The 240,000-nt window shown below is 38.9% G+C and overlaps 1 protein-coding gene across 6 annotated transcripts; it reads right to left on the bottom strand.

Annotated features, from left to right (window-relative positions):
- Nucleotides 1-45,993: 45,993 nt before the first annotated feature.
- Nucleotides 45,994-203,361, bottom strand: trps1 (trichorhinophalangeal syndrome I). Of its 6 annotated transcripts, none has more exons than XM_088090194.1 (11): nucleotides 202,911-203,361; nucleotides 176,253-176,781; nucleotides 136,774-137,487; nucleotides 136,395-136,510; nucleotides 126,404-127,010; nucleotides 125,831-126,045; nucleotides 125,151-125,361; nucleotides 123,466-123,709; nucleotides 114,087-114,879; nucleotides 61,536-61,658; nucleotides 45,994-53,214 (listed from the first exon to the last, which is right to left on the bottom strand). In XM_088090194.1, the coding sequence occupies exons 2-11, from the start codon at nucleotides 176,278-176,280 to the stop codon at nucleotides 51,631-51,633; spliced, it is 4,635 nt and encodes a 1,544-aa protein (XP_087946320.1). In that variant the 5' UTR covers nucleotides 176,281-176,781; nucleotides 202,911-203,361; the 3' UTR covers nucleotides 45,994-51,630. The 6 variants fall into 6 exon arrangements, with proteins under 6 accessions (XP_087946320.1, XP_087946321.1, XP_087946319.1 ...); XM_088090195.1 differs by lacking the exon at nucleotides 202,911-203,361 and adding an exon at nucleotides 202,430-202,795; XM_088090193.1 differs by lacking the exon at nucleotides 202,911-203,361 and adding an exon at nucleotides 202,434-202,795.
- Between the last annotated feature and the right edge of the window lie 36,639 nt (nucleotides 203,362-240,000).

Here is a 240,000-nt window from a genome sequence, read left to right as displayed (position 1 = left end):
GATGGTTATTATGGTGCAGAGCTAAAAATACTACTACCTGGTTCAGAAAAAATTGTCTTGGTCCGTTTAGCTGTCTTTCACAGGTTGCCCATTGAAAAATATCAAATAATGCAATGACCTGGCCTGTCGTCAGCTAGTAAACATAGGGTCAAATCTGTTAGACAGCGGTCAGCCATCTTGTGGGACTCATTAGAGCTGATGACTGTCCTAAATGGTTTTGTAGCAGCTGAGGAATATGAGGCCATTTCACAGACCCCAGTGCGCCCAGTGGAGCAGACACTTGTCCCATATACCGAGATGAAATGGGCCTCACACACACTGCTAAATAATGTGATTTCATGAAAACCTGGTCTAACCAAAATTTCAAAATAAAATGAGCACAAAATGCAAATGAGAGTTTTATGTCTGACAATAAACAGAAATGTTTTCCACCCTCATATAATACAACAGGCAATGGAATAATGCAAAGTGTCCACAGTGTACACATTCAATGCATTTTTGTATGGGGGTTCCAATAAAAAGAATAACTAACAGAGAGGAGACCATAGTGATTAACCAGGGATAGAAGGCATACCTTACACAATCTTCCTAAAAAAACCCCAATCCATAGTCTTTATCGTTCCTAATCACTTAAATTAATGTGGCAATGTATTCAACAGCAGAGACACTGCCTTTTGCTTACATATATATATATATATATATATATATATATATATATATATATATATATATATATTTACATTTATATTTATATTTGTATTTATATTTCTTATCATTATTATCATTATCTTATCAATATTATCATGTATTATTGTTTTACAAACATTCATGAGCAAAAAGCAATGCATACTTATTCTCTGCAGTACAGGTTCAGTAGGTGCCATAATTAGCTTTTTATGTTTGCTTAAGTATCAGGAGTTCCATTTTGAGTAAGTAAGAAATAATACCTGTATAGTATACATTTCCAGACAACAGCAGTGCAAACTCAGAAAACTTAAATGTGAACTCTAAGACTTTGAGTGCATTTGTTTAGAAAGGTTATATCAATTGTTATTGTCATACCTTCAAATAAGGCATATGAAAAGTTAGCGATGAGTAATTGTTTTCTAATGCAGGAATCAATTATAATTCAAACTTGGCATCTCTATTTCCCATGTCGGGCAGAAAGTCTGATCCAAAAACCTATCCTGTGTGGAAAAAAAACAAGGAAAGATGCCTATAGTGCCTATAGTACCTATAGTACAAACAAGTTTTCCAACTTTAGCAACCTAAAAAAAGTGGGGTAAATTGTAACAAATGTCAACTCACAGCTTGCATATATGATTTTATCAAAACATTTTAAATTAAAATAAACCCAGAGAAAGAATATTTCTTCCTTTTACCAAGACAGTCTAATCTCTAATGGTATATATGATGTGCTGGCAAACTAATTCTGATATGCTGTCTGACTGGGCTGCCCTGCAGGAGAAACACCACCTTTTCACCACACAGTAAAACACTATTGCAAAATCACAACATGGCATATCATTTCTGTATAAGCAATCAAACGGGAATAGACTTTTCACTGATTCAGTTGCCTTTATGTAAACCCTGAGGGGGGCAGAGGAAGACCAAAGAAATATACTACACATACATGTCATTAAAACATGATCTGTCTGCCTGCTGTCTAATATTCTGAATGTGTTACCTGTGCTAATGCAAAAATCCAGTGCAGTGTGGGGAAATGCTTATCTGTCATGATTGTCCTTAAGCAATTAAAGTTACAGTGATCACAAAGTTCAAAAAATAAAGAACTTGGGGCAAACTCCAACAAGACTTTTTGAGGAGTGTTTGACACCCTAATACCAGTATTTTGTACTGCATTACCCAGCAGTTTTTGCACCTGTAGTAAATGAAAACGTAAATTCATTTATTAGGTTAACTTGTGATGTAAATTTGTTGGCAGTGTTTTGTATTATTAAATATTTAATCATACTTTAAACTTTTAAGAGTTGATACACTGTTCAATTCTAAATTTAAATTTGACAGACTCAATTAAAAAAAACATAAATTTATGTTGCTGTCTTTTTGTGCTTAATTTTAAAAAAGTATCAGTTCAGGCACCTGTTTCATTCTTAAAAAATATAGTTTTGGCACAATACCAGAAAAAAAACATGATACCCAGCCCTAGAATGTATATTAATGTTGCCAAACTCAAAAATACACAACAATATACATTTTCCATGTTTAAAACCATTAATTTCACTGAAAAACAATACAAGATCGCTATTGTTCAAAAATATTCAATACAGTTCTCAGCTTCAATTAGTGGGTACTTGGGCGGCTACAAAAGGAGAGAAAAAATAAGATATCACGTGTAGATACAATGGGGAGAAGACGAGACTTGGACATCACAATACATTTTTTACATGAAAGTGGATTGTGACCACAGTGCACATCTTATCAAAGGAAACAAAACCATAAGTCCTGCTTAACAATTCTCAAAGTCCATAAAAGGTAGGGATTCATTTCCAAGATCAAAAGATAAAGAATTATTAAAGGATAAAAGAGACTGAATGATAAAAAGATTTGGTTCTTAGGATCAACGGAGTTCAACCTTAATACAAATAAACACTGAAAATGCATTACGTTTGAAAAGAGACTTGCCTCTTTACCAGCCATCAAGTTCAATGTCAAAACACATTTTACAAGTAATCAAGGTTAGTACCAATGCATTTTTTTCTGTGCTTAACTATTATTGGACCAAATATCATCTGGATTGTATTCTGCACACAATCTCAAGGTTATATAGCCCACAACTGACTGTTGATGCAAGGCCAGTAAAACCGAACACTGACATCTAATTTAAACTTGGATTGCTAAAAACATAATTTACAAACCATTTCAAAAAATAAAATAATAATAAAAGAGATTTCCTCATGCGCCTAGAGCTATGCAATGTTTGTGAGCTTTCGGTCTAACAGATCTTACATGAAGGTGTAATGATTCTTATTCTTTTTCATCTCAAGGACCCCTAAATTGATAAACAAGGACCACCATTTGATAAGATTTTGCTTTAGGCAGCTACATCTGAAAAGATTTTGGTTGTTAAGATTTGTTTGTTAAGCTCAAAATAAAGTGAATCCATGCATAGATCTAAGTGTGTGGAAATTTCTTCAATCAGTTTGGATTGATCAATGCTTCCAGCAAAAGATTAAGCCAGGAAGAGCAGCAGTCATCCTGCATCAAAAGATAAAATAATAAAATTAGAGTCAACAGGGGAGGGTAATATATATGGATTATATTTGATGTCATAGCTTTGTTTATGTGGGATATATAAAATGACTATGTTGTGAACATCAAGTATAAATTGTCACATCATTATTTTAAGCCTTCGGCATGAAACTCGCTTTGGTGTCTTGGTTCTCTCATCTCTCCTGTGGCCCTTTACAGCCATGAAGCACCAGTGTGACTTAGAAATGTTATTAATACATGAACTGGAAAGCTGCTAGTTTGTTTACCAGTCACAGTGAATAAATCCTGATGTTTAACTTAACCGCTAAGACAATTTTAATTTCTGCTAACTGCTAACATCTAACAGTTGCCCGAAAGCTTCAAGTTCACAATAAAAATGTCCACACTTCAGCCTTGTGGGTTTTTTTGTTTGTTTGTTTGTTTGTTTTAAAAAGCATCTATGTCTCCATTTTGATTTATTTCATTAAAACAATACTTAAATTTAGTTAACTTCTTTATTTAGCTTTTTTAATGACAGTATTTCACTTAACTTTATTCTAAGTGTGGTTTATTTAGCTTTATTATAAAAGTACTTAATTATACAACAGTAGCAACATGACTTTAGTTTATTGTATTTATATTCTATTATTTAAAGGCCATATTGCCCTAATATTAAGGCAATTTACAGTTCCAGAATAAGAAGGTGATGGGATTATTGTGCTAAGAAATATCCATTTAGAAAACATTAAAGACATTAAATAATAATCATATATTTGTTTTTGGTAGAGTCCACTGAATAATACAACAGCCACCGATGACCAACTGGACCACCTAAACTCAACCGACAGATAATAGTTGTTTAAATCCTGCAGCAAATAAAAGCAAGCACAATCTGATCACTACAGAGATTCATCACCCCTCGGTACTTGATAGACATCAAATTTGTGTATTACTTCCATCAATTAATAGTCCCACATCAAACCATGTGTCTCCAACTCACACTGAACGAGCACAATGGAGAGGCATACAGCCACTGTGGGCTCTTGTTATTCCCATTGCCAGCATTTCAATTCTGCCTGAAAGACCTCTAAGACCTTGTTTTCGAGCAAACAGTATTGTTAGGTCAGCACCTCTAACCCAGGTGCTGTGTATGTATGACATCAGTGAACCCTGGTTGGGGCACAAATATCTCAGCTAGACTCTGGAATTGTTACCTCTTCTTTGTAACCCAGAGTTAGATGACAATCACAAAAGGACCAGCTTGTGCTATTTGGCAATTAAATTAAACCTGGAACTGAGGAGAAATACAAGAGCTTTTTCTCTCCTTTGAAATTTTTCTCAGTGGGTCATACAAGCAGTGTTCCCTCACCTGGGGCAAACTCTCCTGTATAATATCACCCAATTCTGCTTGCAGGCTCTGGATTATTGAAATTCATTCTCAGTGGCTGGAGTTTTATCTAACTGGGCCCAATACAGGTCAGGGTGATTGTGGAGTACCATGTATGCTCTGTCATGCAAGCTTATAAATCTAGATCAGTTGTGAATTTCTGCCCACGGGCAATTGTCACTTCCCATTTAATTAAATTTTCAATCACCAAATTAGCCATGCCCTTGTATTTTGTCCATCTGAGAAAGTGTGAAATTAGAGAACATGATTAAATGGACATATTTCACAGTGTAATACTTTCTGGTAGGTCATGGTGAGATGTGAGATGTGGTGGTGTCAGTACTTGGTCACCATTATGTTACTCCATAATATTGGACTAATATCAATTCATTTCAAGAAATTACTGCAATCAGTGGATTGGTGATCTTCGACATGTAGAGTTGGGTCAATTTATGGTTTTGCCTTTCTACAAGCATAAACCAGTTTGATTTAATGCAAACTGCTTGAACAAGCATTTGTAATTAAAAGACAAAACTAAACTAGCGACCTGTACTGACAGCATCAAAGTGCTAAATCCAACCTGCAATGATTTAGTACTGAGCAATACTACAACGTGATTACATAATATCATGTTTGTTAACAAACAGACTAAAGAAGCCACTGACAGGCTGTTAGCCGCACACAAAAAATGAAGGATTTCAGTCGAGGTTGGAGGGGGCGCAGCACATGTTGTTTCTGTTTACTAGAAGTCCATGTATTATTTAGGGGTACAAGAGGAGAAATGGCAGTTCTCAGATTCTAGCTTTGCCAAAATCAGACCAACCCCAAGTCGCTGATGGATTGCAAACTGTCTTGGCATAGTTGACTTTTTGAGGGAGGTAGACCAACATGGAGGAAGCTATAACATTAGCAATTATATTTCCTTTTTGGCACAGGATGGTCTCTTTCTCTGTATTCCCCACAACATAGAATTTTCTAACTGGCCACAACCAACATAACATGGTAGTTGTTACAAACCAAGCTTCCACCACCACTTGTCCCAAGAGAACAGGACAGCCAAAAATAATTCCTGTGGCATTTTCTGGTGTGACTGGGCGCTCTGTGTCTCACCAACCAAAACATTTGTTGAAGGGCAACATGCCATAGCAGCTGTTGATGCTGCCAACCCAGAGAGCAGGACCCCTCGCATAAATAAATAAAGCAGGAGATGACCCAATAGCACTGTTCAGTACAAGGGCAATGTCATTGCCACCTTGGATGGGAACAGAAAGTTCTTTCTTCCTAACAGACCTCTCAACTCAGGATCAAATAAAAAAGAGAAAGCGTAGAGGCGTGCATATTTGGTGAACCGAACGTGTCCTTTGAACTTGACAACGTATCTTTTTTCACACTGCCATAGCAAGCTTCTCACCCTACTGACAATGAGTGTGACTGCTGGTGGAAATGTCCGCTTCACTGGCATGTCATGTCAGTTGGCCTGTGCACAGCAAATATGTCAATGAACTGTTGTCTGCAACATTTTATTCAACATCTTCCATAACATTACATCCATCTTTCTGGAAAAGGGAAACGCCTTTTATCTGAATATACATATACAGTACCTGTGGTGTGACTCAGCTTTCAGGTTAAATGGAAGGCATGTAACCATAGGCTTGCCGTTGCTCAGTTCCTAGTATTGATGTGCACTTGACCAGGACAATTAACCCCAAACTGCCTCAGTCAACTGCCATTAAAAGACAGTCTACAGGGGTCGACAAGGGTTGAAGGTCAACAAGGTTGACGGTCAACAAGGGTGCCACTGAAAAAAAGCGTGCATGCTTTGATAACATTCCCAAGATTAGGAAAAGCTAAATTATACACACCGGGCAGTCCACTCCTCCCAGAGCAGACCCTGTATTTAACCCTGAGCTCTGATTAACTCTGTACTGAGCAAGATGTGGAAATGCAATCAACTCGACAACATCAACTCTGGCAACCCTGCTAATTCAGCCTTTGGCTCAAATGGCCAGTACACAAAATGCTCTCATTAAAACTGTGTGAGTTAAACATTGCTTTCTTTTTGCTCTTGTTGTGGAAGACTAAAGGGCAGATGTGAGAGAGAGAGAGAAAATGAATACAGAGAGTTGAAATTTGGAACAAAATCATTCATAATTCAGCTCTACCACACAAGCAAACTTTAAGTGAAACAGGAGCACAGATTTTAAAATTTAAAATCAATAGATGATTTGCACAAAATTTTATGCAATGCCCTAAAATCTGACTGATCACACAAGTACTCTTTATCTAAAATGCGTAAGCTGAGTGTGTCCTGTATAGGACTGCAATTAACTATTTTCATTGTTGATTTATCTTTCGATACTTTTCTCGATTAATCTATTAGTTGTTTGGTCTCCAAAATGTCACAAAATGGTGATAAATGTCAGTGTTTCCTAAAGCCTAAAATGACCTCCTAAAATGCCTTCTTTTGTCCACAACCCAACATTATTCAATTTACTGTCACTGAGGAGAAAAGACACAAGAAAGTATGAAGAAGTTAGCAGAGAATTTGCCTTTAATTTTCTTCAGAAATTACTCAGTGATTAATCAATTATCAAATTAGATGGCCATTAATTTAATACTTGATATCTAATGGATTAATTCAATTAATTGTTGCAGCTCTAGATTTGTATGTATTGAAACTTATATTTCTTCACATATCGGAGTGAAAAGCTAGTGTTAAACTAACTGGCAAATAAAATATGTGATCCAACCACTGAAATTATTTCTATACAAAACACAAGATTCTGTACAGTTTGGAAAAAAGTTGGAAAGTATACTTTCCCTCTTGGGAAATTCAGTTGTTTTTTTTTTTTTTGCCACCTCAAAAAAAAAACAGTCGAACGAAGAAGGAATGTCCTGATCTGATCTCAAACATTAGTATTGGGGCCGATCAAGGCATTTTTTGACTGATCGGGATCGGCTGTATTTAGCTTATAGAGCCCAATCCGATCTTTTGTTTTGTCAGCTGTCACACAGGTGTTTTTACTTTCATGCACAGCAACACTGAGCGCAACCTTTCCTCCACTCAGCGGTCTGTTTGTTTTCTCTGTTAAGCTTATGGCAAAAGTAAACACTCAAGGGAACAACGTTCATTCGAGTAACTCAAACTCAGGCTTCACCAAAGCAACAAACAATGGCCAACACTCCACACTGAGACAGGCCAAAAAGATTAAAGGGAGGATTTATCATTTTACACCTTATTTTGTAAAATGAATAAAAAAAAAATTAATCAAAAAAGTCATAACAGGCTAATGCATTGCAGAGCTATTCATTTATTCATATTGTTTAACAAGGGCCATACATTAGATTGACTGTAACAACTTTGAAGAAACTTACTTAAAGTGTGCACTGTGCAGCTGTATTATCTCGAAAAACAGAAGTGTCAGATGGGGTCTCCATTATGGTGACATCCCTACTCAAAACATATTTATTTTATTGAAAGGGTTTTAGTGTCACATATACCCACAGTAGTCTATAAAGTCGTTTCCTTTCAATGTGTAAAATTTTGTTTTTCAAATGATGGAAACCCCAATCCATATATATGTGAGCATTCGTTTGTTTAATGCGGCTATATGATGAGTTATAATAGGTCAATCTTGAGATGTGCTGACTAATCTTTTGCCATTCATAAATACCATGAGCTAGAATCGCCAACTGAAAATATATATAACGTCCCAGTTTCCTACCTTCTTTTGCTCTTGCAATTAAAAAGGATTGTCTGAAAGGATTAAGCAGGCAGCCTCTCTCAGTATGCGTTGAATGGAGTGCACCCTTGACATCTTGGATGGGTCACCAGCCAATCAGAGAAACAGCAGAGACTGACACAGATCAACTCACTTTCTCGCCAAAGGCCAATTTGGAGCGTCCAGTTCGCTTGACTTGCATGCATTTGGAATGTGAGAGTTTTCCACAAAAAACAAGGGAGATCACGCAAACGCAACACAGAGAGGACCAGAAGTCAACTAGGTCTTGTTGTAAGGCAGAAATATTGTACACTGAACACTATGTTACCTGAGAAGAAAGAATGATGTGAAATGACAATGTTGAATCCAGCCACTTTAAAACAGCACTGCGTCACATGCACAAGACTTCACAAGTCCTCTTTCTCTGATGTAAAGGTGTTCACACATGACAATTATACAGGAATGGGGTATCACACTTAACAACACATCCTATTGTTGTGTTAACATCCTGTAAATTGCTGTAGGAATCTTTGACTCAATGTGACAACAATGCCTCTCCACCTCTGAACCCTCCAAGTCAAGTAAAGACAGGATCTGTAATTCCCCAACACACCAACTGACACTAGGGTGCAAACTTTCATATTTTCTTTTCCTGTTATATGTGTGTAACCTTTTGTATAATTCTGTGTCCCCTCTCTAAATTCAGAGGTTTATGGGGGTTTGTGAATGCAGCACAGGCAGAGCTCTCCATGAGTTATTTTTTTCCTCTGCAGCAGTTTGTGACTCACAGGGTGGATAATTGATCTGCCAATCCGTTCAGAGCTGATCACATTAGATCGATGGATGAGAGGAGCATGTTGCCGAAAGTGAATGCAAAGATTTAGATGCAGCAGAATCAAGGTTTTAAGTTTCACTTTCAATGTGCCTGATATTCTGCTGCTCCATCTGTGCCCACAGTACACTCTGCATCTGTGCCCACAGTACACTCTGCACTCTACATCTTTATAAGAAACAAATCATGCAACAAAGCTGTGTGAACCAAACAACTGGGCACCTGACAGACCAACACCACTGCTCTTAGAGCGCCACACTCTAGCAGAACCAAAAATAGCTTTAATGTGGCAAACAGATTACTTCCTCTGCGTGCGTGCCCGTGTTAGGCATTAATTATGTAACAACCGGAGGTAGATGCATAATCAGGACCTCTGATGCCATGCAATAAATCTTATGCAGGAAGACAAGAATACAAATGCATATGCATGTACACGGCTGCGCGCACACACACACACACACACACACACACACACACACACACACACACACACACACACACACACACACACACACACACACACACACACACACACACACACACACACACACACAAATTGCAATAGCTGCTGGCTCCAGCCTTGAAGATAAAAAATATTTATGGCATTGGCCAGAGCAATGGAAATGGATTTGTAATTTGTGATACATTAGGATTGAAAAAAATAATTAAATAAAAGATATTTTAAATCAGAGCTACTCTCAACTAACCCAGTGTGCCAATACAATAACAACTTGTGATTAATATTTAACAAAGTGAAAAATCAATATAGTCCAGTGATTCCCAACTACGGATACGTAAACCCCAGGGGGGTACTTCTGCAGTTGCTCAGGAGCACACAGAAAGATTAAATAACAAACCTAACCAAAAATATAAATATAAATATAAATAAGAATATATATCCACATACGTGTTTAGGAGAAAAAAACCCACAAAAAGGATTACAAATTGAAGTGATACTGATCTTTTGTATATTTCTTTTCTCACAATAACCAATAAACTTCTCAAACACAAACACACTTCTACCATCAACCTCAGAAAGTTGTAACACCTGAACACCAAATACCACTTTAGAGATCTTAAATTTAAAATGTTTAAAATGAGCGGAGAGTAGGTTATCAGATAAACAGTAAGAAATTAATTAATGCAGAATCTGCCAATCTAAATGGTAGTACAAATGCAAACCTACCCCATACTGAAATAAAGAAACTAAACCTAAACCTAACTATTTCCTGGATAACTGTCTTACATGACAACAATAAGGGCTTCCCACACATTCATTTACTTGTAGGGGCCCTACCACAATATCAGTATTTGCTGGCACAAAAATCCTATCAATGTCAATATATACACTGTTTGGTAATTCAGAGCTCCACAGTCATGGAGCACAGAGCGTACTCTGGGCAAAGATGGAGCAGTAGAATGCCAGGTGCAGTGAAAGTTAGACTTGACCATTCATTAATTATTCATGTAGAATGCTCTTTTTCTTAGAAAGACAGCACGCTTGTTTTTGTGTTGCCTTTTTGTCAAACTACTTTAGATAAAACAGACTGGGTTTCCATGGAAATTAAGCACCTTGTGGTCCAGTGCTGGGTCTAAAAGTTTGCTTTCACTTGCCTTTGCAGCAGCTGCTTCTCTTATCTAATCCCTTAATTTGATCTAATAAGCAGTGGTCAAACCAACAACAAATTAATTGACTGATCAATTTTCTACCACTCACTTAACCAAAACAAACTGCTTTTCGAGGGGAAAAAGCAAATGAAGGGTTCTAAATATGCTATATTTATGGACATGTAACAACCTTAGAATTCACAGATAGGGGACACAGAATGATCTCAAAGGGACACACACACAAAAAAAGTCTGCTGATCCGTCTGCTACAAAATACATAACAATTTTATAAATAGCTTATCCTGTCCTGTGCTCAAAAGGCCTTGTCTTAACGTCATTACCAAATTAACAAGCACCTACAACAGCTGTGTTGCCGCTCCACTGACACATTGCTTTTTGGTTGTTTTTTTTTCATTCATTCACTTGCTGGATTGTGAGACATTCTACTAGTCCACCAGTCACCATACCTATTTACATACCAAAGCTATCAGTATTCTTTTATCAATTCCCTTTTTCCAGGCTGCTGACAGTTGAGGCAGTAACATGTGTAAGAGCTGACATGGCTGACATCATGACATGCTGACAGAAACATAAAAAAATGTTTAGATGTGGTATGGATGGGAATCAGCAATGTTTGCGTAGTCCTGCCCCCCCCACCCCCCGCCGCCTTTCCAAGGGGGATCAGCAGACAGTTTTTCCTTCACCGTAGCATTTGCATTCCATCAAACGTTTTCTCAAAATGAAATTCAGCCCTGGTCTAGAAAGTGCACATTACAAAATCAATGAACAGCGAAGTCAACAGGTGGGCACATACTGGGCATTACATAGGAGCCGAAAGGGAAGCCAGGTAACTTGTCAGTGTTGTCCTCCTCAAGTATCAAAAGCATCAGAGTGAAAAGGTACGGTTTAACTATTGATTTGTTTACAATGCAACATTTTTGTCCCTTTTTTTCCACAATCCTATGACAAAGCATTAAAGTGAGAAAAGAAGACAAGGGAGTTTCAATGCACACTGTCTGAAACCAGGACATGTTATGTATTAAAATGATTGGTTGGTCCAACTGTGAATCAATCCAACATTTAAGTCCACTGTGAAATGTCTCTAAAAGTATTGAATAGATCAACGTTACATTTGGGTCAGACTTTAACAGTCTCTCTAAAGGTCTTCACTAATATGCTTAACATGGGTCCACTTAGAATGGAGCTCGAGTCTTTTTGCCATCTTCATTGAAATTTCAAAATCTCCAAAACTTTTCTATCTCTTTTAGTCAGGAACCAGCAATTTCTGGGGACTATAAATTCCATATTTTGTGTTTATGTGTGTCTATGGATCCCTGTAAATGTGCGAGTGGATGTTAATTTGCAAACTCAGCAGAAGGAAACAAAGGAGGAGGAAAACAAAGGTAGAGACTGGCTTTAGGCAACGTTATGGTGAATATGGCCCGTGATCTCCAGCTGCAGCACTGTGTGTCTGCAAGAGCTTGTGTGTGCGAAGCTGTTTCCAACACCACAGAGTCCAAATGTCCCCACAATAACAACAAAACAAGAAAAGGGGTAAAAAAAAAAAAAAAAGAAGAAGCTATTGTTTGTAATTGCTTTCCCATCACACTGTTTTAAGTCCAACATACAAATACGAATCAGTGGGAAACAGCCTAATTGCTGTTTGCATGGATGGTCCAGGACATAGCACCCTCTGTCCTGTTGTGTTTTCAGTAGAAATATGAACTGCTTTGCCTTACAACCATAAAAAGCTATTTTTTTAATATACACAACAAAAGTTCATTAAAGGGCATTCAATGAACATTTATTTTCTCTCTCCCTCTCTCTCTCTCTCTAGATATCTATAGTATAGTGGTAGACATCTATTGTATCTTAACAGAGCACTTGCTGATGTCAGTGCCTTTCTGGTGATATTTTGTGTCATGCTGTTATCCTTTCATCTATCCATCCTCTTCTCTGAAGTGGTTCCATTCCCCATGCTGGCATGTCAAATCAACAGTATGAAGTATCATAGAGTAGCATAGCATAGGATAGAATATAATAGAATAGACTAGAACAGAACGGAACGGAACACAACAGAATGGAATAGAATAGAATAGAAGATAAAATAAGATCAAATTAATAGAATAGAATGGAACGGAACAAACAGAATAGAATAGAATAGAATAGGAAAGCACTTTCTCATCGTGACACTTCTCTTGTATCTAAATCTAAATTAGTATCTTAAAAAAATACTTGAGGCCTTTGCACATCACATCAGCATATTTAATATGTGTTTACCTGTTATCTGATAAATATTACTGGGCACAGCAAACTTGCACACTGCATCTGTTGCAATTTATTGTCCTATTTATTGCGAAAATTCATAATCCCAGGTTAAATACAAAGACACATTTGCTGTTTTGCTCATCTCGAATGGATGTACCCCCCTGGCAGCATCTTGCATTTATCACTTGCGCAGCTTACTGCACTCTGCTACAAGCATCACCATTGCTGTTGTGCATTTTGGATAGGCTAAAATCACCTTCCCTTTGTTGTGAAAGATTTTAAGAAGGAAAATGCTTCCATAATTTTCACTTCATTTCTTGCTGGCCCGCTTTCCACTTCTATCCTGTCCTGTTCCTCTCTCTTTTTGCAACTGTCCCACAGATTACGCTACATTTTCTTTACCTCTTCTTAATCAAACAATACTTCAGAAAGTTATGAAAAAACACAGAAAATCAATAACCTAGAATTTTGTTAAAACTAACAAACTGACTTGATAATAACACTAAAACAAGAATATGAAATGCCCTAATTTAAAAAATATATAGATTTCCTTTCAATTGCCATAATGTATAACGACGACTCTGTATCAAATAAAGGTGCCACACTTAAGTCTAGATCGCCCTGTCGGCATTTCTTTTGTCAGTGCCAGTTGGTGGTTGCTCAGTAACTTTATCTGTCACATAGCCTACTGTAGTCTAAAGATGTCAGCTTACCCGTATTACTCAAACTCAGTAAAAAAAAGTTGAGGTTCCACAGTTCAGCACTCGGTCTAAAAACTGAACAAACAATCCCACTCAATCCCAAAATAATAGCTCACTGCCTACTTTGCCTGACTCAAACAACCCTGCATTTTATGTGGCCTGCAGGTATAGCCAGTAAAAAGATAGATTCCCCAGCAAATCCACTGGTCTGCATCCATTACATTTCCAATGTAGCTGAACAGTTAGTATCTAAAAATAATTACTTAGTATCCCAAAATAATGACTTCCTTATCTCAAAATAATGACTTTATATCTCAAGATAATGAGAAACTTTCCTTCCTCAAAATAATGACTTAGTATCGCAAAATGAAAAACTTTTGGAAAATAACTAGACTCCATTGGACTAGGCTGCACTTGGCAGGGGGTTAAAAAGGCTGTTTAAACCACCAGGGTTCAGAAAGCATTTCCCATCATATGATTAGACTGCACACTGCCTGCTTACTTTATTTTGTATTTCTTTTTAAACTATTCTTCCTCACTCCCTGTATACAAGAAAGTGTTTTTCTACTAATCATATACAACAATACAAATTAATTTGAATAAGTTCAGCAACTCTGCTCCATCTCAGGTAGATGAATGTCAGACCAATGCATTTATAAAAATAAGAATAAAAAAAAAACTTGCCTAGTGGAGCTTTAAAAACAATGTCATCAAGGGTATTTTTGGTGTGTCATTCAGATTTCACCACTGTTCAAAGCTCTTGTCAAAACGTCAAACATCTCACATGAGGTTTCTGCAGCATTCAGGTGAGGCCCTGAGTGCCTCAGTGACAAGGCCCAGACAGCAGGGCGATTATTCCAATCACGCCCTGCCTGTAATCAATGACAGAAGGTCACGCACACGCCTGGAACACGTACCTTCATGACAGACTGGTACACAACACATTCACACACACACATCCATCTAGACAGACTGCTTTGTACAATCAGTCACAAACATTTACATTTGAATGCAAAGCAGATACAAAACACGCACGGGCACGCCGCATGCACGAAGGCTCGCAGAGTCTTGGATCAATACATTAGGTCATAACCCCAGAGATGAACCATATGGAACATCAATAGGCTCATCAATCACACAATCACAGAAAATGGCAGGGTCATCCAGGGTGTGTGCGTGACCGAGTGACTTTATCTCTTGTGTGTATTGCATGTCAGCTCATATTTAAAGGTTATGAATATATCTCCTAGAACAACCATATGCATGGGTCGGTCCCACTGAAACTGAGTGTCATTCTGCTGCCCGGTTGTGTGTGTGATTTTGCGTATGTGTTTCTGTACCCAGATCTATAGCAATAGATTACAGGAAGCAGCAGTGCGTGTGCATCTCACTGTGAGAGAACCCTTATTTGCTCATATTTAAAGGTAATGAATATGTGTCAGATATTGACTGTGTGTCTAAGTTAGCGCTCTTGCATGCATCTAGGGCTGCTTTCAGTGTGTGCATTTGTGTGTGTGTACATGTCAGATATAGACAACCTGTCCACCAAACATCTGAGAGCTGTAAACTTTTATTTTACACATAAAGATTATGATTAACACTTTGGCACTTCATTATCATCCTGACCCCTGAAGCCAGCACTAAATGACCTTTCTATTAAAAGGGACATTGGCCCTAATCGAGTTGCATTACTCTGCAATGAAAAATGAAGATGACTAGTAGCATTTCATTGTGAAAAGTAATTTTGCTTGTGATAGGTCATTGGTGAAGAAAATGAGGAACAGTTGAGGAGCAAAATGCCATCGTATAAATCAAACATTCTGTAAAAAAGGTGTATTAAGGGTAAGCATTAATTTCCTGTGGGAGACTGATAGCAGTATCATATCTTAGCCTACATTTCTGATGTTCTTTTAGGCCTGCATTTACCCCTTTTTGCATTATCGACTGCATGATGACAGACAATGATTCCACACATGAGCATTTGAGCAAGGATTTGTCCACCCTAAATGTATAAAATGTCTCACTTTACTCTGGTGGTGTTCCACATCGAACGGAACCATTGTTTCGAAAGTTTATTTTTAAATTTTTTTTAATGTTTTCAATACCATGACCACCATAGGGCTGTGTTTTGGAAGGACTCTGATGCTGCAATATATATCACAATACAGGGGTTATGATTTTATATTGCTATATATATATATATATATATATATATATATAGCAAAAGTGTTGGCAATATACTGCAATATACATGCCCCTACAGGGACATGGGGAGAAAAAATATATTCTGGAAAAAAATGTAGATGGTGGGGGAAATAAGTTAGATGGTCAAAAAAAAATAAGATATTGAGAATGCCTCTCAAGCAAGAAACAAAAAAACTAACTTTTTTCCACCATCAATATTTTTTTCAACATCAATTTTTTAATGTTTTTTCTCCCCCATGTCCCTTTACTGACACCAGACCTGTGTAATTTGTGTTAACGGCTGCCATTTATCGTTATATTGGAGCAGAGGAGTCAAATGGCTTTGGACAGATGGATCTTGTGGTCGAGGGTTAAACAAAGACACAAAATGAATCACTGCCACAAATCATTGAATATATATTTTTAACAACTAAAAGTCTATAGTGTTTTAAAGAAATGATACAGTAACATTGCAATGCTCCAGTGTATCCATATTTTTTACATCCCTCGACTAACATTTACAAAATTCCATTCACTGCTTAATGTACTAGGTTGGGTGCAAAAATCATAGAAAGTGATAAAAAAAATAATAATATAAACTATATTCAGCTAGGTACAACTATGGGTTATGAAAACTATATGGTTTACTTAACCTTCAAGGTATATTTCTGCAGAATCTCTGCTCTATTAGCTGATCTTCAAATCCCAATTTTGAAAAAATGTATTTGTCTTTTCAAATTGCCATATTTAAAACCTTTGCTTCTCCAAAATCCTTTTCTCTTTTAAGGGTTTTTTTTTTTAAAATATACTTTCAGTTTCTGTGCTCTTCTACTATATTCGTGCTGAGAAATTAGATTTTCATATTAGCAACACTGCCTTTCCTGGACAGCTCAGGCCCAATTGAACCTCTAATGACAGCAGTGTGTTTTAATGAGCCTGAGCGCCAGATCAACACTCATTACCACATTGTAGTAATGTTGCTTTACCAAATATAACTCTACTAAATAAGAGTTCTTTGCTTGCTTGCTTTTTCCTCGGTCACTGTCTCTTGCCTCATCAGGGTCTGATGAGACATTACGTACAAATACAAGCTCAACCACATGAACGCAGAGGCACAATCACACAAGCACAAATTTTGTACACAGCCACATAAAAAACAGAAGGGAAAAAAAAATGGTCGCACCTCTGTGATGTCACTAAGTGCTTTGTAGATTCCTGTTTTCTGGAGTCTGGAGTTTGGCATGTTGACCATTAGCACCTTGTGTTTTTAAAGTCAAAGCTTATGGGAAATTACCATATTTGGACAAGAGGGTGGAGAAAACCCTAACGCAAGCGGCTAGCTTGGTTAGCTCGGGTAAAAAACAGACTTACAACTATTAAATAGTTCCTAAAAAAACTGAACATCCCACTCCTTAAAAGTCAAGTCAAGTCAATTTTATTTATAGAGCCCATTATCACAAAACATGGTTTGCCTCAGAGGCCTTTACAGCATACGACATCCCTCTGCCTTTAGACCCTCACACCACCTTAGGAAAAACTCCCGAAAAAGAACCCCTGTAACAGGCTTAAAAAAGGAAGAGCGGAAGAGGATGATGAGGGATCCCTCTTCCAGGACGGACAGACGTGCAATAGATGTTGTAAATAACAATTGGATTACAATTATGACAAAAAGAGAAAGAAAGAGGGGAAGAGAGGGGGGGAGAGGTAGAGAGATGACTCTTTTACTCAACCAAAATGTTACAATTAACTTTCATGAACTGAAAACAAACTGAAACAGGAACAGCTACACCTAATGTTATACTATGTTACCTCAAAAATGCTTTTGGTGTGGTAGCGACAAAGTACAACATCCACGTCACTCAAAGCAGCAACGCCCTTAATTATGCATAACTTTAAGCCTTGACAAAATTTAAACGGGAGTTTTTATGTAAATTCACCTCCTCAAAAGTTATGAATGTTAAAATTAGCTATAAAGACAAAAATACTTATCTACCAGATTGTAAACATGTTTATTTTTGTTGTAAAAATTGGGCCTTTTAACATGGGAGTCTATGGGGACTCTTTTTTGGAGTCAGCCTCAAGTGGCCATTAGAGGGACTACAGTTTTTGGCACTTCATTATTGGCTTAATTTTTCAGCCCCTGAGGTTGCCACTAGACAAAAAAACAACTATCTCACAGAAAATTACGCACAAACACAGCATTGAAGCAATTCTCACCCCACAGTCTAAAGTGGTCAATCACTGTCTGTCTGTGCTCTCCTCTTCTCCTCTCCTCCTCTTCTTTATAGCACAGACACATCTAACAAAAGCTCAACCATATCACCCGCAGCTTCGATGTGACACAAGTACGCTCCTCATCAATATCTCCACCAAACAAATAAACACATGCACTCGGTGATCATCCATTTCCCATCGAGCCCCTTGGCCTAGCTAGACTGCGTGTTGCCAGGGTAACTAAATACTCTTCAAATGATGAGTTGTCTGGTAATACCACTTCCAGGGGAAAATTCATTGCATGCCTGTGTATGTGTGTGTGTGTGTGTTTGTGCCCTGATTATGAGCACAGGTACATCCGAGTGGATGTTTGCACACTCCGCCTCCTCTATGCTCCTCACACAAATGATGGCCCCTCCAGTGCCCCCTCTGCCAAAACGCTCAAACTCACTGATGACACCTCGCTGGCATCGATGCGAGATGGGTCGGCCGGCTGTCACCGTTGAGTGCAGACAAACAAATTGGAGCTTAATGTGCAGAAAACAATAGAGATTCAGGTCTCACACTTTCACAGACACTCGCCTACTCATCCCCTCCTGGTTATTACAGGGAGCAGGGTGGCTCAGTTATTAGAGAGACATCACTCAAATAGGAGGACACATTGTTCAGCCTCGTGCTCTGACCTGAATTGAGGTGAGGGGCACAGGGACCGTATGCTGATCAATAAAGCGTCACATTATTATAAAATAATAGGCACGCCGGCGAGCATGGGAGTGTTGTTAAAGTTCCCGACGTTCATTATCTCCAACACTCCAAAAATCCTGCCCACAATCCGCAGACAAAAAAAAACACAATTGAAGGGTTTTTTTCCCACGTTGCAGCAGAAAACACTATAACTAATACTCATCCAGGTCCACAGATGTGTTTTTACAGACATCAGCACAAAGTCCATCACTGTCTGGTCTGCTCCCATCTTCTTCTACCCCGTAGAAATACCTGCAGTGTCATCTATCCTGCTGAGAGGGTCAGAAGCTGTTTGCTGTTCTGTATCAAAGACCAGTGTCAGAAAAGTGTAGCAGAAATTCCCATGACCCTTCTAACCCAGCCAAAGACCTGCTTGAGACAGCACACTTTGAGAGAAGGTACTTGTTCTTCACTACTGCTTCTAAAAAAGCTTTTTCCTCAGACTGCCACCCCTGAAGCTGCTTTAATACTATGCAACATATCAGCTTTCCAATATGCAAACCTTTTTAAAACCTAGAAATAGCTGATTCTCTCATTGTGATAGTGGTTACAACTTCATTGGCAAAGCAGGCTAATTTTCACTGTTCTGTATGGTTCTTTTCAGGGCACCAGGGCACCATTTTTACCATTTAGGAGTTCTAGATAAAAAAATCTTTGTTTCTACTCCAATTCCCACCGTAAATGGTAGCATGGGTCGCTTCACTGATTATTGATTCTCTGTCTGTGGTATCCACAAAACACAGATTATATCAATCCATTCTGGGACCAAAGACGTTTGTTTTTTTGTGTGGATAGACGTTTCATCTGAGCACTTTGGGTTCAAGAAGCAGAGCTGTTGTGGAGCACTAACAGTCTGAACTTACATCCAGACTTCCTGGCTGATCCATCAGGCAAGTGTCCTTTTATTCCCTTATTACACATTTCAAAAGGGATGTATTTAATCCACTAAATTTACCTGACTGCTGTAGATGTCAGTTATGTGGATGCAAACCTAACACAAGAATATGATCAAGATAATACAGTATGTGACATGGAGGGAAAAGTTGGCAAGAAATGTCATGCAAAATGCAAGAAATTAGATGATTTAGAAAAAATATTTTTTTAAAAAAGCTAGGTGAAAATGTTTATTTGACTATAATTTTCATAAATATGTATTTATCCTAACCTAAAAAGAATGTGAACGCCTTGAATCTAGCTGAGCAAATGTAAGGGGCAGCTTAGCTAGAAGCCCTTCCTGACATCTGTTTGCTAAAGACCATAGAGGAAACACAGATTTTTAGTGTAAAACTGCTTTTTGTTTTTACCCATTTTATTCAACTGGTCAGTTTGGAGGAGGAGGAGGAGGAGCATAATTTGGCTCCAGAGCCCTGAACTACACAGCAGGATTTCAAGTTAATTACGTAACTTCATGGTTAACTTCCAGTACTACAAAGTCGATTGACTTTTTATCGAGATAAATCGATATGGCAATTTAAGATGTACAGCTAGTCTGCTTCGGTTAACTTCAGAGGATAGGATCACAACACCAACACCCCAACCACTCACCAATCAATATTGGACATGGACAAATGAAATATATAAGTTACATTTAGGGGTGTCAACGTTTACAATTTTTTCTACACGTGTAAACGGGACTTCTAACCGACATGTACCCGGTTACACGATTTATGATCTTTTTCTATCGCAGTTGCGCTATATAACCACTAGATGGTTCTGTCTCCATTCAAATACCTCCTAATCTCATTAAATCAAAGCCATTCCAGTAGTTAGTTATCGCACAAAAACATTTATTCAGCGAACAGAACTTAAAAATTAGGCAATCCATCTCACCATTTAAGGCTTAGACCTACTTATGACAGAAAGTAAAATGAGTTGAAAATAAAATCATCAATTTTGACAGACAAGAAAACGTACAAGTGAAAGCTGGAAAAGGTTTAACCTTCTTTTTCAATCATTGTTTTAACTATTGCTCACTTTTGTACAATATATTTTTTTAAGCTCCGCTTGTTCATCGCTTGTTGCTTGTTGTCCATGTGGCCCCGAGTCAACTTGAAGTGACGCGACACTGGCTGTGGCTGCGTTTTGTTTTTTAATATCAACGTAACATTGCCACCTGTGCATCTATTATGTATGCGGATAACTGCATTAGTGGGAACATTTAAGTGTATTGTTAGTTAATGTTATTATCTTAAGCTTTCAGGCAACATTATCACCCCTAAAAATACTATTGCAGTGTTTCCTCTAGGATTTTTTTCAGCAGTGGGGGCAGGCTCTCCGGGGAGCCGTGGCGGCGTAAACAAATGACACTTGACTGCAGATTTTAGTTTTATGCCCAGCATAATGCCCCTTTTTATTGAATGGTTGGCATGAAAATCGCTTTTTAAAGGCTGAATGTAAAAATACATCATGGCGTGTATATCGCTTAATGCTATCAATTAGTTTACTCACGTTAGCGACACTGAGTTGAGTTGGCACCGGGCCCAATTAACTTAAGCTACGTAACCTTAGCTGGCCATCAATATTTTGCGAATGTTTATTTAACTAATAAAATCTATTATACGTTTTCTTAAGCTAATAAGTCTACCTTTTCTCCGGTAAGTTGCACGCTATTTTCAAGCCGACACTCCTCTGACTCTCCCGACCTGATGCCTGGATGCGAGTAGCTAATTAACGTCGGCACCAATAAGTTCTGTTGGGGGGTGGGAGGGGGCGGTGGTATCTACCCCAAAGAGTATACGGAGCAAGATAGTTATCTGCCTCAGCACTCGCGACACCCAACGCAGTGCAGGACTGTGCTGTGATGCGGCGGTGGTGTATTTGCAATTAAAAAAAAAAAAAACAACCAAAAAAAAACGACATTTGAAGGAGCGGCAGGTAGGATTTAGGAGTGGCGGCCCGACTCCTAGTGTAGAGGAAACACTGTATTGGTGAGAAATGAACGAGGAAGAGGAGAGGAAAAAATGACGTGTAAACGGTTATTGATTTTTCTGAACGGTTATGATTTGTTATCCGTGTACCCGTTTACACGTGTAGATGTTGACATCCCTAGTTACATTAAATAAACAAAAAAGGTACAGTATATATTTTGTCAGTAGAATCATTTCATTGTTCAAGGCTTTCTATATTGGCTCTGGTTTTACAACAGAGCTTCCATCATACAGAGAGATAGACTAAACACATGGTAATGATTTTAGCTGAATTTTGATCTTGTTGAGATGATTTTATCCCTGCAGTGATATCTGACAGTGTGGCTGATTTTACACTCTGATTCAATCACTGCAGCTCAGAATAGCAGGAGACACCTGTGTGATGAAGTGGAAATAAAAATGACAAAAATAATCCACACACTGATAGACCTCATAAGTCATTAACTACTTTTCCACTCATTCCTTCCAAACAGAAAAAAATCACTCTATCCCTCCACCACCTTGTGAAAAAACTCTTCATTTAGCCATCTGATGAAAGCTTTGCAATATTTTTACATTTTTTAATTTTACAAACTGGGCATTTGAGGTGACATCCGCAGAGAAATATGTTGTATTAAGTCACTGCCAGTGCAAAATCTGATCAAAGTTGCTCACAGAATGATGAAAAAAGCCAGTTATTGCCTTTCTTCTTTATTAAAACAACAATAGTTTGTTTTGCTGCCCCCTAAACTCTGTGACTTGTAGTAATAAACCGCATTTGCTGTTATCACCAGTAACTATAGGTGTCGCCAAAACAGCTAGACCTGAAATCTTCAAAATTGCCACTTTAAATACATTTTCCTGACAATACATCTGTACTAGGTTTAGGTGGTATGTAAATGTAGTGCACAGCATGCACCACGAGAGTTCAGTTTCTGGTCTCTACTGGTGGAACAGGCAGCTATGCTGAAAGACATGGCAAAGTCTAGTGGTGGAGGGATAAGTTACAGAACTGTGGGCAGCTGGCGACCAGCAATGAATTACTAACTAGATTACTAGAAAGAGTAGCCAAGATAGTTTGGATGAGTTTTATTTTGTTTCTGTAAAGTTTGAACAAAGTGTTTTTATGATGCCTTAATGAGGCAATTAAGCCTCGTCAGTCTTCCATGACCAAGAAGAAGGTTGAATTCAATGGTCAAGAGTTGCATTTCTCTGTTTAATAAGGAAAACTGGTGTGAGAATATTACTTTCTTAATGTTTTGTGGGTTTCTATTGTGTATTTATTTGTCTAAAAAGCTGTTAGTAAGAAGTGCACTGCCCATCAGGGGGGCGTTAGCGCCACACACTTCACATTCTGTATACCCTAGGGAAATTTGAGGAAGGTATGAAATATTTCATACTGCCCCAGCCTATTCTGTACTTTTGTTTAGAATGCATTACATAAAATTAAGTATTTTAACATTTTGGTACCACCACTGCAAATCAGGTTGGCTGCTGATATATGCTTTACAGAACACATTTATGACTTGTTTGTGAAGTCAGTGAGAAGTTTTGAATCTCATCTAAATTAATCTAAGACCTTTTTAAAGCATCCCATGGTACCATCAACATTTTTACTGTGATTTCAGTCAGTGCTTTGTCACCTTTGTTGCTTGTCATAGCTTCATGATACCAAAACAACTTTTTAACACATCATAAATGCAGTTTGAAGTCATGCAGTCATAAAGCCACTCAGTTTGAAGACCTATGAGGCCCTTTGCTGTGAAAAAGGGAAATTCCTCCTTCTCAAATTTTGTTGTTTTATGACTCAACACCAAGTCAACCCATTAAAGATTCATCTCTGCAGTGCATGTCAAAGAAACATGGGTGTTGTGTATTCAGTCTGTGTGGCTTTTTTTGCAGCACCGTGCTGCTGTGTGAGCAATAATTTTAACAGCTCGATTTTTACACACAGACTAAATTGTCCCTCAGAGACACACATGCACATACACACGCTGAAGGTAATATATTCAGTGATCACATTCATTTAAAGGCCATTTGGTTGAGAAGTGTCATAATCCACTTTGCACACAGGACAACAAAGAAAACAAGAAGTAAGGGTTTGTGAGAGCTTGCACTCATTAAGCAGTTTTAAACCTGATACAACCCTGATGCAGGCAGGTGATGCAACACAGCAACATGCAGTACTGACACAACAATAACAGCAAAGCAAGTGTCTGTGTGTGATTATAATAAGTGCGGTGCTCTGGGAAAGAAGAGCCCACACAGCATCCTGGGCTATTTGTGTTGTGTTGTGGTTACAGGGAGAAAATTGCCGAGCATTCTGCAAATAATAATGACGATGAAAGTTATTCAGCCGAACAGACCAGCAGGGACTGACTCGGTGTGTTGAGATGAGGCAGGAAATGAGTATCATGCCAGCAGCAAAGAACATTGTGGAGAGGAAAGGAAGGGTGGAGCATTACAGAGGTGGACTGAGGTTGAATTATGAAGCCAAGCTGGGAAGAAAGCGACTTACCCATCTGTCTATCTATTTATCTGCCTACATTGTTCAGTCCAATCCTTCACTATCTTTCTTCCATCTTCCTCTTCTCACCCTCTGTCTCTCACTGGTTCACTGGTTGTCTCTTTATTTATCTCTCTGGAATTGCTTCACTGATATTCAAATATGTACTGCCTAACACTGCTCTAGAATATATTTAAGAAACACACACAATCCAGAAAGCACATGCTCACAGCCTAAAAAAATGCACTGACACACAAGGCACACTGTGCAACACACACACACACACACACCACACACACTGTCACAACCATGCAGGTATTCACAGTCTGAGTTAGCTGCAGGTGGGACTAATTGTCTCAGTATGGGTACACTTCTGCTCTTCATCCTCATTTTCTCCCCTCTCTTCTCTCCAGCTCCTGTCCTTTCCTCTCCTCCTCTTCACACTTCACCTGTCCTGATCTCCTCCCTCTTCCCATCCTTTGTTTCTCTGTTCCCCTCCCTCTAATCTCCTCTCCTCTATCCTTTTCATCTCGTCTGTCAGTCCGTTTACAACCCGAGCTGGCTGGCTGAGGAAAACACATACGCATTAGGATGGTACATGGTAGACAGCAAACGCAGTGTCATTAATTTTTAATGAGATTATGATCAAATTCCACACAGCAGAGGCCCACTGCAACTCAGCAGGAGCTGAAATAATAGTCCGTTTTAACAGTTCCGAAATTTTAACCATCCTGTGCAACAGATTGTCGAAGCAGATGTTAACAGCCACAACAGTGAGGAAGTCATTACTTAAAGCTTGGAGAAACTTTTTTAAACTTCTTTTTTGGTGGTTTGGATGGTCAGTTTTCTTTTCTTTGGTATATCTAATGCACATTATGCAAATCTGCAGCTCCAAAAAATACTGCTCCCACAGTTTCATTCAACAAAAACTGACTGCTTGGTATCTATCTCATTTGACATTAGCTCTGAAATCACACCAGATGTAACTAACGTGCCACAAAATGTTCAAATTCCTACAAAGCTTTGAAACTGTCTTAAAATTGTTTAATTTAAAGTTTTATTTTCTACTGTTGCTTAAAAAAAGACTATTTTTCTTAGTTGTTTATTTGTCTTGGGGTATCTAAGGTAACTGTCCAAATCTGAGAGTATGATCGCGGACTGGAGGGCAGCAGAGCTGCAGCGGGCAACAAAACAATAATCACCTGTGTGATATGGTCACCGCTGTGATTAAAGACCTCTAACACCTCATACAGCAGCATCAGCAGTGGGTACCAATCAGCTGACTGAAGCAGCAACTTTAACACTTAGTGAGGGGCAGCAACAGACATGGCACATTATTACCATGCTGACATGTAATTGCATTAAAAAGGTAGTGAATTGTGACTCATCTTTAGAGACAGCATAACAAGCTCAGATATTCAGAGGGAGCTGTTCGTTCACATATCAAGAAACCAGTAGAGGTACTTTGGGCATTTGATCAGGATGCCTCCTGAGCGCCTGCCTTCGGAGGTTTTCTGGGGAAGTCCAACCAGAAGGAAATCGCTGGGTACACTGAACATGCTAAAAACAATTATTAGGGAAGTTCCAATCAACTATCAGCAACTAGCAAATCAGTAACAGCTTTCCTAAGTGTTTTTTATTGAGTTTTTAGGAACTCCATAGTCTTTCAGGAGCATCATGAAAAAAGAAAATGCGATTGGAGCATTTTAGGGATTTTTAAAAAATTAATCCACAGATCTCACAGGCACTGGAAAAACATTGCTGGGGGGGAGGGACATTTACCTTTATTTGCTTGCTGCCACCCCAACCCGGCCTTTGATGTGGCAGATAATGGATGGTATTTTTAAATTTCCTCAACCAAGAATAATGTGATTCTAAGTGTTGGAAATAGAATCAGTGCACTGTTATATTTTTATATAAACTCCTTTTCTTTAAATCACTCCCTGTGGCAAAACAAACTTAATTTCCTGCCTTGATAGAATTTGGAAAAAAGAAGTCAACACTAAAACATTTTTTCCATTTATGAGCTAGCATTCGGTACTATTTAGGTATAAAATTAGCAAAAAATGTGTCACTGCTGTATTGATCTCACTACACTTTGTTCAACTTGCCCTCCAATTGTTTAAGTGGCGAGGCCACGTCTAAGGCCTATTGTCCACATAACTGAGGAGAAAGAAAAGCTCCAAAATATTCCCGCCTACTTTCTTGCACTCTTATGAAACATACAGGCGGCAGAGAGAGGCTTAAACTGATTGCAAACGTACCTTTAAAAGGATTTTCCATTGAGTTCTCTCAAAAAGCTCCTATTGATTTGCAGACTGTGAGAAAATACTTAAAATTGCCATCTGCTTCATTTTACTTGGAGTGTCTGGGTATCATCTTTCACTTCTGTGCATGCTGCTGAAAAAGTGCTACAAATCCGAATATATATTTTCACATTTATTTTACAGTTAAAATGTGATTAATTAAACCATAAAGCAGGTGATATATACATTCATTTGGTAATTTATGAATGCTCCTGCTGCAGTCAAACTCTGCTTACTCACTAACCTCAGAAATCTAACAGAAATCTTCACGACCTGCCTGTGTCTGAAAATCACAGCAGAAACTGATTGCGTTGTTGGCTTGTACAGTGATGGATGGTGTAGATGTCTGGTGGACCATTTTTTGTGGAAAGAGAGGAAATGAAACATGACACACATTAAAAATCTGGGGAAGCATATGTGATATAAGGTAAGCGTATTCATAAGTTTGCAAGTAGAATTCTGGCAAGAGTAAGAGCTGCTAGAAAAGAAACATTTTGAAAATCTTTTTAAATAATTAGTCTTAATTTCCTTCAATATCTAATTGTTATTAAATTATCTTCACTTTGAGTCATTAATACATTTAAACTCACTTTGCTTTGACATTATGCTACGGAGTGCTTTGATTACAGCAATAATTATCTAAGTAGTGGGATTATTAATATTAGCATTATTATCCCTTTGTCAAAGGGACACACGGTGATTGCTTGGTGTTAGCACCCTCAGTTTTAAAATCTTTGATCTTCTGCACATCTTAAAAATGAAAAAGTTCTCAAACAGCACATAAGATTATCAATGACCTCACATGTCCTCTTTGACTATTTTGAGCTAATACCATCTGGAATGCATCATTAAACTTGTGAGCAGCCACAGTAAAAGATATGGTCAGTTTAACTGATGTAAAGCCTGATAAATGCAGTCGGAAACGTTTCCACATAGTGTTACGTTGTGGCGGTGGATATCTTTGCCTGCATGTGGATTGGCCATTGCCACTAATACTTTCATACTGTTGTCATATTCATATTCTTAAATTTTCAATTTTCAATTTTATTAATTTCATTTTTACACTTGTGTATACTTGTCTGTACACTCTCTTGCCTCATATTCGCACAACACATCAATATGTTTCCAATAGTAGTAGCAGTACTAGTAGTGGTATATATTTGCAGTAAAAACATGGTCTTATGGTGTATTTTTAGTTTGCGGTCAACTTAAAATAAAGACAAGCCACTGATGGAGCTCAAGGCTAAATCTTGTTTTCCAAAGGATCCATCTTGGCCACAACCTTCAACTTTTTTACGATTATCAAATGGTTATCATCCTATAGCCGAAAAAATAAATTACCAGTAAAATACTTCACTTGACGCCACTGTCTGTAGTCCCCACTTAGTTGCCCCCAGCACTATTCTATTGGTTACACATTCATGAATTCTCCATAACTGCTTATCATGTTAAGGGTCACGGGGGGTCTGGAGCCTATCCAAGCTGACATTGCGCAAGAGGCAGGGTATACCCTGGACAGATCACCAGACTATCATCAGATTAATACACAGAGACAGACAACTATTCACACTCACAATCACAGCTACAGCCAGTATAGGTCACCATTTAACCAGACCTGCGTGTCTTTAGACTGCGGAAGGAAGTGAGGACCTGGGGATAGCCCATGGAGGAGAACATGCAAACTCCACACAGAAGGGCCCTCCCCCATCCAGGTTTGAATCCAGGTGGGGCGACAGTCCTTATCACTGCAACACCGTGCCGCTCCTCATTGGTTACAAGTTATGAGTAACAGCCTATCACCACTAAAGGCTGCCGTGCCACAGACAGAGACAAGTGCAAACTGGATTTGCCTTCGATGTTACCACAGGTAACTTTCTGCCATTAGTCTAATTGCACTTATTGGATGAAACTTCAGGTGTAGGAAAACTACAAGGATGAGAAGAGGGAGGGAGACAGAGTCTGAATGTGGCCAATACGTGTGACGAGTTTATCGTTGTTTGGAAACTATAAACACACTGACAACAAAAACATTTCTTTCACAAAACATCTGTACCACGGACTTGCAGATGAATGATGGACCCGTGCGAGTTAGCGTCATATTTGTCATTGTTGAACTCAGCTAGCCACTAGGCTAATTATGTAATGTAAAACATAATAGGCTTATGCTAATAATGATAGCATGCTGTATTTGTAGGGAAAAACCTATTGAGCAAAAGACTACTGTTTTGTCTGTGCACCTTTAATGGAGAAAAATTTGGGAATTTTGTTTAAAGTTGTCACTACTAAGCCACGTTTTATGTGTGTTTCAGGAGTGTTGAATTAATCAAACTTTACTGCACTTCATAGTTAACACAGTGGCATAGAAACCCCACTGTCAACTAGGGTTTTGGAGGTGTAATTGTAGAGAGTATAACACATACCAAAACCTAGGGAAGGTAGACTGCACTACATGCAAAGAGAATGGAAGAGCAATGGCTCTTTCTTTTAAAGATAATGTTGAGAGGCTGTCTTTTGCACCATTTAATTAAACACGCTTAAAGGCATGTTAACAAATTTTTGTGTTGGAGCTGTGGTTTGTGTAAGTCAGGGTTCAAACACATTTTAATTGACAAAAATTCAAACCTTTCTATGACTTTTCAAGTAAGAACGGTAATTTTGTTTTTCTTGCTCCACCTGCCTGGCGTTTTTCAAACATATATTCAATCTCTAGTCAAATATAATTTCAGCTAGCACATAGCGGAGAAAATTATGTAAATGTAATGGTAAACAAAACGTTGTCACACATCAACGCATATTAGAGCCATCCACGTCTTGATCTACAGGAAATAAACTTGCCATTATGTTCCATTATGTGGAAGGTCATCCATGGAAGATTACTGTAATAATTTCATTACACATAACAAAATTCCATGACTTTACCAAAATTTTTATTTTTTACTAATTTCATAATTTCTCCTGGCCTGGAAAAAGGGATTGTGATATTCCATTACTTTTCAAGTTTTTCCATGACCACGGGAACCCTGGTAATTGTTCATTTTGACACTTTTTTTCATTCTTATTGCACATGTGTATCACTTCAAAATATCAGTTTCCTTGATTACTAATAATCGAAATTAGGGATGCAAGATAATTATCGGGACCGATAATTATCGGCCAGATAACTGGACTTATGACGTCATACTGATAATTCTGATAGTAACATTTTTGGCTGATAAATAAAACTGATAATAATAAGCATAAATTGCATTGATTTCACCTGTTTTCCCATGGTTTCACTCTGCCAGTACTACACACACTGCATTATGCTGCCTGTCAAACTGCTGCACCTGCTAGGCCATTGTCAAGATTTTCCACCAATCTGTGTTTTCACTGTAATGTAGGGGACACTGTTATGAATGCTGTGCAATAAAACAACATTTCAACGTCCAAGAACAAACAAACAAAACCATTTAAGGTCCCACGATGACGAGAGGAGAGGACTGAATAGAAAGAATAAACCGATAACTGATGTTTGATTCCTTCCAACTCCAAACATGCAGAACAATGTGCAGAGATCACAGAGCTGCTACTTAGGGACTGTTCTGTAGCTTTTGTGCCTCCTGACATTTTGGGGAATGTTCCACTCTATAGTTCCACTATAACTCAAATAGAATATTCAGAATATTTCCAGCATTATTTTTGTACAATTAAAGTTGACACAACAAAATAAGAGGGAAAAAAAACAAAAAATATAAAAATGAAAATGATTTTGCTCTTGAAAATGACTTTTACAAAAATGCGATTTTTCCAGCTTTTTGTCTGAAATGTCATTTTTTGGATGGAAATGCACAAATTCAGATGTTGATAAAAAAGGAATGGAAGAAGCTAGAATTAAATGTTTTTTGTGTATGAAAGCTGAAGATCTGTTCTTTATCTCTATGTATTCATTGTTTTTATATTCAAAACACAAAATATTCTGGAGGTCACAACAATCTACTATCTATCTATATTCATCAGTGTTTTAACTACAGACTAAGCAGCAGTAGGCTTTTGGTTGTACCAAAGCTTTTATATTTTTATTGAGTGATACAATTTACAGTTACTCTGATTTGACAGATTGTCAGAGCATTTCATTTGAAAACAAAATGTCCATTTTAAGAGTCAGAACTGTTCTTGTTTTTGTTGTGTTAACTGTAGTGATGTCAGGTATATTTGCTCAAGTCAGAGCTATCATGTTAAATACATCTGTACTCACTATATCTCCACCTTTCATACTCTCAGGTAATGAAAAACAAACAAAAAGAAATGATCAGTTATCAGCCACGAGAAGCTGAAAATTATCAGTTATCGGTATTGGTTGTTAAAATCATTATTGTCCATCACTAATCGGAAACCAAATTGGTTGAACCCTTATACTATGTTTCAGATAGCATGTGTTATTTCATAAATTATGAGGAAATTAATATCTGAAAACAAAGAAAGGAAATAGAGGAGAATTGAAAGGGAGGAGAACAAAAGAGACTGTAAGGCCAGGGAAAAAAGAAGACTTGAATGATGGGATGGCAGTGAGTGATAAAGTATTAGAAAATGAGAGAAGAGGACAGACAGGGAGAGAAAGACCTCCACCTTTCTATCTCTGTTGTCATCTTGTCCTCACCATTCATTTCCCTCTGTTTCCTTTTTCTCCGACGCTCCCCTCATCCGTCACTCACTTTATCTCCACCTTGCTCCTTCCTAATGCTCTCCCCCTTAACTCCACAAGGATCATTATCATTCCCTGCTTTCTCTTGCTGCTTCATTTATTCACTCTTTAACTCCCTCCGATGCATTTGTTCCCCGTTCCTCTTGCCCTGCCTCATTCACCATCTCTCTCTGTCTCATTCACTCATTCTCTCTCCGCCACCCTTCCCCACTTTGCTCACTTCAGTCATCAGTGCTCTGCTGTCTCTCCCTCACTTGTTTAAAATGCCTTCAGTGCTCGAGAGATTCTCCGGTCAATGCATATCACTTGGCGGGGGGGGGGGCTTTCATTTTCTTTACAATTCATGTCTCTCCCTCTCTGTCTTGCAAGCTATTCCATTCACTTCATAATTTATGTTCCTCCTTTGTCTTCCTCTGTCTCTTTCATCTCACCTCTTCATTTTCTGGACTTTTCTTTTCTTCTCTTTTTTCTTTGTTGCTCACTTACTCAAGTACTCCATTTTAAATCGTTTAGTCACTCCACAATTCCCGTCTATCCGATTTTACCTTGCCTTACAACACATCTCTCTCTTAGCAACAACACTCTTAGCATTTTGCCAAACATCTTTTTTCAGTAGCTTAATAATTAAATATTTTCATCGCACAGCGTTCATTCTGTCCATCATAATCTAATCTTTAAAGCTGATCCTGTTGATAAAAGTCCTCTCTCTCTCTCTCTCTCCCGGTTTTTGCAATCTAAAGGCCTGGTGTTAAATTCATTTATATCATGCTGATTCCTAACCTCTGTGTTTTGTGAAATTACTTTCAATTTCTCAATGAAATCGTCAAAGCTCTGGAAACTTGCATTTAAGGTCATTTTTTTTTATAATGTGACAGTTGCAAATAATGTAAAACTTTGCAAAAAGCTTCAAAAACATACTTCTTATTTGTGATGCTCGATAATCTTGGCATGTCATCAGTATCGCTGATATTGGCTCTTAAATAATGATTGCATGATGGTAATTCCACTACAGAAGAGACTTTATAATCACTAAAATTAGTTGAGGAAAAACGGGATATATCGATATTGGTTATCAGCCAAATTACTTGTTATATATTGGCATATCGGATACCCTGATTAGTCGATTATTTAGTCAAACATGGAGTGGAGAACTTTTGTCTCCCCCCTCTGGCAGTGCGAGTTACTAGTTACATAGACACTGTCAACGCATGCTTATGATGTACGCCTGCAGGTAAGCTCGCCCCATCTCCCTCAACCTCACAGCGCTCTCATCAAGTCTTTCTTTTTATTTTACTTTAATCCTTTCTCTGAACACCAGGGTTTTTTTGTTAGCTGGAGCATCTAATCCAGAAACTTTTCTTGGACGCTTCTAAGGATATTTGGCCATACTCCTATCTGCTGCACCGTGACTACAGTATCTCCGCCCTTCTGGTTCTGGTTCTGGATGGCTGGCGTAAATTGCATCAACTCCAGTGCACCAACTCAAAAAAAAAATGCTACACACACCAAAACTCAAGTATTATTAAGTATTGTGGGAACTTATTTGACCAGTTTATACAATATGTAAAAGTCTCTCACTTCAGCTTAAAAGGCTGATTAATCTGCTGTAGTTTAGAATTTGTGATCGGCAGTCTGTTTTTTTTATTTTACATTTTGTAGACCAAAAACCGGTGACTGATTTGTTAGTTAGAGAATGGCAGCTGTTAATATTATCGTTTCTGCCCTGGGATCTTTGCCCAGAATTGTCCCTGTTAAAGCAGCTAGAAAAGCATTAGCAACCATGCACTCTTACTGGTTAAATATGTCTGAATATGCTTTAACATAAATTTAGAAGTTCTGACAAAGAGTGTAGTACTCTGTGCTAATATCATTTGTTTTTTTGCTGTTTTTTTTTTCCCACACACAGTCAACAGTTGTGAATTTTTTTTCTGTACAAACTTCACTGAGTCTGCCTTACTTGTGATATAAAGAGTGTATCTAGCTGAGGTTTAAAGCAGCGACAGAAAAATCAGCATTAATCAGTTTGTAAAATGTTAATTTGGTTCAATGTAGCACACCCTAACCCTCAAAGTTATACAGAACATTAAAAAAACAACTATTTAGCCAACTTAAAGTTACACACACAAAAATGTGGCTTTTCCAAAAGATGTACAGATCTAAGGTGGGTTGAGGATGATGGTGATACAAATGATGTCAGTATGACCAGATAAATAATAGAAACATCCTCAAGGCAGCACACAGCAATCCCATCCAAAGAAACAGAAATCTATTTAAACCCTTTTTCTATGATTCCTTTTGCACAGAAATGCTTTGTCTATGATTTCATCACCTTTTCAGGTGCTTTAGCAACATGTGACCACAGCACAGACAAACTGACTACAGTCGCAAACATTTTTTTTTGTACAAATTGAACTTGACTGAATATGCCTTCATCATATGAAAAGCTACAGATCAGTATAATGAATTATTCAGTTTGTAAAATGGTAAATTGGCTCAGTGAAGGCCACTTAACCCCTAAGACAGGCCTCATTTTAGGTATATAAAGTTACATAAAACACAATATAGCAACACAAAAGTTATTGTAAATTTTTCAAGAATGACCAGATCTAAAGTGGTATGGGGAGTCTTTTTTTCACAAATTATATCAGTAAGCTCACCAGATAAATTATACAAACCACCTCAAGGCACCACACAACAATTCCACCCATAGATATTGATTTTTTTTTCCCACAATTTCAACATTCACTTGCAACATAAACATGTGATGATGCCACAAAGAAATCCAAAGTCCAGGAACTGTGCAGACCCAGATGTTTGAGCCAGATCAGTCTTTAACAGCATGAACCACAAAACACAACGAAGCAGCAACACATTGCTCACCAACCCATGAAACTGAACGTTTTGGCGAAAAAATTGATGGCGTATGAATCCACCACAGGACCCTCGCGCACTAAATGTTTGGATCATTAATTCACGCTCTCAGTAAACAATGCCAACGGCTGTAAAAGCCAAACTCACAGCCATAACGACGTTTGTGACAATAACACATGCAAATCTGTTAATATGTAAAACTCACCTGTTGCTGCCGTCAATGAGGTGGCCACGTCCTGTCGTCCGGTTAGCGTCCTGTAATTCCCGTTTAAAAGCCAAGTTTGTCTTGTATCCAGTTCTGCTTCAACGTCGCACTTTACTCCTTACTTGGGAAAAAGTTATTTTGGGCAAAAGTTCAAGTTCTTCCTGCTACAGTCCTTGCATTGTTTAAGGAAGCACAGGGTGGAAGGACATGATTCTCCCGACGCCAACAAGCTAATGAGGCTAATCACCTGTCAATCACTCATCAGAGGTGACGCTGCTGACGCCACAGCAGGGATCTACTTTTTCTGTCTGTGATGAAACCACAGGCAAACTGTTTCCTAACCCAAGAGTTAAACTCTGAAACAAAGAAAATAAAGTTGTTGTTTTTTTTAATTTAATTATTTAATAAAGAAGAGTGAAGCTGCCTAATAAAAGGAGGCAAAATAAGAACAATAAGTAAACTGTTACAAGTGACATTTGAAGGCTATGGGTATTATGAGATAATGGGTCCCTGGGTACGGATATGCAAAAGGCCCCACCACCTCTCCTATGACACAGATTTCGTTGTGGTTTTGCCTCCTACTTTTTAATTTTGTGTCTCATTGAAGTCATTTTTGGTCCTATTTTGGTTGTTTTATATCTCTTTCTGGTTGTTTTGCCTTTTTTGTAATGATTAAGTGTGTTGTTGCAGTTCCTTTGCATATCTTTGTAATCTTTTTGTGCCTCTTTAGGGTCATTTTGCATCTGATGTTAGTATCTTGAGTCCCTGTGTAGGGGTATTTTGCATCTATTTGTAGTCTCTTTGTTTGTCTTTGTGGTTAATTTTGCATCTCTTTGTGAATGCTTTGCATTAACATGACTGAAATTTAGTAGGTGAAGGGGGGGGGCTATTTTGAAGTAAAAATAAGAATTTTTACTTCAAAATAGGCAGGAAATACAATCAATGTTAGCCATAGTAACTCTATATTCCAACCACAGACAGCAGAATATGTTTGAAATGGAGCTCTCCTTCAATGTGATATTTTTCAAGTATTGTAACTGCACTTCAGTCCTGGCAGGCAGCTCAGATTTTGTGAGCAGAAAGTAGAAGGAACCTCCATCTGAAGAGACACTTGTTGCACAAATCTCTTTTTAAATGCGCAGATGCTGTGACTTTTACTCGGGGAAGAAAAGCAGCACTGGAAGCTGTTGTAAGGCGGCAAGTGGTGATATCAGTCTCACACACACACACACACACACACACACACACACAGAAAGGTCAATACTGACTCAATACTTTAATAGGAATTTACAGATGAAAAGCACAATGGCTGCTTGTGAATAAAGCCTGACACTTTCAATTTCTAGGTGCCCCTCGATTTCTTTCAGTGCTAATGCCTGTTTCAAAAACTGTTGCTATCAAGTCCATGTTTATACATTAAGAGAGAAGAGGGAGAAGAGAAAAGAGAGAAAAGGAAATGAAAAAAAAGTTATTTGCTTTGTAGCGTGGATAACTTCAATTCTGCATCTTCTACAGAGTATTATGATTTCTGAATTGGGGCAAACAAACAGAAGGACCGGTGAAACTGTGACCTCAACTCCTGTTTATGACCTATCACTAGCATTCCTCTGGCCATGCCATATCACACACACAGACACAAACAGCGTATCAATGACAGGGAATGAACTGAGAAGCAGGTGGCACTATGGTAGTCTTGGCAACCAGTGTATGAATGCGTTTGTGTGAAAAGGTAAATGTAGTGTTAAAGTGCTTTAAATGGTTGGACGACTGGAAAGGCACTATACAAGTCCAATTACCATTTACCACATATGAATAGGCAGGTTGGTGGATTGTTACATGAGTGCCTATGAGTTCTTCAAAATTAACCCTTGATTTCTTTCAAAAACACTGAGGAAAGCAACAAGCAACTTAACAAAATATGGCCCCAAAATAAGCAAGAAATTGGCAAAAGGAAAAATAAAAAAGAAGAATTACAGGCATGCTCAATGAAGGTGCTCTTTTAGCAAGTTCATACACAACAGTGTCTGTAGCAGCCTTCATATTATGCAACTGAGTCACTTGATTGGCTTTCATTTCCTCAGTTTTAAAAGTGATGCCTGAAAGTGGATTCAATGTTACATTACCCTTTTAAACATATGCAAATTGGCTTGAATAAAAAAAAAAATAATAGAAAGAACAACAAAATTACCTGAAAAAAAATATAACGGGAAAGAAAAAAAAAATTAAATATAATAATGTAAAATAACTTTAAATATATAATTATGATAATTAAAAACATAGTTCTCTGGACACTTTTCCCTAGGTTTTGATGAATAGTCCTAACATACGTTGGCATTCATTCATGCTAAAGTTTTGTCATAACCAACACAAACTTCAACTCTTCAGAAATATGTGTGCCTATGCCCATGATTAAAATCCTAAAAAAAGAAATATATCAATAAAAATTTGACATTTCACAGCTAGGTCTCTCATCCCCGAGGTCGTTTCTGGAGAATATGTGGGAGATACAGTATAGAGGAGAAGGGGGAGATGTCAAGAAGACGCTGAGAGTTTGACCTGAAGGTATACTGAATAATGGATGGATGAAGTGGAGGGTGGAGAGAAGAGGAGAGGTGGGACCTCATTCAGTCACCTCATTCTTTCCTTTTGCTTTTTCTTTGTCTATACTCATTTTCTTTATTCCCTTTTCTTTTTCTCCTCTCTTTTTGGGATTATATGAGACAGATGCATACTCACATTGGGATCATTTACATGCACATTTGTTCAAAATGTGTCTAGTTAACACACTCTGATTATTGGCATGATCACATTTTTTTGCAAATAATCAGGATAAGGTCGTAATCATAGAAAACAGATGGTGAAATATTTCGATTTATGAAGAAGTGGAACCTCCTCTTTGGCTTTATCAAACACCGAAAGGTCAGTATTCTTTGACCCCCTGGGCTGTATTAAAGCAAATCGCATACTGCACTGTACCGGAGTGATGAGTAGTTATTAAATTAATCCATGTTAACTGAGTTGTGCTACTTTGACCCATGTAAACACTGTAATCCTAATATTGCCTGAAGCTGATAACTCCACAATAATCGAGGTATAGCTAAACAATTAGTGGGACACAAGAGGGAGCTTCAACTCCTGGACTGACAAGATTAAAAGCAGGCAACACCTGCAAGGCAAAGGTCAGGGTAGGAAAAGCAAGAAACATGGAGTTCTACAGGAAGTAGATACTGACAGCATTGGTGGAGTTTTAAAAGCTTTTTCTGTTTTTGTGTTTTTTTCAAGTGAGCAAGGTAAAGACAAAGAGAAAAAAAAGGCGAGTTAAAATGATTTAGCAGCTACTGGGAGAAGCTGAAGTTACTATCTTGTCCAAAAGAGATGTCTAAGGATTTAATCTCAGAGGCGGATTTTCAAAGGCCCAACCTAATACACAGTTATACAACACCGGTGTTTATATTGATTGATATAATGTAACACATAGCTTAAAGCCAAAGTCAACTTAAAAGCTTGTCTGAGCTTTTCTGAAAATATCATAGCTGTAGTTTCTCCCTGAGCGATTGGTTAGGACTTACATTTTACAAGTTTTCTTTATTGTATTACTAAAAAAACATTCATTACGAATATTGCTTTGTAAGAAGCCCTGGGGTATATATATTGCAAACAAACAATAAAACAATGAGACATTTAAAACACTTCAGAGTTGGTACAGTCTGTTAATCAAATGTAGTTGTATTCAGATATCAGTTTCTATCTTAAAGGCTACAGACCAGTTTGTTCCCTTGTACAGCAGATGTGTCCATCTGTTTCCAGACAGTGGCATCACAGTGCTGCAAGCTGCTACTGAATGCAGCATTTTTTCGCTGCTAGGATGATCGGGATATGTGGGACCCATAAGTCCAATATTGAGGCTATTAACCCTTTGAAACCTGCAGCTACATCACTTTGCTTGTGCTGTTTTTTTCTGAGCAAATTGAGGTGCTTTTTTCTCTCAAAAACATAGAAAAAAGGCAACAAGCAACTTGGTTATAAATGTTACACAAATTGCCAGAAATTGGTAGATTTAAAAATATAGGGAAACATTTTCAGGGTAAAGGTATATTTTAAGCATCATTATTATATATTTGAAATTATGTTTTGAAGCACAAGTCTTGTTTGTCTCTTTTTTTTTAAACATTCTTTTTCCTTTTTTTCCTTCCTTTTTTTCTGTTTTGTTTTGTCTTGACAGATTTTGAGTTAATTGTCTTGTACTTTTTACTAATTTCTTGCTAATACATATTGTGCCATATAAGGCTAACTTGAGATGCCAAGTGGATTTCAAACAAACTGCTGATAACTTCTACTCAAGCAGGATTTTACTCAAGCTTCTGACCATGGCCTGGAGCTAGCTGACCCCTTCACACCCATATTCATCACACCATCACCTCTCAAAGTTTCTTCCTAGGGGGTAATATATTAATGAAAATGAATCTTTAGTTATCAATAAGTGGATCCTTAGTATCCTGAGGACATTGGTATTTCCACATTTAAATATATTAAAAGACCTCGCTGTGTTAGTGGTTGTTGATGTGAAATGTCAGTAGCCTAAAGCTGACTATTAGAATCATCATCGAGGAAATTTCCGACTCGTGAAGTGAAAAGTGAGATTGCCTTTGGCTGTTATTTTTAAACCGGCGTTCTCTTTTTCTCTCTCTTGTCAGTACAGTTAGAAATCTGATGAGCATGAATAGATGATGAAATCACCCAATAAGTCGGTCATTACTTTATTTTGTAGGGCTCTGTCAGTGCTGTGGAATAAACACAAGCTCTGCTGCTGTTCTTAGAGGAAAGGTTTGTTTATGTTATTTATGAAGCCACAGTAAAAATCACAAGATTTTTGTCTCTCTTTTTTTTTTTTGGTTGATATTGACAGGTGGAATACGTAGAAGTATTCGTTTTATTGAGGCCATTGCTAAATTAAACAGTGTGCTGCATTTTCTTCATGAAAATGTAAGCAGGCTGTGCACTAGGTTTCATCTTTGCACTAACTTTCCTTAAACTGATAAAAATGACTATATTCTGTATAAAGATGCTCATTCACGTTTCATCTATAATTTGTATTTGCCTCCACAGATACGCTTTCGTTTCTATATTTCTTTCAGGCTGTACTTTACTCTTTGCGTGCTCCTTGCTTTATTAATGATATATGAAATGTTTTAGGGCACCTGGATGTTTCTTTAGCTCATATTTCTTTAACTGCACTGCCTCAGAACTGATTAACTGCTGTCTTACAGTTTTAATTATGGTGAAACAACATTTTAGTTGGTGCTTTCTGTATAAGCTGATTTAGTCAAATACCTTAATGATTAAAGTTGGAAAAAGTTTTCCTATTTCATCTATTTTGCATTTTCCTTTTTTTCTTCAAAAATATAATCCTGTAGACCTTTTGACTCCAACTTTGGGTCCTCAAATTGAACTTATTCTTTTTTGTAAAAGATGCAGTGTGACCACAAACGGGGGTGTCAAGAAAAGCACGAAAGGCAGCCATACTTTGTTGTAGCTGATGCATGATGCGTCCTGCTTTGACTTGTTTTTATAGCACTGCTTTGGCTAATCACTTCAATTTCTAGGATGTCAGAATGCAGGGGTGAGACACATCAGTCTCCCAAATTTGATCAAATTCCAATTGTTGGGGAGACATTGCACAATGAACAGACCGATGATTGGACAGGCGGAGACAGTGGGAGACAATGAAGCAGAAAAGAACACAAGCATTGACGCTGCGTGAGCGCACATCAGAGCTGTGACTTTAACAGGGAGACACTTCTTTGCAAACTCTTTGAGGACAACAGTTTTCTAATACAAAACCACACACATAATAATAGCTAAAGTTTTAAGTAATGTATGTAGGCTATTGTATTTACTAGATGCGCAACAATTATAAAGAAGCAGACTCTGGCAATGAAAAGCTTAGATCTCAGATGCCCTCCAACGATGAGCATACAAATATGAAGAAAAAGACCATGCTAGTAAAAATAAAAAAAATAAAGAAACTGAACACTTACAGGCTGGAAAATGTTGAAGAGAAGCAAGTGTTATTAATGTTTAAACTGCACACACACACAAACGCAGCCTTTCTCACAAACAAAAAACACACAACACAGATAAACACACTCCCACACACCCATTAAAGTTTAATATTCAAAGCAGAATCACAAGTATGAACTGTGCAGTCTTAAAAATAAAAAAAAACTGAGTGCAAAAAAATGCAACAAGTATATAGTAGACAACAAATGAAGACAGATCTTTAAAACAAACTGACCAGAAATAGAATTGAAAGATTTTTTTAGTCAGCTGTCTAACTTCTTCTCCTGATGCCCTCTCATGAGCTCTGGAGAGAATTAAAATACATTTTATTAGAAAAGTGGGGGGAAGGTTATAAAGCGGAGGAGTGGCGGGTTGCAGGTGAGGAAACTGAGCAAAAGCTTATCAGAGTTTTCCACAGAAATAGAAATAGTCTTTTGCAGTCACACACACACACACACACACACACACACACACACACACACACACACACACACACACACACACACACACACACACTAAGGTGCATACCATTATCAGCATTGTTGTGAGGAGATATTATTAACTGAATTATTATTAAGAACTCCTGTGCCCTAATGTGAAGGACGGGGCAAGGAAAAGCGGTGTATTTATGACGCAATGTGTGGGTGACTGTGTGTGCATTTGAGTGTGTGTGTGTGCAGATAAATATATGCATGAGTATGTGCATCTCCCCATAAGTCTGCTTCTGCAGCAAAACACTGTGTATTTGCACACTTAATGCATGCATGCACACACAACCAAATTTTGTCTATACATGTATGTATGTGTATGTGTGTGTTTTTTTTCTGGGATTTGATCAGAATAATATGAACATATAATAAGAATGGATTTAGGCCCAGTCCCAATACACCTCTTGCCCCTACCACTTAGCCCCTACCCCTCCATTTTGCAAGGTAAAGTCTAGGGGAAAGGAGACACAATTCTTGTTGAGATAGAGTGGCAAGGTTAAGTGTTAGGGCGAGAGTTTTTCCAGTTCTTCATAAAGGTTATTTTCCACCATGATTGACAGTTGTGTGTGCCAATCCATGCGCTTGCATTCAATGGGGCTCCTCACGATTGGTCCGTAGGGTCTTTTGGCAGGAACTCTGCCACTGCGGACATCGTAACACCTGTTTACCAGATATTTTTACCTCACTGAAGAATAACTGTGGTAAGTGGAGGCCGTCTCCCATTTTTATATACCAGCCTATGGTCTGATTACCTAAACGCCAGCTTACAGATGATATTTCAGAGTCTTGAAGGGTTTAATTTTATAGGAGAGGTTTGTAACCGCAGCCCCTTGTAATTGTGTTCCAAGGGGCAAGGTGGCACTCAAAAACGACCAGTAAAGGTAAAAGTATATTGGGATTAGGCCTTATTTTTTAAGAATTGTAATACTTGAATGTTGGTGATGCTTTTTGCATTTAAAGTGTGTTTGTGCAGGACTGTAAACCCTCCCTCTGTGCCAATGAAGTGTATCTGAATTTGAGCAAAGTAAAAGCAGAGGAGAAAAAGTGTGCAGATAATGTAGCAACTGGAGTAGTATCAAGGAAATAAAAGGAAAGAAGATTACACATCAAATCCCTCTGCAGTGGACCTCACTGTGAAGCTGATGATACACAGCCGACATACTGAGGCGACGTCGAGCTGTAATTATGCTTTCAGCGGGGACTGGGATTGGTTAGAGGCAGCCATCCTGCTCATATTACAGCCCATTTGGTTATAAATGATTGATTTAATGAATCTCAGCCTCTCCTATCTATCAATCTATCAGTCTATCTTTACTTTGCGAGGACTTTACACCCCAAAATGAATATGGAATCAGCTCACAGACCCCACAGCAGTCAATGGTGGAATCATTCAATATTCAATATGCCTAGAAGCTAGATCATCTCCCCCCTCCTTCTCTCTCCCTCTCTCCTCATCTTATTGTCTGTCTTTCTCACTTTCTCCCTCTGTGCACGCTTGTAGACTATCAAACTTCACAGCTGTCAACATGGGCCACATTCATAATTCAAAGTGTGCAAATCTAGATCATATTTACATCTTTTTCTATCTATTTATCTATCTATGTCAGAATATAAAATGTAAACAGAGTATGTCTCAATCAACCCACATGCAGACATGACAACATCAACAACAATGCCACTTCATGCACAAGCACCTACACACACACACGCACACGCACACGCACAAACACACACACACACACACACACACACACACGCACGTGCACACGCACACGCACACGCACACGCACACACACACACACACACACCTCTTTATTCTGTTGCTCCCTCACACACTTGCACACCGAGTCAAACCCTCTGTCAACAGTGTAGGTAACTCATACATAAACATGAATTACAATAAGCAGAAATGATGTTTGCGAGATGTTTAAACAGAGAGACAGGAAGACAGACAGGCTGACGGGGGCAGACGGTGCATGCAGAGAAGAAATGCAAGCGTGATGCAGAAAAAATGGAAAAGATAGTGTGTGTGCGGGCATACATCTGCCATCTGATGTGTTGCTCCCTTCTTAGAATACATGAACAGTAAAGTGTCCGTGAATTGCTGTTTTGTTTTTACAATCCTTTTATTTGTTTTGCCATTTATTTATTTGACGGATTTTTCTCGTTCGCCTTGAACAGGTTCATAATTATGTGCAGCTGCATGTGTCTGTGTGTTGACCTCTCCAGTAGACACCAGGGTGTTTAGTATTCTAGTCTGTGCCTGACTTTCTGTGGCCAATCATCACACACTTGTATGCTCCCGCACACACAAACACACACATTTAAATGACGCCCCGCTGCCACATAATTTCACTGCCCAGCTCGAAAGCAGAGTTAATCAACTCTAATCAATGTTCATATTATCAACACAAAGATGAATTGATAATGCTAAACATAAAATAGACCAAAGATTACAAGCCTTTGTCTTTGTCTGACAGATAGCACCAGTGCACTGATTAAGTTTGTCAAAGTTCCTGACCCAAAGGAGGGTTGTGGGAAAATTAAAATAAGCTCTTAAATTATTTCCGTGTAGCGTGTAGCGGTGACGAATGAGCCTCTGGCTAAGGTGCCAGAGCAATCTCAGGTCTTTAAACTGTTATTCCTGTAAAAAGCAGCAGCAAATGATGCTGTGTTTGTGAAACCCCGGAACGTACAAATGCTCTAATATTTCCATTTGAACCTTGACAGCAACTGCAGCTAAATGTCAAAGATTTGTCCTGAGGGTAACACTGCAGGAAAGGTGATGGGATCGATTAAATCAACATCATCATGGAAATATTACTGTCTTGTGTGTGATGTTGAAATTTTGACCTAGCAGCAGCTCAAGAGGAAAGCTCAAAGACTAATCAGTTTGATATTTCTTGTCTGGAAATTTAAATCCTGACTTGAAAGTCATAAAGGAAAGGCCAGAGGGTCATGAGCAAAATTACAATTTACCCTCCTGAGGGCCATGAGTGTTCACAGCAAACTGCATTGAGATGCAAACATTAGTTTCCAAGGTACTTTGTTATGGAACAAAGTGTCGTGGAGAATGTTTAACCTCAGTGTGGCATTCAATGAAAGTTCACAGGGTTACAAAAATCATATAGAATCATTGATTGGAACCATAAATGGCTATGCAAATGTTTATGCATGCATGTTTATATGATATGCTTAAAATTTCTAAAAGAGTAACTAAACCCCAACTTTTGGCTGGAATGTGAAAAAACCCTCAAAAATAGGCAGGGCTGGGAGGAGGGCAAAGACATGCCCAGTCAACCAAACGTGCCGCCTCTCAATCCACAGCACCTCCCTACCACCCACACGCAAACAAAGTAGTGGGAGGGCTAGATGGGGGTGAGATGGCGGTGACAGGGCTGTGACAGGGCTGTGACAGAGGGGCACAGGGGGCTCAATTAGTTATAAAAGCAGGCTCCTGCTACTGGGAACAACCAATGACAAAATCCAAGTGCAAAACCCTTTAAAACAAAAAATGTTAATGTTGTTTTCCTTAGCCATTGTGATATTGTATCTTCTTCTTGTTTTTGTTTAATTTTGATTTATTTATTTTAGTTTTAGGATATCTATTTACATCAGGCAACAGACTATAAAAAACAATTCCTCCTTAAATAAATAAATGACAAATTACAAAATTACAAACTTTAACATATTTATAATATGTATCATATGCATATTTATAACACAATATGTAGAATTTTAATACTTTACATTCAGATGTCAAGAACTGGACCTGAATCAGACAACAACACTATTAAATAGCTATGTATATAACTTTTCAACTGAGAAAAAGTGATTTGGGGGTTTAGCTACTCTTTAAAGGCCACAAACACCAATCCACAAACAAAGAGTAAACAGCGATGAGGGCCGACTTTTTGTCACCTCATTTCATGTGTGTCTCTTCCAAAATATTGCACCTGAACACACCACAAGGGCTACCAACAACAGCAACTGGCACCTACATGTGAGGAAATAACTCCTTACCAGCAGATGGTGGTAGTCTGTATTCATCACTCAAAAAAGAAAACTGGAGGACCGACAGGACGGATTTACGATGCTAGTTACCCAGTTGTAATTAACAACTGGGTAACTACTGTAATTAACAACACAACCAGATATAAAAGGAGCATAGGATATTAACTGCCGAGCTCACTGGCTAAAAAATAAAAAAATAACAAAATAAACCTTGTATAACAAGTTTATTTCAATCTCAGACCCTCATGACTTCAGTTGTTTACTAACCTCACCTCTGTTTCTCTTCAAACACGCTGAGCTGAACTGCCAATCAGAGTGATTTCATTCACCGACGGCCTCAAGTGTCTCCAACATCCATTCGACTTGCCAAAACAAGAACAAAAACAAGCCAACAATGGCAGCCTAGTGCAGATAGCTCAGAAAACACCACCAAAACTAAGACGACAGACACTTACCAATGGCTTGGCACTGACTAGCAGTTGACTATTGGCTTGGTGTGTCAGGGCTCTTACTCTGGATCAGACAGACAGACATTGCTTGATTTAGGCTTATTCACACCACATCAAAATATTTGCCATGGAAAAAACATTATTTCTTCAACAAACTATGTGTTCTGCAGAAACTATGTGCTACATTTTTATTGGGAAACAGTTTCTTTTCTAGTGTAGTGTGTTTAAAATAATCGAAGTGACAAAAATAAACAGATACTTATATCAGGAGAAAAACAAGCAAGAGCAATCGAAAAATCAGCCAGCAGCAGTGAAGAACAGATGAGAACAGAAATACAGGATGACTGTGGAGCTCCTGGCTACATTCAGAGAGCACAGCAGGAGGCATGTTCCCAGGTTTCACATAAGTTTTCTGTTGCAAATCTTTTTGGTTTCTGAAAAAACACAGACACCACACCTGTGCCTTTGTGCTCCCAAATTCTGCAGTTAGTCTCACATTAGAGCCCACACTTTGATCACATGACGAGTGAATTCATACAGTACTGGGATGTTATACAACAACAACAAAAATTCTTCTTGTCTCTCTTTGACAACAAATTGCAAATAAATGAAACACCCAGTTTCCATCTTTGAGTATGTTTGTTATTACTTTTATTAATTATTATCATCATCATCAACATTATTCTTCAAGTTTAGCTGTGTAACAAACTTTTTCTTGGCTGTCAAAATATGTTGAAATATCATTTTTTGCATGAAATAAAACCTAAAACAATAAGAAAGGTAGCAGAATAAAATACAACATGAGAAAGAAAATAACCTAAAAAAACCAAAACAAAAACATTTCTATAAAAGCTGTTCAACTGAATAGACAAAATTCTACTAAAATATATTGGTTAAATGTACATAGTTGATGTGTGTGTGTGTGTGTGTGTGTGCATGCATGTGTGTGTCTGACCAATAAGAAACTGGCCTTTAGCTCCCTTGTCTCCCATGATTAATACTGTACATCCCAAAATGTACACTCAATCCGTACCACTGCCGGCGTGTGTCTTTGTGTGTGTACGTGTGTGTGTTTGTTGTCCCTTCCTTGGCAATAAGAACATAATAAATGGAGTGCAAGCAACAGCATAATTCTCTATAACACATTCTGACAAAGACAAAAAAAACTGAAAACACTTGTTAAGGCCCCCTCCCCCCAATGTAAACGCTGATGTGAAATGCCATCAAACCTAAAACATACACTCATTATTGAAGTAAAACATGTCAGGTGAGTCCTGCAGAACCTCATTTCTCATCCAATTCTCTCATCTGTTTTGAACCATAAATACCAGCGGAAAAATTCAACATCAACATTTATGTTTTGGATATACAGTATCCTTACGTGACTCTCAGGAGACAATGTGAAGCTGGTGAGAGAAGAAAAGATATTTGAACAGTAAAGTGTTCTGCAGAGCACTTAAAATATGAAAAGTGTGCATGAGCTATTTTTCTTTATTATTAAGGCTGTCATATTTTTGCTTCCAACTTGTAAGTACAGGGAAAAGATTTTCTTTCAAAAGCTAAACTGTTGAAACATTTTGGCATCAGAATTTGTCTCCATCCCACTGAGAAAATCTTTGTGGTTCTTCAAGATGAGATGCGAAAAAAAAGGGAAAAAAATCATCTTTACATCTTTTTACTACTGTTTCCTAGAAGTCATAGCTTTTAAAAGATGAAAATTTATGTTGAATTTTTAACAAACTTGAGTCCCGTTGGCAAATGAATGAATCTGAGAGCATCCACACATTGCTTCAAGGAAGTACTTGACATTTTGCTGCTGCTGGTGATATTTTTTTTATCTCAAGATGAAATTCAACCACAAAAAAGTCAACATAAGCAGATAGGTTGCTGTCAGTTCTAGAGTCGACATCAGCTTTTCGGGTGAGACACGATATGACACAACCGCCTATCTCTTGACCTGAACTGAGAATACCTTCATGAGTATTTTAATCAAAAGAGGAGATGCGGGGAAAGTAGAAAAATAGAGAAGAGATGATCAGTGGAGGGAAGAAACAGCAGGTGGAGGGATAAAAAGACAGAGATTGAGCGGTATATGTCAAATTAGACAACAGATGAGAAAGATACAAGTGAAGGGAGGTTAAGAGACAACAGAAGAGAGGGGATGACTGGATACGTAAACCTCTTTTTATCAGCCACTACAAGCATCATTTGATCCCATTCTGCCTCTATTCATCCACCTTCTGCCCGTATGTTCTTCAAAGGCAGCCATCTATCCATCTCAGCAGGTATCCCTCCATCCTTCCTTTTGTTCTCTCAGCACTGTGTCAAAACTTTGCTTTTTTTTGCTACATTTGCAAATGTAAACAGTTTTCATTATACTAGCAGCCCCTTAAGAGATGCCCAAAACAAAAAAAAAACAAACAAAAAAAAACCTTTGCACTAAAATTCCCAGAATGAAGGCAATTTAAATCAGATTTTTTTTTTTACGTTATGCCTTTTAGAATGGGTGTCATCAGTTTGATGTGGAAAGCAGAGCTATACATGGTAAAGGTGTTGAGCAATAACCCCTACACTTGACCCCAGAGTGGGATGTCAGACATAAAAGTGATACGTGAATCCGCACACCAATAGTTTGAAAGGTTTCTTAGCGTTTTAATGTGACAATACTGTGGGCATACTGTGTGAAGTTTGCTGGCTGTTAAAGTCTGGGTGTATTAAAATTTCTGCAATAACAAAATCTCATCTCACTGCTGTTAAAAAAATGGAATGTGGCCCATTGAGTACAAAACTGTCTTGACTTAAAGGTCCAGTGTGTATGATTTACTGGCATCAATTGGCAGAAATTGTATTAAATAGTCATAACTTTGTTTCAACTGGTTTATAATTACCTGAAAATAACAATATTTGTGTTTTCATTACATTAAAATAAGTTGTTCATATTGCCATACGAGAGGGTCCTCTCCCCTGGGATCTGCCATATTGTTCTACAGAAGCCCAGAATGGACAAATCAAATACTGGTTCTAAGTAGGACCATACGTGTTTTGCGTTGGCTGTGGTTCTACAACATGCTTGGCACATGGAAGAAGTTTCAGTTGTGCAACCTCACAGCAAGATGCTACTAAATTTGCCACACAAGACTTTTCTTAGGTGTATTAATATAATGTAACCCTTTGAAGCCTGAGCAAATTGGCTTGATTTATTTAAAAAACATGGGAAGAAGGCATCAAATGAAGAACGTACCCAAAAATTAGCAAGAAATTAGTATACAGTATTAAAAAACAAACAAATCGAAACAAGGACATGACATGTCATGGGAAAGTGCTAAAAAAGACTAATCATTTTGTGACATAATTTTAAATTTGTCACCATGATAATTATATATTCCCGAGATTTTATCTTTTTCCCCGAGACATTTCTCCCCTAGCCTTTTATGAGTAATTTTCTAGAGCTGCTAATTTCTTGCCAAACTGCTCATTACCTTTTTCTGAAAGCAACACAAGAAAATTGCTCCAGGTTTCAAAGGGTTAATCCATTTTCTAATCAGCTAATCTGTAGAGAAACAACACCTTAACATGACCTTTAACCTTTACCATGATATGGGCACTGTGGTGACATGACTGTATGCCTTAATTGAGCTCCCAGATCAAAAGAAACCAAATACCAAGAACAGCACATCCTCTTGGTATGATCATATAAAAGGGCATGTCCAAACATTTCTACAGAATTGTGTACATACGTACATGCAAAAATGGTGGATAGTGATTGACAGTTAGCATAGCAACCAATTTCATTTTTTTAAAAGCAAGTGGGTCTCTATCGTGGGCCGAAAAGACAACTACACTGAAATCAAGCATTAAAATTGATGACTGATAACTCGGTGCACAGGAATTAAATATAGCAGTCTGTTTGCCCAGCCTCTGCCTGACATGAATCATAACTTACATAACTTCTCGACACAGACGATTACACTTACTAGAAAAACTGTACAAGTTACCAGGCACTAGGCGGAATATGTTTTTCATTCATGTTTTTTGGATAAGCATAGAAAAATATCTCATTATTTCTTCCTTCCTGTCTTTTTATTTTCTTTCGGCCTATTATTACGTTCTTCAAAAGGAGTCTCTTGGTGAATTTTTTTAATGTTTGTTTTCTAGCAACTAAGGCAGCAAGGCAAGAGAAGTGATTCTCTTTTTATAAAAATAAACAAGATGGCCACTGTGTTGCTCCATTCTACAGAACAGGGGGACTTTCAAGGACCTGACTGTCATGACTCTCCCAACGAGGAAAACAAACTATGAAGATTTGGTTTAAAGAGAGACTCCGTCATGATATCAGATGGGTCTTTTTCTCATCTCAGTGGGTAGTGGATGGCAGAAAAGTGGGATGAGTTGAAAGAAATACGCTGGTTTTACTTCACTGAATTATAAAATGTAACCTTTAGGTTAATTTAGGTCTAACGTGTAACAGTTCCCATCCACTGAAAAGGCAACATATTTTGCAGATTTTATAAGACGCTAACATGCTACATAGAGGTAGCCTAACAAACTCTCCGAAATATAATAGGCTGAATAAAACACTGTAGGCAAGAAGCTCTGTAGACTCAATACAGAGTAAAAGTTCAAACAGTTAACCCAAAAAATTGATCCTCATGAAAAAAATGTAGGGTTGATTTCCCTAAGTTCCTAAGTCTCTCTATAAAACCAAGTGAAAGACATACAGATAAAGTTACATACTAAGACCATTTTGACCTATTAACACAGAAACATGATAAGAACACATATAAGAGAACTTAAGAGAACATTACGTAACATGCTAAAACCATTCGACCATTCGACATGTAAAAAAAAAAAAAGATGTGTCACATGCTATGAAACAGGTGGGTTGGTGTGCAACACGTGTGACCCCTGAGGACTGAAATACCGAGCGCGAGCCTTCATTATGTTTACATCATTGTTTGGGGACGGAAGCATCCTTTGATCCTTACACACACAGAACGCAATTACACAAATGCACACATACACACAACCCCCCCTCTTTTTGCTGTACCATTTCTGTTAGACGGCGTAACAAGTCTCCATAAGAACGCAAACAACCGATAGCTCAAAAAAGAAAAATACCTACATTTTTATAGTACCATTTCCTGCAAAAAAAAAAAAATATTTGCCTTTACAAAATAACATATTATATAGGAAAGTGTAGCAAATTGCATGTTTTGTACTATAATTATTATTATTACCATTATTATCATTAATATAAATGTTAAGCAGGTTAATAGATGGTTGTTCTATTAGGCAGGCAGCCAGGCACGTAGCTAGTATCATGGCACGGAGGAAGGTAAAAAATAATGTCACTTGGTTTGATCCAAATGGATGAAGAGAACACTTCGGTCCGGAATTACTCCGGTTCAACCAGTTGAAACTGGTTTTCAAGCAGTTCAAAAAAGTCAAACCCAAACAGTCTCCCATTTGGGGCCACTTTGCAGCCGTGGTGATTTTGCCACTTGTTGTTTTTGCCAGTTTTATGAGCAACAGGGCTTGAGTGAAAGGAGCCACCTGATCCTTTTGTACCAACACCAGTTTAAACTGCTCCCAAAATAACTGGTTTAGCTCTGACCAGTTTCACAAAGTCAAAATAAGTTTTGGTTTTGGATCCATTTGCAATAGTCAAAAACAGGCTCTGGACCAGAACAGAGTAGTTCTAACCAGATGAGATCTGGTTGTACCAGGATAAAATGGCCTGAATGATGCATCAGACTAGTTTCGGCCAGCTCGGGGTTCAGTTTAGCATGGTGCATAACAAAACAGCTCAGTTTAAGTGTTTTGCTTCTAGCATTTTTTTTTTTTTTTGCTCTGCTGTATGGTGGCTGTGCAAGTGCTGAGCTCCTCATCCTAAATGTGAGCAGTCCAACTTTCAGTCGAGCTTCCAATCCTCTTATTTGGAAAGCGCATGAAGTGGCTGTTTATTAAGGGTGATTTCAGCTGCATGCCCGGACACTGTTGTTGAAGACTTGCCACGGAGCTGTCAAGTGGCCGTCGCTCAACGCAGGATTCAGGCTATTCATCCAACCCTGCAGCAGTTCAGCGGGATCCTACAATGATTTTTGACCATTTGACAGCCGAGTGCTTCCAGCATAAGGATGTGTTCCATTTAGTGCCCAGGATAGGCCCATTTTGACATGAGCAAGCCTCCAGAAACGTGGAGGCCGACAGCTTATTCATTCAAAAAAACACGTTCTTAGAGGTTGTGTGTAAGTCGAAGGCATCAGATTAATTACTCTGTGTTTTCTTCTAAGTTTTTAGATTCAGCAACAGTCGTGACCTCTGTCGTTTTTGTGACGTCATTGTTACTAGCTGACACATCGCCCTCTTCCTGGTTTATGACGTCATGACCGTCTCCTCTTTCTTCCTTTTCAACTTCTGTTTCGTTGTCAGTGGCATTGTTGCCTGTAGTTTCTTCTGCTTGGTCGTCATGACAAACTCCTATGACATCATTGCTTTCATCTGCGCTACGTTCACCCTCGTCTTTTTCGCCCGGTGTCGCATTTTGACACTCCGACATTGCCGGGACATTTTGAATCAGGCCGTCCTGTGCGTGAATCCTCTTTGTTTTGTCTGTGTACTTGTGTAAGCCCCTCTGTATGTGCGTGGTGAAATCATATCGATCCACACACACGTGGAGGCAAAAACTGCACTGGTATGGCCCCTGGTCGCCGTGGCAACTCATGTGCAGGGCATACATGACCTCGTCGAGGAAGTAGATCCCACAGTGGATGCAGCGGTTGCTCAGGTCATCCTGCGTGGCTGCTTCCACCATTGCGCGATTCGATGGGATGCTTGGCTGACTTTTTGTCAAATCTTCCTTTCCTCTTTCCTCCCTCTTGTTCCCTCCTTCATCTATCCTCTCCTCCTCCTCCTCCTCCTCCTTTTCTCCTTTCCAGTTCTCTCTCAACCTCTCAGCAAGTGGCGACCCCTGCCTTCCTCTCTCGGCACCGTTTGTCGACATGTGTACATTTGCAGTATCTCTTTGTCTTATTGCGAGATCCAAAGGGGCATCGTTTTCTAATGAGGGTGATGAGGTTTGGGAGTGGAGAGGAGGAGGAGGGTAATGAGGAGGAGCTGGGGGAGGCGGAAGAGGAGAGTAAGGAGAGGCGCAGTAAGGCACCGTGTAGCTTTGCTGATGATGCTGTACTGGAGCCACCATTGCACCGAGATAATGAGCGTTATTTCCGAGGCTACCGGGGCTGCTTAGGTTACTGATGCTGCCAGGAACCCCAGAGGTTGCTGCCATCTTGTACTTGGTCCAGAATCTGAGCCAATCTGACTCAGGTGTCAAATCAGGTGAGAGGGTTAATGGTAAAGGTAAGGAGAAAAGAGGGTATTGATACTTCTCAATGGGCGAACCAGGAGGCGAATAACTGGACGGTTTGGATGGACGCATGTACTTTTCAATCGGACTGCCTCTCTCTGACCCCCCTCCTCCTTTACCTCCCTCTACTTTTGATATTATCCCTCCCTCAGCGATGCTCCCATTGCCCTCAGCTACCAACGAGGTGGGTGGATGTGAAGGGAGGAGAAGAGGAGGCATGCGTCGGTGGATCTCCAATGTTTGATTGGCAAGAAAGGCTTGAGTGGATCGGGGTGAGCGTGAGCAAGGGGAAGGCTGCTGGTTTTTGGTCGATGCACAACTTCGGTCTGACTCTTCCCCGTTCACACGCTCACACACACCGGTGATGCGTTGCTGCTTGGGGGCGGGTGTCTCTGATGACAGGGAATCGGGGTTGATGCGTTTTCGAGTTCTGCGGCGGATGATTTGTTCACCGTTGTTCTGTTTTATGATGTTTAGAGGTCTGGGTGTCTGAAAAATAAAGGAAATATGGAAAAAAGAAGAGGGTCAAAAGACATAGAATAACAAATCTTATTCATTTTTTTGTTTTTTTGGTTTTTTTTACATGTCAGCATTACGGATTTTACTATACTCCATTTAACACTTTGAAACTTGGGCAAATTGTTTTGATTTAATCTAAAAACATTCAAAGACTGCAATGAGCATGAACCAGAAATTAGCAAAAAATTAATAAAAAGTACAAGAACATGAAAAAATGCTTAAAAATATAATTATTTTGAATATGGAACTATGACAATTGAAAAAAAAGTTGTCTAATAAATTGACACCAGCTTTTAAAAAATAATTTTCTAAATCTACCAAATTTTTGCAATTTGTGAGACATTTCTTGCCAAGTTGCTCAATGCCGTATATGCCCATATTTTTTAAAGAAATCAAACCAATTTGCTCTGGGTTCAAATTTTAAATAGCTGTGTGAAAGGCGTGTGAAATGAAGTACAAAAAAGTGATGTCAATGGCTAAAGGATGCTTAGCTGACATAATTAATAATGTCAAACATACACACAGCCTAGCATTATTTGATGTGATAATATGACATTTATTGCACTAAAAAAAGATGGTCACAATTGATTTTATAAAATCTGAATGCTAAGTCAGCCATCCATTCATTTTCAAATGCTAATCCGTGGCAGGGCTGCTGGGTCAGACGGCTGAGCAAAGTACTCTAGAGATCCCTCTCCCGGCCAACGTTTTCCAGCACCTCCTGGCAGATCTGAAGGCGTTCTAAGGCCAGATGAAATTCATAATCCCTATGGCATGTTCTGGATCTACTTTGGGGCCTCTGACCAGTTGAAAATGCCTAGTAAAACTCTAATTGAAGGCACTCAGAAGGCATCCTGATCACATGTCCAAACCACCTCAACTGGCTCCTTTGAGGCAGCGGAGCAGCGGCTCTACTGCCACCTCCCTTTGGTCAAAGTAATTTGCTATCAGATAAAAAGTATAAACAGATCAATGCTAACCAAGTTGTGGTTGTCTATTTTCAGTCAACACCCTCTTCAACCCAACCCTCCGGGGGGCTAAAACATTTAAGCATTTTGGGGAACAACAAAAAGATAGAAGAGGTGATTTTAAAGTTTTGATGACTGAGTATCATTTTAAGGAGCCAGCATATGAATAAGGGCCTTACATGAAAACTGCACTCGCTACGACTTTTACATTATATATTACTATATTAATATATATATAATATATATTAATATTATATATTATATATATACATTTGAAAGTAATAAGACTGAGAAAGCAAAGTGTTCGACACTGATTGTGCCTTCCCATAGCAGTCCAGCAACAGCTCCTGCTGGGGTATGGCAGCACCTCTTGAACAAACCACGCCCAGAAATGAAGTACACTGTAATACCAGAACTGGTAGTAATAATAAAAGCAATTTGTTATATATTAGAAATTTTATTTACGACCAAGAATTGCACTATGGATGGTTGAAGATCTATAACTACTGTTTCTTACTACTGAACTAGTAAAAACAGTTACTTATTTCAGTGATGCTGCCAATGATTATTCAAAGCGTTAAGAGTCTCAATTTGTATTGACTAGACCTAAATATTATTAACTTTGACATGCCCCAAAAAAAGACAGTAATATATCCAGCACACCTAAGGACTGTGGTTTTTGCCCTGACCACAAGGGGGAGCACTTACATCTGATGTAAAAGGAGTTTGCCCAGAAGCCTCAACTTTTACTTACTTGAGAGATCCCCCCAAAACATGTGAACATATGTCCTTATTATGTCTTATCCATCAAGTAATCCATACCAGTAAAAGTATAAGGTAACTTTCTGTATTTTGCTTTAGTTTGTATGTGTATATTTATACTCGGTGTTTGGCATTTAAAAGGCATCAGTCAGGCAGAATTCCAGAGAATAAAGTCCAAAAGACTTCAACACGGTTTCTGAAGCACATCTCACTTATTTAATTTCCCACTGGAATTAATAAAGTACTTCTAAAGATAAACGAGAGATCATGAAAATTTTTTTGATGTCTCGTTCCATAACACATGCCAAAAAAAATCAAAACAGTCCAAAACATTTCCAGACAAATCAGCACAAGATTTCCTTTGCTGGAACTAAAATAAACTGAACCATTTCCAAGTGTCTTTTAAAGTGTCTACACTTCAACTCAAAAGTAATGACTTGCTATCCTATCACTAATTGAAGAACCGACTGCACTGACACCTCCTCTCCAAAAACACATTATAAATAGTGACCTCCACACAGCATCCATTGAAAATTAAGTCAGATTCAACTGGCACAAAAAGAGAAGTGCTTTTCAAGCATCAAAGAAAGTTCAGTTCATTTAAATTTTCACCTTCATGCATGTCAGATTCAGTCAACCTTGTGAACACTAAATATTTAAGCAACAGCAAAAGAGCCTTTTGATTGAGTGGAAACGTCTGTGACTGTATGTAACCTCTGAACATCTCTATAAATCCCCTGCTGTGTGTGTATATATTTGTGTGAGTGGTGTAGGTCTTTCAATTTACATTATGTCAGATGCAAACCAAAAAAATGCATATAGAAACAGCAAGCATGAAGAGAGAGATGGTAAGAAATTATGTTGGAGGAACTTGGATGAATGTGAGATGTTTAAGTGGATGAAAAGCAAAAAGAACGAGGGTGGGGACTTTTATTTAAAGAAAAATGCGATAAACCACACTATGTTTGTGCTAGGAATGATTAAGCCCTCTATGTATGTATACATGGTATGTGTGAAATGTGGATAGCCCTATGTCTGCAACCGAATGTCTCTCAAGGTTTATTTACATAATAAAAGTGTACTCATGCGTATGTGTCAGTGTGTATGAAGTCATCATCAGTCATTGCGGTGCTGCTACTAAAACTATTTAAGAAGAGATGGGTCCTTTATACCATCAATTCAGGGATGTCCTGCTACACTTGAAGCAGAAAAAATGTCAACACATATTTTTTGACAAACAACAGTTTTAAAGTAGAAAATACACCACTAGGCTTAGGCAGAAATCCTGAAGGTATGCTTTTCAATACCGTCATAAATACAGCCGCTCCTCTTTCTATTAAATTCATTAAATGTAGTGCACAGCATGCACCACCAGAGTTCAGTTTCTCATCTCAATGGGTGGAACTGGCAGCTGAACTGAGAGACACAATGACACCTAGTGGTAGAGGGATGAGTTACAGGACTGTTAACAGCCAGCAACCAGCAGCGGGACAGACTGTGGGGAATAACGGCATGTTTTTACATCTAACTTGGTGACAGGAGGATTTATTTCAATCAAACTTGAGCTGGTGATAGTTGGAACAGTGGACTTACTAACTAGGTTACTAGCAAGAGTAACCAAGACAGTTTGGGTGAGTTTCATGTTTTTTTTCCGTTGAGTTTGAATAAAGTGTGTTTTATGTTGAGTTCATGAGACAATCAAGTCTTGTACAGTGTACAGGTGTACAGTTGTTAAATAAGGAAAATCGGTGCAAGAGTTTTCCTTTCTTGAATATATTTTAGGTTTCTATTGTGTATTTATTAGTCTTAAAAAAGTGTGTGTGTGTGTGTGTGAGAGAGAGTGGGTGGGTGGTGGTAGCGGAGGCGATGGGGGTTGATTATTATATGACTTATACTGTCATATATTGTATGACCCGGTGACATTTAAGGAAGATATAAAGGTATGAATGATTCATATTGCCTGAGCAAATTCTCCACCATATATGTGAATGTCCAATCAGTGCTTCTGGTAAATGAAGTCAATGAAGCAATAAATCCCTTAGTGTTTGCTAAACTGACAGAGAAAACTCATACTGCTCACAGAACTGTGCAGGCAATGTCTACATGTATCAGGATGTTTCTGCTGCATTTCCTCAGTCCTGTACTTGAATAAATACATCTAAGTATCCTTGTCCAGAACATCCTCTGCACTCATATTTTGGGATGTTATTTCGCTCTTGTAATCGTAGCTACTTTGCAATACAAGTAAAGAAAGCAAGGATGTTTTTTTGAGTGTCATTTAGAGCCTGCCTCATGGCTACCCAGACACGTGGATTAGCAATTCAAGCTTAAATAGCCTGTACCTTTTCTGTACATCCAACTATGTCACTGTCATGTTACATGGCGGCAGTGGATGCAGGAAGAACAAAAGATCTTTTTAGACCTAAACTCCGCTATTTATTTGTCACTTCAATTGACTGTATTTACCATCCATGCTAATTAGAAGGAGATTTTTCCTTAAACTATTATGCCCCCGAAACCTCCGTAGAGACAACACTCTGTTTTAATGATCTATTAATACACATACATTTGGGACAGGTGCCTCTGCTCAGCAGCCAAATGTGTGTCTGTCAGAGAGAGAGCTGTCCTGCTGATTTACACATTTGAGACACCTGGATCATTACCATACTGAGAAGACTGACAGCCTCTATAGTGACACAATCATGTCAGTCAGATCACTTTTTACCAGCTGCAACAACTCTGCATTGGCTGATATTGTTTATACCTCGTTAGTGGTGAATTTGGGTTTCCTAGGATTCCCAAGGCGTGAACTGCCCCCCTCTGATTGACTTACCCTGTCATTCCTACCATAACCTTAACCCATCCCACTCCTGTTGCCTCAACATAACTGATCAAAACAATGAAGGCAATGAGCACTAGCTGATCAGAGGGAGAGTGGGGCAGGTCATGCATTTGCGATCATAGGAAATGCAAATTTGCATGTAGCAGGAACAACCACAGAAAATGTTTTGAATAATTTCAGCTCACTCTCATTCTGAACCTGTAAAACACAGCAACTTTGACAGTGCTTTTGGTGTGAGATGGCAACACCAGAAGCCACCTTTTGTGTGCGCATGAAATACTGTGGACAGCCATCAGACAAAAATGCGGCCGGACAGAACTGGTTGTGGTGTTATTATATGCTGGCGGACGGCCAATTCGCACCCTGTCGTGTCTGCATGAAACGTGGCAGGACAGCATCAGATTGAAATGCTGCTGGTAATGACGTAATATAAGGAGCACAAGGCCACCTAAAGGGCGGGCATCTGAATGTGAATTTAGTCATGGATTGCTGTGTCATGGCAGGAGTGATCCCATCATAACAGGGTCTCTAGTTTCTGTTATTTATGGTCCTCAAGTTTTGTGTTTCTAGCTTTAGAGGAGTGGGGAGGAAAAAAAAGGTAAAAACGAGTAGAGACAAGAACAAAGGAGGTGAGATGAATGAGAAGAGGGACAGAGAGTGATGAAGAGAGGAAGAAGAGGAAAAGGAAGGGGGCATTAGGGACAGGAGTGAATACAGAAGGAGGATGGCTGTGGAAAAAAAAAAAGGCAAGAAGCAAAGAAATAGCACCCCTTATGGTGGAAACCATCCAAAACTGTGTCTAATTTCAACTCTACATACTAATACTGAGCAGGATCTGTGAACAGAGAGGTTACAGGGTTTCACTGGTCTTTGGAATTCAACCAGATTAAAATATCTTTTTGTAATTCATAAACTTAATAAATAAGCGGGTTTTATCATAATTCATTTCTTGATTTTGCCCTTTGAAAAAAGAGAAAACTGGCTTGATTTCTTTCAAAAACATGGGGAGAAGGCAATGAGCAACTAAACAAGAAATAACCTAAAAAATGTGCAAGAAATAAGTAAAAAAGTAATGAGAAAATGATTGAAAATATGTAAAATAATAAGCACAAAATTAAGAGACACGATAATGACCTTAAGAAAATGTGAGAAAAAAAGTAACATAATATTTAAAATATAATAATATTAATATTGTTATCTGGACATTTTTTTTTCCTTTTTTGGATAATATATGTCCCCACAGCTTATTTTCAACTTCAAAGAATAATTTCTAACTACTTTTTTTTTCAAATTTTCTGTCCATTTCTTGCAAAGTTGCTCATTACTTTTTTCCCCACATACACTACCTCACTCTCTCACACACACACACACACACATACGCAATAGCTGCACCACCTTTATGGTTGTGCAGCTGGAGTTACTGCTGGTACACATAAGTCTCACTTTATCTATCTATCTTTCCATCTTTTTCCTTCTCCTCTTGAATATCCCCTCTGCATTTTCTCCTAATCTCTCCGTCTCCCTGCGTCTCTTTACTTTTTACACACACACTCCCCTTTCATTATTTCTGTCCTCGCTCTTTACCTTAATCTTCCCCTCTCTCTTTGCCTTCCTCCCTTTCCTTTGTTTGTCTTTCTCCCCTTCCTCCCTCCCTCCACATCTACCTTTTTCCTCCCTCCTTATTCATAACTCTCCCTTCCCCTCTCTCACTCTGAAGTGTTTTACTAGCTGCTATCCTCTCTAATAATGTGTGTAGAGCATATAAAACTTTTATTATGTGATATAAAATACGGCCGTCGTGAAGATTGTCGAGAGTAGAGGGAGCTGGAACGTGATTGGAGCAGCAGATGAGATGAACGGGCTGACCCAAGGACGTCGGCAGGGGCAGGAAGGAGTAAACTGCGATAGCCTGTCATCCTGTGAGAGGTCTTTAAAGCCCCATTCGATAATTGCAGCATAGTGCTCCAGGTTGTAACACGGTCAACCCGCTGATGCATTTACTAACACTGTGATTTATTACACCGAAGCGTTTTTGTTCACTTTGAAATTTTACAAGCTGAGCTTAAAAAGCCAATATGTGAACATGAGCCCTGTGCTGAAGCTCTAAAGGCCTGTTTCACACTGTTAATATTTGTAAACCCTTGCGTTAAATAGGTATATTGAAGTGTGAAATTAGCTTTAACCCCTTAAAAACACGCGAGGTGAGAGAGCTCAATGCTCTGAAGTTAACTCCATTCCAGACTGGGTCTTTATCTCATCTGTAATTCATGCAGTCTAATTAAATTTGGGATTTCCATAGACTTTCCCCAGGCTTAGATGGTAAAGTTGATTCATTCCATCATATTTCTCACTCCATGGAACTGGCTCGCTGTGACTGCTGAAATGGTCTGTAACTCCCAGCTTCCACCAAATCAAATAGACTTTTTCCACAATATTATGTTTTCACAGCGGGATCCACAGAACGTGCGCAGGAATTTAACTGCAGCATGCACCGTTTAGTTTGCGCCGTATGCTTATCGGCCACACAGACGGAATGATAATTAGTGGTCAAAACCCCCCTGTGGATGTATTAAAACACAACATAGAGTCTACAGAATTGATTGAAGTACTGGGTTCCTGATACCAGTACTTTATGAGTATATGTACGTCTTCTATGCGTGGATTGGAGTTTAACACAGCAGATAAACTTTTGTACAGTGATACACCTGAGTATCAGCTCACTTGAAGGGATTCCTTTCTGTCTCTATATTAAAAGTGATTTTGAGGTTTATGGCTCCCTTCATGTCTCTCTTCTAATTAGTTTAAAAGAGAAATTGAATAAAGGGGATAACAAATATACAGAAGCCTTAATGAACCACATCTGGGACATCTATTTCTATTACTCTCACAGGTCGACAGTTGGTCTAGTAAATAGTTACTCAAAGTGTAGCTCGTGGGCCAATGGAGGCCCTTGGAAACATTTTGTAAAGCCCCTGAACATCACATGAAATGCATGCATCATATTGTAATCATATGAGGACCATTTTGATACTTTCACTTTCAATAGCTTACATTAAAAGGTCCAGTGTGTAGGGTGTATAGTAGGGTTCCAGTGATATCGGTTTTAAGGTATACCAACATATGAAAGGTGAAGATTAAAACGAGCTAAGAAGCACAGGAGAGACATTGATTTGAAACGTGGAGCTTTTTTAATCAGTATTTTTACTGGTTTAAATCACCAGTTCTGTTTGTTTTGGAGAGGAAGAGACCTCTGCAAATAACTTGGCTCCCAGTGAAAACCTGAATGATGAACACTGAAGGAATTCATCCTCACCACCAGATACCACTAAATCCCCCCTAAAATTTACAATCTGCTTCCTTAATACACTACTGGGCTACTGCACCAAACTGTGCCCCCCAAAAGAGCATCTAGCAACTGGTAGAAAGATGCTGGTTGTATGGCAACTCTTGGCGTCTTGTGAGTATTATAGGAATTCCATTCTGTCATCAAGGCTAGTACTGTTAGCTTAAGTTTTAATTTCGGTGGACAACCCTGCAGTTTAATGTGAGATGTGTGTGTTTTTCATGTGCAGCCCTCAATCAAATGTTGGCTCCATAAATTGGTAGTCAGTCATCAACACCCAGAACCGCTGGTCTGGTGTAGTCTACAGTTTAGTGCACGTTTGGTCCAGGCACGGTATCTTTTTGCAAACACCAGTACATGTCCGTGTGTCACTTACCGAATGTAGTTTTTGGTATAAACCACATGCGTTGCAGACGTAGCCCCCATTAGCGTTCTTCCTCCACAGCGATGTCTTGGTGGTCAGACAGTTTGCACAGAAGACCCCGCTGCCTCTGCGTCGCTACGGATGGAGAAAGACAGACGTTAGAATGTGAAGTAAAAATAAATATTAATGAAGAAACTTTGTGTGGATAAGAAGCATGCAAAGACATAGAGAGGAAAGATAGAGGGTAAAAGACAAAAAATGTTGACTTAAGTTTTAATACCTTTTTAATATTCACAGCACTTAAGTAAGGTTAGGAGAGAAAGGAAACAGATCGGCTTGGTGGCACAGAGATGATGTGCTCTCATTTATCACTCCTAATGGGAAATCCTATTGAACACATTGTTCCCCTCTACACCGATTTCCTCTTCAGAGAACAAGGTTAATAAAAACAACAAAATATACTTCAATGAAAGGAAAATGATCTAGTTGTGCTGGATACCTCATGTTTTAAATATGTGCATGTCTGAGAGAGATCTTGGGCTCTTGAAAGCCAGATAGAGCGGCAATTTTGTCAAGTGCTACTCCACAGACGCAAACTGAGAGATGAGTTACGCTTTCACCTTGTAGCATAAAGTGTTTTAGTGTTTATCTGAACTGCAGGAGGTACTTTACAGGAAAGTGTTTGACTTTTACTGTTTTTGTGTATGCACACACACACACACACACGCACATGCAGCGCGCGCGCGCACACGCACACGCACACACACACACACACACACACACACACACACACACACACACACCTCTGCAGTTCACGGAGCAGTGGTGCATAGAAAAGTAGTGTGTGGAAGGAAGAGTTGGGGGGTGGGGAGGGGTGAAAAGGCCAATTGTCGTGGCAACGTGCTCCATCACAGTAATGAGCCAATCACAACGTTTCTCCATCCCATTAAGTCTCTGGCCCCATTCACCACCTTTATGACCCTGAGAAGACAGCATACCTCATCTTTCTCCTCGTCCATGACTCTGTTTCTCTCTCTATCTGCCCGTCTATCCAACCATTTCTTTCTCTCTCCGCTTTCATTTATCTCCACATTTGTGTTCATCCAGTTGTCATTTCCTCTTTATTTCAGTTAACTTCAGATTCCTTTCAGTGTGTTTTACTGATTTAAATCAGTTTAATAGCTTTTTTTTCCCCCTCACTGACCTGTGTGTTCTGTGCATTTTTGTCTGTTTGTGATGTCCTCATGGCTATGCTAGTAAATATCCGCATACTGTATGTGCCAACGGGTATGGCTTACTAAAATCCACCTTCTGTGTGTCTGCCACATTTCCTTCTCACTCTCTCTCCCCTGTACTCTCACTGCTATCCCAATCTGTTTCTCCCCTCTCTTCCTCCATCATGGACTTTACATCCACTGGGACCTTCTCCTTTCAGCGCTGGCTTCTTGTTGTTTTATGTTCATGACAGCGCTGAGAGCTTAGCATATTTTTTTTTTTTTTTTTGTTGGGCTCAGAGCACCCAGTGCTAGAAGTTAAAAACATTTCAACTTTTCACAAAAGAGGCGCTGCACTTCAATCAGGCTTTCTGTAGTCTCAGAGCTACAGATGGAGCCACTACCAGCACTTCCACTGAGCATCTGTTTCGTGCTGCCAGCTAAAAGCAGGAGAGCCCAGTGGGCACGGCACTGCTCAGTTTATTTTTTGCAATCTAATGTACTGCGAGGATCACAGCACAATCAACCACTTTACATGTACGCACTACACTCAGACATGCAAATATATGACCTCAATACGCATTTAAAAAATAGAATTTGTGTAATGTGATGTAATATAATTTCTGTTAAGAATTAATGAGTTATCTGTAAAAAGATGCTGGGCATAGAATGATCTTAAAACTTTAATGTCACAATTATCCTCGCCAAAATTTTTACAGTTCATCATATTGTCAAAATACTGTACGGTTCAAACTTTTAAAATGGCACGAAAACATACTGGATTCACACAACCTTACATTCTGTTAAAGAAGCACTGTGTGAGATTTAGAGGGATTTAGTGGTACCTAGTGGTGAGGACTGCAGAAAGCAACCAGCTCAAACTTGTGCGAGCCCAGGATTAATTCAGTGTTCATTGTTTCGGAGGTTTTTACTCGGAGCCGAGTAATCCTCTCTCTCTCCAAAAACAAACAAACCAGATGATTTGAATCCGTAAAATACTGAAACAAAGCAGTGTACCTTGAAAAAAAAAAAAGAAAAAGAAAAAAAGTTTTTCCTAGACTTGCAGTGCAGGGACGGCTAACTATGGTAGAAACATGGCGGTGCAACATGGCGATCTCTGTGGACCAATCACTTCCTAAGTAGATATAAACGGCACCTTCTAAGGTAACAAAAACACAACATTTCTAGTTTTATGTGATTATACACTAATGAAAACTACTTTTAATATTATATTTAATTTCTGCCAATACATCCCCCTAAATCCTACACACTTTACCTTTAACCCTTTAACACCTAGATCAGTATCAATTGTGTTTTTTTATTGTTTTGTCTTTTTTTGTGGATTATTTTCGGGTAATGTCCTTCTACTTTGTATAAATTTCTTGCTATTTTCTGTGTCATTTCATCTTATGTTATTCATTGCCTTCTTTCCATGTTTTTGAATGAAATCAAGCCAATTTGCTCAGGTTTCTTAGGGTGAAATGCATAGAAAATAGCAAATATCATATTAAATATTCCATGCAAGAATACAAAGTTAATTGCTGCAGTGTGCATGCATACAAAGAAGTTAGGTCCCCTTAAAGAGATCCATCAAAAATAATTTATAAGAACATCAAAATAGCAGCGGATCAGGAAGTAATTAAACATCTGCACTACACAGTGTTAAAGGATTAGACATCAAATTCTGCTGCCAATGAAAAGTGGTTTAATAGCATTTTTGTTTGCTTGCTGTAATTTCAGCTCATAAACAGACATTTACGATAACATCCTTCATACTGTCCACATCAGGCTACAAAATCAAACTTTTAGATTGTTCACAAAGAAACACCATTGATGTGTTTATTTTTACTGGACAAACTTTGTCTCTCAGTCTCAATATGTGTATAATAAAACATCCTGTTTCCAGCAATGTTGCATGTAATAAACACCTGAGCTAATATTAGAGTCTTTATGGTACATGTGTTTTTCTCCATCTGACATCAGACAGCAGAACACTTTACATGACTGAATCCTCTGGTGTGTGTGTGTGTGTGTGTGTGTGTGCCTGCCAATGTGTGTAAGTTGCATACACCATACGGTCACCACATGTAGAGAGACAGAGCCAGGTGATTGATTGATGTACGCTTCCTGTGTCTCTGTGTGTGTGTGTGTGTGTGTGTGTGTGTGTGTGTGTGTATGTGTATGTGTGTCTAGTGTTGCAAGCCAAACAGTGCATCTGTCATCAGAATTCAGTTTCCCTCCGAGCACCCAAATCACTCACATATGGCCCCACAGCTGCCCCTCATCGCAACACACACATGCACACACACACACCCCCACACACATATATATACACACACACACACACACACACAGACACACCTGAAAATTTTTGCTTCCACTGGCTAATGAAGGCATGCAAGATTTGGACGAGAGGCCGCAATCCAAGAAGTGTATGTGAGTTGGGGGTATCTTGGCTACTCCAAAACCATGGTACAAGGATAGCACTGTGTGTGTGTGTGTGTGTGTGTGTGTGTGTGTGTGTGTATGAAAGAGAGGTTCAAGTGTCAATTACACAGGAAAGTACAGAAATAGCCCCCCACCACCTTCCAAAATGCACACGCACACACACGCAAAATCTGGCTCATGATCTTTAACTTCCTTTTCAATCATCAGCTGGTTGGCTTGACATGTGTGTAAATGTGCAAGCTCACATGCATGCATTTCACATGCACGCACACGCGAGGCTCTACATAAGGTCATATGAACATGGGTTTAAGTGGAAGAGCATCTCTTGGTGGCTTTCTAATTATGTTTGTGTGCTGGGTGTATCGGTGTGTATCTCCAGGATGTGTGAGTGTCAGCGCATGTTCTTCTGATTGATTACTGATACCTGGCCTCTCCCACTCACCTCAGCCCGCAGAGGAGGGCTGTGGGTAATTAGAGCTCAGGGCCTTAATGACATCTATTTATCTGCGGCCTATGATACCGTTCAATTAGCACCACCAACAACGCCCTCTGACACACACACACACACACACACACAAGCATGCACACACACACACACAAACAAAAATACATTAATTAGTCAAGAAATTAAAGCCTTTATCAACTTCCTCCCAATTAAGCTGGCGAAAAACTTAAAAATGTTGATGTTTTAGTATAAAGTTAAGTTTCTTAAGTAGGAAGTGTATTTTAATAACCAACGTAAACACTGCTCTGACCATTCTGACGGGCGTCCAGTCTCAAAATCAGATACTTCTGCACTTATACTTGGTATTTTCTCAGTGTGTCCACACTGAGAAGCATGACATAATGCAGTATTATTACTACCAGTTACATTGCCAAGGCTGAAGACTTTTTCTTTTTGCTGACTTTTAACTTAGTAATTTTTTAATCCTTTAACATTGTGTAGTACAGATGTTTAATGACTTCCTGATCTGCTGATATTTTGATATTCTTATGAATTCTTTTTGATTAATCCCTTTAAAGGGACCTACCAGTAACTTTGTCTGTGTGCACGATGCAGCAATTAACTTTGTATTTTTGCAATAAATATTCTATATGAGATCTGCTGTTGCATTTAACCCTTTGAAACTAAAGCAAATCAGCTTGATTTTTTTCTTAAACATGGGAGGACGGCAATGAGCAATAAAAGAAGAAATGACCCCAATAGTTACAAGAAATTAAGAAAAAAAAATTACCTGAAATGTTTTTTGTAGTAAAATAAGTAAACAAATACTGTAAAATGAACCTTAAGGAAAATTAAAATCTGTTTATTACAAAAATGCACAAGAAAAGTCATGTCATTCCAGATGTCAAAGGGTTAACTTAAATATTAATTCATCTCTCGAACTGCAGTGTAACTTTTATTTTTGTACTGTGTATCCATCTTTTGACAATGACAGTATTTCGTCAAATTTTGGGGATAATGCTCCGCCCGGTTGCAATTCGCTGAGCAGACAAAGAAAAGCTTTCACATCTTGTCATTTCCAGTAAACGTGCAAAGAACATTTTTATCTGAGACATCACTACACTGTCAAAATGTATGCACAACCCATAATTACATAGATTAATGTAAGTTTGCTAACAGAGGAACCCAATTTAAAACACAGAACAGGTGTCTATTTTATAATCTTATTTTCAAAAGCACTCTGATGTGGAATGCTATCATTCTTGTGTATTCAAATACGTAGGTAAAGGACATCAAACAGTTAAATCTCTTGATTAAAAGATCACTTTTACCAGTAGGGCGTACATCAAAAATATAACTGTGACAAGCTGACAATATTGGCAGATTTCATCAGTCTCATAAAGCTGACGAAACGGCCGCAGAAGTTAAGAGTACAATCTACTCAGTGGCAGGCTGCACATAAAACAACATTTATTGGTTTAATAACTTTCACAATCAGTGTGGTCGGTTTCTGAAGCACACGCCGCTCTAACAAGGAGCCTTTTTGTCCTTGTGGTGGTAGATTTAATGCAGTAATGCATAAAAGAGGCTACATGACAAGACTTGTTTGTTTGGGAAAATACACACTATAAAAAACAGGCTACATTTTATATTACATGTATGTATTGGTTTCTTGTTCAGCTTTAATACTCCCATTTTAATTGTGTGTTATTAGACTTTTATGGGTTTATACTGCTACGCTAAATTTCCACTGAATGGGATGAAGTGATTGATTTTCTTTAAATTCAAACAGAAGTTATGAGCCGCTTCTAAGCGACTTTGTTTCGTGACTCTACTCATAAAAAGTACTAATAAATTAAAACTTCATTCGACAGAATGTGATTTTTATTCAACATCAAAACAGATGGTGGAACCACTCAGTGGCTGAATCCTTCAGCTGTGGCTTTGAGTCCACTCTGAGATTCTCCCGAAGCCATAAATTTACAGATGTTATACAAACTGTTTACACTGCATGGTCTTTTAGATCTTAATGGAAGAGCTGGCCGAAATAGATAAGCATCCTATGGTTTAGGTTCGGCAGCCTTGAGTTTATTTTAGCTTCCATCTGCAACCAATGTGCGTCAGCATCCATAATCTCCAGTGGCAGACTGGTGGCCTACACACGAGCTGCTGTTCTTCAAAACATTTTCACCTCTTTTGAAAATAAAACTGAAGTTAATTCATAGCACTTGGCCTATTCAAATATCTTGTTGTCAAGGACATATCCAAGTAATTTGTTTAAAAATGTTGTTTTTTTATACAAGTATGGATACATTTAATAATGATTCAAATCTCATTTAGCAGTACATAAGGCATATTTTTTCATTACGCACACTGAATATGGGAACGCAAACTTAACATATAAAAATTCAAAATATCAAGGTGTTGCTTTCTTTGAGGATGTGTGGCCAAACAGTGAGAGATACAAAGAGAGGAAACAGATTGAGGCGCCCTGAGGTCGAAAATAAATTCAAAAAGAGGGCTTTTCTAAACAAAGTCTTTCAAAATGAAATTACATTTAATTCACTTAAAGAGTAAGTCAGCCCCACTTTTATCACGCGCGCACACACACACACACACACACTCAGTGATACACACACTGACTTGCATTAAATCAGCGATTATTTAATCAAGCTAGAAGACTAGCTGGAGGAATGAACTAAATTCCATACTGCCAAATCCAATATCCTATACACTGGATCAGTCTCTAGTGTGCGCGTGCACACACACACACACACACACACACACACACACACACACACACATATAAAATAAGAAGCACTGAGCACAGGGATAGTTTCAAAAAAAGATTCACCAAATGAATCTTTCTAACACACACACACACACACACACACACACACACACACACTGAGAAGCATCTGGAACCGATCTGAGAGAGACCCCCCCAATGGGTGCTACCAACCATCAACTATTTGTGTGTATGTGTGTTTGTGTGTAGGTCTGTGTACGTGTTGCACGTATGGCTGCAGGAGTCCATCTGTGTGGTTAACTCTCAGACTACTGTGTGCATTTAAATTGCTTCTCCTAATAGAATAATTGGGTTTGAGTTGAATGAATTTAAGTTAAAGGGACTCTGAATTTATTCTGCAGGTTTATTCTTATTCAACAAAGAGAAAAAAAAACCCAAAAAACTTAAAACAATAATGTATAGCATCGTCTGAGAAGCAGAAGCACAAATGGCACTATAACAGTTAAACGAGCCAGTTAAAGTCAGCAGGAAAAGATTCACTACAAACAATCTGTTATTTGGAGGAAAAAAATTAATTAAGAACTGAAGCTCTCTGTGTTATTTTAAGCAGAGAACAGCTCTGTTTTTCAGTTGGAAAAATGGACGAGGTCCAACTGCGACATGCAATGGAGGCTGCATTTCCTGCTGATTATCTACTCAGATGACATTATCAGTGAGGCGCGGAGAAACTAGTTCAGAAGCAAACTTCCAAAAAATGCCCTGCCTATGGTAACTCTCTGAAGGGGTGCAACCAAACGACTAATTATCCCTTCAGGAATCAACAGACATTTTAAAAAAGGATAATGATAACATACTGTTGTAAAGGATACTCGGCTGTGGTGTGGTTTGAATCTGCATCTGTTAGCCAGTGAGAATGTAACAGGATTTACAAGATTAGAAATTAATAAAAAGACAGAGTTTGCAGTGTTATATCCTTTATGAATTGAAATAAAGCTAAATCCTGTAAACACAAAGAACGACTCAGGGAATACAATCCAAAAGCAGCTACCATTTACTCTTAAAGTAACCAATGTGTATGATTTAGGGGGATATATCTGCAGAAATGGAATATTATAAAAAAGGCATGTTTTCTTTAGTTACCTGAAAATAGCATTTCACATTTTTTCTTTATCTTAAAATGAGCCTCTTGTATCTACAAATGAAGAGTGTCCTTGTCCACAGAGTCCACCATGTTGCACCACCATGTTTCTACTGTAGCCCAGAATGGACAAACCAAACATGGGCCCTAGATAGGGCCATTCATGTTTTCTCATGGGCCACCATAGTTTGCAGCCCCTCAGTGACAAGCCAAATAGCATAGGGAAAACACAAATTTTTACTCTTTTTTTTACCAGTTTAAATCATGGGGTCTATTAGTTTTTTGAGAGGAAGAGACCTCTGCAGATAATTTGGCTCCTGGTAAAAACCTTCTGAACGTCTGGCTCTTAAGATATCAGAGGCCAGTGACCTGTATGTGATGTGGCGAAAGTCCTGTTACCTGATTTTAAATCTATTATTTTAATAAATACTAAATTTAGTTTTCTAGATACTAAACTTAGTTTTAATCTCAGTTTACTAAATTTAGTTTTCTTGATTTTTCCCCTAGCTATTTGATGATTTTCTAGTGATTTTCCCTCTCTCTTTTATTTATTTTTTAGATAATTTTCAGGTCATTTGCATGGCATCTTTTAATTTTTTTTTTTTTGCAATTTACCAGACAATTCATGCCAAGTTGTTATTTGCCTTTTTCTTTATGTTTTCTCATGTTTCAAAGGTTTAAATCCTTATGAAAGATGTCTGAACACAACAAAAAAAACTGATGTTGATCCAGATTTCAAGGGTCAAAGTCCAACACGGACACTATCAGCCAATCATACATACAAAATAGCTGCTGTGTTTGTAAGTATTCTGAGCCCTATCACCAAATTCTCTATAATATAGCTACACGACACTATTAGCAGCCATGTTCTGTTGCTGATTATCAACACTAAATCAAAATGTCACATGGATTTCTTTGCCAGAGAACTTGCAATACTGAATGTGACAAATAAATTAGAAAAACGTGAAAGACACTTGGCAAACAGAAAATTGTTGATAGACAGAGAAATGGCCAGTTTGTGTCCTAACACAGCACCTCCTGCCCGATCACACTGAGCATGACCTTCAGCTCAGTGTGCGACTGCTCCCAGCTCCCTTTTCTGCACACAGCCTGCAGCTCTCCTCGAACAGTCTGCTTCGGCAGCTTTCACACTCCCAGCACAACCATATCAGTGCGGCACATTCGGCGGTATCTTCCCTCTTTAAAGGCCGCAGTGACAGAACTTGAAGAAAATCAAATTTCAGGACAAAAAAGCTCTGTGATGATATGATACTGTTCAAAAACCGGGGCTGGTTAGGAGCAATCATGAGCAAGTCTTGCTGAATACAATCCGTCGCCAGACATTAGCTGTACGGAGTGTGCAGCAGCAGAGCAGCAGACGAGCTGGAAGGGTGTTGCGCTGTGTAAAGATGCTGGATTTGTAGTCATCTACTGCATTGTATCGCTCTGCATAAACACAGTAGATATAGACTGATGATGCAACAGTGTCAGAAGTGACCCTGAAAAGTTTTCTTCCAACACTTATAGCTCTCTGGGTACATTACCAAATAGGTCAAGGTAAACTTAAATGATCATCCTTATTAACACCTGTCATCTCGCTATATGAAGACATTAATAACTCATAAATCATGTGGTGAAGCAGGCCTTATGAGCCACATCTCCACCAGAAAATCAGTTTCTCCCCTGCCAAAATAATCAGGTGTAATGACTCCTTTATCCCTCCCGCCTTAGGCCTCTGCGTGATGGTATAAGAAGGGGGAAAGTGATGATCGCTTGTCATTGATTGGTGCTGATGGCCGTGGAGACTGTGATAATGATGACGATGGTAATTTGTCTTCTGCTGCTGGCCTGAAACTCCGTCTCAGCACCTTGTATTGGTGACTGTCAGTTGTTATGCCTCTAAGTCTTTTATGCAAGTTGCTTTTAATAGCTGCTGCAAAACCAACTGCCCACTGGGAGAAAATAAAGTCGAAACTTGATAAGTGTGCTAAGCCCTTGGTTGTGATAACGACAATGAAATATTGTAAATATACAGATGCAACTGTGTCATAAACATAAAAAAAACAACGACAGTCTCTGCACAGCAGGCGGGCCGGATAGCAGAAGACACAACAACCTAGATCCTTTGTTAATAACATACTACAAAACACACACACGCGCGCACACACACACACACACACACACACACACACACACTCAACTCTGTGTGAGTTAAATAGAAGGTGTCAGCTTTAACAATAGACTTGTAATTCTGGGTGCATGTCTACCTACACTCTGAGAAATAAAGGTTCCAAAAGGGTTCATTGGTTCATTCTGAAGGGTTGAGGTTCCACCCAGAACCATTTACTTCTGAAGATCCCTTTTTTTTAAGAAAGTGTTCTTCAAGGGATCTTTGAAAGACCTGCAGTTCCATTAAGAACTAAAACCATGGTCTGTGTGAGAGAGATCTAACGGTGATGTACTCAGTTACTATTTTTAGAGACCCCTTGAATGGGTTCTAAATGAATCCCTTGGAATAAAAAAGGATTCTCTGCGGAATCTCCTGGGTGGGTTCTAGATTAGACCTGTTTACAATGAATGGGCTTTTGGTAGAATCCCCTGGGTGGGTTAACGATGGAACCCTTGAAAAATGAAGGTGCTCTTGTTAAAATCCCCTGGGTAGATTCTAGAAAAAAAAACTTGGAGTATGAATGGGTTCTGGATAGAATCCCCTGGATAAACTCTAGATTAAACCCTAAGAATATGAAAGGGTTCTTAGTAGATTCCCCTGGGTGAGCTCTAGATTTAACCATTGAAATATGAAAGGGTTCTTGGTAGAATCCCCATGGTTGGTTATACATGAATTTGAAGAGGTTCTGTATAGAGCCCACAGAGAGGCTTCAGTGTGGAATGATTACATCATAGAGGGGTGCTCTATGGAACTTCTCATAGGATTGATTATTCTGGATATTACCCTTTTTGTTGGGTTCTGTGTAGATCCCTCTGACAGAGTTCCAGTTAAAACCTTAACAAACAGTTCCATGAGGAACCATACAAGGCTCTCCTATGGGAACATGGCAAAGAACCTCATATGGTTCAAGTTAGCACCGTTATATCTAAGTGTGTGTGTCTGTCTGAGTGTGTGTGTGTGTGTGTGTGTGTGTGTGTGTGTGTAGTGACGAAAGAGTGTCAGCTGGGTGTCTAAAGAAAAGCAGCAGAAAACACCGGAACAAGATGACATCACTGTGACAAACACACATCTCTGCTTGGCATAAAAGGAAAGCGAGGTCAATCACTCTCTCTGTCCCTTTCTCTCTCTCTCTCTCTCTCTCTCTCTCTCTCTCTCACTCACACACACACACACACACACACACACACACACACACACACACACACACACACACACACACACACACACACACACAGATGTGGGCCACACAGCGTGGCCCACTTCCCTCCTTTCAACCTCCTCTCATTCTTTCACCCTCTTTTCCGGCCTTTTTGCCTCCCTCTGCCATGATCTTTTCATCCCTGTGTTCAGTTCATACAGTAGCTGCTGCCTTTTGTTGCAGAGTGGAGAGGGTCTTGATTTCTGTACAGAAAAAGTGCACCACTTTGTACACAAACACAGACTGGGCCACACTTAGGTAAAATCCTATTTTCATTGATCTAATTTTGATAAACGATCGCGGTTGCATCGACTTCACAGTTATGTGTTCTGGGTAAAAGCCTGATAACCAGTGAACTGTGAGAGAGAGAGAGAGAGAGAGACAGAGAGAGAGACAGAGAGAGAGAGAGACAGAGAGAGACAGAGAGAGAGAGAGAGAGAGACAGAGACAGAAGCACATTAACAAAAAGAGAAAAAAGGAAATCGTTCCACGTTGATCTAATTTTGATAAACAGCCCTGATGCATGCAAACATGGAGTCCATGGACCTGGAGACAGTGTGTGTGTGTGTTTGTGTGTGTGTGTGTGTGTGTGTGTGTGTGTGTGTGTGTGTGTGTGTGTGTGCGTGCAGTAATGTGTATTTATGTGTATCTTCTCTGTGTGTGTTTATATCTGGACTACTGATATCCACTTACGTGTGTTTGTGTTTATCAAGCAACTGATTCCATAAAGCTAAAACTTATCATTGCGATAAGATAGCACAAGATATACGGTGTGTGTGCATTTTCTTCTCCCTTTAATAGAAGTCTTCCTGACTCAACTTTTTTTTGAGCAGTGATAGAGAATACACTGAGGGAAATGAAAAACAGAGGGCAGAGTCTCAGAGCGGCTTGATTTTCTTTTTAAAGTTCATATAATTAACCTCAAAAAGAAACCAAACAGAATTCTTTTGTATCGATACGGTTTGTTTACACATTGTCCACCATGTGGCTAACACTTAAAACCCCTTTTCATCAAATTAGCTCTGGTTCTTGAACCAGTTCCAAGGCTCTTGGAATCTTACTGCTATCTCGTAAACCTGTCTGCATTTCCACCAGTTTTAAGTGGAACCATGGAAATCAAGGATAAATCATCAATGGATGGTGTTGTGAAATGCACAACAGAATTAAACAGTCGTAGGAAGATGGATTGTATAGCCTGCCAAGTGGCAACTTCCATTAATGGAAAATGAAGCCAAAACACAAGTGCCAATAACTGCAGTTCTTTGAGTGGTCACTTGAGGCTGGCGCCAGAGGCCAGTAAATCCCTATAGACCATAGATCAGGCATGTCAAACCGGTCCACAGGGGGGCCGGTGTGGCTGCAGGTTTTCAAACCGGTCCACAGGGGGGCCGGTGTGGCTGCAGGTTTTGTTTCCAACCAAGTAGCAGCACACCAGACTTGACTCATTTAATCAACTGATCTCCGTCTTCAGACAGTTGATTGGTCAAACTGTGTGCTCTTGGTTGGTTGGCACAAAAACCTGCAGCCACACCGGCCCCCCTGTGGACCAGTTTGACATGCCTGCCATAGATGGTAAAATTCCTAACTTTACAGCAGAAATAAACATTTTCCACTGCCTGGTGCATAAACAGTTTGGGCCTCTATAGCTAATTTCAACATTTGTGACAAATATATCTGTGGTTCATTTTTTTGTAGCTCACCCTTTATCACTTAATTAAAGCTTAAAGTTATGCATAATTAAAGATGGGACACTTTATGTGACAGGCTGCCTGTCCTCGGCTTGTCAGTCAGTTCCACCCCTCCCTCCTCCACTGGTCAAGCCTCTCGCTCAAAAATGGTCCGAAAAACAAGGAGGTGATGGCCGAAATACTAAACTCCAGGCTTCAAAAACCAGAGCCCATGAACCAATTGGTGACGTCATGGTAGCTCAGTGCATTATTCAGTCTTTTTTAACTGTGAGCTATTGGTATCTTATTACAGATATTTATTTTTATTTAAAAAATAAGCATGGGCCAAATATCTAGTGTTATGAAATACTTTTTTTCATTAAAAAAGCTACATGTGTGTTTCCTTGGTTAGAAGCTATTTTCCTTATCTAAAATTATATTTCCTTCCATCCTTCCTTGGAAAACTTTTTTATATTTGTGTCTGGAGAGCAGTGACCCACTTCACACTGACCAGTAAAGCACCATATCTCTGTGTGTGTGTGTGTACATGTATGTGTGTGTATGTGTGTGTGTGTGTGTGTGTGTGCGCTCGTGTGCATGTGTTAAAGGGAATGTATATGAATGTTCGAGTGAGGGTGTGAGTAACAGGGGGGCAATGAGCATGTGTGTTTTTCATGTGAAGGCCGTGTAGGTTGACATACACTTTGCTGCAACATGCACGCAAACACACACACACACACACACACACACACACACACACACGCACACACACACACTTGCACATAATCTGGTGTGGAAACCAGGACACTGAAATCTTAACTCACCCCCACTGCCCAAAGGAAAAGAGAGAGTGAGAGAGTGAGACAGAGACATTTTAAAAGTAAAGGGAGACAGGGAGAGTTATTATAATGTGCATCCTTAATACCTGAAGTCTTATCCACGGGTATTATGTGTCTTATTAACTGTCTTAGACTCTATTTTATTGTTTATCTGAGAATAGTTCTGTGGGCTGATTCCCACACAACACAGACTCACATGGCCCATTCAGGTCCAGCTGAAATCAACGCTGTCAGAATGCTGAGTCAAAATGCCAACCTAAAACACTAAGCAGTGTCTTTTAATTAGGGAAACACACACCTTTTTAATTAAGCAATACTACAGGAGAGGGTGTGCTTTAAAGCCATTTGAGCAGGACAGTGATGCAGTTAGGACCAAGCCCCCAGGAAGTGCGCCAGGCTCTGAATCAAATTCTAAATAGTGGCCAAAAGTTGAATTACACCGTCTGGGTCATGTGATGCCCACGGGCCCAAAAATAATTTATTTCATTCACTTTCATTGGAAAAGAGACATCTGTTAATCATTGGATAATTCATTCTGAGCATCAAAACCCATACGAAAAGACTAATTTCATTATCTTGATCTAAGCCATCCAGTTTGATAACATTTGCAAAGTCGAATAGAGCTGCAAAAATTCATTTTTTTAGACCACCATTCAAGCTAACCTCCTGCTGTTTGCCTGCAGAGTGAGCCTGCACTATTTTTCCTACACAAAGTCTGGCTTTTTGGGGTGGCTGGTGGCTCAGTCGGTAGAGCAGGAGCCCCATGTACGGAGGCTATGTCCTTGCTGCAGTGGGTTTGATTCCAGCCTCAGCCTTTTGCTGCATGTCATCCCCCCTCTCCCTTTCTCCCCCTTTCACACTATAGATGCCCTATTTTTTTAAACAATTCATTTAGTCAATCTTAATAGTTATAACACTTCTTACTTAGAAATGAAATACTGCAAACAAAACCAAACTTATCATTCCAGGCTTTTTGCGGGTCTCCCCTCCCACTGAGGCTCTGGGTCGTCAGCCCCCCGCCCCCACCCCCCCACTACGACGTCCCTGACCATGGGTGCATTTACCAGAAATATATTTGCATAACAGTGGTTGTGTTGTTGAAGCCACAGCTCTGAGGCTCCGTGGCTAAAAGCAGGGTTTGTCATTAATAATTTAAATCCTACTCCCGCTTAATAACAAGATAATGACTTTGAGGTTTTTGTGAATACATATATTTAAAAAACAATTTAAAATGGGTGGATAATGGCCTGAAAAGTCATTTACAGCAGGGTTTCCTATCAGGGAAAGCTATACCTTTCGTGTGAATTATTCTGCATTTCCTATTACTGAAATATCCTCTCAAAATAACACAGAGTCTTAGTAATTGTACTTGCAGATGACAAAGGTTCAGTTTCTTTGCCGAGCAAGCAGGGGTGTTTGGACATCACTGATGTCTGAATGTGTATAATTATCATAAATATCATCATTTCTTGCCTCTTGAAAATTGTTTGGGGAAACAGTTGTGATTTGGTGATTACTATAGTTGATCTATTTTACTCTGGCTGCTGGTGTCATTCCAGAAACACACCTGTGCTCTTCAGAGAGAAATAAATAATACATTAAACCTCACATCCTGTAAGCTGACCTGACAGACAGTAAACTAACTGTGGCTGGTAAACATCAAATAAGACTCAAACACATTTCTCTATGTCAACGCTGACATGAAAACAACCTGTTTTCTAATTTCCTAAATTTCCATTTTGGATTCAAAGTAACAGCTGCATCGCTTAATGTTTGATATTGTTTTGATTTAAACGAGGTGCGGATGTGCACCAATACACACACAGCCGCAATATGTCTTAATTGCCAAACGACCTTGGGCAGGAAAGATTTTCCTACTTTAGGAGAGAAAGATGAAAAACAAGGAGTGACAGAAAAATGAGGAATAAAAAGATAGAAGGGAAGACAAGTCAGAAAGAGAAGGAGGAGCGTAATTCCAACCAAACTGCATAATGGATGGCACTTTAGAGTATTACACCTCTAAATGACCTCACATACACCACACACACTGCTTTGCCAAATGACTTTATCTCCCCAATTAGCCCTAGTGGGGAAGAGTAAGGAGGGGAGAAGAGGAGGAGGAGGAAGAAAAGGAGGCCAGGATGGAAAGGAGAGGAAAGGGAAAGACTGGTGAATCTACAGGTAGAGATGGAAATTTTCATTCACATCACTTCCATTTTTAATATTTAAAATTCTGCAGGAGTCCCTAAAGACGTTCCTCTTGATTGCTTTTAATTTATGCCGCGGCAAAGCAGAGTGAATTATTGTCTGTACTTTTACATTCACAAGTCACTTTGTCTACCTGTCACCCGACTTAGCTGTTCTTCCACCTATTCACCCACCCGCCGACCTCGCTGTCTGTCTCTCTGTGTGCTGTCAATACACATATTGACAAGTCAAGTAAACACTACATTTATTTTTTTTTAAATCAAAAGTGAGAGACAGAGAGAATGAGAGATGGAGAAAGAGGTGGTTGGGGGGTTCGCCACTTCAGTGAAGTGGAACATTTTTAGAGTCTTTTTCAGCCTCAGTCAGATGGTAAATTGTGTTTTTTTTCCTTGTGTGTGTGTGTGTGTGTGTGTGTGTGAGCCTGTGGGTTTTACTGTCAGAGATCATGGTAGTGGGAAATGAGCAACACTGAGCAGGCACAGAGGTCAAGGTGAACACTGAGCAGAGGAAGATGCAGGGAAACACATACCAGAGCAACACGCTCACACAATGCACACACAGCAGGATGTGCACACAATGCTGGACAACACAAATGCACACAGCCTTTACAGCACAGGTCTAAACACACGCTCCTGCACGGCTCACACTTACATGCACAGAAAGACACTAAAATATAAGATGAGCAACAGAATTGAATTCTCTGTAAACAGTTACCTGCTGCCCTAAAAACTTCCCTTAAAGGTCCAGTGTGTAGTATTAACAAGAAATATTGGCAGAAATTAAAACTTAAAGTATAAGTATGTTTTCTTTACTGTAGAATCACTTGAACATAAGAATCGTCGTGCTTTCGTCACCTTAGAATGAGCTGTTTATGTCGTAATAGGGAGCGGGTTCTCAGCTAAGAAGTCCCCCGTGTTGCACCGCCACATTTGTAGAGAGGCACAGAATGCACAAACCAAACACTGTCTCTAGATAGGCGCTATTTGCATTTTCACATAGGCCCCTGTATTTAGCCGCCCTGCCCTGACAAGCAGCGTCGCGAAAACCTTATATCTTTAATGGTGAAACTGCTTTAATTACAGTTTCTACTGGTTCAACCCTTTAAAACCTGGATCGACAGCACTTTCCTGGTGCTGCATTCAGATGCCTTTCACAAGTATCATGACCTTTGAATCCTGAGACAATTTGGTTTTAATTATTTCAAATACATGGGGAAAAAGGGACTGGGCAACATGCCAAGAAAAGCCCTGCAAGTTTAAAGAAAGTAGTCTTTAGTAGTAGATTAAAAAACAAACAAAAAAAATAAAAAACTATAATCATAATTATATATATATATGAAATTATGCTACAGAATTTTTGCTTTTAAAGCACTTTTTCCAAGTCATTCTTTGTTTGTTTTTTTCTTTTCTTTTATTTGTTTGTTTTTTATATTTATTTTATTTTTTATTTTATTTTTTTTGCTAATTCTCCGGTAATTTAACCCCAAGTTCTTCTCCTTTTAAACATGTTTTTTTGCACATTTTTGGGTCACTTCTTTTCAATTTGCTCATTGCCTTCTTCCTTTGTTTTTAAAAGAAATCAAGCCAATCTGATCAGGTTTCAAAGGGTTAAATCACAGGGTCCATTTGTTTTGGTGAGGTAGAGACCTATGTGGATAATTTGGCTCATAATAAAAACCTTCTGAAGGTGTGGATCACAAATAAGGTGTGCACACATTAGCCAGCACTGGCCCAGCAAGCTGTCTGCAATGTGCCAACCACATGGAAGAAACACTGATTTGAAACACAAAACTACTTTATTCAGTGTTTCTGCATGTTTAAAACACCTGGATCATTTGTTTTAGAGAGGTGGAGACAATTTAGCAATTTAGCTCTCCGTAATTACCTCCTAACAATTCTATTTTTTTAATAAAGGTTATTTTTTGGACTTTTATGCCTTTAATCAAAGGGTGAAAGTTTAAGTGTGAAAGGGGGAGAGAGTGGGTGACATGCAGCAAAGGGCCGAAGCCACAATCAAACCCGCGGCCGCTGCAGCGTCGAGGACCCAACCTCAGCACATGGGGTGCCTGCTCAATCCACCAAGTCACCGGGCGCCCCACAATGGAGGAATTCTAAGTTTCAGCTGGTTGCAATCTTTAACCTTCATCACGAATCACTCCTAAATTTCCCTAAATCTTACACACTGCTCCCTTAAGACATGTGGGTACTGATTGTTCCAAAACAGTATTTATTACAGTGCTTCTCCTAAAAAAAAACATTTACAAAAGTCAGCCATCAAAGCATGAACACTAAACTTTACATTTATGTCCACTGAAGAAAGACCTGAATACTATAAATGGTATTAAAATAAAAGGAAATACAGACAAAACTCTGCTCCAAAACCCAATGAGCAGTTCAGCAACTTCAAAGTGCACCATCAAATTGAAGCCAAAAGGACAAATGATAAGGCTAGCCAGCTCATTAAGGCCCACTCATCAACATGCAGAGGCCATATTGGACTCCTAGCAAAACAAATTAACAATACTTCCACAGCATAATGAGAGCAGAAACGAGCTTTTGCTTAAATGTGAGTGTATGAAGACGGGTCTTAAAAGAAGACGATGAGTTTAGTCTGCAAGTTTCCTCAGGAGGGGTTATGGCAATATTTTGACTTTGAAATTGAAAGCAGCTTGTAGAAAACATCACTAAGTCTTCCCCCTGTCAATTCAGATATCTTCCTCACCATCTGCGTCTGTCTTCTGACCGTGCCGTACATGTACACGCCCACGTTTTCCACCGCATTAACTCGGTAGTAGAAGCAATTCACATCAAGAGCACTACTGCCAGTTATAAAAGTGCCTGAAATTAATGCAACACTGTGACCATTAACCATCGTTACTGTGGAACTGACAGCGCTGTAGCATTTTGTTACGCAAGCCTCAATATGACTGCGCACAACCGTCAGCAACCCTTCAGAATATTGCAGAGTGCTGTTGACTGTGGATCCTGACATTGTCCCTGAGCAGTGTCAATGATGAGAGAAGTTGCTTTTCTGAGTAGGTGCTGCTTTGTATGAACCACCAGGTTCTAGTGTGTGTGTGTGTGTGTGTGTGTGTGTGTGTGTGTGTGTGTGTGTGCGCTTGTGAATTCATTGTTAGGTAGACATGTGTGTGTACAGTGCTCAGGGTAAGGTTATATTATTATTTATGGGGAGGGACTTGAAGCTGGTGGCGCTACTACACTTGTTACATGGAGAAAGGGAGACAGTCAGACTCTGGAAATGTTCACAACCTCGCTGTATGTATACACAGACACACAATGAAAAAGCATACCGCATGTCCAAGTGGTTTACAATGCTCCCACATGGTAAGCTGGTCATTTCAAATTGGCGTCATACTCTCAACTCAAATAAAAGTTTGCCCCCGGCTTGCTTGTTACTCTGAATTCCTGCAGAGCAGCTCTGACCAGAGAATGAGCAGAAATAACTGTTTGCGAGCTTGACAAGGTTATGTGACAGGATTAAAACAAAAGGGGTGCATTTATTCCTTTTTTTTTTTTTTTAAGAAAAATGACAGTTTGAATAGGGCTGCAACTGCCAATTATTTCATCATATCATTATTACCAGCTGAGACAGCAGGACTGGTGTTGTTTTCACGTTGTGAGTCTGTGTTTGTGCTATCATGGCAAAATGTGGTCCTGAAGACAACTATTGTAGGAGGAACAACAGAAGCGGAAGTGGTTTTGAGTAGGTTTTCATGACTGAGGAAAGATTCTGTCACTGTGATAGTGTTAATTTAGCATGCTAGCATTCTAAAATGTACTAATTTGCATGAAGGCGAAGTACTTCGCCTTCGTGCAAATCAGTACATTTTAGAATGTATGTAGCTGTGCAGTATGACAGTTCCCTGAAAAAGAAGCCAAAGTATATTGGTCGCCTCCTGGTGGTTGGCTGCAGAATAGGCTAAAATCTCCACCTGTTAGTGATTGGGATAGCGCCAATGTCAACATGTCACATTAATTTTTTCAAAGATGGTAGCTCTTATCTCTGGGATGTTTTTCGAAGCACTCATTTTTCTGTTAGTTTGGTTTGAACTGGTTATTTGATGCTACAAAGAGGGGATTTGACGTCATGACTGACGGTTGTGTGTCCCAATCGGTGTGCTTGCGACCAATGGTGCAGCTCACCATTGGTTGGATGGCGAGAACTTTAAACTCTAGCGATTGCTGCTGCACAGACCCTGGCTTCAAATAGCATCACCGGTGCAAGATGGCAGCGCAGGTATCCAGGGTATTTTGGTTGTATTTTTGTATAGCGGGTACAGTGCTCATTTTAATGAACAGTCATGGTTTGAACTATGAATGTCTGTGCCAAATCATTCAGAAGATTTGTAAAATTCACATAATTAGTGAAAGCTTTTTCCAGGTAGTGGCACTGCTGGAAAATTCAGGGGTCACTAAGGTCATGAAAATTCATCTTCTGGGCACCTTGAATGTCTATACCAAATTTCACTGAATTCCACCTAGTATTAATCAAAATATATTAGTCAGGACCACAGCTGTGGACCGACATTGTGAGAATGGCCCATTACCATTTCCTAGACCCCGGGGCAATTTCTTCGAATTGTTTGTTTTGTGTAAAAAACAATCTGATGATTTAAGAATATTTTCCCTTTTTTTTTTTTACGGTGGGAAGAACTTGTCATATTTACGCAAGTTACATGAGGGTGGAGCATACAAATGTTTTCTTGTGAATGTGTTTTTTAACATCGGTATGTATTTTAATGCATCGCTGAGTGCAGTTCTTTGCCTTTTAGCGTGCGCTTGTTTTGTCGTTTCACCACTGAGGCTCCGGCAATGCTAAGTGGTGCGACCAGCCCGGGGCCTGTTTGACATTTACCACCTTGACAGGCCCTCAGGGTGGAGTTAGAGCCTTACACATCAATATCTCAAATACTCTAACCCCTTCTCGAGCTCTTCCTCCCTTCATCCCTCTCTCTTTCTTAAAGTCCTTATGCTGCAGTGGGGCACACACACACACACACACACACACACACAATTGGGGTGTTGACGGCCACGCTCTAGCTGTCAAGAGGAACCGAACAGATCAGCAGCCCTGCGAGTGTGTGCGTGTGTGTGTGTGTCTGTAATCAATGTCTCATCTTTGTTCCATTTGCTCCTGACAGCACCACGTATGATAACCCTCATGTTATCAGAGAGAGAGAAACGGTTGCTTAGGGAATATCACCTGACGCCCTATTTGTCGAGAGTTTTCATATTGTGCTTCACACAGACCTGCAACCACTGAGAGAACAGGATGAACACTTCAAAAACAGAGCTGTCACTTCATCTGAGGCCTTAATTGGACCTAACAAAAAAAAAAGCGTCTCATCACACACGGCACACGGCTCCTGCCAAACAGTCAGATCTTTCAACAGGTTTGAAACCTGGCCGAGAATCACGCTCTGCTCTGACACCTTCACAGCGAGCGTGCTAAAGCTATAGTTCAGGCCAGATCTAGAGGCAAGAGCTAAATTTAGGACCATTGCTCTATTTGTGCTTACTGCATTGACGTAAACTGCAGTTTTTCGTCAGTGAACCAAAGCTCCTTATCTCTAATGGTTTGAAATGCCTTTACCCCTTTGAAACCTAGAGCGACATCAGTTTTCTCATGCTGCATTCAAATGCCTTTCATAAGTATTTAACCGTATGGAAACTAAGCAGAATGGTTTGATATCTTACAAAAATATGGGTGACTGTCAATTGCGAGAATCAAAAAAAAGTGACAAGAAAATTCCCTGAAAATTAGGTTGAGCTTATGTTAGACAAATAAATGAAAACGTATATATTTTTAACACTTCTTTTTCTGGGGCCTTTTTTTCATTTCTTTCTTTTCTTCTTTTTTTTTGGGCTTGTTTCCTGGAAATTGTCTTCTAACCTTTTTTTTTGTACTAATTCTCGCTAATTTCTTGCTTATTTTTTGGTCATGTCTTGCTAAGTTGCTCATTGCTCTCTCCCTATGTTTTTGAAAGACATAAAACCAATTTATGTGTTGTGCTACTGCAATAAGTTTTAAAAATTTCCTCTGATAAACCATGACTAAAGTGTATGGGGTAACTCTGCATATTACAGTTTTGCATATTTTCATGGAAGCACGTAAAGAAAATTATATCAACTCTAAAATTTCATAAATTAGAAGGACATATAATGACTTTAATTTGTACAATACATTATGTAGGAGTGCTTAAAGCTCATGGTCTTGCACCAAATGACTTTTAAAGCAGTTACAATGTGGCAGACACATTCCTAGTGGTGGAATAAAATCGTGAGGGCTTTGCTTGAGTCTTGGCTCACTGCAATAATCCCTGTTGTGCGGTGTGAGGTGGTCATAAAATTCAGTTCAAACTGTCTGAAGTTGGTCTATTTCTCATCTTGATGTCTGACAAAACAAACATGCTCAGTATTATTGCAAGATTTTTAGTCTTGGCTCATACAAATAGTGAAGTTCAATGACGTGAACATGCGCTCTCTCCAGCAACAAACAAAATCAAAAATGTTTGTATGCAAAGTTGTCTTCATGGACTATACTGATACCGAATTTAGAAGAGTAATGTCGACATATGCCAGCTTTTATCTCGTGTTTCTTAAGTTATGTGTTTTGCTGACAAGTTAGGAATTTTTAATATGTCATACTTACTCAAGGGATTTTGAGGTAAGGAGCAGGATAGGAAATATTCCTGAATGAAATCTAGTTGCAGTCTTGCTAAATCATTAAGTGTGCGGCTAAAAACTCACATTGCCTTTAGATATGAGAGAGTGTCAAACACTGACAGTCTTTATAAAGTGTTTTCAAAGTCCTCTAGTGTATGGCAGGTATAAATTAATATAAAAAAAAACCAATTACTGTGAGGCCGGTAACACCTGCATAAGACAGTATGTTAAACTGTTTTATCTTAGAAATGGACCTTTTTAGTGTGACTTCCATCTGTGCTAATCTGATCGTGGTCAAGCAACAATACATTTGACTGTTCAACTGAGGTATAGAAAAAGAAAAAGAAAAAACGGAGCAAAATGTATTAAACTCAACGAACCAATAACAGAAGTCCTTGTAATAGAAACAGCACTTGAAGAGGACTACAAAGCAGACTTTTTCATTTTCAGTGAGAAATGGAACTGGGTCAGTCAAGGACAAGGAATCTCAATTTTTCTCTCTGTCTATCTCTTCTTCTCTGCCACCCCTGCAGAAAGCAATCTGTTTGAGAAAGAAACAAGAGAGATACAGAGAACGAGAGAACACGAGGGAAGCTGAGAGAAAGAAACAGGGGAAGGGAGTGAACAAATTACTGCTGGTGAATACGATTTTGTACTAACAGCTTGATTTTACACACTCGCACACATGCACACACACCATCATTCATCCAGATACAGCCTGAGGGTTGACTTATTCTCCTCACACTGCGACACACTCTTATAATGAGACACACACACACTTGTACACCCGCTAAAGACACCTACAGCTGGCAAATACCAAGACCTTCAAAGTGATAGTTAGCACCTAGTCATTACAGAGAGAGAAAGAAAGGGAAAAGGGAGGGAGGGATGAGGTTAGGCAGAGGGTGATGGAGGTAGACGGGAGGTAGAGAGATAGGGAGGGGACGAACATTAAAGTAAGAGATAAACATTTGCAGAGAGAGAAGACACAGAGAAGGGAAGATGCCTCTGGTCGAAGTCCAGAGCTCTGATTTTCTTCTCCTTTTTTTCGTTTTCCTTTCATTATTTTATCTACTGCTATATCGCTTCTCTCATCTCCTCACAGCCAGAAAACAAATAAAAACAATAGAGACACTACAGGTTGGAGGGGAGTAAACAGAAAGGAGGGGAGGAGAGATACTGATCACTTCCAACAGTGGCTGCACCGCAGAAATACAACACAGACAGACGAGGTAATATTAAATGTAACGACACCACAAAATGTGGTTTTACTGCAGCTGAAATCCAAAACAGTTGGTCAGTGGGACTGTGCGTCCAGTGGTCTCATGAGTAAGCTGAGCAGGACTGGACAGATTGCATCAGTTCAAGGGTCCTGTCTCTGTCTCTTTTCACACAAAAGTCTGTGCACTTTTGTAAACATGGGATATTAGTTTTATATATTTGTGCAGGAAGCCACAGCTTGTTGCTCCCTCTAGTGGTTCAAAACTTCACTTGATGACTGTCACAGATGAAGAGCCACCTCCTCCCTCACAATTTAGGACATTATACAAAGTGGTGTGTTTTTTCACTCAAATGTGTGCCATGTTATCAAAGTGACACTCCCTGATGCCTGCAAAGTACCATGTGCAAAAGTCTTAAGCCACCAAAGTTTATTTTAGCAAGGTTGTAATGAGCATACATGCTTATTTCTCATTTCTTTACTAAAATACAACCAGTACATACAGGAAGCATGTTTATTATATTCAAAACGCAAATGTCTCAGAGAAAACAACTTCCACAGGCTTAAGTTGCAAGTGTTCAGTGTGACCTTTCTTTCCTGTTAGCATGTCTTGAACTCTCTTGGGCAGACAATATAGGATCTATAGTACCAATCTTCTAGTATACCAGAAGATTAGTTAAGAAAAATTCAAAATTGGGGTGCCCCAGAGAGTTCAATGGGTGCTCTGTGTAAAGGAAGGTCACACTGAATACAGACTTCAGTCTGTGGAAGACATTTTGTTCCAACCTTTTTGTTGTTTTAATGTATTTATTGTTCTTTGTATTCTTTGTTTGTATCTTAATAAAGAGACAGAGAAATGTATATATATGTATACATATACAGTTATATATATATATATATATATGCAACTTTAATAAAACAACAAATCTAAGGTGGCCACTCAAACCTGAGTTGAGATTTACTGCTTATGTTAACAGCAATGTCAGCAGTGGATCTACAAGTTTTTCAAGGCAACATGTTTTTTTTTTTTTTTGTTTTGAGGGATTAATTCCTGGCAGAGACTTTCCTCCTGCAGGTATCAGGTGATTGACAGTGCTGGAAGTAGAGCCGGGTGAAAAGAAAAACTCAGCAGAAACTGAAACAAAACCACATTAAGGCTTCATGCGATGGATTATTAGTCATTACAAGCTGGTTATTCACACTGAACACGAGTGAAGGGGGGATAAGGCTTCTTCAGAAAGTCAGAAAAGAACTGTGCTGACTGGTGGGCATGATAAACACAAGTAGGGAAAACAAGATTCTTGGTATGAATTTAAAGGTTAATTATTTAAAAACAGCACATTCTTTTATTTTTGTGCAACCTGAAAACTTATTAATATTATAAAGATGCTTTTCTTTGTTAATACAGCACTGAACAATCTGGGGAAAATATATAATTGTGAACATTTTGGCAAATATTGCAGTTACGATTTATGTTGCAATTGTTTAAAGTGCCGGCCTGTATTTGTGGTCTACATACAGTATTGCAATGTGATACTGTGCCAAGCATAGTCACAAACTGACCTCATTTCTACATAAATAGAATAAGATAAAATATTGTGATTGCTTGCTGATAAGGACCTCCCCGATTCAGTGACTGAAAAGCTAACTTCTAAGTAAAGTTTACTTAACAATTATCAATAATATTCAAGCAACTGTGACATTCAGTATTGGGGTTATATGTAATGGATAATGTAAAGTAAGCTGGTCATTATTGTGAAATAAGCCCTGACAGTGTAATGCAGGCTCTTGGTTAAAGACCTCTCTGCTATGCGTCAGGGTCCTGCATCACCGTGTTGTGGTTTATTTTGTAATAATGACCAGTTCACTGTATATTATTCTACTTATCATATGGCTACTTGATAAAGAAATCAATAATTTGACACAAAATATTCTTTAACTAGAATTACCGGCACACAGTTATGTGCCTCAGTCAAGTTGCAGTACCAAACTCATATGTTGCCATGACAGCTGACAATTATTCAAATGTGGATGTTACTGAAAATAAGCTACAAATTTTAAAACGTAGATGCTCCACACGTCAGGAAAACGCAGTGCCAAGGAAGACACCCAAGATTAGTTAGTTATGATGTTAAATATAGGCCAGAAAAGTGTTTTTGCAGACAATTATGATGTCAAAGAGAAGCTGACCTTTGACCTTTTGACTTTAAAATGTCATCATGTCATCATTTTAGACTTTTGTGTGAAATTTGTGCAAAAATAAGCGCATGAATTCTTGAGTTATAGCAAAAGTGAGGTCACAGTGACCTTTGACCACGTAATTCTAACCAGTTCATTCTTGAGTCGTAGTGGACGTTTGTGGCAAAATTGACCAAATTTCTGCAAGCCATTCTTGAGCTCAAAAAATAATTGTATAGATTTAAAAATGGGTTTATTGGTTCCAGTAAGCATCTATCATTAGACCTGCGTCATTAGCAATGCTCTATTCAGAAATAAAGGTCAACACTCAATCAGTGTTGAGTATCCAACAAAGCCTTGTAGTAATAACTGATAACAGCTGTACAGTCTGCAGATTTTGTTAACAACTGCTTAAAAGGTTGCATCTGACAAGCTCATCACTGTAGCTGCTTGAGCTAACTTTAGCGTCACAAGGCCGACAGGACAGACAGCTGCAAGACTCTGAATCCTGGCGGTCTCAATTCAGACATTTTTAAGGGGATGAGATTAAAATGATGATAGACTATGCTTAAACATTTAACAAGGAGATTCTCACCACACTGAACACCATCTGCCATTTCCACTCAGCAACTGCTGGGTTGAGTGCTGTTCCTCACAGAGAGTGAGCATATTAACCAGAAAACAACCAAGTATTTTTTTTTAAAACCAAACTGCAAAATAAATGTTTAGAAACTCCAGCTGAGTAAATTTGACTGCAACAGTTGTCATTATAGCCGCAAAAATGAACAGTCCCCAACTGAGCTTATGGCTTTACCATCTTACTTAAAAGTTATTGCTAATATGCAGCTCTTGTAAACATGGCGATGATTTTGATATAAAAATGGTAAAGTGCTTGGCCTTATATGGAACATACCGTTTCCCCTCTCTAACAGAGCCATGAGACAAAAGACAGTGGGGCTATTGATTCCAAATCCCTGCTAGTTATCTTAAATCTACTAACACAGATGAGCAAATAGAGCAGGAGCTGGGCATCCTGGACACAGATGGAGTAAAGAGCCTGTAAATATGTGATGGAGCCAATTACACTGCAGAAAACTGACTCTCCTGTTTGATCATACAGTTTGTGCTGAGTGTAAAGTGCGTTGGTGTGTTCGAAAGAGTGTGTGTCCATGTTTTGGCTCTCCATCAGCTTAGTAATAAAGTGTTAGGACGAAGACAGGAAGCAACACACACCCACCAACCAACCCATCCTCCCACACACACACACACACACACACACACACACACACACACACACACACACACACACACACACACACACACACACACACACGGTGAGCAACAATGTTATGACAATAACTCTGAGTTTTACAGCCCACTGTAGCTGCACATCTGGATAACATCAGGACACACAGGCACAGATAAAGACACACACACACACACAGACACACAAGCAGAGTAAGCGAGAAGTGCCGAGATGATGTCGAAGAAGAGAGGTGGCCAAAAGAGAGAGCACACGCTCACATGCTGCCAAGAAAAAGGCAAAAATCTTGTTTTCCTCTCTCTCTCTCTCCACTTTCCTCCCTCTGTTTTATCCCTCCTTCTATCTATTTCCTCCCCGTTCTCCCTCTCTCTCCTTCCTTCTGTTCTCTCCGTCTCTTCTCTAATCCTATACGACAGAGACACAGAACACAAATCTCCCTGTTGGCAGAGGAAGAACTGCGTGTTTCTACTGAGAGAGAGAGAGAGAGAGAGAGAGAGAGAGAGAGAGGAAAAGAGAGGGGGGAGAGACAGAGATTGACTGTTGAACACCAGTTGAAGTGATTTATGAGGTTGGAATCTGTGCTGGAACATATGTAGACACTCCTTGTCTTTCGTTCCTTCTTCCTTGCGCGCGCACACACACGCACACGCACACACACACACACGCACGCATGCATGCACGCACACACGCACACACACAGATCACACTCTTTTGCCAAACTGTGTGTCTAGCAAGCTGCAGGTTGTTAGTTGGTGTACAGTAGACAGCTACACATTGTGCAGTCACACACTACATCCTCTGTAAGCTACAGCCATTACGTATGGACTGTACACTACACGCACACACACAGACACACACACACACACACACACACACACACACACACACACACATACACGTGCGCGTGCCTGCACACACACACACACAGACAGACACACAGACTCACACACACACACAGTGCTCTGGCTGGCCAAGGCAGTTCCATTCAGCTCCTCTGGGGAGCCACATTTCTAAATCATTTGAGTTACGATCCAAAAAACTTTACTAGAAAAGCTTCCAAGCTAAAATGATCTTAATGAGCGAAATCAACCAAGACAAAAGAATACCATAGCCTTTTTCTAAAAAAAAAAAAAAGAAAAAAAAGAAACGAAATCACACAAAAATCAGCTGAACTAATGCTTTGGTGGTTTACTGTTTCTCTACTTTGATCTTCACTGTATTTTTGCTACTTTAAGAAGGACCACATTGACTCTTCTGCAAATTTTTTAGTTCAGTTGCGAAAAGCATTTGCTGGCTGCCCACACTTATGTTTTTGAAATGATACATGCAAACACTCTCATCCATTAGACATGCGGTGTGTGTTATGGCTTCTGCTGTTGCAAATTAAATCTGGAAACACAACTGAATACAGCTGTCGTTCCCTGCGTCAATACCTCACTTGAAATGTTCAGCCGAAATCACTTACAAAACATTAAAACATATGTTCAGAATGCATCATAGGTGCATTATTTTATCACTAAAACATAATATTTCCATTGGGAATCATTGCTGACAGATGTGAGATAAATAATGTGAATGTTTGTAATGCATCACTTGTGTCTCAACACCTGCGCTGACAAAACAGTGATGTATATTTTAGAATTAATTCTCTGCAGGATGACTCTACATAAAAAAGGCATTTCAGTTCGAGCCTGAATCCAAGTAATGAGGAAGGTGCTACAAAAAACTTCTCCCAACCTGGATTTAATGTACACCAAATATTTATGAACTGGCAAGAATGGGTGGTGACCTTTGCAGGCTGCACTGTTAAGGACAAGAGCATCCCTGAATATTCAATTAGAGGGCCAAACAATTGTCTTTCAGCCAGACTTATGCACTTGACACTTAATGCACAATCTTAACATAATGGAGGTGAAGCAGCACTGCAGCAAGCTCTTGTTATTTGTGCATGTGTTATGAGTATTTCCCTGACATTCAAGCTGAGTCCACTAGTTTAAAGTAATAAAAACAGTCAAAATGGAGCACAATTTAAACAGTTCCTTGAGACAATATTGTGTATTTTATAAAAGCTATTTGAAATTGTTAATCAGAATTTTCACTTCGCACTGTGCATTATGAACATTGCAAAGGATCCTCCAGAACATTAATATATTACTAACAAATAAAACTAAACAAAAAACATTAATTGAAAACAATATTCTTTAGGAAAATAAATCTTAAGGAAATAGCCTGATTATTACAATTCTCAACGGGTGACTGCAAAAGTAGAAGATTATAACTTTAATAAATGTTAAACCGACTAGTATTTTAGTATCAACTCATAAGGTTTAATCGAGTAGTCGACGACTCGCGCTCACCCCTTGTCATGAGCACCCAAGACAACCGTCAGAGCTGAAACAATTAGTCGGTTAATCAATTTGTCAATCAATAGAAAATTAATCGGCCTCAATTCTTATTTCATTGAAGGAATTTATCGAGCAACATTCTTAAACCTTTGAATTCGGGTGTCTGATGTGATTCCTCGCTTTTAGCGTATATTTTTACTGTTTGGTTCAATGTTTTGTATTTATGTGTATTTATGTGAAACACTTGACCTCCAGGAATTAAGGACAAATTTCAGATTTTTCTCTGACAAAATCAAATCAATCAAATCTTTGGATTTTGAGCCGTTGATTGTATAGTTGTCATAACTACAAAATTAAGCGACTGGCTTTTTCGAGAAAAATAATCAACATAAACCGCATTGATAATTAATGAATAATTTAAGCATTTTGTTTTCAACCAAAAATTCCAAATATTTGATGGGCCTCATAATATGTTCCTTCTTTTCTTTCGTTTTAAATCGAATGTATTATTTTTAAACAATTGTTCAGACAAAATAAGCAAATTGAAAGCATAACCTTGGGCTGAGGGAAATTGTAATGGGTATATCTTTTTTAGACAAACCAATAATCAAACAATTAAAAATAATCAACAAATCAATCAAAACAAAAATAATTGCTAGCTTCAGCCATAATAACCATGATATTTTCACATTTACCTGCAGCTGATCTTTTTATAGCTAAACACAAGAGTGAGCTCAGATGAATAGGTACTAATGGAAAATATCCAGGGGCAATATTGTGGAAGCTTTTAAAAAAATGCCAGCTGTAATTAATGATATTATTACAGAGGCACTGACGCAGAGAGAGATATTGATAGGACGCAGAGAAGAGGGGGAGAGGAGGCAGAGAGAGGAGAGAAAAGTGGAGAGAAATGAGGAAATACTGGTATCAATCTCACACAGATGGATACATAGACAGACTGCAAGAACGCAGACAAAAGCAGAGAATGGAAGCTAAAAAGAGATCAACAAACAGAGGCAATAATTTCTGTTGTGTAAGAATTAGTTGATTCTGTAATCTGACTTTGTCTCTTTTCCTTCCCTTTCTCTCTCTCGCTATCAGTCGCTCTCCCTCGTTCCCATAGTAATCATTCAAACCTGATTGCTCTGATCCCTCTATTCTATTTGTCATTAAATACAAGGCGCGCGCGCACACACACACACACACACACACACACACACACACACACACAATACCACACACACATAAATACACGCACTACCACGCATGGACTCACATACACCAAGAGACAGAAACAAATGCCATTTAATCAAAGAGTATAAATAAATAAAAGGTTTTTATTTCCCATAAGTCCATCTGGTCGCCTGCTTCTCATCACACACACAGCCTTCATCTGCTGGTCAATAAAGCTCACGCACACACAAGTACACACACTCTAAATCAAAGGCACGGATGACCACACACATTGGCCAGTGAATCTAAATGTAGATGAGTTCAGTCTGCTAGAACGACTGGCGGCAAGAAGAAACCTTTATCAAGCAAATCTATTTGTTTTTTGCTATTTTTCCTCACCGTGGTTGACCGTCCCGTCAATCGGTTTAACAAAACGTTATCGACGTGTGTTGTGTGGCTTTAATTTCACAGCGCTCTGCAATTTAGTGGAAATGTGACCAGTTCTGATCCAGTGTTTCAGAGACACACTGTTGTCAAATTGCAGAGAGTAAAAAATAGATGTAAACTTGGGGCACCACATAAACACAAGCCAGAGAGAAAGTGCGTTCATACGTTTATTTGCTGATTCTTCTTTGATGGATTATACCTTTCAGGCAAGTCTCTGTTATTTCTTTCTTTTTTAATGCTGTTAGGAACCAAATGGGATAATTTGATGTTTGATGCAACACAGAGCAGAGAGTGAAATATGTGGACATGTTGAAGTCACCTGTATTTTCATTTTTTCTACTAGACTAAACCCATGTTGGTGGTTAACCAAAAGCAGACATTGCGTCGGTGCTGCTGTTCTTTTTCAGAGCTGTTCCACAGTTACAATTTAGGCGACATGAATCAGCTTCTGGCCCATTTTGACTCGATGGTTCCAAGAACTGAGCAGCCAAAGGAACTGAACTCAAGAGCTAAACAAAGTCTACTTCGCAAGATTTTGTTTGTATTTTGACTACATTTGACAAACTGTAAAGATCAGGCAAAAAGTCTACTAGTCTGCAATTTAAATGTTAATTTTAGAAATGAGTTATGTTGTTGTTCTTGTTTATTGTTGTGCAACTGTTTTAACCCTTTGAAACCCGGAACCGCATCAGTTTTCTTGTGCCGTATTCAGATGCCAAACATTAAAACCTTTGAAATGTGAGCAACTTGGTTTGATTTCTTTGAAAAATATGGGGAAAAAAGGTAATCAGCAAAAATATAAAATGTTCTGTAAATTGGAAAAATACATTAGTAGAAGACATGCTGTAATCAAGAAAACCAAAGCAATATTCAAAAATTAGGTTACAGATTTAAAAAAAAAAAAAAAAAATGTATTTATTTTATTTGATCACCTTTTCAGGCCACTTCCCGTGTTCCACCATTTTTTGATCATTTCAGTTAATTTTCTTAGAACCTTTTACTCATTTCTTGCTTATATTTGGGTCATTAACTGCCTTCTTTCCATGTTTTTGAATGAAATCAAGGAAAATTGTCAGGTTTTAAGGGGTTAATACATGTATTTAGCAGATAAAGGGACATGCAGAGGTGCAAAAGGAGACTGCCAGCGCACTTCGAACTAGATGTTGATGTTTTACCATCAATTATTTCTGCTCTAGTCTTAACTAACTGCACTAACTGCACTTTTTGTTCACTGGGAGAGATGCTGATATCGTTATTTTGAATTTTAAAGAAACCCCGATAATAGGCTTGTAGAAGATGAGCTACACTATTGCACTATTGATCGCTGTACAATGAATGTAGGCTATGCTGCGTTCACATGCAATCAGGCAGATGCCAGACAATACCTTCTGGATGGCAGTAGAAAACAGATCGACAAAATGGCAGGACGGTATAACAAGACATGCATCCCCATATGTTGCAATATTGATAACTGTTTCCTGAGAATGGAAGTAAAATATATTATTTGTATATTAAATATACAAAGGAAGAATTGAAAAAATGAGCAATAAATAAATAAAAAGAAAATTACCTGAAAATTTGAAAAAAAAAACCCCAACTAACTAACAAAACAAAAACAGGAAAAGGAAAAAGAAAAATAGGCAAACCAGACTTGGCTTAAAAATATAATAATTCTGTAACATAATTTAAATATGGAATCATGATCATTATAAATATAGTTTATTTATCTACCCATATCTTGGCAATTTGTGGAACATTTCCTAGGAAATTGCTCATTGCATTATTTTCTATGTTTTTGAGAAAAAATAGCAAGTTTGCTCAAGTTTAAGATGTTTGTGTTTGTGATGTTTCTGATAGGTTTCTGAAAGCAGCATAAGCAAAGTGATGTCGTTCCAGGTTTCAAAGGGTTTACTTGCACTACGTTATAACCTTTTGATCTAGATTCTCTTTTTATTTACGGCAGTGCGATGTTATTATTATTATTCATTCATTTATTTTATAAATAGAAGTTGAGTCTGTGACTCAGGTGTTTCAATGGTAATGACTGCTCTTCTAACTGTTGCATATTTTAAAATACATGACTGAACTTTGATTAGTTGTAAGGGTGGTCTGCAAACAACAGGCAGCCCACAGATTAATCTAACAGGATGTAAATACTTCTGTGACTCTGTGTACATTCTTTGAAGACTGCAGGAAATAAAGCATCTTAGCCGGCAACTGCCAGACTTGACTGCTGTGTTTTGTTGACGGCTCCTGCTGCTGTCTGATCTAGTCTATTTTCCAGGCGAGGCACAATTCATCTCAGATACATCAACCCGGCGCTAACTTATTTAACATTTACACAAAATGAAAAATCAATTTTGATACAGATCCCTTGGATTATTATTCTTATATTATAAGTTTATAGTGAAAAAGATACATACTGGGCATATATACTGGATATATAAGCTACTATCAGTGCTCTCTCTAGTGGACAAGCTATGAAATGGAGATACTATTTTAAAATGACCTCATTTGCTTCACATAGGAGCCAATGTCATCTATCATTAAAAGAACCCCCCCCCCCCAAAAAAAACGTATCATATTTAAATGACACTGTGGATTTTTGGGATAATCCATAGCCTGAATATCAGTGTGTTTGACATTCCAAAGGTTTGATTAATACTGAAGGGAGAAATGGAGAAATTCTGTCAATCACTGTCTGCTAAATACACACACACACACACACACACACACACACACACACAAAAACCCACACACTCCACACTCCTCCCTCCTACCCTCCACCCCATTACTCTCTCTCTCTCTCTCTCTGAATGAATCGTTCCTTGTCTCTGAACTGATGGAGCGATAAAGTTGGTTTAAACAGCCGTAGACACACCGGCACACACTGCCGAGGCAAGAACATGTGTTTTACATCAAGAGCTCCCAGCTATACAAGAGCTAATGTTACCATCTGTATGCATGTGTGTGTGTCAGAACAGGAGTGCAACATGTCTTTGCAATCTCCTATCAGCTTTTAATCTCCCTTCAGCAGAGAAGGGGAGACAGAGAGAGGAGGAGAGAGATGGAGAGAGAGAGAATGGGCACTCAGTGAGAGAAAGTGATAACCACTCAGTGAGAGAGGAGGGACACAAAGTTATCCCCTATCTCTCCATCCTCCCATTATTCATTTCATTTTGCAAAGCTCCTTCGCTTTTCCCCAGCCTCGGGGGGAGGAGGACGGAGCGAGCAGGAGTTTTCTACTCTAGTTTGTGTGTGTGTGTCTGTGTCTGTGTGTATGTGTGATTTAATTTTTATTGTCTGAATACTGTGGGAGTTGACGATTTTCATCTTGGCTTCTTATGTTACTTAGGAGGGCTGCGTCGCAAGCAGCGATGTCAACATTCATTCCTCACTTAGTGCTTGCTGGGGACTCAACAGCTATTACTTAGCTCGCAAAGTTTGTTTAGACCGTCCACAGTGTTGTTGCTGTCCAAGTCGCAGCGCTGCGGCCCCCTAACATTCAGGAGCCATCTGTCCAAGAAAAATAGCGCATGGACGCTTGGATTACATGCAAACATGAAAATCCTGTGTGTCAGACCTTCTTATCAGCTCACCTATATCATCAAAATCTTTCATTCTAACCTTTGGCTAATAACTATCTGTATAATTACTTTTATTTGTTTTGCTAAAACACACACAAATACAGAAGTGGTGAAAGTGTAACCTAAAAACTTGCACATTACAGCATTAAAGGGTTTTAAATAGATTAAGAATCGCCTAATAACAGTGTCTCACTAGAGTTTTCTCTTGCATTTGGCCACAATACTAGATCACTTCTTCTTGCTCGGACCAGAAAATCTGATTTGTACCTAATTATGGAGAGAGTACAGTTTAGGTTTCAACTTAAGTGTTGGAAGTACTAAAAAGGGGGATTTGGAGAAGTCAGAGATACACATTCTTCCTCCTCAAGTCTCCAGTTCTTGGGAAGATTATATATTTCAGCAGATGATGATGCTAAAATTGAAAAGTTTACAAAAGTTGAACAACAAAAATTGTAATGCTGCAACTAAACCAAGGTCTGGCAAAGGTTTACAATGTCAGAAAAACCAGATGACGTCAAGTATGCCGTTAAAACTGCAAGACAGTGTCTCTTTAAGAGACAGTTTCTCCCAAAGTCAAAAATACTAATTTCCTCTCACCTGTGGTGCTGTTTACAAGTACACTTGCGAGTTGCTAGGTGTTGGAGATCTCGGCCGTAGAGACGTCCGCCTTCTCTCCAGTATAATGAAACTAGATACTACTTGACTTGTGGTGCTCAAAGCACAAAAGAAAATATATTTGAAAAACTTAACAGCAACGTCTATTTCCAGAAATCATGACCCTGTTACTAAAGATAATCCACAGATCTTTTATCAAGGAACTATTTTCTCACAACAGCGTAAGATGTAAACATTGATACCATCCTCCAAGGCTGAGCTTCCACATTAGCTAGCTCTGTGGTGCAAGGTGAGCTAGCAGTAGATGCATGCTTCCATCTGCGAGGTGATACTGTTGGCAGGTGTAGTTATGTAACATAACTATAGAATATTTACAACATAATTTATGTTGTAAATAGTTCCTGCATCAAAGTGCTCACATAAGGTCTGCTGGTTATCTTCAGTAACCAGGTCATGATTTCTGGAAAAAGACATTGCTGTTGTGTTTTCAAAGTTGTTGTTTTTTTTTGTCTCTTTGAGCACCACAAGCTGAGCGCCATCTAGTTCCATTATACTGGAGAGGAGGCAGACATCTTTACAGCCAATATCTCCAACAACTAACACCGAAACTGATTGGTAAATAGCACTATAGGTAAGAGGAAAAAATATGCATTTTGGGGAAAATTGTCTCTTGAAATTCTTTTCTGTGACTTGTGTGGACAGACACACTGTAAACAACACCTGTCTCTGGGACCTTAAGCAAAAAACAAACTACTGAAAGCATACTCACAATTACGTTTTGGTGTGTAGTTCATACTCAGGTGATGGTCGCCATAAATAATACAAATAAGCTTTGTTCAGTTGGACTAGCTCAACAATGTCTGCCATAAATTGGAGGACTTTAACCATTCTCTCATATCTTACAATCAGTCACAAGTCATGTTTTATGTCTGAGAAATGCACACACAATATGATGTAGTGCAGACTGCAATCTTTTTTTTAGATTACTACCATGTTCTTTTAGTAAGAAATTCAAAAATAAGGGGAAAGAAAGCAACACACAACTACAGATTTCCAGAACAGTCTACAGAGACTAGAGTAGAAAATACAGAGCACACACACTATATGCAGAGATAGCAATCTCCAGCTCTAGTGCAGCTTACTAGATAGCAGCCTAACATACCAAAGCACATCAGACAGGATACCTGCTGATGTTGTAACACATCCTGTGACCTCCAATGTGTGACTTTGGGTACAATCTAAATGGAGTTATAACCATTTCCACTCTTGGATATTGCAACTGCAGGCCAGAAATTTCACCAGACACAGAATGGACACTGGTACTTAGTTGTAAGAGAGTATAAACTAACAAAAAAGTCTCTAAAGAAAAAAAATATTTGCTCAAGACTACAGATTTATGGTAATAATAAAGATGTTTTATTTTGTCAGAACAGCGTGGAAAAAAAGGAGGAAAAGAAAGCATTATGCATCACGACAGTGTTCGGCTTTGAAGGATCTGGAGGCAGATGTGAGTAACTGCTTACTGTTGCTTACTGCAGAAACACTGATTTTGAAAACTGGCCAAGTCTGTGTATACAGTGTGTGTGTGTGTGTGTGTGTGTGTGTGTGTGCACACTTTCAGACCTTATTAGGTTGTACTTGTGGTGATGCTTAACCCCACTCAGAGCTTGGCAGCTGCTCCCCTTTCTCTCTCAGTCTGCCTTCATTTCTCTCTACCCTGCCGTCTTGTCTCTCATCTTCCTGTCTTTGTCGTCTCTCTCTGCTCTTTCTCTTTCTTATTCTTGTCTCTCTGGCTCTCCTTTCTTTCTCTCTCTTTCTTCCTCTGTCTACCGCTCACTCTCTCGGTGGTCTCGAGGTAATGTAACACTTGTTTCCTGGTTGATCTGCAAATAGGGGGCTTTAAATAATGGTGATCTTTTACATATGTTCATCTGTTTGCAAGGTGTGAGTCATACTTTTTCTTACGTACATATATGTGTGCGCTTGTGTGTAACTTTTAACTGTACACAGCATGAACACAGAGTTAAGCTGTTTACGATGCAGCATTGTCAAATTTGTGGTTCATTTCAAATTTGAATGTCGAACCACAATGGAAGTGCAATCAGTGATGAGAGGTACCATGTGGAGTTTCTGACCACTAGTCGCGCTATGCAGCTATGTTTTTACAAGTGGGTCCCTGTTTTTTGTATCATGCTTGTTTCACATCTTCCCATTGATGTGGCACCATTCCACCAATCGACAGCTGTTAATGGCAAAAAAGGCAGCAATGCACCATCAAAGGCAGTGAAGAGCAAAACTGCTGGCAAAAAATGTATGTAGACCATACATGATTCAGAAAATTCAAAAATCTCCTTTCAAATACTTTATAAGGAAATGTCTCAGTGAATTTACTTGGTGTCCAAATGTATTTAAAAAAGGATCCCAGTAGTAATAAACTGGAATTATCCTTTAAAGGGATACTTTACAGATTTTCAACCAGCTTTTTATCTTTACATTGCAGGTTGTTTGTGTAAATTAACTGTGGTAAACTTCCCTGCACCTAACCAGAGCCTTGACCAGGGATACTCAACTTGCTGTACTTTGGGGCCACATTTGCAAAATGACAGGAGGCCAGGGGCCAGTTGCAGCAGCTCGTTCATTCCGTTTTGTGCACCTCATGTATACTTAAAATAAACAACAATTCCCCAGTCTGAATCATTTTACTTTTAATTTGAGGGCTAAACCATCCTGCTCATTTCTATTTCTTTTTTTTAATTCTCTCAGCCTGTTGCTCAAACTACAGATTGTACTGTTACATTTTTGTGTGCCGGCCACCACGAACACAAAGAGTATAGAAGCAAATCAAGAGAAAGACCCATCCCCTCTCTCAAACTCAAACCACACTCAGATAAAACGGTAAACCCTGTGTTACTGTATCACCTGTTTCTCACCTAAAATTTCTTCAGAAATACATTTTGATGCATTGTTTATATGTAATTTGAGATCATTTGATACCCACTGGCCGCTATATTGTTTCAGCCAAGTCTGCATTATGTCACCCACCAGTGGAAAACTTTTATTGGTCCAGTGTGGTGCAGTGCATTCTGGTAGCTGTAGGTTTTCTAACTCTTGAGTAAAAGCAAATACCACAGCCCATTTTCTCTGTTAATGTAGCACCAATTTGAAAAGTATTTGCATCTTTCTATAGCATAGACAGCCAAGTTTTATGAAAAGGACCGTCTTGCCAGCAGTGGAATATTTCTTTAAGATCAAGAATACTTTTAAAAGATGATTGAAACTCCACTATTACACCACTATTTTTTTGCCAGACTATTATTTAATTATTTTATTCTGTTTTCACGTCTCTCGGTAGCATCACACATTAGAGCAGTGTCTCTCAGGTCTGTGGCTTTGAGAGAGAGAGAGAGAGAGAGAGAGAGAGAGAGAGAGAGAGAGAGAGAGATGTTCTTAATCAGTGAGCTGTGTTAGATCAAAGGAACAACATGGATCCACTTTCAGAGAGGATTTTCTCTCTAAAATGGGTTTGGTTATCTCAGTGACCTGAACCCCAAAATACAGGAATAAGCGTAAGACTGAAAGTGGATCCTATCAGACTTGGCTTAAAATAACGGAAGAATATTTTGTTACAGATAGAAAGATGGATCACGGTCCCAACATTTCTGAGACGAGATAACAGTGTTGTAATCCTGTTGATCTGGTGCGAATGGACACATGAGGCTCTGTTTGCTGTGTTTTTCTCTGATGGGAAACAGACTGCACATTGATAGACACTGTGTGAGTGAATCTTCCTTTATACACTGTATCCAGATGGATGTTTATGCAGCAAAAATCGTGAAGACAATTTGGGGAAAAAAAATGCTCAAGGACATGTGAACACAGCAGTAGCTGAGAGTGACACACACAAACACACACGGTCACAGGGGCATGCGTGCACACACCCATTGTTTGGCTGCACCTGGTCTATTAAGGAACAGGATAGATGGGACTAGGGGACCTGACTGTGTGAATGTTTGTGTCAGAGAGAATGTGTGTGTTTGCGTGTGTGTGTCTGCACAACCTCAGAAGCCAAACATCTGCAGCTATGACGCACTTCAAGTAACAGTGCACACATACACACCATGCAAATACACATACCGCAAGACGCAAATTACTCAAAATTTTTGAACCGATATTTCCCAGCACAAAGTAATGTCTCCATTTGTGCGTCTCCTCTCAATAAAATCCCCTCTCACTACTGCGAATATGCTTGAATAAAAACATACTATAATGCATACTATAATTATGTTCAATTAATATTCACTGTGAGCTTCAAAATTAAAAATTAACTATTTAAACTTTAACCTCTCACTTTTCCTTGAGCTACATCAATAATTTCTTTTTTGTTTCATTTTAATCATGTTTATTGTTGTTACATTTATCCTCATAATGGCGTTGTATCTATATTTCACGAAACCTTCGGGCGCCTTTTAGAGAACTCAATCTGCTCCGTGTAACACGCTGTGACTCCGTTAAGAACAGACGAGAGACAAATTTTATAAGCTTCTACGATGTCTTTGAAAGCTGCGCTGCATCTGCTGCAACAGAACTGTATAGAATGGCTGCCATTATCCAGAGCTGCTGCTTGGCTGCTGGAGTTCCAGGCTCTACTGGGTTAACTTTTCTTGTTTACCACTGCAAAACAGGCCTTGATCTCACATTTAACAATACACTTAATATAATTATTAGAGGGTTTTGTTATTTGATATGGAGCAAAATTAAAGGGGCTCATATGGCTTTGTGTCTGTTATTTTTCGTTCCATCAGTGTCACCAGTTCTTCCAGCTTCTGAAAAGGTTTCTGCTCATCTGTCACAGTTTCCATAGAGTTGTATACACTTTGTCATTTTGTTCCTAGAAATCCCAACTTCCACATTAAAACTTGCATCTTTCAGGCTTCATTTTGAGTAAACACAGACGTAAAGCCTCAAATTACTGCCACTTATCATGAAGAGTCTGAGTCAGACTTGTGAGAAAATGTGATGTATTTCTGCATGCATTGATGTACTAGAGACGTAGTGGCATGGAGCCCAAAATGCAAGTTGTGCAAACTCATTCTCTCTATGGCTCTCATCAAAACTTCTAAGCTGTAAAGACAGAACAAAAACACGGCTCTCACAGCACAACTGGACTATAATGTCTTCAGCTTTGGCTCTATCCTCTGAGCTACGCGGGACCACAGGAACACAATACACGTCGATATACACACTGGGAGCATACAAGTCCTGAACAGCTGAAGCTGTGCTGAGCTGTGTCGGGTCCTGTTGTGCTGTACAGACAGATCGAGAGAGAGAGAGAGTGAGCGAGGGTGAGAACAAAAGAGAAATGGTCTTCAGGGAAATCTAGTATACAAGATGCATCATGCCAGTGGAGCAGAATTCATAAACACACACACGCAGAGACACACACACGCATGCACACACTAGTGGAGAATTCCTAATGAGTGAAGAGCTCGCAGGGGACAACAGAGGGGGAGACAGACAGAGGGAAAAGCAGGAGTTCGGGGAGAGACAGACAGAGGAAGAGGGAAAAAAATGATGTATCCTTTTCGAGCTTTCACCCCAAATCAAGTATGCATGGCACTGTGAGTGTGTGTCAGTGTATTATAAGTTTGAGGGTGGGTGTGTGTTTCCACTGAGAGAAGTTAAAAGTGAAAATCTCCACTTTGCATTCCTCTCACAGGCGCACACACAGACAGACACACACACACACACACACACACACACACACACACACACACACACACACACACACACACACACACACACACACACACACACACACAGGGACGGCACAGTCTGCTGCACGCGCACGTGCCCAGGGCCATCTTGCTACCTTGCCAAGAGGGCCTTGGACCGCCAAGGTTGCCATGGCATTGCTTGCTCACAAACACACACACACACTTTCTCACTGTCTTTCTCTTTGTCTCTCTCTCTCTCTGTCACACGCATGCACACACACACACACACACACACACACACACACACACACGCACCAAAGAAAGGTGTGACTAGTCCTAAAGTGAAGTGGATTAAAGTGTCAAAACGACTGGTTGAGCCTGTGTGTGTGCACATCCTGCACACGTTTGAGAGTGCTTGTGTGTATGCTTATGTGATGTGAATCTGAATGTGTGTACTGAACATTTAGATTTTTTTATTAAAAAATGATTGAATGAAGATTCACATCTTTCTAGGGCTGTACCCAAATCAGAATCATATCAGTCGAATCAGATTTGGCTGTTCAATACAAATATTTGTTGTATTTTTCCTATATGGATTTTGAACATTTGAACAGGGTTCAGTGGGGCGTTTGTTGTAACAGTGACATAAACGTAATGTAGTTAACATGCTAATTATGCTAACAATGCATTTGAAACATCCAATAACATTTTTGACGGCCACTGGTTATCCAACAAAAGCCAGAGAGTGCAGTGAATTTAGTTGCTGTGAGCTGTAAATTCAGCAGTTTTAAGTAGAAGGCAGATTATAATGTTATCTCTGAGCCTAACCATGTAAAGCCTCTCTTCCTCTGGGCAGCCTCCTCCAAATCAGACTCACCTTGGGTCTGGGTCTAAAGCTGTCTATGTCGAAAAGAGGCGTGAGAGCAAGAAACACTCATTCTGCAGCTAAATCTGAGGACCAAAACATGCCCTGAAGTACACTAAATACTAACTGAATGAAAACAAAAACAAACAGATAAACAAACAACCACTGCACAACCTTTCCCATGATCCATGCTGTTCCAAAGCTTTGGATTAACAGGTTTTCAATGAAATGTTCCCCTTTAAGTATGTCATTTTTTTTCCAGTTTTATTGTGTTTTATATTTGTGTGCACATAGCATTGCTTTGTCATTTCTGTGACTATTTATTGTTGTAATTGTGTAATTTGAATTTTAACTGCTATTTGTGTCCCTTTTACTTTAACTTGTACATCACTTTGGTCAACTCTAATGTGCTATATATGATTAGACGTGAATAAATATGAATATGAATAAACTTGAATTGTTTCAACTTAAAAGGAATCTCAGCCAACTGTGGGGTCTGCTGATTTGAATCTCTGACTTTAAGGGGGCGGCCCGACACCAACCTTGGCCAAAATTCAAAACACACTTAATATGTTTGATGTGTCACAAGGAAGGATTGGCAACTGTCAGCAAATAAAATGCAGGTAGGAGTGCAGGTTTGAATAAGTGGACCTCTTATCATGTTTCATTGTTTTGTCTTTGTAAGTACTAACTCAAGTACCTTGCAAGTACCTTTTTGTTTTTACCATGCACGCTGTGACACAATTCACAGCTGTGTTTTAGCCCTCCCCCGAAGTCTTAATGATACGAGATGCATCCTTCTACTGAGTTCAAACGTTTTTTTTCCTGTGAACCAGGCCTAATGTACAGGAGAGAATGAGCAACGGATGAAGACAGAGGAAAATAAGAAACCGATACTGATATGTTAAACAGATGTACATTATTCTTCATTAGGTGTTTCCGCTAAGCAGGACATTTTGAAATTAAATGGCCTGGATACACTGATGGATAAAAACTGAAAAAAAGTCATTTGTAGTCATTTGTCAATCTACTTTCAGTCATTTACTGGAAGCGGTTTTCTATAAGCTATTCATTCTCTCTGGCTTCTTTTCTCTCGTTTGTCAAATTACATCAGTCACTATTACCAAAGCAAAAGGCCTGATTGTGTGAAAGAACTTCAGATTTAAAGAAGAGATGAGGGAAAGAAAGGAGAGCCAGGAGAGCCAGGAGACAGAGGAGAGGGGAAGGCGAGCGGGGTTTTCAAATTAACTATTGGTCAGGGGTCAGATGGACATTTAATCTAACCAATCAGCTTCCTAATTACACAAGTGCTGCCAGAACGGTGTACCCAATGCATTTCTGTGTGTGTGTGTGTGTGTGTGTGTGTGTGTGTGTGTGTGTGTGTGTGTGTGTGTGTGTGTGTGTAGCTGGCTAGCGTTGCGTGTAGAGGTCTTGTTGTAGCAAAATGATCATCTGGCCTCAATATTGGTTCCATGTGTGAACACACACGCATATGCACGCACTTGTGCACATGCTCACACACGTGCACATGCCCACACACACATATAGCCTGTAGTGAATTGCTCCCAAATTACACAAAGAACGAACGAGAAGAGAGAGAGAGAGAGAGAGAGAGAGAGAGAGAGAGAGACCAACAAAGAGAAACATACAAGCACTGTGGGACCGGGTGTGTAAGCCATAGCAGGAAAAAAAACTGAGAAATATAAAAAGAACACACATGTGCACACACGCACACACTTCCAGTAGTGTGTGTGTAAGTTGATTGTAACAGTAATTGATGTAAACGTCTAAATTACAGCTAGGAGCTAAAATAACCACTGTGTTTTACTGTTGCCATGTCGACGTGATGAAAAACACCTGGCTGGTTCACTGGCGGGGAGGGTGGAACATCTGTGTCATGGGCGCCCGGCTGAACCAATGAAAAGGCCGTGTGTGTAAGCGACATGTGTCTGAACCAATGAAACGCTCCGTGGAAAGAGGAGATATCTGAAGAGACGGCATGTTAGGCTCGAGTCAAACTAATCATATCACATTACGTGATATTATGAGCTATAAACCACCGCATTTTTGAGTAAATGCACTTCAGATCAAGATTTTGGTGTAATCATACTTAATCTAGGGACCTGTGCAAAAAAAAATATCTGAATACTTTTAATGGCTTTTCCTACTTTGGCGCCAGATTAGTGTGGTTTGTTAGAAATGGGACAATTCACTGAGTGCCAGTAAAGTTTAGACAATCGCAGGAAAGTCTCTTTTAATACTCCTCCGATCCCAGAAGGAGGAATTCCTCGTCTTGCTCCGCAGGAAGGTCAGACTGCAGGGTCAGCTGCCCAGCGGCAGCCCTGGAGCAAATAATGGTTCAATGTCTTGCTCAAGGACACTTCAGCAGGGGAGATATGTCAGGCAAAGGGGATTGAGCCTGAGCTTTCAGCTGAGGGACATATGACTAATCACTACACCACCCAGCTGCCAAAAAGTAACCCAAAGAAAAACCACATGGCCAAATCCTGGGATTTTAAAGTCAATTTAGTGTACTTTTCTATGACTGATGACTGACTTTACACTTTCGGAAGTAGTGTGATGCGGTAAAAAGTTTCCCAAGCAGGTTGAGAAGGAACAAATTTTACGTTTTTTTCAATCCCGAGTCGGAATCAGTCAATCAGACAATTCAAAGCGTACTTGAAAAGAGGATTAACATCCAAACCGTGAGCCAAGATACAGTCAAGGAAATACGCTAATTCTTGATTAGTGTGAGCCAAAAATGCCAAGCTGTCACCTTCCTGCAACGCATGTTGTCAGCTGTAATATGTGTGGGGAAGCGTGGCATGTCCGGATTAGCCAAAATGGGTCTAAATGTGGTTAAAATGGTGTAATTTGTTTTTCAAGCCAAATATAATATTCCTAGCAGACAATGAGACTGCTGTGGACTGTCACACAGCGTAAAGCCACACATGGGTTATAAGTGTGTGACACACACACACACACACACACACACACACACACACACACACACACACACATACACACTTCTATCAAGCAGATACACACATGACACGCACATGCTCACACACAAGCTCGTCCACCAGTATTTCCACACACACACACACACACACACACATGGACAGGTCAGAATTAGAGCAAACAGGTTGTCTGATTATGTTTCTGTTACACTAAACACAGCCTGGATGTTGGACACATTACCACACACACACACACACACACGCTACCACACACACACTTTTTTTCTTTCCAGCATGGCTGTGTTTATTTGAGTCTGTGTCCTGATGGGAAATGTGACTGCTACACAAACAATCTGAACAGCCCAGAACAGACAACTCTGTCTGAGAGTGTGTGTGTCGAGAGAGAGAGAGAGAGAGAGAGAGAGAGCAACAGCGAGAGAGAGCGAGCGCTTCAGTGAATATCAGTGTGCCTTCCCTTTTTCCGACACAAACGCACACAAAATGCACTTCAGTAATCGCAAAGAATAAAGACAGCACTTTTCACATTTTCCATAAGGGACTGTATATATATATATATATATATATATATATATATATAGCATAGCTTCTCAAAATGCAGCCCGCAGGCCAATGGCGGCTCTCAAAAACAATTTCTGCGGCCCTGAACTTCACATGAAATGCATGTAATACATTTTAATGATCCCCAGACCATTTTAATACTTCAATAGCTGACATTTAATACACTACTCTGCTAATGCATCAAACTGTGCCCCCCTTACAAGCATCTGTCAGGTTAGATATGATAACTCGCTGAAAGCTACTGGTTGCCTGAAAACTAGTGGAACCTCACAAGTGTCACGGGAGTTACGCTCTGTCATCAGTATTAGTGCTCTTCACTAAAGTTAGCAATTTTAGTGGAAACTCAGTTGTTGAATGTCAGATGGAAAATACATTTTGCTTTATGCTAACAGCCTTTAGCTGAGCTTTGTCTTCTCCGTAGACTGCTGCAGGAATGAGTCCTGAAACCCGGATATAAGATAGCATTTTAGCACTCCAAGTTCCCTCATCTCAAACATGAACAACTTTTCTTGAACTTTTCAACTTTTCCCTTTGAAACAACTTGCTTTATTACTATATATTTTATTCAAGAACACTTTTATAGATCCAAGGGACCTTACATCAGAAATAACAAAGGTCTATATCTTTAAGGCCTGCAGAGGAAACGTACAGAACACACTTCTACATTAAAGGAAATTTAATGTGATTGGTTTCAAGAGTTTATAGTAGGAGTGCAAAACATAATGGCGAAAGGAAATAGAAAGACAATATTCAGATAACAAAGCAGTTCAGTTAAGGAACATAATTTATAAGTTAAATCACCAAAGTATTTTTTCCCATTTTTTGTCTTTAAAAGGGCAATAAGCACAAAAACACTGCGCAGACACACACACACACACACACACACACACACACACACACACACACACACACACACACACACACACTCGAGCATAAGCTCCATAATTTCCTGTGGCGGATATAAAGTGATGTTAAATTATCAGCATGGAAAATAAGTTCAATTCATGCTTTAATTTCCTTACAAAACACACACACACAATCACGCACACACTCAGAGAAAATGCAAATGCCGACACATCGCACATAATTAAGTACACAAGCGGAGGGGAGCGTGCACACAGCCGCATAGATGCACATGTACGCTGACACGCATGAATTTACGCAGGGAAAGAGGGGAAGAAGGGAAATAGAATGCAAAGTAATGAGAACTTTATGGAAATACAGCTGCGGCTGTGTGTATGTGTAAGTGTGTGTTGTGTGTGTATGTGTGTCTTTTAAACATAATTAGCTCCGTCGGGCAGAAATGTAAACGAGAGAAACTTTAATGAAACTCTTCTCTGATCTGCTGAAAGCACACATTCCCGTTTATCTCTCTCTGTGCGTCTCTCTATTTTCTCTGTCTGTCTCTCCACTCAAATGGAATTGAATGTCACGCATGGGACTTTTAAAACCCCGAAGGTTCACATTTCAGCATTGCATTATGACCACATAAGATGAACACAATTATATTGTGTTTGTAAGGTCACATCCACAATTTCTTCCTTTCTCTGCTTGCGTCCATTTATCTGCTCTTCTCTGCCGTCCTTGAGGAGGAATTCCCTTTGAAAACACGGTCTGGAATTTATTAGATGATCTAAGTTTTGGGTCGATTCACATATGTTTGGGTATATTCACATGTGTTCACATATGTTTGGCTCAGAGGCGGACCTTTCTCAGCCCTACTTAACTCGAAAAACCACCATTACTCAAAGTCTGTCTCATTCCATTTATAAACTAAAATGTTAACCAAGCTTTTACTTTAATTTCATCTCCGAACCTCACACGCTTTCTATCCTTGCCTCATACACAGGAAGGGGTAGTAATGCCTTACAAGTAACACATAGGAGTAAAAAACAAAGAAAAAAGTATTTTATTTAAGGAGCAAGTACTTTTTAATCCTTTGTTTTGACTGTACTTTTACGTTTTATTCAAGTATATTTTTAAGCTTGTGATCTACTTTTTACTTTGCCACATTTGCAATTTGTACCTTTGTTACAACTAGTCTGCTGTAAATGCAGAGATTGAGTGTAGGCTGGCAGAGTGTGCAAGGAACACCTTCACTGCAGATGCCAAAATGCCAGAGCAAAACCGAGATAAGACGCAGCTTCTAGCGTCAGTCCCTGACCACATCTGGCCACACTTTTTATACCAAAATCAGAAAAAGACAACAGTTACATGATGAAGTGCTCACTGAGCCTAAAAAGAGTAATTAAAAAAGAAACACTGAAATCTCAGCTTTTAAAAAATCCTCATCACTGCAAGCACACTGATGTCAGTTTTATGTACTGTAGGTGAAAACATAGTTAGCAAAATACCATCAGCTACTACTTTTTCTACTACTGCTACTATTTTTTTTCATGTGCAATCACTAATGGTATGATAAAAACTAGGGCTATCAAATCTTTGTTTTTTTTAAAAATTGAGATTAATCAGTTAATTTTGATAGTTAATAGTTCAATCGTCTGTTTGCATTTTTTTAATCACATGTTTTTTAAAATCCATAGTCCATATTTACAAGGTAAAGCAATTCTTACTAAATGACAGTAAAAAAAAAAAGTATGGCAGCAGCATAAAATTGGCATGTCTGAAAAGGGGAGACTTGTGGCTACATAAATAACACATTTTCATTCAGATATCTTGAGGTCAGAGGTCAAGGGACCCCTGTAAAATGGCTGTGCTATTTTTCAATTGCCAATATTTAGCCAAGCTTTGGATTAACCAGGTTTTTTTTTTACTTCAGTACCTGGGTGTTCATGAGGAGGTCTGCAACCCCTATGGTGTCCTATGAGTTACTGCAGGGCTGCTTTTTTATTTATTTATTTTCTAATCAAAATATGTCTAAATGACATAAACATGAATCAAATACATAGCAAAGATAAATTGGCATAATCATTAAAAAAGAAAGCATTTCAACAACATTCATGATGAGCTAACTGTTACAAATGAATCCTTGTGCAGTCGTGTGTTAGTTAATATTAAATCACTGTGCAGCACTTATTGTTCATGGCGAAGTGAACCAGTCAGCAAACAACAACGTACTTTTTCCACATACAGATAAATTATTTCACGCATTCTTGTGACCCACAATGGGTCGTTTTGTACCTTTTTTAAGCGAGAGACTCTGACACAGCGTCCACCTCAGAAACTACCAGTGAAAGTGCAAATGGTGAAATTAACACATGCCATGCTACAACTGCTGCTGACTTAACAGCTACAGGCGAGTGCAAACACAAGAACACCCAAACTATTTTGAGAATTACTCAAATGCAACTGTTTTACACAGCATAAGTAGTAAAGGGGCCCTGCTCCATCTCCCTTTGAGCTAAGGGGTCCTTGTCCTTAAAAACCTTGAAGACTCCTCCTGTAGTAGGTTTCTCAAATGGTAATTGTTTATCCCTAATTGATTTATTTTTCATGGTATTAATTGAACTTGAGTGTGTAGATTTTCATTACTTTACCCACCACTGCTCATGCAGTCAGTCAAAATGTCAAAAAACAACATTTCACACTGAGAAAATGTCTTCAATATAATAACTCACAATAAAAAACACAGCCAATAGAGGAACACTGTCTCAACAAGGCAACACTGTGCAGCAATTACAGATCAGGCCTTTCAGATGAAAATTTTCTCTCTACAAAGTTAAAAGCTCCTACCGGAACACCCAAAAAACTCTGTGTTTATGTGTGTGTGCATGCCTGAGAGCTGTTGTGTGTGCGAGGTGTGTTTGCATCGATCCCTGCATATCAGGTGAGTTGTCCTTTGAGGAAAAGAAGGGAAATGAAAGAAAAAGGAATGAGAAGAAAAAAGGAGAGAGATGGATCGATGCAGAGGAGAATTGAAAGCACAAGTGAGGATAAAGGAGACACACACAAGTGCAGAACCGCACACACTGGCACAGAGGAACGACACACACAGACACACACACACACACACACACACACACACACACACACACACACACACACACACACACACACACACACACACAAGGAGAAATAAGACTTTGGCTGTTTGTTTCTGCTTTTGTCTCTTTTTAATCCTTCGCTTCCTCTCCACTAACCGACTCCCTGCATCCTACCATCATCGCTCTTCCTCCAGTGCCCCCCCTCCTCCTCCTCTATCACTACTTCTCACTTGCCATTTACAAAAGAGTCAATTTGTATTTTGGGCGGATTCACCTTTTATAATTCAGTCTCTGCCCTGTTGCGTCAAAGGCTGCATATAAATTGAACTAAACGTCACTGTGTGTGTGTGCGTGTCCTTAAGTGTCAATATCTGTGTGTGTGTGTGTACTGAGCTATTTCAGATGATCCTTTGCATTAGTGCCCCTCCCTTTTACCCTGCCCAGTGATGAGTCAACCTCAGCCTGTGTGCGTCTGTGTGTGTGGTATACTCGTGTGTTTGTTAGACATGTCAGTGCACGCCATGGAAACTGAGAATAAATATTGTGTAGTGAGAGGAGGGAGCGGGAGAACGATGGTAGCAAAGGCCATATATTATGAAGCTATTAAAGTAATAAGTCATGTTCAGCTTCTCCTCTTATAAATTGTTAAATTGTTTGTCTCTTCTCTCCCGCTCTCCCTCTTTCTTCCCCTCACCTTCATACACTCACTGGCTTCTTTTTGTCTCTCACTAAACACATTAAATCCTTAAGGCTCTCAAATACTCCAAAAAAGTCGCAGACAGTGGAAGTGGTTTCATACAACACTGGGATGTGGTTTATACTTCATTGGGTGTCTCAGTAAGCATTTGGCACATACAGTCCTCATGGACCCTGGCAGACATGCAAAGTATAAATTGAGCTTCAGCTCTCAGTGAGCCATTGATGGATCAGATGTAAAGCCAATTATTGTTTAACCCCTTGAAAACTCAGCAAAAGGCAATCAGTGATTTCACAAGAAATTACCCCAAATTAGCAAGAAATTATGAAAAAGTTACTAAAAAATATCTAAAAATTAGCAAAAAAAGAAAAATGGTAAAACAAATAACCCTAATCCAGACCTGCAGCTGGCAGGGACATGGCCTTTGTACATGGGGCACCCACTCTACCAGGAGAGTCAATGGGCATCCTGGCTGATTGTTTTAAGTCTTTTTTGTTTTTTTTTTTGTTTTTAACGTTTTACTGTTATGTTCTTAATCGGTTTGTTATTTTATGTGAAATTCTTCATGCAGCTGTCTTGGCCAGGACTTCCTTGAATAAGGCATTTCAAATATCAGTGGGACTATCTTGTTAAATTAAGATTAAATTAAAAAACAAACAAATAAAATAAATAATTAAAACAGATGTTAATCTGCAGTTAAAAAAAAAGTAATAAATTTCAATGTATCTCAGTGTACTCTCGTGCAATATTTTAAACACTTCAATACATCAAAACATGTGCACAATTGCAATAATAATGCATTGTGATAATATCGTATTGTGGAGCCTCTGCTGATTCCCATCCCTGATGAATTACCTGATTTCTCTGTGCTCATACACACACCATATCTTAAAAATGTATAATATCGTAACTGCAATATAAATGGGTTATTCAATATCATGTCTGCGTGGTAACAAGAGTCAAGATACTGTTAGCTACGAAAATCAAAAAGACTGGAAGCAGTTGGAAACAGCTAACCTGGCTCTGTCCAAAATGCCTGAAAGCACTGAAACCAAGACCAACTTTTCCAAATATCACTTATTCATGTGGTATAACTCATCTGTTACAGAGGAAGAAAGGGGAACGCTGTCAGTTAAGGGGTTAATTGAAAAAAAAAAATCTCCATCTGACTCTCCCTATCTTTGTCTCTTCATCTCAATTTTCCTCCCTTTCTCTCTCACGCATGCAGTCTCTCTCTCTCACACAGACACACACTGCCCCACCCATGATAATGAGTAAACCTCTTGCTGCCCCACCCAGTCCAGTCTGCCAAGTTACTGCCAACACCTCACACACACAGACACACACACACACACACACAGTGTGCACGCATGAAACAGACCCACAACTTACACAAAGGAACCATACAGTCAACTCACACGCTGATCCGTGCCTACACACACCACGAGCACCACTCTCACACTTCATACTACCACTTACATAGTCTCATGTCAGTGCCATGACACTACACACACACACACACACACACACACACAGTTTGGTCTATTCTGATCTAATGTGATCATAGCCAATAAGCTCTGTGGCGCTGGCAAACCACAGTCTGTTCCTACCAGCCCATGACATCACTGTGAAGTGAAAAGCATTGTGGGCTGAAAAGTAGCATGAGGGAACTGACTGACGGGGGGGTAACCATGGGAACTGTCAGTTTGCCACCCCGTTGCTGTAGCAACCGGCAAGTTTCTCACTGTTGTGAGTTAAAATCTAATTTGACAAAAATAAGTGCAACTTTTGGGAAAGGAAATGATGTCATGGAATCATAAGCGCATGGACGACAGCTCACAGATATATTAACATTCACATGCATGCAGGACGCTCGTACACACTTTGCTAGCCAACGCCAATCTGCATAAGTATTCTGAATATGATGGAAGAATTAGAGTTCCCCTTGTAGCTGCTCTCTGCATGCGGTCTAATCCTTACATCGGATTCAAAGGAAATGTAGATGAAGGCGTATTAATAGAAGCACTTTGACAACTAATTCTCTCAGCAGGTAGGATCTGGCTGGCCTTTACTCAGAGTCAGAGTTAAAAGCTAAAATCAGGGTGTAAATGAGACAAAGAGGAAAGATTAGGCTGAATGAGGCAGCGAAGCAAATGTGAAACAGGAAAATTCAGAATGAGAGAAGGAGGAGGGTGTGCACGTGTTCCACCTTACCCGTAATAGGGATTGGGACTCCTCTTTAGCGGCTCCTCCTTTCTCCTGTCCTCCTCCACCCCCGCTCCCTCCTCCCCCTGCGTACTGCTGAGGCATCTGGCTCCGTTTCTCTGCTCCACCTCCACCTGCAGTGGTTCCTCCTGGCCTTCCTCCTCCGTACAGCTTGGCATCTCCCAAAAACGACTTGGTATCTCCCATAAACGACTTGGTGTCTCCCAGGTAAACCATGCTAGGTGAAGCCACGCCTCTTTTCTGCTGCGAGGCCTCGTGATTGGCTGAAACAAATGACAGTGAGAGAGGGGAGGAGAAAAGAGAAGGACTCCCACCTCCTGCTCCTCTTTCTACTCCTCTTTCTGGCCCCATCCGCTCCTTGGGTACCCAGAGTAACCCGTGGGCCTGCTCGCCTCCTCTCTCTCCCAGTCCTCTCGTCTCCCCAAGGACCCAGCCTTTCTCCCGCTCTCTGTCTTTCTCCTCACCTCCCTCACTTTTTACCACTCCTCCTACCTCTTCTCGGCCTCCTTCTGCCAACCGTCCCTCAGGCGGTGCAAGGGAGTAGAGGAGGCGAAGATCCCCCTTGCTTTCTTCTTTAATGGCTAAAGTTGAGGGAGCCGAGCAGCCATTGGCTGAGAGCGTTAACGAAGGCGTCACTGAGGTGGGTAAGGAGTTCGTTGTCAATGAGCTTAATGAGGGAGAGGAGTCGTGACAGTGGGCCGAGTTAAAATGGTCGAGGAGGGCCGACGAATCGGGAGCCGTGAAGTCGCAGCGTCGACAACGGCAGCATGCGTGGACGCGCCTGCAGAGAGAGAAAAAAAGCAGTGAATAAATTATTAACAGACAAAAAAAGCACTTTATTTTGAAACAGCATAATCAAACACCAACACCACCTTAACCCTTTGAAACCTGAGCATTGACTTCTTTCAAAATCATGGAAAGAAGGCAATGCACAACCTAACAAGAAATAACAGAAAAATCTGCAAGACATTGGAGTAAAAAAGTTACAAGAAGATTATCTGAAATTAAAAAAAGTAAAATAAGGGGAAAAATTACCAGGAAAAAAGGGCCAAATAAAACTAATACTAATAATAATGTACATATATGTCTCTATAACCTCCTTTTAAATGTATAAAATATTTTTCCTAGTTATTTGATAATTCTCTCGTGAATCTCTATTTTTTTGAGAAATAATTTTCAGGTCATTTACTTCACCTTTTACTATTTTATTTTTTTTCAATTTGCAAGACGTTTCATGCTAAGTTGCTGACTGCTATTTCCCATGTTTTTAAAACAGATCAAAACTATTTGCTCACATTTCATAGGTTTAAAAGCTTGTGAGAGACGTCTGAGGGCAGCACAAGAACACTGATGTCGATTCAGGCTTTAACTGGGTGAATATACACATCGATGCTGTATTCTTGGGTTTGTCAAACCTTGTTGGGAAAATACGAATGACATGAGCTCTTAAAAACCAGATTTTGTCATTAAGGATTATCAAGTCACAACAGTAACAATAATGAGACAGAACAAGAGAATGAAGATTTAAGTACGTGGTTTTGTTTTCCCTTCCATCCACTGAAAATGTAAAATGCATTCATTTCTAATAGGTTTTAATGGGCTGTATATGACAGATATTTAAAAAAAAGCTTGTCATTGATCACATTTTGAAGAAAATCCACTCCCTCAATTGACTAAATTGCATTTAAAGTGCATTTGTCCCTGCCCGACTTCCTCCAGCCACTCAGGTAGAGTTTCACCGAGCCCGTGGCCAAAAAGTGACTCAGTGTTCCACTAAATCACGATGAATTAGGACAAAACTGCGAGGAATGTAAATGAATCTGAATGACAAGAAATGAATCACCCATCAACAAACCACCTTCATTTCCTGCTGGCAAGGCCCCGACTGACCAGCAATATATACGATACACAACATCAGGGATTTTCCTGGCTCGGGAACATGGTTTGGATGCTTCTTGTGCGGGCCAACGAGCAAAATCAATCAACCATCTATACCAAGAACTTGGACTCCTGTTTGCGGTGACTCTTGGTGGGCCCATTAAGCGCAGCTGCTTTATATTTAGGGATATAGGAAAAATATTAACTAGGAGCTGTCAAAATATGCACAAATGAATATTTTAAAAGATGCGTAACCCTTTGAACCTTGAGCAAACTGGCTTGATTTTTCTTTTATAAACATGGGAAGAAGGCACTGAGCAACCATTAGGAAATTACCCAAAATTAGCAAGAAATTGGTAAAAAAAAAAAAAAAGTTTAAAAAAGTAAACAAGACTAGGGAAAAGTGCTTAAAAAGTCTAATAATTTAATAACATAATTTTAAATATGTAATTATTATATAGCTTTTTTCCCAATTTTTTTCCCTATATATTTTTTCCTAGCTTTAAAAAAAAATGTTCTAAATCTACTAATTTCTTGCAATTTGTGGAACATCACTTGCCAAACTGCTCATTATCTTTTCCTATGTTTTTGAAATAAATCAAACCATTTTGCTCAGGGTTTAAAGGCATAAATATTATGAAAGGTGTCTAAATGCAGCTCAAAGGGTTAGCAAAGGTGCATCTTTTTGTCTACACTGAGATAATCTAATTGACTGTTTGGATAATGCTGTTATTGACCGCACAAGCTTTTCCTCTTGAGAACAAACATGAGGGCAACAACAATTCAAACCCATCCTATTTAATTATTAGATCAGACGTATATGAGATGTAGGCGTCTATTTGGGCTGCTATTTGGCAAATCGGTCAGGTGTGTAACTTTGACTCAAATAAGATGAACAATTTTTTTCCACTTATTTCACTCACATCTCATCCTAAAGCAGCAATTTGCTCAATGCTGCTGTTTTCTGTTGCTTGACTTTTTCCCCACCAGTGACTTCTCATTACTGCCACGCTGCAATGGGAGTGCTTTAGAACAGTGAAATATAATCACGCGAAAGATTTCAATGCAAACATCTAAGGACTATCAAATTGTCATTTTTCTGCTCTTGCGTCTCTCATGCATGTGGGTTCTTCTTGGGAAGCTGCCAAAACGGTTCTTCATGCAGGAAAATCAAAACTCATATATAAACCACCTTTCTTATTTGTAAGCCATTTATCTGACATATTTCTTTGCATGATTGAAGTGAAATGGTAATGACCCGCAGGTTCAAACAAATTAAATATATACGCTTTAAATAAATACAGTGCAGATTTGCGCCTGGTATTCGTCTTCATTCTCTCCCTGTATATATTATCCGTCCTTGTCTAGCCGTTGCTCTTTATTAATTGCTAAAGAAAATAAACTCCCTGGGTAATGACAGATTCAAGCTGGGGCTTTAAACAGCATCTTGATCAGATCAAGTCAGTCTAGGTATTTGTAGAAATTTGTGAAAATGTGTGTGTGGGTAAAGTACACCTTGTACCTAGTGGACTTAAACGTCTCCAGATGCTGAACAAAGACACAGTGGCCTCTCTGTTTGTCATCATCACCACACATACACACACACACACATACACACACACACACACACACACACACACACACACACACACACACACACACACACACACACACACACACACACACACACTAGTACACTTACTGACTCATTTACTCACTAACTTGCTCTGTCACTGTTTCTCTCTCTCTCACACACATGCACATTCTTGATAAATGAGCTTTATATCATTCATTCTACACATGCACTGATCCAATCCAACTCCACCCTGAACACTGTCAACAGCTACATCTGTCTTACATGCACTGAATTAAGTTTTTCCCCATAAAAAAAAAGAAAGAGAACATTACATTTAGTATTAAAGGATAAAAAAGAAATAAAAAATAAAGCAGCCTGAAGGCATGGTTTCCTGGGTTCTTCATAAACCAAACAAATATATACATATAATTTCAAGATATTTTTCTCCACTAGGTTATGGATCATCAACTATAGGCTACATAAAGTAGATAAATAAATAAATAAATATTGGAAATCTTAATTTAGGTGGCATTCCTCTTTAAAAACATTGAAACATTAGTCAGAGCGTCTTTAGCTCCTGTACAGTGACATATTTCCCAATGAAACAGAATATTTGAGTGCTGTGTTATTACAAGCGGGACTTAAATAGAATCCTTTACATTTGCAATAGTGATGTCAAAAATATGTTATTGATACATACATTCTAAATATCTTTAACACTCTCTTTACCAATCTTCATTAGAATAAAAACTATTGATACTACTTTCTTTTCCTCTCTTACCCACTCACAGTGCTGCCCTCTCGTCATTTGCTTCATTGCTGCAGCTGCATACAGAGTTCTGCGGCACTGTTCTTTTTTTTGTTTACTTGCACTTTATATCCTTTTGAGTGTGTGACAAAGTACAGACACACACCACCAACTTACTAACACATTTCTTTCTTGTGATAGCTGAAAGTATGTATAACAAAATGATTATGATAGTATTCTTAAAGAAATGAAAGAAGAGAAGAAAAAAATACATTTTTCAGTTTCATCCCCTTGTCTCTGTGTTAATGGTCATTTATCTGTTGTTATATGACAAATATATGTTTATAAAAAAATCAGTATCATAGCATTTTTACATCATAATCCCTTTCTTTTACTGTGTGCACTAACGCAAGATGGGTATTGTTTTCATTAATGCAAAAAAGATGAGGGAGAAATGAATGAATTACACCTCGTCACATTGTTCTGGAAATAAAAACAAAGTTTTTGTCCACAGATATCCAAATTCTACATCAAAACAAACATCTATTCATCTCTCTCTCTCAATAGTGCTCTTTTTGCTAGCTGCAAACAACAGTTTAGTGCCATTTTATATAAGAGGTGTGGCTAGCTAGTCATCCAAAGTCTCATTTGATTGGATTTTAACATATTTTTTGTCATATAACAAGGAGACAAGGGGTTAAAACTGTGAAAATGTATTCTTCATTTCCCTTATTTTCATTTCTTTAAGAATACTGGCCTCGTAATTTTATAATTCACATTTTCAGCTATCGCAAGAAAGAAATGTGTAAGTCAGTTGTTGGTGTGTTTCTGTACTTTGCAGATGTCAGAACCTCAGTGAGAGTGTTTGGGTGTAGAAGTTGTGAGGGAGATTGATTAGTTTGTTTCGGCTGCTATCCCCCCACCAACACCACAACCCCTTTGTTCTGAGCACTTTATAATTAAATCCTGAATTTTGTTTTCTAAAACTCAGCCTCGGAATCCTTTAAGGTTTGGGTTGCTTTTAGTGGTGGTGTGAAACTTTCTGGCTTTATTTCAGTTTGATTTGATTTGAGCTCCGAGATTCAGGGCTTAGATTTTGTTAGGGACGTGAGTGGACTGTTAAATGCCCTCCACACTCGCTCACTCTGCCTCTCGCTTTGTCACCCTCTCTCCTTCTTCTCTCCACTTTCCCTCACTTTCTCCCTGTTTCTTTGTCTTTCACTCTCCTTCCTTCATACAATCCAATGTCTGGTTGTTTTTACATTTCACTTCCCTTTCTGTCTGTCCCTTCTTTCTCCATCTCCCACTCTTCTCTTTGGTATCACCCTAAAATGAATCAATCTTTAAAATCTTTCGTTGATTTGCGGCAGAAATGTTGCCAAGATGGCTCCGTCAGACTTTAATTGTGCATGCTTGTGTGTGTGCAAAAAAACAAGAAAAAGTAACTTGTGTATGTGCCTTTGTTTGCGAGCATACATCAAGAGGCAATCCAGATCTGCAATCTAGATCAATACTTGCAAACACAAAAAGATTTCACACAATCTTCAGTTCTCTCTCAGTCTCGCAGTTTGTCTTCAACAACAATTTTCCCACACCACGTCTCTGTCTTTTTCCCACCGTAACTTATAGCTTTCTCTATCATTTTCTGGCTCTGTCACTAAAAACCCAGTGAACATGTGTATGTGTGTGTCTCTGTGTGTGTTTGTGTCAGCAACAAATTAGCTGTGGACTCTTCTAACTAATGACTCATTTAGCAGGCATAAATATACAGTACACAGACATTTGTCTAAGCAATAAAACTATCCTTTACTGTCAAGCATCATATGCAAACAAACAAAAAACAACAACAACAAAAAAAAGAACCTTTAAACCTATATGTGAGTGTTTGGTTGTACATTTACAGGCTGATAATCTTTGTGGAAAGCTGCTCCACAAAGGATGGTCAGTAAAAATAGTAGCAGTAATTATCAATATATGATACTCCACTGATTTACACATCAAAGTCTGTTTACAAGTCTTGGGGAGTACCACTGCATATGTGAAAACAAGTTATATGAAGCATTTTGTGGCTCCAGAAGAAGATGAGGGAAATCAAACTGTGTTAGAAGGAGAAAACTGAAAACTACAAAACATCTGGCCTCATAACCTGCTCTTCATCTCTGCTTGAGGCTAGCGGCTCGAGGCTACATTTGCTGCTACTAGTTTAACACGCCCCAATCTCTGTATGAACTGCAGTTGGGCATGTTGCATTGTGAATAATGTAGGCAGCAGTTTTTGACAAGGAAGAATGTAAGAAATAATAAAAAGATCTCTCTGGTTCCACTGGCTCCATTTAGATGATTTAGACAAAAACCGTCTGTCCAAGCCGGTCTTACTCCCAACTTGTCACATACTGACGATTGGTTAGTGGCCTTCGGCTTTAGATATTTACACATAGGGGCACCCTTACACCAAGTCCACACTGCCTGCTTTGGCAGCATGTGTATGTGTTGCAGGACATGTAGTTTTTAATTTGGCGCCCTGCTAACAGGTTAGTGCAGCCACACTGCCGGTGTAGGCAGCGCTGCTCAGCCGCTGCTCAGCTTGGGCACATCTAGAGAAACTGAGTCTCGCTTTTTTTTTTAATGGCATACGCAGTTTTCAGCAAAAGTAGACAGTGAAAATGGTCTTTTGATAACTATACTGATTTTATATGACCTTTGACTACAGTTTCAATGTCTTCATTTGACACAGACATAAAGGCATACAAATATATCTGTTTGACTCAACATTTCCCGTTTCAGTTAAAAAATAAAAGGCAACATTTGTGTCGACAGAATCTCTTCAGTTGTTGACACAAGGCTTTATATTGTAAAATATCTGCAGGACCGTGCTACTGACATTGCAGTGACTTGCACAGCTTTAGAACAGCAGGCAGCTCTGTTGCAGTCCCGCAGCAACTACGCAGTTATTGTGAAAACCCCAAGCAAGCGGGTCACAGCAGTTCAGCAAGGTTGCCGACATGCTCTGCTCACACATGCAATGTGTCCTGGGCGTAAGAGACTCACCAGGTCGCACATTTGTTGATGCTCTAGGCAACTACATTAGTAAACAGAGTAAGGAAGTCGGCATGGGTGGGTGGAAGTGGAGGTGGTTGGGTCATCAAACTCTGGACTTTCACTCAGAAGTCAGCTGTTTGTTTCCCATGTGGAACCAAACCAAAAGTCAATCAAGTTATTTTGATAACAACATAGTGTACTAGTAAGTGAAGCATGCTGTGCTAGTGATGTATGTCACCTAACCTTAGTTCGTAACATTAGGTTTTTATTGGCTAAACCTAAAGAGCTAAAGCTAAAAACAGAGTACTGTCAAAAACTGTTGGCTGAGTTTCTTTAGTAAAGTTGGTAAGTTAGTTTCTTTTTACTAACATTTTAAACGTATTTTGAAAAATACTGCAATTAACTTACAGAAACTTTACATTTGCTGTGAAAATGGAAGCTTACTTTGAAAAGAAGCAATGCACGTAACGAGTGTAAATTGATATGTTGTCCCTGGACATCCAGAACTGAGACAGGAGTGGTAACTCACGCATCATAATTTGTCCCCATGAATTGGGAGTAAGAATGTGTTGGTCTCTGTTCCGGCGTTAACGTAGGAGTGCAATGCTAAATCAGTGGAGTGCTCTCCATGACGTCAAAGTAGATTTAAAATATGACAACACATAGGATTGTACTTAAAGCATAGTAGAAGAGTTACAGGACAGCAATGGCTTAAAATGGTAGTGATGGAGAGGCCAGAGTGTTTAAATCCTTTCTAAAGGAACAAAACCAGATTTTCACAGTTCCATGTCTCAAAGTTGATTCCAAGATCAGATTAAGTCCTCGATAACTCAGCAGGTAAGAGGACCTGGTGCTGATCTTGTAGTGCAGGAGCACACTTTCATCTCCTGATAAGTTTCAAACTGCCAGTATATGATGCGTACACCATTCTCGCCCTGACAACAGACAATGTCATAAATCACAGACTGAAATGGGCAAAAATGAGTGATGAGTTCCAGAGGCAGAAAAACTGCAAACAGAAACTGAGCTTATATGATTCTGGAAAAGGGAAATAGCCTCAAAGAATCTGAACTTACAAGTGATGCTGGATTTTTGACTCTTTGAAGTGAAGCTTATCGCAGTATGGTGATATTCAGTACGTGATACAACATAACAGGCAACAAATCTTTGAATATCTATCAGGTCTGAGTTGCTTCCAGGTGTGAGTGTCTAGATGATATCTACGAGTTTCCTAAGTGTATGATATTTTTTTTTAAATGGGTTGTTGCTGAAAGTGAGTATGCTCAGTCAACATGTTCTGGGTAATTGGGTGTAAAAAAGAGAATTACAGGGCTTTGAATCTCAGCACGAGCAATGTTTGATCATCTTCCTGGTATTTCTTTTTATAATCGCAGTCAGTTATGAGAAGTCAGACTCTAAATGAAATATTGACTCTTTGAATAACATGCAATCACATGTCACATTCAGTCACTTAGTGAATGACAGATACCAGTTTTTGTAAAAGGTGGCAAACTCATATTTTCAGTCTTCTGAAAACACAAACACATTACTACTTACATTATGTTTACAAATCATGACTTTTTCAAAATATTATTTTATTGACATCCTGTGTAAAACCTTAAAACCCTGAGAAAACTGGAACAACTTATTAAAAAACATGGGAAGCTTGGCAATGAGACATTTGGTAAGAACTGTTCCAAGAACTGCAGGAAATTAGTGGATTTAGAAAATGACTTAAAAAAATCTAGGGAGAAATGTTTAGGGAAAAAAAAAAAAAAAATTAAAATAAGTCTAGGGTAAAAAGAAGAAAAGCTAGGGAAAAAGGATATTATATTAAAATGATCATAATTACATATTTAAAATTGTTACTCTTTATATATATATATATATATATATATAGTAATCTTTTTTTTAAGAACTAACTTTTAGGTAATTTTCTTGACATTCTTTTCTAATTGCTTGTTAAATTTTAAAATTCCACATTCACTGCTTATTGTCTGCTTCCCATGTTTTCAAAGATATCAAGCCAATCTGCACAGGGTTTCAAAGAGTTAAGTACCCTGTCATTTCTAAGAATCAACCCTGTGAAAACCCCCCCACTATGGTTCTTTACCATGTTACTCTTACCTGTAGTGTCTAAAAATCTCCTCTTCCACTTCTGTGATGAAGTGACACTTTGTACACGAGTACTCCCTCTCTCCTCCTCCTCCTCCTCTCACCCCTTCCTTGTCTCCTCCAACCTCTTCCTCAGCCTTGACATGTGGCGGTGCCCCCTTTAGGTTGATCAAGGTGTGGCAGCTTTCGTAGTGCTGGAGCAACACATCGATGTCCGTGGTGGCAAATGCGCACTGGTCGCACAAGTGGGTGACGCCTGGGATCAGAAAAACAGCATGGATCAGGAGCAAGAAACACAAAAAAGGTCATGTTGAATCTATTGACACTTAAAATCTTGGAATACCGCCTAGTCTAGCTGCAGTTTACATCGTTGTTTAGATTAATATCATTTAGTGACAACTTTAAGAAATATGAGAAAAGTAATTGAGTGTATTTTTTGGGTGAATGAAAGTTATTACTATATTGACATGTGCAATATTATTTAAGGGGATTATACACCATCTTCACTTGGAGACTATTACTGTTAATACTATAACATAGAAATGCAGCAGACTGATATAGAGCTTTGTGACATGGTGCAACAACAATCACCTAAAGCTCAATATCTGCAAAATCAATGAGCTTGTAATGGTCTATCACAGGAACAGGAGGTCCCCTGTCTTTGTTGTCTTGCAGGGAAAGGATATGAGGAGGGCTGACCTTTGACCTCTTGGATATCAAATGTCATTACTTCATCATTTTATTCATTTGGACATTTATGTGAAATTTTGTCAGAATTATTATTTGAATTATTGAGTTATGGCCCAAACGTACTTTGTCAAGCAAAATACAACCAAAATCTAATCAGCCCATCATTGAGTCTAAGTCATGGTTTCCACATATTTTCATGGAAAAGTTTTTTCAATTACTTTTCAAGGACCCATAATAACAATTCTGTCACTATTAACAATATATAACTAGAACAGAAATGTATGGCGTACTCCACTTCACAATGAAGAAGCTACATTTTCCAATATCTACATGGTAATGTTCATACTCAGTTAACATTCAATTCAAAGCAGAAGTCAATACTTTGTTTTATAAAAAATGGAAAAGGAAAAAAGATTGAACATTGGGAGAAAACAAAGAAATGTATGTGATGGTTAACAAAACATCACGTAGATGCATTTTAAAAAATTTTTTTTTTTTTTGGCATTTTAGCCTTTATTAGATAGGACAGATCAGTAGCGTGAAAGGGGGAGAGAGAGTGGGGACGACATACAGCGAAGTGCCTTGAGCGGGAGTCGAAACCGAGGCCGCTGCAGCAAGGACACTGCCTTTATTCATGGGGTGCCTGCTTTATCCACTTAGCCGCTGACGTCCCATGGAGATGCATTTTAGCGCTACATTACATTAACAGCTGCTGAGATTCTCTTAAGGTGATCCTGACATGTTGTGTTCAAAAGAATGGGATGGATGAAAGGTCACAGTGACCTTCACCCAAAAAAATCTAATAAGTTTATCTTTAAGTCCATGTGGATGTTTGTGCCAAATCTGAAGAAATTCCCTCTTGATGTTCTTGAAATGTAGCATTTATAAGAAATGGACAGACAACCCAAAAACATAATACTAGCAGCTACAGCTGTCACCAGTGAAGAAGTATGAAAGGTTGAAAATATTCTGACAAAATAAGCCAATGCGAGTATGCCTTTGAATACCTTGTGCGACAACAGGATGGGCAGGGTTAGAAGAATGAAAAGTTGATCCCGAAATCATACCGGGGTCACCTCGGGGATTAGGAGGGGTCATGCTGGGTGAGGTGGCGGTAGCAGGTTTCGATCCGATGGCGTCTTGCTGCTTGGTGGACGGAGGAAACTTGGAACAGCATTTAGGACAGCTGGGCTTCCGACAAGCAAAAGGGTGAGACACCTATTGAGAAGAATCAGACAGAACTCGGTGAGGAGCAGCATGAATCTTTGCATGCTGTGGTTACTCCTGACAAAACTGACTTTTAAGAGTTTGTTTTCTTCTGCTGTGATGTGTATGTGTTTTTGTGTATGCAGGTGATATCAGAGGGGACCAGAGTGAATGCACATCATTAACTGAATGATGCCACCCCCAATTTTGGCTGTTGACCATCCTTATTTTGCATTTCTAACAGCTGCGACGGCACCATTTGGCAGCTGGCACAAAGGAGGGTGGAGGAGTGTGCGTGGGTGGATTGGGGGAAACAAGGGAATTTTAACTAGGCAGGAAATTGGAACAATTAACTTTACACTTGTTCATATATTACATTTTATTTCCTTGTGCTTACAAAACAGCTCAATTTTCCTTCTAATTGCAAAGCAAACACCAATGCACCAAGCAAATAAACATTTCAATATTTTATTAATCTCACCTCCCCCAGGTGTTTCTGTGGCTGACAGAGCCCCTGTGGACAGTACATGCAGTGCTGGATGCAGCATCTGTGGATGGAGTGGTTGTGCTGGTAGTGCAATAGTAACGGTGCTACTACGATCACATCTGCACTGTGAGCCATTGAGTACCGGAAATCGCACAACTGGCAGTTATAACTGGTCACGACTGCTTCTGAATCACTGCTGTTTGCGTCTCCTAGAAGCAGAAAACATGACATAGGTCTGTTAAATAAAACACATTGGGTCTTGGAGCAAAAACAAGAGCATGTTAGAAATTCAACAAACAAGGAGAGTCAAGTAGTGTCGTAGCATTGGAAATGGTAAAAAAGAAGGGGTCAAGCCGTATTGTAGCACTTGAAATAGTAAATAAATAAAGTCAGCAGTGCTGGAGTCTCCAGGAAGAGCATCAGAGTACTAGAAAAAGTAGAAATCATTAGGCTGCTATTTAATTTTATTACACTTGATGATTAACCTTGTGCTCCATCAAAGAAGCCATTTTCTATTGAAAAATACATAAAGCAGTCCACAACCACATTTCACCAAACTCTGATTACCTTGGCTGGTGCTGGACGGGTTGGATGATACATCTTTGCGGCTTTTGGATGACACGTGACCTCTCTCTCCTCCTTCTCTTCTCCCTCCTCTCTCCCTGTCCACCCCACTAGGATTAGAGTTGCTGGGGCTCATCGTACCTCCCGTGCTCATTCTGTGTCTTTGTTCGTAGTGCTCTAAAAGTTTCGCTGAGCCCCCCGACCACTCGCAGCTCCAGCTACAGAATTTACACCAGTAATACGTCTGCACGCCATCTCGACCCGCCTCCCCAGTCCAGCCTGACGAATCTGAACACGCCCTGACAGGGATGGAGTATCCCACCAAGGAGTCGTCTTCCGCTCTCACTGCAACTCGCTCCGCCCCATCTAAGATCTGACTCCTCCCCTTTCCCTGGTTGTCGTGCGTCGCCAGGTTATTGGTGGCCAGCAGAGGCGTGGTTGGCGGTGTTTTGACTTTATTTGGATGCGAGGACAGGAAGTGTTGTTCAAGTTCTAAGGAGTTACTGCCCATGTACGTGAAGTTGCAAAATTTGCAGCGAAAGTATTTCGTATTCCCCTGGCAATCAGAGGTCTTCCGGCCAATCCCAATTAACTTGCCACCCAGCGTCACCTGTTGACAAGCAGAAAAGAGAAAAAGATTTTGTTACATCTGGATTAATAATCAGTCTATGTCATACAGTCATGCATATGATTCAAACCTGAAAGGCCATCTGTGAAGTAAAAGAAACATAACACCACTATTACCACTAAGCACTACATTCATCATTGTCATTTCTAATTCTTAATGCATTAATACTCTTAATCTTATAGCCCTGGTAGGGTGCCAGGCCTGGAAACATCCTAAAATCGTAGAAAAGTCCTAAAATCGTGAGCAGCTGGCTAGCTCCCACCCAACCTGGGTGTTGCGCAGTGTAGAGAGGCCTAGGCTAACACATACCAACCAATGGAGACATGACGGTGGGCAGTGTGGGAACTATGTTTCTGCATGTCAGCAAAGCCAAAACAAAATAAAATCAAAAGCAAGAGATTCACATCACAGGACATTAAAATTCCACCCTCTCTAAATGGATAGACCTTTAGGTGGTGCTACAATTTAATGAGCCAATGGAGCACTGGACAAAGAGAAAAGGCCTCTTGTATTTGCCCTTATTTTGTACATTTCTCTTAAAGATAAACCGATACATTACCGGTTCATGGGCTTCAGCCTTTCAAGAGCGAAATTAACTAAAACTAGCATCCCTAATTCCTATGCAGCAAATATTTAAGGGAAACATGACGTGACAGACAGAGCTGTGCTGCTGCAAATATAAAAAATCATGCTTCAACTGCTCCTGCAACTTAGCTCAAAACAAACAGAGTCCATCATTTTTTATATCTAACAGCAGACAATTAAAAGGCTGCTCAGACTAGTGACCAGTAACATATCTATCAGGCTCTACTGTAGCACCCAGCGTATGAGGCCGAGAATCTTGCATTTCTGAGTGAGCAACCTGACACTGTGTCTGTTTTTTATTAGGTTAGCCCCTTGACTGTAGGAGATTATAGCGTGCTGCTGGCTATACTGGTGAGCAGGCAACCTGGCAAGTCTTACACTGACATGAGACGTACTACTGTACAATATGGATTTGTCTCTTTACGGATCTGTGGTTTCATGCTGACTGTTGGCAGTCTTGTAATGGAGGTTTGGCAAGAACAAAATGCAACTGGTAAGCTGCATTTTAAGCGAGGAAAGATGTATGGCTTCATCATTTTTTCATATAAGGGCATTTAGCCATATTTTCACGGTGCAAATTTTGATGAGCATGCAGTTGATTTAAGCCATAAGTATGACATTATTGTTAACATTTTGTCACCTTTTGAATTCCAAAACATGAAAGTTTTTGCACAATAAATCTACTAATTAATTCTTATCAAGCAGGTCTGTACTGTGAAAGTTGCTTTGTTTCCCTTTCTTTGCAATTAATCATCGAAACTCAAACAGATTTTTTTTAGTGGCTAAGACAATGCAAAAAAAAAAAAGAAAGAAAAGAAAACTAACAGCTACAGCCTGAACACAGAAATTTGAAAAGGCAATCTAAAGATACAGGGTAAGATGGTAAGGCAAAACATTTATACATGCTATAAAAAAGCAAAGTAAGTAATATTAAAGATGACCAATCATGCTCTCCCTCATTTTATTTCTTATATCTAATGTTATGGTAATAATGCTACAAGTTTGTAGTAAACATTGTTTGACATAATGAGGTAAATTTATGTAAAACTAAGTAATGGCCACATTCGTCAGACTATTTTGAATACTCTCACGGTGTTTCTGCTGACTTTAGCTTGTGAAAGGTTTCTTACATACACTGCTGCATGTAGCTTCAAGCTAACATCAGGGAATCCTGTAATCATGGTTGAACATATACTCCTGCTACAAGTCCTGTGTTGTTAAAAGCTTAAATTGGTGATTTCTTTACTTTTTTTACGGCAGAAAGTGCTGCTATATGCAGTCATTCCCCAGCTGCATGTACACTGCTACATGTAGCTACATGCTAACGTCAGGAAGACATGTAATCTTGGCTGGTGTTGTTGTCAACTTCTCCCACTTCAGATCATGTTCCTGCAGGGACATGTCTGAATGTGTTAGGAAGCTTTCATCGGTGCATTTTCATGGTAGAAAGTTCTGCTGTTACAGTCATTCCCACACTGCAATGACAATGCAGTTGCAGAGATACAGAAATCCTGGAAGGTCTGACCAATCAGAGCAGACAGGACTTTTTTCAAGACATGGGCTTAACCCTTTGAAACCTGGAGCAACATCACTTTTCTTGTGATTCTTTCAGATGCCTTTCACAAGTGTTTAAACCATTTGAACCTTGTGCAAACTGATGCAATTTCTCTCAAAAACATGGAAAAAGTCAATGAGTCACAAGGGGAAAATGTCTGGGGAAAAAGAAAAAGACTTGTGAAAATGTATCATAATTACATATTTAAAATTATTATACAATTTTGTTTTAGCCAGATCATTACCTTTTTTTTTTTTTTGTTTTTTTTTTTTTAAACATTTTACATATTTAATTATTTTTAAACAGTTGTCAGGTTGAGTTTTTTGTACTTTTTACTAATTTCTTCCTAATTTTGAGTCATGTCTTCCTTCATTGCTCGTTGCCTTCTTTAAATGTTTTTGTAAAAAATCAAGTCAATTTGCATAGATTTTAAAGAGTTAAACAGAGAGGCACTAAAACACAACATCTCAGACAGAGGGTGAATACAGATGTTCCAGCACAGACTGTAATATAGTGCTTTTTGACATTACAGCATATAAACATGTTCTAATATTAATCCAAAATACACAATAGTTCCCTTAATAAACACACAAAAAAACAACAACTAAAACTGTGCGATGGTACATTTCATCTTAATGGAAGAGAATAAATTCAGAAGGCTAAATGAGAGCTATTACTGTGTGTGATCTCACAAAAGCAATCATCCAATCATCACGTCCCACAGACCCTGGCCAGGCAATTAGAGAAGAGCCAAACATCAAGCATTATTGCAAGCAGAACGGACAGTAAGACACAAAGGGGAACATGAGAGGGAAAGAGAGAGAGAGAGAGAGAGAGAGAGAGGGAGGGAGAGAGAGAGAGAGAGAGAGAGAGAGAGAGAGAGAAAAGAAGCAGAGGACAAGTGGGACAAGTTGAGGGAAAAGTGTGTGTGTGGAGGATCAGAGAGGGGGAGAAGAAAGAGGTGAGAGATGGATGAAAAGCAAACTGGGAAGTGGGAGAAGAAAGGGAAATGGAGTAAGAAAGAGTGAGCAAAGAGTAAAGAGGCAGAGCTGGGGACAAGGTGAAGGAGAGACAGAGACAAATGATGAGAGAGACAACTGGAGAGCAGAGATAGAAAAAGAAAGTCAAATGTGTCTGACAGCTGTTTCATTACACTGCCTAACAGCCGATTATAACTACTGGTTTCAAAGCCTCTCTCTCTGTCTCTTCCACTCCCTTCTCCCCTTTCCTCCTCCATCTCTCTCGCTCATTCCTTCTCTCCCATATCCCTCTCTCCTCCCAGAGTCTTTTTTCCCGCAATGTCATTGGCTGACAAGACATCTCGCCTCAGCAAATGACAACATGGAATTTTCCAAACGTGGGCGGGAGAGAGAAAAACGAGCGAGGGATGGAGAGAATAGAGACCCCTTTCATTCGTTTTTTTCTCTATACTTTCACTTTTTCTTCATAATGACGACTTAAGCCCACTGGATTTTCTATTTCTGACTCTGTGTGTGTGTGCGCTTGTCTACTGTATGTGTGTTTCTGTGCCCATTACGTGACTTACGGCCATTACAGACTCCTGGTTTACATGAAATAAAACTCCTTGACTATTCCTCACGCACACGCACACACGCACACACACACACACACACACACACACACACACACACACACACACGCACACACGCACACACACACACACACACACACACTTATTAGATCATGTTTAAAAACTTTCAGACAAACCCCTACTGTTCACACACACTCCAACTCCTCATCCTTGACCCAACTGTCTGCAGCATTCCAAACGCAGAAAAAGATAACTAAGTAAATTAACGCTTTAACACCTGGATTGGCATACATTTTCATGTGATGCATTCAGACGCCTTTCACAAGCATTTAAACCCCTGAAACCTAAGGAAACTGGTTTGATTTCTGTCACAAACACGGAAAAAACATAATGAGGAACTTGACAAGAAATGTCCTGCAAACTGCCAATAAATAGTAAAAGCAAGGCTTGGGGGGAATATTAGATATAATCAACAGATGAGGGAAATAAAAATATATTTAGAATTCCATAATTATATTTTAAAATTATGTTATAAAAAGAAAGAAAAAATATGTATTTTTTTCATTGCACTTTCTTGTGGTAATTTCCTTGTTTTGTTTTTACTGTCTTTTTTTCCTTACTTTTTAGGTAGACTTAAAAGGGTTTAAAGCCTATAGTTAAAATTTTAATTTGTGTGTATGAATATAAAATACATTTTTTAATAGAACCTTTAAGTGTTGGTATTAAAAATATACTGTATGAAAATAAAACAAAAAGATAAAAAATAATCTAAATAATTAAAAAAACAACATAAACAAAATAAAATAAACTATAAAATATGAAAATGAAAACAATTTAGGGTGCTTAGCTGATGATATAACAAGGCTTAATTAAGAATCTTGACATGAATTAGGGCTTTTCTGGCGGCACAAATTTGCCTGCAACAAGCAGTGCCGTCTCGCTAACTGAAGCCTACCCCCTACCACACCAGTCTTTTAGTGCACCTCTGTGAATCAGCAAAGATGCAACTTAAAGCAAGTAGCCTTGTTGTAACGGACACACAAAGCCTTGCAGTGCTGGGCTGATGTGCCGAGCCAAACCAAGTCAAGCCAAGCCAGTGCATGTGTATGGAAAAACAGTAAATGTGCGCACTTGACTTCAGTATTTAAGGCCCACTGCAACTGTGGGAAAAAAATCCCAGTGCAGGGAAAATCATTTCTTGATTGGCATATTGGCTGCTAAGAGATGGTATTCTAAGGAATGCGGTAACTACTGAAAGCCATGAATCAATATGGAGTAAATATTATAATAATTAAACTGAAAGATATGGACAGAACATTTTTCAGCTGTCATAAAAGCTGAAATATCAACTCTGTAAGTACATGTATTAATTATATTTGACGAGGTTAAAAATGATTTCAGTAAGTCTACAATTTCCAACTGTGGATTCATCTTCCTGCAACATTAGAGCAACTCAATAGCATTTCAGTGTCTCCTACTGACCATCTAATTTACAAATGATGACCTGATGAAAGTCTCTCCGCCACTTCTCACCATTTCAGCAACTGAAAGTTCATTTCAAACTCAAAACTGCTCATTCTGCAGCCTTACAAAACAAATCAGATCTTAAATACCGTTTTTGAAGCTAATTTATATTCCAACATGAGTTAAAAAAAAAGAAACATATTCTTCAGAATGGGAATTTAAAAGACCAAAGCTGCAGGATATCCTTTTAAAAGTACATGAAGAAGGTCTACGCAATAAATAAAATGTGTGCATGTTGAGAAATAACAGTTTCATAGTAAATACAGCTGACACTGGAAACTGTGTACAATATCAAGCAGAAACTTTGCAGATTTTTATGGTAATCAAAATGTCCAGCTGTTGATTTTACTGATAAGTATGTCTTAAATTAAATAATTGAAAACATTTTTTATTGCTCGCATTGATTGTGTGATCTGTTGAGGTCCAGACTGCAGGTGCAAATTATGTCTGACTTTTTAATGTGCTCTGATGGAGTATAATTACATAGTAAAATTCAATCATCTTCAAGTATGTGGACATTTGTTTTGAAGGCATTATGAATTGCACCTGAAGGGTTGCTGTCTTTATCCTGCACAAATTGAGCTCTGAATATGAGGGATTAGCGCAGGATCTGCATTTATTTGCCATCATTTAAAACATAATGATGCAAGCAATGCATGTGTAAGCACACTGCCTGTAAGTGATTTGTGAAGCAGACTGTGTACCTGTCTGTGCATTCGCATGTGCACATGTGTGCGGCTGTCTGCCAGGTGCCCTATTCTTCCCTCTGTCTCTATCCATCTGTCAGTCTATAAAATTTTATAACATCCACCACAATACCTCACTGTCAAAATCACACAAACCCTATGTTACAAATCAGTTACAGACTGTTCAACCCAATAAATTATTCTGCTCAATTATGGGCTGAGATTTACAGATTTATGGCAACAATGAATGCTCGCAGTGAACTGTTAACTGAGTCAATGTGTCACCTGTTTTGGATCAAAGTTTCTAACTGATAAAGATTTCTTTAAACTTTTCTACACTATGTCAGTTGCTTCACGTTCAAGGTATATACTGAAACCTATTTCTTTTTATACTAGTCATTATTTAAAGTAAAGTTTACGACAAAGCAATCTGCACTGGTTGTTTTTTTCATAAAAGTTGGTTATATTATTTCTATCCATTTGACACTAGCTTTTAATCTGTGTCTCATTTTGAGTTGCAAAATATGAACTAGGAATACCGCCAAGCATTTTTAGGCCTCTGCCCACCAGTCAAGTTGTCTTTGCAAACATGGATGCATCACACACATCTGGCAGCACAGGAGATATATACAATCAGTAGTTTCACAATGGGCACCCGAGATTAGTATCACCAAGTCAGTATCTGTCCAAATATTTCCACTTCTGTTCCTGACTTATAACGCTGAGTAACCACCAGATTCTAATCACTTTATTCTGCAGTCCAAGTGGACATTTGTGTCAATTTTGAGGAAACCCCCTCATGGCCATCTTCAGATATGTCGTTCATGAACATGAGATTGATGCAGGTTCACAGTGACCTTGACCTTTAAACACCAAATTTTGGTCCGCTCATAACTGAGTTCATGTGAATGTTTGTATCAAATTTGAAAACAATTTCTCGAGGTGTACTGTAAAATGAGACTACTGCAAGGTCAGCATAAGCTTAACCTTTAAAACCCCAAATCTGATCAGTCCACTCTTGAGTTCACCTGAACATTTGTGCCAAATTTACAGAAATTCCGTCAAGGTGCTCATGAGACAAAGCTTTTACAAGAGTGAGATGGATGAAAGGTCACAGTAACCTTGACCTTTGACCAACAAATTCTAAACAGTTCATCCTTGAGTTCAAGTGAAAGTTTGTACCGAATTTGAAAACAATTCCTCAAGGTGTTCTTGAGATATAGCATTTACAAGAATGAGACAGATTACAGGCCCCTTGACCTTTGACCACCAAAATCTAATTATTCACCCTTAAGTACAAGTAGATATTTGTGCTACTTTTGAAGAAATCCCCTGTAGTTGTTCTTAAGATATTGTGTTCACAAGAACTGGACAGACGGACAACCTAAAAATGTCATGCCTCCGGCCTCAACAATCTCCAGAGAGATTTCTTGATGTTGTTAAACAGATGCATTAGCGCTGCTTTGCATCTGCACCTGCGGATCTTTATTGTACCTCTTGAAACAGTTTGACAGCCTGTCCCCACCCTTGTTTGATACGTTTAAGGACCCGGCACTCTGTTGCCATGAGACCAGTGTGGTGACATCAGGGTGGTAGATTATATTTAGAATTTTGATATCCTTTTGGCTTCCTTGGACCGTGAATGACCACAGAAGCTGTTTGCTGCGACTAGAAGCATAACGCTGGCAGGATTAGGTTCATCAAATCTGAGAACATCTGGTCCCCTCGAAGAAACAGGCTGATAGATAAAACCAAATAAAGAGACAGCGAGTGCCCTGAGCAGAACACATCAGTTATGTTGAGGTCTTTTTCAAGAGTGATGGTAAAAGGGATTGTGAAATTGACTGTTACTAAGGGGCATTGGCTCCAATAATGCAGGCTTTTTTATTGGACTGAGAAGGTATCAACAGGACGCTATAAACCAAAGCTTTACTGAACCAGTAAGTCTTTGTTCCACCCGTTGACCACTTTACCTGCCTTCCAGTTAATTCAATGCTGTCACACCACAAGAAACATTGTGCAGCTTCAGTTTATTTCTGTTTTTGTGTGTGTGTGTATTTTCTCCTTTTTCAGCTTTGTTTCCACTTGTAACTTATTGGCTAGTTGGCACTAGAATTCCTTCTTTGTGTACACAATTTTTTAAAAATCTTTTTCTTTTAAAGGTACATAATTACTTTATAGGTGAATGATGTGCATTGATGCACTGTAGCAATATATGAAAAAACTAAGCATCAGTACATTGATTAAAGTTATATTATGCAGGATCTTCCTAAATAAATGTAGAGACTCATACGAAAAAGAATCCCTTCAACCATCATGTATGATCCATTAATATTGGGATTTTTAATATGCTGTTAATGGATTTATTTACGTGGCAAAAATCCCACATGGCATTTGGATGTTGTTATTTTCATTTGCTGGACACTTTCATGTGATACTGGATGAAAGCCAGCAAGAGAAAGCAACAAACATTGTGGAAAAAGCACCAAAAAATGCAAATATAGCGAAGCCAAACGTCAAGTGGATGAAACTTCATGCAAAATGAGAAGGGAGGTTGGCTTTCATTTTCACTTGTGAGCATGTTAACATACATTAATCGAGTGGTTCCCAACTGGTGGGCTGCAGTCCAAAATGGGGTTGCAGGTTCATTCTAAATGGACCACAAGGGAACCATCTGAAAGTACAGCGAACTTCTGGCACAGAGCTTTAATTTTGAAGTACCATTTTTGTTCATTCTTTATTTATTTTTCTTCATTTTCTAAGCTGACGTGTTTTGTGCATTTTGTGAAATAAAACTGAATATGTGGTTATTAATAAAGTGTGGACCTTAAAATAATAACCACTCAAAAATGTGGACCCTGTGGCTGGACCAGTTGAAAACCACTTAACTCCTCGATACCTGAGTAAATGGGCCCGATTTCTTTCAAACACATGGAAACAGGCAATGGGCAATGAAAGAGGAAATGACCCAAAATTGAGAAAGAAATTAATAAAAAGTAAGAGAAAATTACGTAAAAGGGAAAAAAGAAAAGAAAAAAGGAAGAAAAGAAAAGAAAAGAAAAGAAAAGAAAAAAGATGAGAAAAAAAAAGAAAAAAATTGAGGAAATGCCCTGGAAAAAGTGCTTAAAATTATAAGAGTTTTGTAACATAATTTTAAAGATGTACTAATGATAATTATATTATTGTTTTCCCTTGGCTTTTATCTTCTTGCCCCAGACATTAAGATTTCTAAAAGTAATTTTCTAAATTTACAAATTCCTTGCAATTGCAGCGAAAGTTTTTTTCCAATGATTTTGAAAGAAATTGCACCAGTCAAAAGGCTAAAATACTTGTAAAAGCATCTGAAAGCAGCATAAGAAAATTGATGTTGCTCCTCGTTTCAAAGGGTTAACCAACAATCCCTGCAGAGCTGAAACACAAATAATTCTATTTATCTGCATTTCTTAACTGTGGCAAGAGCTTACCTGTACGTCGTATGTGCCGTTCATCATAACTGTCCTGTGCTGTTGAATGTGCATATCTGGTCTTGTCTTTCCCAACTCTTTGGCTTGGTTCCTCTGCCCCTGTCCTGCCTGTATATCTGCAAGCAGAAACACACGGAGGGGTCAGACTTGTGGAAGCCGATAAACAGAGATGAGGTCAAACCGCCAGAGGCACAAAAATCTGACGACATGTCTGACTGCTGGGAAGAAGGAAAACTTTTAGGTAAATAATCTACAAGTTATTGCAGAAAAAGTGAAGCATACTCAAATAAAAAAACTTTTTGGAAAAACTGCTAGTAGATCCATGCTATTTTTCATTTCACACAACAAGCATCAACACACTGAGCAGAGCTGGAGTTACCTAGAGGTGTGTGTTGGGGAGCCATGTTGTGGAGGGCCAGGATGTGTGTGTCGAGGGCAGCGTCCTGCCGTGTGCGGTTGTGCAGACCCAGGTGATACTTCCTAAAGTGCTTCACCAGGTCAGCGGGGTCGTTTCCATAGTAACCGTAACCGCACACGTTGCACTTGAAGTCCTGGAGTTTAGGAGAGGGGCTGGAGGAAAGCGGAGGGGTGTCGGTTGTCGACTCCTCCCCTCCTTCCTGTCTGGGGAGGAGGTGGGGAGCGGAGAGGAGAGGAGCAGTGAGGTGATCTGCCTCCCCTCTGTCTCTCTCGCTTCTCTCTCCTTCCTCTAACCCCTTCTCCCCATCCTCAGGGTCCGACTGGCTCTCGGGTCTGTCGGTTGACGCTGCTCCTCCTTGTTTGGCCCTCCCCCCTCCTCCTCCTCCTCTTCTCCTCTCCCTTCTCTCCTCACTGCAGTCGCGCTCTCCGACAGAGGAGGGAGAGACAGATGAGGATACACACTCGCTCTCCTCCTCTTCCTGCTCCTCATCTCCTCTGATCCGGTCGGAGGATTCCGGTTCAGAGGGTCGGTTTATTCGCTCGGCCTCTGCTCCTACTCTCCCCTCCTCCTCGCCCTCCTCTTCTTCTTCTCCTGCTGGCCTCCTCCCCTCTTCTTCCTCCTCCTCCTCCTCACCTCCCACACTCCGGATAGGGGGATTCTTCTTCCTCACCATCTCTGCAAAATGAAAAGAGACAGAAGAAGTTATTTTGCAGTTGTATTGCTCCATGGATATGCTAACTAAAGCAGGCAGACTGTGTATTGTTTATGCATACATGAAAGAAACAGGGGGATGAAAATATCAAGCAGATTTTCATAATCCCTTGAAATCAAGACACTAAAAGATACAAGGTGTCTGCAGGACTCAAACAAAATACTGTGGATTACATGCACGCACACAAATGAAATTTTCTGACAATGATGTATGTGTACAGAATAGCTTTGATTCAATTTGCAAACTCCTTTGAACGCCGAAATCTGTGACGATCCTCGACCACAAAACCTCGTCAAAGCAAAACAGCCCGGGCAAATCAGAAACATCTCAGCTGCGAGACATTTTTCAGGGGTGTGTGATGTTGGGATGTTCGCTGCATCTTTAAGTGCAACTTTTTGCCTCTTTTTTTTTTCCTCCTTAAACCAGGGAGTGAATCTTTTTATCGTTATGGAAACCATCCGTGAGAATCTTCAACGCATGACCACATCAAAACCCAAACCATATCAGAGAGGCTAAGAGGGAGGGGTGGTAGAGAGAGGGTGAGGCAGAAATGGGGGAGACAGACACAGAGGGAGAGAGAGAGACGGGGAGAATGGCCAACAGACAACCACATCAAACCGCACACCCCATATCAGAAAGATGGATGAGGGAGGCGGCAGACTGCAATTCATCCCCTCCAGCTCTCCAAATTTCTCTTTCTTTCTTGCATCTCTTTTCGTGTGCCTTTCATTCATATTCCAGCGCCCAAATTCTCTGTTTTCTCATCTCTCACTGTCTCTATCGGTGTCACCTTCTGTCCTTCGCTTTTCTTTCTCGTCTTTGTTCTCTTTTCTTTTTCATTTCAAATCAGTTTAACCACCCCTCCCCTCTCATCTCCTTTTCTCCTCCTCCACCTCTCACCACCATTATAATCAGTGTAAAATACCTCTATCAAACAAAAAAAGCACTTATCAAGGCATTTTCTCACTTTTTTTTATTCTCCACTGTCCTCTTTCACATGCAAGAATAATTGCTACAATAATTTGAGTAATTCCATCATTAAAATTTTTCTTTCTGTTCTTGCCCTCTCCCTCCCTCCGTGGTCCCCCGCTGCCCCTCCCTCCCTTATAATCACTATACAAAGCCATCAAATAACCAACCATGTGTTTTATGTTAAACCATAATGTTTCTTTTGTTTGAAAAGAGAACAATTGTGGTCGTTCTGTTCACAACAGTCATGACAAGAGGAGATTCTGCGTGTGTGTTTCTCCGTGCGCGTGCTCGCGAGCGTGTTTATTTGTGGTCGCTCAGTTCATATTCGGTCGTAAACACAGTCAACCCATTGACCCATGCACTGTGTTTGTATGTGTGTGTGTGTGTGTGTGTTCGGTAATAAACACAGTTGAACCCAACAGACGCCTGATAGACGCCAAAAAGTGATCACTTTTAGATCAATGCAATATGAGGAGGAAAGACGCTGAGTATGTGTGTGAGCTAAGCAATGCATGTTTGATGATGTGTGTGGAAACGAGATAGCATGCATTCGACCCCGTGACTAACTTTGTTTTAGTTTGAGAGATAAACGCTTGTTGTTGTTTACTAATAGCAAACAGTTAAAGCATGAGAAAAGGAAGAAAGGCCCAGGGGATTGTAGCCGAAAACAGATTATCACATGACCGCAAACAAACACATGTTACATAAACATATTAAAAAGGACCATATTTAACAACCCTGTAATGTAATCTAGTGGATTAGGAAGAAAAGGGAAAATAAAACACACACAAACACAGAAGAAGAGAAATGACAGACAGAGAGAAGGCCGCTTTCTTTGTTGAATCCAATAGTTTCTCTCTATGGCCTTTCTTGTATTTTACCATTTTTTTTTCTTTCCCTCTTTCTCTACCATACAACTATTAAAATAAAGCAATTTATGTCTGCAAGGGCCCACGCCTAGACCAGCCCTGGCACTCGCTGTATGTGTGTGTCTGCATGTGTGTGCGTGTGTGTGTGTGTGTGTGAGAGAGTGAGTGAGTGCAAGGGAGCAGAGGAAAATCTCATCTGATGTTCACCACACCCAGTCAGAATTCATCATTCACTCACTCACACACACACACACACACACACACACACACACACACACACACACACACACACACACACACACAGTGGAAAACTACAGATCGTTGTGGTAAAGCAATGAAGCTGAAATCCCGACCTAAGAAGCACTGACTGACCTAACTGTGTTTCCATCTGCCCCGTACAATTTCAGCGGTGACTTAAAAAAGTTCATCAAAGCGTCAATAAGAAAATGATGTGTGATTTTGTGAATACAACAGAGCAGGAATTAGCAAGAGAGATATTATCATCTTTTGTTTACTTGCATTGGCATCACGTGTTCATTTGCATATGTGACCTGCATGCTCCAGGATGTGGGCAAGAAGAAGAGGTGTGTGTTAAAGGACTGTAACCATATGTGTCTGTGTGTGTGTCGCAGTACAGCCTTTGTCTGCTTCAGGCTGTATACACAGACTGGAACCATTACTATCAACTACAATTAGGTACAACCCACCACAACATACCGCATAACAACTACTGCTACTAGCTACAATTAGCCCCTATACACCACAATGGCCTCAATACCACAGAGAGGATAAATGTGACACTTAATCATTTCCATCAACTACAATTAGCCCTAATGCTAGTGAGGCTTTTATCTCTGAAATTGCCAATAATCACCTCAAGACATCCGTTGAAGGATGCACTGAGGGGCGTGGGATGTTTCTGTTGTATAAATCAGATGTCTGGATAAGGTAGGAGAAGGAAATCAACTTGCTTTGCTTGGGGGCCACTTTTGCAAAATGACAAGAGCCAGGGGCCAGTTGCAGCAGCCGCATACATGTTTCTAGGATTTTAAGATGTTTCTAGGACTTAAAGACATTCTAGAATTTAGGACACTTCTACTATTTTAGGACACTTCCAGGATTTAGGGCATTTCAAGGATTTTAGGGGTTTCTCAGATTTTTGGACATTTCTAGGATTTTAGGATATTTGTAGGATCTTTGGTCATCTCTAGGATTTTAGGACATGTCTAGATCTTTGGATGTTTCTAGGATTTTAGTGTGCTTCTGGGATATTAGAACATTTCTAGGATTTTAGGACATGTCTAGATCTTTGGATGTTTCTAGGATTTTAGTGTGCTTCTGGGATATTAGAACATTTCTAGGATTTTAGGACATTTCTTGGATCTTTGGAAGTTTCTAGGATTTTAAAACGTTTCTAGGATATTAGGATCTAGGATTTTGGGACATTTCCAGGATTTTCGGACATTTCTTGGATCTTATGGTGTTTCTAGGATTTTAGAATGTTTCTAAGATATTAGGATCTAGGATTTGGGGGCATTTCAAGGATTTCAGGATGTCTCTAGGATTTGGGGAAGTTTCTAGGATTTTAGGACATTTCTAGGATCTTTGGATTTTAGGACATCATGAGCTTAGCCAAAACCTGTTAAAGGGTGCAGGGGATCTTCCACTAGCTCTTTTTTTTCTTTTATTAGCTCTATTTTGATGCCATTTTATGTATTCTGGCACCTTGGAGCACATCAGCCTATTGGTGTGCATGATGTATAAATATAGATATCTAAATGTTGACTTCATTAAACATGTGTGGCATGGAGTAAGTGTGCAGTCCTTACTTTTTTTTCTTAAAATTGTACTAAAACACACTGGAGTCATTAACGTTTATGAAACTAATATTTTCATTCCATCACAGAAAAAAAGGATACATTTCAGTGAAAAATTGTAAAACAAAAAAGCCAGGTTTTCATCTGTTTGAAATGGAATCATTGACAAAGATCTTTTGTGTTTTTTGAGGTTTGCACCATGTTTAATCTCTTTGATTGCTGGTTGCTCATCAATCTCATTAAATGCTGTTTCACATGTTATTCAAATTATTCTTGTGATGGAAATTTACTACAAACAACTTATTTTGGCTGTTTTTTATTGCGATCCATGATAAAAACCGTTTACCATCCCATCTCTAATGGGAATTCACTCTCCATCAAATAACTATTTCAGCACCATAAATGACACCGGATGGTAAACCATTACCATTGTTTGTCATGCATTAAAAAGGGCCTTTGCGTTTCATGTAACATTTAAATTGCAAGAACATTATGCAACTTAGACACAACCACAGTATCATCACAAAACACCAGAAAACCGCTAAAATCAATGTAACTCATGAAAAATCAAAGGAAGTCTTTTTCATTTAGAGAACAAAGTTAAATCTCACTAATGGAAAAAACAGATTACGAGTCCATCACGACTGTCATCAACCAGTGATTTCAAAGCTTATTCTCTAAATGCATATTATGAACTCACTGTAATAAATGGGTTTGATACCGAATCTTAACACAGTCACATATTTCTGCTGCCTTCAGATAGCGCTGCTCTTCCCCTCCCCGTGGGACAGCTGTAGCTGGCATCTCCATCTTTCATAATCAAAGGATTAATGTGCAACATATGAAGAAATAACGCTAAAGGCAAGGTCTTGTTACACAGAGAGATCTCTCTCAAGCTTTTCTTTCAGTTTCTCTATCTGCGTCATTCTGTCTCTTTACATTATTCTCTCAAGTCTTTGTCGCCACATTTCCTGTCCCTCATCATCTGTCCTTACTTTTCTCTTTCCTCTGATTCACTGTAGGTTTTTGAAAAGATAGAAGTATGGAAAAGTGGGTGTACACTGAGAGGAAGTATGGTTAAGTGGGGAAGGAAGAAAAAAGGGGAAATAAGGTAAGGACTCTTAATTAAAATAAAGATGGTAAATGGAAGCAAGACAGAAGCTTGAAGGGGAAAAGACAGGAAAGAGGATATATTTTTTCTTCATTTAAAAATAAAAAAAGAGAGATTGTCTGGGGAAATGGATAGACAGTAAGAGAAGCAAAGGAAGGGAGTGCAAGAGGAGAGAAAAAGGCAGGAGGCAAAGAGCAGATAAGTTCCACATACTAATAAGCATCCCCAAAAGGTGGACCACTATTATAGCATCTCCTTTAAAACTTCCCCTAATCTCCAAAGTGTGTTTAAGTTTCTCTAACAGGAACAGCATGGCGTTTATTAGCCATACTCGCAGAACTGGAGAGGAGCATTGCATAGACAACCTCTTCTCATCCTTCAAAGTTAGCAGAACAAAAATAACTTCCCATTATTAAAACCTTCTCTACAGATTCAAGCACATTGTGGGTCTAATTTGTCCAAAACTTCAAGACTGTGTTGTGCGCCAGGTCAAGCGTCTAGCTGGTAGCCCCTCGAACAACGTGCAGCATAATGGCTTCGTTCTGCAGCCCACAGTGAGCTTCCTGGTTTATTTTGAATAATATAACTCTTTCGGATGTCATCTTATGAATTATTTTTTTCAAGGTGATGGGGAACTTGAAGAAAGAAAGTGACTGAGTGAGTATTTGTGGATGTGTGGGGGCGAGCTGTCCCGGGCCAAATGGAACATTGAATAAATTAGAGGGATTCACTACAAGTAGAACATATCTCTATTAGCTGGATTAATATAAGAGCAAACTAACTACATGCCAAATTTTAACATTTGGCCTTATCATTCCACCCCAATACAGGTTGTATGTGTTAGCAGAGAGGCAAATCATCGTATTAAGTTAGTATTACTATGCCTTAGATTAAATGCCGATCTGTAATACATTATCAGATACATATACAGTAAGAAAGCATTTTCACACCTGATGATTCTGAAGACTGAAGGTCCTTTCACAATGAACAAAAAAAAAGAAAAATTAAATTAAATTAAATTTGGCATTTATACTGTGTTAAATGGAAAAGGTTAAAATTGGCAATGGGCAAATTTAATTAAGTATATTAAATTTCATTAAAAATTCAGTCCCAGGACAAATGACACTAGGAGTCATGGGTATTTGTGTGCTCCAGCACTGGTTGGCTTCGTTCGGTAGTGATGGAAATACAACACTAGGGTGGATGCGCTAACTTTAGCCTCTTTGTCGGCACAATGCAATGACAGGCCACCACAAAATACCATCCGTCTTCATCCAAGCAGCGCTCGGACATCACTCCAAATTAAGTCAGCAGCGAATCTGAGAGACTGAATAAGAAACAGATAAAACAGAGGCAACCACTGTAACATTTTCACTGGCCCCCATTCTCAAAAGTAACACACCAGAAATTCCTTTGGCAATGCACTGTAACATATTGCTGTAAAAACACAGCCAAATTCTAACAGTAATGTGCCATTTCCAAAAATACAATAAAACACTGTAAATCTTGATGCTTTTCGGAGCACCAACAGTTAACATACAGTAGGCTACTATGTGATTTTGTGGCATTATAAAGTATTTTTCATTTTACCAAAAGTAGGCCTAACAGAGGGACAGAAAACACATGCAGATTAGCTACAGTATTACACTTTAAAACTCACATTCTACTACAGAATACTGTAATAGATTTAACAGTGTTATATTGTTGAAGTAAATACGGTGGTGACACCGAAAAATAACGGTATTACACTGGCACCTACAGCTGCCAATAGTTTACTGTAATTATTGATAGTAATAATAATAATAGATAGGACTTATAAAGCACTTTTCTGCATACTCAAAGATGATTTACAGGAAATGCGATTTTACATGAAAATTTGTAACAGTATGGGTAAAGAGTCTATCACCTACTTTTAAATAGGTTTTCCTGTGTTTTAAAAAACTTCTATAAACATGCTAAGTTTGGTAAAAGGGTATTATTTTAACTTTAAGATGTGATACAGTACACTGTAAATTGTCAAAATTTACTTATCAACCAAGGCAGGAAGGGCTGCAACTAATGAACATTTAAATATTCGATTATTTTCTGAAATAAAAAAGACCAAAATGCAAAAATGTAGTTTACAATTTCCTGAAGCTCAAGTCTAAATAACAGCCTGTTGAAGTCTGTAAAAATGTTTGTATTTTCAGCAGTGTCTTGCTGACCATGCTGAAATATTGTTTCTTTACACCAAATAAACCCCTCTGCTGCCAAGTTGCTGCAAGAAAACTGACACACATCACTTCCTGTCCGTAAAAAGGATTTTCCCTGGAGGGACCTGGCAGACACCAGCTGTTGTTGTTGTTGTTGTTGTTGTTGTTGTTGTTGTTGTTGCAAATGTTAAAGCATACATGACTGTGTTGTATCACTCAGCAGTCATTTATTTATATGAAAATGTCACAGATTATAACCTCTAGGAAGGCCACTGATGCACAAAATGGCAGTCACGCTGAAATGGCTTGTAGCTTTAGGTTACGTGTCAGTGAATGAAAGCAGCTGAAGAAAATATTAATGAAAGCGTGCACGCGACCGTTTTAGTACCCGCACAGACAAAACAGATCAGGCCGTGAAACCGAGCCTATTTAGAGCGGTGGGATAATAATAGGAATCGGCCACAAGTGTACGCTGCTATGTGGTGCTTAGGGCGAGCGCCGGATGGGAAAACAGGAAAAGCGAGGGGGGAGGGGGGGAGTCGGCTGAAGTGTGCGTTTCTGTTTTTTTTGGGGGGGGCACAAGTAACAGCTTGGAATTGATTTTGCAGAGGCAGGAGTCTAATTGGAGATCGGGAGGGGGCTGGAGAGAGAAACAGAAGGAGGGAGAGAGAGGAGGACAACATAAAATCACTGCAAGACAGAGTCCACCTGCCATTTTAAGACTAAAAGCTTTCAGTTGCCTACTAGGCCCCTAATCAATGCCAGAAGCCTTTCAAACACACACACACGCGCACACACACACACACAAACACACACACACACACACACACACACACACACACACACACACACACTCTTCATCTGTTGGGTAGCGGGGGCCCAATTCATTCCTGCCACAGATCAAGCAAATCACACACACACACACACACACACACACACACGTATAGACTCACATGTGGACACACTCTCCAAAGTGTAAGACTCATTTGTAATGGGGTAACAGCATGCAAAATATGCCATCTTAAATGTCAAACTTAATCAGAGGTTCACATTTCAATACCTCTCTCTCTCTCTCTCTCTCTCTCGTTATGACTCCCTCCCTCTGTTTCTGCTTCTTCACTCTGTCGCTGCTTCCCTCTGCTTGCTTCTCTCTATACCAGTCTGTTTCTCACACACTCACACACACACACACACACACACACACACATTAGGCGATGTTGTAAACACACCTCCCTCTCTCTGCTCCTCTTCCCTATCTGTCCATCTTTCATCTGACTCTCTCAATTAATCTCTTGCTCTCACCCACTCTTATACATTTCCCTCCCTCCTCTCAGTTGTTGTCTCTCTCTCAATCTCTATTTCTCTGCTACCCTTACTTCTGGGCTATCCTTACATGAACCTTGATGTGCTTGTAGGTGTGTGTGTGTGTGTGTGTGTGTGTGTAAAGTTTCAAGTGTCAATAGTATGACAGCTTCAATCACTCTGTGTGACTGACGGATAGACATCTATTCATTAAAAACAGAAAAAGAAGTGTTTTCGTTTTTTATGGAACAAGCTCAGACTACGTTTCTGTGTGTGTGTGTGGCTGTGTGTGGATATTGGTGTCTAAGCAGGTGTAAAGGCAAAGGGTTTTTTTTGTTTATTTTTCATTTTTGACTTTTCAAAAATACTTGATTTAATTTATTCATGCTAGATTCCATATTAACAATCCATTTTTTAATATCTTAGACTGTGGATTTCCTGCATGTCTCCACAGTGAATTAAGAATCCAAAAAACAATGAACATTAATGATGAATTGAAGTCATAGGGGTCCATGTTTAAAAGAACAGCAAAACTATATCAAAACATCAATTTACAAACTCTCACAACACTTGGTCAGTAGAATCAAAGTCTCATTTATCCAGTCATATGATCACTACATACTCAAACACATGCATTTTCACTAAAACATTAATATTTCACTGTAAACAGTCCCATCCTCAGGCATGCTCACTCAAACTGTGCAGGCGTGCTTCTTACGTGTGCTTATGACTGTTTATGTGCAAACTGTTTTAAAAATTCTATTAAATTCAAGTTATTTGTTACATAAAATCACAGACTATGATTTCGGTAAAATGAACAGTTGTCAGCTCCTTGAGTAGCTGACATCCAGCTAACCAAAACAAGACGAGGACAGAGCGGCAAGAAAAGAATTTAAGTCAGCAGGGCTTTAAATAAACTACTACTTATACTCACTCAGAAAATATACTGCACTGTAACATGTTTGTGTAAGTGCATGTGTTTGGGAAGCACTGAGCATGAGACATGGAACATACTGCGTCAGTTGTGTGAAAGTTTGTTGACAGATGTTTTCTGATAGTTTTGCTGTTGTCAAAGGTGGCCCCCTATGGCTTCACCTCAGCAATAATGTTCAGTTTTTTGATTCTTCATTCACAGTGAATTTATGCAAGGAAAAGAAAGTTTTCTTCCCAATTTTAATGTAACAGGGGGTGAGTAACTGATATGAAGTGAAGTATTCCTTTAAGTGGTGAGATGCATACAGTACGCAACATTAGCACTGCTAGCCAGTTAACTGAATCCCACAACTACACAACTGAGCTGTGTAAATCTGAAGATCACTGTGCCTTTAATATTTTTTAAAGAATGCTGTTGCACATATGAGATATGAGTGTTTTGATTTTGGTTAAAGTAAATATTGTGTACAAAATATGTGCTACAAAGTGCTCAGAACACAGATTCAGAGACAGTGGAAGACAAGCTACTTAACAAAAACTACACGGACCCCCTGAAGATGAATGCATCAATCTTTCACACACAGAAATACACACACACTCACACGCTCTCAGCCCAGCCCCCCTACCAAACTTTATTAAAAGTCTATTAGAGGAGTCTGACCTCGAATAAATACACTGGATTACAGCACCACACAGGGTCTGGGAAGCACTGTACTGTGAGCGTGTGTGTGTGTGTATGTGTGTTTTATTCTCTGTAGGAGGGCTGTTTACCCCGTTGGGGAGTTAAAGGCAGAACTCCAGTGAACACCAGTTGCACACAGACAGGAACGCATAACTGGGAGCTCTCCAGTATAACTATGGTCTTTTGGCCACGGAGCACTTCGGGGTTTAGACCGCTGCTCAAGTGCACCTCAAAAACTCCTCAAAAACTCCTGAGAGAGGGGAGAGCGTTTCTCACTTCACCATGGGAGATTCTCTTCACTGGTCTACAAACTGAAACAGCCGAATTTCAACTTTCAAGCTCAATTAACTCTTCAACTTTACAACACACACAAAAGACAGTGAAACAAGAGACGTTACTCGTGACAGAAACACACTTTTCCGACTGTGACTTACTCAGCATGACACCAAAACTCGCCGTTTTCATCTGCAAAGGCAAATTTGAAAGTGCTAAGCGAAACACCCTGGGAACCATGGTCTATAAAACTTCATTTTGAAGTGTGTGTCGAGGCCCACAGGTGGGTCACAGGAGTGTAAAAACAGGTTGCTCCATTTCTCTGAAGGAATAGGTTGGACCTTATTAGGCTGTCTAAGCTTTCCTCGCCAAATTGCTGAAGGGTTAGCGGGTTAAAACAAGGTACACTTTGTTGGATTGCCCTACACAATAGACTGTGTGTATGTGAGACTATCACAGTGAAATAGCTGCCAAGAGGTTGCTGGTTTAGTTCCCAGTGGAGCTATAAATGATGCTGAAATAAATCAGCATTATGACACACACACACACACACACACACACACACACACACTCAGTTCAAATACAGGCTTAAACACTGCATCCAAATCTTACACACACACCTGTTGTTTCATATCAGATATTTACGCATATAAATACACACAGGCATGTGTGTCTTCATCTGTGTTTGTCAGTATTTTGGGGGCTTCTCAGCATTTTGTGAAGTTTTAGTGAAACTGAAGACACACACTTGCGCAGACTATATATCTCTTCTGCTATTTCAATAATCTGTGACCTGAGAGTTTATAAGATTCAATAGTCTGGCCTCTGGAATGGCTGTCTGGATTTTAACTTTATACACACACACACACACACACACACACACACACACACACACACACACACACACACACACACACACTCAGACACAGACAGAGCTCCCCTGCTATGGTCCTTAGAGCATACTCCATCTGTGTGTGAATGTGTCTGTGGAGCATACCATGTGTGTGTGGTCACGTCTAAGAAAGCTCCTTTAAAAAAGGATCTCTCTCTGTGTCTCTCTCACCATCACTGATGATGTCGACGTAACCAATTTTTGCGGTAAGCAAATTGTGGTCAACAGTTTATATGTTGTGTGTGTGTGTGAGAGAGAGAGAGAGAGAGAGAGAGAGAGAGAGAGAGAGAGAGAGTGTGAAATCACATTTATAACTTTAGTGATAAATCATACAGCTGTCATGGGGGAGCACAGTTTCACACATGCGAGAATTTGGAAAACACACACACACACAGACTCTAAGGAGTGTGTGTAATTAATTATTGTTAAACTGGCTGCCAGGAGACAGAGGCTGGCAATGAGACAAGACCCTTATGGATCACACACATGCACACACTAGAGAAAACACGTTAACATAAAAAAAAAATCATGCTTTTATAAGTTGATTTATAGGAATACTTCACATACAAAAATAATATTTGCACATAAATTATTCACCCTGTGCTACCTTGAATTTGGGGGTAAAAAAAAAAGGTGCATTTTCTGTCATGTCTCCTGTCAGTATTCAAAAACAGAGAAAATTCTCGCTAAGTTGAAGTCATGGGGTTGGCCTTCAACAACAGCAAAACATCCGTTTACAAACTCTCGCACAACTCATGCAGTAAAATACAAGTCTAATTTATCCAGTTGTGTGAGCTCAATACTTCCAAAACATACAGTCCTTTCTGATGGAGTACTGATCTACAAATGAAACGTATGGATGCTCCTTTCACAGCCAGATGCCATTGACAAAAACAGTAATGTTACCTCTATAGACACAGTAGCTGCTGGTTAACAGCAACCTTGATCAGTTAGTGTGGTCACGCTATTGTGTGACTTCGGTGTTTTAAAGCATTAGCTTGGATTTGTCACAGAATAACACAAACAAACTCACAAATTGAGGCAGTGATAGACCAGCAGCTCCTGTGTTCAGTGAGGTAAAATTACTATTTTTGTCTATAGAATCTGGCCTAAAAGAAAGTATATATAAGTTTGACTTTTAGTTCAGTTCTGTCAAAGAGGGCTGTCTGTCTAGAAAGCACTGAACGTGCAACTGGATAAGTTGCGAGTTGTGTGAGAATTTGTAAATGGATGTTTTTAAATAGTTTTGCTGTTGTTAAATGTTGATCACTGATGTCAATTAATAAGGAATTTTCTCCACATTTGGATTCTTTGTTTACTGTAGACATGCCATGGGAAAAAAAAAAAATCTCCACAAATTCAGCGTAAGACAGGGTGAGTAATTGAGATAAAAATTGCCATTTAGGGAGTGAAGTGTTCCTTTAACCATAAAAGTGCCTCGCATTAACATGTATTAACAAATCCTTCAATAAGGACCAAAACAACAAACACACAAGCATTCACACACTTCTCCACTAAACAACAATTACATCTGAGTGAATTCTACACGATGGTAATTGATGATAAAACCACTGTAATATGACCACATTAGAAGATTAGTTCCACCATTTGCATCTAATCATTTACATTATTTAAAAATAATCCAACTTCATTAAATTCTCATTTAGTTTCTTCCTGCACATCAACTAAGCGCCACACAGGGCAGACATTATACACACCCCCATCACCACTTTGAAATTTGTTGCTGCTTCAGAAGAAACCAAATAAACAACTAACAGACACGTTTTTCTGGTGAAATGTGTTAAATATCTTCAAACCAAAAAGAAAGACATTTTACACTATGATAAAAGTATAAAATCACAGCCTTAATACCACAGGAAACAAACTGACAGGAGATACACAATACAAACACAGCAAATACACACAAAAGGAAAACACATCAAAAGCAGCGCCTGATAAATAATTAAAGGCCCTTCTCAGAATCCTAGAAATATTGTGTTAAAGACGTGTCTGTTTTGAAAAGTCTTTTTAACAAAGAGGAAAAAAGACAAAACAACATGAAACAAGAGAGAGAGAGAGAGAGAGAGAGAGAGAGAGAGAGAAAATGTCCACTGTAATACCTCATCTAAAAAAAAAACCCGGCCCGAAAAGGTATGAATACCAAATAAAAAAAAAAACATCACACTACACAACTACCAACAAACACCCTTTTTTTGCACCAACACCTGTTCAACGAACACACACAACAGACCGACACAAAACGTATGATGCATCAAAATCGCCTGTTTGAAACAGCGGCCTGATTTTACTTAGACTTTCGAAACAGAGGCCCTGGCTTTCTGTGCTCGTGTTCAAAGACAGAATGATGGAGTCTGTCTCAGGATATTGATTTACTGTGAAACTATCAGAAAGAGTTTAACTCCGTACACACCTAACAAACACCAGCTGCAGTGGTGAAAAACCAAAAACTGTTCGGCGCCACACAGACACAGCACGGTGTTCCAAAGCTGCACAGATTGCACAGTTTTTCCTACATTAAACTGTTGAATTTTATAAATAATCCAGAGTTCAAATGTAAAATTTGTCTTTTTTAGGCTTATTTTTGGGATTGAACTTTCTTCAAAACAGTGTTTTTATTAGAAATATTCTTTCTACAACTATGCGTACATAGTGACACAAAAAGGAAATAAACGGGTGCCTCGTCAACTTAAGTGTATACTGAGGCACAAAGGAACAGGAAACACAAAGAAACCAGGGTTCAAGGGTTCTTAAGGCAAATAAAATTTAATACTTTTTAAGACTTATCGAATGCCACTCAGGATGAAATTTAAGACCACCTTAAAAAAATAAAAACTGGAAGAAAAAAACAAAACAAAAAAAAACACAACAAAATTTAAAAAATAAAACAAAAACAAAACCATTTTTTTACATAGAGTAAAAAGGTAATTTTAGCCAATATTTACTGTAACATAAAACATTCTTGGTCCAGTGAAAAAGGTACATCTTGTTAGAACTGAGAAATATCTAGCATATATTGGTGGGTTTTATTACCGCTTTTGTTTTTCTCCCTCTGAAGAGGGATTTGGTAAATTATTAAAAAAAAAAGATTTTACCAATTTTTTTTTGAGATTTCACGATGCAGTGTGACAAACATAATTTTTTGTCCACTTTGGTCTTTGGTCTTTCCAGTATAGCTCTAAATCCATAATACATATATCCCAAAATGATTTTGCCCCACAGGATTTAATTATTTTGGATATAAGGATGTTTCTGCTGTGAAAGCTGCTGTCCTGGTCTTTGTCTTGTGCATGAAGCACCATTAGAAAAGCAGTTAAGTATGTAGGAAGTGGCCACAAAATCAGGTTCCACAACAGACATATAGCTTTGTTAACCTGGTTTCTTTAAATCCCTTCCTCCACTCTCCTTTGTAAGACTTCCAAAAAGTGAATCTGGTTGTCCACTTCTGGTCAGACGTTGTTGAAGCAGTTTTAATAAAACAATGGTGCCCGAGCTGACAAGACTGATTGGTGCAGCAGCCCTGGAACTGCACTGGAAGCTGTTCCCACTCCACTAGTGTAGCAGAGTAGTAAACAACTCTGTGCTTTTGCTGTTTCTGCAGGCATTAAAACAAGCACGATTGGCTCTCACCTGCTTGTCGCTCACACTACGTGAGAGGACATTTGAATGAAGTATAGCTTTTTTTCACCTTGTATTGTTGCTGAGAACCTTTTACATCTCCGTAGCTCAACAGCCAACAGGCTGCAACACCAGGTCCCATTTATCCATTTACAATGAGTCTGTACAGTGTGTGTGTGTGTGTGTGTGTGTGTGTGAGAGAGAGAGTGTGAGCAGCCTGTTTGCTGAGAAGTAGCAAAGAGGGACTGAGCAAAAAAAAGAAGACAGAGTGAAAGATGGCAGTATAGAAATGGACAGACTATTATTCGTTCACCACTACCATTCCTCCCACTGGTGTGAAAGCGTGGGTGGAGGTGTGTTTGTGTGTGCAGCGGAGACCCGACAACTTCCTCTCAACTTCCTGTGATCAGAGCTCGGGGTTGCTGGGGGACAACCAGGAAATTACACACACACACACACACACACACACACACACACACACACACACACACACACACACACACACACTCTCACACACACACACACTCTCTCACACACACACACACACACACACACACTTAAAGTGGGTCGTAAAAATGTGAGAAGACTAAATAAACTAAATGTTTGTTTTGTTTGTGAACACCAATGCATTCGCGTGAAATACTGCTTTGCTAAATTATATTTTTCTTTGGAATACATTACAGCATGTAAGTAATACCCACTTACACCTGTATAATGTAATGCAATGTGCACAGTTTAAGCTTTTGTTTAAAGGGAGGGTCCATCTACGTTTTTTTGTTGTTGTATTTTTCAAATTGCAACTTTAACGCAGCTAAATTTCAGAAATCAGTGATGTAGGTTACACTGCTGACCCAGTTACACCCTGGACCTGGAAACTGGTGGCCCAACACCGACTGATGGCCAACCCTCGGCCAATTGCCTTTACACTTCAAGACCAATCCAATGTGACGTCCACAACTGTACATGAGTTTGTATGTGGCACCATAATGCACAAACCTACATCAGGTGACATAGGAAAAACTTTTTAGAGGGGCCTGAGAAAATAGCCTTATGTAGCTAAAACACACATACTTTGACCAAAATTTAAATTTTCGGATATGAATACATCAGGAACACTACTGAAAAGCCAGACGATGATCAAAACCTAAAAAATACAAAAATGATGGAGCTGTCCTTTAAGATTCAAGCAGTCCCACACTTGTGTGCATGATAGAATAGTACTTTAAGAACACACACACTCACACACAAGAACAAAAAAAAGAGGAAGAAGGTTGTGGGACTGCCCAATATTTCACAATAAAAGCTGAGATTCAATCACTTGAAATGCATATGCAGTTGTCTGTGTGCACGCAAGTACTTGAATGTAATGGAGAAAAACAGAGACGGAACATGAGTGTATTCTCTCCTCATTTTCGGCACTGACTCGTATTTTCACACACACTTATTTACTGGAGCAGATGTGCTCAACCCCAGACACACACAGCAACACACAAACACATGCATGAGAAGGACACTGAGACAGTTTAGAAAGCCTTGAGGCTCAGTCTGAGCTTTCATTTCCTCTATCCTGCATAACAACCAACACACACACACACACACACACACACACACACACACACACACACACACACACACACACACAAATACACAAATACACACAGACAGACAGAGAGCGGATGGTTATGAGACTTTTGGCCTGCCCAGAGGGACTACAGAGGTAGATAACTAGCTCTGAGAGAATTACTACAAAACCCAATTCTGCTTTAAAACAAGCAAGACCATTTTGTAGAAGAGAGACTAAACAATAAACATTTTGCCTGGGATGAAAATTTACTAGAAAAATTACAGCAATAAAAAAAAATTAGAACATTTTTGCAAAAACATCAGGGCCACAAAATTATGGCTAAAATGATAACCACTGGAATGATAATCATGCATCAGAGACCACCAAAAGGCAGAATCACCTTGTTTCCATTTAACAGTTTTTGCACTAAAATCGCAACACCTGAAGCTTTAAACCTTGAATTTCCACAAGTTATGGAGACCACAGACTATAGGAGCGAGGTTAAATTATCAGGTAAAGTCTGAAGGCGCTAAAATTCTTTTAAAAAAGTGCCAAGTTTTAGTATTAACTCCAGCCTATCGTTCTTTCTTACAAGAGCAGGTGTCACATTTCTCACGAGGTGGATACCTCGAGAAACTCAAAGGAAAATCTTCTCCTCTTTCTCTTAGAGGCGATAAAAGTTCTTTCCTAATTAAAGCTGCTGCTTTGTCGCCCGGCGGTGCAGTGATGGAGAAGGTTTGCCTGAAAAAAAGAGAAAATGTCCATGGGCTTTTGTGAGCTCACATCCATCTCTCCTGCGTTACAGCCACACATTGCTTTTCTCACTCATTTTCTTTCTTACTCTTCACACACACACACACACACACACACACACACACACAGACACAAACGCAGAGACAGAGAGCTTTCCTGTGCTAGGGGAAGTTGCAGGTCGTTGCGACATCAATGTTTGAGATAAAAGCTCCTTAACACACACACACACACACACACACATACACCCACACCCACACACTATGTATTCAGTTGAAGAGTTGAGTTTAGGTTTACTGTAATAAGGTTTTAAGTACCCCAGACTCCTGCTGTAGTAAGAATTGCACTTGCAAGTAATATGAAATGTATGCAGTCATGAGGTTGCCTGCATGAAAAAGATAAATTAAACGTGTTGAATAAAACCATCGCCAATGAAATCATGAATGAATCCATTAAAGTGAGATTTCTCCACAACACTGAGATACAGTAGCTGACATTACCGCACATCACTATGAAGGCAAAGCTGATAGATCCCTACAAGAGATTTGATTTCACAACAAAAAAAAAAAAATATACACCATAAATGCTGTTCATTAATAAACACCCAATTAAAAGAAGAATTTAGCCAGGATGGGAAAAAAATTGTTGAACCTTGTTTTTCTTAGTTCAACTTATCAGGCAGTTACTGTGAGACTCTTTGGCTTTAAGAGGCAGATAACATTCCCATAGCGGTCAATATCAGTGGGTAATGTCCGTTTACAGTATGTAAAATATGCAATAAGGTCCTGCTGCAGAGCTCCAGGCTCAGGCCCACCTCCTGTGATGGGACTCAACTCCGTCACCAAGACCCATGGTGGCAAAAAACGCCTTGTGGACATATGACTTTTACCTGTTACAAATCTGGAGAACCAACTTGTATGAGTTCTTAAAACATGGGCCCCATTTGTAGTATTGTAAGTATTGCCTCTACTCATGTAGATGATCCCTATTTGTCAGTGCACTGGAAAGCAACACATCAAATGAAATACAAGGCTGCAGATTGACATTTAGCCTTTAAAGGTTTGAGAACACGCTCCAAAGTAAATGTCTCTGTTTAGTTTAATCATCTATCTTGAATTTTGACTGTCATCTGGCATATAAGATGCGAATCAAATAAACAAGGTTTACCTTAAATGACTTGGTTACTGCAGCCCCAGCTGCTTATGCACAACTGTAATGAACATTGACCTGATTTGATCTAATTCTGCATTCTCAACATGATAAACTGAAATCGATCCCCTGTGATTATCCGCTGCAGGATTCTCTGGATGATTTTATGGAGGACAGAGGAGCAGAGGCTTTGTAAGTGGGATGAAGGTGGCGATTATTCAGGGAGTGTTGTCTTGACACGGGTCCTCTGACTGAAATATCGACAGAATGTTATCGACCCTTAATCATGTATTGTGGAGCAGGCGCTGGCATCCCCTCGGCAATGCACTTTGGATATTAACTGAAAAATGAGCAAGCAGCACCATGCAAGCTGAGCTCCCTGTAAACACCTGCTGTGGAAATTCACTTTGACATCAGTTCGGTTTTTACCATTTTCTGACCTGAGGGCAGACACAGCATTACACCTGACTTGTCTAATGCATGCACATTTTATCACAGGATTACTGATACTGCGTACAGATCTCAGAAAACGAACGCTGCTCTGCCCTGAGCCATTTCCCTTTATGTAAGGTCAAACCAGCTCTTTATGTGCCTGTACATTCTTTTAAAATCGCTATACATTTACCTAATCCGTCAAATGCAGTTATTATGATTGTGAATAAAAAGGATTAGCTACATTTAACGTCTGTCAGCTGCAAAAGCTCAAAGATAAGTCTGGGGGAAAAAACAGATTTTATCACTCAGAGGATTGGGGGAATCTTTCTGCATGATTTCCAAACACATTGGCAGCATTCTCGATCTCACCTTGGGAGGTCTTTTTGTTCTGATATCTAATATGGGTTAGGTGACAGCTTGTCAGGCCTCAGAGAAATAAAAAAAAAGATTAAAAAATGCATTTGGCCAAATTTGTTTGAATAGTGAAAGTAGCGTATGTGATAAATGAAGACGGCAGTTTTGATAAGGTGTCCAGCATTGAGCGAGAGCGCTGGAACTAGCAGCCACAAAACAGGCTGCAATGTAACCACTCAGAGCAATATCACACAATCAATGTCCATCCACTAAAAGTCCTTATTTTAGCCACTGACAGGCTTAGAATTTTTTTGTGTGTGCCTGACAACATTATGGAAAGTATCCCAACAGGGGAAAAAAACGTGTTTGTTCACCTTTTGCTTGATTCAGTCTGTACAGTGTTGTGTCTTTCAACATTGTCAAAATCAGTTACATATTCAGCCATTACACTAAATATCTCTTATAGCACTAAGTTACATATTCAGTACTCCGATGAAGCATACCTTCAGAATCTTTTGAAATCTGATAGCGGTAAGGACTTTGGGGCTGTTTCTGGTAAAACAAAAAGGATCTTACTATTTAACAAATAAAAAGATGACCCTGTCAGTGGCAAAAAAAACAAGCTCTTTAAATGGACATACACTGACAGTGCATAAATGCCCTGAGGGGTTACACTGCAGCCTGTTTCCCAGCTGCCAGCTGCAGTGCTTTCTCTAAATACAGGACCAATTTCAACAATTGTTGTCTCAATTAGGGAAATAGGAAAATAGGGTCCATGTTTCCTCTTCAGGACATGCTGAAGACAAGTCATATGACCTCAGCTATATCAGAACACCTTAAGTAGGTCAACGATTTATAAGAGGTGTGGATCAGTAATAAGAGCAAAGGTATGTAATCTTTAGTTCTCACACCCATTTAACTGTTGGTACACCCTTAAAAATCCACACACATACACACAAATACAAGCATGGACGCGCAAAAACACGTGGAGTTTAGTGCTTAAACCTATCTAGCTATTACAACACCCTAAATCCTTTCATCTCGCATTTTATATCCAGCCCCTCCCTCTATTTTTCCCTTCTTTTCATCTCTTTTTATTCATCTCTCTACTCTCTCTCTGATCTATGCCGCTGATGAATGACAAAAAAAAGAAAAGAAAAAGAAAGCTGCATACCCTTGGTGTGCTGCCGATCTTCCATTTTTTCTGTGTTCAGATTTCACTGCAATTGACAGCTGAAAGTGTCTTCTGCATGTTAGAAAATGTTTCGTAGCCCTGGGGCCCAACTGCAGATAATGTATTGTAAATGTCAAATATACATAGGCATCAATTGGGAAATTAGCCAGAGGTACAACTGACTGTTCCCCTCAATCTGCCTCTTGGCTATCTCACTTGCCGTCAATCACTACCTTTTGTCTGTATGTAATGTTTGTATTTGCGCCATTATGCTCAAGTTAGGCACGAGTCAAACATAACAAACCACAATTCTGGCAACAATTCAAAAACTTGAAACTAAAAACTCTGCAAATGCTGAATTGTTTATTCTCCGGGTTTCATTTACACGGAAAATATCAAGGCTATTTGGCAGCTGACCCAAAGGTCTCTTACATCAGACCCTCCCATCCCTAAAATCTAATCTTATGGGGGGAAAAGTCTATCTGTCTCCAACATTTCAACCGGCCTGTAAAGGCTTGATAAAATGTATGATAACTGACAGGGATGAGAGAGAATATTAACTCCTCCTCTCATTGTTGGCAAAGTTGTTATCTGTTATCTTTTAGCCTGCCAAACCTGCAACTCTGCATGTTTCTGGATACAAATTTACACAGGCACAATCTCTGCAGAGAATACAAAGAACTGCAAATATGGGAAAGAAAGAGGGTTAAACAGACAGATAGGTTGGCAGATAGAAAGACTGTATAGATAGGGAGAAAAATATACAGAGATATTCAATACAAAGCATGATTTATATTTCATCCTCTTTCACTTTGTGTCATACAGGAAATAAAACATTTTGTAGGTGTAGCTGCTGTCTTCCTATTGAAAAATTAACATATATTGTCAAAATTGGCAATAAATGTTAGTTGATGTTAGAGGAAGATAGAGACAGACATGGAGCGAGAGAGAGAGAGAGAGAGAGAGAGAGAGAGAGAGAGAGATGAATACACAAGAAGAGACTAGGAGAGATTTAGAAAGACAGCCCGAAAGGGAAGAGATGGGGAGACAGAAAGAGGACGAGATGTGAATTCATTGCCTTAAAAGCAGCTCTGAGTCAAACAGTGTGATAAGAATCAGACGGCACATGCACACACACGCTTACACACACACACACGTCGTGAATCTTTACTTTGAACCTCTTTGGACAGATAAGCAGACAAGAAGTGTTCAATTACTGTTCAATTATAGTGTGTGTGTGTGTGTGTGTGTGTGTGTGTGTGTGTGTGTGTGTGTGTGTGTTTGTACACATTAACGTGTGTCAGAGACCTAAAAAAAAAAGGAAGAGAGAGAGCCCATGTGAGACAGGAGCAGGGATGAGATTCTTTCCACCTATGTGTCATTTCCTCCCTCCCTCTCTCTTTCTCTCTCTCTCTCAATGCATTACCCCTCTCTACTCTCTCACCATAATTTCACTGTAACAAGGCTTTCTATCAATCTCTCTTCTTCCCCACGGGCCCTTCTTGCTCTATCATCCTGCCATCCATGCCACATCTCCCCGAAGCAATAAATTCAACCATCCTCAATAAAAGAAAACGGATTAGTGCTGTCAAATAGAGTTAACAACAAATACATTGTCGATTTCTGGCCATCTGACAGCGTGTCACCAGCTGATCAAAAGAAAAGTAGTCCTGTCTGATGAGATACTTAACTGATCTCGTGGTGTAGAAAGGTCAGAGGTCAGCATCAGATATGAGGAGCACTTCTGGAGCCTGTCAGGACGCAGTGATCTGCTCCATGTCATGTTCCAAGCCAATTCTCATTCTATATACAATGTATGTTATCAATATTTACAGTGAAGCCTGATCACATTCTTTCAGTCCACTACTCTAATTTTTTACAGTCACTATGGCAACAATTTCAGGCTGACTTTAGCATATATGAACTTAATCTCCCAAAAATCAATATGCACTAAAATTATTGCAACTGAATGAAATGTTCTATAAGTTTAAGTTGCCTTAGTATAAATTGTAACCACTTTAATGATATTCTGACTTTTCATGTTGTGCCAACATTTTATCAAAATTCCCAAATACCTGCAAAACCGATAATATTCTTATGAGCCTCAGCTTTACTTTGTGTTTATTGGTAACTAGGAAATGTTTAAAAGCTGACATATTAAACTAAGATGCAGAACATGAAAAAACAAATCAGCTTAACATCTGCATGTTAGCATTCAGCTAAAGCACTGCCTTGGATGGTGGTGCATCACAGCCATGGCTATAGAGTCTTTCTTTCCTCTGCTTTTTCTTTTAAATTACTAAATTATAAAAATGTATTAATCCCTTAAGGGCTGTAACTGACAAATATTTTCACATTGAATCATTTGACAGCTCTTGAGTTTACCAAAGCCAAAGGGGACGTCTTAAGATATTGTGTTTTATCATTTCAGGACAAAATCAAAATATATTTCATTTACAATAATATGTTTTAGTTTTTTTTGCACACAATTAGATGAATTGAAAAAAAGTGTCAGGAGAGCATCCCTGGCATTTCTACAATTACTTAAATGATTAATTGACTGACAAAAAAGTGGACATTTCACTTTGTTCTAGGGGAGCCAAAGGTTTGCACAGTGTACAACCCCGGCACCTTTTGCTGTCCTGTCGTACAGAGCGGAAAAAAGGGTGGATACGCCGCCGGTCCCTGAGGTGCTTTTTTCACACTGGACATTTGTCAAGAGTTGATCAAGATAGGGCAGCATTCAAGCACACAAGCCAAGGGTAGCATGACAGGGTGGCTGAGTGACTAAAGGCTAAAGCAGCCTTCAACCAGAAGGCCAAGTTATCTTCCCTGTGACTGTAAGAATCTACCCTGTCCTTGAGCAAGACACCAAACCCCAACCAGTCCCAGGGGTGCTGCTCTGTAGCGGAGGCTACAATATAAGGAGAGCAGGGTGAAATGAGAAATCTCGCCACAGGGGATCATTGGAGAATCACAAAAAGCCTGTGAGCTAAAGTCACCAAAGCTCCACGCCTCACCTCACCACAAAACACTCTGGTGGCAAATTATCTGCCTCCCCCTCCTTCTGTCTATGTGGCACTCTTTTCTCTTAGGGCCTTCCTCTTTCTCTCTCCTCCTGTCCTATTATGGACATTGCAACAGTGTTGCTGTCAGGACGACTAAAGGTTTGATTCACCGTCCGTCCCTGTCTGAATATGCTTGTGTGTGTGTGTGTGTGTGTGTGTGTGTGTCAGATAGCAGATAAGAGCCATATATAAACAGCACTTGAAAGCAGAAATGTAAATGTTTAAAAGTCACAGCAGAACACAGACCATATCAAGATACCAGAGAGAGCAAGAGAGAGAGAAAGAGATTAAAGTTGAGTTCACACCAGGAGAACTCGCAGGAGACTGCAGTCAGGACTCAAGTCAGACTCCAGTCATCAATAAAGCTTAGTGGAGTTTAGCATCTCAAAGCAATACATTCAGCATCCTTAATCTGGTGCTGAATGTGAGCGAAGTTTGAAAAAGACTGACCGGTTGGATGTGTTACACACCTGTGTAGCTTTTGAATGATAACGCAATACTCACAGAGGCTGCTGGGTTTATTCTTAAAAGTATTTCATGTGAGAAACAACATATTCAATAACTGCTGATGTTCTGTGGTCACACAGCAATACAATCACATAAACTTCCTTTTGAGTACTGGGAAGGTTGTGCCCTCTCTTACAGTTAATATTGCATCATGTGCATATTAAAAACTGTCAGATTTTGCAACAGATCAGCTAAAATAAATGAGTGACATCCTGGTTGTAGGACAGTCAATTAAATGTGTTTGTAAACTGGAAGTGGGTCTGGAAGTATTCTTTCCTTTTCAAAATGCTTATTAAATAATATCCTCAATATTCCTAAACACAGAACTTTACTGGATAATTCGACAATCCTATAGGTTTTTGTGATGACTACCTTTAATAATTTCATCTTTGTCTCTGAGAAATCTTGCTTTATATCTCATCAGTTTGACATGGTAGATTGATCTTAATACTGTAATACCCATAAGCCTCAGCTGCTGTTAGATTAAGCCAATCAGTGTAGCTAATAAAACCGCTTTGTCATTACAGTTATGAACAGCACTCTGTATGGCAGTTAGGGTTGGGTACTGTTCACACTTCTAACAATATCGATTCCAATCCTCAAGGTCACTTTTTCTTTTTTTTTGGTATTTTAAATTTTGAACAACCTGCAGGTGTGACGTAGACGACTAAAACACAGTTCTGCTTCTCTGCTCTTTTCCAGTCACACATAGAGCTAATCTTCAGTTTCTGTCTGTCTGCTCGTGTGTGTGTGTGCGTGTGCGTGTGTGTGTGTGTGTGTGTGTGTGTGTGTGTGTGTGTGTGTGTGTATGTTTGCTCAACTAGTAATGACAAAAGGCCATTACTGATATAATAAAGAAAAAAAACAAAGACCAGATGGTGAAATTATCATGGCAGATCAGTGTTGCAGAGATAATTTTGGCTTGCTGGAAAGCCAATGAGCCACTGAGCTCTGTGGCCAGTCCAGGCATCCAGGCTTTGGGGCACTTCCACCTCTTGTTTGACCCAGTGTTCTCACCCAGATGTACTCGCAACTGACATTTGACACTGATGGATTTATTGTGAACTACTGTGTACTTGGTACTACCATTGTAATTTGGTTGGTAACATTAAGAGTACTGAGACTGGTGATAGTTGCCAAATTCAGCAAAATTGACCTGGAATCCAAAATTTAATTAATCTGAGCTGCGGATTTTGTCAGTTTTCTAAAAAAATGTAATATTTACCTTCCAACCTGCTGTTAGATAAGTTAACAGAGTTTTAAGTTTCGTGACTGGGGGACCTTGGGAGTTGAAGTTATGTGTGATGAATCTTACAAATGGCATTCAGTCTCTTTTAAACTGTCCAGCTTTTGATGGCATTATGCTGACACCTTACATCTTCATGTCTTCACTGGTTTTATTTTACATTCAGCAGCAGAATGGTAATACATGGATGTATAAGCGTGTGAGTTAGTGAGGTTTTCCTTTAAAGCTGGGCCTACACAATACCAGATTTGACAAAATACATCGTATAGAGTCATACAGAAGTTATTGCTCTCAATCATCACTTAAGACCCATTTGAAGTGTGTGGCGCTGTATTGATCTGCAGAGATTTTGCCCTCTGCCTGACTCTTCTGATATTATTTTGCTGTGTTTGGGATGTTCCTGGGCACAGCTCACAGGTGAGGTTGAGACTTAATTAAACAGCTGTGGCCAGGTATACGATGGTAAGCAGCATGCATCCAAGGGGAAGCTATGAAAATTGCAGATACAGCTCCAAATAAACGCAAAAATAGCGAATGAGAGTGAAATCTTTTGTTGGCGATACTATTCACAAACTGCAACTTACATTTCCTGCATAGTGTACCTAAGAAGCTGTTAAAAGCTCTTAACACTCGCTCTCTTGCTTTTTTTCCCTTTTTTTTTCATCACACCCCCTATCCATCCCAAAAATTTAACAGGAACTCATATTTCTGTTAGACAACAACATTTATCTTTTTGAGCCTGATAGTGTTACCTAAGTACTTCAGAATAAAGGTGTAAATGTTCTTTCCATGTCACAGAAAAAGCCAGCAACACATTATTTATTGAAATGTCACACCTTAGTCTAATTGGCTTTTTTTTCCTCACAAGTGCTCCTATAACTTCAGATCCAACACTCAAACCGAAGCTGTAAGCACTCCATGAATCAAATGTGACAGATTTCTTGCGATAATGTCAATGCTTGCAGATTTTGTAAGGCTTTCGGAAATGGGTTTAAGTGTGTGCGTGTGTGTCTTCGCGCGCATGCCTTTCAGTGTGTGTATGTGTGTGCATATTGTTGCATGAATGTGTTTGAAAGTATGCTTACGACTGTGTACACTGTATATACTGTACATGCTTGCACAAGTGTGTGTGTGTGTGTGTGTGTGTGTGTGTGTGTGTGTGTGTGTGTGTGTGTGCAAGTGAGTGAGTGATTGTTAGCAGAAGCTCGTTAACCTCAGAAGTCATTACCACAGCCCTGAGGTTTACGCCAATTAGACAAAATAAACGACAACCGAAAAACATAACAGACAAATGAAAAACAAGAAGAGAAAAGAAAGTGATTACTGGAGGAAAATGAAAGTGATTATATTCAACAATTTGAGAACAATACCACCCAAAAAACAGAATTAAATGACGAGTGAGTTGCGAAAAACAACTGAGACGGTAATTAATTCAGTAAAAATAGAAAGTGAACATTTGAGTAAAACGCGGCATTAGGCGCCTCAATTAGATGCACAAGAAAAAATGAAGACAAAAAGGAAGAGAAAAGAAAAATCACTATTATAAAAACCAGAGAAACAAAATAATAGAAGATCAAACAAGATAAGAAACTGCAGAACAGTGACTGTGTGTATGTGAGAGAGAGAGAAAGTGCGCGGGAAAGAGAGAGCAAGAGAGAATGGTGTAGTATTTGACATCACTACTGCTATGTAGTCTCTTTTTTCTCCTTTTCTCAAGACGTTTTTGTTTTTACAGCTTCACCCTGAGCAGGCCAGACCGCTGTATACACACACTCATACACACTCATACACACACATACACATTCGCTCTCTCTTTCCTTCTATGACACACACACACACACACACACACACACACACACACACACACACACAGACCCCTAAAGGGGCCTTTTTCCACATTGGGCCATATGGTGCAGACAGGCGCACGGAAACAATTCTCTAAAAACAACACACACTCTGCACTTAGAAACCTGCCACACAGCCACACAGCCACACACACACACACACAGACACTCACTCACTCTAGTGCTCTCTCTCTCTCTCTCTCTCTCTCTCTCTCTCTCTCTCTCTCTCTCTCTCTCTCTCTCTCTCTCTCTCTCTCTCTCTCTCTCACACACACACACACACACACACACACACACACACACACACACACACACACACACACACACACACACACACACACACCAGACAGTTAAACCTGCTGAATGAATTGCTGCCTTGTTCAGTAGTGCACTAATGGCAAAGGAACCTGCCATGGAGATTACCACACACACATGCATTTCAAACACACACACACACACACACACACACACACACACACACACACACACACACACACACACACACACACACACACACACACACACACACACACACACACACACACACAGAGGCTCAGCATTAAGCATTCTAGGGCACTTATCCATTAGAGAGGTTAGTTATTTTCCCCCGTCTAAAAGTAGGTATTCAACTTAATATTCCAACAGAGGCGGTTGTAAATCTGCTCCGTTAAGCAGCCGCGGCAGATGTCTGCGCAGAGCTGGAACTCTTCAGGACCACAGAATGGAGTGAGACCAGTTATACTGGCTAATATAACTGCTAATATTTTACATGTTTGGCATCCGACAGCGGTGCTATCAAAAATACCTCAATAAAAAAATAAGTTAAACGGCATGTCTATCAACACCTGCTCTAGACTGCCAAAGTGAAATATACTGTGTGTGCCATGTTGATATCTTATTTCTAACTAATCTAATAATTCTTAGAGTCAGTGGAAAATGTATCTTAAATCATGAATCTGCGGTGTTTGGCTATAGTTTGAGTAAAGGATAAAAGTTTATCAGGTATAAACATGTTGACAGATAAGTCTAGTACAATTAGAATTTTAGTTTAACTGACATGGACTGAAAAAGTAATTTCTATCTAGTCAGCAAGAAAAACAAGTGGCAGAGCTGATTCAAAGTCTTGTGCCAAACAAAGAAGAGCAATAACATTTACAGTAAAAAATGTGCCTTTACCCGATCAGTGATTTACCGCATAAAACAGCAATGAGTGATCAACAAAAATCAACCTTTTGAGATCAGAAACAACGACACAAGCATGAGGGATGTCCAGTCTCAAAGATCACTATCGGGACCGATCAGCATCAGCTTTAACTGATCAGAATCAGCAGTTTTGAACTATATGGAGCCTGATCTGATATTTTATGTCAACTGTCACATGGGGGGTTTATTGCAAAGTTTTTATGCACAGCATTGTGAAATGCAGCCATCTCTAAACTGTCTGTTTCTCTATGCCATGGCTGTGTAGGAGACAGGCTGAGCACCTCCTGTGGTGAAACACAGCAATATGTGACCGTTTATTTGTGTTATTTACTGAATTAATGTGCACTTGTTTCATTTCAGCTGAGTGTGAGAGGGGATCTTGCAATTTGCGTGTCATTTATACTGCCTAGTGTCTCGCTGCAGACACTCACAATGCCAACACCATGTCCAACAATAGCTCTGCCAGCAAAGGACCAATAAGGTAATTAATTAATGCAATCTGCACAAAAAATGTACAGACAAAAAAAAAAAAAAAAACTCTATGGAACTTTATTATTTTGAGAAAAAGAGAGAAGATCTGCACACTGTGCCATCATTTGCAATAAACTTAATGAGGTCTATCCTTTTATTAGGTTGAATTCAACTTGATGAACGAGATTAAACTCAACCTGATAAAGGTCTGATGACAGAAACAATAATCAATAATCAAGTTTATTTCAATTAATGTGACACTGTGAAAAGTCTGTGTTTTTCTCATCTATGGACAATTTCCTCCTATGCACCTGTCCACAAGTTTTTTACTACATTACATTTTTGTAAAATAAATAAAGAAATATTTAATAATAATAACAATAAAAAATGATTTTAAAACAGAAAGCAACCTCAGATGCAAATATTTTTCTTCTTGATGCATTGCAGAGCTTTTCAATTATCCGGCATATACACTGGATTGATTTTAATAACTTTAATGTGGACCTACTTCAAGTGTGCATTGTGCAGCTGTATTATCTGGGAAAACAGAAGTATCGTGTCAGGACTCAGTAACAGCAGATACTCAATATTAAATGACTCGCATCAGGATCGGGAAGCAAAAAGACATAAATGCAAAGTGTTCAGTCAAATTTCACTACATGACAGCTTTAATAGCAGCAGTTCTGAGATAGAATAACATGCCAAACTTAAGCAGATCTTAACTAAACAGAGCACAGACACCTCCTTATTAAGTCTGCTTTGAGATCAGCATAACATTAACCTGATGGTGAAACATTCAGTCTTGTACCTCTCTTGGTCCCTTACTCTCTGCACAATTCAGACATGTCTTTCTCAGCATTTCTATTGCTATGGTACACTGCCAACATTTTGGAAGTAATTAACAGTAATAGTTTTATTAAAAAAAGAAAATTCTTCTCCAACTTTCAGTCACAGCTTTATTTTCTGTGAAGGCATTTAAATCTATTTCTCTGCCAATTTCTTAATGTCCCTTTTTTCCTGTTGTAGTCAGAGACACAGCAGGTCATCCAATATTCTTAACAATATGGAACGCTTCATGTTCCATTACTGACAATTGGCTCTGAAAGGATTCAGGAGTCAAATTCAACAGTGTTTGTTATTGCAGTCAATGTATCCGAGGGACTCAAAGCAGCTGGAGTCAAGAACGTCCGATTTTCCAGGTCAACTTACTCAGCACTGATTCATTAAGACCCAATGAGTGACTTGTGTAAGACATGATGCAGAGAAGGAGAGCAACACTGAGTCATCACACTGAGAAAGCAAAACTTACTTCCATAAGAAGTGGTAAGAAATTATACAATTCCCTAGTAATCATTTAATGTACTATATACAGTATATTGTTTTTCTCCACATATGTAACAGAATACAATTTGTTTTATTTTGCATATAAAATTACATATGGATGATGGCAAAAACATGCACTAGATATTAAATTTGGTTACTTTAATTCTTACCTATTAAAAATTAGCCAAAGTGTCTAAAGATATTTAGGTACAGAAAATATCTTTAACATGACCTACCACACACACACACAAAAAAAACTTTTTTAAGACAAGACATGCTGGATCATCTATGGCAAGTCCAACTGTCTGAAGCTTTGATATTTCAACAAAGTGAGTAGTCAGCGTATCCTCACTTTTCACCGCCTCAGGCAACATCCCCCCTGTTCCTGTTGGCAATGCTCGTTTCTTCCTGTTTATCTTCGGTGACAATTTTGTGCCCACATTGTTCCACACACCAGCACTCCCTCTGCGCTGGCATTGGCAACACAGTCAAACAAACGCAGCAGTCTACTGTGAAACTCACCGCAGCATGGTGGCTGCCTTGCTTGCATTTGGCTTTGGTGGGCACCTGGATCTGAAAAAACTACCAGTTGGAACTATCTGTCAGCCCCCAGCTACTCTGTTTATATTGTTCTGGCAAGTTGCGCTGATGCTGCCAGGCAGCCTGGCTGATTTAGCTGGTCGCGCTGGCTGCAAGCTGCAGCGACACTGCTAGCCACTAGCCTGTCAGCTCCCAGCAGCTCTGTCTTTATCGTCTTGGGAAGAGGAGCTGGTGCTGCCGAACTGGCAGAGGCACTATCAGCAGCAGCATGAGGCTGTGCCTGTCTTTGTTGCATTTCCTCAGCAGTGGACCCTGGCTCACATAAATCTGCATAGATTCTGACAACATGTTTTAAAATGTGAAGTAAACCATAAAAGCCACAGTGCATGTAAAATTGAAAGCTGGGTAATCTCATTCAAGCTCCTCCTATGATGTCAGGATACATAAGTGAAGGACTGCTTGTAAAGGCAAGCCATCCCCATTAGTAATACATGGTAGAACATTTTGAAAATCAGCAAAGTGCTCCTTTAAAGGTCCAGTGTGTGGGCTTTAAGAGGGTTACAGTACATTGGCAGAAAAGGGAATATAATTTAATAAGTACATTTTCTTAATGTGTTATTACTGGAAAATAAGAAACATGCTTATGTTACGTAAGATTGAGCCTTTTATATCTACACAGTACACACATAAATACACACAGTTCTTTTACATTCTTTAAATTGTCCTGAGTGCCTGGACCTGGATCATTTATGCCTTTTTGGCAATAAGTTTTCCTCTCTTTTTGGAAGCATTTCTTTTACATTTGCACTGTTGCTTTGAGGGACACCTGAAACTACTTGCTCCATTTTTCTTACACTTTACCAGATACTGGGCTAGCAACCTGTCTCCAACATGCTTAACAGTGAGAAATACTGATATTTAAGTGCTTTATTCATCGTTTCAACCTTTTGTAAACACCGGGTTCATTTGTTTCGCAGAGGAGGAGACCTCTGGGAATCATCCAGCTCCGAGTAAAAACCTCTTGAACAATAAAATCTGAAGAAATTCTAACTGGGAGAAGTTGTTTCAGCTGGTTGTAATCTGCAGTCCTCAGCATTAGATGCCACTAAATCCCCCTAAATCTCACACACTGTTCTTTTATGTAAAAATACATTTTTTTTTAAAAAAACTTCTTTTAATAAGCAGCCACATTCAAGCTTGAAGGTGAAAGTTAGCCACAGTTATTACTGAGAACATCTGCAAGTACTGTCAGTACAGGCATGTCATCCCTATGACTAATTCATACTAGAAAATTTGACCATCAGCAGAGTGCTCCTTTAAGTACAAAAAAAAAGGAAAAAAAATTCCAGTATGAGTTTTTGTCAAAATAAGCAGCCAAATTGAAGCTGACTTGGCAATAATTTCTGTACCTCAGACAAGGCTGCGACTGCAGAGTGATTTTTCCTTCCAGACATACCAGGAGCAGCACACAGCTGTATGGTTCACCAGCATATGGATTAAATAAATACAGTCTGCACAGAGCTTGTTAACACTTGTTCACTTGGCTACAACACACTGTTGTAGCCAAACTGAACAAAAAAAACACACACACCCACATGTGCGCACACCCAGACGAAGGCACACACGCAGGCTGCACGCACACAAACACAAACAGGTAGCCTCACACACACAAGCAAACATCCGTAAAGGGTAAATTTATGGGTGAATGGGTGTAGTGCAGGTTATTGTGGGAGCAAGTAGTGACACATACGCAGGTCTAATAGGTTGGGAAGCACACACAAAGACGCACACAGATAAATACATATTGACAGCGGGAGGAAGCTTTTGATAAGCAGTAATTGTTGTGTGCGTGAGAAATAAAAAAAAAACCAAAAAAAAACCCATTCATTTAACATGCAAGGGCGTGTATTTGATTGTAACACCTCACCAGTTTTCCTATCAGCATTACTTAAGAGTGTTGGAGTCTCAAATTCATAGATCCATATGCACAGACATGCATACATGGACTTCTCTGCCAAACACACACACACACGCACACACACACACGCGCACACACACACACACACGCACACACACACAGAGTCTAATTCTGTGGTGTAATAACACTGAAATACCGCACCACTAGTTGGGGTCTGCTCTCCCTCTGGCTATGTGGTCAGTTGCTAACCTAATCTGATTAATGGATTTCAACCCCAACTCTGCTACAAACACAGAAACAGACAGAGAGGAAGATAAATTGGTAGAAACTCTGAAAACTAGGTTGGGCCCATTGCCCCTGCTTTGCCTGGTTACCGTTTTTAATCTGATTAATGGATTTTTCCCCTGGACACAAAAAAGCACCCTCAAAACCAGTGGTGGAAAATTAACAAACCAAAACAGCCAACCAATGCCAGTCTGATTTGGCTGTGTGAAGTTGTCCCTACAGACAAACTGCAGTAACAAGTGGATGAGAGGAGAGAGTGAATTTTCAGATGTATTGAAGTTTAAACTCTCAATAAAATAATTCCTGCTGCCTTGAAAGTAGGCTCACTGGTACGCCGTGCTCAGGCTTAATATCTGATTAAGAGTTTCACACAGTTTAAAGACAGTCAGGTGTCAACATGTTTCAGAGCAACTGCTCTAGATACATCTCTACTAGAGCCCGACAGATAGATTTGTAAGCAGATTTTATCAGCCGATACTGGCCCATCATAGATAAACTGGTATCAGCTTATGTGTTGCCAGCTATGCATCATATGAAAAGTATGTTTTTAACAGAACACAATGCAAAAAGATGCTAAGGGTAATTTAGAATGCTAAAAAATTCCCAATGAAGTTTACTGTTTCGGTGCACTGATGTCGTTTTTGACAAATATCCAGCCTCTTATCTCTATACAAATAGGGACACAGTTAATGATGTACTTAAATGATTATCCTTCTCAATTTTTTCTGCATTAACATATTGTCTATTAAGACTATGCTATGAGACACTGGTTCCCAACCCGGGTATCCCGACCCCTGCTAGGGTCGTCAAAGTGTAATGGGGGATCTGGGGGCCTTCTTGATTTTATGCAGTGTAAGACAACTTAAAACTATAAATAAATAAATAAATAATAATATACAAATGGTCAATATCTCAGCATACATATAAACTTATATATCCAGAAATATAAATAAAAAGGGCGCGGTGAAGACCTAAACACAATCTTTACTCACAGGGCCTTCAATCTCTGCTAAACATCCGAATTCTACGTTAGAAAATGAGTCAGTTGAAACTACTATAAAGCTAATAGAACAATGACCATTGTCATCAAAGAGGCATATGAGTTTGTTTGAGAATCGCATTAGAGGATCCTAAAAATGTCTGGAAAAACTCATCGCTGAGGCCATATTTACAGGAAATACTCTGCTCAAAAATCGTCCAAACCGCTAAATGTACTCAAACATTTAGTTATTACGCTCACTATTTTGGGTAAACTGGACTGTTATTAGTTGTTCTGTACTCTTATTCTTACGCGCCAACATTAATTTGAAATACCCCAAAATATATACCTTAGTCAGGGGTCATCAGTTTACTCGATAATAGAAAAGTGGTCTCATAAAGAAAAAGGTTGAGAACCGCTGCCATAAGACATACTATATAAACTGGAGGCTAATATTGGCTCACAAGCTACTGCATCATTATACAGACTGATTATAAATCATGGAGCAAATCAGAAGCCAAGTTGTGTCGACTGTACTGTGTGTCGGCGCAGTCAGCCCAACACTTAGTTGACTGTTCCATCCAAATATGAAGCAGGCCTGGTCCATATATGGTTGCCAGATTTGACAAGGTTTTGCGGCTACAAATTGGTGGCCAATCTGGGCTGACAATGAGCTCCAGTTAACAGTACTGGAATCAGCTTTGGGTCGCAGTCACCCAATGGACGTGACTTTAGAATAGACATGCATATATATGGACCAAAGTAAAATGATTTACCATGAATTTGGCATGAGATGCACAAAAGTAAAGCTGTTGCTAGGTGGGGCAAGGTTTGGGGTAAACTCCTAAACATTGTGTGGAATGTTGACTTGGCAGTTTCCCTATAATACACACTTACAAACATGAGACACGCTGTCATGAATGCCAGGTTTTCCCACACATTCATTTATTTGTGGCAGCCCGCCACGATTAAAACATCTGCTGCCACAAATAGTTTTTCAATTTTTGGAGCTAGACCATTTATTAGGAGTGCTATTGGAATATGTATATACTGTTTGGTTAGTGTGAGCACAGACTCAATTAATCAACAGATCAATTATTCAACCCTCAAGTCACAAACAGCTGCTGAGGAAAGAAGTAACTCATGGAGAGCTCTGCCTGTGCTGCATTCACCGAGCCGCAAAAACCTTAGAATTTAAAGAGGGAACACAGAACGATACAAAGGCACACATGCATTTAAAAGAAAAAAAATACAAATGGACTCTCATTCTGTAGGAAACACTGGACGCCATAAAGTGATGTTCATGGGCTGCCTCGGTGGGTTAACGGTTACCGCACGTGTCATGTAACTGCAGTGTCACCTGTTTGATTCCAGCCCCGGGACCTCTGTTGTATGTCATACCCCTCTCTCTCCCTTTGTCTCCCCCCTTTTCCAGTCCACCTCTAGACTTCCATGTGTCCAATAAAAGTGAAATGGGTTAATGTAGTTCAATAACTCACCTGTTGACTCCAGAGAGTCTGTATTTGTTGTAAACCAAATGCCAGGTTTAAAAGGTGGTTTCTAACATACCTGCATGACGGTGGACATCAATATAAGAGTGATCATGCAAAACTGTTTGTTGCCTTCATTTCATAATAGTTTCAAATAACTATAACCCAAGAATGTACTAAGACACATACTCTACACAAAAAACTATTCAGAGCATGATACATACACACACACACGCACATCTGTCACTCTGATCTTTGATTGATTCTGTACCCTTTAAACAAGTTGATCATTAACAAACCAACAAATTAAGTCATTAATTGCCATGACAGCTGGTGATGCCTCCTTTATTAATCTTTGTCGGCATAATTAATAAGCCTTAATTGTAATTAATTAGAATAAATTGTTCTTTGGGATTTGGGGGACAAAGAGAAGAACCTGCTGTGAGTGTGTGTGCGTGCGTGCGTGCGTGCATCTGTGCAGGAGTGGCAGAGGTTTAGTGCCCTCTCTACGGAATGATGAATGGGTATTTGTTGCCGTCCCACACACGTATAGAATGATACACTGACACAAAAACCTGTGTGTGTGTGTGTGTGTGTGTGTGTGTGTGTGTGTGTGTGTGTGAGTGTGAGTGTGAGAGAGAGAAAGAACAAATAGCAGCACATCCTGCTGTAAAGTCGTGAGAAGATGAGATCATCACCCACACAATGAACTACCTGTTGACCCATTTTCCGCAAATAGGTCAACAGGTAGCTTACATACATAGAATAACATGTTTTCTACTGAACCAGGCTCTACTGTGACTTTTGGTGTTTCTGTGTATGTCAGGAAGATCCAGGGTGACACTCAGAGACAGACATTGAGAGGGTGACACAGAAAGAGAGACACAGATCTACTGACAGAAAAGAGAAAGCAAAACACATGGGGACTCGCTGCATCAGAGGAGCGAAACTCATTTGCGGGGCACTACATCACAGAAATAAACTCCTGAATGTTTTAGTAATGTGTGTGTGTTTGTGTGTGTGTGTGTGTGTGTGTGAGTGTTTGTGTGTAGCATGAGAGTCAAACTTGCTTGTGGGCCCAGCTGAATTGTCTCTACTCAACATTCCTCAGTTTTCTAAAACTCTGAGACAAAAAAAAGGGCCAAATCTGACTTGTACTAACACATCAAAGACTTTATTATACCACAACACACACACACACACACACACACACACACACACACACACAAGCGTGCATGCAGGCGCACATGTATACACACAGTTGGAGGCATGCAAACATACACATGCGAAGACACAGTTGGACACACACAAACACAGACCACAGCTAAAAGCATCAAGCAGCTCAAAGCAATCCGCCCTGCTGAATAACATCACCAAGCAAAGCCACCATACCACATAATGAAAAACATACACAAACACACACACATACAAACACGCATACACATATGCCCGTGCTCATGTGCGCTAAAGGCCTCCAACATACGCGTACCCAATTCCATATACACAGGCTTGCACTCATTTATATGTACCAACACTAAAAAAACATCCATGAGAAAAAAAGTGATTAAACTTTCGAGCTTCAGTACTAAATGAGCCAATGAACCTCCCTGAATTTGCCCTTAAAGGGCCAGTTCACCCAAATGAAACTTGAAAAAACATTTCCCAATTAGCCCTAATGGTGTCCAGCCTTACAAACAGTTTAAGTTGTATTTAGGGGGATTTTGGAAATAATCAGAGTGAATGGATTTTTCTTTCAAAGCAATGAAAAAAAAAAAGTAAAACTCAACAATCTCTTTCCAGAAACAACATCCCAGTTATTGTGGATTATACACAAACCTCACTGCGGACAGTTTCACAATTTTTTTCCGGCAAAAACAGTTCACAATGTAAACTGTTGAGATGGCAGGAAAAAAAAAAAGTTGAGTGTATGAGAGAATGAGAAAGGAAACGGACAGAACTTCAGCGTGCATGGTGACACAGGTGGAGGAGGATAACACAGCAGTTGTTTTGTGTGTGTGTGCGCGCACTTAGTACAACTGATGATGGAGAGAAAAATCTAAAAATATCTTCTGTGTATGTGTGCACACCTCAATAGCATATTTTTTTATAGAAATGTATAAATTAACAGTTAAATGACCCGTGTATTTTATTAATATTAATAAACTCATAATCAGTCTTTTACACTAACACACACTACGCAGACAGTAAAGGATTTTTTCCATACACAGCATTACTCAATAAAATGACTTTAACACAAGATCTCGCTTGTTTATGCGCACACATGCAGGCAGACAACACTTATAGTATTTCAAAATAGAAACAATAGAATATTCACAGAACTATAGTTATAATGTACCCTACACCACAAACCACTGCATCTTTGTGCACACACTTACACAATAACCTCAACAGTATTTGCATTTCCTGTAGTACAACAAAGTGTGTGTTTCTGAATGCATGAATGCATGCAGCGACAGAAACACTGACTTGTTCAATTCAAACACTTTCACAGACAAAATGATTTGCATTCAAAGTCAAAATACAGCTCTGCATTTAATAAGCATCCAGTTGTCATCCTGTAATTGCAGCCTCATGATTCACTAATCCAGCAGATTTCTGCAACGCCTTTTAAATAAGTTTGCACCTCTGGTGATTATCAACGTTGCTACTGGTGCAGTAAAAGTTACAGTATAAACCAACACAGTTATGTCAGAGAGGTTCACCGCTGGTAATAATTACTTACATATATAATCCAGCCGCATCACAGAGCTGAACAATTTGCTACCGCTACACAAAGTGAATGAGTTCTGTTCCAAACGAGGTTTACTAAACCGAGCTGCAGCTAGGCAGACATGATGCAGGAGCAGGTAATGTTTGTCTAAGACTTGCTCGCTCTCTGATGTCAATGACATTCTTCAGCTTTTACTGATAATAATCAAACAGTTTTCCACCTTCATAAGTTAAGCAGCAAACACACAGTCACTTCCTCCAGCAGCGATGACTAAGAACAGCTTTTCATAATACTTCTCACAGCACCCTTGCTCTGCAGAAACGCCATTTTATCAGCAGTCGTTTAGTCTCAGTAAACTACCCCCTGCGCTCGCTCTGGCTAAAGGCAATAATGCTAATCTACTGAGCCCCACAAGCCGGCCGAGCTCTGAGTGGAGGAGATGCTGATCGAAACTTTTATCTTTCATTCTATCCAGTGACATGTTGTTTTTATTTATTTGTTTTTATATTTTAAAGACAATCATGACTCACTGTGCTAAAAAAAAAAAAAACACTCAAGCACGCCCACCCCAAATACGCACACACACACACACACCACAAACGCATATCGTCTCACATAACAAGTATAATTGTTTGCAATACCACCTAACAATGTTGCGCTGTATACTTAAACCTACATAATTTAGAAAAATGCCAAAGTTTTGCTGATTTAACAAAGATCAATTAATAAACAATAATTACTTATGTTCTCTGACACCTGACACTTAAATGCAAAGGATTCATTTTTTTTTTTTTTTAAATTGCAAAATAAGGAATATGATCATGCAGACATGTAATTTAACATATTATTTTGTGCTTTATACATAGTTAAAATTGTTTAAAATGAAGTATTTCATTTTGGTAAATTGTTGATTGTTTATTAAATAATCCAAATGATGGAGATAATAACGGTATTAAAGTTGTTAACCATAATGCTGAGAAATTTATGCAAAAGAAAAATTAAAAAAGACTGCATTTACCGCTTTTTGTCCTACCTCTGCTGATCATCAGGTTATAAAAACATCATGGCTGACTCCTGGCCTTGGCATCAGCTCTGTTGAAGCAGCTCGATTCAACCCCGGGCCGCGACGGTCCGTCCAGCAGCAGCCAACAGTTCAGCTACTGGCCCTCTGTACTCCACACGATAATGGGAAGCAGAAAACCAGGCGCCAAGCCCAAACTAATATCCCTCCATTTCTTTATCAGGTCCACGTAACTCCACACAGGTCCATGAACATCAGAGCAAAAACGTTTCAGCTTCTTTGACTTTTGCTCAAAAAGGTCTTAAACTCCACGTAGCATCAGCTACCTTTGGTCCAGAGCTGTTGCTCCTCTTATGCTTAACAGCTGTGCAGCACAGCTTTGAGTTTGATCAAGTGTGTTGTAGATCCGTGTAAGAAGTTTTATGCAGGCTGCTGTTCTTGCTGTCCGGTCTTTTTTTTTTTTTTTTTTGCGCTCTGGTTAAGGTCCTCAGTCACGGTTGTCAGAGTCCACCATCACCTTAATAACCTGGAAAATGACAGAAAGACAAATAACGTTAGAAACGGGCACATTTTTCAACATTTACTGGAACATATTTAAGCCAGACTTCAGACATTTAGTCCCTATTTTACGTGTACGGGAAACAATTTTGTCCTAAACTTTAGACATCCAAATTGACTGTCTGATCAAAGGTGCACAGTACGCAAAAATATTTAGTGCCCTGCTGAGACCCCAGCCAGTCAAACTCTCTAATTGTACCAATTTTGTTTTATCGCCATAGCTGACAGCTGACAACGCCTTCCACATGTGAAGATTGTTTTAAGGCCTCCGGATAAAGCCAAGCCACTGATTATGTATTGTAAAATGTCAGAAATATGTGTGCCATTGACAAGGAAGAGCATCATCCAGAAACCTGTTATTGCTTTAGTATTTTTTCCCCTTCGTATTTTTCTCTAAAATCTGCAATTATGAAACAGGAATGTGTTTGAAAGCTGTGAACCAGCCGCCTTCTTAAAAAGCATGTGAGCGAGGCTGCGCTCAAGGGAGTTCAATTATTGGAACATACCTTCTCCAACAAGCTTGTGTGAGGAAGGGAGGAGAGCGTTACAGACGTTGGCGCAGTCTAACAACAGCTAAAACAATACTGGTAGTAAAGTCCTCAACCAGCTAAAAATACTTTAAACATAGTGTCCAGAACAGTGTGCTGCCAATAAATTGGTGACACAAAAGCCACTAATTATACCCCGAGAAATTAATTCAAATTAGAAAACAATTACAGCATGTGGGAGCAACCAGTGGCAGCAGTAAAAAAAAAACAAAAATACTTTTCTCAGTTTTTCTACAATTTTTATTCTATATACTAAATCAATATTGATTACTTTACGATTTAGAAAACAAAGAACTTAATAAATAAATTAAGTGGCATATATTAAATATCCAGAGGCTGTGACCATTAACAATTGCATTTTTTTTTATTCAGTAATTCTAGTGTTAAATATCAGGCTCTCCCGTTCTCAGTTCCCCCTTTTGTTGCCCCAACCACAAAAATCACCCCACCCTCTGTCTGTACCACTCCTCTCTCTCTCTCTCTCTCTCTCTGTCTCTCTCTCTCTCTCTCTCTTTCTCTCTCTTTCTCTCTGCCATCCCTTCTTCTTCTTTCCATCCATCTTGCCTCTTTTCTCCCTCTCACCGCAAATCTAAATCTGAGTCTGTATTTATACAAAGCCATTTCCTCGGGTCAGTCTGACTCGTGTGTGTAGAAATGTAGGAGTGTATCAGTGGTGGATCGGAGACAAATCTGAAGTCTACACACACACACACACACACACACACACACACACACACACACACACACACACACACACTTGAGGAGAGTCTATATTTGGAACTTGTGTCTTGGTTGCAGTGGTATGGCGTTTATCAGGTATACCATGATATCATGGTTGACAGTTATCATGTGCTTATCTATGATATCGAAATTAAATGCAACTGGACACTTTTGTGGAGACTTCTTACACATACTTCAATTCAGTTTCGGTTTCATGTTTCAGTTTTAGTAATAACGTGGTGTTTTTTCAGCTAAATTCAACTCTTCTGGTTTAATTTCTTTAAGAGTCATTTTGACTGATAAATTTAAATTATTCTGTCATATTTTCTGAGACGGCCATCGCACCCGGAAAATCGCATGTCGCTGAAACCCTAGTTGCTAATAAAGCCACAGTTATATCTTATGTATACTGAGGCTGTGAATCAAACAGCCTTTCTTTGGATGGAACTCTTCAATAGTTCAATATCAGCCCAAAATCATAAATCACAACAACTCAGAGGGCTGAGGTAGAAACTAAACCTAAACCTAAAAAAAAAAAAAAACAACTGCAGAGGAATTCCTCTCCCAGGACGGACAGAGGTGCGTGTGCACAAAACAAACTACCACTCATGTCATATTTCCGCTGCAGGCTGCATTTGACGTTTTAATGTAAAGTAAATAAGCAAGACAGCAAAAAACCTGGGTACAAAGAAAGGGATTTCATATCCCAGTATACCTGTTGAGCAGTTTTTACCTGCTTCACTGTGGCTCTGACCACATCCACAAGCAGTTCTAGCTTTGTTTGGATTATAGATAGAAAATTAACAAACCAGCCATTTGAGAACTGGAGTGTGTTGTTATTTGAAAAGGGATATCTGCTGTTTGAAAAGAAAAAAAAAGATTGCTGGCATGAACAGTAAAGCACATTGAGTCATTACTGAAATTATGAGTCATTTTAAAAGACCCTCCCATCTTAAAACAGAGAGTTAAAACAGTGTTTTTGAATATATAAACATGTTAGGTAGACGTATGGGATGAAACATATTACAAGTCCCCGTTTAACCTTGTTAAGTGTCCTCAATGAGAACATCTGATAAGCTTTAAACCAACGCTACGACTAAATGCAAAACACACACACAAACAAACAGAGATCACACTCGTTGGCTGCAATGTTTTCTCCGGGCTGTAAAATCCGAACTGTGAAATTACACTGATCACACATACACACAGACACATGCTTCCGGTTATTACATGATTGACCACATAATAGCATTAGCTGTTACAGCTGAAAGAAAGTAAGAGGGCTTTTCTTCAACAACGAAAGAAAGAAAAAAGAATAACTGGAGGGCGACTTACTCATTAGTAGTACTCACAACAGGAAAAGAAAAGGGAGAGAGAAGTTTTCTTTTTCTTAAAGAGTGAGTGTGACTCTAAATATTTTCCCTGTGGAGCTCTGACTCAGTCGAGCTGCTGCTTACTCATTTACTCAATCGCTCGTTTCCCTGCCCCTCTGCTTTTCTCCTTATCCTCTTTTTTTATTATTTCTCCACAATGACTTTTTTTCTCAACCTCCATTTGTTACTACTCTCAGTTCCACATCTCACGTCCATCAACTCTCAACTCCCCGTCTCACTTTTCCTCCCCTCTCCATCACTCGATCTTTCCCATCAATCCATCACTGAGCTCTCTGTCATTTTCATAATTCTTCTGTCTGTTTTTCCAACTGTCATTATGGCTGAGATCCCCCCGCCCACCACCACCACCACAGCCGCCTCCTCCTGCGCTTCGACCCCCCTCCGCGAACGTGTGTGGTCCGGTCCGACTATAGACCGTTACATTGTCCCAGACAGGTTGGACTGCGCCACTAGCCGGCAGACGAGGGGGGGAGGGTGGTGGTGGGGGGAGATGGAGAGCGGGGGTTCCTAGGGAATGTTTGTTTTTCTGTTTCCAATTTGGTCCAGCCCGAGGAACTCCACACTCCGCTCTGTCTCAAACACACCATTCATGACGGCCTGACGTACATGATTACACACAAATACCCACTCTCTAACTCTCCCTAGCTCTCACACACACACACACACACACACACTTGCATGCACACACAGACATGTACATGCTAAACTGTCTCACTGCCACCAAAACACACACACACGCACACACTGTATGCACATGCGCGCTGACAACCATCAAATTCATTCTCAATCATTTTCACCATGAAACATAAGCCCTTTAATTTATCTTTGTTCTCATCTTTTATTGTTTTTTGATTTGTTATTGCTAATGCCGTTTCGAATGACATGGTGGTCAGACTAATTATGCTTGTTTCTTCCTCTTCTTTCAGTGATTTTTTTTCCCCGCACTGTCCCCGGGAAAATGATTGTCTTTGAAAGGCCGTTTTGATGTGTCTCGCTGCGTTTTTAGATGTTATGTAGACAGAGTTAAGCTCCATGTTCCACCAATTAGAGCACAGAGAGCACATTGTTTCATATTCATCTCAACTGTTCCATCTGAAATGGATTATTTTCCTCAGTTTTGTTGTTTGGATTTCAAATGCTGATCTTCGCATGGACTAATAAAACTTTATCTTGTATCAATACAAACAAACAGACCGGCCAACATATATGAGGGTTTTTTTTATGATGCATGTTGGTTTGTTTTTAGATGTCATGTAGTTTAGTTCCACATTCCATCAATTACTCATTGGACAGACAGGAAACCACATTGTGTTTTGTTCAAATGCTACATATGAAAATTATAGGTTTATGCAGTTGTTTTGATTGTTTGTATTTTAAAGTCACAAAGCGTGATGTTCAAAAAGTTCTAAGAATTATTCAAGACGAACAAAAAAATCTGATATCACAAGCAAACACAAAGCTTTTTTAACTGTTTTTTTTAAAGTTATAAAACTGTGGGTTCACCTTCGACCAAAACAGCGCCGAAATAAGATATTTAACTGCAGCAAAGCTCCATCTGAAAACAACATGATTACACGCCACATCTGAAAGTTATTGTTGTTTGGGGTGTGTCTACTTTCTCGTGTTCCAAATACATTAATCAGCAAGGGTAATCAAAAATCAAAGTACATTTGCATATATTTATTTTATTTAAAGATTGTCTGGAAGTTCTTAATTGCTTTTAATTGTCTGTTTTATGTTTTGAATTGTCAAAAACAGGATGACTAAATTGAGCACAACTATGTTTGCCCTGGATACGCAGACAGGCAGAAAACCTAAAGTAGGTCTCTTTTTTTTTCCCCTCGGTTGTTGACTCATCACTACTGCAACATGGATTTAAAATCAAAAGCTGAATAAGAGGCAAACAAGCAGGAAAACTCAGAAAAAGGAGGATACATCTGTTCTCTATTGATCCTATAAACACAATATGAAATTACCAGAAGCCTTTAAAATGTTACAAAAATGAGCTTGAAATTTACATCAGAAGCTAAATAAAGGATGGTTTTATCTTCATTTCTCTTCTTCTCTTGAAGCAGCTATCCTATATAGGCATCATAGAACCCCCAAAGGTTACTGTGATTATACAGATGCCACTCTTAGTCTCTTTATGACAGCTCCTACATTATAACGGATCTCTTGTTATGAGGACTGATGGAAGAGTTAAAAACTCAAACAATTCAGTTTTTACATCTTGGCTAGAAAGTGCTAACATGATAGCTCCCAGCTGAGGACATGTCAGAGAACAGACTCCACTACAAGAGGTTGAGGAGCAGCTGACACTAACTGCTGATGTGCATGTCAAAACGGTGATGACTGTCTACAGTTACATACAGAATATTCCTAATAAATTCCTTTTAACTGGCAACTCTGATTCACACTTGAAATGAATGTAGAGCAAATGAAATTAATCAATTAATGGAATAAACCAATCAGAGTATTTATTTGCAATAACTTATGTCAACTTTTCAAGCAATAAGGCCAACAATTCCTTAGTTCCAGGTAAGATCCAATTACCAGGATCTGTTGCTTTCAGTTGACAGGAAATAAAATATTTGGGTATTTTGGATGATTTTTAGTAGATACCAGTTTGGAAACGTCTCTAATACTGCCTAAAATGCTGCATCTGGTATCGCCTAGTACACAAGTCTATGCACCGATTCAATACCACATAATTAATTGATACATTTTTAAGTAGTTTCACACCTGCATTAAACCTCAGTTATCCCAATTCTTCTTCTTTGCTGCTCTGTAACAGTAACCTACCCAGCATGTACTGCTGTGCAGCTACTGACAACTACTGTTTGAGAGCTGCAAAAAAGAAGTGATATCTGTAACATGGTCCAAAATGTCGGCAGTTTGGCAGTATTTTGGACAAGAAGGTCCAACCAGTAAAGAAGCAACATGTCCAGTACGCTAGGCTTTAGTTTCATGATGTGGCACTTGTTTTGACCCCTAGTAAACTGTAGCTGCACTTTTTTTTTAAAGGCATTGTTATGTATTCCCAAGATTTTTTTGTTTTTGTTTTTATGACTACTAGTCAAATGAGAGAATAAAAGAAATGGCATTTATTGTCTGTATGTATTTGTGCATATTCTACAAAGATTTTAACCTGCCATACAACAATAACACAATGGTATCAGACTGCTATTTGGTTTCAGCTGACATGCAAGTTCAGGTATCAGAATTTTTATTGGGAACGAAAAGATGTTGATCTCGACTTTAAAAATAAAAAAATTTAAATCACATTTTTCACAATTTTCTGATAGCATATGGAAAAAACAATGGATCAGTTCATTAAGAAAATAATTCATCTGATGCAACCCTAAATTCAAGCTAACAGCAGTTATCTAATCAAGTGTGTGCTCATATGTGGGAAAGAACATAATCATTTCACTTTTTTGACATGAATTGAATGTGCATCTTTTGCTGTGTGCTGTATGACAGTTTCTAATTATTCTCATCAGACTAGATGATTAGATTTGTCTACACAGGTTTGGTTTGCTGGTGTGTCTTACGTAGTTGCTCCAGCTCTAAAATGTGGACTGCCGCCAGACAAATATCAAGACAACAATAGAGCAATGCAGAAACTCCTTGTTGTCATGACGGGATCATGCCAGCGATTACACTCTGTTACGAACAACATCAATCAGAAATCTTGATCAACCAGATCTTTCAGCTGCTGAGGTTAAAGTTGAGGGAGTGGTCTGTCTATTCATTACAGTAAGCGACGCCCAGAGCTTTCAAGTTTTGCTCTGACACAGACGCACGTGCTGACACACTGCCACTTCCCCTGTAACAGATATGTTCCTCTTAGAGCCTCTTAGCGCCTATTAAACAATCAAAGGCATGGTATCAGTCCACTTCTTACTGTGAAGTGTAAAATTAGACGTATTATTGGATACAGCAGGTCCAGAGGGCGAGGCATCATTCTCAACACCCAAATACATTAAAATGCAGCCAGAGGTTTTAGAATTATTACTTTTTTGTTTGTTTAGGACTATTTTTTTCATTTTGACTTAAATGTTGTGTTGACAGTAGGGCACAGGAGGCTATTTAATTCTAAATTCAACTGGGTGAGATTTTAAAACATTTTTAAAGACATTTTCAGCAGCCTATTTAAAACCTTTTTTTTTTAATTTATGGTAATGACAACTTCTACATAAACACAAATAAATGTAATAAAAGAAGCAGAGTTCATCATTACACTTTTCAATAAATAATATATCTTTGGTCACATATCTGATTCAGGACTATTGCAAAGTGCAATCAGAAACAGTGCTATCAATGTACAGAACAAGTGGCTCTACCACTATCTACCTCACACAATCTTTTCTTTCCCACCCACACACACTCACTCACTCACACACACACACACACGTGTGCACACACACACACAAAGAGACAGAGACACACACACACATCTGATCTCATGACGTTTTCCACCGAGTTCAGGAAAAAGTGTTTAGAAAAGACACAACATGTTTTCTGACTTTGACCGCAGCCCAGATGTTTTGAAAAGCTACTAAGTGAGGTCGAAACTGTGTCACATGAACAAAACTTTTGTGAATAACATGATCGGTGGTGTCTCTATACCAACCCATACATCCTGCAATATCCTATAACATAACAAAGATGAGAAGGAAGCGAGATGGATCAATTAGTCTCATCCAGTAGCTGTATGTGATGAACGTATTTTGTCATAACGGTATGTCAGAGGTCGCTTCTGGGCTGAATGTGGACCACAGACTGCTAATTCAATAGTCCTTCTAAAGCAGACAATGATGGGGCGGGGGGGTCGGTACAGCATAGTATCCCAATACTTAGTGTGGCAATATTGTATCAATACATGGACCCCAAGTATTATCTTTTATTATAAAACTTACTAATATTGCTAAGCTTTTGGTAGACGACTAAATTTATTGCTTTTTCTGTCCACAAGTCACATTTTGCTGCAATAAAAATAATAAAAGTGAGAGACTTAGTTTTTAAAACTTGGTCAAACAGACATTGATAGATCTTTCTTTAAGGGACATAATTTACAGTTGAATAAAAGGTAGTTGAATGTAAAATATTTGTTAACACAATTCTCGGTATATCACTTTACATTTCAAATTGCAATAATATTGTATTGTGACTAGAATATCATGTTTGACGGAGAGAGAGCATGGAGGATTTAAATGTAACAAAGGTTTCCTGGTAGGATGTGCAATGACATTGTGATTACATGGTGTGCACCTTAGACTGCAAGGCAAAAAAGATTCACCCAGTAAAACGACACTGAACAGAACCTGCTGATGAATATCATTTAGATCAAAAACTTCAATAACAGCTCATACTAGCCCTTCCACATTTTACTGTTTACCATCTAGAACTCTGAAAAGGGGAATTGAAACTGTGGTTGTCGTCATATTGAAAATGAGATAATTAAAGTAAGTGCACCTCTAAATTAAAGCTGTTATTTATTTACTAAAATAAACTGCACAAACGGAACCAAAAAAATGACAAAAGGATCTATCAAAGATCTTAAGTTTGTGAAAGAGTTTTTTGTCTGCTGGCCAAAGTAGCTGCTACATTCAGAAATTTAAGGTGGGGTTTTTTTGTTGTTTTTTTTTTAGATTGGTTAACTACTGCTGTGGCTGGAAGAGAAGTCAAATTCACCAACCACAGGCAAGACAGTATCCGCATTTGCCTGCGTGGACGGTGCTAATGGTCCCGCCTTGATGTACGATAGTAGCAGGAAACAGGGAGCTGCATAAATCAACAGGGGACTGTTGATTTTGACCTTGCTCTCCACAGCTAAGACTCTCATACATCAAAAATAATGGAGAACAAACTCTGCTTCAGTGTTGGTTGTAGGCGTAATGGAAGGAACTAGTAGCTGCATAAATCAACATGTTGATTGTTGACGCTCGCCGAGCTGTCTTTCCCCCCCAAAATACGGAAAACAAACTACAGCTCTGCCAGAAACACACAAATTACACACATACATCTCACCAGCCGGCGCAAGTCTGCCAAGCATATCTGATTATTTTAAACACACACGTACACATGCACACACCCCTGTATGTGTGTGTGTGTGTGTGTGTCAGGGTTTGGTTTGTCTCTGTCTGGGTAAGCTCAAACATTACGTCAGTCACACACACACGAACATCCACAGACAGAAACGCGCTGATACACTAGACCATGCAATACTGCCACACACACTCTCAACACAGCTCTTCTCATGCGCGCACACACACACACACACACACACACACACACACACACACACACACACACACACACACACACACACACACACACACACACACACACACACACGTGCGTGTGCACACACACACACTTTCCACTCCTGGAGGATCGGACGTTTCCTGCAAGCGGCCGGCCCGACGGGAAAAATGTCTGGACAAACTTAAGACGTGCGCACACACACACGTATGGACACACAACGGAACATTTTCAACCCACAATGTTGACTTTATATTCCTTTCCAGAGCCCTTCTATCTGCACGCTGGCCAAGTGAAGCAGCGTTTCCCTGTTGAACACTACCGGGAAGCAAGACTGGGAGGTTTCAGGGCCTCGGTGATGTCAATGCGGGGCTGGACTCCATTCAAAAACTGGAATTTAATCAAAAATCAAAGCCAAAAACAATCATACTATCACACTGAGTCACAGTAATTTCTTTAATGGAGAATTTTCACAGCAGTGAAAACATTCTTTAATAATTCTAAATCAAAGATACTTGTAGTGGTTAAGAGGTATCTACTTTCCTCTGATGTGATTCTTCTGTAAATCTGAAAACCAAAACATCCTCCACTTTTATGGACCGCTGTAAAGAATGTTTGCAGAGACTGAGAACCTGACTTAATACCACTGAGCCATATCATTCCACAAACCAAAGTTGCATGTTGTATACACTGTATATACTGTCCACATATCTTACATCTACAGCTGCTTTTCCACCTCACAAAAAAACAGCTAACACCTGCTAACATCTAGCTGTTTAATGTAATAGAAAAAGTGACAATTGTCATTTATAACCTGTGAAATGACCTTGCAGTAGTCATGGGTTTGTATTGCCTTTCACTCTGATCAGCATTGATGGAAACAGAGGACCTGGGTTAACATGCTAATTTCAGTCCCTTGCAATGACGGGCCACCAATAAATGCTGTCCCTCTGAAAGTAACCATTATAAATTTTTCACAAGCCTCCATCCATGTTGCTTTTTACTGTTTACTTGTTCTACCACAGTCTGTGACGTCAAATGTGATACACACACACACACACACACACACACAAAAAAAAACACACACACAGAAAGGCATACTCGTCTGCTGGAGAGCTGAGTGCACAGCACTGGTCTACTGGCAATGGCAAATTCCTTGGATATACACACATACTTGGCCAATACATGTGAGTCTGATATCGGTAGCAAATAATTACCACACAAAATAATAAATAACTCCTACTGTATCATAAACACCTTGTTATGCGAGAGCTGATAATGGAAATAGCGAAGGAGTGAACCATCTCGCATCCATCAAATCTCTGTTTGGAGTTGCACATGCACAGTGCCAATTTGGCACTCAACAGAAAATGGCGGCAGGCAAAAACAAAGTTTAAGAACTGAATCAGAAGCGAGCATTTTGATTATCCTGGAAACAGGAGTTAAGTCGGGTAGTGTTAGAGGATGTGGGCCCTTTGAAACCTGAGAAAATTGGCTTGATTTATTTCAAAACAATGGGAGGAAAGCAACAAATAACTTAAGAAGAAATGACCCAAAAACTAGCTAAAAAAAAGTAAGAAGTAAAAATTTATTAAAAATCTGCCCAAATGTTTAAAACAAAAAGTGAAAAAGAAAAGAAATTACCTGAAAAAAGTGCTTAAAAATAATAATTCTGTAAAAATACATTTTAAGATATAAATACGCTAATTGTAAACACTGATTTTTGGACATTTTTCCTTTCCATTAAAATAAAAATCTACTAATTTCTTGCATTTTGGGGCATTTCTTGACATGTTGCTCATTCCCTTTTTTCCCATGTTTCCAAAAAAAAAAAATGCAAACCATTTTGCACAGGATTCAAAGGTTTGAACATTTGTAAAAACGTCTGAACGCGCCACAAAAAATTACTATTAACTTAAGTATTTGTTGTTACATAAAAACCGCAAAATAAATAAATAAATAAACACAGACTGGGCAAGTGAAAAAAGACAAACATTAGCATTGAGCCCTGGTTGCTCAATTGCAGTTATTCTAGAGATTAAACTGTGGTGCCCCAAACTTCGCTTTATCAACCGCTGCTGCTCACTCATCTGCTCAGATCTGTAACTTCTCACTCCACATGCTGTTTTTCTTCTCTTCCCTCTCTTCTCTTCCATTTTCATCTTTAAAACTGAATGCAGTCAAAGCTGCCTCATCCTTCAGTATTATTCAGGAGAGACTTTCACACATCCTCTCAACACTTTGCTTCATAACCCCACATGTAAGGTCTGAGTGAAGTTGTGGGCCTGTGGTGCAATATTACTGGAAAACATCCCGAAAAACAAAACAAGAAGCACTTGTTTTATCTTATCCTTCAAGACATGACTCCAATTTTAAAGCTGCTTTAAGTACCGAGCGAGATAAAGCCACAGCATCCCCCTACTTCACACCTTGCCAAACTAATCCTGAATAGATTTTTTTATTATTTGAAAAACAAAAACATGAGGAGCACTTCCTTTATCTTATCTCATAACAGACACATCCCCTGAGGTTTTATTTAAATCTGGTAAAGATGCATAAAGTGCACCTCAAGTATTGGAAAGCACACATCTCTTGTATTTCACAGGGGTCTGAAAGTTGTAGATGCCCAAGTGACTGAAAGAATAAGGTGTGTGCATATGTTTTAAAAAATAGGATGTTAAAACAACAATAATGAGAAGAGACATAATACCAGGAAGATTGCTAATGCTTGATTGTTTTTATCAAGGCAAAAAATACTGTACAATAAGTGTGTATATTGCTCCTGACTCATGAAAAAAGACAGTTATTTGAACGAGTCAGTAAATTATGAATAGGTTGGATAAAAAATTGTTTCATGTGGTGATTTTAACACTGTTGCAGCACCACAGCATTTAAATTAAAACCAGGTGGTAAGCATCTATGATATGAAGCAAAACAATCATTATGTTTTGTAGGCCTGTTGACCCTACAGGAATTGCTTTCACTAGGTTTGACTGCAGAAGCAAAACACCAACAGGTAGAATGTTTGTGTCCTCACGTCGTAAACAATCACACAACCATTATTAATGGCATCTCTGATCACCTTTTGGTGAAGACTTCGCTTTCATCTGGAACCTCCTGCAACAGAGGTTTCTGGAAATTAAACACTCAATGCTTAAAGCACAGAGATTTATGAATAGATCTTAAAAAAGCCATGAAAAAAAATACAACTAAAGATGTTAAATTGTGGGAAATATTTAAACATAGTATAAAAGATCTTTTCAAATATAAATTAAGGGAATTAAATAAAGTTTAATTTTTTTTTTAAAAAAATGAAAGAACACAAGACAGCAGAGGGAGTGGCCGTGTGAAGAGATCACAAAAGTTACAGCCGATCTGTCAAGGCATGTCATCTGCCCTGGTTTCTAAAACCTCCTCCCAACCAATGCTCTTCAGACACTTAACTGACTTCTCTGTAATCTAATCATTTAACTCACTGACTCGTCTGAGAGGGAGAAAAGGTTAGAAGCTGAAAGAGAGAGATTCTCACAGCTAGGTGAAATCAGCCACTAAAGAAAAGACAACGGCTTGTGTGTGTGAAGCACTAAAAAGCCCAAAAGCCATGTCGCAGAACAAACGCCGTGCCCCCCACTGTGCTTTTCCACCAACCCCAACACACACACACTCACACACACACAGGCCCGAGGTAAATTTAACTGTCAGCCGTAAAGTTTTCGACTATGGCAAGTGATCTTTTGCCCCCGTTTCTCTCCCCGCCTTTTCTCCTCCCACTCCTCTCTCTATGCAAATAAGTTCTGTCCATCCATCCTTCATTTCCTTCTTTTCTTACTTCCACCTTATTGTTCTAAGCGTTTCCTTTTCCTGCTCTACTTATGTCTGTCACAGCCTAGTATATGAACTTTCCTCATCCTTTGTGTCTCTTCCTTTCTCCCTCCATCCATCCATCTCTCCCCACACTGTAAAATCTGGCAAGTTGATTTCACTTAAAAAAAAAAAAAAACAAACAAAAAACAAAAACAGGAACACTTGAGCCTTTAAATAAATATAACGTAGTCTTAAACTAACATTTACTTTTTATCTAATCTTTATATTTACATGGAATTTAGTTATATTCATTTTGTGAAGTTGTTGCAACTTAAAAATGACAAGTTTGATTAAATCAATCTACTTAAGTTTTACTCACAGATCTCTAACTTCTTTATTCCCAAATCCTGTTTGTCTTGAGTGAGTTAAATCAAACTAACTTGGTTTGCTGAAGTTACTAAAATGTAGAAAGAACAGGGTAATTTCACTTGTCATTTTTAAGTTGCAACAATTTCACAAAATCAAGAAAATGAAGCTACAAAGTAAACGTCAATTAAGATTTATAGTCAAATCTACTTTTCTTTTTCAAACTGATCAATTTCCAAGATTATTTTAAATGAGATCAACTTTTAAGATTTTACAGTGCATTCCACATCCCAACACTGACCATGGACACCTCTCTTTATCCCGTCTTCTTCCTCTCCTGCCTCCTTCCTCCCCAAAGATGAAAAACTACTCTTTCCCTCTTCCCTCTTCTTGATCCATTCTCACTTAGCCCCTGCCCCTGCTGCCCTCGCCCCCACACACACACTTCTGACTGTGGGCCTCTGACACCCACCTTCTCCTCTCCTCTCCACAAAAGTCTCAAAGACCCCCAGATGTGCACCCCCTTCATTTCCATTTCAAAAAAGACCCACCTCCCTCCCTCCATCATCCATCTATCCATGCATCCACTTGATCACACACACAGCAGACACTTCAAAAACACACTGTTACACATGCACACCTCTCAGCAAGTAGACTTTTTCATGAGACAAATAAAAAAACTAAAATAAAATGAAACAAAACATGCTGACCTTTATAAATATCACTTATCAGATCCTTTAGAGGGATATGCTGGACTATTGAACACTGGCTTTTGTTAACACTACCAGCATTCTCCCTTTTAAGGAGTTAATTTTCTAAACATGACTATAAAAATTATTTATCCACAAAAAAGGAATGCGCTGATGATAACAAATTTCATGAATCACTGTATTCTTCAAATGCTGGTGAGGACCCAAAGATGAATCCAGAGGAGGTTATCATTCTAGGCAAAATAGTGACGATCTAGCTGAGCACAGCCTCTTTATGCAATTACTCTAAAAAAAAAAAGTGACCAAAACCAACATTATGGCTCTCTGACCAACCCAATTTTAGTTATGTTCGTTTTTGGCAGCAATGGTTAAAGGTTTTTACAGTTACGAGGCTTATCAGAAAATATAGTTTTACGGCATTACGCAATTGTTTTTATTATCATCGGTTTCGATTACCCTTAAAGTGATGAAAATATTCTCCGCCCAAGTGAATTTTTTTTAATATCATAGAGAAGCGAATGTAGCCGACAGAGTATGCTAACTGTTCATTTTCAAACCACAGATTCATGGTATGCTGCTTCAACCATAGCTGGTATGTTCACAAACTTTGTTCCTTCAAAGAACTCGAGTCTATTTTACTTTGATTTTCCTGCATAAATACCTAAAGTATTCTTAACTTCTCGATATGGTAAATATACACGACTCAGTGGTAAATCATGTGAGAATCAAATAAGGGAATCAAATAAGTCTTCAGAAGTCAAATATCACTTCAGTTAACAATTATAAAAAAAACACAAAACCACAAAATACCCTTTTTTTGTAAAACAATAGTCCTAACAGTACATAATCCCAAATGACTGGCTAAAGAGCTAATCCAATCACTGCTGCTCAACACAGGACTGACCATCTCTACGGCCACGTTTAGACGAGAATGGCCCTACTAAAAAAAGGCTTTCCTTTGTGTTTAAAAAAAAACAAACATTGCATTCATATGATAACATCTGCAAAAACAACAGAAAATTCTGTAGTATGCATGCTCGGCCAGTAGTTGGTGGCGTAACCTTGTAATGACACACCACAGAGGAACACCGCATGCATGCGCAAAACGCATTCTCACTGGATCCGCAGATTGCCAGTTTACATGGCGACAGAAGGAGTTGCATTTGCAAGAGATTATACCCGGAACCCAGTTTCCAAAGTTTTCTTTTCCAGGCCCCCAAACGCCATTGTCACGTGAATGCAAGGCCACTTACAGGGGTTAAATGCGTAAATGTCCCTTACTTATCATTTGATCTCTATTCAAAACCATTCAATAGTGCTGCATAGCCAACCAAACAACCCCACTGTACTGCAGATTAAGTGCCACTGAAGTTCATATGAGAAAAAAAAAATCTACCAGAGCCAATAGGTTGGGGCTCCCTGCCTAAAGTCAACCATTTCATTTCCCAAAGTATCCCATAAGACACACACATTAAACTAAAGTTTTTGTGCCGGGACAAGATGCTACACCTTTAAATATGCTGATTAAGCACTCTTTAACTGCTGTAAGAGAAGATGAATCCCTGCTCCTTTCAAAGTTGATGTGGTTTGAAGTGAAGCCCTGAGGGCATCAGCTCAAACTGTCTGCAGGGATGTACCCTCTCTAAAGCCCAAAGCTGCTACGGCAGGATTATTGAACAGAATCAGAGAACACAAGCCCAGCCCCATCCTGTGGAGAACAGGTGAGTCAGTTAGCTGTATCTAACCGCATTTCACCGCTTCTGTCAGATTTGGGCAGAAATGTCAAGCTGGACCAGAGGCAAGTTGGAAGGGTGTCATTTCTCCCTGTGCTTTCCTCCTGCTGTCTCTCTGCTACGGAGCAGGGTTAGATGAATAAAATAACAAAACAGGCCAGACTGGTCATTCATGAATTACTAGACCCATGCTTAATCTTTATTTTAATGTTTTTGTCTCTGCAGTCCAAACAGACAGAGTCCAAACAGTCCACACAGCCAGAAGCACGCGCAGCAAATCTGCAGAGGCTGGTGTGGCTATTTGCTTTAATGAAAAAAGAGCATGGATGTTAGTCGTTTAAATCATAGTTTTAATTTGACGGGACGCCATAAAAAGTCTGCCCCTTATTGCACAGACAGACAAACACGCGCGCACACATGCTCACACTGACAGACACATGCACACAGAGTGAGGACAAAGACCACTTTGAAAAGTTACTCAGCCACCAGATGTTTTAGCCAGATCCCAGACTACAATACTAATGGGGCTGTACGTGCATGATGTGTGTGTGTGTGTGTGTGTGTGTGTGTGTGTGTGTGTGTGTGTGTGACTGTGTGCAAAAGAGAGCAGTGGCAAGAGAGAGCCCAAAAGATTTAAAAGCGGCAAAAATGAGTCCCCTTTCTCTGCACGTATGTAGTTATAAAAAGGCTGCAAGTGCAACTTTAGAAATGAAACAAATCGCTTCATATTTCACACCATCACACACACACACACACACACACACACACACACACACACACACAGAAACAGAAACACACCCATCTATGCAAAAATATTGGTCATAGTCTTATGTGTCTAATACAATTTAATGTGTTGTGATGTTAAATTTTTCAATTGACTTTTCCTTATCTTGAGCACATTCACATTGAGACTTTTTATATGTGTTATATGTCTTGTTTTCGTGTGTGTGGATCCCCAGAAGAAAAGCCAATACCTTTATGGCAGCTAATGGGGATCCAAATAAAGAAAAAAGTAGCTAGTGATAATGCTATAAGACTATAGGACACACGCTGGGGGAAAAAGCATGTTTGCCACAGAAAAGACTGTCGCATCAAATCGTGGAAACAAATATTATTGTGACTGAGAAAGATCACAATGGCAAATGTCAGAGTGCATCTACACTCAAAGTGAAACTTAATTGCAATCTCTGAACAAATCAAACGAGTATTTTGACAAAGGTTAAAATGTGATGGAGCACATGTGACTGTCTTTACTTGTGTTACAGTAAGAATAAGAGATTTAGAGTAAAGAAGAGAGGCACTTGCAAAGACAAAGGAAAAAGTGAAACAGAAGAAAGCAACATATTTGTCAGCTAAGAAATCTAAGTGTGTGTGTGCAGATTCCTGGTTTGACTGTTGACATAACAGACAGTTCACTTTTAGTACAGAAATAAATAATCAGCGAGTCAATTCGATCAGAACCGAGCAGCGGATGAAACAGATTTGACCTCAGCAAAGGGAGATAAATGCAAAAAAACTGTTATAATAACTGATAGCCATCTATCAACAATGCTGAACTGTCTAGAGATGATTGCTCTCTGCAGAGTAAACATGAGACGTTGTGCAATGCTGATATACAGCAGGAACATTTACCATATTAAGGAAATATATCAAACAACAGAGGCTTGAAATCACCTGAGAACAGACATCTTAATCAAAAATACTGCACAAGTGATCCTGCAAAAACCTCTGACGAAAAGGTGATATGAAATACAGGCCCTCATCTGTTGTACACATTATAACTTGTTGGTAAAATACAAATATGAAAGCTGCAAACGTGGAATATACTTCTACAAAACAACAGGTGGACGTGTTGATACGCTCTGGGCAATTTTCCTACGTGCACAAAATCAAATGACTTTCTTTCATTCGGAATCAATCGACTGTGCCCTCACTTTGGAGTGAGACAACTTTTATCTAACTCGCTTCCTCGATGTAAAAAAAAAAAAAAAAAACACACTTCAACTTGAGAAAAGTCTCGCTGAATTAAGCATACAGTACTTGAGGAAAATGGCTCTCTCCATCTGCGTGTTGCCGCAGCCTTTTCAGCCTCAACACAAAGAAGCTTACAACATAAATCATATTCAAATTCAGGCCACTTATGCCACTGTCACTTTTTCCGTAGATAATTTTCACTGTCTGTCTGTTGGGTGAAAATTGTAAGAAATTACAGATGGAGCCGTGCTCACGGGAACACTTGAGCACAGTATACAAAATGTATAATGTAGTTTGAATGCATTTTTACAGCTTGTGGAGCATGTCGCAATCACTCTGTATAATCCCCTCTGTATCCCCTATACTGTCTGAAATACCACAGAAACACAGTAACTATACATTTGTGTTCCTCGAGTGCATTTTGAATGTACTAGTTGCATTTAGAAAACCATAATTTCTGTTCTGACCTCTTAGAAAAAGAACGCCAGAATTATTTTGAGATATTACCGTACTGCTGGTTTACATCTCGCAGTCACTTTGAAATGAATGCCACATGTATCTTAACAGTCTTTTTAATTACTCAAACAAACATTAAAGGTGTTAAAACTAATTTCAAACGCTGTTACAACCTCCTAAGTATAAATAAGCATGTGTGGCAAAGTTTGTAGGAGGCCTTTACGGGAATAATGTCCTGACACAGACTTCCAGATCCCCCTGTTGTTGTCCCTGTGGTAATTGACAACATGCAAAGCTCTACATGATACAGTACGTAGGCTTGATAGCTAAACACTTCCACACAAAAATAAAATAATGTCTGACAAAATCAGATTCAAGCTGCAAGTTTAGTGTGACGGTTTTCCTCGCTCTTGACTCTTTTCTAAGTAATTTTGAGTTGTTCTTTTACACTGAAAATGACAGCAATTGGATTTTTTCTGAAGCTCTAATATCCTTTTTTTGTCCAAATGTATTCTGACACCACCAGGACTATTGTAACAGAAATCTAAGCAAATAAAACAAAACATGCTGGCTACTGTTCACACTCTGACATGTGAGTATTAATTATAGGACATAATCCAAAATGTCCAAAAAAAAAATAAAAAATGATAAATGAACCTTTGGACATGAGTTCCTGATGTGACAGCTGCAAATAAATTTGGTCCACTCCACAAACCACAACCTCATAAAACACTGTTGCTATGAGGCAAAAAAAGCAGTATTGGATCTCGCTGAAATTCATTATGGAAGGATTAAAAATTTAAAAAGGGCAATTTCCCCATAATTCAACTCAATTGCAAAATTGATTCCCATTTTATGATTTTTTTTTCCCCTGCGGGTTTTGGCTCAATATTTATCTTTACAAGTTATTGTAATTAGACTTTTAATGTGGGCCACCATTTTCAAATGTGAAGCCATTAAGAGGAAAGGTTTTATTGACTATTAGAACAACAAGAGCAGGTGAGCGATGTAAATCAAACTTGCTTTTTAAGTTTTCCATCTGTGTGAATAGGCTGCCGGTCTAAATTTACAGTCTTAATTAATAAAACTTTCACATAGTTATTAGTAATATCTCAAGGCCTCCAAACTTTTCTGATCATGATCTGTGTGACACCAACATTTAAAACACATTTTTTCCTCATTAAATCTGATCAGACTTCTACGACCAAACACAAGACCAAGTCACTGACAATTGTGTACAGGAAAGCTACATTTTTCTCCTAATAACATTCTGTCAATAAACATCCGATCTCATTTTAACTCTTGTCCCTCCAAACAGACGGGACACACAACTTTGACGTGTGTGACTTATGGCACTATGATTACAGCACACAGTCAAATTTGTCCAACATATAGAAAGTACAGAAAAGCAATCGCTGTGTTGTAAATGTGACAAAATCTTTCCACACAACAATCAGGGCTCACACATATTTTCATAGACAAAATTTCAAAGGTTTTCCATGACTATTCAAGGACCCATAAACAAATTTAATGACCAGTCACAACGAATATTATGAACAGAACTACATGGTACACTCTGCTCAAAATGTTAATTTTTATATGAAAAATAGACAGCAACCTTTTCCAGTCTTTAAAAATTGGTCATGATAACATGTAAGGTTATTCATGGAAGACTGCTGTAACAGTTTCATTACACACACACACACACACACACACACACACACACACACACACACACAAAATCCATGACTTTTCCAAAACTTTCAATGATTTTTACAAAAGAACATGACTTTTCCAGGCAAGGAAAATGTGATTGTGAAATTTTTTTCATAATGGTGGGGTACCCTGATCAATACTCTCATAATAAAAACCTGAGCTCTTTTTTATTCTTTTCTCTTCAAACCTGAGATGACACCTGTAGCTTGGAGAAAGGTGGAAGCTGAAGGCAAGCACACACTCCAACATATGCAACATACAGAAAAACTACCGCAGTGTAGCTAGTATACATGACAAAATCTTTCCGTACAACAATACCTGTAGCTGGGAGAAAGAAGCTAAAGGCAAGCACACAACTTTTGGCACGTAACTTGTGGCAGTATGATTACAGCAGTTGAATATGTCCAACATATAGAACGTACAGTAAAACTACTGCTCTGTAGTAATTGTGACAAAATCTTTCCATACAGCAATGCCTGTAACTTGGAGAAAGCTAAAAGTCAACCACACAACTTTCGGGATAACTTATGGCAGTATGACTACAGCACAAAGTTGAATTTAACCAACATATGGAATGCACAGAAAAAAACTACCACTGTGCTGTAAATGTGAGAAAATCTTTCCATACAATAATATTCTCATATTAGAAACCGCAGTCAATTTGCTCATGATTGAGCAAATGAACATGGACTCATTTTCAATTGCTTGATTTATTTGAAAGTTAATTAAACACAGCCCTAGAACAAATCATCCGCTGTGTTTTACAGAAGGTGAAAAAAAAAAAAAAAACTCATATGAACAGTGATTGATAGCAGAACGTCTGGGCGCACAGGAAGTATGAGCGTGTTCAGCACACTGCTGAGTCAAAGCAGTCAGAACTCGCAACTCATAACACATCACATAACGGGCCAGCAGGTTTCTCACACAAGTGAGCTTTCGTTAACTGGCTCGAGAGCCAAAGTTGTGTCGATTAAAAAGCCTTCCTGGTACCACAGAATACATTACATGTCTAGTTACGACCAATGTCATCTCCTGTATGTTTCAGAGATTTATCCGACACTCCTAGACACTACGTTACAAAGAGCGAGCAGGTGCTGTAGGCTAACATACAACCTTCTGGTAAAAGGATAGTCTCATCACCTTCTACTGGTGCCTAAATGCGCTCAACCACCACTTTATCAGTCTCCACTGTATCGTGACAGAGGGATTATTTACTCTCTCGGATCAAAGGAGGAAAAATTGTCCCATATTTAGGATTTGTCTGTCCCTCCTCAAAAAAAAAAAACCCCTACAAAACGTAGGAGGGAAAAAAAGGGAATCATTTCACCCTAAACCAAGACCATGTGCTCGTTATCTGAAGCAGGCCGTCTAAAAGACAAGACTTAAAAGTCTAAAATAAGACCAAAGACATTAGAGACAAACTCAAGCCTAAACAAGGCTGTACTAACCACAGACAGAGAGTGGGGATGACATCTTGGGCATTTAGCAGACACTCTTTTCCAGAGTGACTTCCAGTAACTGCAACAGGAGAATGAGCTCAAATCCCTGTATCACCCACGTTACAAGCGGCTAAAATAAAGCAATGAAAGAGCCAGAACAATGCGACCAGACAGTTAAATAAGTTCAAAACAATTGTGTCCTTGAGATATGAGCAAAACAAGAGACTGGGTAATGTAGAAGTGCGAGCCACAGAGCTATGAGCCAAGAGAGCCAGAAGCCTTGCAAAAAGGTTTTTTCTTTAAATAAACTATCCGTGACAAATGGATGTTTTCCTTTATCTGAACTGCAGGCAGGGTTGAGATGGATAACGGCTGATTGCTCTAATAGATGCTATCTTTTCCTGCTTATTGGAAACAGTGAGAGTTAAGATAGTGGGATCAGAAATTAGAAATAAATTGGAGTTGTGAGTCCACATCGAGACAAATACTTAAAAACCTTAAGGAAAAAACATCGTGTCCCTTGACACCCTGATGTTGTTATGTTTAAACACTATAAGAGCTGCTTTATTGCTAAAATTGTCTGAATGCAGGTTTTATAATCACAGGAGCTTAATGGTGAGATATAGAGATGCTAGGTAAATGTCACCTACAAGGGCCTGTGCTATATTATTTGAGCAAAACTTTCCATAGACCATCAAAATACACAAAAGAAAAAGCCATAAGTAAAACTTAGAAGTAAAACAGTGAAATCAAAGTTTTTAAACAGTTGCGCAATAAAAAAAAAAAATTAATTCCCGAAATGTCTTAACAATACAAGATATTTAGCTCAGAGGGCTGTTAACCCCCTAAAATCAGGGTTTTTCACTTTCATACACTCATCTGTGATTGGCATCGGGTCTGTGGGTGAAATTATTTGCTAGCATGTTAATGTGCCCACAGAATAGCTGTTTACAGAGCAGCAACAATAAGCCACGATTAACTAAATGCATTATGCAAAGGACTGATTGCATTATAAGAAGCTGCAACAAGGTACAAAGTGCGTAGATTTTGTTTTGTCTGAAAGGAGGGGTTAGGAGGTCCATGTCCAGAAAATTTTGAGCATCAAACACTTCATTTTCTTGCATTCTGGTGAATTTCTATGCACCAATTTGTGCCTTTTTTACATCCATTTATGATGGAAATGTCTTTTGTCTAAATAAAAGTCCTCTGCTACATTTTCTAATAATGAGGGGGACAAGTTCCGTGCATCCTCACTGAAATCTACACCTGTGAGGACACATCCCTCCGAGAAAGGACACGTGTCAGTCCAGACCAAGAGGCAAGCGACTGGGTTACATTCTCCTTACTATAATGCCAGATTTTAGCAGGTAATGTAAGGCAAATAACACTCACCTCGCCCAAAACTTCAACTTTTCATGAAGAAAAAATAAAGTACAAGTTTGACATAAGTTTTAGAAACTTTTAAAACTCCTTTAAACTTTAAACATACTTCTTGTCGATGTATGTTTTTTTTTTTTTTTTGGTCATATTCACAGTCCCGTCAGGTTTTCTCAGCTCCTCCAGGTCTTGACCCACTATTTGAAAAAATGTCTGATAAACTTTGCCTCCTATTTTTTTTGGAGCTGTTATCCTTTAATTTAAAATTGAAAATAACTTAAGCTTAAAAATGCACTGACATTTTGCATTTCTTCCAAAAAAAGTAAATAAATAAAGCATGTTACTTCCTTGATAATTACCAATTATGATGACTATCATTAGGACTTTTTGACTGTTGCATAAGAAACATTTGTCTCTTTCTTTTTAAATACGACCATGATGCTTTGAGGCAGTAAAAATCAGTCCCATGTCCAATGAAATCACACACTTTTCACCAGAAAAAGTCGTTTGGACTGGGTTAAAAAAAAAGTCCTTTTATACTCCATCTCTCCTCGGCCTTTTTTCCCTGGTAACACAGTACTGCTTAAAGACGACCAAAGACAAATGCATGGCAGCCCACAAAATCACTACAGTTGTTCCTCATGTCTTACAGAACATCAAAAAACCATCAATAAAACACAGGAGATACATTCCAGCTAGTTGAACAGGACATTTCTGACTTCCCTCACTCCATGTGTTCTCTCTCTCTCTCTCTGTTTCTGTCTCTCTCTCTCAAAACTTTCTCTCTTCCCAGTTCCACCGCAGAGACTTCACATATTGCAGCCATATGAGTAAGCCATGGCTGTCTCCACGGCGCGCACGCACACACAAACACACACACACACACACACACACACACATACATACAGGAAAAAGTGCTGTGCTCTCTCCCGCTCCGTCTCACACACACATACGGGAAAGAGTTTTACAAGCAGAGGTTCTCTTTAGGAAGTCGTCAACTGTTTTGACGTTTAATAGCAGCTACGAACAAGGCTGTAAGATACAATAATATCCAGTGTCTGGAAAGAGGGAAAAATGTTAAAAGTTATAGATTGATCCATCGCTAGATCACATGTTTTTAATTCTCTTAAAAAAAAAAAAACAACTTGTTGAATGTTTGAAAAAGTTTAACAAAGACTCATCACTACATATAAGAGCAAATTATTTGGACTCACGACTATTTAAAGTTAAGAGCAGCTACGCACAAGGCTGGTGTGTGTTGAATCCGAGAGGAAAACATGAACGGGCAACATGGACATGACAGGAAAGCAAAGCAGAGTCTGGGAAAAATTTCCAACTAAATTAAAAGTTGATGTCAGTTTAAAGCACTTGATCCTGATATATTAAAGCAGCTTGAGATGCCATTATGAGTGTCAAAACTACCGGATCAAAATCGTCTGTCTCAGGTTGCAAAAAAAATGTTTTAAAGCATTAGAGAAACTTGATTATAACAATAAGAATTTGTGGAACTATTAAGAAAATATGTCACCATTATGCATTACAATTGTTAAAACGCTGGTTGAAAAAGTTACACATCGCAGAAGTTTGCAGGATATAAAACTTTAACTCTGAGCCTCTTGTACAAAACTTTTTGCTCAACTTTGATAACATTTTTGTAACTTTTGATTTTTTTTTTTAAAAAAAGTATAAAAACAACCATTTGTGATAATCCTTAATTTTACAGAAGACATGCGGTTTACATAGCTGACTATCCATCATGCAATAAGTTAAGTGCTTAAAAAAATCTAAACAAATATTCAGCATTTACATCCTCAAAATTAGATTTGTGTTAGCATGCTGCTTGCTGCGAAACAAACTAAAACTTTAAAGTTTCATAAATCAGTTTGCTCATTTGTATTATTCCTCCAGTGATCCCTTCACTTAAAAAGATGCGTGTGTAACTTTTCCCTCCAGCTGTAGCCGAGAGTAAAAACTTCCAAAAGTTGTCAGAAAACGTTAGTAACTTTGCAGATAATACTGGCAGCCAGAACTTTAATGGAGTTTAAGATGAACAATTTAAAACTTAAATTTTAAAGTGTTTTTTTTTCTTTTTAAGCTAGTGTAGCATTCTATCAAAACATCTGCTTGACATTGAAAAGCCGTGAAAGGACATGCTCTATATATAAAGAACTACAGAAATCGCCAGCAAAACCTATGCAACTTTTCAAGGTTATCCATTGAATAAATTAATTAACAAAATACAAACTTTTCAAAAAGTCTGCAAACAAATGCGGGGTCAGAATAAAAGTCTCGCAGGCCTGCTCTGCTTTAAAAAAAAAAAAATGACTGAGGTTATCTGTTGAATAAAAGTCGGTCCACACATAAGCAGTTCTTTAGGGGCCAGAATTGAAGAACTGTGAAGGACTATGTAAAAAGCTTCCTTGCAGTGTGTGCCTCATTGTACTGGCTTCACATACTCTGCTCTCCCCACAGAGTTGTCATGCCTACCCAGCTCCCTTATCTCAAAGGAACATCACAGTTTCTTACGACAGGAGGGGGGGGGGGGCTTTTTTTTAAAAAAGTTGAGTGGAAATGCAACTTCCCGGCATCACTTATAAAAAGTTCAACAACAACTACAAATACATAAAAGCGCCATATTTTGCCTTATAACTATAAAAGCTGATAGGAAAGGATGCGTGGGGATCTTTTACGACACATCCACCATGCGCTCGCGAGCCTCCTAACAATGAAAGAGGTGCAAAAACAGCGCCATATCGGCTGTAAACCACTTGACAAACACAATCTCTTTGATCCGGACTGTCACTACTTCAACACTCTTTAGCCTCGATAAACGAGTACCTTTCAGCAGTGAACCTCTTTCCCTCTTTTCGTGCGTCATTCGGAGCAACAAGAAATCTGAACTTGAGTATCAAGTTCGGAATAGTGATGAAAAAAGTTATCAATGAAAACAGGCGAAAAAAGTAGTAGCCACACGAGTGCAAGTGAGGAAATAAGCTAGCTCACCGGCTTCTAGCAAGTCAACTCAGGATGCCGCTTATCGTAAATTAATGCTCCCCCACCACAAAAAAAAAAAAAAACACAAGACAACAAAACTTAACAAAAAAACACAAACCTACTTTGAGGCGACTACTCCACGTCCCCTTGGTGGTGGCTTCAAACTCAGTCTTAAATCAAAGCAGTCCCCAGTAGCCCCCCAATTTGTATTTGTGTAGCGTTTGGGTGTCCTAACCTAAATGTAAATTGCCATGTGAATTCAAAGCGGCGCTGCTCTTTTCCTCCTCTCTCATTCAGCAGATCCCTCTTTCCTTACCGACGCTGCTCAGGCCGTTAGTTACATAAGACGCAAACCGACTGCTGCCCGTCGTAAAACTACTAACGGCTAACAGAGCAATATTTTGTCTCCTAAACGCACCATTCATAGCCCGGCTTCCTTTTAAACACGAAAAAGAATGTGTCCGAGAGCATGCATTTCGCCATCTAAAACTCCAAATCGCGGATGCATATCCCCCCCCCCCTCGTTTACAATGCCACTGCACCAACTAGTAGAGAGGGCTGTGTGTGCATTTGTGTTGTTTCTTTTGGGTGCTGCTTACCTGTTGATCAAAATAAGCATTTTCTCTCAGTGTGTGTCTCTTTCAGCAGCCTGTTAAGATGGTGGCTGGCTGGCTGGCTGGCTGGCTGGCTGCTTCGTCTCTTTGTGGGGTTTTTGTTTGTTGATGATGTCGGACGGGGTGACAGTGTCTTGGCTGTCTCTTTTTTCTTTGGTCTGAGAGGGAGAGAGAGATAGTTAAGGCTTCACGGCAACACATTCAACTAACACCGACTGATTAGTGAGATTGCTCTCTGGTGTTGCAATATTCCGATCTTATAGTTTTGTTATTCAGCCGCCCCAGAGCCCGGGTGTGCTGGCCACAGCAAACCAAAGCAGAGCAGCTCGTTATCTGTTATATTTTCTTTTTTGTTCAGACTAGTGTTATCGCTTTGCTGTGACAGGACCTCTCTGCCTGTCTCTCTGTACGCTGTGGGCATTACGTCAGAGGAGGAAGACACAGCAGCTCTATTAATATCAAGAAGCCACCCGAAGACTGACTCTTAAAGTGACACACACTGTAATCTCACTTATTTACACAGTCAATGCTAAAGCAAATCAACTACTCCTCCAGAATCAAGAACATTGACTCTTAAAGTGACACACTCTGTATCACTTACCTAAACAGTTATTAAACCACACAAACTACTAAAAATCAAGAGCACTGATTCTTAAAGGGACACTGTATCACCTTTATTAAGTCCTTAAAACCTGAGCAAATTAGCTTGATTTTATTAAAAAACATGAAAAAAATGCAATGAGCAGATTAACAGGAAATCATCTGTGAAATGAAGAGAGAAAAATATAAAGAAAGAAAAAACAACTACAAAAACACAAACAAACAAACAAGGACCACCCCCCCCCCCCACCACCCCCACCCCTCCAAAAAAAAGTGCAAGAAAAAAAAATTTAAATAGGTACTCTTTCTGTAACATAGTTCTCATTATGTTATAATAATTAGAGCTATAGTTTTGTGGACAGTTTCCCCTTTTTTGGATATTTTTTTAATAATCTCTTTTTTTCATCTTTTACAATTCTCTTGCATTTTACAGGACATTTCTTGCCAAATTGCTGATTTTTCCTACTTGTTTTTGAAAGAAATCAAATCAGAAGTTTGAATGCTTGCTGATGTCAATCCAGGTCTCAAAATGGTTTAATGGTTAAATGGTTATTTTGGTTGGTTATTAAACCAACCAAAAATAAATAAAATTGAGAACATTTGGCAAATTCATAAAGTGATAAATGTTATATATAGACATTATATAGACTATATATAGACTTTAGAAATACACTGACTATAAATATATAACACTTATTTATACAATTAATATTAAACGAACTCCACTACACCTCCAAATCCAAGAACACTGACAGGTGACACATTTTGCATCCCTTATTTAAAGTTATTAAACCAAATCAACTACTTGACTACAATAGTGGAGAAAGTATTCCTTTACTCCACTTTACTTTAGTAAAAGTATGAATACCACAAAGTGAAAATGCTATTAAAAGTAAAAGTCCTGCACTGAAAATGTAACTGTAAAAGTAAGTATAATCAGGTGTACTTGAAGTATGGCAAGTTTAAGTACCCAGTGTTAAAAAATCTAAACAAAGAAACCCAAACAAATGCATTAAAACTCAAAATTTTAATTAAAAAATACAGAATGACTGTTTATTAAAATGTCAAAATTTGCCAAATAATTTTCTGTCAATTGACCCTTTATAAGCTCGCCCCTTTGTGACACTCTGTGTCAAGCTGTCAGAGCTAGGATGAAGTCCACACTGTCACTAACTGTACTTCCAGAAGAAATATTTACAGTCAGTGCTAGAACCAAATCAAACAGTCGTCTAAAATCAAGATCACTGACACTTAAGTGACACTTTGTATCACTTATTTCAACTGTTTTTAAACCTGATAGAGTGCTGCAGGGAGTTTTATTTTTTTAAGCCAACCTGGAAGTTAGCGTTGCCCTGTTTGCCTTGACAAAAGACTATGAGATTTTTTCCATTGGATTTTAGACTATCGCAGAAAATAAGCTCTGTCGCAAAAAAAACGTTAGCCTTGACAGAAGTAAAAAGTTAACATAAAGCTTTAAACAAACTACACTAAGGCCACATGACTTCACCACAATGAAGCCATGTTCACCTTGATGATGTCGTGTAGTGTCCTTCAGCCACATATAAGTAACCACCTTTTTTTAAGACAAAAAAAGCATCAGAATCAAAATTGGGATATCTACTGATGTATTTTATATTGTCGAACAAAACTTGAAAATATCTTAAGCTTGTGTTCCCGCACCACTTCACTAAAATCAAGAACCTTGATTCTTAAAGTGATGTACTTTAATCTTATATATTTACACAGTTAACACTGAACAAATCAAATGCTCAACTAAAATCCAGACAGAGTTAAAGCGATACAAACTGTAATCTCACTTATTCATGAAGTTAATACTAAAGTTAAAGTGATGACAGCGTTAGAAAATGTGGTATGAATTGTTAATAGAATCAACTGCATAGCAGCTATAATTAAAGTCAAGAGAGTTGACTAAACTGAGACACAGTGAATTAATTAAAGGACCTCTGAAGTTTCATTGCAAACAAATTTTTGTTGATTGTCTCTCTTTTCGGCGAAAATACTGTTTATACTAAAGTTTTAAAAATGTTAAAGGCATTTTGTATGTTAGAAAAGAAAAATTCAGACTTTTTAAATGTTTTAAAATGCATTATTTTCATTAGTTCCATCTTCTTCTCTTTCAGTGTTGCGCTACTGCCTCAATGTTGGATTTCTACCATGGACTGTTGATATGCATTAGCATGCTCTCCATTAAAAAAAAAATGTGTATCACTCCACCCTAAGCTTGTAGCGTTCATGTGTGCACAGAGATACACGACAACATGAAACTCTTACAGCATGTAAACAATATTGGAACCCACTCAGCGTTAATGTGAATGGGACAAATTTGAGTAACAGCCATGCCTCATATAAACTTGTTACTTAACTGCAAAAAAGACAGACTAAACTAGCCATGTATTTGATTATCTAGTTTACTGTGCAGTTTGTTTTTTTTTTTGCATCAGGCTCTTGGGTAGTTTGACAGGTAGAATTTAAGACCATTTAATGAATCCATAAAACAGACTATATGCAAATATCGTTCTATAATATTTACAAGCAGTTAAAAATGAATATCAGTATTTCACTGCCTGAAAAATACATGGAAACTCAAGTTAAGCTCTCATAGCAGGGCTGCACCCATATCTTAAATGAAAACCTCGGGCAGTCGAATTTTTAAAAAATGTGTTTAATATGAAACAAATTTGATGTGGTCTCTCCTCTACACTCTAAGATCAGAGGTGCATACATATTAATAACTCTTATCTGGCATTGCTACCTATTTAACCAGAGGGCAAATGATACCAGGGCCAGCATGATCAAAAATCTAAATCAGTAAATGGATTTTTAAAATGATAATTTAGCCAGTCTTAGGCAGATAGAGCATTTACTGGGAAGCTCTGCAGATACAGCAGAGGTAATTTTACAACTCTATTGATATCAGCTCATATTGTCTTCCTCTACATCATTCCTGATTTGATGTTATCTTTGTTAAACATGATGGCTAATGACTGGACCCATAGCGGAGGCAAGAGTCCACGCTCAAAATGCAAAGAGGTTTTATTATTACTTTTGTACATTTCTTTATGCATCTGTGTTTAAGCCCCGCAAAAAGAGACCTTGATTATTTACATGAAATCAAATATTTCAGCGAAAGTTGTGTGCAATAATTAAGGAAATCAAATATAAAAAACATTAATTTACTTACATGACAAACACAAAGTAGAAGGGGTCAAAGACAGAACAAAGGAAGGAGGGCAGCATGTATCCCCTCTCATTAAAGTGAAATGATTGCAGCTGAGGAGGGCTTTTCCCTTCCAGGTAGCTGTGCTTTGTTTGTGTTCCCTTTCTCAGTTGTTATCATGTGACTCCCTGATTGGGAATTCTGATGATTCTTTTTGTGCACATCAGCTAGACTGCAGAACTAGTCAAAGGTCCAGTGTGTAAGATTTAGGGGATTCATTGGCAACTAGTGGTGAGGATTGCAGATTGCAACTAGCTGAAACTTTCTCCAGTTAAAATTTCTTCAGTGTTCATTGTTCAAGGTTTTGTTGTTTTTTTTTAGCTTTACCGTTTTTTACCAAGAACTGAATTATCCACAGAGGTCTCATCCTCTTAAGAAAACTGGACCAGGTGATTAAAGCTGGTAAAAACACTAAATAAAGCAGTTTCATGTTGCAAATCAGTGTTTCTACAGCACGTTGCAACATGCCATTCGCCAAGCAACTATTAATGCGTGCTTTTCTTACACCCTAACTATACTACCTGTGTGAGTAGCGCAGAACCTCTTGTTGTTATTGTTGTTGTTTTTCAGCACACATGTTAACAAGGTTAGATCAGCCACACTGCATGTGCGTGCATTGCTGTTCCGGTGCATCGCTACTGCTGCTAAGCTGTGGCACATCAAGAGAAATAGAGTCTTGCTGGGGGGTTTTTTCACATGCCGCATGTGCTTTTCAGCAAAAAAAATAAAGTGAAAATGTTTTTTGGATCATTAAATTGACATTATACCACCTTTCACTACAGTTTCAATGTCTTCATCTGTCACAGACATGACAAAATACAAATATATCCTTTTTACTCAACCTTTCCTGGTTCAGTTTCAAAGTAAAAGCCCTCTGACAATGTTTCTGTGGACAGAATCCATTCATTTCTTAACAATATTTGCAGCATCATGTTGCTGACAATGTAATAGCTTGCACAGCTTCATTAATACAGTAGATCTGGCAGCAAGCAGCTTTGCAGCAATGACACTGTGTAGACAGCAGTTCAGCAAGTATGCCGTTACATGCTGCTTACGCATGCAGTGTGGCCTGGGCGTTATTCCTGATCCAGACATTTAGGAGGTTTTATCATGAGCTAAATAATTTGCAGAGGTCTATTCCTCTCCAAAACAAATCGACCCAGTGATTTAGACAACACTCTCATTGTGGAGGGGCTCCTTACTACAGTGGTCGATGCAAAAACGTGAATGGGCCTCATGCCAGGCTACAGTAGAAACATGGAGGTGCAACATGACAAACTCTATGAACGAGGATCTGCTCCCAATGTAGATATAAATGACTTGTAATAAGGTAACAAAAAAAATGATTCTTATTTCAGGTTATTATACACTAAAGAATACATTATATGGACTTTTAACATATTAGTTCATTCAAACCACCTTACAGAGTCCTGAGTGCATGCAGATGTTTACTGTGGGTGGTTTGAATGGCAACCAAGCAACATAAGGACAAGATGAATGTTTTTGTTTAGCATATTCAGTAAAGCCTTCAGAATTTTTATGGTGGCCGTAATGCAAAAATAATCACAGAATAGTTTACAGGAATGTTGTGGGGGGACTGAGTGACATAAATAATGAATATGCCCTTGTTAGTTCGGTATGGAAACCAGGCTGTTGGCTAAGTCTCTCACCCTTCCCTTCCCTTCTCCCATTGCCCCATAGGGAGGAAGGGACTGTGAACTTTTTAGTTTCTTTTTCAAACACTGCCCTTCAAAAGCCAAAGGTAAGAATTTTTTGCTAACAAAGCCAATACTGCAGCCTCCAGGCATACACACTGCTGGATCCACCACCTCCTGAGTGGTGCAGGCTTTGGACAGACCACAGAGAAAAAGTCACATTGAAGAAATAATACACCTGCCACCTGCCGCAAGTCTTGCACATAAACCCCCCATTGATTTCCTTTTGAAATTTCCCATTTTCTTGCTTTCCTCCATTATTTTCTTCATTTCTTCATTTCAAAGATTGTGTACTCCTGTCCCATAGCTCCCTCCCTCCCTCCTTATTTGCAACTAATATTGTCCTGTTGGTGAAGAAAATCTTTTGTTTCTCACTCCCGACAAAAGGAGGTGTATTAGATGATACAAAATAGTAATATAGTGATGACATATCTACCTGGGATGACACCCACAAAACTTTTTTATTTGGTGTTGTCACTTTCATCGCTGTGTTTGAATTGTTGTTTGTGTAATATTTTCTCAGCCTTCCTCAATGTTGTATCTGTGATATATGGATTCTTGATCTTTTTTCAAGGTATACTTGTCACATCCCTCCATCACTTCTCTCTCTTGATCTGCAGTCTCTGTCTGTGGCTCTCATGTAGTCATAAAGGAGGACTATTAAGGGAGCAGACTTGAAAGCATTCATAACATTTTAGCTTATTGTGTGGTCATACAGACTTTTCACATTTTAACCCCAACCCTTGGTGTTAAAATGGCAAAAAGAAATTTTGTCACTCCTCCTGCTCCATCTTTACTGCTTCGTAGTAAGGGATGCACCAATCTGGGGCCATATTTAGAAATATATAATAATATATAATATAGTATACTCCAAGAGAGCTCCTAAATTAGCTTAGACATTTCTAGCAAGAAGTCCTAGCTTAAGAGTGTTTTAGTAAAATTCTCAGAGCAACAAGGAGACCAAAACTTTTACCTCAGAAAGGAGGTGTGGTTGACCCCATTGCCAGGTATGACACATACTTTGCAAAGATGTAATTGGTTGCCCTTTTTTGAGCCTTGACGGTGCAGACATCCAGTGGAAATGCAATAATGGCATCTGTGATCACAAAAACGGTGCTTCCATAGTCTCATATTTTGTCACAGCTCATTTCATTTCCAATGAGTGTCTACACCTTTCAGGTTCACCAAAGCATGTGTCTGTGACAACCAATCACACATTTTAAAAGAATGCTTCATACCTAGCAACAGGTCAGCCACACCTCCTCACTAAGGTAAAAGTTTCGGTCCCCTCTTTGCCCAGAGTTACTCTGAGACCTTTCTTAAGTCCCTCCTAAGTTAGGACTCCTTGCTAGATTTTTTAGGCTAAATTAGGAGCTCTGAGAAAATTCTTAGAATGTTTGTGAATATGGCCCTAGATCTGTACTTGATATTGGCCCACACCCTGAACTGAGGTATCTGAATAAGTGTCAGGAGAGAAAAGGTTTGATCAGATAATGCCTCCTCTACCCTACACACTATGGCTTTGCATTGGGTTTAAAACTCCCAAAAGTAGGATTTATTAAACTGAATTAATATTTTTCTAAATCCCAGAAATAGAGCTCTTTGAAAATGGCAGATAAATGTGTCTTTATGGATTCATAATACAGACTAAACTGTTTTGATCACTGCAGAATGCAGCATTTTCTACCGAAGTAAATTAGGAAGTCGTGCAAAAACACAATAATGGAAAGTAAGAAAAACATGGTAAATGAAATTAACGAACTTAGACTTTGGAAACAGGCATAGTGTTGATGTTTCTTTAAAAATTAAGGAGTGTCCAGTATGGATCGAAATATCTAAGCTTGACACTCTACCAAAAGAAGAAAAGATAATAAAACTCCTAATATGGTTGCTGTAGTGCAATGACTTGTAGTAAACTGACTAAAAATTAGTATGGCCCCTTAAGACTCACATATCAGGCAAAATGATGTTCAGCATTCACAGCAGCAATGAAAATATACCCAATATATCTTACTAATAACAAGGTCAAGTGAAAAGAAAATCCTTTGAGTCCACTGTCTGAAAAACAAATAGGGAGAGTCCTCTGCAGCCTTAGATCAATGCAGTTTTCATCTTTATTGCCAAGCTTTGGATGTAGCTGGCCTCAATCAGGGAATACAAAGCGGGCGATGAATGAGTGTGTAAATACACAACAGCAAACCATATCCCAGTAATCAGCAATATGCATAATCCCTGTGAGAACAAGGGCTTTTGACTCAGCATAATTGCATTTTGTTATTTCGTCAGCATTAAATACTTTTTGTTTCCCCCAGTTTGTACACAAACCTAAGTAAAGGCTTGAAAAAACTAATTATACAAAAACATGCAACACAGATGTACAAAATACAAGAATATGTGAACATGTCCGTGGTACTTAACTGATTAAAGGTGATTCAACAGAATCTGAAAAAACAAACACAATATTCAAGAAGAATCTCTTTACATCGACCTGCTCCTGTTATCTTAAAAACTGATAAAATCTGCTGGAAGTCTGGACTGCCCAGTCTATTTCATAAAATAATATCGACAGTAAAATATCCATCAAAAGGCATAGCGTGTTTTTCTGTTAGATTATGTAAAATTATGATCCTTTCCACAGAAGAACAGTAAAACTTAAATAAAACCACAGTGACACTGTGACAGACTTCAAGTTTGCTCCCTGCTGTTTAATGGCCCTTTGAAATTTAATACTTAATGCTCCTTTATATCTTTCCTTTGATTCTCCATAATTCAAACAGAGAGAAGGACACAAAGACACAAAACTTGACTGGCTATGAGACAGACTGATACTGTTCATAACAGGTGTTTAATGACCTGGTATGACCTTCTCTATATTGAATAATAAACACCTTTCAAGCCTTTTTATGTCATATATGATGGTTTAGTGCCTCGCTGTCTTCCTGTGCTATATGTACTAAATCTCTATACCCTTGGGAATCTGAAGGACCATTTTAAAGGAAAAGGTTCTTTGGGGATTCTTTGTAAGACAAAGGATTCCATTAGGGAACATTTTTTATTCAAAGAATGTAAGAAAAAGTTCTTAAAGGATTGCTGAAATAATTGGTGTTAAAAGATTCTCACCCACAAATATTCCAATGTTTACTCATGTTTCATATTCTATTTTCAAATGGACATCTGGATCCATTTTTATCAATGACTTGTTTTCTGACAGATATTTTGAATGTATTCAGTTCTAATTTAGAACCAAATTTTTTGTTTCCATCCTTACAGCACCCCTCTATCTATCTATCTATCTATCTATCTATCTATCTGAGTCATCTTCCATGCTTAGTTTCCTACATTTGTCAACTTATTTTTTTTCTCTTTCCACACCAGTTTGTCTGGAGGGAGCTTGCTGATTTTTTCCAGTTGGTCAGTGTGGCTCACTGGCAGACGCCTGTCTTGTAGACAAGCAATTACTTAAACAAAGAGGTTCCTTCAGCCACTTTTCTTCTGCAACTGCCTGCTGTTTCTCAAAACGTCTTCTTCCATTTTCATATTTAAATATGTCTGTTTGGTCACTTTGTTTTCATTGGTCATGTTGAGGTATCTAGCAACAGGAAAGACTGAGAATACCAAAGTCATCAGGTTGGACTCAAAATTTGGACATTGCCTTTACATGGTCAGTACCTTAGCCCTCTGACTCACCACCATCCTACTTTTTCCACATTAGATTCATTGTTTGTTGTCAAACTCATAACCAACTCATACTTGTGCTTGCCAAGGTAAATCCATTATTTTTTTATAACTCAGTCATACCCATGACCCATAGATTCCCATTGGCATGAAGTTCACTGTTTATTTAAGACTTTATTACCTAATTCTAATAGCGATATGAATCTCTAACTTTGGCATCAGAAAACAGAAAACTGAATAATAAAAGGAAAACATTAGGTAAAAGTTTAAGAAATACACCAACAGAATCTTTTCAAAGCTTTATGTACTGTATACTTAAAATGCTTTAATAAAAACTAGTTGTCCTTCAGTTTGCATTAAATTCATTACGAGTAGTGATGCAAATTTTTTACATTGGTGAAAATATTCCTGGTTTCAATAAATGACAATATTTTTTATTTAAATCAGTTATGAGTTAAATTACCCTGTTGTTACAAAATATAAAAACTCTATATTCAACATTAATTCCTTCATTGTAGGAAGAAATAGAACATTGGAAAGTCCAGATAAACAACTATCAGCCAGGCTGCAACTTTTCACCAAGCCTTCCCGAGGCAAGATTCATTCTTTCATGTTCAATTCTTGCCAAGTGCTTTATCTGCAAGCCGAGTTGGACACACAAGCCAAAGAGTTTAGTCAGGAAAAAAAAGATGACTACACTGTGGTGGTCCAGCAAAGAGATTGTTGCCAATATCATGACCACAACCATCATGATCAATGGAAGGAATGAGCCAAAAAACCCATGGTTACAATTTCTATGTAATTGTGCCTTATCACCACAGAAAAGGAAAGCATGTGTTCAGGGTCTTTCTTTTGGTCAGCTTTTTTTACCCCTGCAGGGATGATAAAAGGCAGTTAGTTAGACAAAATCCTGTGGTGCTTCAACATCACAGCTGACTTTGCCATGAAGTCAGCAAGATATGGAGGACTGCGGAGTCTCTCAAAATAAGACCAATGTGTTTGACCTTCTATGGAAGATGCAAGAAAATCTCTATCTAGATATAAACTGCCCTTAAGTGAAGGAGTATTTTTCTGATCAGATTACATATCTTTGAACACAGACCCTGAGCCACAATAATGTCAGGTTTTACTAAAAGTGCATCAGTACAGAACATCCAGAACAGCTCTTCCCTAATCCCAGAAGCCACTGCATACTGTCCATCTGACTTCCTCCAACAAGGAATTTAGAGGGTCTTGTGGGGAAAACTTGTTGTTATTCTATTGGGAGGGGACCCTGCTATGAAGGTGGCCGGTAATTAGACAAAGTATTTTTGGAGGATTTGAACATTCTCCATGAGGTTGAGATAGATTCTCTGCTGGATGTCAAGAAGGTCACTACCAGCCAATTAAGTATGAATGTAATTTCTGGGAACTACACTCAAACTGGACAATTATGAAGAGCAAATTTTTCCATTTTTTTTACAAGTATTTTAAAGTATTTGAAAGACAAAGAAATGCATTAGTAACAAACATGCTGCAAATAAAAAATATGCTGCAGAGAACCACAAAGAAATGCATTAGCAACAAACGCACTGCAAATGTATCAACAATTCAAAGTCAACTAGAATTACAGCCAGGTTTTTGTATGTCTCAAACCATTCAAGTCACAGTTACAGTTTACATCCATGTCTGTGAAGACAGTGAAGTTGACCTTAAACCTTTTGGATATAAAATGCCATCACTTTGTCATGAAACTGTGAAATTTTGTCATAATTAGCATGTGAATTCTTGAGTTATGGCAAAAAACATGTTTCATGAGGTCACATTGACCTTGACCTTAGACCTTTGATCACCAAATTTTAATTTGTTCACTCGAGTCCAAGTGGACATTTGTGCCAAACCTGAGGAAATTCCCTTAAGGCCTTCTTGAGATATTGCATTCACGAGAATGAGACACATGCAAGGTCATAGTGACCTTGACCTTTGATCATTTTATTTTTGAGTCTAAGTGGATGTTTGCGTCAAATTTGAATAACCTCCCTCAAGGCGTCCTTCATATGTAGGGTGTGCCAGAATATGACAGACAAGGTCACAGTGGCCTTGACCTCTGTCCACCAAAATCAATCAGTTCATCACTGAGTCCAACTGAAATATTGTGCCACATTTTAAGAAATTCCCTCGAGGCATTCTGGAGATATCCTGTTCACGAGAATGGGACGGACCAATGGACAACCCAAAAACTTAATGCCTTCAGCCATGTTTTGAAAACAACAACAATGAATGCCATCCATCCATCACTTTTGACAACAGGGGTGCTATGACATTTGCAAATCTACTGAGACATGAAAGTCTAACTACATACATGCACAGAAATGTTTAGTAATTTATCAAATAAATAAGCACAGACACTAGCTGATATAATGTTTGATATTTTACAGTGTGCTCTAACATGTTGTTGTGTCGGTGTCTCAGCAGCACGTTAGTCACTGGGCTTTGGCCCCATAGGCAAGCTGAGCTTTGTGAGATGGCGAAGCTTGTGTAAGAAATCTAATGACAGTTGCATCATACTGTTAGTGTGGTGCTTAGCTGGAGGTGTGGCTGTGTAATGACTTTTCACTCTACCAGTCACTGAAGACTGAAAAGTTTGCTGCTGTTCTTATATAAAGAGCAGCTCCTATAATGTTGAATGCCGTCATCCTGATTAGGTGTTCATGCATATACGTGCCAGTTTCAGTGCAGAGAGATGCTGTAATAAGTCACAAAGCCTTTCCAGCACTGCTTAAGGATAATGCCTATGATTCAAGTTACAATGTGTTTCTTTGCACCCTACCATGTTCTTTTAAAGACAGATCTGGAGCTGCAAATGAATATCACTGAAAGCTTGTCACAGCTTCACAGATGAGCCCTCCTCCAATGGAGAGGAGAGGAAAAACATTTGGATTATATTCCTGGGGTCAGCATAACACTGGAAATGGAAGTGGCCAAGAGGGCTGATTCATCTGTGCGGCAGGGGTCCGGCTCCCACAAAATGATTCGGCTGATGGTGAGACCAATCCCCTGATGGAACTGAACGCCCTCCCTGAGGTTAACATGATGAGCCTGCCCACACTCAATATGGCTTCTATCAATGACTGTGTGGTGTGAGAGGCTATTAAAGAGGAAATCACACCCAAGGTAGGTGAAATGCTAGACCCTGTGTCTTTTTTAGGCATTTTTTTTTTACAGGGGCTTTATTCTGTTAGTAGAGTATCATGTGGGTTTTTGTGGCCACAGAAAATAGGTGTTATTATAAAATACTCTGTGTTAATAGTAATAACAAAAAGATTTTCTGTCAAATATATTTTATTTCTTTCTTTCTCTGACTATAACTGTAATTTAATTACAGCAGTGGATGGTCAACCCAAATGCCAAAGTAAATGTTAAAATTTTACATTTCTGCAAACCACACATGCATGTTTCATTTGTAGCAGATAAGTTGAAACTTTGTGTTTCTTTACATTTCAAAATTTTATTTCATATTATGATAAAGTTGTGGTTAACATGTGGTTATGTATGGGCACAAAACCACTTAGGTTAGGGTTAGGAAAACATCATTTTTTGACCTAAAATACCAGGTTTGGTCACTATACGAGACTGGAAATGTCCCTAACTCTTGTTAAAAAATACCAGGTTTTTAAAGCCTTGACGAAGACTGGCAGAGTTCAGAACATGGTGGCTCTTTTAATGATTTAGCAACTACAATAAAGGCTTTTTAATATAATCCTTTCTCATTTTCTACATTTTTTGGAGTGCCTGGATTGCCTTCCTGTGTATCCTGTTGTTTCCTGTTCTCCATGAGCACCTGACACAGGTTGTTGATCTATGTTAACCAGCAGTAGTGGAAGAAGTATGCAGTTTCTTTACTTAAGTGAAAGTACTCATACCACACAGTAAAAAAAATGTCTTTACAAGTAAAATCCTGCAATGCAATTGTTACTGAAGTAAAAGTATGTAAGAATAATAAGGAAACCGCAGTTCAAATATTAAGAGTACAAGTACCAAATGCAGAAAAATCTAAAAAATGAAATAAGTACACAAAAGCTGCTAAATTATGAAACTAAAATGTAATAATAAATACAAAAAGACTTAAACATTTATCAGAAAGGTTGGCAATTAATTCTCTGTCAATTTAATCAACCAATAATTTCAGCTGTACTTGTATAAACTGATTGGGAATTAAATTTATGACGAAAGATCATATTGTAAGTACTACTTTTGTTTTTTTTGTTAAAAAATCTTAGTAATTAAGGCTGTCAGATAAATGCAGTGAAGTGAAAAGTAATTTTTCCCTCTTAAATGTAGTGGAGTAGAAGTATAAAGAGGCATGAAAAGAAAACACTCAAGTGAAGTACAAGTACCTACAATTTGTACTTAAGTACAGTGCTTGAGTAAATGTACTTTGTTAAATTCCACCTCTGGCAACCACCCATGTCTCTTTTTTGTTTGCTAGTCTCGAACAGCAGTCTTAAAGAAAGTTAGATTTTTTTAAAGACTTTTAATGCCACTTGGAATGAAAGTTAAAAGCAATTGACAATAACCAAAAGTTGAAGGAAAAAAACTTGAACCAACATCAATTACTTAGGGCCTGGGATTATTTTGCCTAAATGTTTACTGTATCAAATAATGCAACTTTTTTTAGCTTTTTTTTTTTTTTAAGTTAAAAAGTTAAATGATACCTTGGTTGTACCTTGTAATTTACTTCAAATGCTGGAAAAAATTAAACTTTCTAAAATGGAACAAAACAATGAACATATTATATTATCATAAAAGTGTGAGGAAGTAGGTTTGCATTGAAAAACGCTTCTTCAGTTGTCATATGGAAGGTTTGTTGGTTCCTTTATCCTGATCTGGGTGATGTTAATGCAAGTGGCATTCACTAAATTTAAAAAAAAATTACCATTTTAACATTACCAATTATTGGGAGATTTTAAAACACAACATGAGATTTAGCATTTATTAGACTTTTTTTTTTTAGATTTTCTTACCAATCAAAATGCCTTAAAAGGCCTTATTTTTAGATAATAAATAAAATGCCTTTTAAGACTTGATGAAAAGCCCAAAAACAGTAGATATTCTTGAAACTAGAAATAGTACAAAAAAGACAGTGCTCTTTGGTGAAGGATGTGAAGAAATCTGGAACAAACAGGAAAGAACCAAGGCACTCGTCTTTGGGGGAAAAAAAGTAAAATACCTTTATTACATTGGCAGGTTTTAAAGGTATATCATAAAAAAACAACTACCTACCTTTAGAACCTGCCAATGTAATTAATGCATTTTACTTTTTTTTTTCTAAAGATGAATGCCTTGGTTCCTTTCTGTTTTTATAGCCTTTTAAGACTTTTTAAGGGATCTGTGGAAACTACATGCTTGGAAGCCATCTCGACTAGGCGTCACACCATCTATCATTCCCTCCTTCTTGTGAGAAACTTCGCTCATATGCATTAAATCTGAACGATCTCACTTTATAATTGTTGATATGATACATATTAAACATACAAATGTAAGATCCCTGGTTTGCAGAAATGTACATGCCTAAACTTTATTCTGTCAACTAGGCTGTTTTTTTTTTTTTTTTATCACACTTATTTTATGCTGTTGGTATGAGCTGAGGATTTAATCACATCTTTTAAATGCAGTTATTTAGGACAGTGAACAAACAAGTGTTGCCTTGGTACTAAGGAGATGAATAACACAATGCAGCTCATATTATAAGTGGATGAGGTGTGCTATCTGTCACTTGTTTTGGATCACGCCTGAAACAACCAGTCCATTCAAAAAAAAATATCTTGAGCTGACTCATTTTTTTGTTTTCCAAGAAGGTGGCCAACTACAATAAAGGGAGGCGTAGTACCAGGAGTGGCCCCTTCCAGCGTGGCAAGCCCATTAAAATGATACTCCACCCAAAATCTCTGGAGTGTCAAACATTCAACACTATGTGGGCATGAAAGGCGGCTGCAAAAGGTTGTCACTTGCTCCTTTGTTGAGAGCAGCATTATTGTAACCAACGGCATTTGACGTGAGCAGATATTAAAAACTTTTTACAGTGGCCTTTCAAGATTGGTGGGGTCATAAAAGGTGTCTCACTTCATCTTACTGCTCATGAAACGTCTGTCTGTGTGAGAGCTTTGTGGTTTTGAAACAAGCAAACACTTTGAGGGAATAATCTCCACACCATGGGGAGCGTCTTGTAAAATGGCCTTGGTCATTATGACCACCCAGAGCACTCGCCTGGTCTAATGACTCTCATGAGATGGTTTCAGCACTGTTACAAATCCACCCCCTTGTGCCAAACACTGCAGCATATAGTTGTTTTCAAGCATCTTTTCTTATATCAAAATGTAAATCTAGCAAGACAGAGCAAGAAAAATATCTCCCTTTTCCTTTGCTCAAACTGATTGATTGATGTTTTGCTATCTTGTGCAGGTTTGTGCACTGACCTGTGCAACCCTGCTATTTTTTTTTTCCTTTATGTGTAGGTTTAGCCACAAAAATCTTTGATTTATGACAAATGTATAGAAATTTTTATACAACATGCACATATATCACAAACTGAGCTTTACAATTCATAGCCATTTAGTTAATTTAGTTATAGATCTTACTGCAGCCCTATTCGAGGAGACTGGGTTGATGAGGAACATATTTTTGAGTGAGAAAAATCTTTTTTTTTTTTTTTTTACATGGGCATCTAAAAATTCTTATTTGTAATGCTGAGCTGATTTTTCCTCTTATACCCGAAGGGCACGTTGCCAGCCCAATATTGACGTAGTTGTGTCAGAAACAAAAGTGACTTCAAGGTGCAAAGAATTCAAATACATTGCTCGAGCAGAAAGACATAACAAACAAACAAGTTTATCGTCTGATGTTCTGCAACCCTAAAGGTGCTAGACAAAGAAGCCAAGGTTATGTATAAACCTGTGCACAAACAAAAGCAGTCCTCACTGCACACTGTGAACAGCTCAGGTCTGATCGAGAAACGCTTAAATAATGTATTTGGATAACTTTTGTCTATGAGACCATGCACTTTCTGCTGCGTGGATGCCATCTCGTCTTAATTGTAGTGAAAATATTGTTTTACAGATTCTTAACCCTTTCAAACCTGGAGTGACATGACTTTTTTGTGCTTTCAAAATTTGAACCCTAAGAAAACTGTGTAAAAAGCTAGATAAAATTATATTATCATGAAGCACTTTTTTCAGGTCTTTTCCTTATTTGTTTGCTTTTAGATTTTTAAAAAATTTTCTCTCTTTTTTAAAATTTATTTATCTATTTATTTATTGCCTTCTTTGCATGTCTTTGAAAGAAATCAAGACAATTTGCTTTCAAAAGGTTAAAAGGGAGTTTTAGTAAAATGAGAGATGATTATAACACTGGAGACATTGTGCCAGCAGACAGAGTTGACAGTACAGTGATAAATAAAATAAATATGAATGAATAGTTGGGTCAGTGAAGCCCAAAATAACACGGGTTAAACTTTGTAATATTTGTAATTTGGTATTTTATGTTAACCTAAAAAAAACTGAAGAGTGTCAGAGGACAGTTTCATTACTTTATGACTTATATGATGATGATGATGCATTCACTGAAAATGTACCGTAATAAAATATTATTTTTCATTTTGACAAGCCATGACCAGGCACACCACCAAACCTATGAAATGCATTTCTCCATCCAATAACACAGGATACATCTTTGTGTTTGTAATGTGCATATTTTTCACCTGATGCAAATCATTTCACATGAATATTCTTGTTATTTTGTGGTCAAGACATGAGGTCATGCTACAGTACAGACATTTATAACACTAGATACAGCAATTAAAGTATTCTGCATGATTATGTTGCCTTGTTGGCTGCAAAAGTAATGACTTAAAGGTGATACTGGCCTGTTCTAAATGTCAAATGAAAGTGTGATTAGATGATTATATTATGTGTTTTATGTGAGTATCGTTGCTGTTTTTAAAATGTCAGATGTATTCAAAATAAAAATGGCAATATTGTTATGCACATATTTAATTAAAAGCATAAATAGTTCCTTGCAAACCTGAGGTTATTATAGCAGACTGGATGGCTGTTTACTGAGAAACAAAGAATCATAACATATCTGTTTTCTGAATATAAGTATGGCGCTGCAGGAAAACACACGTCTTATGTCTAACAGACTGAACACACACACACACACACACACACACACACACACACACACACACACACACACACACAAAACATTATTTTGTTTAACCCTTTAAAACCTAACCCTTTAAAACCCATGATTGGCTTGACAGTTATAAGAACATTCACAAAAAAACAAGCAAGAAAGAAAGAAAGAAAAGTAAAACAAACAAAAACAAAACATGATCTCAAGAAAGAAAAAAAATAATTTATGTTTTATGTTTTTCTGTAACATAATTTAAAATATAGAATTGAGAGATTTATAAATTAAGTTTTCCAGAGATGTTTCCCCTTTTTTTTTTAAAAAAAATCTAAAAATCTAATGATCCTCCCTTGCCAATATTCTGATAATTTCCTTGTAACCTTTTACTTTTCTTTTTCAGGACATTTAATGTCTTCTCCTGTGTTTATGACAAAAATCAAACAATTTTTCTCAAGTTTCAGAGATTCAAATGCTGGTAAAAGGCATGCGATTGCAGGACAAGGAAACTGATCTTGATATGGATGTTTAAGGGTAAAGTTTTTTTCAACATATGAACAAAGAAACTTGGTGATAGATGAGCTGCTAAATCCTTTAGTTGCTGTCATAAAAAAGTGTAATTTAAGTTACAATTTTTTTGTACAGATTTCCTTTACGTAAGATATCTTTGAATGAAGGGTTCAAGTCTGTGTGTAATAATGCAGTGATTACTCCCTGTATGTGTCTTTTAAATTAGTCTCAACGATTTAAAATAGTGTTATTAAATAATGCACAAAAAACCACAAATCTATATTGTAGCACACACCATGACTAACTTAATGCACGGTAGTTATGTTAAATTAAGAAGATTTATGTCAACTTTTGGCTTCTCTGACCACAAAACCTGCAGGAGCAACATCGGTGGAAACACAGCAACTAGTGATATAATTTTGTTTTGTTGTTGTTATTGTTTTTATATAAAATAAAGCTTTGTACAACTTTTAATGAGTTGGATTTAACTTATGAAACTAAAAGAATTAATGCAAAAAATAAAAAATAAAGCATGAATCTTAGGTTGCTTGGTAAACCCTCACAAATATTGCCTTCTGTTGCATTTCGAGCCAAATTTAATATATTTTATTATATTTTTGCAATATTATACTTTGTATATGATGTAGATCAGATGAAAATAATATTTTAAATCAGGGTAAATATATTAATCTAATCACAGACAGTGACTGTGTGAGTACCGTGGCTCTTGGAAATGTATTACCGTAATAGAATAAGTATTTATTCACACAATGTGTCTCTCATGATACATTTTCGAGAGGCTCTTGGCTTTGAGAGGTTTCACTTTCAAACTCATCCATCATAAACACCCAGATCAAATAAAAGTCGCCCCACTGAGTATCATAATATCTGGATATCTGCTGCTCACCTGCAGTAAAATCAAGAGTTTTGTAATTATATCACTGGAATTTCTCTCTTTTCTTTCTCTCTTGCCCGGAATGATTTCTATAAAATAAATTTATACGATGAAGTAGCTGGAAGGTTTTAGGAGATTTCACATAAAGCGAGACGAGAAGCAGGAGAAGGGGGAACATAAATGTGTGAAAGAGAAAAAAGTATGACGGAGATGCTGCCGAATGGAAAGCATAACTTGTGAAAAGTAAATCTGGTTTCGGTTTATGTGCTGTCCGACCGCCTGCTCTGTCCATATGTCAAGTGTAACATTTATAGATTTTACATGGACGCTTCTGCTCACAAATCAACAGCCCGTCTCTGTCTTTCTCTCCCCCTCTGTCTGCCTTTCCATCTCCTCACTGTCTTTCTACTTGCTCCCATTTTCTCAGTGTGTCCCTCGGCTCTTAGACATACGCTGGGCAATGACACACACAAACACACACACACACACACACACACACACACACACACACACACACACACACACACACACACACACAGAGAGCCTCTGTGTCTGGACTTAGATGAGATTTTAAAATGTTGTTTTGAAACTTTGAGGCTTTTAGTAAAAGTCCAGATATAAATCTATGTTGGTCCCACAGTGACAGATGGCATTAACCAGAGAGAGACAGAGAGAGCTCTGGTTTGGAAATATATAAAGCTTTGTTCTTTGTGTCCTTAAAGCTTATTAATTTGAACAGAGGCAAGAAATAAGAGAGTGACAGCGACAGCTTAGAGTTCGAGAGATTTTTGTGCCACTTTTTAAACTTGAGCAATAGTATCAGTTTATTCAAACTGATGAATGATGGTTGAAACGCAATCTTTTGCTCATATAAAAATGTAATACTGACTGTATTTAATTATACATGTAGATGCATGGGGGTGCTCTAAATTCTTAACTGAGCTGCTCAAAAGGCCAGGAGCCAGTTGTAAAAATGATATGTGCGCACAATAACCAAGTGAATGCCTTTTTCAACTAGTATTTATAATTGAAGAATGTAAGAACATACGCATGTCAGTCATTCTTCAGGCCTACACACAGTTTTAGCTGCAGTTAATATGATGGTAAACATGAAATATAAGGTCAGAGATTTAACCTTACAATAAAACATTGTTTCCAGGTTGTTTGCCAGTTTCACTGATTGTGTTATTATTTTTACATGCTGCACAGCGTTGTGTTAAATTTTAATCATTTATAAACTTTCTTTTAAATTATCTATGATTTATTTTTCTTTTTATTTACATCTGAGCCATAATCTTTCTTTCTGTTATTTAATCTTGAATAGTGGCACACTTTTAAAGTCATTTTTAACCATAGATTGTAAAATTAATGGACGTAGCTACCATGACATCACACGCTAGTTTCTGGACCCATTTTGAAGCCTCGAGTTCGGCATTTTTGGCCATCAATATCTTAGGTTTTTGGAGTTGGAAGTGACCATATTGTAGTGAAAGCCTAATAATGTGTGCAGGAAGGAGAAATAGATCCAAATGAGAAGCCCAGGACACTATCAACAAACAGCCTGTCACTCAAAGTGGAGATAATTCACTCCCGGTACAAAAAAATAGCTATAGAGACTAAAACAATTTTTTGTTTTGCACCAGGCAGTAAACATGTTTATCTCTGCGGTAAAGTTGGGTAGTTTAACATGGGTGTCTATCGGGACTGACCTCACTTCTGAAGACTATGCATGAATAATCGATCATTCTTCTCACTTTTCACATTGATTGAGATTTTACAGCGATGACAGTTTGCAGAAACTTGTGATGAGTTAATGGTCCATACGCTGCAAACATCTAGAGTCATGCAAATGACAGTTATTTATTATAAATAAAATCAATTATTATTATTATCATTAATTGCTCTGGCAGTGTTGGAGAACCTCGCAGATGCAAAACCATCAGTGAAATTGTTGTTCTTCTCAATAACAGCTCTACTTTGCAGTAGAGTGGGCACAAACGTTGATATGTTTAATGGCATTTCTACATCCATCTACGGCACATTTGGAGTGCTGACATGAGGCTCCTGCACATGCGCCCAACTTCACAATGATGGAGATTTATAAAACAGAATCAGGTGTGCGTGAGGCTTTACAAATATGACAGTAAGAATGTGTATGCACATCTCTGTCTGCAAGTTTTACTCATAAATCTGCACACAGTTTTTATGCATCTTGCCCCATGATCTGGGTGGTCATGTGCAAACATATCATCACTGTGTTAGAATAACCATTCTAAGCTGCCTCTTCTCAAAATGACTGTTTTTAGGTAAAAGCTCCACCTGCACAAAAAAAGTTTGTACAGTCACAAAATTTACACAAAGAATTATCCTTTTAAACACAGATCCTCATGTTACCTGCCTTTGGACACACTTAGGTAACATAACTCTGTTAGAATAATCCAGTTAAGATCATAGCAAGATTACTGGAAAACCGGTGTCTAACTGTCGATTTGAATCATGTTGCTTTCGACTTTTGGTTTTTGCTGTTTGTGCAAACTAAGACTTACTCAACCTGCATCCAAGGTTTGTTCAATTTTTTTTACAAATAAGATGTCCTTGACAAGAATACATTTGTTAGTTTGTCTTGTTCTCTTGTTGTTTTTTGATTTCTCTCTGTATCTGTTTTTTTTGTCAGTAAAAAAAAGAGACTTGGGAGCTGTGTGTCAAGGATTGTACTGTATATATGAATAAACTTCATGCTGCTGATAAGCACTGACTTCTGCTGCTAGCACTGGGATCATCACTATTTTCCACAAGCTCCCACTCAGTCAGAGTGAGGAGCTGGCAGCCCCATCTTTTACAGAAACTTTTTTATTTTCTGGCAGACTGTTCTCAGGACACCACAGCTGGACTGGAATATTCTGTTTACAGGTTTATTCATGGTGACAGACGGGCTCCATGGTGGGGTATTAAAGGTGCACACAGCCTCTGCCAAATGAAGAGAGTTTTTCCAAAACTCGCTCAGTCCAATTTTGATCCAAAAAAAGGCTAACCATGACATAGAAGTCATGGATACAGTGAATATTAGCACATAAACTATCCAATTTTTATTTCATTTAGCTTGTCCGCGGCTGTGGGAGTCTGCTGAACTTTCCAGAGCTCTCTCAGTGCTGGTGTGGTAAAACTTTCAGTCCCATGATGAACAGATTATACAAGCTACTTTAATTCAAGAAGACAGCAGATGATGATGAAGCCTTGTTAGAGGAACACATACCGTACAGAGGTTACTAATAATACGTGTCCACCAACATCATTTTACTCATGGATTACTCCAGATAACAGACACACATGCAATGTTCTTTTAGCATGATTATTATAATGACTATAATTATTTTATTTATGTCTTTAAATATAAGTCTACAGCCAAACAGTTGTTCATTCTCAGTCCGAAGATAAAGCAATTACCCTATCAACAACTCTAAAGCTGAGTATACACCGTCTAATTTTAGAAATGTTTCATTCCAACTCCTGTATGAGTAAACTGCCTACAATGTACAGCCAAAGCTCACGATTGATATGTGCAGAATGTATCCGATCGTTGAGCCACACACTCACACTATATTTGTGAAATAGAAAATAAAACGCCCCTTCTGCCCCTGCAGACTGTTGCAGCAATTGACAATTGTGAATAAAGATTGGTTTAGGTAGAAGTTTGTTTGCTAACAGAGATCTATCAAAAAAAAAAAAAAAATAGCAGGCAGCTGAAGATCAAAGTCTATTTCCTGCCACGGAAAATGTTGCAATAGCTCGACCAACCTACCCTCCAAATTTTCTGTCTACATGACTTGCTGTGTCACTATGGCACTTTCAGATGTTCTTTTTGCCTCTTTGAACAGGTGCAATGAGAAAGAAAGCAGAGACACAAACCATGAGGAATCGAACATAGCTCTGCTGCAACTGTGCAAGATGTAATGAGTAACATGTTGTACAGCAACCACTTTTCTCATTGACCATGGTGATTCGTTGTGTTTATTGTATGATTTTGTTGTTTGGTTGAGTGTTATTTGAATTTTTGTATTTATGTGTATTTATGTGAAACATCTGATGGCCTGGGACGCAAGACAAATTTCAGAATAATTTCTGACAAGAAAATGAAATGAAAATCAAAAACGAAATTTCTGACAAGTCAGAAATTCATTCAAATGTCCAATGGCTGGTTGGGGGCAGTAAATGGGGCCATGAACACTCCTCGCTTCCCTCTGGACACTGCACAACAAACAATGCGTCATGCAACTCAAAAATTGTGCAATAAACTGTCTCAAATCATACACTGCATGCCTCGCTTAGGCAACTGCCAGCTGTAGCAGCGAAATATTTAATGGACAGTTATGGTGGTGTTCGTCTTCTCTTACTCTTCTCCACAGTAAATAACTATTGCTTCATTCCTTTGAAACCTGTGTAAAGTGGCTTGATTTCTATCACAAACATGGAAAGAAGGCAATGAGCAACTTAACAAGAAATGGCCCAAAAATGAGCAAGAACTTAGAAAAAATTTACAAGAAAATGATAAGAAAATGAGAACAAAAAAAGACAGAAAAGTCAAAAAAAAAAAACAAAACAAGGAAAAGACCAATGTAAACAGCATATTCAGTTTGGATACTCTCAATAAGGCCAATTTGCAAATGTAGCAATTTACGATTGAGACATGTGGGATATTCTGGTTTTAAGAGCATACTTTGGATATGTATACAGCACATTCAGAATATACATGTCACACCACAGTTTGCCCCAAACGGCCTCTTGCCTGTTTAGGTCAGCTCTGTGTGTTTTTTATAGATCGTTGTACAAAAACAAACTCTTCAACAGTTTGTAAGACTGTGGGACAGAGATGCATGCCCAAAAGCCCCTGTTTCTGGTCATAAGGAGACACACACCTACTTTTAAACATCATGACAAATTAAAAGATTAACAGATTTTAAGATATGTGCAAATACTGCACCGCCAACCTATACAAGTAGGATTAAGGGAATGAAAATGGGACATTGTTTTCGCACAGCTTAAACATGTCTACCACCAGTGGAAAACTGAAAAAATCCTAATTTGATGCAAAGAAGCAAAAAGACAGAAGTGGCGTATTTTGACTTGATTAATGACATGTTATGGCACCTTAATTGGAGTATTCACAACTGCATGCAGATGGGAATATTAGTGTAAAATCAGTGGAATATTCAATTTCATTAGCCATGCAAATGGCTTAATAGGAATATTGTCTTTTTGAAACATGGGCAAAAACTGGATTTTTAGTGAGTGTAATTGTAGCTGTCTGTAATATTGACATGTGAGTTTAACCCTTTAAGACATGGTTTGACATCACTTTTCTTGTTCTGCATTGAAACGCCTCTTACAAGGTATTTAACCCTTTGAAACCTGAGCAAATTGGTTTGACTTCTTTCAAAAACATGGGGAAAAAAGACAATCACCAACTTGGCAGAACAATTGCAAGAAATTAGTAATGCAATGATGAAAACTACCTGAAAATTAGTTTTAAAGAGAGGGGAGAATTATTAGAAAATGATTAAAAAGTAGGGAAAATGTCATGAAGAATATACTTATCATTATTATAATTCTATACTTATCATTATTATAATTCTATATTTTAACCCTTTAAAACCTGGAGCAACATATTCTAAATAATGTTTCCAAAAATTATTACATTTTTAAACACATTATTTCCAGGTAATTTTCTTTTCTTTTATTTAACTTTAAAGGAATTTTTCTTGTATTTTTTTTCTGATTTCTTGTTAATTTTGGTGTAATTTCCTCTTAGGTTGCTCTTTGCCTTCTTCCCATTTTTGTCAAAGATATTAATTTGGCAATTTGCTCAGGTTTTAAAGGGTTAAATTATGTTACAGAAAAAGAACCATCTTTTTTTATTTTCTGCAATTTCTTGTCATTTAACCATGTTGTTAGTGTTCTAATTTTTTGGGCCATGTGTTGCTAAGTTGCTCATTGCCTTTTACCATTTAGCTCAGGTTTCAAAGGGTTAAATTGGGAGTGAAGACAAATCACACATGTAGAGTGTGTGTGTGTGTGTGTGTGTGTGTGTGTGTGTGTGTGTGTGTGTGTGTGTGTGTTTGTGTGTGAGTGTGTCATAAGTGTACACAATATCTCTAATTCACAATCCATGTGTGAAAAATAACATTACTATCATCATCATCATCATCATAAACTTCCGCAGCAGCCCCCCCACTTCCTTTCTAATCTTAGCGTCTTCTCTCTTCATTCTAATTCTATGAGCAATGTTTACACAAGCCCACAAACACATTAGAGTTTCCTCAAGGTTTGATGACAGTCATGACAACAACACAGCTGCGCGTCTATGAGTGCGTCTCCTGCGCTCAGTCTCCAGTTGAGTCAGACAATAGGACAGTTATACTGGTGAAACCGCCGGCTCAGGCTCGGCCCGCTTCTCACATTTTCCATCTCACCACGTTCCCTCGCTTTGCCTCTTTTTCCCCTCATCTTCTCTTTCTGCTCAGGGGAGATGAGGAGTGAGGGAGCATTCATTTAGACAGGACTGAGCTTTCTCTTTTTGTTCCTTTCATTTTTTTTTCTATCTTAAGCTGTTAAAATCCTCCATCTTCATTAATTCTTTAATATTCTGTCTGTCTTTTTACTTTCTTTAAATGTCTTACTCTCCCTATGTTCATTTTTTTCTCTCTTTCTTAGGAAAAGACAAATTAAATTTTTTTCTGACGGGTATTTGAGGGACATTTAGACAAGAGAAGATTAACAAAACTAAGGGCCAAGTTTCAAGTAACATGCTGTTTTAATTTCCCTGAAATTTAGTTGATTTGTTCTTGAAAAAAAAAGAAAAGCAAAAAATCAACATTCAAAATCTGGACCCTGACAAAACATCCTGGGTTTATATAAAACTCAATACACTTACTGTAATTGGCCCTCAGAAATTATTTTTATTATGCGGCATTCCAGATGTGTTTATTGTTATGGCTAAATATTGGATGTGCTTAAGTTGGAGTCGATTGTGTAACGAATCATTCATGGCTCGTTTGATCATGTTTTTATCTGCCCCGCGGCCTCATTTATAAAAGCGTTTCACAAACAAGTTTAATCAAACCAATATGCTTACAGTATGTCAGAGTAATTCACTTTTTTAACTCTGAAGTCAATGTGGAAAAGGTCCCAAAGCAGATGCACTCACCCAGTTCATCATTTGCAATTGAAAGAAGCTGAATGTGTATGAAGGGGGAACCCAAAACGACTCCACTCCACTGGTAGCTTTGTTATGGAGAGGAAGTAAAATGATCACACTGAATGAAGGCTGCTCTCTGACTGTCAAAAGCTGTCAAGTTAGACGACAGGGAAATTACTGAGAAAAGTAATAACTTGAGGAAACACAGAATAATAACTTCTTATTTCTTGGTCATTTTTGTATTTATTTGATGTTAGTAGAGATGGGAGGTTAATGTCTGCTACTGTGTGTACTGTATATTCCTGTATATGCAACGATTTATGTTAGGAATTTTTTTGTTCAAAATAGAAGAAGTTATTGAAAGAAAAGGAGGAGAAGAAGAATAAGACTAACAAATTCCTGTAAAATACAGCACATTTCTTTCAATGATGTACAGTTTTTGAAAAATACAGTAAAACACTGTAAATCTTTTTTGGAACCAATGTAAACCTCACAACCTACTGTAGAATACTGTCATAAATTTAATGGTAATATACTTTTAAAGTAATTGACAGTAGTGACACTGTAAAATTACAGTAAAAAACAAACAGGTAAGTTTACTGTATTTTTATGGGAAAATCTGTCATAGTAAAGAAGAAGAAGATGATGAAGAAGACGAGGAACAAGAAGAAGAAGAAGAATGAGGAGGAGGAAGAAAGAAAGAAAGAAAGAAAGAAAGAAAGAAAGAAAGAAAGAAAGAAAAAGAAGAAGAAATGAAGAGATGAAGAAATTGGAAGAATAAAGGGAGATTAGTGTATCCTACTGTATTTACTATTAATTCCACTGTATGTATTATTTTATGTTTTGTAAATTTTACATAAAAGAGGAAGGAGAAAAAGAAGAGGAAGAAGAAGAAGAAATTGGAAGATAAAAAGAAATAGCTGAAATCTGAACAAAAAACTGAAAGAACAAGAGGAAAACTCATCTTCAAAATCCCAACGAAGTTACAGTGTAGTTTCATTATATTTAGTTGAACATAAAAATGTTATGTTAAATGCTGCGCTTCAGTTGTTCTGTACTACATTATACACATTGCAGCACTGTGTCAATAGCCTCCATGCTCAATTTGTTGTTTTTACTCCACTCCATGACTAAAGTAGATTTCAGAGGTGAAATCGATAAGGAGCAAGAGCTTTAACCAAAGTCCACCAGTGGGTCAGTGCAGCTTTGTGAAAGGATCAGAAAGTCTTAATATGTTGTCCACTCAGTGAATGATGCCAAGCTAGATTTTCTTGTTGCTATCGCCTGAGTAAACAATATGAGATTCCAGGAAGCGGAATCACAAGCGGGATAATAAATCCAGACCTCCTCGAAATCGTACATACATACAGAGCATCAGGCTAAGTCAAGTGTACTGTAAACAAAGTTGATGAGGGGAACAATGGCATAATTCATAATTGTGCGCACACACACACACACACACACGCAGGATCATATACAGTATGCACAGACCTTTCAATACAAGTAAAACCCTCCTGCACGCACTCGTACACACACACACACACACACACACACACACACACACACACATGCAGACTTATCTAAACACAGTCTAATGCAGTCCTGTGTGCTATGGAAAATGTATACGCGGAACAAATTTGATTCATAAATGGGCAGGTTTCAATTTGAATCATCGCCCACTCTCTTATGGCTGGCTGCTAAAATAGAGCTCAGCCTGTGGAACTGGAGGGAGAGAGAGAGAGAGAGAGAGAGAGAGAGAGAGAGAGAGAGAGAGAGAGAGAGAGAAAATCACCATTCAAGGTGATTTGAACGATAGTTTCTGTGTGGAGCTACAAGGCTGGTTGAGTGAATATGAGCAACCAGCCAGTGAAGCCAATTTTATACATGGCTAAGTTTTCTCTTATACTATGTACCTGAGTGCGCACACACACACCTACACACACACACACACACATACGCACACACAGTCTGCTACAAATAGACGCCCACAGGTACACACGTGCACATATTCTCATTTTGAAGGATTTTCATAATCTTCTCATCCTTGCATGACCACCAGGGCAAGAATTATCACACACACATCCACACACATTGGATCTGTTCATTTTAATATGACACTAATGGCAGGTGTCTCCCCCAATGATGAAGACAGTATACATTTCATGCCCAAAAGTAAGCAGACAACCAGTTATTATACCGAAACATTGTATGCACCATGCTATGGCTTTCTAGGGAGCGGGATGGTGGTATGCGAGTACCTCAAAGAGAGGACTGACTGTAGGCCCTGGTTACACAGCCTGTTAAAGGCGGTATTATAGGTCTTTCATACTGCCTCACCAGTCCGTTCTCATTCCCAACTTGTGAAATACCACTGCATTTGGTGTACAATCCTAACGCCAAAGGCATTTTTCGAATGCATTTAAAATGCAGCAAGACAGAACCGGTGGTTGTAATTATACATCATAATATAAGAAGCTTGAGGGCACCTATAGGGCGGGAGTGGCAGTGGATGGGTCCAACAAACCCCAGACTTTCATACAGGAGTCCTGTGTTTTTTTCCTATCATCTGAATGATATGCTTTTTTCTATACCTTACAATCTGTCTCCTTCCCCTAATCCTAACTATCCATGCCATAATGTGCATTTGTTGCCATTGTGTAAACACAACCTCGTGCCGCATCATTCCATCATGTGCATTTGTTGACATCATGGTAGCAGCATCGCGGCATCCCAGAACATAAAGAGCAGATGCAGAAGGATACCTAATATGTAACATGTACACGCGGAAGTCCACTGCAACATGGCAACATGTGACAACTGGGCATGAAAACGTGTTGGCCGCACTGTTTGGTATATATATGATCGCTGATTTTTTTGGGGGGGTGGGGTCAGTGGTCTCACCTTTAAGCCGCCATGGGAGGAAGTAACAGTGGCAAAATTGTGTCTGTATAAACAAGACAGCCGGCAGGATGGGATCATAAGTAGGACGGGTGTGACATTTTGACACCTGCCATGTGTGCAACCCACTGCTGGAGATTTATAAAGCAGCAAGTAGCAGTTAGGGGCTGTAGCTCGAAGAACAGCAGCTTTAAATGTCTGCAAACTGGGTGGGTGGGATGGATGACGTCACAGTAGCTATGTCCATGTTTTTTTTTAGTCTATACAGTCTATATTGTTCTTTCCTTGTTTACTCTTTGATAAATCACTATATGAAAAAAAACAGAAAAATGAATAATGAATGGGTTAAGACAGAGTATTTGTTTCTGATCTTAAGGTTGAAGTGAGTGAGGTTTATGATACTGCATAGCCACGCTCCAATGTCGACGTCAAGAACAGCATGCATGTTGGTTTATCAAAGTGCATTAGTGATGACTAACCCCTATGTATGAATCATACATTACTAATAGCCTCATTTTGTGCGTGATCCATGATGATTAAGATACAGACAGATAGAAATGTGTGGTAAAAGTAACATATTTCCAATACTTTAGAAACTCCTACAACTTTACACATTAGGATTTCGGGGGAGCTCACATCTTATTAAGAGGAGCCTATAAGAGGTCCTATGAAGTTTGCACCCTGTACCCAAATGCGACCGCTGATTATCTCATTCCAAAACCATGGGCATTTAAAATCTGCCACAACAGCCTCCACCCTTCTGGGAAAGCTCTCCACAAGATTTTGGAACCTGGCCGCAGGGATTTGCTCCCATTCAGCCGCAAGAGCACTAGTGAGGTCGAGCACTGATGTGAGGCGAGAAGGCCTGGATCGCAGTTGGTGGTGTGAAGGTGTTGGATGGGGTTGATGTCACGGCTCTGTCATGTTCTTCCACACTGTACTCAGAAAAATATTTCTTAATAGAGCTCACTGTGAGCATTGGAACACTGTTGTATTCAAACAGAAAAATGGCCTTGCCCAAACTGTTGCCATGAAGTTGGCAGTATTGTCTAAAATATTGTATGATTTTGCCTTCAATTGGAACCAAGGCACTGGTTCCCAGCCAAGGGGTCAAAAAGCTTTGCAGAGTCAAATTTTTAAAATAGATATATCGAAATCACAGCATTTCATTCACTAAAAAAAAATGAATTTAACCTATTAGTTACATGACTGTCAAAGATGAAGAAAAAAAGGAAAAACATGATTCAGATAGACAATTGTATAAAAAATTACAAAAAGGATCTCTTTTGCAATATTTACAGGAAATTGTCGAAAAAAAAAGATGCATGTATGAAATGTCTCAATGACAGAATGGAGGTCCCTTAAAGCAACATTATGTATCAGTTTGGTTCTGCGCACTTTGGCGCCCATCAAGGATCCGAGTGCAACATAAAACACACACAACATTTATAAACCTCCCCCTTTATAGACAACAAGCATATGTTGACAAGTTGAAGGATGCGGAGTCGGCAAAGACGTTGTGAGAGGCCCAAGAATCATGTCGACTGACAAGATACTGTGATATCACAGGACTTTTCTCGCTGTCCAACAGTCAAAGTCTGCACAACCACTGCACTACACTCCGACAAGTAGCACACGTAGCTTAAGTATCAGGGGACAGTGACGTCATAAAATCACGCAGTAACATGCTACCTGCTAAACCTCTGTCCAGATAGGCTCAGTGGGTTTATGATAAAAAAAAAAAAAAAGACTTGATAACTATGTTAGCAGAGCAACAAATACGACTTAAAGCTTGCAAACGAGCATATTACTCCGCTGTCCAGCTCAGCGGCGGATTTTGAGCCCACTGTTTTTGAAAAGCTCTCGCCAACGTGTAAAACCCTTTCAAATATTAACTGTCAACCTCTCTTTTTCTATTCCTTGCTTCCTCCGTCACCGTCTTTTTCCGTCTCTTAGCCTCAGCCAAGACAAGCTAACTGACTTTTTAAACATTTTTTACTTTTTTTCATTTACAAAAATGCATACAGATATATAGAACTAACTGACATCTTTTTTGCTGAAGGCAAGTGTGTGCCGTAAAGCCGTAGGCACTTCTCGCCAGAGAACTGGAGCCCGCTGGCTAAGTTACATAGTGCTGAAAGCAGGCTAACAGGGCGCTCTCCGAGAGACGCATAGACGCCATTCTCCCTGTTGAAAGTTTGTGTACTATTAGATCGAAACTGCCGTTTTAAGGTTGGCAAAGCTACATAATGTTGCTTTGAGGAAAAAGGTTGGGAACCACTTAACCAAGGGACCTTGCCAAAACCATGAAAAATGACCTCAGACAGGGTGTCCACATACTTTTGGCCAAATAATGTGGGAAAAAGCAGGAGAAAGCAGTGAAGGAAAACAACACAGAAAGAAAGTAAAGCACAAAAAGGGGGAAAAAAAGATGAAAACACTAACAGCTAACCTCGACATTAGAAAGCACGTTTACATCTCACATATTAGATTGTAATGGAACACATTATGAATATGAAAAATATCCAATATGTGGAACTCACCATTAGATGCTTATACTCTTTACCTACAGCACATCCAATACTGTATCTGATTTTCTCTTACACAACACAGCAGCGCTGTCTTATGACAAAAAAAAAAAAAAAAATTACAAGTTCAGGACACAGATAAACTGTATTTGCCAAAGTACATGAGTGCCCTACTCTTTCCTTCTTTCACTCAGGGCGTGGTTCGACAGACAGGAAACAGTCCCCTCTGCTTTTAGCTGGGGCCCTGCAGAGGGTTTGTGTGTGTGTTTGTGTGTGTGTCAGGGTGTGGTGTGCCCACTCAAACACGTCAATAAGTAAAGAAATACTTTTCCCCACTTTTTCTTCAGAGCAAAGCTAAGCCGTCTGTACGTCTTGTGTTTCCGAGCTTGAGTCATATCTGAAATTGATTCATAAAACTCTGCCTAAAAATATCTGAAATTTACGGCGAGTACATCTCACAGCAGAGGACAAGACAATGTTGATCTTACAGGTGAAAAAAAAAAGTGCAAATAGTTTTCTGAAATCTTCGTGAATGCTGTCATGACACAGAAAAAATGAAAGATATTCTATTCTATTCTACTTTGTTTGTGTATGTCTGTGCACATGTGTGTGTCCATGCACATGTGTGTGTCCAGATGGACGTCAAAGTGGTCAGTTCATCTGTGTTGCCAAGGGCTGGACCACTGTGGTTTTGTTTGAGCTCGATGCCAAAATACTGTCTGTGCATATGTGTGTGTGTGTGTGTGTGTGTGTGTGTGTGTGTGTGTGCGTGTGTGTGTGTGCAGAGTTGGGTTGTCCTCAGGCTATATTGAGCACCGACCACAACAGACAAACAGATCGACTGATAGAGAGACAAAAAGAAGGAGGGGAATTGAGAGAGAGACCAACCACAGAAAAGAGACAGGGCCTCCCTGTGAAATAGGTTCCAAACACAACAACTCCCTCACACACACATACACACACACACACCCAGGGCACCTCGACATAGAGGCCATAGTGGTCCCCGCTGGTCCTTTAATGGACCTGGACAGGATCTCTGGATCTGCAGTGGTCCTTAACCTCAAGGTGGCTGTTGAGTGCACAGCTGAGTTTAGCATGCTCAGTTTTATTGAAGTATTCAAAGCAGCGGCCCTCAAATCACAGAGGTAACAGAAGAGAGTAAAGAAGAAGAAACTTCATACTTATAGGCTGTATGAATGAACTAATGAAGGCCTGAAGTTAAAGAATTAAAGAAGGAACTGATAACAGAACAGTGTTCCACACTGAATAAGAATCTGTATGTGGTGGTAACTAAGAACGTCCTAATACTCATCATGAGTTATTTTTATCCCTCAGCAGCAGTTTGATTTGAGGAATGGATAATTGATCAGTTGACCCAATCAGAGCTGATCAAAAATGATAGATGAGAGGAGAAGCTGATTGCAGAGTGAGTGAATGCAAAGTTTTAGTGTTCTGCTGCTCTGTCTGTGACAACCACAGTCTAAGGAGACAACAGTACGCTCAGTGCCCCAACAGTGTGGTGCAATGAATAACCGCACAGTAAAGACATTTCAATAGTGCTCGAAAATATATTTATGGCATCAGATATTTTAATTTGGGCGGCTCGCCACATATAAATGAATAAGTGGGAAACCCTGTAGAACTACATTGGATGTTCTTGGCAAAACTACCAGAGGTGAGTGTAACTTACTGCAACAAATTACCAGAACATTTCATACCCAGCATGTCATTACGAATGGCATAAAACAGACATCCTGTACGGTGCAATATGCCGACATGTGTATTGTCTTGCTATAGATGCAGGTTGAGGAAGCTTTTGATATCACTCAGTAAACTGGAAAAGTGCAGATCTCCACCAGGCATCCTTAAGAACTTTGCTGTATCATTACAGCAGTTTGTTACAATGTAGATTTCTGATGAATGACGTAAGAATCCTCGTGTTACTCTAATGTGTCAAAACTGTACATTATTGTTAGAATTTGCATCAAAATTTGCAATGTTTCACTGTATTTTTATTTTTTTTTAAGTACATTACTGTTAGAATTTGGCCATATTTTATATAACCTACCACTACTGCTGCATTTATAGTACATTTACACATCCGCAAAAACTTAATCTTAAACAAATTTGTTTTTCACAAAATGTGAATTGCAGCCAAAAGATGATGAAACAATGATGACAATGTAGTTGCAAAAAGTGAACCAGCCTAAACAGACTATTTTGTGGCTATGGTGAAATAAATATTTTAGAACTAGTCAATACATCTGTTCTCATTATTGGTCGTCTCTTACTTAATGGTATGATGATCTAATAAAAATACAGGCTCAATATGAACATGGCTATTCACCTGTCTATCGTAGATGTACTCGAGGAGAAAAAAAATATTGGTAAATTCAGCTTAAGTCGTGCGGAGCGCAATGGACTAGCCAAAAGAAACTGAGGTTAACCTGTAATTGGGGCCACGTGCTCTGCCTTGTTTAGGAAAATAAAAGCCATGCTCATTATTGTTACTTGTGTAGAATATGACTGCGATGATTTAGCTTTTCATGCCTGAGATCCTGCTAGTTACTATCATAGCTTGTGGGTTCAGAGCTGCCCAGCCACAGGACCAAAATCCAAAAAGTCCTCAGCACTGCTAAAGACATTATCGCTTAGAATAACCCTGCTCTTAGTGTGTAGGGCTCGGCATGCATGCATGGATGTGTGTGCGTGTTTATGTATGTGTAGTTGTTTTGACCAGCAGTTAAAGATCTGAACACGCAATCGGCTTCTCTGTGGTAAACTTTTTCTTTTTAACTTTTTTTTTTGTTGTTTTCATGCATGGCCATCAACCCCGGCCTCCGCCCCGTACTCCCTCCCTCTGTCTCATTCTTTTCTGCTTCTTGTCTTCATAAAACTGTTTTTAAACTTTGTATATCTTTTTTGCCTTTTTGATGAGGTTTTGCCCTCCCCTCCGTCTCCGTGCCCTTCTGTTGTCTGTTTTTCTCTCTTTCCTCTCCGACTCTTTCTCCGTCTGTCTTTCTCAAAAATGAACCCTTTTGACCCTGAAGACCAGCCCTCTTTTATGGAGGTCCCGCTCAGCTTCTGTGTCTTGCAGAAAAGTTTTTACCAATGTGATTTCAGGGTTTCACTGTTGCTCCAAGGTCATGCAACACTGTTCACAATGTCAGCTCTCAGTTCTTCCAGAACCCTGATTTAAAAGTAAGATATCCCGTCAGTAACACATTTTAAGTAATCTGTGTCACCCATTTGATAATCTTGCAAAAATGAAAAAAAAAGTTCAGACAATTCAGTACTGTCAACCTGAAGTGCAATTTACATTCGACCTGGGTGTTCTTAACCCCCTCATGTCTGTTTTGTGTAATTTGCGCCCAAATTTCTATCAAGGTTTTCAGTTATTTTCACTGTAGTGTGAAGCATTTTAACCCTAAAGAAGAAATTAAAAAGCCTAAACATGGAGAGAAAACACGCAACATTCACAAGTTACTAAGATGCAGATTCACACGGGCCTGGTATTATCAGATGACTTTTATGTTTGGCAAAGTTAGGCTGTCTATGCAGTAGAAAGATGCAAATACCTTTGAAACTGACATGACCAGAGAAAAGAGAAAAAAAAGACTGGGGCACTGGCTTTTGTTCAAAAGGTAAAAAACCTACAATTACCAAAATGAATCGGACCAATAAACGCTCTCACTGGTGGCGGCTGGCTGGACCTCATATTAAAGAGCATCTTTTTGAAAACATCTGAGGGGAGAAATATGCAGCACTGTAACAGAGTCTTTGTTTATATGGGTTTCAGTTCTGCTCAAGTTTATAGTTTGATCTCTGTTTCTTTTCTTCAAAGGGTTAAATAACAAGGCACTACATGCCGACTGCCATCTAGTTTCATTACATTAGAGAGAAGGAATACATCTCTATAGCCGATATCTCCAATGCTCGGCAACTCACACCGAAACAATTAATAAAGGGCACAGGTAAAAGAAAAAAAAAGTATTTTCAATTTTTTTTTTTGTCCCTGTCCCTCACTGTCCCTTTAAACATGCAGCAGGGCTAAAAATGTTGACAATGCAAACCATGAGCCTGCAGTTTATAGAAAAGTTGTTTTTCATGGTATCTAATGAGTCTGAATGTATACGCATACAAATATAGAACAGACCATCACCACAGATGCAGAGGGAGGAGGTTGGGTCAAAGAGTGCAAGATGAAGACAGAAAAGAGAAAAAAAACCAACTCTCAGTCTGCTTGCTTTGTATCACTGCCTCCAATCAGATGTTGTTATCAGGTTATAGGGATAACATGCTGACAGCTGGGTGGTAATCCAATGGTCCAATAGTCATCCACTGCACAGGCTTTATGGACGGTCAAGTGAGCCTGTGAACCACTTGGCGAGTGGCACATGAGACACAAGAAATTCCACAACCAGTGATGAGAAGGAGATGAAGTCATCAAGTGGATAAATGAAAACGGAGATCAGGACCAAATCACATCGCATGCTCCCAGATGTGGACCAGGACAAGGCTGAGAGAGCACCTGATTACAGATGACAGGGGTGGATTTATAAAGGAGAAACATAAAAAAATGAAGAGAGAAAGATGAACGGGAGAGAGTGAAATGGAGATGACAGGGATAGAAGGAAGGAAAAAAAAGTCAAAGAAAGATAAGGAGAGATGCAGAAGGTAAAAAATAAAGGAAGAAAGCGAGGTGGTTGATCTTTTTTAATTGAAAATCAAAGAAGAAAGCATTTCCTTGCCCAGGAGATGGAGGGATCCCAAAACCTGAACACATACTCCAGAAGCTGGGAAATAATCCAAAGGGAAATCACCGCTCTGATTGACGCACACACGGATCAATTCAAACTTTTCACCATTGTGCATTTGTGTTTGCACAGCCGTGTGTGCCTCCATGTGTAAGAGTGTGTTTAGTGGGAGGCAGAAAAGCCAGATAACAGGAAACGGAGAGGAAACTATCGAAAGCACCCCGTATATTAGAATTCATGGTTTTGTAGGGGGAGATTCTGATTTCCTCCTGGTTAAGTGGGAGAAGGGAGGATTCTTTTTCTTTTTCCTCCGTATCTTTACCACAACACAGGGTTAGGCATAACAATGAGCGTTGTTGCCTCTTGCGGGATAACCCAAAAAAGAGAGCAAATTCAAGCCTTCCTGCTATGATTTGCATCTGCTATGCAGTGACAGAGATAGAGGGACAGAGAGTGACAAGGGGAGAAAAAGAGGAACCTTTGTGGGGGTGTAAGTGATGCTATTCACCACATATTTACTGTATATCTGTCACTGCTACATATATGTGTGTATAAACATTAAAAAAAGAGAGAAAGAAAGACATTATTAAACAGAAATACAGCTGTGACTCTAGGTATTTTTATATGCTGTCCATGCCAGACGAAAGAGCTCGAAAATCACAATGGCAGCAAACATAATTCTGAAATAAAGCAAAAGTATGCTGCCCAGAAACAATCTTGGCATCTTTGAAAAAAGTGTAGGCAAGAGTGTGTTGGGTGAGCACTGAACAAGGCTCTGTTCGGCTCACCAAATCTCAAAGTGGCACTTTATTTGTGCATGAGGACACTGGTACGGAGGCTCTAAGATCGCAATCCATTGCAAAATAAGAGAACAAATGTAAAAAGCTAGACCAAGGAAATT

The sequence above is a fragment of the Plectropomus leopardus genome, chromosome 17 (genome assembly GCF_026936395.1).
Source record: "Plectropomus leopardus strain MGB_pleo_1.0 chromosome 17, ASM2693639v1, whole genome shotgun sequence".
Taxonomy (NCBI): Eukaryota; Metazoa; Chordata; class Actinopteri; order Perciformes; family Serranidae; genus Plectropomus; species Plectropomus leopardus.
The sequence above is the reverse complement of the archived record's forward strand: the minus strand, read 5'-3'. Positions and strand labels throughout refer to the sequence as shown.

What these genes read in the sequence shown, in the direction of transcription:
- trps1 (XM_088090194.1), bottom strand. Translation starts at nt 176,280, where the DNA reads ATGATCAGCAGAGGTAGGACAAAAAGCG. An exon ending in CCCGTCCAGCACCAGCCAAG is followed by an intron (nt 126,046 to 126,403) that starts GTAATCAGAGTT and finishes TTCTGCTTCTAG; the next exon opens with GAGACGCAAACAGCAGTGAT. An exon ending in GAGATTTTTAGACACTACAG is followed by an intron (nt 114,880 to 123,465) that starts GTAAGAGTAACA and finishes CTCTCTCTGCAG; the next exon opens with GCGCGTCCACGCATGCTGCC.